Consider the following 257,838-nt stretch of genomic DNA (forward strand, 5'->3'; position numbering starts at 1 on the left):
GTTGAATGTTTTATTGGACTGCGATGTTTTAACGCTTCACCGATTCGCCCGATACGAATGTACTTGCAGGAAGGGTGAAATATTATTGCAATCACAATTGCACTATAGTTGTGCACTTTTTGCAGCACTCGGTCACGTAGTTTGCCGGGTGATTGGTTCGGTGGGTGGAATTCGGCATTTTATCTTCCCCCGATTCCCCCGACACTGCAATAACAGATGAGGGCTTCGGCCTTCGCGTCAGCCATAATTGTCCACAACTATTCCCTTCTCGCATCCTGCCATCCCCCTGGTAGCAACCAAACAAAAAAACCCCGCACAATGTTCCCATGCCGCAAAACGGAAAGCGCATAATGCAATGGGGCTTTTGCTTTAAAATGTTATTTGATAATTCAACAACAGATGAAATCGTTAATGAATAACGAGCTGCAGGACGCGAGAGAGAGCACGCACACGGGTCCCATAATGAGGGAACGGACATTATCGAAATGAAGAGTAACAGGGCAACACAGCGGAGTAATGCCTGACCGGTGAAGGTTCGGGTAGGTAAGGTCAGGTGCAATATGCTTCGTCATAAACCTATCCTTCCACGCTATACGACATGCGGTTCGTTGCATCTTGTTGCCATTCTGTGCCCACATCATACGAAAACGGTTCATGAAAAAATCGATATTTTCGAACGACAAACAAGTTGCATTTTTGCAATCATCCACCAGTATCGGGGGTCATGTTCAAACCAACGCAATTAGTTGGTGAGCAACGTAATGCAAGCGCTGATTATTGTCCCTATCGTTTCGATTGAAGTCTTCATAAAACAGGGGAAATATAGTACAGATAATTGGAGAGTGTTTGCAGATATCGATTTGGAGATTGAATTCTTTTTCATCCCCTTCAAGACAAATTGAAGCGATGCGTTTTTTTGCCAACCCAAATTGATATGAACAGGACGTTACGCAAAACAGAAGAAAAAGAAGACCTTATCTAGAGTTCGTCTTGTGTTCTTGAGATAGTTAATAGAACCATTGAGAGAGTTAATAGAAGTATTATTTTTTCTTGATTTTTTTCGCGCCTCGACCTTGAAACTCCTAGAGGTACTACAGTTAAGCCACGAAGGAGAATGAGAGGAAACGCAGGATGTTCATAACATATTTTTGCTTATAGTATCAATTATGAGAAGACGCAAAGGTCGAAGGACATCAACAACCCTTCATTTAGGTTGTGATCAATAGCTCACAATTTCCTTAGTTTTCCGTAACGCTCGATTCACATCTGATACGCTTGATGATGGTGCTATTTTATTCCTGGTGTTCCGACTCCAATCTAAAAAAAACCTTAGCTCTATGGACAATGTATAATCAACGATGAGGTCGAAAATGCCGTCGGCGCTTAGCTAATGATTTTAACCATTTACCATTACCCATTTAACCATACTTAAGCCCTTCATTATGAATTTCATGTGAATGCCGATACCCGCTAGCCTGACGAATCCCCTATTGTATTTTTTTAAGTTCAAAATTTTATAGGTAGATCATGCCACAAACTTTCCATCTAACGAAACTTCCAACAAAGGGCGTCAATGAAGTTTCCACTTTATTCATTCCAACTACTGCTATTGATTTTCGTTACTTATTGTCACTGGCTAGTCTGCCGCAACGATAAAAGCATCAGAAGATTTTAGATAATTTCACTTTTGGAAAAAAATAAATTACCCTCATGAAGCCTTGTTAGTAACTCATCTTAATATATCTATTTTATTAAATTTATTCTCTCTTTGGTTACTCGATAATTGTTGAAAGTCAAGATCAACAATTTCAATTTTTCTATATTTTGACCCCTCTCTACAAACTGTTGATACGTTGAAATGAAAAACTACAACATAATGTCATCTTACTGTGAAGACGGCTAAAGAGCACAAAAAGGAGGAGTTCAGCAATGCAAGGACCGGAAAGTTTTTGCTATTGACGACCTTTCGAATGACTTCCACTGTTTAAGATTCTTATCGACCAAAACAAAACATGCCAGTTGAGGAGAACTTTTCGATAGACATTGTACAGATTTAGTTTTATCCAAAATAAATTAAAAACTTTACCAAAGCGTAGCGATCCTAAAGATGCTATACCATCCTAAAGGATGTAGTATTGTGAAAGGAAATTTGAGTTCAATGCCAAAGGCTGGTTGTTTTCCTTACCAAGAAGGAAAGTATCTCTAGTAAGTTATCCAAAATTTAAGTTGAATCTACTGTTAGGGTTTGGCCATGTCTTTGCATACAGTGTTTCCTTAGCTAATCAGGCATCTTAAAAGCGTTATCGGTCGCCGTAAACCCTAGTGGCTTATTGAAGTTTGAACCGGACATAGTAAAGAATTAAAGCGGTTTACTGAATTTTGGTATTTATTTCGCATCATCTTTTTGAAGCTATTGATTTATAATCTTCACAAGTGCTGTACTTTATATAGCACAACGTAATTTGGCGAAAGAGGCGTAAAAGAGAGTTGCACAAAATCATATCCCAGAGGAATTAGACCGTAAAAAAAGTGCACAACTCTTGCCCATCTTCCATCATTCTCTTTTATTAACTCATTTTCTTAGCGTCCCAGACGCCTCGTCGGTCAATTGAAAAGGGGCCATTGAAAATACACCAATGAAAAGACGAAGGGAAATGGTAATCGATAATACAATTATTTCTTTTAGAACCAACGTTTATGCCCAGGAGTGCTTTCTTATTGTTATTTCTTATTGCTTTCTTATACCTTTCTCGATACCTTTTAGGCACACCGTCTTTCGCTGGTCACTTGGGAGTTAAACCTTTTTGAGCAGTGATTTCCGTTCCACTGCTAGCAAAAATGAATGATGCGTCCATACCGCGTTATTGATATCACAAATTTCAAGCTCAACGGCTATCGGTTTAAAGCAAACCAATTAAAATCTTATCCACCTCCTTGTACACGCCAAAACTTGCATCGCTTGAGTGTGATACTTTCCCGTGAGAAAGTTTCCTGTAGTCACGGTACCTAGCCAAGTTCAAAGCTCCCGGAACGATGTTTCGGGTTTGGGAGGTTCAGGTTCGTTGTCTTTCCCTCCGGTTACGGCAGACTGTGTGCGTTTGGCATGTGCAAGGAGTTATAGGAAAAGTGATAGTACCACCCTGTCTGAGGGTATATTCCCAGCCGAATGAAAACGTATCTCGAGAGAGGTTGGTGGTAGTGCCTTTACGGATCGTAAAGTTTCAATTTTGCGTGGTATGAAAAGTTTTGCTTTAATTAATGCATTTTCCAAAAGAATTTCAGTTATTTCACTGTTAATATTAAAGTTCTCTCAGAAGAAGGTCGTGAAAGCAAAATCATTATCACTATCAAATGTTTTCAGATTCATTAAATTTGAATAAAGCACGTTAACATCAACATGAATTATTAGAACCAACGGTGTTGTACCAATTGCAAAACAATCTAAAATGACCTTTTTTGTCTTTTATTACCTATTCCATTGATCCAGCGTCCTTTTACCAGTTCTACAAAAAAGATAATCCACTGCTCAAAACGAACAATGAATGTCCTTTGCTTTTCCCAAAATCGATTAAAATTTCAGTTTTTTGCCTTCCTTGTACTGGCAAGCTTTCCGAAAGTATGAAACTCATTTGCTAATTTCAGTCCGATTCGTTTGAATACCCAAACATGTCCAAGTTTTAAGAACATAACCGACATGGATAGGTACATTACCAGGAATTCTTATTGCGTGAAAGTTGTGTCTGTCGTGGAGTTTGCGTTTCAATTTTCCGTTGTATTTTGTGTTTTTTCTATTGCGTCCGGACAACCATCTCGAAAGTCGTTGAGGCGTGTAAAAGATACTTTCCGCCATTTAACAGATGGCACTTGGAAGTAACAGGAGAACGAGAATACGAACAAAAAAACATGCCAAAGTTATGAGGGAATGCGAAAGGAAAGGCAAACAAAGTTTTAATTTAATACCCACAAACTGGAAACGCTAAAGTCCAGTTCGGTTACCCGCCGTATCATTACAGTTGGATAGGGCAACATGCTTGTGATTATTCTTCTAACCATCCATTACGGGATTGCTATTGGATTATTCCACATTGGACGCGCGATTGCGATCGGAATCACGTTGATAGTAGGATGAGCGTGGTATGTATCTTTTTCTTTTCTTTCTTTTTGCAATTTACAATTCATCAGCTACATCACCACCTACAGAGATTTATTTGCCTCTTTTTTTCCTTCGTTCTTCTTTACTACTGCTTTCCTGTTTCATTTCTAGGAGAAAAATTGTTTCCTTTTGCAAAAACAAAACGAATGAAAGTAGCAGTGTACGAAATATGGAACAATGGAAACAAACAAACGAAGGAAGTGTAATCATTTAACAATTCCATTTCGATACTAAACCTTTTTCACCCCGTTCTTTCCCCTCAAATTTGATCCTCACTGGTACCGACTCGCAAGAGCATAATGAAATTACTTTAATAATAATATTTTAATGCTAGTTTTAATTTTCACTCTCCATCCGGTTGAAAAGAAGCAGCTGTGCTCGCTCGGAAAATACCGCAGCAACGTGAGTCAAAGCCAAGCTGCTTGCCTTGTTTCTGGGAACCGAATCGATGCCAACTTCTGCGGACACCGACCTGGCAAAGAGTAAGGACATTACGGATGCAAGTAAAAATGGCATATTGTAGTTTTTTTTTATTGCAAAGAAAGTGAAAAAGCTTACCGTTACATCCTTCAGAATTATGGTGCGTTCTTAACACTTTACTTTCTAGGCCGAATTTACTCTTGAAGTAAGTTGCTGTTTTTACATCTTGACGATATAAAACGGTCGAGAAAACCAAATAAAAGAAAACCATTGTAGTAAAAAAGAAATACTGTTCTGGGAACCCATGAGTCCATGGGTTAAAAACATTAGTCAACGAAGTACGGAACGATAGTTCGTGGTAATAGTGCCAACCTACGCTGGTATTAATGAGTATAGGATTTGCTCGAAGGAGAACAGAATTGCGCAACCTTTCGTAAGCCTTCCATGCCAGTGTAATGCTATTCATCAGATTTAATTAGTGTTAAGCTGTGCAGCTTTACAGCTGGTGGCTGAATATTGTAACGCCATATGAAAATGGAAGGCATTTCTAATAATTTCTTGAAAGTTTCATTTACGTATGGTTTGCAATCTTTCTCTATTTCTTCGAAATTATTTTAAAGTTTCAGTGTTTTTATTTCAACATTGTTTCTTTGAATTATGAACAAGAACATACAGCCTTACGCGGCTTTACCTTTAGGTCGATAGGCATGTAATACGATAAATATTGCATGGTAATACAATTTGCACGGCTCTAAATTTTATTATTTTTACTCTACCAATGTGTCAATTCAAAATAAGTCAAAACAGAATGTGTTTGTAGGCTTTAAAAAAAACACTATTGGTATGATTTTAGTTGCAGTACGTCGCCCAAATGAAGCTATTAATATTCGCTCTGATTAATGCATTCATAACCAGGGCACCCGCAATCTTTTTTGCACTGGTCAGAGACCCCGTTTCAGCTGCTCTCAACTACTGCTTTCCTTGCCTGCTCTGTTCATAGTGGACAAAACCAAAACCAGAAAAAAAAACAAACTGACAACATCAGTACCAGCAATTGCAATAAAAAATACAGTATTTATTATTGCCCTAGAGCAGTGCAGTGCAGATAGAGAGGCCCGTGGATGGCTTTGGTAAATACGGCACTGGAGGCAGTAAAATATGCGTACTTTTCACTGTAGCGGGAAGGCTTTTGAACAAGTTTGGTTGTGTTCGATGTCAGAAATTCGAACGGAGAGGAATATTTAATTGATTCGTTTTGAAACCAACTACAATGTTTTGTCCCTAATGCAATTCAGATGCATTTTGGCAAAAGCTTTCAATCGAAATCGACTGTAATTGATGGCGCCGTATGCGTAAGCTTCTTGTGTACCATACAGGAAAAGATGATTAAACGTTAATTATATATTATGAACACATTTGTAAACTGTGCTATTCAAAAACAGCACCAAAAGAACAATATTATGATCATTATTTCGTTCAACTGTTTTTTTTTTTCATTTGTTTAGGCTTGTTCCGCTTTAAAAATTATTAAATTAGATGAATGCAAAAGTTTGTATGAGTTCTTACACCTCAAGTTTACTTTTTTGTAGTTTCTATAAGTTATTTAACTTTCTGAATTCATTTCCCTTCCTGATGAAAGAGTAAGCGTTGAACATGAGCTTTACAGACCGCTTTGTTCGATATGGCATCTGTTTGTTTTTAAAAGATTCAAGCTACACTCTTGAACCTAAATAGAGAAGCGTACATTATGTTTAAACGAAATCATTATAATATCATCATTGAATCTGTAAAGCAAATCATTATTATAATAGAAGACATCTAACTTTTATCTTTATCTTTACAAAGTCTTTTGGAAATTAAAGCATAGGGTACTGAATTGTACATTTACATCCCTTTGAGATGCAAGTATGTAATGCTGCAATATATATTGAATGATTCCAATCTTGACGATACTGGACATTTTTTTTATTCTAATCCTTTGCAAACAATTATTATATCCGTGGGATCATTTTTCGGCAAACAGTACAAAAAATATCAGTTCTTGTTTCCTTTTCAAATGTTCACACAGCAAACACGTGGCAAGTAGCATAGTTTGCCGGTAACAAAACGACAACAAACGCGACTTTCCCAAAGCTCTCGTATATTCTCACCGGCACAACCACTTCTCGCATGAGAGCTTGCAATGCTACTAAATGATACATTACATTCTATCCAAACGGGTACCGAACGATAACGTTAGCTCGAACCGGCTTTTTTGCCACCTAACATTACACCAGCTCGGGTGGATTGTTTTGATTTGTTCGGTCGTGTTCCGCAACGGAACCGAAAAAAGCCGATCTCATCATCGTCCGCAGTACCCTTCCGCTTCGTGAGATGCTCTTGAACAATTTCCCCTTCAAATCGTGCAACGTTCCTTTTCTCTTTCAACGGAAAGAGCGCACGACTCCCCCTGTGTTGCACAACATTAATGTTCCCTTTCAAGCGGGATCCTGATTCCAAAACGCTGCTATTCACCGTCGGCATCGACTTTTATCAAGCCAACACAGAGGATCTCAATGTCAACTTCACTCATCATCAGATTTGTCTGATGTGCATGTGGAAAGGAAGACTACCGTTATCTATTTCAGTATCGTTCGGTAGGAGTGACAGTTTCCGCAAACTACTGAGTTCCGGATGCATCTTGCATGGTTTCACTGTTTTCCGAGCATCACCTTACGTAGCAAGCGATGTGTAATTTGGAGATGAATCGCAGATCGAACCCCATTACAGCGCTAATTGGACGAGTATGATTTAAGATCCCTTCTAAAGCTGCAGGAGTACTGATTACTCTGGATTCATCAGTATTATAAGTTCGTCACAGTTCTTAAGTTGCTTAAGCCTCATAAGATACCATGCAATGTTTTGTAAATAAACAAATTAGGAGTTAAATTAATTTTTAATGCATTTTATAGGTACAGCAAATCAGAGGTAAATGATATGGGTCAAGCTTTTGTGTATGTGTATATATTATGAAGAAACATATTTTTGTGTAACTTAAATTGCCATAATATTCAATTAATTATTAATTATTAATTTAATTCAATTAATTCAAATTCTTATCTTGTTTCCTCCCATTCTAACGTTAAGCGTTTCTTTCCTCCTATTTTAACGTTACGTTAACGTTAAGCTTGAGTTAATAGATATTGGTCAAACCATTCGGAATAACGTCACACAGCGTTGGGAGATACAAAGCTGGATTCCTAGGGTGATTTGAAATCAACGATTCGAAATCCTGAAAACTGGATGTAATTTTAAACTGAAAGTAAAGACATTTTAAGCTCAACATACATGGCCAAGTAAACGGACAAACAAATAACCCGTGTGGCAAGGAACTAGGGATTAAGCGCCGTCACTTAAGCGAATGCAAAATATACTTAGTCTCTCGGGTGTGCACGTTCGGCATTGTCTGCGAATATGTATGCCCTGTACATTCGTTCCTTCGCACTGAATGGTAAACCACTAGCTGATCAACGAGAAATGGTAAATTGTTGAGTTGCTACCGTACCGCTGGGTTGACATTTTCGACACACAATTTGGTGAGTCCGGTAGAGGGACAGAGCAGCCCATGGTGTTGGGAATGAATGGATTCAATTCGTTAGTCATTTTGCATTATTCTGAACTCTTCTTTCCTTGCTGCCAGGTTTGATACAATGCATTTTATTTTGTTTGCCAGTAAATGGTCCAGTGATATATGGTTTGTCTCTCAATACCATGCACCCAATACCACAAATTGGGTGAGTTTCGATTTGCATAAACCGGACATTGTTATGCATTTAGATTTGAATAAAGGGTACAGAAAGATTATTTGAATAACATCACAGAAGGTATCCTATTGCATACGGGTGTACATCAGCTAGCTGACAAGATCGTTAGAAATAATTGCAAAAACAAAAAATATTCCAGGACTCGGTGTAATTCCAAATTTGTAGATTTAACAGAAACATAGTACCCGAGTGATATTAAGACCATATTACAACCGTATATATGCAAAAGAAGCCCAAAGCTTGACCTTGACCATATTATTTTAAACTGAAACGGCAACTCATCTTAAAAGTCACTACTACTACTACCACACCTTTAAACAAATCAATTTATTATATATGATAGTAATTAAAAAAAACACTATCTAATATGCATTTTACAGATTTATTTAAAATTTTAAAAATAAAAAAATAACTAATACAAGTGCTTTGTAATGATTACAACCGATCACTAATGATGACAACCGGCCGCTATGTTGCACTTGACTGCAAGTGCTATTTTTGCAGCTTGCGCATCACACTAACACATGTCAATAGGCAATAACCACGCCACTTAATCGAACGGGCTTTATAATAGATTGTACAGCCTTTGTGAAGCTCGTCTAAAGCCTTCTTCGACCGCTGGGTACGATTTCAAGCTAAACAGATGGTAAATTGACCCTAATGTCAAGCTTGCAATCTCTTCGTTAATACTTGAAGCATCACAGATGTTGATAAGAACGAACAAAATTAGAAGTGATCAATAGTTTATGTTCTGCTTTATTGCAATTCAGCACGCGTCGCGAAAGGAGCAAGTTGTGTTGTGCTGTAAATTGAGCTGATTTGCCACCAGACAACCCAATCCTTTAGTTTTCGTGAGTGTGTACAATGGTTTTGAGGTGATGAAGAATATTTGTTGACGGCTGTACATTCGAAATTGACTCGGAAACCCATGGAAATATATGTTCCTGTGCTGACGTAATAATAATGGTTTATTTGTTACTAAATATATGTATCTCCCGCAGATCGAACGGCAGATTTGGTGACTCCTTCATTGCTTCCAGTATCCAATCCAAATAGACATCGGTGTTTGTGTAAACTACGGGATAGTAAATACTGCAAGCTCTTGGCAAGATCACAGCAAAACCGCGCAGAAAACGTCGTTGCTTCGATTCTAGCCACTGCAACGAGTGAAGCGAACCACCGAAATCCGTATAGACACATTCATTATTCAGCGCCCGCTTGCTAATTACACAATGCTTCGATCTGTCTACGGAAAAGTTCACCTCCAAACCTTGCCATCGTGATTGACACTCCGCCGAGGTGATGTATCTATCATCCACGCTACTAATTCCAAAGTTAAATGTGGAGGAAAATCCAATGACAGCCTGTACCAGGTTTGATGTATCGTAGCTGCGTGCTGAATCGATGGTCGGTAAGCAGATGGGCCTCACATTCGGAAGAGTTATATCCGCAGAAGTGGACAGCAGAGCCAATGCAAGATCGTGTGCATGATTCGTTCGGTTGTACTGTGGATGAATGTGGATCCTCTCAATCGCAACAGGGTGAGTAGGAAGATCGCATGCTTCATACTTATTGGTTTTGAAACATTGCTTCTCGACAGTGTCGCTATTAGCGTACCCAAACTCAACGGAGTATCTGAAACGGAGTAAAATATATTTGAATAATGTCTAGCATAAGCCAAATCCGTACAACTGCACTTACTGTTGACTAGCGTCCTCGAAGCAATATGCCGGTCCAACAACGTGCCTGTGGTTTACGAGTGTTACCGAACACGGCCTTGCACTGGCAAAAGTCGCATTTGATAAAACATTCCCCACCCATGGTGTTGGGTAGCTGCTCGATGATTCACCACAGCTATTAAAATTCAACAACGCTTGAAGTGTTGGCTTGGCGGCGTGCTGTACTGGCTTTAAATTCACTCGTTCATTTCTCGTTGTGGCGAGGAATGACGATTGATGCGCTTTATCGCGCACGTTTGCCACTATCCATTCGAGATCGGCCAACTCAATCGTGTGGAACAGGTACGGACCATTGTCTAGCTTTGCGAATCTATGCGGTTCGTTGTTATCCATCCCGTACAGAAAGATACGCGAGTTCTCTCCGTACGGTACAGGTACTTGTAACGGACTGCCCAGAATGGAAGGGAGCGGAAACTTTGCAAAATTATCCGTCTCAATTGCACACATGGAGTTTTCTTCCAAGGGAACGAAACGATTTTTCAACAGCAAGCGTTGCTGGCAGTTGCGCTGATCGATGATGGTTAGTTTCTTGTCTAGGATGGAATTCCATTGGCTAGATGATATGATCGCTTCCGTGGGCTTGCGCCAATGCAGCTGCTTCATGAAGGGCAAACAGATTGGCCTGATGTAGGGATTCAGTAGATTCGCTGGCTCCAGAAGCTCTATCAGTGCAAACGTCTGTCTCGGATGGTTCGGTGGAGGGATGATAATGTTCTTGATTTCCACCAGCTGGTGTGATAACTCACACTTGGTAGGAAAGCAAGGATCATCTCCAGTATGCTTGCCTAGGATAAGATGACGCCTAAAACGATGAAAAAAGCCCCATAAAAAATTGGGTACTTGCACTCCCTGCAATGGTACTTACCATGTGACACCGTTTTGTAAATTGCGTTTGGGGGCCAGAGCATACCATTCGCTTATGAGCACTACCATGCTCCTTGTCGATCGAAAGTCACCGGTGCTATTTTCTGCAACCTTTAAATAACCAATCCAGGGCATAATGGGCATTGCATTATTTATCTGATAATGGGGACTGACTATGCCGCAGGTGTCCATATTGAAAAGACGTAACCTTTCCTTTCCCGGCTGCTGCTGCAGCTTGCTCCACTCGGATTCGAGCAATTCTTTGGTTATTGTGATTTTATCCGAATCTGTTGTTTCTAGCACGTTGTACCTCATGTTGTACAGTATCCAGTCAAGATAAGCTTCGATATCGATGTACACGGGCGGTGGATGCACATTACAGGCCGACCCATGTAGCTCAAACCCCCACAGAAAGTGTCGCTGCGTACCATTGAATGTCTTCGTTTCTTGGAGCGGGGCACCCGCTTCCAGCGCTCTACAGGTAAGCGAATCCTGCTTGTCCACCAGTTCTGCACAGATCCGTTTGTTTCCCAAATCAAGCACAATCTGCCGTTGAGTGTACTGTCGCATACACTCGGCAGCCTCCAAGTAGCGCACGGGTATGCTTTTAAGTTCGATTGTTCTCCCAAACTTTGATGGCACACTTAAGCTACTCGGTTTTCTCTTTCGAAGCTCGGATGTTACAGGCAGGCAGATGGGCTTCACATTCGGTTGTGTGGTGTCTGCCGGGCTCAACAACTCGATCAGTACGATATTGTCCGTAGAATTGTTAATGTTGAACTTCGGGTGTACTATGATCCTTTGAATTTGTCGCATTTGTACTGGATGTGTACAGACGGCGGACCCATGACTTTCGAAACATTCTATGCTCGACGACTCAAATGCGAAACCTAGTACAACGGTCGACCTACATCCACGAATTAATATTTCATTAGTACCTTGACCAACAATACAACTATACTTACTTGACACCATCGTTTTCGAAACAATGTGCTGGCCCAACCGCGTACCACTCGCTTATTAGTGTAACAACACACTTATATGAAGCTTCACCAAGTGGTATGACCAAACCAATCCACGGCAGTGTCCAACCAGTACCATTTTTAGCATAAACAGGTGACTTCAAACCGCAAGTTTGGAAGTTGAATAATCGTAGTTTCTCCACATAGTCTACATCGAACAAATCACTCCCATACGTAAGCACTCGCTGATCAATGTACGGTTTAATCCATTCCAGATACTTGGCCACATCCGTGTAAGCCGTGTTCTTCAGCGGATCGCACAGTGCTGTACTTAAGCGTGCTGGAGTAAACGACACCAGACCCCTCACGAACCATTTACCACCGATTTCGAAGAACATTCCGCCGCCGCTATCGCCATTGCATGCACTTACTCCCTTCTGCCCTTTACCACAAAACATGTCCGACGTCAGGTGAGTTCCAAACACCCCCCGATCATCTGCAATGCAACTCAACGGATCCACCACACCAATCAATGCCTGTTTCAGCTGCTCCGACACAACGTCCTGTTCATTCACACCAAATCCAACGATGGTTCCGTTTCTACCCACGATCAACTCCTGATTGCTGTCCATGGTCCACAGACAGACCGGTTGCACGTACTTGTTCATCGTGATGTTCGAACTCAGCTTGATCAGAGCAATATCGTTGACGATACTGTTTTTGCTAAATCCCGGATGAACTATTATCTCTCGCACACGGTGCGTCTGCGTGTATTCGCTTGATTCGTTTAGATGAATTCGTCCCACATCCACCGACACTCGCGATATCGAAATCACACCGCTTTGGGTATACACACAATGAGAAGCTAATAAAAGGAAAATTGCAGTATTTTTACATGATTTGCACTTGGTAAAACAGTGATATTTACCTGTAAGAATGGTGTTCTCATCCAGGATGGAGCCACCGCATTTGTAGTGCATCTTTCCAGTCTGTTCGTGAAAGATAGCCACATGCCACGGCCAAAAACCTGCCTTAGTGTCCATGCCATCGTGAATGAGGTATTCCGTCGTCACTGTGCGTTTACCACACGTTAAATGGTTCTCCTGTGCGCGTGTTTGCGATCCGACGTACAGCAAGCCAAGCAGTAGAGGGAGCCATTCCATTGAATGATACATAATTGCACGATGTGATACAAAATTTTCCATTTATATAAATCCTGCCCTAAGTATCAACAACAACTGAACGGTTCGTACAGTGTCGTAGCCAAACTGTAAATGATTCCGCTTGCTCCGATCGGGGAAGATGGTAGGCAATGCTTTTACAATTTGCAATCTCGAACATAGAAGGTCGTTTGAATGTGGTAATAGTTTGTTGTTATTAATGTGAAATACCGTGGAAATACCGGACGCATGTATCAGATACATCATAATGTTATGAGTTAGCGGAACTGGAAACAATTTTATTTAGTGGTTGTTATTATCTTCCTACATAAAATTCTGCATTACATCAAAGCCTTATCGTATTTGGCAAATCAGCCGTAGTCGGGCTAGGCCTCGAATAAGGAGCTAATGAGCATGAATATCTGTGGATTTATAGATCCTGAAGAGATTCTGTACCTTCAAGGGTTTTACGGTATCTAACACACTAACACCGTATTTGTGTAAACTGCAGAATAGTAAGTGCTGCAAAATTTTCACAAGATCGCCACAAACCAGCGAAGATAATGTCTGTTGCGCGGTCTAAGGCTATGCGGTGGCTTTGGAATAGCTGCATTTTGTAGTCAGGAGAACCAATGCAATATTCTTGGCAAGATATACTCTGGTTGAATGAAGCGATCGTCACCATTGGGGCTAGCGGAATAAGTATGGATCATAGATCAGGCGTGAGCGCCCGGCTAACTTGTGCGTAATCCGTATCACATCTGAAACGGATTTCCCATGCTAGAAGATAACGGTGTTTGCCTTTTACTTTAACGCCTCGATCGCATTCAGCGGGTTCGTATATGTGCCATCAATAGTTTCTAGCTTACGTTGGCAAACACATTGTTCGGTACGATAATCACTTCCGTAGGTTCGTGGAAATGTGGCAGCTTCGTGAAGGGCAAACAGGCCGGTCTGATGTAGAGAATGTTTTTATTTGCCGGTTTCCTGCAGTTTCATCAGTGCATGGCTCGGTTTGTGATTGGTACTTAGCTGACATTTCCCGGAATTACGGTAATCATACTGCTCTTGGGTAAGCAATCGCCTTAACACAACATCCCTGTTAAGGCGTTTACCACGTATCATGAGGGGGCAAAACCATACCATTCGCCATGCGTACCAACATTAAACTTGTTTTGTAAGCTATTCAAAGATAGGAAAAGCATTGATCATTGCACCAGTAACAATGGTTTTCTCATTAAGTATGGACGCTGACGATGTTAGATACTCGCTTGCCAGTTACGCAGAGTCTTTGCTAGGCACAAAAGAACTGCACACTTTCGTGCGAAACAAATAATCTTTCAGGAAATCAGTACACAAATAAATAAATAAAGTACACAGACGTCAATTTCTAGCTTCTTCATTTAAAGTTTATTTTTAAAGTGTTTATTTCCTAGCGTTTCTCTCTTCTTGTTTCTGCTATTTATTGAATAAATACAAATATAATCCCAGTTTAGGAGAACATAATTCTTTCTCTTCATGATTTTCATTATGTTTACTAAACTAACTAACAAAAGTATAATATTTAACCCGATGCTGACGAGAGATTAATGGCTTATTTGTCACTAAAAATCAGAACCTGGTGCAGATCGAATGAGAGACCTGGCTGCTCCATTGTTTCCAGTATCCAATCCAAATAGGCATCGGTATTTATATAAACTACGGGATAGTAAGTGATGCATTCTGTTGAAGGGATTACAGAAAAGCCGCGCAGAAAGTGTCTGTCACTCGATTTCATCGCCTGGCGTGAGTGGAGCGATGCACCATGAAGTGTACGGTAACACGTATCTTCCTTTGTTGGTTTGACAACGACACAATGCATTGATCTGTCTACGGTGAAGCTAGCCTTCAAACCTTGCCACCGTTTCTGACATTCCACCGGGTCGATGTACCTATCATCCACATTAGTTATTGTAAAATTAGAAGACCCCATTACGAGGCTTGAAATGGTGTAACTGCGACTCGTATCGATGATCGGTAAGCAGATGGGCCTCACATTCGGACGACTTGTATCGACAGGAGTGGCCAGTTGAATCAATGCAATATTATTGGCACGATTAGTTTGGTTATACTGTGGATGAAGAAACACCTTCTGGATCGAAACTCGCTGAGCTGGATGAATACACGAATCGTAGTTTTTGGTCTTAAAACATTCTTTGAAGGCTGTTTCATTGGTATCTCCGAACATTAAAACGAACCTGTAACAAAAAGATATTAAAACGTACTAACCATTCAATATGCAGCCAAGTAGGTAACATCAAAACACACTGCGATACTTACTTTTGACTATCTTCTTCGAAACAAGCTGCTGGGCCAACCACATACCAGTCGCTTATCAGCGTAACCAAACAACTACTTTCGTTAAAGAATGGAGCATTTGAGAGGCGTTTCCCGACCCATGGCATTGGAAAGTTGCTGGATGATTTACCGCACGTGTTAAAGTTAAACAAACTGCTCTTGGAAGCTTGCTGTACAGGCTTCAAGTTCACACGTCCATTCGTCAGTGTGCTGGGAAGTGACGTCGGACGTTCATGCTCCCGTACATTCTCTACTACCCATTCGAGATCGGCCGACTGAACCGTGTCAAACAAATACGGACCAAAGATTGATCGATTGTATTCACCTGGCACATTATTATCCATACCGTACAGAAAATAGTGCGTACTTCCTCCGTACGATACAGGCATCATTAAGGGACTGCCCAAGACGGAAGGTACAGGGATCTGTTTGTACTCAACTGTTATCTCGATTGCACACTGTCGAGAATCCTCGTTAAAGTCGATAAAATAACTCTCCTGACGTAGTCCATGCTTGCAGGAAGGGTTGTCAATCACTGCTAGCTTCTTCTTCACTGTCTCAACATCAAGATTAATTGATATCCCAACTTCTGTGGGTTTATGATGATGCAACTGATCCATTAGGGGCAAACATATTGGCCTGATGTAGGGATTCATTAGATTCGCAGGCTCCAGAAGCTCTATCAGTGCAAACGTCTGTCTCGGATGGTTCGGTGGAGGGATGATAATGTTCTTGATTTCCACCACCTGCTGTGTTTTGCATTGGCTAGTGATGCAGTCGTTGAGTTGAACTCCAAGCATAATATATCGCCTGCCGAACACATAGAAAAGCATTTAAATTTAATGGGAAAGCAGACACTTATATCACTATACATAAAGTCACTTACCAAGCAACATCGTTCTCTATACTACGCCTTGGGGCCAAAGCATACCATTCGCTTATCAGCACTACCATGCTTCGCGTCAAAGGAACCTCACCGGTGAAATTTGCATCATTCATAATGATCCCGTTCCAAGGAAGGGTCGTTGAAGCTTCATATATCTCTAAACCATCGGTGGTTAAACCACAGGTGTCCATATTGAACAGATGCAACCGTTCCTTTCCGGGCTGCTGTTGCAACTTGCTCCACTCCACCTCGAGCGTTTGATTCGTAGTTACAGTTTCAAACACATCCATTGTATCTAGCACGTTCTCCCTCATGTTGTACAGTATCCAGTCAAGATAAGCTTCTGCATCGAAGTAAATCGCCGGTGCCTGTAAATCACAGACCAACCCGTGTAGCTCAACTCCTCGCAAAAAGTATCGCTCCGTTCCGTTCAACATCTTCATTTCCTGTAGCGGTGCCCCCGCTTGAAAAGAAGTACAATTAAGAACGTCCTGTTGATCTGCTACCTCTGTACAGAACCGGTTGTTTTCTAGCTTTAATGCAATCTTGTGTTCTGAGTACCGTCTCACACACTCTACGGACTCGATAAAACGAACGGGAGTGTTTTTGTGCGTGTATGAAGCTTCTTCACTTGAATTCATTGCCACGTGTAAGTTAGTCTTGGCGTTCGTTCGCAGCTCAGACGTTACGGGCATACAGATAGGCTTCACATTCGGCTGCATGGTGTCTACGGGGCTGTATAACTCGATCAGTGCAATATTATTTTCATAACTGTTCGAGCCTAACTTTTGGTGCTCGATGATTCGTTTAATTCGCCGTGCTTGTGAAGGATGGGTACATACGATCGTCCTATTGCGATCGAAGCATTCCGTCTTTGACTGATGCATGTCGCTACCGAAGATAACAATCGAACTAAATTGTTGAAAAGCAACAAAATTAGTAATTAACAAAACACTTCATTTGAAAAACCACAACTATACTTACTCCACACTATTGGTGCTCAAACAATGGGCAGGTCCAACCGCATACCACTCGCTAATGAGCGTAATTGTACACCTAGAATTTAAATCGTACCATGGTCCGACGAATCCAAGCCATGGTAGTGCCCAAGTGGTACCATTCTTAATATATGATGATGATTTCATGCCGCACGTTTCGAAGTTGAACAGCCTTAGCTTCTCCACATAGTCTATATTCAGCACGTCACTATCGTACGAAAGCACACGCTGATCAATGTACGGTTTAATCCATTTCAGATACTTGGCCACATCAGTGTAGGCCGTGTTCTTTAGCGAATCGCACCGCTCGGTACCCAGGGGTGTGAACGACACCAGACCCCTCACGAACCATTTACCACCGATCTCGAAGAACATTCCGCCGCCGCTATCTCCATTGCACGCACTCACACCCTTCTGCCCTTTACCACAAAACATGTCCGACGTCAGGTGAGTTCCGAACACCCCCCGATCGTCCGCAATGCAACTGAACGGATCCACCACACCAATCAATGCCTGTTTCAGCTGCTCCGACACAATGTCCTGTTCATTCACACCAAATCCAACGATGGTTCCGTTTCTTCCCACGATCAACTCCTGATTGCTGTCCATGGTCCACAGACAGACCGGTTGCACGTACTTGTTCATCGTGATGTTCGAACTCAGCTTGATCAGAGCAATATCGTTGACGATACTGTTTTTGCTAAATCCCGGATGAACTATTATCTCTCGCACAAGGTGCGTCTGTGTGTATTCGCTTGATTCGTTTAGATGAATTCGTCCCACATCCACCGACACTCGCGATATCGAAATCACACCGCTTTGGGTATACACACAATGAGATGCTTGGAAAAAGAAAATTGCAGTATATTCACATGATTTACATTTGATAACACAGTGATATTTACCTGTAAGAATAGTGTTCTCATCCAGGATGGAGCCACCGCAGGCGTATTCGTACTGTGCATCCTTTCGATGGAAAAGAGCCACATGCCACGGCCAGTGTCCAGCCTTAGCGTCGATGCCATTGTGGATGAGATATTGCGACACTACTTTACGTTTACCACACGCTAAATGGTTTTCCTGTCCACGTGTTTGCGACACAACACACAGCAGGCCAAGCAGTAAGGTAATCCATCCCATTGAACGACACATAGTTGCAAGTTTCTTTGGCGATGGCTTTTTTCCGGCAACTAAATTCAGATTTAAGGAGCAACAAGAACTGAACGGACCGCACTGTGCCGTTGCGAAACTGTAACTGATTCCACTAGCTTCGATCGGCGAAGATGATAGTCAATGTTCTACATTTTGCAATCTAGGGCATAGGAGGTCGTTGTAACGTAATGTAAAAGCATGTTATTATTATTGAGTGGTGGAAATACCGAACGCATGTTCCAGATAGATAGTCATCTATGGCATAAGCGGTACAAAAAAGCTCCATTGGTTTGCTCAATAGATGGTGTATTACAACTCATTACTGTCCTTTTGTTGCAATTGTGTTTCGACACATCTAGCGGCTTCATCTAATCATGACCTATATAGCCTTCTAACTTTCCGAACCAAAATCTTTGAAATTGGTCGCGTGCTCAGATACATGGGTATCAACACCAACGACCATTGCATTAGTTTACATTGGAGTTTAGTATTGAAACAATCGTATCGCCTTTTCTAGTTCTAGCGATACATAACTTCAATGCGAAAACCATACAACAGTACAGAGGGAATGAGAAAGCTCTCCAAGGGATGAAGCTCCACTGGTGGTTGGGTGGGTATCCCACCAACAGATGACGAAGAACAGCTTTTTGCTATTTTCAGAATGTATGAGTCTTTTACAGTCTGCTAAACGAAGCCTTTCTATATTCCGTTTAGATTGAGAGTTTGGGTCGTTTAGAACCCGTTTAGTGGTCGTTTAGTGGATTTGTGGCACTTGGGATAGGTCATGATTAGATGAAACTTGTCGAAACAAATTGCAAGAAAAGGACAGCAATATAATGATGAGTTGTAATACGCCATCTATTGAGTAAAACAATGAAGCTATAGAGTTTAAAAAAAATTAATATCTACAGTAGAACGTCGATTCCCAAGTGCCACAAATCCACTAAACGACCACTAAACGGCTTCTAAACGACTCAAGTTCTCTACCTAAACGGAATATAGAAAGACTTCGTTTAGCAGACGGCAAACGACTCATGCATTCTAAAAATAGCGAAAAAGCTGGTGGCGCTCTCTGTTGGTGGGATACCCCAACCAGTTGAGCTTCATCGCTTGGAGGAGAGCTTTCTCATTTCCTCTGTACTGTTGTATGGTTTCGCATTGAAGTTATGCATCGCTAGAACTAGAACGGCGATACGATTATTTAAATACTAATCTCCAACGGAAACCACCAGCACTGAAGCAAGTGAGATTTGAGTAATGGTCGTTGGTGTTGATACCCACGTATCTGACCACACGACCATTCATATAGATTTTTGCTCAGAAAGCTAGAAGGCTATATCCCAAGCGCCACAGATTAAGCTTAAACGACTGGAAAATTGAATATCCATAGAAAAAAAATGAAAGCTCCACAGCTTCATTGGTTTGATCAATAGATGGCGTATTAAAACTGATTATTATATTGCTATCCTTTTCTTGCAATGTGTTTCGACAAGTTTCATCTTATCATGACCTATATAGCCTTATAACTTTCTGAGCAAAAATCTATATGAATGGTCGTGTGGTCAGATACGTGGGTATCAACACCAACGACCATTACTCAAATCTCACGTGCTTCAGTGCTGGTGGTTTCCGTTGGAGTTTAGTAGTTAAACAATCGTATCGCCGTTCTAGTTCTAGCGATGCATAACTTCAATGCGAAACCATACAACAGTTTAGAGGAAATGAGAAAGCTCTCCTCCAAGCGAGGAAGCTCAACTGGTTGGGGGGTATCCCATCAACAGAGAGCGCCACCAGCTTTTTTGCTATTTTTAGAATGCATGAGTCGTTTGCCGTCTGCTAAACGAAGTCTTTCTATATTCCGTTTAGGTAGAGAACTTGAGTCGTTTAGAAGCCGTTTAGTGGTCGTTTAGTGGATTTGTGGCACTTGGGATAGGTCATGATAAGATGAAACTTGTCGAAACACATTGCAAGAAAAGGATAGCAATATAATGATGAGTTGTAATACGCCATCTATTGATCAAACCAATGAAGCTGTGGAGCTTTCATTTTTTTTCTATGGATATTCAATTTTCCAGTCGTTTAAGCTTAATCTGTGGCGCTTGGGTTATCCGGGCAGCTCGGGACCGGACGGTTGCCGGTTAATCGATTTGCACGGATAATGGTCCAAGAAATGTCATTTTCATATAAAAATTATTATATTACTAGTTTTTGATTAGTTTTATGATTAATCCAACTTGAATAAATCGATTAATCGTTATTAAAATATTATTTTAATCAATAACTACAGGTTTAACAATTGTTCATGAACAAAAATGAATTTCGAAAATACCCTTAGACACCTCAGAGCTACACAAAAATCTGGTTGCCCACTTGACTATCGCTGCAAATGTTCGCTGTACGTTTAAACCGCTGTCACATTTATGCGCACGGTTAAGCCGCCCGCCGGTTAATCCGCCCCCGGATAATCGACGTTCTACTGTAATAAAATGTTGACGCTCCTAACGAAAACCGACAAATAATCTGGCCACACTGCCTGGTATATGATTTTTTTTTTTGATTGCCAGTGACAGGGTTAACGTTCTTATCGAAATCTTCGTGGAAATATGGATAAGGGCTTATTTCACGCAACCTTTTTATCTGTTGCATACAACAGTGGAGAAAACCTAGGAATATTATTTTCCTATAAATCTTCTTAAGCATGTTATTTGATAAATTTTAATGGCACTATCGCTCCGAAAGAAAACAACAGATTTTCAATGATAAAATTGACAAAAATATTTTAGTAAAATTTAACAAACATCCCACGACTGCCAAAGCTGATGGACACCGAACAGCACACCGTCAAACCTCAGCGCTGTAAACAAAACTAATTCCAAGCACGGCTAACACACACCAAAATCCCCTCCCCGGCTGCACGATGGCGAATCTGCGCGATATTACCGCGAAAAAATACGCCCGCCCCACGATCAACGTTGCGATCCATCCGAACCCGGGCACACCGCCGACGGGCGCGGGCCCATCCGCCGACGGCACCGACTACAGGTCCATCTTTTTCAACGAAATCTCACAAATCATGCGCGGGTACGGCGATTGCGAGAAGCCGCTCCGCGAGTCGGTCCTGCTGGTGGAGAAGATAGTGCTGCAGCAGCTGCGCGGCATCATGCAGGAAGCGATCGATCACGCCATGTCGCGCCCGAACTCACCGACCCTGTCCCGGCGCGACTTTGAGTACATTATGCGCAAAAATCAGGTGCGCGTGGCGCGGCTGCAGAAGTACTTCCGCGACATGGCGCTGATGAAGAAGCGGCTGAAGGATCTGTGCGGTGGCCGCTATCCGCACCTGAACCTTGGCCCGAGCTCGGAAACGTCCGACGACGATTCGGACCGCGAGGCGCCCGAAAAGTATGACGAGGAAAAGGCCCGCCGGCTGTTCCGGGCGGACCGTATCTCGCAGATCCTCACCGGGCGACAGTACGAGGAGTACATAGCGGCCCGCCGCACCTCCTTCATGCACCGGAACACGGAGGTGATGAAGAGCCGGATGCGCCAGTGGTTAAACATACCGGAGGATGTGAACATCACGCAGAGCTGCCTGCTCACGCTGGCGTACCTGGCGCACGAAACGATCGCCGTGCTGGTGGACTTTTGCATCCTGACGCGCCTCAACACGGCCAACCGGACGGTGGATCCGTATAGCCGGGTTACCCCTTCCGGTAAGTTGTATGCCAGTTGGGATGGAGGGGAGGGGAAAGAGCATAATGATTAATTGTGTCCCGCATTGACGGTGTTGACAGGCAAATCGTACAACATGCTGCACGCCTGCCCGGAAGTTTCGCAAGGCCGCGGGCTGGACGGCGTGAAGCCGATCACGCCGCAGGAAATTACCGAAGCGATGCGACGACACCGCCAGATGGCCATGCGCAGCTCGGGTCGGTACCGAAATGCGCTCAACTTCAAACCACCCTACTTAGCGATGTAATAACGGAAAGTGTCTCTCATGCTTATGCTTTATGTTAAATTAGCCTTATATTTGTAATAAAAAAAACATTCTACTCTCCATCCTCGAGGTCAATCACTTCCACCTCCTGCACGACGACCACGTCTTCGTCGCTTTTTTGAGGGCTCGTGGAGGAAGACGTCGAGCTCGTCTCATCCTCGGAGCTCTCTGACTCTGCCCGGACCCGTTTACCAGCGCCCTTCGACACCCCGTTCGTTTGTGTGGACGTTTCGCTGGTCGTTCGTTTCCTTCCCGCGCTGCTGGTCGACGCGGTCGCCGGTCCACTGTTCGCCGCGAGCGGAAACAGCTTGCCGACGCGGATCTTCAGCGTGCTGTTCGCAACCCTCGCCGAACCCTTCTTGATGTAGCTGTGCGTCGCGTACGGTGTGAACACGAACGATTCCTTCAGATAGTTGTGCACGATCAGGTAGGCGACGATCTGCTCCGCTACGGTACGATCGATCAGCGGGGCCGGTTCGCTCAGCCGCACGTGCGTCGGTCCCTTCTGCATCCAGGCGTCCACCAGCTTCAGCCCGGTAAGGTTCGTCTGCTCCAGCTCGCACTTGTCCACGATCCGGTGCAGCTGCTCCACGTACGGGGCAATCTCCTTCTGGGGCCACACCAGATCCCTGTTGGCGCACCGGTCGCACATTGCGTTACAGTCTTCGGCGCCCCAAACCTCGGAAAAGTAGGCCGAAATGAGCTTCCGTCGGCATCTGGGAAGTGAGCAAGGGCGTGCCATCGGTTAGTACCTCTTCACCCAGCAAACGAACCAAAACGATCCCCGCAAAACACTTACTCGCTCGTGGTGATGCAGTACTCCACCATCGCGTACGCATTCTTCAGCCCGGTGCGCTCGGAGAACGTCATCGTCGTGATGCGAAACACGTCCGAGAAGTGGTACAGCAGTATGCAGTCCGATCGGGCCCCGTCCCGTCCGGCGCGCCCACTTTCCTGGTAAAAGTTCTCCATGCTTTTGCTCATCGTGTGGTGTATCACGAACCGCACGTTGCCCTTGTCGATGCCCATGCCGAACGCGACCGTCGCCACGACCGCCTGCAAGTCCTCGTCGTGCCAGAGCTGGTGTATCTTGGTGCGGTCGGCCGGCTCGAGGTTCGCGTGGTACGGTGCCGTTTTCAGGCCGCGCGCCACCATCTCGCTGCTAATGTCCATCGCGTCCTTCGTCGAGTAGGTGTAGATGATGCCCGTTTGCTTGCGGAACCGGGTCAGCAGCAGGTTGGCAAGCAGATCGTACTGCTCCTGCTTGCTGGCCGGCTTCGGCAGCACGTGGTAGTAGAGGTTCGGCCGGTTGAACGACGCGACGAACAGCAGCGCGTCGGGAATGTTCAGCATCGTCTGCACGTCGCCGATTACCTTGGTGGTGGCGGTGGCCGTCACGCCGAGCAGGGGTGCCTTCGGGAACATGCCCTTGAGCACGTTGAGAAACTTGTAGTCCGGCCGGAAGTCGTGGCCCCACTGGGAGCAGCAGTGCACTTCGTCTGCAAGGGAGAAAGAAAATTGAGACACATTTGAAGGACGAGAAATGGGGTTTCTTGTTGCGCCACCGCATTACCGATCGCAAATCGATCCAGGTTGCCATGGTTGTAGCACTTTTGCAGTGCCGTCATGAACCGCTTGCTCTTCGCCAGCCGCTCCGGCGTCACGTACAGCAGCTTCGTGGTCGGCGGTCGCTTGTCGCTCAGCTCTTTGTGTATCCGGGTGACCGCCTCCTTGCTGGTGGTGCTGCACAGCAGCTGTGCCCGCACCTTCCACCGCTCCAGCGACCACACCTGGTCCTCCATCAGCGAGATGAGCGGGGAAATAACGACCGTCAGGCCCGTGCTCAGCAGGGCCGGCAGCTGGAAGCACAGGCTCTTCCCTCCACCGGTCGGTGCGAGCAGCAGCACATCGTTCCCGGCCATCAGTGCGTTTATCGTGGCGAGCTGCTTCGGCCGGTAGTCCTTGATGGAAAATACGAGCGCGAGCAGGTCCCGCGCCTTGGTCGACCAGGGAAAATTTTCCCGCTCCCAGTCGCCATCGGACTGTTGGGCCGATTTGCGCTGCTTCCGCACCTGCTGGATCGTTTCGCACAGCTGCACCAGGTGGGACTTTTGCGACCGCAGCCGGGCCAGTTTGTCCTCGATCACACTGAGCTTTTCCTTTATCTGCTGCTCATGTGTGCTCAGCTCTTCGTCATTCAGCGAGCTTAACCGTTCCTCCATCGTGGGAGTCCTCTCACAACACGTGTGCCACGGTTGCCTCGAGGAGAATACTTTTTTACTTAACAAATTGCACCGTTTTACGCAAAGTGGGTATAGGGACTAGGTGGGCTTATAGGTTTGGCGGGAAGGCCATATTGGACGAACGAATGACAGGAGGGGATTCGATTGTGATACGTAGTTTTTCACCCACACTACGACACATCATCCAAAATAGCCATTGGAGTTCACACGCATACATCAACAAATGATCGAATCCCCTCCTGTCATTTCGTTTTCATTTTTCTACAGTACGGCTGTCAATTTGTTCGGGATAAGCCCACCTGTATAATAAACCCACTTTGGTTTTACGCATACTTTTGCCACTAGAACGTGCTCACCGTCCTGACTAGGATAAGGCGCGTGCCGGGAGCCATGCCGAGTGTGTGTGTGTTTACGTTTGTTGACAGTTTTTTGACAGGTAACGTTGTGGTGCGTGAAATTAGCCCTCAGGTTTAAACACATTTTTTTCGTTTGGCTAACAAAATGTTAAATTATATTTAAATTAGAACATTAGATTAAATATGAACGTAATAAAAACCATAAAAATTGGTTGAAGTAATCTTTCAATTAAAAACAAACTCATTTCGGGGTTTTTGCAAAAAAAACAGCATTCCAACTGTCAAACGTCATCGTAGAAAAAAAGGTAAACATTGCGTTGTCAAACTTTGCAAAAGAATGTAAATTATTTTTTTCTCCTCTGCTGGGGTCCGAATCCAATAACAACTTGGCTGACGAGAACAAAAAAGTGTCCCCGACCCACAGTTACTATGCTAAGATGAGCTGTGTCGATCGCATCTGTCGCCTTTGCCTGCGGGAAGAGCTGGACAATGGTCCGGACTCGATGGTTTGCCTGAACGAGGACGGCCAAATAGTGAACATCATACGGGAAACGACCACCATCGAGGTAGGCGTTATTTGGTGCCCCTAGAAGTGGAACGGAACTACGAAAGGATCGAGGGTCAGGCGCATTCTTTCACACCCCGGTGCAATTTTTTTTGTAGGCCATCGTGGACGAAAGCATTCCGTACTACCTGTGCTCGGAGTGCAACGAGCTGCTGCACAAGTGCTACGACTTCCGGGAACGGTGCATCATCAACGATGACATTTTCCGGCGCAAGTTCAGCACGGCGCCGGAGGCGGAAGAGCCCCTCTTCATGCCGGTGGACGTGATCCATCCGGAAGCGGTCGAGGAGGAATCGCTAAAGGAGACAGCCTTCAATGGGGCGGCGGAAAAGCCCATCATTGAGGAGTGTCTGCTGGAAATGATCGAACAAAATGATGATGACATGGAGGGTGAGGAGGTGCAGGAGGAAGAGGAGGAGGAGACGGATGGGTACAAACCGTCGGAAGCAGCCCTATCCAAGCTGGACTCCTCCTCCGACAGTGAGCCGTTGACTGTGCGAAAGAAAAGCACCGACAGGCGGAAGCGGAATCCGACGCGCACGAAAAAGGCGGCAGCGGCGGCCGATAAATCGAACAACAAGCTGCCGTGCGCCCAATGCGGCAAAATGATCGCCCGGAACAACATCAACCAGCACCAGCTGACGCACGATCCGGACCGGCCGAAGGTTTTCTGCTCGTACTGCGGCAAAGCGTTCAAGGATCCGCGCCGGATGCAGCTGCACATCAACAGCAACCACACGCAGGAGAAGAAGTATCCGTGCGACATCTGCGGCAAGGTGTACCTGCGGCCGACCTCGCTGAAGGACCACAAGCGGGTGAAGCACAGCACGGTCAAGCGGTACGACTGCTCCGACTGCGGGATGGCGTTCGTGAGCTGGGCCCAGCGGTGGCACCATTTCAAGAAGGAGCACACCACGGCGAAACCGTTCGCCTGTACCTACTGTGATTGGGCGTTTAAATTTAAGTAAGTTGGCCATGCTTTCAATCGCTTGGTGCATCATTTCGTTTCCTTGCTTTCTCCTCCAGGGGCGATCTCACGCTGCACATTCGCAAGCACACGGGCGAAAAGCCGTTCAAGTGTGACATCTGTGGTAAAGCGTTCAACAAAAGCTACAACGTGGTGATACACAAAAAGTCGCACCGCAATCTGCCGCCGCCGGAACAGTCGACGCTGCTGGCTGCGGAAACAGCGATGCTACCTCAAGGCGAGGTAAAACCGGAACATACGGCAATATAGCCGGCGCGGCAAACAGTGCACTGTGACGATATTACGCGACCGTTTTTTTGTGTTAGCTTTTAGTTCATCATCCCAGATATATATCATTTTTAATCTTATTAAACATAACTTTATTCACTCACGATGTAAATGACGGATGTTGGGGTTATTGCAACTGAAAAAAGTGATTTAAAAAATGCTATTTAAACTTTCGTTCGCTGCGCCTTCTTGTCACATGATAGCGCACGACGAGCTGCTTTCCACTTCGGGCGTTTGCGGTCCTTCCCGCAGCTCTTTGGCTTTCGACGCTAGGAACGACCCTTCGTACTCCTTCTGCATATGCTCCGGCAGTGGTTTGGCCCAATCCTGCGGCGGTGCCGTCCGCTTCGTCCACACGTTGTTGCCGTAGTGGGCGCGCATCCGCTCTTCGCGCCGCTTCTGCTCGCTGCGTATTAGCTCGAGCGCGCTTTTCGTGTCCGTTGCGTTCTTCTCGAACCGCACGCAGTTGTCGAAATCGCGCTTCCACTGGTTGCAGTCGATCGATTCGCCGTGTATGAAGTACTGGTGGAACCGGGCCTTAACGCTGGTGCAGTCCTCGTACTCTTCATTATATAAGTAACACGGCCGGATCTGGACGGGGACGGAATGCCGGTGAGCCAAAATTGGATTAAATGCGGAACGAAAGCAAACCGCGCGGGTACACTTACCGACCAAAGGTTTTTCAGCACTTCCTCTTCGTCGGGTGTTTTTGGTTTAATTGTAGCGGCCGCTTCGTATATTGTGGACATGGTTGGTTATTTGTTGTTCAGCTGCGGCAGTGTGGGCTGGAAACCCCGTTGCAATCAATTTTGTTTATGTCCTTTGACAGTTGTTGGACAAAAACCAGGGCTACATTCACGCACATCGCTAGTTGGTTTACGGTGTAGGATTGAGGTTAAAGGCTGAGAGGAACGGGCAGCTTTTTGAACGCAAAATCAGTTGGCAGATTGAGGATTGAGGCCACAGATCGCTTTTCTTCGGTGGCAAATAACAATAAGATATTAAATATGAACCAAAAATCATGTTTTACAGCTTCATACTTGGTTACAACTATTATATTAGTTTTGTTTAACTTTATTGACCTTTGCAAAATGTTGCGTCTTGAAAAAATATCTTAATACAAATGAGTGACCCAAAGCGTAAAACTGATCGACGGATTAACTAAACCAAAAAGTAAACCATACAATCTATGCTTGTGCTTTCGCTTCCTTCAACGCTTTCCGCGCTTCTTCGTTTCGGTGCGATTTCTTGTGGATGGTAACGTTGTAGCTTTTGTTGAACCGTTTCCCGCATATGTCGCACGAAAATGGCTTCTCGCCCGTATGCGTTCGCACGTGCAGCGTCCAGTCGCTCCTGCAATTTAGAAAGGAACAAAAAAGGTAACAAAACAAACCCTCAGAAAGCAGCACTTCCCACCGCTTACCTAAGCTTGAACGCTTTGTCGCAGTACTGGCAGCTGTACGGTCTCGCCTCCGAGTGCGCCGTAGCGTAATGGTAGGTCCGTTTCGAGAAGTTGCTAAACTTCATCCCGCAATGTTTGCACTCGTACCGCAGCTCCTTCGAATGGTTCGCGAGGATGTGCTCTCGGAGCGAGTTCGGCCGGTAGTACACCTTCCCGCACTCCTCGCACTCGTACTTCCGCTCGAACGTGTGGTGGCTGTTGATGTGCACCTTGAGCAGGTTCGGATCACGGTACTGCTTCCCGCAGTACGAGCAGAACAGCTGCGGCGGTTTCGGATCGTGCGTTTCCAGATGCTTGACCATGTTGCTGCGCCGTAACATCTTACCGCACCGCACGCACGGCAGGTAGCGATTGGAGGTGGCCGCCACAAACTTTCGCTTGGGCTTGGTGGGTACCGCCGTCGGCGCGGGACTGTCTTCCTGTTTAACCACCAATTCGGGTTTGTTTTGGGGCTTTTTCGGTGGCTCCCGCTTCGGTGCCACTTGTTTCGCTTTTCTTTGTCGGGTTTGTCGCACGCTTTCGTTCTTCTCTTCCGGGATGGAGGGAGCTACGTCCTCCTTTACCTCTTGCTCTTCATCCGGCCACGATTGCTGCACCACTTCTTTCTCCAAACCGGCCTCATCGATGAGTCCGAGTTGCTGAGCTTCGTCCTCCTCTATGATGACCACCCGCAGGCCATCGACGTTATCCTCCTTCACGTACACGGTAGTCATCGACTCTTCGCTCTGCAATCTTTCCCGGAATATTTCATCGTTATGGATGCAACCTTCGCGAAACTGCTCCACCTGCGTCAGAAAGAGCTGGCAATCTGGGCACAGCACAATGGTGTCGATTGAATGCGGCATGGGCTGCAAAAGGGACGATCAACGGCATTTTTATTCATCTTTCCGAGCCAGACTCCAGGGGATTGTTCCAAGAGGTTTGTTGCTTACCTCGAACGATAATACATTGAAGATTGTATCGATTAGATCACTGTCCTGCTTCAACTCGAGAAAGGTTGGGTCTCGATCTGTTAAACACAGTCGGCAAACAGCTAGATTCGTCATTTTTATACCACATCAACGAATCGGAAAGTAAATTTGTGAACTAGTGCGTCCCTTCGCGATGTGTGCTTTGTTGTTGTCTGTATGGTTGCCCGAAGACGCTACTGACAGTTCGGGATACAGTACAACGGGCTTATTTGGCGCTCATGGTTTTTTTGTATGTGTGTAAAATGGATTTCTCCAAACATATTTAGTGGTATTGTATGAAAAAGGTTTATTTATTGCTCAATTGTTGCTGCATCGAATTATATTAAAAATAGTGAATTTTAAGCAAAAAACAAGTCCCTAGCAAAAAAGAAAAAAATGACAGCTAAACAAGCGCGCCCTTTTTGTTTGACAGCTCAAAGGAAACGTAAACAAACCGCTCGCAACGGCACCAACGTTCCGCGCACGGGAGCATTCGGCACCGATTCTAGTCGTTTTTAAAATCACTTTTCACTCACCTTCACCGCTAAGAATATAAAGTGTCCGGATCCGGATGCGACCCGAACGAAAAACGGCAAAATGATACAGCATGAAAACAATCGCGTACAAATGACGAAAATGCGGATGCTGCGGGAGTACCACATCAAGGTGCTGGACAACTGGCTGTCTGAGTGTGTGTCGTTCTGTGTGCAGGAAAATCCCACCATTTCCAATGAGGGCGTGTTTCAGTTCGCATTTAGTCAGTGGTTGCTGGCAGATTTGAAGGAGATCGGTACCGGGGTGCTTCCGCCGGGACTGGCCCAGAAGGGCGAACAGCACACGATGAGCGGCTCGTTTCCGGTTCAGATGCAGTACTTGATGGACATTTGTGGGTAGAGCGCGCTAAAGATAGTTTGGATTATCTGTACGTAAGCAATTTAACGCTTTTCTTGTTGAACGCATTTGCTAGCTGAACCGGCGTACGACCAGTGGAGAGCGCTGTACGACAAAAAGCTGGACGAAGCGGACGACGAGGTGCAGATGAGGAAAAGTCAGGCACCGAACGTGAAGAAGTATGCACCGGTTGCGATGCTTGTGAAAATGATCAGCTTAAAATGCTCAACCGTTTCCTTCATTTCAGACGAAGAATGCTTAAACTCGAACTGACCGATGGCAAACAAACGGTAGTAGCGATGGAGCACAGTCCTATCCGCTGCCTGAACACCAAGCTAACGCCCGGCCTGAAGCTGCTCCTAACCGGTCCGTTGCGCTGCATCAATCAGGTCATCTTTCTCGAGCCGCGCAACGTGCGCGTGCTCGGCGGTGAGGTCGATGTGCTGCTGATAACGAACGCGTACGAGAATGTGCTGCTGCGCGCGCTTAACAAACCGGCCAACCCGACCCCCAAGCTAGACTACGAAGAGCCGGACGTGTCGGAGGCTAGGCATCGCGCCAACTACAGCGCAATACAACCGATCCCGATGGACCGGAAGGCGGGCGGCAGCAGCAGCCATCATCAGGGGCCAAATCAACGGGCACATCAAAGGAAATCTCCCGCCATCGTGGAGGATGATGTGGACGATTCGCTGCTGATGGGCATCGATCTGGATATGATCGAGTCGACGCAACCGAAACCGGAACAGGTGCCGACCGTTAGCACACTGATGGACGACGACGATATGGACGCGTTTGCCGTGCAGCTGGTGGATGTGCCGCGGGAGCCGGAAATTATGCACCACCAGGTGTCGTCCACGAAACAGTCGCAATCGTCGCCCGTAGCCCGTAAGGTGGCGCCAGCCCCCCTACGTCGCCCTGAACCGTCATACGAGGGGCTGATTGAGGACGATATCGATGTGATGAACGCGCTCGAGGATCAAATTCAGAGCGAGCTGAGGGGCTTCGATCAGTTGGACGAACAGTACGATGAGGTAGCACCTCCGAGGGCTAAAAAATCCAGACCCTCGGATGAGTATCGGCAAGAACAAAGGGAAATGGAGACACTGCCACAGCCAGCCGCGTCCAGCAAAAGTAAAAGCTCCGAACCGGCGCCCACGACCAGCAAGAAGTTCAACCAATTCACCACCTCGGACCTGTTCGAGGACAGCATGGACGGGATGGACGCGCTCGAGCTAAACGAACGGTCAACCACGCTCAGTATCGTCTCGCCCAGCTACCCGCACCGCATCGATGGTACCAGCCTGGCGACGATCGATCAGCTAATGGCTCTACCGGAGGAGCAGCGCCGCTCGGGCGCCGCCTTCGTGGTGTACTGCGAGGTGGAGGCCGTCACCGAGCAGCCCCGCATCCGCAGGGAGCAGTGGAACCTGAGCGTGGAGCTGACGGACCAGTCGGCCGTACGGTTGCCGGTCCGGCTGCACGACCGCGTCATCAGCCGCATGACGCGCCACGACGCGGCGGAGCTGATGCGGCTGCGCAAAACCGATCGCGACGGCGTGATGAAGCTGCTGGCCAGGATACTGAGCGAGCTGAAGGAGCTGCTGCAGGACATCAAGTGCTTCTGGCGGGTGGTTTACGAGCCGGAGTCGGACTCGGCACTGTCGGGCGGCCAGCCCCTCCAGCCGGTGGTGATGGAAACGTACGAAATGAGCGAAGAGCGCGGAGCGATCCTGCTGGAGAAGATCATCAAGGAGAACTGTAGCCAGTTGAGAAAAATGTTATAGATCGCAATAGAAACGGAAGGCAAATGCAAATTCATTGAACAAAAACAGGAAAGCTCCAAAATCGACGATATTTTTCCCGAACGAAAAAAAGGGATTGACGGATGTTGTTTAAGGTAAGAATGATAGATTCTTCTTAGATAAAAGTTTATTCAGGTTTTGTTGTTGTTTTTTTTTTACAATTAAAAGACACGACAGTAACAATTTTCATTCGCACACATACACATACACAAACATACTGATTATCACATATGTAAAAGAAAGCGTACACGCTCAAGTTTGGGAAAATTGTTGCACCAATCCGACACTGGTCGCTGCTGCTGTGGTAACGTAAACGCCCCCGACCCGTCCCGGATGAAGGTGCGGATCGTGGTCCGGGGTTTCCGCTTCCCTTCCTACCTTGGCTGGCTCTTTTTTGCTGACTCGGTCACACACTGTCGCAGTCATACCGCGTTATAAAAGTATAAATATTGATCCATGTTTTGAAGAAAAAACGAAAAATCCCCGCGAAAAAAGAGGCATATAGCTACAAACACACTTCGTTAGCTCTAGATACACTCCGGGAACGTGTGAGGACACGGGTAAGCCACGGTGAGAGCTTCAAGCAAGGGTTTCGGGAAGAGTTGTCAATGGCGTCCTAGCACCAGTATGGTATCGTCCTCTAGCTTTGGTTTCGATTGAAGATGACCAGCTTCAGCTGCTCGTAGCTAATCCACATCACCACGTTCCACGAGACGAGCCGGGCGAACGACGGCACGAAGCCCTTGTAGAAGGCGGCCACGCCCTCCTTCGCCCCCATCCGGATGGCACAGTCGATCGCACCCCGGTACTGGCCGCGGGGCGAGTTCATGTAGCGCGTCTTCACCACATCGACCGGTGAGGCGACGATCGTGGCCGCCAGTCCGGCCACAACTGCCGCTGAAAAGTGGCACCGTATGTCGTTGGGCATGTGGGCGTACAGCAGTAGGCAGTCCTTCACCACGTCGTAGCACACGATCTCGGCCACGTTGACGATCGCATTGCGGCCGACGTTGGGCATGGCGCCTCGCCACAGCCCTCGTACGCCCTCCTCCCGGTGTATCGTCCGGTAGGCTTCGAGCGTGGAAGCGTACCGACGCCCGGTGGATGAGCGGGTGGCCGCCTGGAATCGCACCTTCACCACGTCGGTGGGTTGGGCGATCATTACCGCGGCGCCGCCCGTCGTTAGGCCGGCCAGGACTCGAGTTCCGATCTGAAGTCCAGCTTCGTTTTCTGCGCAATCGGAGGGAGCGGAGGGAAAAAATAAAGGGAACAGTTAGCTAACACTCTGTAAAAAGGGGAAATAGGCGCACCCTACCTTTAAGCAGGGAACCGTAGAACGTTTTCACGGTATCGTACAGGCCCAGCCGGATGGAGCAGAAGCACAGCTGGCGCTGCAAACCGGCCGACAGGCCGTTGTACAGCGTCCGGAAGCCTTCCTGTCGCGTGATCGTGGTGATCGTACCGACCAGACCGCGGTACTGCACGTGCTGCGTCGCCGGCACGGACGTTGGGTTGAGCTTGAGCGAGGCGGATGTATTGATGGTGGCCGGGGCGAGGGCGACGGTTCTAACTGGCTGTTCGCCTTGAATCTATAAGTGGGAATGAGAGGGAAAAAAAATAAATTCAATCATTCTACATACATAAACGCGCGCTGGCGGAAGTCATTATAGGCGGACAATGTTGTAATGTTCAGGGGGGAAATTGATCGAGCGTTGTGTGGGTACTGCAATTGCAGAAATTTTACTTGTTAATGCGTTCTGTTTTGACAAATGAGTGATCAACAACAGGTGTGCACGGAAAAGCACGCTGCAGGGGTTCTTGGAGGCATTCTATTTGCTCTTTTCTTTCTTTTCTGTGTTATGCAATGTAACTGGATATAATTACTGTCATACTAAACTAGACCATCTAGATATTTTATAATTTAAATGATTTTTTATTGTAAAATGCATTTCAAACACAAGTTACTTGCACCTAGTTACTAGTGCTGGGTACTCTTGGTAAAATAACTAGTTACTTTTAGTTCCTTTTTGGACTTAAATGATGACTGTGCAGATAGTGACGGGACATATTTCCCATCATGGGTTCAAACGAATGATGCAGCAAGTTTAAGCCAGAAACGGCCCAAAGTAGGGGCGATGATTCCGGGCATAAAAGCATGAGCAATTCCGAACCTTTGGTACAGCAAATTCAGATCAGAATCGGGCCAAAGTAGGTTCCTAGAACGGGATAGGTTGATGATCCGTGCCATAGCATTGACAGATACAGATATAGTTTTTGGACCAAAATAAAATAGGAAGCGTTACTACGACCTGCATAGCCCAGAACCAGTTCCAGGACCGTCATTTGTCCAGGATTAGTTCTAAGTCTGGTATTGGTTCAGGATTAGTTCCAGAGCCGGAATGGGTTTGGGATCAAATTCAGAACTGGTATGCCTGGGGATTCGTTTCAGTACCGGTACGATGTCAGGAATAGTTCCAGAACCAATATGATCTTTCTCCAAATCGGTATGGGGCTAGGACGGGGAATCGCTATGGAGGCTAGGGCTGGTACGGGGTCAAGATCAGCCCTTAACCAGGAACGGAATGAGATTAGGATTCGTTCCAGGTCCTGTATGGTGTCAGGATTAGATTCAAAATCCAAAATCCGAACCAAAATGGGGTAAGGACCAGTTCCAGCAACTGTATGAATTCGGGATCAATTCCAGGAATTATTTACGTTTGGAATCAGTTCTATGAACGGTATGGTCAAGAAAAATTCCAAGATCCAATTGGTTTAGGACCAGGTCCAGCATCAGTATTTGGTCAGGATCAGTTCGTTGACAGTTCAGGATCAGTCCCAGGAACGGTATGGTTTCATGATTAATTCAAGTACCAGTACCAGTACCAGTTCGAATATGTTTTCAGCATTACTGTTAAAATCAGCATGGTCTCGCGTTCGGTTCGAGAACCTATAAATGTTAAAATTAAATCCAGAGCCATTATGGCTTCAGCGTTACCGGTAACTCAAGTAAGTATATAAGTACATAAGCTCCTTTACTTTAATGGGATTGGGAGTCATTCTTTGTTTGGAGTACAATTCGGAGATCTTGAAATTGGAGTACAATTCGGAGCTCTACAAACGGGTCAGTTTAACTTGTTACAAGAATAATAGATAAAAGTAATTAATTAGTTAGAAGGAACCGATCCTCGAAGGCTTTAGTAAAATTTCAAATACAAGTGAGTAACCGTTTGATAAAAAAGTAACTATAAAATGTGACTAGCTACTTAAATTAGATGTTTACTGCTCACAAAAATATAGCAAGTCAGTAACATAAGAAATTGTACACAAGAACCCTGCTCTGATACCATTGTTTTGTTTGTAATTCACTATTAATAGTGCAAAATTATAGCAAAACCTCATCCGGGGTTTGTTGCATTCGATCACAAAAGACACTCACACGCGACCCAACCTTGAATGCGTATGATGCACTCTTGCCTGCATTGCCTGACCGACAATCATCATCATAATGAATTCCAATGGAAAGTTCTGCTCTTTCCCAAGCGGCGGCAGTGTTGTGTCCAACGATAATAAACCGTTTCCCACTGAATCAATCGCCGTTGGAAAAGGGTGTGCGATTGTACAAAGTGCAATAATTGTTGAGCTATTTAGTTCCTAGTTTACCAAGTCAACTTAACAAAAAATCGGTTTAAACCAGACAGAATTATTACATTTTGTTTACCAAACTGAACGCCCGAAGAAAACCAAAACAAACAACCAGCTCTTCGTCTTCAACCTGTCCCTTTGCGTTGCATAACCCGTTAGAGAGAGAGAGAGCGCGCGCGCGTGAGATTCAGCTCGGTGAAGGACAATCGCATCAACGCGTATCCGCGACCTGTTCAAAGTCCTACGTCCACCGGCAAAAGGGTTGCCCTACTTCCTATACCGGAGCTGATGCTGTTGCTGCTGCTGCTGCTGCTGCGAGCAGTACAGATGCGTGGTTCGTGGTCAGCCTGAACTTTGTACCCGACACCACCGGTTTGTGCAGGCCGCCGACACAGCTCGAGGGCACCAACAGCACTGTCTCTCGAGCGGTCTCGGTGTGCGTGCTCGTTGAACCGCGAAACCGTCCACGAGCGGCGTCTCGGCGGAAGCACGGTGGAAGGGCGCACGATCGTGTGTCTGTATGTTGACGGACTCTGGGGGCAATCATCCGCATCGCTGGCCCGAGGAGATGGGTTGGACCGGAGCCATCGGCCACGGCTCACTCTTGCACTCATTTCGATTTCGTTTTCGAACGGAGAGACAAATAGGAAGCAAAACAGCTCGTTCTACGATAGGGTTCTGCATCCTTGCTATCTGCTTACCTGTAGTCGCACTTTGGCCGTGTCCAGCGGGAAGGTAATGAAGTCGGCAAAGCAGGCAGCCGAACCGGCTGTCAGCAGCTTGACCGGCACCGATGCCGTCAGCTCGGTCGTCTTTTCCGAGGTGCGTCGTTGAAAGCTCATTTTGATCGTCTGTTTTTGCACTGTTGTGAAGCTTCTGTTTACTCTTAGCAGAATGTGTCCTAAAATAGAGAATGGAGCCGTAAAATAGAAATACGCTTGGTTAGCACCATTTTCGTTTGTTTTTTTTTTTTTTCGGTGGTTTGTTTATGCGTTCGATCATAAGCAATTATTGTATTTGTCCCTCGCCATCTCTTTGCGCCGTCTCTTCATGCTCGGCAGCTTTTTGCGCTCCACGCAGTGCCTACGAAAACAAAAATAGCCTTGACAACACACAACAAAACGGCGCAAGAGTTCGCGTCAAGGCAACACAGGGCATAAGAGCAGTGGTAGTAGTAGGCATCGACGTCGTAAAACCGCTCTTCCAAAGAGGAGGGGATACCGTCGTGTCTACGCCATCGCCAATTGATGCCCGCTCATTCCGCTCCATTCGTACGGGTGTCAGCTGATAAAAACCGGTGCCGCGAATCTCGATTGTTGTTGCCTGGCGGGGGCTCGTCCAGCGATTTACACACAACGGTCAATCGAATATCTCCCCAGGCAGGCGTGAGTTGTTGTCTTCTTTTTTATATTGTACGTCTCAAGCGTCCCATTGCCGATACGCCATCAGATCTACCTTTAGAGCGACGACTGAAGTCGTTAGCTGAATGGGCGGGGAAATTCTCAACGCCACACTTGAAATTGGTAGCATAAGAGCGAGATGAACCCTGCATTATCCCTTACCAAGGATCCAGTTTAGCGATCGAGACTGAACCGGATGTAAATGAGACGATTCACTTTCTAGTTTCTGTTAGTTTTGGCTAGTATTGTCACTTCAACGACCTTGTCAGCTTGTCTCGATGGTCCTTACACAAATCACTATGGACGCTGCTGGGCTGTGCGAAGGTGAGCTTCGTTCGTGTGGTGAATCTCTCGCTTATCATGGAGCCCTTCAAGAAGACGTCCCCACAGGCAAACGTTTATGATCATTAATCTATAGCTTTGGCCTTCTCCGCGGTAACGTTATCTAGCAGTGCGGGACAATGTCCATCAAAAATATCGGAATATTTATTGCCCTATAGGGCAGGGTTTCCATACATTTTTTTTATTTCTTCGATATTTTTGTGGAATTTTATTTCTGTTACTATCGCTCATATGAATGATAAATAGTTTATTAATGAACTTTAATCGTTTCTTCTCAAGAAATGGAACAATGCTAGCAATAGTGAGCAATTTTGAACAATTTTGGAGTTGAATAGAAATATTCATTTAGATTTTAATTAGTTTTAATTAAAATACAAGAAAAGTCATCCAAAATGTAACGTCATATAATATTAAAGGACGCTTAGAGTGCTGTCCTAGAGAGTTTTCATTGCGAACATCATTATTCATCACTGGCGAGAAGTTTTTCAACAGCTGTCTCTCATTTTATGTATGACAGATGTTGAAAAACATCTCGCGATTGGCGAAAACATGCTGTTCACATAGGAAACTGTCCCGAAAAACCCTAGAAAACGATAACAATGCACCAGGACACCATCAATATGATAAAAAATAGTGGATACATTTATATATCACATTCTAGGACAGCTATACACATCGAAAACATAAAATAGAATCGAAAGAAAAAGATTTTTTGTCTTTTTTGTAAAGTTTTCCGTGTAACTCATGTAAAATTTTGAAATATCTGAATCCCTGTTACATCCTAGAGACTATTTCTTTGCAATTTTGTTTGAACTAACTCTTAGAAAACGTCGAAAACCACACTTGTACATACAGCTCCAACCAGTGTCCTTCCCGGACAGGCGGGGGTTTTGCTTAACCTTTTCAGCACCTTTCTAAAACGGCGTTACACTTTGCACACCAAACCCTCCTAACTTATGAAACGCGCTGTTAACGAGTTTTCGTGCACACTTACACAACGGTCACCGTCTCTGTTGGTCGGTCGGCCTGTTGTCGTCCTCCGGTAGGTTGTTGTGAGCTTTAGTTTTGAAATTTGTAAACTTAAGCCACTGTCGCGCACTCAAACTTAGCTCACGTTTGCTCCGAAGATGAAAAGTTAGCTCAACAATAACTTTTTGTTAACACTTGCTGATCGATAGTTCGATCGATAGAAAAGAACAGTGCACTTTAAAGCTCGATCACCTCCTGTGTGTATTCTCACTTCCGGTATGTTTTTTTTTTCTCTCCCTCTGTTCACTCCGTGTTCCCCTTCACTGCTCGCTTTGCCGGTGATCTCTCTCACACTATCTGCCACTGCACTCAACGCTCTACCACAGCACTATCCGAGACCGGAAGCAGTAGTCGTCACTGGGTTGAAAGGCACCACGGCACCATAGCTCGTCTTTGCTGGAGCTTCCAAAACGGCACAGTAAGGCTCGAGCGCGCAACGGTGTCATATAAATAGGCTCGCGCGATCGGCCGCGGCCTCCCATCACACACGACCGACCCGCGAATGTGTACAGAATGGCGGGAAACGACGCATCGCGCGCGCGCTGCGGTGGCGGCAGCGGCAGCGGCCTCGTTGCGCGCTCGGTTCGGGTTCGGGTCCTCCGACCGCGTTGCTTTGTAATGGGTCGGCATAAATCGAACAGTGGTGGGGAAAGATAGAGGGAGAAGGGGGACGATGGTACACAGATCAGTAGGACGAGATGTCATCTGTTGCTATCGAGGGAATAATGGAATCGATAAGAGTCAAGCGCGCACACTGTAAGGTGTGTGAAATACGCGCATGAACTCATTTTGCGCTCTTGCACCTTCTTGGTCTCTAACGTTGCGGACAGCAACCGTTGAGGAAAATTGGAAAATTTGACAGTGTGATAATTAATGTAGCAATGTGGTGGGGGGGGGGGGGGGGGGGGGCTTTTGCTAAAACTGACTCATCCATCGATCGGTAACACACCTGCGTGCGGGTACAAAACAAAACGGGAAAGGAACCCGCGCCTGGCAACCGCGATTCGCCACGGGTTCGGCCAAAGTACACGCTGGACGCTAACGAACGTGTTTATGATGGAACGAACCGGGTCGAAAGACGACATCTCGGCACACACTAACCGGTTGATCAAATATTATTCCCATCGTTATGATGCGGAACCCTTAGGATCGTGCGATCTTTTCTGTTTTTTTGGCAACATCGATGCCGACACACGCGCGAACTTCGTACGGCAAGCTTGTGCGCACTTAAATTGATGCGAAATTAGTGCCACGCTGAAGTTGACTTTGGTGCGTGACGGCGTAACTTTTTGGCGTAACCTTCCGCAGGATAATGTTATCTTGTCTTATTGTGTGATCCGTATCTAGCATCACGTCGTCTTCGATCGTTAAAAAACAAAGTCGCTCCCCTGACCGAGCGGTGAGTAAATGAGTAAACAAGTGAAATCAGCATTTACTTACCAAAAAAAAAGGAAACAATTAAATCCTCAAACGGTCATCTCAAGAGTGTGTGTGTGTGCCGTGTCGTTTGATGAGACGCGTTGATAGGTTGTTTTTGTTTGCATATGCTCCTCCGTGCCAGCTGACCCCATAAACCGGCGTTGAGCCATTAAATCGAGGTGGGAAAGAAGAGGCTTGCTTCGATTATGATTTTGCGCTGCGCACCACAGAGAGCAAAGCGCACGCGCGTTATCACGGCGCGTTTAAACGCAACGACTCCCGCGGGCAAGGCAAAAGGCGGATGGAAAAAGGTGTGTCCCCATCTGGGCGCGTGAACGAACCAATCAGGATCAGCCCCACAATCTTTCATGTGGTCCAAATTCTCACTGGCACTTTTTCGGCATCAACATGTATACGCCGGGCTAGGCAACAGCCGCACAAGCCAGACGATGACTTTGAAAACAATCACGCCACCAGCCGGGGTCGGTTGGTGGGCTCGTCCATTGTGGGAGTGCGTGATCGGTCACTAATTTAAGCGATGTTGGTGCGCTTGGCGCGCGGTGTGTTACTGAGAAGAGTATCATGTGCAATGATCGAGTGATCGCACTGACCCTCGAACGGGCGGAAAGATATTCCGCCAAATTTTATGGCGAAGGTCAAATTTATTCAAAACCGACGATGAACTGTATCACTAAGGGGTGTGTGTCTGTTTGTTTTTTTAAATGCTCTGTAGCGCTGCAGCTCCACACTTCGTTGTTTTGAGCTGCAAAATGGGAGGGACAAGTAGTGACGTCGATTGTTGGGATCTGTTGCCGTCGGATGATGTACCAATTGCCGAATTTAGCGCTTTTGCTCTCAAGTGGACCGAGCATTTGCGTAACCTGTTTGCTCCGTACACCGTGGGAAGGGATGATTTGCAGTAATATCTACCCTCAGTACTCGTAGGTTGGTTGGTTTTGCGTATATGAATGGAGAAACTTGAGCAACAAAAAAACTATGATGAAGATAATCAAATAAACCCAAAATACAATGCCCAGAAAACCGGTTATTTTACACTCATCATGCTCATCTCATCAACACGACCTGGTTAGACCACAACCAGGATGTGCTCAGTTGCGTTGGGAGCGTAAATTTGAATTGTGCTAGTACGGCTAGCGTGCAATAGATGGCGCCACAAAAGCAAGCGCGGTAAGTTGCAGATCAGTGCAATCAGAGAGGCAAGGCTCTCTCTGGAGCGATGCCGGATCATAACTAAGTAACTGCCACTGGGTCTTCAGGAACAAAACTTTCAAAAGGGATAGTGGAATAGCATATCCATTCATAAACTGGATTCCTGGATATTGGTATGATCGATAACAGCTCTAGCTATTTGTGATTCTAGACCTAGCTAGTGATCTGATTGCTTTTTTGTTTAGAAAAACGATACTAACACCTTCTGTAACTTTTGAGGATATAAATAGAGCTCTCGATCGCTAAATGAATCCATCATGGAGGTAAGCGAGTAGCTAGACGCCAGTTCGTAGGAAGGCAGCACGCATAAAAGCTTTATCAATGGGGTCTTCGAGGAGACGACCAAGAGTTCCATGGCTACGCTACTGGAATGTAGCTGGAATGGAATGGAATTGTAAATAAAGTTTGAAATGTCTAAATATAGTTAGTTTGAGGAATCAATTATCTAATGACTTTTCGGAAAGATGACAAGAGAATAGGCTAATATTTAGCTTGAAGGTGATGTTCTTTTATATAATAAGCCATCATTTCTCTATTAAAGCTATTAGATACTGCTGTATACTATTCTTCAAGTTTTTTTAGATTAAAAAAATGTTCCATCCTCTGTCCCTTTGCAAACACAACATTTAAGCCACCTGGGACAAGTAATTATCGGAACTGTAGCGATCGGAATTTAAACCGTTCTATTCTATTGCTTGAATCCTCTGGATCAAAGTCCATATAATACAGAGGTCGATGCATAGCTCGATTTTGGTCCACCATTTTGAAAGCTTATTTTTGACAGTTAGATGAAAAAGCGTTCACAAACGATTCCAAACAACCATACACTTTTTAGGGCTAATTGTGCATTTTGTGCTCAAAACTTAGTTTAACTATACATTTCTTTCTCATGAACGTGGCATGGAGTAGTTTTTTTCAATAATTCATCACTTAAAAATGACCACAATCAGAAATCTGGCCTCTTAGCTTTGACCCTCTTGAGCTGCACAAGATTTCGTCGTAATTTCGTGCGCTGATCTTGTTGTAATTGATAATTTCACTATAATTCTATCTTTTCTTGATATTCGTCAACTTTTTAAAGTACAATATTACAAACAAACGAAGTTGAAAATGAGCTTTAGAAAAACACTAAAGATCATTAGTCACTACTAAAACAGTCAGTCATGTATTATGTAGATAAATCTGATTTCTTTTCCAGATTCATTGGGATTCAATTGTTACTTATTTTTAGCTTGATTTGACCATAATATGAATGAAAAATATGATGTTGGGCTTTTTTTTAATTCTCTTTAAAGGTAGTATCTTTTCTACTAATTACTAAGCATGACTTACCGCGTTTTAGATGCTGAAGAGATCAGATTTCCTAGATCTGTTTCGGCGTAGATTTGTTAAATCAGTTCACTAATTCACTCCAATGGCTTGTCACACTTGAAAGTTCACTGACGACTTCTGAAACGCACACGATACTTTCGCTTTGGCACTTTGCTAAAGACTAACGTTCAAAGCTCAAACTCAAAGCGTTTTTATGCATAATCATAGCAAAGGATTCGTCCTTGAAGCTCCTGTGGAATTTTCCATACATCCAAAAACAATACAACTCATTTACGGTCATTACAACAATCTGGCACGCTGCCGCGCCGTGGAAATTTCCACTCCTCTAGCCTGTCCTGCGGCGTGAACAGAAGGATCGTAAAACCTTTTGCGCGCTCTTTTTTCGTCCTGTTTCGTAAATATTCCCCCGTACTCCTATTCCCTTTGTGCAGGGTGTGAATGCAAAGAAGCTGAAATTTTCCACTACATCATTAACACCGGTGCCCCGGCTTTTTTGAGGTGGAAAACTAACGACTCCAGCGACGGGTACACATCTTGGGTCAGCAACGAATCGAACTTCCCGGTACTCATAATATTGTTCTGGGAGGCTTCAAAGACGGGTAGTTTTTTGGCCATAGGCTCTTTCCTTTCAGCTTAAAAACAGTTACCTGTAGTAATGTCATCAAATCGATTTGTCCAAAGCAAAGAATTACAAATAATTAATTTATTCCGTACACAAAGAATTGTTTATTAAAATGTCCTGCTGCTTATGTTCTAAATGACGGCCCAAAGAAGCACGAAACCCTTCAGCCACCAAACCAACCCCCGTTTAAATCGGATAGTTCAACAGCACGTCCTGGCGGGCCAGCTCGAGCAGCATAGGATCGTCGAAGAACTTGTTGATCGACACATCCTCCGACAGACCCTTCCGGCGGCGCGTCTTCATCATAAACTCGCGCGCCAAATGTGTGGCCGGCTGCGGTTCCAACGGTCTGATGATAATGCTCTTATCCAGCGGATCACCCGGCACAATCTGCCAGTGGTGAAAGACGGACAGACAGAACGCTTGCCCCTGCGTGTGCGTACGCAGATCCGTCTCAAACCCGAACGAATCGATCGCGGGCAGGAACGCTTTGATGATGTACAGCGGCGATCCGGGTACCGGTGCGTCCTGCGTTACGTGTCCGCGGCGCCGCGCAAGCACGGTGTACACGGACGACACGCAATCGGCCGGTGCTTGCACCTCCACGAACAGGTACGGTTCCATCAGGCGTGGTGTCGCCATCAGGAAAGCCGAGTACGCCACCCGCCGGGCCGTTGGAATGATCTGTCCACCGCCACGGTGCAGCGGTTCCGGCGCAATCACCGCGTCCAGTATTTTGAACTTTACGTTGCGGATCGGTTCCTCGCACAGGGGGCCCTCGCGCGTACCCCACTGGAAGCCCTGCACGATCGAGTCCTTCACCGTGCCGAGCAGCGTTTTGTCCACCTCGAACGGGAGCGTATCGTCGACGAGAATGTTCGGGCCGGTTGAGTCGGGCCCGAACGCCCAGATCGACCGGGCCGCGAGCAGATCCCACTGATAGTTGACCTGGAAGAACTCGCCCAGCTTTTTCTTGTTCCACCCGATGGAAACGGTTTCGTTTTCAATGTCCTCGGCAAGTCCCTTCTCCAGCGGTTCGGCAATCATCGTGATTTTGTTCTTCTTGTTGGGCGTTTCGGCAAAGCATTTGAGGGAACTGGTTTCGACGACACTCTCGCAGAAGGCGACCACCGGATCCGCTACCTTTATGTCGATCTCCGAGTACATCTTGCGCAGATCGTGCATGACGCAGTCGAGATACAGTTCGCCCGTGCCAAGGATCACGTGCTCGCCCGACTCTTCCACGCGCGTCGACAGCAGCGGGTACGATTTGTTCAGCTTGCGCAAACCGTCCAGCATCTTCGGCAGCTCGGAAGGGTTGACCGGCTCGACGGCAATTTTGATGACGCTCTGCGTGTTGAACTTGAGCGGCCGGAAGATAAACACATCCTCCGCCATCTGCACGTCCGTAATCGTGGCCGTCTTTACGATGCACTGATCGATGCCCTCGATCAGCACCCAATTCCCCGCCGGCACACGGTTCAGCTCGATCTTGTACCGTGCTTCGTAGATCCACAGTCGGCCCACCTGCAGCACCCGGCTGTCCTCCTCGTCCTGCAGCGTGTAGTTTTCGCCCAGCACTCGCACCTCCTGGCCGGCGTGCAGCGTTCCGCTCATGACGCGCGCCAGCACCTGGAAGAAGGTACAGTCCTCGGTCGGGTACATCTTCGAGCTGTGCACCATGAGCTGCGCGTTCGCGTCACACTGCAGCATGTCCTGGTAGAGGCCGCTCTCGCGCACCCCGGTGTAGATGTGGTCCACCTTCACCTGCGCATTGTCCAGCGGCGACCGGATGTGATCGACGCACATCTGCACGAAGCCACAGAAATCGCCCACAAACCGGTTGCAGATCGTGCGCAGCAGCGGCCGTATGTTGCACTTCATCTCTTCCCCCGTCACCGGGATCTGCAGCTCGGCCAGCGTATCGGCGAGCGTCGTGTCCACGTCGCCAACGACCTGCGCGAACAGCTTGTACAGTGGTTCGAGCACAAACTCCACGAAGCTGCGCTGCGCCGACGTGTGCGCTGGTTTGCGGGTGAATTTGCGCGTCTTCGGTTGGAAGTACATGTCGCCCCAGAGCCGCCGGGAGAACTCGTCCACATTCACGCCCTCGTACGTGTCCGCGTACAGCCGGGCGAACGATTTGAGCGTGAAGCACACGCCGTACAGTGAGCTGGCGAAGCACACGTTGCCCAGGACGGGCGAGACGGGCTTCACCGTGGAGTCGCCGTGCAGTGTCAGCAGCCCGTTGATTTCGTCCACGATGTGCTGCAGCTTAAAGTACGCATCCTGCGGGGGCAGCTTCAGTTCGAGGATTAAACGGTCGATTTTGTTGATGCAAAGCGTAAAGGACAGACGCTCCTGGATGGCGTGCTTCAGCAGCCGTTCCGTGTTTAGCATAACGCCCTCGGCCGCATCCACGAACAGGACGACTCCATCGCACAGTCGCATCGAGGCGGTCACCTCGTCCGAGAAGTTGACGTGCCCCGGAGTGTCGAACGTGTTGAGCAGGAAGCTTTTGCCCTTCACATCCTGCAGGACGAGCGTCATCGGCGTTGCTTTGATGCTAACGCCCCGCTCCTGCTCGGTGAAGAGCGTGTCCGTGTAGCGCAGGTTGCGCTCCTCCATGTTGCGCAGCTGCGGATGCGTCTGCCGCACCAGACAGTCGACGAAGGTGGTCTTGCCGTGGTGCAGATGCCCGACCAGCGCCACGTTGCGGATGAGCGTCGGCGTGTCCATCAGATCGGACAGAAACTCCATCTTGTACGTCGTCTCGGGGAGCTCCTGCGCTTTCAGCTGGAACTTCATGCGCTTCACCGGTTCGATCAGCGGCTTGTCCAGTGGCTGGGCGTCCTCCTCCTGCACAATCGTTTCCACCTCCTCGCCGTACACCTCGAGCGAGGTGGGATAGTAGCGCTTGTCCTCGTGCAGCACCACCGCCTTGGACGAGCGCTTTTCCTCCTCCTCCGGTTCCGGCTCGTCGTCCATCAGCTCCTCCTCCTCGTCCTCCTGCTGGTCCGCCTGGCCGTAGAGGCTCTGGTCGTCATCGTCGTCGCTCTCCAGATCCGGCCCGATGTAGTTGCCAAACTCGTCGTACGATGCCGTGTCCATGGTTAGACCTGTCTTTATTCGTTTGCCGCCGTGTCTACTGTTGAAACAAATGTTCGATTATTGCTCTAAAAAGGAGCCCCAAGTTTTCACTCACAACAAAACACACGCGCGCGTTGCCGGTCTGTGTGGTGGTGCAGAAAAGCTTGACAAGATTTTGTTTGGCAACTGTCAAGCGTTTCCAGTGGGATACAGTTCAAAGGGGCCACTTTCAACCCTCACGAATCAGCGAAACGTCAAACCGCAGCTTGACAGTTCCCAGCCAATTGGACGCCGTGTTGTGTTTAGATTTTTGGGCCTGCGGAGAAGCTAAAAAACAAGGCAGCACAGCAAATAGCGAATTTACAGTACAAAAGCGGTGGATTTCGTGCGCCTATCATGGCACAAAACAAAACCGACCTACTGGCGGTGTTGGCCGTGGTGAAGAAGTACAATCTAAAGGTATGTGAAGCACTCGCCGCGCTAGCTCTTCATTTGTCTAAACTTTGTTTTTGCTACACCCCCGGTCAAAACCTAGAGCACCGAGGAGCTGCTGAAGAAGGAGGCCGGCCTGACCGACATCCCAGAAAATGTGGCCGGCGAGGCGGAAGTGAACAGTGTGCTGGCGGCGTACAAAAGCGAGGGCGACCCGGACATTTACGAAAACTCCTACATGGAGTTGCGCCGGTTCGTGGAGGAGTCGCTCGACATCTACAAGCACGAGCTGGCCCTCATCCTCTACCCGGTGCTGGTGCACATGTACATCGAGCTGGTGTACAACAGCCACGAGGTGCAGGCGAAGAAGCTGATCACCAAGTTTGGGCCGGAGCAGGAGTACTACTACCAGGACGAGCTGGCCAAGCTCGCGATGGTGACGAAGCGGGACGAGATGAGCGGGAACGACATTACGGACACGTTCAAATCGAACGCCTTCACGATACGCATCTCGCGCGACACGCTGTCGCTGCTGAAGCGTCACCTGCACGAGAAGAAAGCGTCCGTCATACTGAACATCGTGAACGAGCACATGTACTTCGACCTGTACGAGGGGGTGGCCCGCAACAAGGCACAGTGCGACGCGACGAGCGGTGCAATGACGGGGGAGGCAAAACGGCAGGGTAAGTTTGGAGCGTGTTTTAGCATTTTATACTGCCTTAATTACAATTTGTTGCCTCTTTCCCCGTACAGATAACAAGATAAAGGTGTACTACGGGCTGCTGAAGGAACCGGACGTACAGACGCTGGTGGCCGCACCGCCAGAAGAGGACGACGATATGGATCCGGACGCACCGGACAAACCGAAGAAGAAAAAGCCCAAAAAAGATCCACTGTTTTCGAAAAAGTCCAAATCCGACCCGAACGCACCGCCGCTCGATCGCATTCCGCTGCCGAAGCTGAAGGATGTGGACAAGATGGAGAAGATAAAGGCACTGCGCGAGTCAACGAAGCGCGTCAATCTGGGCCCAGACCTGCTGCCATCGATTTGTATGTACACGCTGCTCAATGCAAACCACACCGTCACATGGTAAGTGTGCTGTTACACGATAAAAAACCTCTTTTTTAACGCTTTTCTACTTTCCCGGTCCAGTGCCGATTTCAGCGAAGATTCCAGCCTGCTTTCCGTGGGCTTCGTCGACTCATCCATCAAGGTGTGGTCGATGACGCCGATGAAGCTGCGCGAGATGAAGAGCGCCGACCAGCTGAAGGAGATCGACCGGGACGCGGAGGACGTGCTGATCCGCATGCTGGACGACCGGAAGGCGGAGTCGTGCCGCACGCTGCACGGCCACAGCGGCCCCGTCTACCGCACCTCGTTCGCGCCGGACCGGACGATGCTGCTGTCCTGCTCGGAGGACAGCACGGTGCGGCTCTGGTCGCTGCACACCTGGACGTGCGTGGTCGTGTACAAGGGCCACCAGTACCCGGTGTGGGACGTTCGCTTCTCGCCGCACGGCCACTACTTCGTGAGCTGCTCGCACGACCGAACCGCCCGGCTGTGGTCGACCGACTCGCACCAGCCGCTGCGCATATTCGCCGGCCACCTGTCCGATGTGGACGTGTGCATCTTTCACCCGAACAGCAACTACGTGGCGACCGGCTCGAGCGATCGCACTGTGCGGCTGTGGGACGTTTGCGTCGGCAACCACCATCGGCTGCTGACGGGCCACAAGGCACCGATCTACTCGTTGGCGTTCTCAATGTGCGGCCGCTATCTGGCGTCCGGGTCGGCCGACAAGCGCGTGCTGATATGGGATCTGGCGCACGGGCACCTGATTGCCGCACTGACCGGGCATACTGCCTCGATACACTCGCTGTGCTTTAGCCGGGACGGGACGATACTGGGCACCGGTGGGCTGGACTGTGCGCTGAAGCTGTGGGACTTTACCAAGCTGGTGGACGACATCAGTGGGGAAAATGTGAACGTGTCGCACAATCCGGACGTGCGCGATGGCGAACCGTACCTGTTGCGCACGTTCCCGACCAAACAGTCGCCCTTCCTGACGCTGCACTTTACGCGCCGGAACCTGCTGCTCGGGGTCGGCATGTACGACCTTGGGATGTGAGGAAAGGATCATCGGTAGAGGGGAGGGAAGGGGAGAGAAGAGTGAGACATTCGCATTTTAACGCATTTTGTGCTTTTAGGGTTCATTTTTTTATTGCAATAAATAGGCTACTGTCAAACGTAATTTAAAAAAATAATGGCGGAGATGGTCGCTGATGACAAATGAGTAGGAATAGTTGAATAGTTTAGCTTTTGACGGCACAGAAGGGGCGTGTTGTTACACTATAAAGTCAAGGGCAAGCGTGCGCAGGCCAGCTCAAGGTTCACCTTTTCCCCTCTCGGGAAAATGGTTTCCGCGGCGCAGTTTACCGTGGCGGCGCGTGATTGACGTAGCTCGGAGCGTAGGCGTCCCGCGACCCTATCCTTGTACGAAAATATTATGATCCTCCTCCCCTGTAAGGATCGCCACATCAACGACTCCGTGCTCCGTTACATCTGCAGCAATTTGTACTTTATTTCCTTCCTTCCTTTTTTTGTTGTTGCAAATTAATCTTCTTTCCATGTTTTTTGATATTTTATTACGTCCAACACACACTACAGCAGCGGTGGGAGAAAATGATGAGGAAAATCCCCCGCGCGTGTGTTATACAGAGCTGGCTCATACATTTCCCAAAGAGAAACGGAAAATATGCTGCTCTTTACTCTCGCACGCTCTTCTGGACCTCAAAGGGTGCTTCAAGTCTCTCTCCTGGCTTTTTTAAGTGTGTCTGTGTGTGTGTGTGCTGCCCCTCCTCGGCAGTAGAGGAAGTAGTAGGCCTCGGAATATCCGAACGTGCCCCAGCAACGATCCGCACTGGCGAGGTTCGTTCTCAGTCCCAGCTGAACCACCGTCACGGAATAACCGTCTGCGCAGTGTTCTAAAGTTAACTCACGTGAAGAAAGTAAACCACACAGTAGAGAAGAAGAGACAGAGAGAGATAGAGAGAGAGAGCGAGCGAACAAGTGAAAAGGGATCGAGTGTTGGATCCATAGTGAAATTGCTAAAGTTAAAAGTGTAAAAGGGAGAATTACAACATAAATTCCAAAAGAAACGAGTAAAAGTAGGTGTTGCTCAATTATAAAACGTACTTCTGCATGCATGGTGGAGTGAGTTCTACCGATCTTAAAGGTCCTCCAAATCGTTTTAGTTATTTGCCAGTTCTTCGCCAATTCCCCTGGAGTGTAGGATATTATGCAAACCCTTTCCAAGTCCCAAATTTCCATCAGAAACACAACAACTACTGCCCCAAGACACACTAAGCTATCTCATCAGCAATAACGACTCCCAGTGCTGAACCAACTTACGGGACACATAATACCATCCCGGTTACATAATGCGGCAGAGAGAACCACGCGGGGACACCACGAACAAACCATGCGGTCCCGGAACGGCCCAAACGGGGTGGATTTTACTACTCCGTCCGCGCGATATTGATTTATGTGTTCGTGTTTGTGCTGCCGCCGATGATCGTTGCCGCGATCGGTGCCGAACTGCTCTGTCGCTTCGATCCGGGTATACATTTCAAAGACTTTTCCGCCGACACCGGTGTGATGATGGGTTTTAGCTCTCGTTTAACTACCATTTTAGCATTACATTTAGTAGTATGATGGAGTTTGTGTTTTATTCCAACAAACCTTGAGCAAACGATCATCGTTCGCTTTTTGTGTGCTCCATCATTTCGTACCTTTTCAATTCCCGGTTTTCCTTCGCAAAAGCATGGCCCTTGGGGACCTATTTGGAACTGCACCATGCTCTACTGGCAGGCAGCAGTTGTACGGTCGCGTACACACCGTTTGCGGCTGTGTTCGAGCATTAGGGCAGAGCGCAGTGGGAAAAAGATAATAATAGCATTTTTGTTGAAACGGTGAAAATTTTGTCGTTTGCTGCCGCCGCCGCCGCCGATGCTCGCTGTCGCTGTGTCGCCTGTGCTTGTATTTCTGCTGGCGTTTCTTACCGGCGGCGATGTTGGCTGTCTTACTCCTTAATCGGTCTTGCTTTTAGGTGGCAGTGGTGGTGGTGGTGGCGGTGGTGGTGGTGTTAGAACACTGCCAGTTTCTGCCTCGTTCTTTAGGGGTTCACATTAGGTGGCATTTTGCTAGCACATCATGTTTCCCTTCTGCGCATCATATGATGATGGTGATGATCGCTGAGATCCATTTTGCAGACCGGAGGACCACCTAGCCCCAAGCAAGATTATGAAACCGCCCGTACAGGAGGATCTGGACCCGACAACCTCGACACGAAACAACACTGTCAGAGCGTTGTTTATAATTAGTGACGTGAAATAAAGTGTGTGGTGCGCGATTATTGGGACCATTTTAGGGGCGACAATGCGCTGCTCGTGTGCGGTGTACACGGGTGTACAGCAGGCGACGAGAACGCCCGAACGCCTAGCGGACTCAATTTCCGTCTAAAAATATAGAGCAGAACATACCGCGGTGGGTTTCCTTCCCAGCCCCACCTAGTCTTCGGACCTCACTGGTGTAGGCCCCATCTCTCTCTCTCTCTCTTTTCCTATATCGCTTTTTCCACTGGGCCGTACACATCACACTCGACAGACCCGTCTTCTTCCTTTTTCGGGGGGTAGAAATCGGCAGCATACCGGCAGCGTTCTACCGGCGCATTTGTCTTGTGCCTCTTCTCCGCGTACTCTATTTCTTAAGTGGTGTGTCTTCACCTTCGTCTTGACGCTCGTTCGCTTTTGTTACCGCTGTTTTGTTGTTTCAAATGCCATTACTCGAAAGTGAGTCAGGCTAATCTAGCGTGCCATGCTAATGGGAGGAAGGAAAAGGTTCTTGCCTATACCGACCCACTCTCTGCATGTAGTCGAAATTGGCTTTTTTAACTCATATAGGAACATTCTTAAATTCGTAAATATTTTCCATGATAAAACACGTGCAAGTATATTTTCATTCTGAAATCATGATTTAAACCAATTTAAATAAGCTCCATAGAATCCTGAACGTTGTGTGACAACAATCAGCATACCACGTAACGCTGTGTAACGTAACGCTTCGTTACGCGCGCAAAAAAAACGGTTTGCTAAGATCCGCGCATGGCGAATCGTCGCGCAGCACGGAAAGTGTGCGCCTGGTTGTTTACTGTTTTGCTTGCCTGTTCCCATTTTTTTTATTTACTTTTCGGTGGTTTGTTTTCCTTGCTGTGGCGTAAGAGGTACATTTGGTAATATTTATATTTTTTTCCTATACGCTCCTTTTGTGTGTGTGTGTGTGTCTCATATATTTTTTTCTTTTTTAAGAATAATTTTACTACCCCAAATCCACTGGCCCCTATGTAGAATGCGCGGTTCACGGGCCAGGAACACACACAATGCACACAACCAATTGACATTAACTGCGCAGCGTACAGGCCCCAAAAACCTTGGCATTGATTCAAAGCGTCCACAAACTGCCTCCTGCCACAGTGCCGCATTGAAACAGTGTTCGTTGTTGTTGTTCAGTTTCACCCAACGGCTGCTAAAAATGAGTGTGAATGAAGCTCTACGAATTTCCGCCACGCCAAAATTTGTTCAAGGATGGCGTCCAAATTGCAACACAGACGGGCGTGTGTCCTTTTCAACAGATGGCCATTGGAAACAAACCAACATCGACTGAAACATCTCACTTTTTACCTTAACATTCACCCACAGACACACACATACACAGCGAGAAGAGCAATTTTCAACCCAAACCCCAAACACCATTCCATCTGATGCCAAAACGATATCATCATGCAAACCACATACACGCATTTAACGGCACATATAGAACAAAATATTTCACCCCAATGAAAAGGGGGAGGTTAAAATGTGCGAGACGAATTGAAGATCAAACCCTCCCCAAACAGCACAAACACAAATTGAAAACACAATCGAAAAAGAGAGAGAGAAAAAAACGGCGCGCCGTGTTTGTTTTAAAAATACGCCCCAGGTCAATGGCTCGCGCGACTCCTAATGGCGGAGGACAACATCGCCACCCACCCACCAATGCACAGCTGACGGGAAAGGGGGGGGGGGAGAGGAAGGGGAAATGGATATTGCGTGAAAAATGTTTGTACCAAACCGCCGTGACATTGTAAGTGACACGACATTCTGTGGCGGGAGGAGGCAGCATTTTGTGTTTTCCTTTTTGTCTCTTTTTTGTTTTGCTTTTTGATTTTTTTTTTGCTGGTTCCTCACAAGACGCGATATGGGTGTGCGAGACGTGCGTCATACAACCGCTCGGTGATTTGAAAATTAATTTCTACATACACAGCTTCCCCTCACTTGCCAATTATATGGCCTTTCATCTACGAGGGGGATTTTTTATGGGTAATCATCGAAATAAACTTCACGATCGTTTGCCGGTATGGTTGTTTTTTCTTCTTTTTTTTTTGTTATCGCAAATTAATCACCAACGCATTTTGAACGCCATTTAGGTACGCCAGACGATAACGGGGTGGCCCGTGCGCGCGTGTGCTCCAAACACACACTCTCTCTCTCTCTCGTGGCCTCATTCGGGCAAACACACAGCCTCCCTATTTAACAGTTTTCCTCCCCAAAGGTCTCACCCAATCTCGGCGAAAAGGTTGCTTTCTGGTTCGCACAGAGCATTTCGCCTTCACACGACACGGAACCGTGGTCTGCCTGGTGTGTGTGTGTGTGTGGGTCTTGTGGCTGTACTCTTATGTGTAGCGTTGCTCATTTTTGCAGGCAAATCGTACACATTTAGAACTAAATTTAGATTCTCGCTGCTTCGTAAACAGACGTGCGAAACTCGAGACTCTATAGTGATGCTGGTGGCTGGCCGGTTGGAAGGTTTTAGAGCATTTGCAACCGTTCGTATGACGTATTTTCCGCGTTTGAAAACGCTGTCATGCCTGATTAGATTGATTAATGCTGTTGGACATTAATATTACATCTTCTTCCCTCTCGCTCCACAGACATCCCTCCAGCACCCTAGCGCTTGAAGTGGACAGTAATGGCGAAGAAAGGGAAGGCTAAAAATGGGGCAGCCCCCGGTGAAGGAGAACAAGTGGCTGCGCCGGCGGCTCCAGCAGCTGTCAATGCACCGGCGGCAGCAGCAGCAGCAGTAACAGCCGTTCCGGCACGACCAGTCGAGAAGCAGGCCGCTCCCGTGCAGCAGCCTGCAGCCAAAGAGGTGAAGCTCGAGGTGAAGCCCGCCCAGCAGGCAAATGGTGCCGCTGTACAGAACGGTGCCGAAGCCGGTGCCGAGCAAGGCGAACTGAGACGCAAGCGAAGCCGGCGCGGAGCTCGCAACGATAAGAAGAAGTCGGACAAGGACGATCAGTCGAAGGCGCCCTCGAACCTGACGGCGCGCAAGAATCTGCGCAAAAAGCGCAGCAAGCTGATGCGCATGCTGGAGCAGGCCGAGGCGGGCCCAGCGGCCCCGCCCGCTGCCGATGGGGCACCGGTGCAGACGCCGGAAGAAATTCGCAAGAAGATCGAGATCGTCGAAAACTTGCTGCAGCTGCTGCAGGCCCAAACGCAGGAAGAGCGCAAGAAGATAGAAAGCCTCAAGAAGGCACAGTCGGCGGAACAGCAGGAGGCGGCCGCGAAGAAGGCGGAACAGCCGCCGCAGAAGACGGCGGCGGCGGCACCCGGTTCGCCCAAGAGCCTGACCACGGAAAAGGCGCGCAAGGAGGCGGAGGCGAAGAAGCTGGCCGGCGAGAAGGCGGAAATCCAGAACGAGGCGAAGCGGCTGGCACAGGAAAAGGCACGCAAGGAGCAGGAGATGAAGAAGCTGATCGCGGAGAAGGCGAAAAAGGACGCGGAGGCAAAGCAGCTGCTGGAGGAGAAGGCGGCCCGCGAAGCGGAACTGGCCAAGCTGACGCAGGCGCAGGCACGCATCGAAACGGTGGAGCAGAAGATTAACCAGCTCGACCAGAAGGTGCAGCAGCGAAAGGAGGCGGAAGAGCCGAAGGTGGCGGCTGCGCCAGTGCCGGCGGCGGCAGCGGCGGCTCCTGGTAGTCCGAAACAGAAGAAGGATCAGGCGCGCACGCGCAAGGATTCGGAATCGAGCAAGAAGAAGGAGGCAGAAGATAAGGCGAAGAAGGATGCGGAAGAGAAGGCCAAGAAGGAGGCGGCTGAAAAGGCAAAGAAGGAAGCGGAGGAGAAGGCCAAGAAGGAAGCGGCTGAGAAGGCCAAGAAGGAAGCGGAAGAAAAGGCTAAGAAGGAGGCGGCTGAAAAGGCCAAGAAGGAAGCGGAGGAGAAGGCCAAGAAGGAAGCGGCTGAAAAGGCGAAGAAGGAAGCTGAAGAGAAGGCCAAGAAGGAGGCGGCTGAAAAGGCGAAGAAGGAGGCCGAAGAGAAGGCGAAGAAGGAGGCCGCTGAAAAGGCGAAGAAGGAAGCGGAGGAGAAGGCCAAGAAGGAGGCGGCTGAAAAGGCCAAGAAGGAAGCGGAGGAGAAGGCCAAGAAGGAAGCGGCTGAAAAGGCGAAGAAGGAGGCCGAAGAGAAGGCAAAGAAGGAGGCGGCTGAAAAGGCCAAGAAGGAAGCGGAGGAGAAGGCCAAGAAAGAGGCGGCTGAAAAGGCGAAGAAGGAGGCCGAAGAAAAGGCCAAGATGGAGGCGGCTGAAAAGGCCAAGAAGGAAGCGGAGGAGAAGGCCAAGAAGGAAGCGGCTGAAAAGGCGAAGAAGGAAGCTGAAGAGAAGGCCAAGAAGGAGGCGGCTGAAAAGGCGAAAAAAGAAGCAGAGGAGAAGGCGAAGAAGGAGGCTGCAGAAAAGGCCAAGAAGGAGGCGGAAGAAAAGGCTAAGAAGGAAGCGGACGAAAAGGCTAAGAAGGAGGCGGCCGAAAAGGCGAAACAGGAGGCGGCTGAAAAGGCGAAAAAGCAAGCAGAAGAGGAAGCAAAGCGGAAAACGAACGGCGAAGCGGCGAAACAGGCCAACGGATCGGCAGCGGCGGCCGCCCCAGCACAGGAAAAACCGGCCACCTCGAAGCAGGACGCCAAAAACAATAAAAAGAACAACAAACGCACCCCCAAAAACAGTGTGTCGGAGGATGACAAGAGCACAGCCAAAGCGACCGGTCCAAAAAACGGACCGGGCGGCGATTTTGCCTCCTCTGCTGAACCCGCCATGGTAGCAAAATCGCAGGAAAGCCACTCAGCACCAGTCCCCGTCCCGCCGAAGACCGCCGAAGCTGCTCCTGCCTCCCCGAAACCCTCCCCGAAAGCCAACGCCGGCAATAAACAGGCCGCAGCCGCCGCCCCAGTGAACGGCAAGCAACAGACACCACCGACCAAGACGCCCGAAAAGACGCCCGCCCAGCCAAAGACGGCCGCCCGATCGTCACCGCCAAAGACCACGGCGAAGGCACCTTCTCCACCGAAAACGGCACCGGCGGCCGCTGCCCGTGCCGCACCCGCCAAACCCACCACACCACCCGCGTCAAAGAAACCGGAACCGCCGCCCAAGCCCGAATTCCTCAAGAAGAAGTCACCCTCGGTCGAGAAGGAAAAGGTCGTGAAGGCGGCAGCACCGCAACAGGCCTCTCAGCCCCCTGCAGCGACAGCCACCCCGCCCAGCTCAGCAACACCTGCCACACCTGCCCCTGCCACCACCGTTCCAGCAACTCCTGTCTCAACACCTGCACCTCAGGCGGCTGCGGCAGCACCTCCCGCCCAGGAAGGTGCCGCCGTGTCGGCCCGCCTCACCGAGGAAGCCCTGAACGGGGCGAAGAAACCTGCCACTGCCGGCACTGCCAACAAGCCGAAACCGGCGCAGAAGAAGCCGGACGTGCCGCCGAAGCCGGACGTGCACAGCAAGAGCGCGGCCAAGATGAAGACCCCGATCAAGCAGCCGGGCGGCAAGGCGGCCAGCTCCACGGTAACGATGACCAGCGAGCCCGTACAGAATAAACATTTGACAACAATTCAGTCTGATTCCAGGTCGGCAGCGGCAGCGGAGCTAAGTAGAACGGAAGCATTTAAGAAAAACATGGACATTATATCGACCATCGCGGACGTGCTGTTGTCCTGCTCGCGCTCGAAGAAGAACCGCACCGCGGAGCGGCCGGCGGCTAACGCGCCCGAACCGCCTACCACTAACACAAGCAGTAGTTCACCTTCCTCATCTTCCAATACTAATAGCACTACCACCACCACCACCAGTCTTGATCCATCTCTGCCCTCATCGGCATCACTCTTATCATCCCTATTTCCAACGCTTTCGCAATCACCCGGCCCGTCCGGCGGCTCGTCCGATCAAGCATCCTCATCCACGTCCGCTGGCGAAACTGCGCACAGCAAGAAGTCCAAGCTGGACGTGGAACGCATCCTGCGCATACTGCAAGCCGGCCAGACGCCGTCCACATCTTCAGCTTCGTCGGACCCATCTGCATCCTTGCTGCAGCAGCTCCCACCGGAGCTGCTAGCCGGAGGTCCCGAGGGTGAAGAAAATCCGCTCGGATCGTTTCTAACCAAAGATGCCATCCGCATGCTGATGCCAACTCTGCAGGAGGTGAACCACAAGTTTAACGTGGAAAAGCAACTGCACGCGCTCAATGCGACGGCGGCGATGGCGAAGATAATGCCAAAAACCCTACCGCCCGGCACGGACACGACCGAGGAGGACGAGCTGGAGGAGGATCTGCTGGACGAGGAGGAGGAAGATACGATCGAGTACAAGTTCACACCGCGCCCGGTCTTCATAGCAACGATCTGTCAGGTAAGATGATTGCGAGGCTCCGAAGAAGACGCCGAGAACTAATCCAACGCATTGGTAGGTGTGTAAGAACCCGCTGAAGAGTTTCGTCCACTGCGAGCGCTGCAAGATGGTATCGTACTGTGGCGAAGAACATCGGCGCACGGATCAACCGGCCCATCGTGAACTGTGTGCGGTGCTGTGTGAAGTAGCCGGCAACAGAGGTACGTATACAGCATTAAGAGAGGGTTTGCTTCTTTGGAGTGCAACGAGAGCAAATCTCTTTTCCCAGGAGGACACATTTACCAGCTGGCCCGGAAGCTGAACGTGCCCGAGTATCGCAATCTGCGCGTTCACACGCTCAACCAGATCGAGCTCGCGCTCAAGCGCCCCATGCAAGCGTACGAACGGGAGATTGTACTGTTTCCACGCATCTGCCTAACGCCCGAGTGCCGCGAATGGCGGCAGGAGCTGCTGACGGAGTGTACCGACTGTCGGCAGGTTTCGTACTGTGCGGACAATCCTGCACATCTGCCCGCTTCCCATCGGCGCTGGTGCAAGGCGTACCTGCTCTTCCAGAAGCTGATCCTGCGGCAGCGCATCCTGGGGCGGATCGAGCCCGTGCTGCCGTCACGCATCCTCTCGAAACCGGCCCCACTGCCGGCTAACATTGACGAAGCGTTCAAACAACTGTACAAAAACTCGACTGGTAGGTATTTCTGAAAATTTGAAAACATCCAATATCCACGAGAACTTCGGTTAGTAACACTTTGGACCGACTTTACTCCTCTCACACACTAGTGCCTCGGGATGAATGTGTCTACGCCGTACTGTCGCAGATAGCGACCGCGCCGCTGTCCGCACTGTATGCGTACCAGCAGACAGGTCTACCGTTCGGCAGCACATTCACGATCCATCTCGTCGGGGCCGAGCTACAGTTCGAGGGCGACACACTGGACAAGTGGGAAGCGTTCTTCCTTCACCTCGTACCGGAGGTCGCCGTACTGCGCGTCGTGTTCGTCGGTCCGGAGCTGAACGTCGAGAATCTGCCGATCGATGTCATCAGTCGCATTAGGTAAGCGTGTCCTTCTCCCTGGGGCATACGTTTTCCTTTTTCCCGAGCTGTCTTCGTGTTAAATGGTTTCATGGGTAACTTTGATTGACAAAGTCCAGATGATCTTACTAAGACAGATGGTTTATTTTGGACACTCATTGATCACACGACTTCATTAAATGATCGATTTTGCCAGCTGACCAAGCATTACGATCACGATCCACATCAAAACGTGACATATAGAGAAATCTACGTGTGAGAAGTTGATTTTTAGTAAAAGCACTGCATTGATTGCAGGGTTTCTTAGCTCATTTAAAGATGATCTTAACAAGCAAAGCCTCGAGAAAGGGTGCCTTCATCTTGAGATAGAACATCAAACATCCACACAAAATCATTACTCCGCGTGATCACCACAAACAAAGCATTTTTTACGTTTTTTTGTCGCCTTCTATGTTCCTTGGTTTTTGTATATCTGTTTCAATCACTGTGCCGTCGGTTTTTGTTTTTGGTTGTAAATGTTTTGTATCTGTTTGTATTTTGTTACCGTGTAGTTGCTATTTTGGCTTCAAAATCATATTTTTCTTGGCAAAATTTTACTTCTGTAACTAACACTAACCCGAAATCAAAACAGTTTACGGCATACGTGAAGCTTTAGAGTCGGCAACACCTCAACGGAGAAGGTTCATTTTCGAAGGATCCCGGCATGAGACACCGGTGAATAGGGTGTGCTCAGACGCGAAACCCGAACGCATTTAACTGAAGATCATCTACTAGATATTCAGTTCCCCATCGTAAACCTTCGAAAATACGACGCTAATCTTAAACGCCCTCGTTCTAGAATGCGTGAGTATGGCTGAGATTTTCGGGTTGTGCAGAAGAGAGAAATAGAGAGAGAAAAAAGAAGGACGAAGAGAGCATTGCGATGTGCAGGTAAGGTTTGGCAAACGATCGCTTCAATGGTCATCTTTGTAGCAAAGGTAAGTCATAGGGAGCTCTCGCAGGTGGACAGTTATCCTCCAGAGGATCGAACCAGTTCAAGGTTCTAATACACACACGATATGCGTTTTGTTCTTGCCTTCTCCCGATACAGAATGTGCCGGACCTGCCGGTTGAAGTGCCGCGTGGTAGCGTTCGACTTCCAGTGTCGCACCATGTACCACCATGTACTACCGGCACAGCTCGCGCTACCAGCGACCGAATCTCATCTGCTTCTTCAACCCGGGACTTCACCGTACGACCGGGTTTGCCGGGCAGGACAGCTGGCCGGTAACAATTCATGCCGCAACGGAGGCAGGCTGCCCAATGCTGGTGACCGCCTACACCGAGCTGGAGTCTCCCCTCGATCTGGACCGGCTGCAGCGTGAGTCGACGCGTGCCCTTCAGGTCGTTCAGCCACCGACGGTCAATCCGTACGGTTCCAAGCGCCCCGATCGTAACTTCATTTCGGACGATACTGCTCCGATGATCTTCAAGAACTACTACTACTTCATAGTGAAATAGAGTGCGAGATAAAGAGAGAGAGAGAGAGAGAGAAACTTCCCAACATAGGACACATCCGTTCTGCGCGTTCGATATAATGTTCATGGTTTACACAACTATTGGTTTTTGGTTTTTGAATGCTTTTAATTTCTTCGTTTTCCACTAACTTCGACGTTTCGGCCCCACTTCCCGGGTGTCGCAACACTACACGGTCGAAGTACTTCCTTACGCGTACTTTACTAAAGTGGCACAGCGTCACGAATCTCCACCCAGTCGTACGATTGGCAGTTGTGATTTCAAAATACGATGTGCAAAAATAAATAATGTGTATCAGTGAGTTAATTTAATCTCGATGAGAGTGCGAAGGGGGTTTATTTCGGTTGAAACGCTTAAAGAAAGAAATTATATCTACAAGGTGGTGTTGCTCCCGCTACTACAACTTTGTATCGATCGACTTGGAATGGTGATGATGCACTGCTTCGTCGGCCGCACTAAAGCTGGGATTGTCATGGCTTGCCTTTTCGCCTCCCAGTTCCAGCTGGGAGCAGGGTTGGGGTCGACGTTCGAACAGCTTCTGGATGCTTTCCAACTCGCGGCCTTTCGTTTCCGGTACGCACGTGATGACGAACACCACGCCCAGGGCGCAGAGCACACTGTACATCAGGAATGTGCCGGAGGTGGTGATGAGCTGAAAAAGATTAACATTTTTTTTAATTGTTATAAGTTTTTGCAGTTTACCCTAGACATTAATCACACATTATCTGAGTCTGTCATTCAGTCCTAAATTAATCCCTGAATTTCTCTTGGTTAGTTGGCAGATTCAATAAAATCACCGGTAAGGTTTCTGAACAAATACCTTATTCAATAGATTCGATTCCATGGATGAAGAACCTGATCAGTTCCAGAAACAAACACTATGACTTCGAGATAAATCCCAAGCTCTGTATTGGTTGGAGATCATTTTCATGATCAGAAATGGTTCTTGTGCAATTTCAGAATAAGTTTTGCTTTGTGATCAGCTCCAAGATTGGTATAGATATAGGATCTGTTCCAGGACCTGTATCGATACGATCTATACTGGTTCGGGATTAAGATCCCGTTTCAAAATCAAAACACCGGGTCTGCAACAGTCCCAGAACCTGTATAGCTTTGAGATAAGCCTCACGATCAGAACAAATACTGGAACAATTCCTGGACCTTTTAAGGTACTATACCAGTTTCAAGAAAGGAAAAATTTGAGAGAAAAATCCAGATGATTGATTTTGGTCCGAGATCAGTTCCTAGACTTATATATGTACGTTATCCGTTCCAGGAACAGTATTGGGTTTGAATCGGTTTCATGATCGAGATAGCTCAAGAACTATATCAATACGAGAAAAATGTCTGGATCTGTGCTGGTTTGGGATCATTTTCTGAATGGAAGTTGGTTGGAAAACAGTTCCAGATCCGCCTAATGCTTTAGATCAGCTTAAGGATTGGTATAAATTAGCGATCGGAAACTTTACGACCGAAAGAGCCAAATGCCGCTATACTCACGAGCCGCACGTTGCCGATCGCTGGTATAGATCCATATTTAGGATCGGTGTGAATCGAGATTAGTTCCACGATATATATAAAGGTGCAAAGACTTCTTAAAGTGTCTTTGAACCTTTACAATTTAATTAACAGTACCAGTACTAGTAACAGCGTCATGTTAGATTCGGTATTGATTCCTGTATTCCACCTTGGAATTGTGTTGTTTAACCCTCCAATTGTCTAGCCTAAATATTTAGTGAGTTACAAAGACCAGAGGCAAAGCTTTCACCGTCTCACTAGCAAACCCTTAAACAATAAACTAAACTTACGAAATAATGATCACTTACATCTTCCAGTGGATGGTACGTTTTGATGACGGTGAACATCATGGCCAGATTGAACGAACCGGCCAGTGAGCTGAGCAAGCTGCGCTGCGCGGTTGGGAACAGCTCACCCATCAGCAGAAACGGTATGCTACCGAACCCGATCGAGAAGCCGACCATGAACACGATCAAGCTGACGACCGGCAGATACCCGAAGCAGGTGTTACCGATCGAGTTTAGATGGAAGGCGGCACCCATCGATGCCATCGCCAGGCACATAATTAGCCCGGACATGATGAGCAACGGTTTGCGACCGGCCCGATCGACGACGAACAGGGCCGCACCATTGCTCAGTACCTGCACCGTGCCGACGATGATCGTTGCCAGATGACCGTCCATGGACGATCCAGCCGCATGAAAGATCTCTACCGTGAAGAACACGACCGCATCGATACCACTGAGCTGCTGGATCGAGAGCAGCACCAAACCAATGCCAAGGGGGATAAGAATCTCCCGGCGTAGTAGCGCTTCCTTGGAGAAGGGTTTCGGTGTGGGTTCCGCGGGTGAGGAGTGCTGCTTCTCTTTCCGCTCCACCACCGCACTGGTCGCTTTCGGGTCGATCGAGAAACCCTGCAGATGGAGCCACTTGGCGGAGTAGTGTGCCTTCTCGTACTGTTTGCGCGTTTTCAGCCAAACCGGACTCTGGGGGAAGCACGCAACGGCCAGGAAGAGACAGCACGCCATCCCGCAGCATATCCAGGCGAGCACACGCCAGTGGAAAAACTTCCCCATAATGTACATCACCAGTATGCCGACCGACATGGACAGTGCGGGCAGGGAACCGATCACGCCCCGTATCTTCGGATCGCTACACTCGCTCACGTACACCTGGGCGGCGGGCAGGGACAGCCCGGCACCGAAGCCGGAGAGCATGCGGGCGACGAACAGGACGCGCCAATCGTTCGCCGTTGCGATCAGTATCCAGGAGATGACCCACAGCGGTGACGCGATCAGCACGGTGTACTTGCGCCCGATCCGGTGCATCAGCGGGAACGCGACCAGGCTGCCGAAGAACGCACCGAACGGTGGGATGGAGCTGACCCAGGAGGCGATGCTCTTGCTCGGCAGCAGATCCGGCACCGTGGCATGCATGGAGGGGACGGCCGGTGCCGAGTAGCCGCGCACCAGCCCGATGCAGTAGTAGGACAGCGACACGGACAGCGAGAGGAGCGTCTGCGGGGGGGTTGATGGGGGGGAAGAAAGGAGCGGGAGCAAATTGTGAATTAGTACACAGTGATTTGATTGAGGCGGCGGCTGGCGGCCCGAACATTCCACAATGGCATTCGTTTGTTCGCGGTTGGGGTTGTGGGGTTCGTTGTCGCGGCACGTGCTGCCTCAAGGTTAAGCTGCTCACCCCGGATTTGCAAATCGTGCAATGTGCTTTACCGTTTTTTTAATGTGTTTGTGTGTGTATTTAACTGACCGTTAACATTTTTATGGTCAAATCTGGCGAGAGATTATTTTAAATTTAGATTCCCGATGGACATTCATTCAATTAAATTGAAATTAAACCAGAGGTGCTGACACACGTCTCCTATAGCGATGACAATAGGCAATAAAGCATGTGATTGGGACGGCAATACGTGGCACGGCAATGTGGCACTATCAAACGTCGTGGCCATGTGTAGCACAAAAGGAAGAAGACTATTTCCAACACGCCGCTTTTCACTCACCTGCTTTAGCGCTGCCATTGGGGTAGTCTTTTCTTCTGCCATCTTAACTTGATGAACTATTCACTGGTTAATACCGTTCCTCCGATCACCGCTCAACTGTGTGTGTGTGCAAAAGTGGCCCTCACTTATGCCTTGAGCCAATGTCCAAAATTTTAATGCACAACGCTCATCACTCGCCCCAGCACGCAGACCGACCCAACACTGGACTGGCGGCCACCGTTTAACAATAAAGACTGAACGTGCGCGCGTCGTCCCTAACCTTCGCTGACGTTTGCCAAAAATTCACCATCAAGCGATCGTTACGCGATCGCGTTCAATGAAACCGAATAAAAAGTGGTCAGACCACTTTTGTGTTTTGATAAAGAGCGTCACTATGAGGAGGGGGATCTTTTGTTGTGGATATAATAACAAATAGAAGAGTTTAGAGTTTCTCCACAACTATGCTTCCCTAGCTGATCGTGAGGGACACCACACGCGACCTGAGCACTATCAACGACCGTTCGTTACTACCGGCAAATGCGAGAGTGCCGTTCAAGCCGGTACGCGAATCTTTCCTCCACCTCCACAAGTCTCGGGCGAACGGTGCGTTGTGATGTGATGTGCGGTTTGCAGTTCGCTATCGAGATCAAGCGTATTTATCTATCCCCCCACCCGATGCTGGGGTGGCTTATCGGGCAAAAAGCACGTTTTTATTCGCAGCATCATTGGGCGTTCGGAAATCCTTTTCGTTTCGTGGCACTTTCGGTAGCCTTGATGTAATTTGCATGTTATTGATGATTGTTATGGCTGCAGAAAACCAATAAAAAAGCTAAACAAAGTGTAAAATAGAAACAAGATGCATAAAATACATAAAATAGGCAAATAGTAAGAAAAAAAAATCCATCTAAGATGAAAAATAACATTATTAAAGAATAAAGGACCAATAGAATAGCTAAAGAACCGAGTATAAATAACCAATGTCCAATTGATTGTCTAAACAAAGACTTGTAAATATAATAGAGTACAACAGAGTAAATAAAAAAAAATCAAAAGAATCAGTAAATAATAAGCAACTTTAACACATATCACGGGAATATCGAGTTGTTATTACGTTTTTTCAATTCATTTATTTAGTTATATGTTTATTTAGTATATTTATATTTCTTTGAAGTTATTTGTTTCTTTATAATTCATTCAATTAGTTATCTATTTTATTGTTTATTTTTTTGTTTCATTGTGTTTTTGAAAGTTTTTTTTATTTTTTCTTCTTTCAATTCATTTATTTAGCAATATGTTTATTATTCATGTTTCTTTGGAATTATTTGTTTCTTTCTGTTCATTTATTTATGTAGTTTTCGTTTCACTTATTGTATAATTGATTTTTCTTTATATTTCATGAGAGTTTTTTGTTTCTTTCTTTCGATTGATTGAATTATCAATTGAATTATCTATTTACTTAGTCTTTTTATTCATGTATTTTTCGGTTTATGTATTTGTTAATTTTTATTTTGTTCATTAATGTTCATTATACTTCTTTTCTACATCACATCTACATAGAATGATAAAAACACACTATTCTAAACGAATAAATATGCAAACATTGCAAGCTAGATACTTTTCCCCAAACAGTAATAGACCCCATAGTCCCACGCCGATACGATGTCGCTCCACTAATGGGATTCACTTGCGACTTCCAACCGACTCTACAATGAAACATCTGTTCCCTTTTGCGTGAAGGTGCGAGGTAGCAGATAATGGGCAACGAGCAAAAAAGCCCCTCAGTTTAGAAAATCAAAAGCACATGCCTTACCGCAGCACAGAGAACCCAGCGGGCGGACAGTTGGTCCGAAGCTGTGGTAGCTCACCACTCCTGTCATCTCGTGCATGGTAACCGACCTGCATTGGCGGGGAGGACACACACATACACACACACACCGAACTGCAATTTACGGTGCATTACCGCTAATGAAAAGCATATTTCTGAGCTCACGCTCGCTCGCTTGCTCTCCGCCGTGGTGGTGCGCCAGTGAGTAAAGTTAATTTTTAGTTTACGCGTCTCGTACACCGTAACGATACCGCGCGCTTGATTGAGGAATCTGCATGCAAATGACTTTGCAGACCCGAGCGACACCCCCGCTGTTGCGTTCTCGTAAAGAGGCTCGTAAAATTGGAGTAATGGTTCTAACTGATTCGGATCTTCCCGACGCCCACCTGCGAAGAAATGGAGACCAGACTCAGCGATTAGAAGCGTGTCTTGAACGATGCTAACGAGGAGCTGGCTTGTGGCAAATTAATTTAAAGTTTCTGGAGGGGATAGAATCCCCAATTCCCCGATTCCAACAAAAGGCAGGTCAAGTTCCCGCCTTTTACTCGTCCATCATTTAATTTTAAGGGATTTGGGTTAGATTCACTAATTGAATTGCACCCGCTCCCGCTGTTCACAAACGCGTGGAGAGGCGATGGAGAGGGTGAGTTCGTAATGGAAAGGTGGAAAGTTCCAGCTTTTATTACGAAATGACATGCCGTCGCGATCATTAGTCAGAATCGGAACTGAACGCTCTGGGACAGCAGGTACAAGGGGAAGTTAGAATTGTTTGTTGTTTGTTAGCCCAGAGCTATCTGTCTGGCGTGATGGTTGAGCATGTCGCCGTCAACTTCCGATACGATCGTACGGTCCCGGCAACTCACCCTCCGCACACCCTGTGTATCATCACGTGTGGCTTGCGCGCTTACACTACCATCAGCTATGCTCAAACATTGCATTCACTCCATTCCAACACGGAAATAAAGCGACACAAACTTTGATGTTCCCTTCGAAACAGACACCGTTTACACACACACAAACACTCCCCGTGGGAGATCGCTGGAGATCGAGCTTTTTTGCGCGTGATGCTTCACTACACGTTTTAGCAGGAGGGGTTTACCACCTTCCAAAAATGGTGCCTCCAGCAGCAGTGGACCTCCGTAGTGGCCTGCGGCGAAAGGTAAAAATTTCGCCAAATCTTAAACCATCAATCGGCATCGAGTCAAAACGGCTGAGAAGAAAGTACGTCCGGAGGAAGCGCCACCGTCGCTCAACAAAATGCTGTCACTGTGGCCGCTGTGGCGAAAGCGATCGTTTGAGATTGGACGCCGTGTTATTTTTTTTAATTATTTCATCGAACGAAATCCAGCTCGATCGCAACAGTTCCCTCTGAGTGGTTGGGTTGGTGTGTTGTGTGACTTGCTGAGTGAGCTACCACATGCAGTGTTCAGGTGCATATTCTGGCGCCTTGATAACGTTCCTGGCTTTTGCATAGTGTTATCGAGCTGGTGCAATTGCACCAAATGCAAAACATTGTACGTTCGATTTGCTCGGATGCTCGTGAAATACGCTGACGAACGAAAGTAAAAGTGCGAGAAATTGAAATTGTGTCACTTTGGTGCTAAATATTATCAAACATCATACCGTTTTTGTGACGAGATTTGTTGTTCAATCAGTACGTTATGATCAGTTTATTGGGTGAAGTACAATAGTGATACGTAAAAAGTGTTAATGTTTAGCACTGACACGCGACGTGCAAGTGATGATCAAGTGTGCTTCCAGCAATCAGTGGAATAATTTCCAAGGTAACGCCAATCAATGTTACGCTGGTTTCACGTATTTTTTGTGCCGAAATGTGCCAAATTGAAATTTGGTATATATTTTTTATAACCGCTGCTTATCATTCTTTATCATTCCGTACTTTTAATACATTTTTAATGATTTTTTTTTTGTACAGACATCAAACCATATGTTGAGACCGTACAGTGAAGCAACTTCTTACAAACGTTTGATATTACACGTCCCCTTTTTGGGCCATTGGGTGCATTTTTACAACACAAAGCGAATCATTCTGCAGCAAAACAAAACCCTCCTGCTGCGACTGCTGCCTACTACTGGCGGTGTTACAACAGAACCATAAAACTCGTTGCACCGTACCGTGACTACGACAGTCGTGTGATAGGACGTCTCAGGTCGTAACATTGAAGGAACGCTACAGGGCATAAAAGTTTCAAAAAATGCTCCAAACTAGCAGCAGCAAGTGCTCACTTCTAACCGTCCTGGTGTTGGTGAACGTGATAGGCGAGTTTCCATTGCTTCTAGCTAAGGGTAAACATAGCCTACTTGAGGGCTTGTGCGAAGAACAAGTGAGATCATTTTGTTGCCGAGGAGAGCGTTATTGACTTCTGCATCTCTTTGCAGCCGGTGACAGTGACCTAAATGAGGTGCGCATTGGATTTGGAACATCGTTCAGCGCACGGCGGGACGTTCGGTTCCATCTTTATACGCCACTGAACCGCGCCGATGCGCACGTATTCTCGATCGAGACGGTGGACACGCTGATGCGATCCTTCTACAACTCCAGCCATCCTGTGAGGTTGGAAATCTCCGTTTGCGAAATCAACCACAATGATTACTAATGAAACTTTTTCCGTAGAATTATCATCCACGGATGGTTTAACAATGCCACCTCGCTGGTGATACAGGGCATCAAGGATGCGTACCTCGATGCCGGCAGCTACAACGTGATCGGTGTGGATTGGGGCGTCGGTGCGGGTGAGTCCTACTTCCGTGCGTCACAGTACACGATCGCGGTCGGGTTGGTGGTGGCGGACCTGGTCAAGCAGCTCGTACGCTCCGGTATGGCCGAGCTGGACAGGCTCTACCTGGTCGGCCATAGTCTCGGAGCACACATTGCCGGCAATGCAGGTCACTCGCTCAAAGGTCAACCACTCCACGTGATCTACGGGCTCGATCCGGCCTCGATCAACTTCTTCCAGGACGAGCCGGACTCGCGCCTCAGCCCAGACGATGCACTGTACGTGGAGGTTATCCACACCAACACGCAACTCTCCGGCTATCCGGCACCGCTCGGGCATGTCGACTTCTACATGAACTATGGGCGTAAGCAGCCCGGCTGCAAGACGGACGTCTGTAGCCATGGCCGCTCGACCGAGTACTTTATCGAGTCGTTACGTAACACGACCAAAGGATTCTGGGGCGTCGGGTGTAACGATTACGCCGAGATCCGGCAGCGCACGTGCTACAACATCAAGCAGCAGGCGGTGATGGGTGGTGAGTACTGGCAGAAGAACATTACGGCCGGTGTGTACACGGTCGAGACGCTGGCAGAGTCACCGTACGCGATGGGTTACGTTCATTAGTAGCGTGTTGTTACTTAAGCTTATGTCACGCCTCGTGTGCAAGGAGTGTTAATCATGGTAAATAACAGTAAATAAACGTCCCCAAATAATGATAATGCACTAAGGAGGAACAGGGGGGCTTATCTGAATGCTGGGTGCTTTGGTCCGAAAATTGAGCCAATAATTTGATGACGCTACGTTAACAACAATACCCTCCCTTCCCCGGTAATCCACACAGCCACAAGTCACGCTACTAGACGACCGTCGTCTAGACGATGCAAAGGGTGTTACCGTGATACGTCATACGACCGCGAAATGTTATCGAACAGGCCTGATTCGGAAGTGATAGGGCGACTGTATTTTCGGCCCGAGCGACCTCTGATAATGCCGATCGCGCTTTTATCGCCCTTTATAAAGACCAGCCTATCTGCTACCGTTAGTCCATTACCCTTGATTGCTGCTACTGAAGGTGAAGGTGCTGCAGAATGCGTGCATTACTGTCGGTTTGTGTTTTGTTTTGCGTGCTGTCCGTGGAGTTAGGTAAGAAGAAATTGTGTGAAGTGTATCTCAGTGAATCGTTTGGAAAATCCCACTATCATCTTCGAACATCTTATTGCAGCCTATGCCGGCGCACTCTCCAGCAGAGATTTTGACAATCACGAGTGGCACATAGCGGCGGACGAGAATGGCAACATGCGCCTGGTGTCCTACGCCGTACCCTACCAGCTGGACGGTGAAAAACCGAAGCGAGATTTTGTCCCAGAGCGGGACACGCGCTTTCTGCTGTACACTGCCTCCAATCCGGAGGTGCCGCATGTACTCCGGAACGGTGACATTGCCTCGATCCAGAGCTCTCCCTTCAACCCCAACAACCCAACGCGCATGATCATTCACGGGTGGCTCGGTACGCAGGATTCCGAGATCAATCGGCTGACCCGATCGGCCCTCTTCTTCGGCGGTAACTACAACGTGATCTACGTCGACTGGAGCGTTGGTTCGTTGGATGAGTTCTATCCGAACTCGCGTCAGCTCGTGTACGCGGTCGCTGCGGCCGCCTCCAACATGCTGGACTATCTCGCCCGATATGGTCAGCTAAACAAGCGTGACGTAGTGGTTGTGGGACACAGTCTGGGTGCTCACGTTGCTGGTAACGTAGGAAAGTGGCAATCGGGTGCTATCCCTACTATTGTCGGGCTGGACCCGGCCTTGCCATTCTTTGCCGGCGATGCTCCCGACAGGATTATGGCATCGGATGCGGATTACGTCGAGATCATCCACACGAACGGTGGTGTGTTGGGCTTTATGGAACCGATCGGTGACGCTGACTTCTATCCCAACTATGGACGCGTTCAGCCGGGCTGTGGGGCCGATGTGGGAGGTGGTTGTGCCCATGCGCGGGCAGTTCACTTCTACGTGGAGTCGATTCTTTCGAGGCATGGATTCGTTGGACAGCAGTGTCAATCGTTCCAGAACATACGGGATGGTACGTGTGCACAGACGGGCGTTTCATCTCGCATGGGCGGTGAGCCACCGAATGCCGAGGGTGCCCCGGAAGGTATCTTCTTCCTGCAGACGGCCAACAGTTTCCCCTTTGCCGTCGGGTGTTAGTGATATTGACGATCCGTCTAAATAAGTTTACAGAGAGACACGGGCGGCTTTTACAGCAATAGAGCACAGTTTTTGTTTACTAGTTCGTAAGAAGATTAATGTAAATTTCCGCACATAAAGCGAAATCGTAACCTAGTATTATGACATGTCTACCTCGCGTCACGTAATTATCGCACGCCATTTATTTACCGATCGCGAGATAAAACAACCCGCTCATCTTCGCTTTGTAGATATCGTTCAGATCACCGCCCATGACCGCCCGCACACCGTCACAGCCGTCATTAACGCTACCCGTCTCGCAGCGGTGCCCCACGTACAGCGGCACCCTGCTCACGGTGAGCGTTCGCCGGAAGTACTCGACCGCTCGATTGTGGCTGCAGGTGTTCGTCAGACAGCCGGGCTGCGATTGGCCACCGTTGGGATAGAAATCAGCCTGCCCCAGTGCATCCCGATGGCCGAGCACCCCCTTGTTGGTGTGTATTACCTCCACGTACTCGGCGTCCAGCGCATCCACACGCTCTGAGGGCTGATCGCCCGCAAACAGTGGTCCCGCTGGGTCGAGCGCTATGATGGCGGCCAGTTTGGGCACGGCTTGAAACTGTTTCCCCGTCAGACCGGCAATGTGCGCTCCCAGACTGTGGCCGACGAGCACAATCTGGGCCGGATGTTGGCCGGCCTGAAGCAGTAGTGCTATCTGGGCCGCAATCACACCAGCAACCGCTCCCACACGTAACCGCGCTGCAAGATACACTATCGTACCGGCACCAGCTGACCAGTCGATGCCGATAACATTGTGCGCACCTTTCGCCAGATACGCACCGGCAAGCCCACGAACCGCGTCCGACGTCCAGTCGTTGAGCCAACCGTGGATGAGAATGCGCGTTGGATTGCGAGGATTAAAGCTGGAGTTCCGCAACGCGGCCAGATCGTTAAACTTTAACTCTTCGCGATGCGTGGTTCCGTTGCCGGACGGCGACACCGTCCAGAGAAAGAAACGCGTGCCCGACTTTGCGTCAAACCGTAGCGAACTGGCGAGTAGCCTTTGGTGTTGCAGTTCCGTCTGGTTTAAGCACTCGAACGTTTCGATGTTCTTGGGAACGGCAGTTCTATCGGTACCACACGGAGGGACATCACACAAAACCGCACTGATTAGTAGCAGCAGCAGCAGTAGTGATAGTTGAACGATGCACGGCTTCATGATCGATCGGTCGTTGCAGTCTGAGTGCGCTCACCGTGCTGGATGTAGCGCAGTGCCGGGAGCTTGTTTTTAAGCCTCATCAACTCTTCTCACACTCTCTCGTGCGTTGATTGAGCAGTGATTCAATAAAATGCGCCTCGCGCTTATTGCTGTAGTTGTCATAAGCAATTATCTCAAGTGCCGATGGTATTACATTTCCGTGTTTTCCTAAATCCCACCCAGCTGGAGTGGGTTCCATTAATATATTTGCTACACGTTTCCGTTTGTCCGTACGCGTACGGTACTACGGCAGGGAGGCAAGATAAGCGAAAGTTTTGTAAGGCACATTGCATACTGCCGCCGTGTCACAATGCAGATTGTAAGACGGTGGTAAGACTATTTAACGTTCGCGCACGTGTAACTCACGGCACTCATATGAGCCGGGTCTGGATTAATCGTAACCTTCGTGGGACTACGGGGGACTTTTGCGCTTAGCACTGTTGATAGTGTGTATGTACATAAACATTAACAATTGATTACATTGCATTAGTAAGGGATTCTAGTATTGGCTATGTAATCTTCGCTAGTTTATAGTTTATCGACCTAAGTCTGTCAGTCGGTCAAATGTGGCACTTCAATTTGCTGGATTTTCGAAGCAAACGTGCAGCTCAAATAAATTACAGTACATGTTACAGGATTTTCAGGGATTCTCAAAGTTGTGGGACACTTTGTTGTCTCTTGCTTGTTGGAAATGAACTTAATGTGATAGGAATTTGACTCTATAGCACCATTTTTGGGCAATGTCCACTAGGAATTTCCATGAAGCTTGTCCAAAAAGGGTGCCATAGAGTTCAGTTCACTTGGCATAAGAAAGAGTCAAGGAAGTGTCTCACAACTATGAGAACCCATGAAAACTCTTTGAGGAAATGGGCAAGACTTCATAGCATTCGATTTAGCGAAGTAACAGGATTTTGAAGATATCTTGACAAGCCTTGAATGCTCTAGGAAGATAATTCTTCAAGATGCTCGATCTTTTGGTGAAGGTTTGAGCACCCGATCTCCAACATGTCCTGCTTCACCCGATCCATCCAAAGATTACGCTGTACTTCCCAGTACTTCGTTGCAAACGTTTGGGTCGCTGTGGCACATCCTCTAGATGGAGCATAGATCAACATCCTCAAGGCCGTATCTGACATTCTTAAGGTCGTGGTGTGTTTATTGGTTTTACACATATTTATTAGCAAAGAAAGAAAAGGCGAAGACTGTGTATTTCTGATAGGAAAACATATTCAAACAAAGGCATACATCCTACCGGGTCAATCGCCTGTAAGTGAGAGCCTGTGACGTTGATATCACCGTTCGCTCGCTTTCCACTCGCGCTCTCACAGCAGGGGTGCTTGCGCATGAAAGGCTGAAAGAAAGAGTTGGTTCGCCGCATTACGGTCTCCATAACATTCACCAGTCGACAAAACACTGAAATGTTTGTGTTTCTTCTCCACAACTTCATACTAGAACATACCACCAGGCATTGTCCAGATGTGTCGATCATTTGTCCAAGAAGAAACATCCAGCGTATTTGCATCATCTGCAGGGAATTTCTTAATGATAATTTTGAGACATCGAAGGTTACAACCTCGTTCGTCTCTTTAATTCTAAATTTTATTTTCAAATCTGTGATTACTCTTTGAAAAACATTTCCTTCTTGCTTTTACCGCATCTTTTTTACACTCGATTACTAAACTTGGGATTATTTAGGACTCATTTCCGTAGATTTACACAGTGGTTATCGTACTTCGATGTATATCGCATGTCACATATATATCACATCACAGTGTGTCGTTGAAGTTCTTGAAGGACTATCAGAACGCTTGAAGTCATTTAAGGACTTTTTTGAGCCGTTATAACCCTTAACTACAACCGACTCAATACAGCAGAGTTACTCTACTATCTCCAGAATGTTAGCGTGTTGTTTAATACACCGATTTTAGATAAATCCTCTAGTAAACATTTGATCTTCGTCGAATTTGAACAAACGAGACTTAACAATTTTCAAAATAATTTTTATAACGGGCATGTTATTGAGACGTTCGAGTTGACTACTGTACCACGGGACCACCCCAAGCCGAATAAATCGTAGCCGAATATTCATCATATGCAACGCGGTAGACTGAAAAACGTGGTATACTAATTTGCTCCCCGGCTCTCAAAAAGATCCTCAAACTTTGTAGACTTTATTTCCCGACGACTACCTACAGAAATACAGAGTTGTTCTGTGCAACCTCTTAATGGAACACGATCCGTATCGTGTTCTGCACAATTAGCTAATGACGCAAAAGGTCTATCACGGTGTTAAATCTCGTCGAAATAATGGAGCTGTAGCGGTAACTGATAAGAATGCACGCATGAGCTTAAAGTGAATAGCGCATGGGCTAAATAATTCGCATTTCGAAAATCATACGATTAGCGATATACCACTTAAGCGATAAAAAAAGGAATATCTTATCAAAACCCTCCCCTGCGAGTTCTGCTTTGGGAATACTGTACTACAGGAGCATAAAGCCTTTCTGGCGCGATAAGATTAACACCATGTATGCACATTACTTTCCTTCTAGATCATTTCTCACGGTTTGATTAACGGACAGTGTGAGAGCTCGTGGGAAAATCATAACTTTCTGTGGGCTACGCATATAAAAATGAGCGACCATTTTGGGGAGCCTCTCAGTAGCTGGGAATTCGCCCAAAATGAAGGTATTCGCGATATTCAGCATTTGCTTGGCAATCGGTAGGTAATTCCCAAAGTTTTGCACTTCTTATACTAATGTCGAGTACTTATCTGCTTTAGCCGCTGCCCTGCCTCTCAATGAAGAGGTTGGTCCGGAGCACATTCCTGAGCCTTACGGTGAGGATGGCTCGGAACTAATTCCGGAGCCCTACGGAGAGGATGGTGCGGAGCTTGTCCCAGAGCCCTACGGCGAAGACGGCCCCGAGCATATTCCTGAACCCTACGGAGAGGATGGTCCTGAGCATATTCCTGAACCTTATGGAGAGGACGGTTCTGAGCTTATCCCAAAGCCATACGGAGAAGATGGCCCAGAGCATATTCCTGAACCTTATGGAGAGGACGGTTCTGAGCTTATCCCAGAGCCCTACGGCGAAGATGGTTCTGAGCTTATCCCAGAGCCCTATGGCGAAGATGGTTCCGAGCTTATTCCTGAACCCTATGGCGAAGATGGTTCCGAGCTAATTCCTGAGCCATACAAGAAGGCTGCCCTTGAGGAGCAGGGTTACGAGTCGAACTGGCAGCTTGTCCCCGACGGTAACGGTCGTCTTCATCTGGTGAACACCGATCCCTTCAACCTGGGCAGCCAGGATGAGCCGGCTCCGCTATTCAACGCTGATACCGATGTTATCTTCACGCTTTTCACGCGTAACAACCGCAACAGTGGACATCGCATCACGCCCGGAAATGCTGGCACCCTTGGACCGCACTGGAACGGTGGTCGTCAGACGCGCTTCGTCATCCACGGCTGGAACAACAACGGAGGATCGGAAGTGAACGTTCTCATTCGCAACGCCTACCTGGATCGTGCCGACATTAACGTGATCATCGTTGACTGGGGTGTGGGTGCTCAGAACCCGAACTACGTCACGTCCCGCAATCACATCAACGCAGTCGGTCTTACCGTGGCTCGATTCATCGATTTCTTGAACCAGAGCGGAGGCTTGGCGTTCAACAACGTGTACGTCACTGGACACAGCTTGGGAGGACACACGGCCGGTATTGTTGGCAAGCGTGTGACCCGCGGCCGTCTGAACACGGTTGTTGCCTTGGATCCTGCCCTGCCGCTGTTCTCCATCAACGACCCTGCTAACCGTGTGGCGCCGGGAGATGCCAACTACGTCGAGGTCATCCACACGAACGGAGGACTGCTGGGCTTCGATCTGCCGATTGGTCTGGCTGATTTCTACCCGAACGGAGGCCGTAGCCAGCCGGGATGTGGAGTAGATTTGGCGGGTACCTGTGCTCACGGACGTGCCTTCCAGTTCTTCGCCGAGTCGATCCGTACGGCTCAGAGCGGATTTAACTCCATCCGTTGCGGTAACTACGATCAGATCTTGAACAACAACTGCGTGTCGTCGGGCGCTAACGCTCGCATGGGTGGTGAGCCGTCCAACATTGGCCGTGGTGTGAATGGTGTGTTCTTCCTCACCACCAATGCCAACAGCCCGTTCGCACGAGGTTAACCAGTGATATTCTGAAAATAAAGACTATTGGTAGTATTTAAGCTGAATAATTATCATTTGTGTTACGTTCTATGTCTCTTTAATTTTAAGTTGACTAGAAATAGATTGCATACCCAATTTTTGACAGCAACCTGACTAATTAAAAAAAAAAACAAAATAATGTGCCCAATACATCGTCATAATTATGATTTATCAAATCACAAGTAAAACGATATCCGTAAACAGGGGGTTTCATTTTATTTCTGCACAATAATCGTAATTCTTATCGGATCTTCGGACGGCCTATCGGGCCACACTGCCAGCTCTATTGCGGTTTATGGTCCACCAAAAATAACTCCAATTCTTCATCGATGCGATTAGATTAGTACACTATAGAGGGAGGTTTAGAGCTTTTGTTCGAAAAATCTATCGCACGTCACTGGCGTTCCGAATCCTTTCGACTTCATATAAAAACGAACCTGAAGGCCATTTTTCTTTAGTCAGCGGGGAAGTACCGACCCATGATGAAGCTTTTCGCATTGCTGATCTTGTGCGTAGCGGCAGGTAAGTGCTGATCATACTGTAGTAGAAAAACGTTATTTTATTGTTGTTTTTACTTCCACATTAGCTACTGCCCTTCCTCTTAATGAGGAGGTAGGCCCGGAGCATATTCCTGAGCCGTACGGTGAGGATGGCCCAGAGCATATCCCTGAACCTTACGGTGAGGATGGCCCGGAACATATTCCTGAACCCTACGAAGAGGTTGGCCTAGAGCACATCCCTAACGAAGAACAGGGTTACGAGTCGAACTGGCAGCTTGTCCCCGATGGTGATGGTCGTCTGCATCTGGTGAACACCGATCCCTTCAACCTGGGCAGCCAGGATGAGCCGGCACCGCTGTTCAACGCTGATACCGATACGATTTTCCTGCTGTTCACGCGTAACAACCGCAACAGTGGACATCGCATCACTCCCGGAAATGCTGGCACGCTTGGACCGCACTGGAACGGTGGTCGTCAGACGCGTTTCATTATCCACGGCTGGAACAACAACGGAGGATCTGAAGTGAACGTGGCTATCCGCAACGCTTACTTGGACCGTGCCGACATCAACGTGATCGTCGTTGACTGGGGTGGCGGTGCGCAGAACCCGAACTACGTCACGTCCCGCAATCACATCAATGCTGTGGGAGCTGCTGTCGCCCGTTTCATCGATTTCTTGAACCAGAGCGGAGGTATGTCGTTTAACAACGTGTACGTCACTGGACACAGCTTGGGAGGACACACGGCCGGTATTGTTGGCAAGCGTGTGACGCGTGGACGTCTGAACACGGTTGTTGCCTTGGATCCTGCCCTGCCGCTGTTCTCCATCAACGATCCTGGAAATCGTGTTGCATCGGGAGACGCTAACTACGTTGAGGTTATCCACACGAACGGAGGCCTGCTGGGTTTCGATCTGCCGCTTGGTCAGGCTGATTTCTACCCGAACGGAGGTCGCAGCCAGCCGGGTTGCGGTGTGGATTTGGCGGGTACCTGTGCCCATAGCCGTGCTCATCAGTTCTTCGCCGAGTCAGTCCGTCCGGCTCAGAGCGGATTTAACTCCATCCGTTGCGGTAACTACGATCAGATCTTGAACAACAACTGCGTGTCGTCGGGCGCTAACGCTCGCATGGGTGGTGAGCCATCAAACATTGGCCGTGGTGTGAATGGTGTATACTTCCTCACCACCAATGCCAACAGTCCGTTTGCACGGGGTTAACCAGTGATATTGCACATCAATAAAGTCGAACATTTTTCAATAATTTTTTACCTTTAAATTTTACATTTCAATTTATTTTTTAGTAGAACAATCACAATAAATATATTTTACGAACAAATACGAACAAATTATAGTTTTTAATTGAAAAACGTATTATGAAATTTGAAAGACATCAATCGATCCACGAAAAAATTTTGGTTATCTAAAACAGTTTTTCAAACTTGATCATTACGGCAACAATCTAAGTAGTCCAGATGACCTTATTCAATACGCTTAATAGGTTTAGTACATAAAGGACAGTTAGTCTTGGTTAAGAAAGATCGCTATCCCAATGAGCATGATAACCCATTTCGTGTGCAGGTATGTCAATACGTAAGATGAATAGCGCAATGCATAGCACACAAAAGAACAAGTTCAAATAATTTTGTACATTTTGTATTAAATAAATAATATTAAAGTATATTATTACAGCGATTGAATTGAATAAAGACAAAAAAACTACATTCAGAAAATATCCTACAGTTTGTATTCAAATATCATTCTCTATCTATCCTCTTGCAAACGGCGCTCCATCATTCGTGGTAAGGGAGTACACACCGGTAACACCGCGTCCATAGTTCGAAGGCTCACCACCCATGTTCGCGTCCGGTCCACTTGGCGTACAGTTGCCCTCGACAACCTCCTGCATACTGGCGCATCTCGTAGCACGGAACGGCACCGAGCTAGTGATGGACTCTGCATAGTAAGCGGGCGCACGTCCATGAGCACAACCACCGGCAATGTCCGTTCCACAACCAGGTTGCGTACGTCCACCGTTCGGTGTGAACGTGGCCTGTCCCATCGGCGTACTGCTACCCAGCAAACCACCATTGGTCATGATCATCTCCACATACCGACCATCGGCCGGGGAAACGGCATCCGGCTGTCCAAGAGAAAACAGTGGCCCAGCCGGATCGAGTGCAATAATCGTGTTCACGCGCCCATTCTGGCCCTTTCCGGCATTGCCGGCAACGTGCGCACCCAGACTGAACCCAATCACGTATATATTGTCCGTGGAAGCACCGGCAGCAACCAGCTGATCGATAAACGAAGCTACCGCCGCACCTGCCGGCCCGACAGCATTGCGGGCCGCAATGTAGTTCGGGTTCACAGCACCAGCACTCCAGTCGACGCTGATCATGTTGTAGTCACCGATGCTGAGATACCGGTCGCGGATGTTCGTGTTCATGCCATCATTTCCGTTGCTGTTCCAGCCGTGAATGGTGAAGCGGGTCGGATGGGCCGGGTTAAAGTTGGACGCCGCAATAGAGCCGGCATTGCCAAACTCCAGCACCTGCGGTGTGGTTGGGTTCGAGCGGGTAAACAGCCGGAAGATCAGGTCCTGCTCGGGGACAAAGTTTGGAACGAACGAATCGTCGGGCAGAGCGTACGGGTTGATATTGACGAGATGCAGCCTGCCATCGCTGTCCGGTACGAGATGCCAGTTGGAGTTATCCACCGGGAGGGACGCAACGAGAAGCAGCTGCGTAGCAAGCAGCACAAACGCTGCACGAACCATGGTTGTTGTCCAAACAAAGTCAGTGGTTAAACACGGTGAAAACAACTGTTTAAGTGGATGAAATGGGTCAACTCATTTTATAACCTAACCCATGGTGGGAGAGGTCAAGATATCACCAATATCATGAGAGATAGTGTAAATGCTGAAGGCGATAAAGCCTGGGGGTCCAGTCCAATGTTTTGCTCCTGATTTAGGTGGGAATTTCCAGCCCTCTTACTGACGTCATGATGATAGTTCAAATATACTGAGGGCTTTCGAGTAGAGTGGGACAACTTCTTCTTCTTTGACACGCTTAGACATCATAGTTGATCTAGACCTAACCTAATCTGACCATAATCAGGTTACAAAACAAACTTTTAATTAATAATCGGTTTGCAAGAGTATCAGTTTTTTGTATGGATGACGCGATCCTGGATCTAAATCGATCGACGTCTACTACTGCGACAACTGCGTCGCTAGACAAGGAACTAATTAATCTCTGTAGTCAAAATATTGTAAGGGGTAACGCGAATTACTCGGGATTGATTCTTTCCCTGTAGCGGAACTAGGAACTGATTCGAAGCAGTAACAGTATCAATTATTGGACTTGGACAGGTTTGCGATTAATTCCTTGAACAATCCAGGTACAGTTCTTGAATTAGAGTAAGTTCATTATCAGTTCTTATACCTTACGTCAGTGACAGTTCTTGGAACGGTTTGGGATCAGTTTTAGGATCGGTAAGGATTTTGAATTCCAGGTCCAGTTTTGTTTCAAGATAAGACGGATATGGGTTAGAGATCAGTTCCAAGACCAAATAAATTTCACAGACTGGTATGGGATCTGTAAAAGTGCCAGTCGACTACGGTTTCAGATTAGTTCCAGGAACAATATGGGTTCTGAAGTAGTTTTCTTAGATGTGTTCCTTGGGTTTAAGAAGTACGTGATAATTGCGTTGTCTTAAAAAATAATAATGTGCGCATCCTTCATCATATATATCACCCCCTTATTGCATACACACAAAGTTGAATTGCGTAGCCCTGTAACCAGTCCAGATGAACTGATATGTACTAAAAATAACTAAGAGAATAGTTTTCTATTTGGCATTACGTCCGACGTGGTCATGTCGGCCTATACAGGCTTTCGAGGCTTAAGTCTTATTGTAATTGACATCTTTATTTTAGAAAGTTCATCATTTTAAGGGGATAAGCTGTACAAGATATCCTACACAGTTCTGCCCTGGCCCATCTATATCATACGATGAGTCTTCAAGAGAGGCAATAATGACTGCATTCTTAAGCTAACGTTTGCAGTCGTTTGTTTATTGAAAATGATTCTATTTACACACAGATTCGAAAACTATTTAACCCTGGGCAAACGGAGAGTTACCGTTGGTGGAGACAATGAACATGCCATTTACACCACGGCCCTGGTTCGACGGTTCACCGCCCATGTTAGCATTGCCCGTTGGCGTACACTGTCCCGCCACAATCTCGCCATGGTTGGCGCAACGTGTCGCACGGAAACCAACAGTTGTCGAAACCGATTCCGCGTACAGTTCGTGAGCGCGCGAGTGGGCACAGTTACCAGACACATCGATACCACAGCCCGGCTGCGAGCGACCTCCGTTCGGGTAGAAGTTAGCATCCGACAGCGGCAGATCGAAACCCAGCAGACCGGCATTGGTGAAGACAGCTTCCGTGTACTGAGCGTCGCGCGGTGCCATAATGTCCGCATCCGAAAGCGAGAACAGCGGTCCCGCCGGATCCAGACCGACGATCGTGTTCAGCTGCCCGTTCTGCATCTTGCCCGCATTGCCAGCCGCATGCGCACCCAAGCTATGTCCAATCAGGTAGATATTGTTGCGCGACGTTCCCGTGGCCGACACGAGAGTGTTAACCATGCGCGAGATAATGTCACCCACGGAAGCGACACGATTGCGGGCCGCAATGTAGTTGGCCGTCTGCGCTCCTGCACCCCAGTCCACGGCGATCACGTTGTAGTCTCCCACGCTGAGATAGTTCTGGCGGATGTTTGCATGCAGCCCGGACGTTTCGCCACCGTTCCAGCCGTGGATGGTGAAGCGCGTCGGGTGCGAGGCGACAAAGTTGGAGTTCTGCACCGAGGCCGGATTGTTCCACTGCAGCACTTGGCCGTGGGCCGGATTGCGGCGCGTGAACAGACGGAAAATCACATCGGTCTCCGGGGTGAACAGGGGTTCAATTTCACTCTCGCCCTCCGGGATATCGTACGGATTGGTGTTGATCAAACGCAATCGGCCTGACTCGTCAGGAACCAGCTTCCAGCTGTCGGCAGCGTACGCTAAACACAAACGAAGATATTAGTACCAACCAGGTAAGAAGTTGACCGCCATTTCAGTCTATTACCTCCAAACAGCTGTACTGCGAGCAAAGCGCAAATAACAATCGCTGCCCTTGCCATGGTCGTTACCGTTGACCGTCACAGAGATCAAACTACATCAGCTAATCGATCGAAGCTTTTATACCGGTTCCGAATTTACTTATCACCACCGGGTAGCTGCCACTAGCGCATTATTAATCGGTTATCGTACCACACGTCACCTATGATATGAATTTGTGTTAATCTAGACGTCAGACGATTGGAACGATTGGTTTCGGCTTTAACATTGAACTGACCGCCAGTCATACGTAGAAGGATTCCATGCCTTATCGTGAAATACATACATACCACACGACTGCATGTATGATTATCACGTGTCTCGTGGATTTGCAGCTCGAGGAGTATGCATAAAGTACTAAGACCGATTAGTAGATAAGCTGGTTGTACTAAAAATACATCTTGCATTCCCAAGAGACATTTGTACTAAATTTGTACTTAAAAACTGCTCAATTGGTATTCGGAATGCCTTCAACATCATGCTACAATTATTTTACTTTAGTGTTTGACGAAGGAAGAAGGCAAATGGTGCCGTTATTTTGTGAAAATTTGGTGTTTAGGTGTGAAAAGTCAGTTTTAAAGGGGTTGTTCTAAAACTCACTTAAAGTGAAGCCCTTCAAGATACGGTTCAGGCACTAATTTAAAGACACTTAGCTCCAAAGCTCCATGTTAATGCTTGCAAATGCCATCTGGGCTGGCTATGCAGCTCGACGCACAAGCAGAAAGTACTAAGACCGATTAGTAGATAAGCAGTTTGTGCTAAAAAAGCCTATCCTACGCAAAGAGCTACCACACCCTCTCCGTTTTTCTTTTTTTTTTTCTCAACAGCATAGCTCAGAAAGCCAAAACAAGTTTATGAACTTCCACCTCTTCGCATTTGTTTTGCACACACACATGACATTGTTGTTAGGTGCGAAATACGCACCGAAATTCCCTATCAATAAAACAATAAAAACACCTGCCCCCCAACAGAAGCTTATCACACATCCGTGCGACTGTCGCACGAGCGTATGTGCGCGAACCAATCGAAGCAGGCTGCAATTTTCATCAGCCGACAACAACACAGTAGCGCAGGACACCAATTGTCCAATTCGAACAGCTCCCACACCGCTTCCAAATTCCCAGTGTAATGTGCTGTGCGTTTCGACTCTCTCGAATCTACTACTAATCGGTGCAGGTGGTGATAAGGGGGCTCGTTCGTTGCCTTTTTTGTGTATACTTGCTTTCGTCTCCAATAGGACCTTGAGACGGGGAGGTGCGAACGCCAGCACTGGTGTGTTTTGAGGGTGCTATAAAACCGCCCTCCTAAACTACGGATTGCTGTCAGTCAGATTAAACCAGTCGACATCTGCTACCTGCTTCGAGATGTACAAGTACAGTGCCGTCCTGCTGCTGCTTGGGCTAGTGGCCGCTGGTAAGACGTTTAGGCTTGTTGGGAAACATTACGTTACTTACATCAGCTTCTTCCGCAGCTAGTGCCGCTTCCCTGTCCACACCTGCCCCGGATAGCTGGATGCTAATCCCGGACGGCAATGGACGGTTACATCTGGCCAACCTGAACCCCTACAACATGGACGAAACCGTGCCGGAGCCTCACTTTACTGCCGCCACCGATACGATCTTCCGGCTCTACACCCGCAGCAACCGCGACACGCCACAGGTTGTGGGGCTGAACGATGCCGGTTCGCTGTCCGGCTCGAACTTCAATGCGGCCCATCCGACCCGCTTCATCATTCACGGCTGGAACAATGATGGCTTCTCGGAGGTGAACATGATCCTGAAGGATGCGTGGCTGGACCGGGGCGACTTTAACGTGTTCACCGTCGATTGGGGTGTCGGTGCGCAGACGATCAACTACCCGTTCGCTCGGGCACGTGTCGGTGCGGTCGGTAACGTGGTGTCGACGTTCATCAACTTCCTGCAGGCGAACACGGGCATCACGTTCGCCAGTGTCAGCATTGCGGGCCACAGTCTCGGGGCGCACGCGGCCGGCAATGCCGGTTTCTTCCAGTTCGGTCGGCTGAACACGATCTTCGGAATGGATCCCGCGCTGCCACTGTTCTCGCTGGACAGCAACGATCGTCTGACGCTGAACGATGCACAGTACGTGGAATCGATCCACACCAATGCGGGACTGCTTGGGTTCGATCTGCCGCTGGGACAGGCGTCGTTCTACCCGAACGGTGGCCGTACCCAGCCGGGCTGTGGCGTTGACATTACTGGTGCCTGTGCGCACGGTCGTGCGTATGAGTTTTTGGCTGAGTCGATCGTGTCCGGTGGCTTCACGTCGGTTCGGTGCGGCTCGTACGACGAGATCCTTACCGGTAACTGTTCCGTGCAGGGTGCCAGCCGTCCGATGGGTGGCGAACCGTCCAACTTCGGCACCGGCACCGAGGGTGTGTTCACGCTCTCGACCCGTGCGGCGGCTCCATTCTCGCTGGGATAAACGAAAAGAAGGAATCACGCCCCACACACGGCTTTTGTGTGTAATTGTAGAAATAAATAAGGCTTATATGTAAGCACGATTAATTATCAACGTTTGACGTCAGTACCTGCTTTTTGGTGTGCGTGTGTATGCCCGGTAGCTGCTTTGTCATACGCCTCCCTCGAAGGCGTATTTTATTGCTTGATCCCTACGCAGCAGCAGCGCGGTGTACAATTTTCTGGAAGGGAACGCCAGCAAAGGATTAGATAGCGTGCGCTATCTACTTTGCAGCGCCGGATAATTCCCCCTACCGAACGGTCGATAAGCTGCGCCCCACGCCGAGCGGAACGGAACGTGCTCTTTCTCTGTCCTTTAAAAGCGTCCCCCGGGGGTCCGCACTGGTTTAGTCGTCGCAAACATGAAAGCAGCTACGGTGATACTAAGCGTTCTTGGGCTCGTCGCGCTGGGCAGTGCTGCCCCGGTCGAGAGCATCCACCCGTGGGCCCTGATTCCCGACGGTAACGGTAGGCTGCGTCTGATCAACGTTAACCCGTACGATGTCCCCAAGGGTGACAATGAGGTTGAGCCGCTGTTCGATCCGCTGACGGACGTTGTGTTCCGCCTGTACACCCGTCGCAATCCGGTCCATCCGCAAGTGATCCGCTGGAACGATGCGGGTTCCGTTTCCGGCAGCAACTTCAATCCGGGCCATCCGACGCGCTTCCTGATCCACGGCTTCCTGGAGGGCGAGGATGCCAGCCTGCACTGGTCCATCAAGGATCACTTCATCCGCGTCGGTGAGTTCAACATCGTGAACGTGGACTGGGGCGCGGGTTCGCAGACGATCAACTACATTGCCGCCCGCAACCGGGTGGGCGCTGTCGGAGAGGTGATTTCGCGCATGATCAACACCATCGTGTCCGCTACCGGTACGTCGCGCAACAACATCAACCTGATCGGCCACAGCTTGGGCGCGCACGTGGCGGCCAACGCCGGTAAGCACCAGAACGGGCAGCTGAACACCATCATCGGTTTGGACCCGGCCGGTCCGCTGTTCTCGAACGGGCAGGCCGATCTGTTCGGCGCCAACGATGCGCAGTACACGGAAGCCATCTACACCAATGCCGGTCTGCTTGGGTTTGATCAGCCGCTGGCGCACGCCAACTTCTACCCGAACGGTGGTCGCTCGCAGCCGGGATGCATCCTGGATGTGGCCGGCATCTGTGCGCACAACCGGGTGAACAATTTCTACGCCGAGTCGGTTTCGTCGTCGGTTGGGTTCCGCTCGACGCGCTGTGCCAACCATGCCGAGATTCTGCAGGGCCGCTGTACCCCGAGCGGTGCAAACGCGAACATGGGCGGCGAGCCGTCGAACCGTGGACGTGGTGTGAATGGTGTGTACTTCCTCACCACCAACTCCAACTCGCCGTTCGCCCAGGGTTAGGGTTTTGCGCAAGCAAGGAGGTGGATTGATATTTTCAAATAAATATGTTAATGCATTTTGTAAATAGTAATTACGTTGAGTGTAAGTTTGGGAAAGAAATCATGAAGGGGCGAGTAGCGCACATCAACAAACCGTTACAACAAATTTCATTTGATGTCCTGCTCAATAAAATGGTTAACTGCTTACTTACTGATTAAATTACAGCCGTGAGAGGTATTTTAAAAGCACTCGCCTTCAATTAGCACTAAAAACGTAGGAAACTAATATCACCACCGGTACAAGCAAACAATTACAACTTCACACATTTGAAAGCACACGACGAATGGCGCAAGCAGCAGTTTCAATTGCATACATTTAGGCGCACTTGCAAGAAAACTCATATAAATGATTATTTTTTCAAGCAAACATAGAGAGCAAATGTGAAACAATTTCAAAAATTTGATACAATAAGTTTTAGTGCACAAGTATTGAGTAAATTGGACAAGATTTATTTTGCAAATCATAGCACGTGCCCACATTTTTACTTACAGAAAATTAATTATTCTTTGAGTCACGGTAAACAAAACACACTATCGAGCGACTTTCAGCCTAGGAAAGATTAACTGCAAAAATTAAACGCCATTTCAAAAACATCAGTTAAATCAGCTCCTTTTTGTAACTTTCCGAGGGTACCAGATAAAGCAAACAAAGTAAATTAGATAAAACTATAATTTTTCTTTTTTTTTTTACTTTATCCATCAACCAAAACGGTTTCATATTTACACACCCTGCACACCGGGTCAAATGATGCTGCGTGATTTGCTCATTGTCCAACTTTGACAGCAGCGTGTTTGGAAGCTTCCGTTCATTCGAGCAATTCACTCGAGCTCCTTCATTGCAAAACATTCATTTCGAATCAGACCGCGAAGCCGAGTGGACGTACGTGCGTGTGCCTCGTGGAGTAAAGTTAACCGTAAACAGAGAAAAGCTACACGGTAGAGCTGGGTAGAGAAGTGTTTAAATTCGTTAAAATCATATTCAGAAAACTGTCGTGCGTGCAAGTGGAGTGATTTGGCTTGTGCATTTGTTTTTTTTTTCACGGAAAGAGCGCATATCCAGAGTTCAAACATTTAAAACGGAGGTGCATTGTAAGTGTCAATTGTATTAAATATTTAAGTTGTTCAAGATTAAATGTTGTGCAATGCTTTTAATCTGTTTGATAAAAACTACCTTCAAAATTGTTCGTGAGTTGTGCAAAAGATTCAATCCACTGTGATGCAAAATAGACGCCGGCTCCACGTTCCAATCATTCGGCGTCGGTAGGATTCGTGACGGCGCCGGTCTCTAACCGCTTCGTGCCCTCCCTCTGTGTCCATGTGTGTGTGTGTTTGTATGTGTGTTTGCTTCCTTCCGGGTGTTGGCGCGCGCTCAGGACATTTAAAATCCAGCGGAAGGAAGGAAGGGCGGAAGAAACTGCTCCGTCACGCTCTCTGGTCCGAGGAGTACCCGACAGTCTCTCGCTTTCTCGTGTTGGTGCATGTGTGCGTGTGCGCGGGAGAAAAGCAGGATCCCCCTTTTTCCACGTATAACAGAAGAGGGTGTATTTGTGTGTGTGTGTGTGATTGGGGGGTGGACTGCGGTGGATGGAAAGCAACCCCTAGCTTGAGCACCCCTCCACATACCCTTGCCGAGCGTCGTAAAATAGCGCCCATGATAGAGGGAGGACCAACGTGCCTGCCAGTGGCGCAAAAAAAATCGATAGCAAGTTTGCAAAACTTTAGGACCGTTCGTTTTGGTTCCGCTGCTCCTTGTTGCTTTACCCGTGGGCAAACGGTGTTGGTCCTCATCAAGTTGGCGTGCGTTTTTTCGCCATCAAAGAAGTCAACATTTCGATGCCGATGTGTGTTGCAATCAAGGAGAAGAATGCGCTTTCCTGTCTTTGCTGTTCGCCTACTGTGACGGTTTGGTTGCGTTGCTTCTCTTTTTCTGCGTCGGTTTTGCTTCGCTGAATGTACGCCAAAGATCACAACAATCGGACGATTAGAGAAGCGCTTCTGTTTTGGCGCATCGTTTGGCGTATTTTTTCGTTTTCTCTTTCTTCCGGTGATTTTGCCTTCTTGGCCATTCTACGGTATCAAACCCTGTAAGCGATTTTGATGTCATGTTTCCAAATGGAAGAAAAAGGTAGCGAGTAAAGAAAAAAGTGTATAAAATAAAATGTTTCGAGCGGAAGAGCTTGAAAGCTTGATGCGACAGTTGGATTTCGGTACACAAAAAACGGTCGAAGGATATATATATTTTATTTGTTGGAACTATGAAAGCACTTTTCACATATTCTTCATTAAATACACGAATGACCAATGACGCTCAAAATACATACGGAAGTGCAATTTGAATGAGAAATAAACTGTAAATATGTTTGTATTCATTATTGCAATTTTAACGTGTTAAAATGAAAATGACATTTTTAAACACTTTAAATGCCGAAATCACATATACTTGGAAGTTGGTGTTATTAACATCAAATTAATAAATATTGCAGCCAAGAATAGTTACACGAACAGATTTATAAGCCAACCTTGTAAACATAAGCAGATGGAAGAGATTTGTATTAGAAGCATTTACTTGATATTTTGGGGCTAGTTCGTGGCTCAATATTTGCTGAATCTAGTTTAGAAAGATTAAGATCTTTTCAGTTCGTGGAGAATTTTATTTTAATTGTTGAAGCACATCTCGTGAATCATTAATGAAAAAAAAAAAACAAACTAAATAAGTTGTTACAAAATAGACTAATTACTTTGTTCAGAGAAGCTTCACATAAAGATCAACCTTGGAATGTGATAACATTCTCCGATGCAACAGCATCCACCTCCAATTCACAACCCACCGCTAACGATCATAAAAGCATATGTCTCGCCAGTATGCCACCACACTTTACGCCGGCCGCCGTTTGCATTTCATCGTTAATTAACTCTAATCGAATCTAATGATAAGTAAGTTCTTTGGAGCATCATCTGCATTTTCGCTGCCCAGAGGGGGGGGGGGGGGAGGCACCGAGAAGCTCTCCGCCCGATAGTAGATAAATTGTGTACACACCACTTCCCTTATCGGGTGGTAATTAGTGCTTATGACACGCCGGAAGAGCAGCAAAAGCATTTGGGACCGAAAAAAGGGACAAAACCGCAGCATAATTTCCTTTCAATGCTCGCTTGCCCAACCACTCTCTCCGGGTGGATGCTCTCCCTCGGTTCAAAATAGAATTGTAAGGAAAAGTTTTAACAAAAGTGCGGAAAACCGTCTTTAAAGCGAAGCTTCCCTCTTTGAAGTGGGTGAAATCATTTCTGGCTGGGGAGGGGCGACTGTACACAGCACACAGAGAGCACAAGAGGAAGCAACTAACACAAAGGGACGGGATGCTGCCGTACCTTCTTTAAACGCCCGCCGGAAAGTGAGACAGTAGCAGCTGGTGTGCCCGAAAACCCGTGCCCCAAAACGCGTGCTCGGTCGGTCCGGTCCGTTTTGAGCAAGCAGCAACACACTACCACATGGACTTTGCCATGGAAACAGTGATAGAACGTAGCAACACGCTTCAGCATATTTGCTCGCTGCTAACCTCACGCAAACAAACAACGTGCGCGCGGCTTTCGCTGAAATTGTACGGGCAGCAGGAGAGGGATCATATTGCTGGAGACGCCAGGATGGCTGGGACGGTTAGGTTGTTCTTCTTTTTGTTACTTTTGCTCCACGCCCGAAGGACACACGGATCTGTACACGAGTCCAGCTCGCCCCAAACGTGCTTCGGGATGTGTGTCGTCATCGGGATAAAACTCCTCCCGTTGCGCCTGTGTTGGTGTGGCCTTCGATCTTTGCACCGCGAGCTCAGGGTAGGCTGGAAGCAGTTTTTCTAGCAGCATAGCAGGCTGGGGCGACTAACATAAACAGCGCATTACTCACCGAAAACTCAGGCCGCCCTTGGGCGTCGGGAAACAGAGCGAGCAAGGATGTGTTGATGAGAGAAAGAGAGAAACTGTGTTCATCCTGAACGTGTGGTGATTTGTGGTGATGGGGCGGGAAAGGGAGCGTCGTTGGTTTGGGACAAAGGAAAACCCCGGGAAAACTGGTAGTCTCCCCCTTACCCTTACCCCCAGCAGTAACAGCAGCAGTGGTGAGTCATAAATTAAACTCGCAATAACTCCTTCCCCGTTTTTCTCCTTTCTCTTTCTCTCTGTGTGCAGGATATTTCGTACCTTTGGTACAGGATTTTTCCACAGGATTTGATTGGGAAGAAGAACAGGACCGGAGTGTCCAGTTTTGTTGTCTGCTTTTAGCGCGCGCACTGCTCTTGTGCATCCCCAACCGATTGTGATTGTGTGAGGAAATATTTTTACATTGAGTGAAATAATTCTTCCTGTGGTTTACAAGTGCAATTGTGCCTGTGTGTGTGCGCACGATTTGTTATTGTGAAGGTGTTAATTAAGCGCAAGCTGGAAAAAAACGTGTTCGGTCGGCGAAACAGAGTAAGAGTTTCGCCATCGAATTTGCAAGCGTGTTGGTGCAGCCAAGTGCAAAGTGTAACCCAAGTGAATGTGTTTGTATGTGTGCTGAAAGGAAAAGCGGTTTGCGAAAAGAGTGAGATTCAGAATTGTGAGGTTCCGTAGCGGAACTGTCGTGTTTATCTTTTGCGGATAGAATTGTTTTAGGGGAGATATACACTTAAACCGTAGCAGCGAGGCCAAAAAGGATTAATTTAATCGATCCGGCACGTCGATATACTGGAGGAGAAGAGCGGAAGTTCTAGAGTTTGAAGACAACCGACTCCACACAATTCTCAGCATTTTTGGATATCCCCCTTTTCTGGTAAGTACAGTTTCAAACATTGCAATCATAATTTGTACTAAACTTAACGCAATAATACGGTTCTTTTTACCCAATAACTAAATATTGATCTTATTTATGGTTCGGACGAGAAACAGATGCACGTCCGATCTTGTAGGAACGGGCGCGTCTACCACTAGGCTGTCGGGCCGTCCGTTTGAACCAACAGTTATTTGGGTATTTAAAAAAGGAGCAATTCAGCAACATTCAGTATTCAGATTAAATGTACATATCGGAAATGAAATCTAAGCGATCGTTTTATACATATCAACAGTTTAGGATATGCATAGCTTGTTTTGTTCTAGCTGAGTAATGTTTTAGCTGGCGTTTAAAGCTTTGAAACCTAGAATTACGTCAAATATTTCAAATTTACGCTTTCTTTCTCCTAATGTTTTTTTCTTCCTTTACCTTTACCTCTCGGCTCTGCCCAGTTGCACTGCAATTATTTCACTTCCTGAAACGTATATCTGCCCAAAACAAAGCTCAGCATCCTATCCCTGGTATTAGAAACAGTGCGGATAGAGTGTAAGAGCATCCAGAGGAGGGGAAAAATGGCAAGAAAAGTAAGGAAATTCTCACAATAGTGTTTAACAAAAGAGCAGCTACAAATTGAAATGGCAATAATCACTCTGCCGCTGTGCTGCTGATGCTCGAACCGGCCGGGATCATATGCCGCTCGACCGTATCAAATCCATTTCCGGGCTTGCTTACGCTTTTCCCGGGGCAAAAATCGGAGCATAACGGTGCGGGTTCGATAATTTTCAAGCGAGCAAAAGTTTCAATTGTATCGCGTACGATTGCGCTCGCTTAACACCTTTAAGCTGCCCTCGAGATCCAGTGAGAGATCGTTAAGAACGTTTTGGGAGGGTGTGAAGTTTACGTTTCCTTACCGTATTTTCCCAATCACGACCTTTTCTCCTCCCGTTGGCTCCCGATAATGGTCGCTGGTAATGTGGGCAAAGCGTAATTTGCGGCACAACTCATTAAACACACATTTTTCGGGATGGGTTTGTGCTGTTGTTGTTGTTGTTGTGTGCGCCTGTGGTGGCCCGGTGGCACCAAATCCCCCTTGGTTCTGAAAATGGTCTAACAACCAACGTTCAATTTCGCACCAGATGGCAGCAAACCCTGAATCTGGATCTGGGAGTTGTTTTTTTTTCGTTTCTTTTCTTTCGTTTGTTTGTGCACATTTATTTGCAGCCAAGCCTGCACTCCCGGAAACCCGCCCGGGCCAGAAATGAAATTCGAATTGGTTGGCATTATGTCTTTTCCTCGTCCACACTGTTCGTTTTTGCGTTCGGTGTGGTTACCTTTAGCGTCCAAAAAAAAAAAATCGAACTTCGGTATTACATCTTTATTTGAATAGCCAATCGAACTATTTGGACTGGACGTCCGAGTATTGGTGGGCTCTTGATCCCTCCGGTAGGGAACAACACACCCATCATCGATTTGGCACACCAAATGGGATCGTCTGGGAATGGCAAAATATTGGCATAGTTTTGTTTCTGTTCGTGCACCCGTCACAGGGGGAAATAAATATTCGAATATTTCTTTCTGCAAACGAAACAAAAGTAGCGAAAATTGAGTTTTCTTGGGTGAGGGAAAGAAGAAGAAGAACAAAAGAAAAGGAAGAAACTATGTCATAGCTGTCATCAACAGTTTGTTTCTGTCGAGGAGTGTTGTGGGTTGCGAGTTTTATTGAGAAAGGGAAAATAATAACGCACAGCGACCGATGGGGGTTGTAGTTCACCTAATTTTGGGCTAAGTTTGTTTCGCTTTTTTCCCCCATTTTCTGATTGGCTCTGCTATGGTTGAATATTTGGGTCAATTTGGGTGATATACATTTGCTTCCGTGTCCTGTTTGGCAATGTGCCACTACTGTGGTGGTGTGTGCCCGATGTTTCATCGGAAAATATCAAGCTTAGAAGTAGATTTGCTTGGAAAATATGTTCTACGAAATTATATTCACTCGATAGAACCGCTCAATGGTGTTTGTTTACAACGGCTTATCGCTTATGTGCAGAAACGCACCAGCAGCTAGATAGCGAAACAATTTTAATTACAGGATGCTGTCTCACCCTTCTGCAGGGTGTCAATTAACTTCACAAAACGATGCCTCTACACCTGCATTCCATTCGGTGCTGCATTTTTTCCCCTACGCTTATCTCTCCGTTTTAATTTAGCTTTTTGCTCCTCAGCAGGGAGGTAATTACTTTTCCCTTTTTTTTGTCTGTACCAACGTGAAAGCCGTTCATTACCCGGGGAAAGCTCGGTGTATGTTCTAGCTATTGGTGCGAGAAAGCTAATAGGCAATGCGGGGAATGCGAAGGGGGGCCTCTGTGAAGAAACTTCTACTAGCATCGCAAACCATCCAAAGCGAACCTCGAAACCGTTCGGAAAGCGTTATCGCGCATCGCGAGGAAGGGAACATAATACGGTAAAAACACAACTACGCTGTCTTGTGTATTTCTTTGCGTCTGTAAAACAAAACGAAAAAAAATACACGCACATTAAACCTATCTTTATCACGGAAAGAAACTGGTTCTTGGGGAGGGGATGAATGCTGCCAGGATGGGTGTAGAATAAAGGGAATCAAAAGAAGGAAGCACTTTGAAGGTCTTTTGGAAGCCTTTCTCGGTGGAGCAGAGTAAGATAGAGAGCAACGATGTCCAACGTTAAATGTGTTCAAAAAGCACGTGAGAAAGAGAGTTAGCCACCAAAACAAGTAGACGAAAACAGACATACCTAAAAAACAAAACAGAGAACAACAAAACCTTCTTCACCAAAGCAAGAAGTTAATGATTCGCTTTCTTGGCTGGGCCCTGTTCGTGCAGACGCTTTGGTGAGCGCTTTGTTACCTTTTTGCCGTGTATTTTCTCCGGCGAGTTTGTTTTGATGACTCGTAATCGGTGCGGTAACTTCGGTGCGATTTAGTAGAGGAAACAGAAACGCTTGCTCATGGAGCGCAACGGCTTCTTGGGTGCCTAGTAGTGTAATACCTTAATCGGGCGCATCAGACGGATGAACATCATGGTTCTTCTTGTTCATTGTAACTGTGGGACTGTGTGTGTGTGTTGCTGCTGTATTTGTTTGTTAGTTTCCCTATCTATGCTGTGCTCCCATTTCATTACGGATTTCACATCACTTTGAAGGCCAACCGAAAGCAACATACAAAACATGACTCATCTGTGAACTGTGTTCTCTCGGTTCGCTGGTTCGTTTCCTACCGACGGTGATGATGATGATGAACAAACATGGAATAGAACGGGAACCTACCGATAAAGAAAGGGTTTTTTGAAGCCCCCTCCCATTCCGACGGTATCTAAGAGGGCCCTTTTTGCGCTTAGGCATCAAGCGGGAAGAAGCTTCATCATCATATCGCGTATTATTTAATGGTAACGGTACACAGCAAAACTACTATGCCTCCAGGGGAAAGGATGGGTAGGGACGTCTCAGCATGGCGCCACCCACACAAACCCAGCGAATCGTGTCCGGCATTCGCTGGAGAAACTATAATTCAGTGTCGATTACGATTACGCCGATGATGATATGGATTACATTCGTGGCTACGGGGCTAATTCTATTCCGGAATCGTGGTTTTATTGAGCAATTTCTCAACATCGGCATCGGGGGTTTAAAGTCATCAGTTTCATTTAAAGAGACGAAGTGAATTAAGTGGCTTCTGGCTTCACTGCCGAACTCGAGGGCCGCAAAACAATGGAGCTGAGACGGCTAAATGCTATTCATTATTGTAATAGCTCTACCACGCGAACAGCAAAATTGAGTGGTTTCGGGGGTTTTAATGCCGCTCGCTCTCTGGCAGATGATTTGTCTATTCGCTTTGCGATTAATTATGGTCTTCTCGCCGCCGACGCGTTACTTTCTTTAGGTCAAATGGTGTGTAAATGTTATCTTATCTCGAGGTTTTTCTTTTCATCTCACCTCACGTTTAAATCCTCAGTTGCTTCCAGCAAGACTCGCCGACAGTTGAAGTACGTCTCAAGTGACGGAACTGTCGGGACTGTCTTCATCCGTCACTTCAAAGCTGACTCGCGCCCACTCCAACTTGTAGTAATGAGCGCTTTTTTGTGTGGCGTTGATGGCTTTTGCCCGTCTAACCATCACGCTTCAATTAAATCCCGAGTTTCTTTACGAGCATCTTTTAAATCTCTCTCTCTCTCTCTCCCCAAACGGGAGAGTGTCTGACGAAGAAGAAGCCTTTCATTGTCACCCCACCAAGTATACACACATTGCCCCGTTTGCATGTAATCTCAAATGCGTCAATTTGTAAGGTTATTGTAAGGGGTACGAAGACTTGACATCGGTTTGTGACGACCAATTGGTCACACATAACACGATGGGAATAGTGCTCTGTCCCGAAAATAGTAACGCTCGAGTTGATACAACCAAACTTTTATGGCTTTTCGATAAGCCCCTCAGGTTACGTCCATTAGAGTTCCTTTTTACCCAAGAACAAGTCACTCCACTCGAGCGTAACAGTCCAATGTTGTAGAACTAATCACAGGATGACAGTTTATCGGAGAGGTTTTTTTGATTAAGCTATAAGCCTGTTTCTGTTTATGTCTTGAGGCAATGTCTTTCAACACATTAATCGTCCGTTATCCAATTTTTGCACATTATCATAAATGTTTCCCGCAACCCTTCACGACCACACGTCCGCAGATGGAACAGATTTGAACGAGTGGCGGCGGCGCGTGTCTTATAAATCTCAAACAAGAGCTACCGGAATGTGGCCGGAGCCAGCAATGTCAGGACTTGTAGAATCGTTATGATGAGTGCTCGTGATAGTCACGGGCAATTATCATTCCGAGACGGTGGCGGAGGCACCGAAACGGCATCACCCACGCTGCAATGCTTTCCACAGTTCCTCCACGACGACAATGCCGACGACGACCTCGTAAACCGAAATGCACGATACGGTATCGTTCCAGCTTATATTCAAGCGGTTCCGTTCCTTTTCTTTTTGTGTAGTTTGCAAATGGGACGGAAAATCATGATGCCTTGCACGGCATCTCAACCATGTGGGGATTGTTTTCTTCTTCCTACTTTTCCTGTCCCGCCGACACTCCGATGAGTATCGCTCTTGGTGCGCCACTACCACCAGAAGAAGTCATTCCAAAATGGTTCGGTAGCGTGCAGCGTGCGATGTAAACAAACGCGTCATCTAGCTGGGCCGTGTTGGTGTTTTCTCCCCCCTCCCGGGATGACAAGGTTTTGCATCTCGATACTGGTTTGGATGACAACGACAACAACGAGATATCCTCCCCTGCAGCCTTCAGTCCTTAGTTCCACTTTGATGAGCGAGAATAAGGGGTTCTCGTTTCCGCTTTCCACTAGTTGTAATGCTCTCCATGCTTTTCTTGGGGGCGCAATTGACACGTGAACCTTTGTCTCGGTGAACATGATAGTGGTAACGATGTCGACGTCGTCTTGCATCTGCTTATCTACGCTTGTTACAGAAGCTTTACGACGTTTGTGATGTGTTGAACAGATTTTTTTTTCTTCGCCTCCCTGACGCTTCTAATTACGGTCAGACCAAGGCTCGTGTTGGGCTTGTTTTCGATTTCTTCACGTTCATGCAGCGGGAACTAATTTCATTGATTGCTCTGAAACACCTCCAGCGTATGCTGTGCCATATGTTGTCGTAGCCCCCTGTTCAACGTTAGCCTTCACGTTGCTAGTGACATATGTCGACAATAACAACAACGATATTCTTTCATCACTGAACAAATCCAAATTGGAAAGAGAACGGTTGGTTGGTTGTTTATTTTTTTTGGACAACAAAAAACCGTCATGTCCAAGAGTCGTTCACCGCTTCCAGAATGTTTTCGGCGTGTGCTCTATTTTTAAGACTTGCCTCTTGCCAGACCCCTCGTCAGTGGTCCGATTCGCTGATGAATCAGTTGTTTTCCGCTCAATTGATGTCAATTGAGATTGCGAAAGATCTGTCAACGGAACTGTTGATTGTAGGGCATCATCCCGTTTCCCTGTTTCCAGGAATGAATCAATGAAACCCACAAAAAAAAAGTATAAAACCGAACCGAACGTACAAATCGATCTGTTTGTTGGGCGCGTGTCTCGTGTGGTAGCTTAATTATTTAATGGCCAAAGTGGTGTGCCGTATCATATGTTCGCTTGCCATCTACGGAGGTAAGTTATGGCCTTGTTTGATCGTTTTTCTTATGTGAAGTCTGCTTGAGTTTTTTTTTCTGGAACGACATAAATGCATCTATTTCCACGAAAACAATCAACTGGGACACGATGGAAAGGAGGTCAAAAAATGATAATCACATCAGTTTGCTGTTTATGTGGAGCAACTGGGGTGCAGTGACATCGTTCCTTTCACTGGCACAGCACTTGCAAGATGTAGAAATTAAGCATGATGTATGCATTGAAGCAATTTCCAATTCTTGGGAAATGAAAAGGTGACCGCGTAAGCGAACGCCAACTTCCTCGAGTCATCGTGGGCTGAGAATGCATTAGGTCATCGTCTGGCTGAACGAACTGTCGAAGCGCATGAGTCAACAGAATTATGCTCCATGATCTGTTGGGTGTTCCAACGTTCTAGTCTCGATCGTGATTCACGCATACACACACTTCATCCACCTTGGCCACATACAAATCCTTTCACCGCTGGAATGTGGCTGCCGGTGGTGCTGCATCAAGAACACACCAAGCACGATGTCGAGGGCATACCATCGGAGCCATGGGCTTTAGGTATTACGGTGTGCAAGTACTCTCGGCGTGCCCAAGCAACGGTTGATTGATTCGTTGACCGGTAGTCTGGAGAGCAGAGTAGGTTCGGCGACCGGTTCTGCATACACGACCGGGCACTTGACAGCTCATCACGCGTGCGCGCCGTTCGTTGGAGTAACACGAAAGCCTAATGGACAGGTTAGTGGATGCTTCTATAGCTGCGCGCTGGGTAATCGGTTACACCTCACCGTTAGGTTTGAAGCCTCTCATTCTCTTTAGCAAAGCCTTTTTAGTACGTATTGCAACGAACAAGTCATATGCAAACCTCACAAACTGTCGTTACATTTGTATTGGCACGCAGATCATCTTTACTAATTGGCTGAATGATGCAGCAAGCTATGGCAAAGCAAATCCATCGATTTACTCTCAATTAATCACTCATCCAGCTGGCTATACCAAACCCAATAATCTCACTTCTTCCAGCTTTAACTTCAATGCTTTATTAGCAATGTGCTAGCAGGGGCGACAGTATGGCGTCGATTATGACGTGAAAGATGAAACGGTCATCGTCATCATCAGGCGTCTGATGAGCTCGGGAGGAAAATCAATTTCCACCCATCATGACCATTATTCAACTCCGGTGTAACGAGAGAGGGAGAGAGAATGTTTAGCGTGGTAGATCCATTACAACAGCCCATCGCATTTTGAAGCGTTGTAGCCCTTTCTGTTCCTTAATGAACTTCACCCGAGCGATAGGCACGGGTTGTCTACTCCGCCTCTGCGCACGGTTATGTTTGACGTTTGTGTTAGCGGACATTCCTGGTCGATGGGCAGCTACACACACACACACGCACGCCAGGGCGAGCAAAACCATCCGTCATCATTGCAAACTTAACCGTCACTTAATTGATGTGTAAATATTTGTGCTCGAGATAAATTTCATCCACCGACCAACAGCAGCCAGCCCGGGGCCTGCCTCCATGCGTTGTTGTGGACGGAGATGGACCGCTGGATCGCTTGAAAGACAAACAACGGCCACCCGATAGGAGGGCACCGATTAAACAAACGTCCGAGCGAGAGCAATCACGCAAGATGCGCTGGCTGAGTAGTGAGCTCTGGAGGGGGATTTCGGATAAACATTGCTGGCGTGTATTTTTGACTTCGACACCGTTGGCGCTAGAATGCATCCTGCGGATAGGAATTCGCACTGGAGATATCCAAACACGGAATGTAGTCTCTTTTTAAGGTAAAGAGTGTTTTCGGAGCAAATCTAAGTGGAATCCTACTGGTTGAATAGGTTTGTAAAAACAAAACTTTCGCCTCGAACAATAAATAACCAATTGTAAAAACAGCGCATTTATTATGACCCGCGAATGACCTTGCTGGAAGCCATCCAACATCGGCATATTTAACGCGCACCCATTCAAATTATGACAGCTGTCAAGCAATCCCACGCGAACGAATCGATCGACACACAGATCGCCGATTCTGACGTCAGCGCGGGCTGGGCTAATGTAAACGTCTGCCCACTTTCGATCGATATATTCACGAAATCAAAATAATCACCCCAGAAGTTCGGCGGGCACACTTGGCCGCTCTGACTTTGACTTTCAAAGTTGCGCTATTTTCTGGCTTCTAATTGATTCTCACCCCGTTCTTCGGCAATAAAACGTACCGGGCGAGATGTGCACAATGAATACCGTAGCGCGTGTAAAAGTGGTCAGTACTAAAAATGGCATGCATTTTAACGGCTCTGTGTATCGGCCAAAGGCTATAAAGTTAACCACCCTTCTCCTTGGCCGGATCTCTGGGACAAGGACATACACAGGCACCCAGTTGAGACGCCGTCGTGAGAAGCGGTGACTTTGGTTAAGATGCGTTTAAATGGCCCGTCCGTTTCACTGCACTGCTGCTGCTGCTGCTGCTCGATTAAGAAGAAGGCATGAAGGAGGCTTTGGGGGTTATGACATCATCGTACTGTTCGTTAACCGGTCTCTCGTTGGGAGCGCCCAACGGATGCCGGGTCCGGTTTGGAATCGTCACTGTCAGTGTATGCTGGCGAATAATAATTACACGCGGCGAGCGAAAAAAAGGTTCGAGTCGAACGCGTAAAGAGGGCAAATCGGGAGGCATGCGATACATGACGTCTTCGCCGGTTTGCTGTTGTCGTGAAAGAGATGAAGGCTGCATGAGGATGAAAACTGTTTTTTATTTGTGTTCTTGCTTCCACCCCATGCATGGGACAATATATGTAAAAATAAAATACATTTTCATGTGTCTTTCTCGCTCTGAGGAAAAGCAAGGAAGATGGGAGAGAGAGTAGTTCAAGAGGATCAAACCGGGGGCGCATGAGATATTAGCTACATAACAACAGAAAACGAAACACCAACCGAAAGGCGCACGCCACAAAACACAACGCACAAAGTGGTCAAACGGGATGCAAAAATAACAGTCGAAATGGAAGAGCAATTTAAATTTAAACTGCTGCAACCAACGCGGGGAGTCGTGTGCGGCCGCCTCGCAGGCGAGGGAATTTGGGGGAATTAAGATTCACATACTCTCAATCTAGAAGCGAGCGAAACGTTCCCCTTCTACCCACTTTCTCATGCACGGAGAAGAGGGGGCGACCAAGAAGTTGCACTAAACGCTGTGAATCCAATCCAATTCAAAACGAGCGTTACGAAAATCCGCGTCCCAACAGAGAGGCTGTGAACAGCGAGCAGCGCGGACTAACGCACCCATTCTGACCCGGATGACCCTGAGAATGAGCGAAACGTTGCGATGTTGCGATTTGCGAACAAACAGAATAACAAAAAAAAAACAACGGATGATCTTGTTGTTCCTGTTTTAAGATGCTCGATTACGTCTAACTGACCACAGAGGAATAACAACAAAAAAACAAAAGTCGCATAATTTTTGCCTCACACCAACGTTTAGCCGCGTGTTTAGCGCGCTAATGGACGAGCGCTTTACTGTAATCGCGCGCGAGTTGGCTTATGTTTTCATTAGTGTCGTTTGGCAATAGTGAAACGACAAACAACGTGCTATAATGCTACTTAATGTGGAGGTATTTGTTTTCAGTTCGGAAGGAGAGAAACAGAGAAGTTCGTGAAGTGTATCTCGATCTGCAAAACGATCACAATTAGAAAGTGATGTCTTGTTACTTTGTACCGTTTTGATTTGGTGCACATTTTGAATTGTTATTCTGGTTATTGCTGTTGTTTCAACAAAAGGGGGAAATTTATCACCTAGTCAAGCCCCCACCGACATTGATTACTATCATTGCTCTCGATCTGTCAAGCTGTCAAACTGCTGTCGCGCAAGAAACGTTGTGAACGCGGAAGAAGTGCGCATTTTAACACAAACCTCTGCACCGCTGTCACCCACCAAAGCTGTGAAAACAGCGAATCCCGGGGTCAATGGGACCTGGGAAAGCGATGGCAATACTGCCCCGGCTCCATGTTTTCCACTGTAAACTGACAGCCAACTTCATCCGGTAAGTCGGTGTACCGCAAAGGCAAACGGGGAAACACTCTCCTCCCTCCCAGGTAGATGCGGATTTCATTTTTGCGGTTTCGTCCGAGCGGCAAGGAAAAGCAAAACATCAACCAGCTCAACGCGGTCCACCAGCTTTCCACGGCCGCTCGCGGTTGCTGTGCTACCGTGTGAATGGAATGCGTTCGGGGGGATGGTGAACGCGGAAAAAGAAAATAGAACAAATCCATTGCCTGCTTGGGTAAGTTTTTGTGTGTTGCCACTGTTCACTAAAGGCTACAGAAAGCACGTGTGAATCGAATAACGGCGGAAGCCAACGGCGCGAGAACAAATAGGCGTAAAATGACATTAGCGGTGTGTGCAGATTTGTGCACGTTTCTCAAGATAGCGTGTGCGTGTGTACGTGCGCGTATTGGTATGTGTGCGATTGGTAATGATCCTAGTTGCGGTGGTAAATAATTGAAATTTATTACCGCATCGTTGGGCCTTTAAGTGAACGGGGAAAAAGGGGGAAAAGAAATGGGCATGAGTGGGCACAAATTAGGTGGCGCTGGTGCTTTCTGAGTGCAGACATACAAAATAGCAACAAATTGATTTGTCTTGTGCAAATCTTACGGGTGAGACCAACCCATTTAAAGGTTTAATTTTTAAATTAAATCGATTAAATTGTCAGCTTTCACTGCGACAAGACAAACCTTCCTGTAATTAATTATAATCGTATCAATTGCATACTTTTAGGCACCATATGTCATTTCAGACAATTGCCCTAAATTCCACAGTGATGTCATTGCTGTCACATCATCACGTCATACAATTAGTGTTTGGGACGATTCCCATTCGGCTGTGAAATGGAACATAACTTACTTTAATTACTCACAGAACTTTATCCTACAGCTTCTGTGTTCATTCACTCTAGAACAAATGTCAAATGAGGCCAACCTATTAAATCTTAATGTATGTTCATCTCCGTTCGGGAAGCTATCCTCCCTCCATTTACTTAACCAACCGAGCGCCAAGATCGTAAAAGTAAATGAAACATCATAAAATGTTCAATAGCATAGGCAATGATCACCCCGGATCCGCACTCGAAGACAATTCTCCAGCAACAAACCAACCAAGCAAAACTCAATACATTCTCCAACCGATGATCGTTCCGGAAGATAAGGAGGGCCATAACATTTCAAACACCCCTCTCTCCCCCACCACGATGCCGGTACGGACGCGATCGGGGTTCGATAAATCGAAATTATTTTCCACAACCAGCAAACAGCAAAGTCGCTCACTCGCGCGGCTCGTACTGCACCACAAACCAGGCACACAGAGGACTTTGGAGCGGGGGCTTTATATCGTTTTTCGTTACATTTTCACAGCCACGGTGGCTGTATTTATGAGCCCCCCAGCCCTGTATATCCAATTCTCAAACCGCATCCTTTGCGGCATTAAACGAACACGACGCCGTCGTCGCCGTCGCACTTTCCCGCGGGTTGAACGAGCGAGCGGAGAAATCGATCCGTTCTTCACGCGCGCACTGCAATAGAACTTCCTCCAGTGTGGCAGGAGGGGGGAGGTTGGTTTGTATGCTACACGCGGATCCGGGGCTAGCCGACAGGCGCCAACCTTTTTCCCTTTACAATGGAACTGTATATCTTGCTTTCACGGGGCCGTGCTTTTGAAGAGCCAATGCAAGAGAGCTGTATTTAAATAGTGCCCTGTTGGGGAATCCTATTCCCAGGTACTTCCCAGAGAAGGGGAGATAGAATGAGGCAGCACCCAAATCCAATCAAAGTATTTGGTGAAGGAATTAATTTGCCCGCTGCCCTATTAATTGGCTTCACCTGTAGGGAAGCGTAAGTAATCTGTTTGAATTAAATATTTAATACCGCGTTTCTCCTCTTCAAAGGGAGGGGAGAATGCTTTGTGTGCTAGCGAGGACCGGGAAACCGTTTGAAGAGGTGAAAGGATTTAAACTCGAGAAATGGTGCGGTTTTCCACTGTGATGTTGGTGGCATCGTCTATCGATCCCCGGTACGAGCAATCAAGCAAAGCCTATATCCGTGTACTTGGCCTCCGTACTGCCTCGTGCTCGTGAAGGCAAAGGGCAAACATAGCAGCAGCAGCAGCAGTTTTGCTCTTGCATGTTGGCCCACGTAATGAAGGTGAAGGTAACGTTTTTGAACCGTGCGCTCTCAATCACGATTCATTGGCTTTAATTTAGAACTAGAGCACATCCCCACGGGACGAGGAGCGTTGGTACACCGGCGGGATCTTCTTCGGCACATGGGAGACCTAGACTTGGTGGAAAAAATGTGGATTTCTTTTTTCGCTTACGTGTGCGTTGCTGGCAGCTTTTACCGCATTGCAGCCTATTTAGTATTCTGGGCGCGAACTCCTGTCCTAACAAGCGGTTTCGTGGGAAGTACGTGCGATGAGCAATGGGAAAATGTTATTGCAAAGCACATGTTCGACAAATTGTCAGTCGGTGTGTTCTGGTTTGTCTTTAAAAACTGGAACAGCTTCCCATTTTCACCTACAATTATGCTCACCCGCTGACTCACCCGGCGCGCTCTAAAAGAAATATAAAACTTTATTTCCTTTTTTGCTTCTTAAGGTTCAAAGTTCGCACCATCAGAAAAGAACAAAAAAGTCCACCAACCGCACTTAGAAAGCCTTTAGGCGGCTGCAGGAGGAAAAATTGCAAAACATATCACATTTCCGGCTCCTTCCCTGATTGAACCTCCCGCAACTGAAGACGAATGTGTGCTTTAGTGTGGTGGCATTACGAATCAAAGTAGGCCTTGATGTAACAAACAAACACAAACAAGACCACGACGTTCCTTTACTCCTATTTTGCTCCCTTCAATGGACCTACTTTCGTGTTGCTGTATTGCTCTTCTTGTGTTGCCCTTACTAGCAAAGAAACCCAAAAATAAAAAGGATCGAAACAACAAACAAAACAAAACAGCGTGTTTCCCTACCGGCAGCACACAGACACACCAAACCTTTGACGTTGTTTGGAAATGCTTTTTATATTGCTTTGCGATTTATTTTTCATGAGCTCCACTTACCTCACACCCGCCCTTTCGCCGCCTCGTCGTCTCGTCCCCAAATGTGATTCTCCTATGCTGCAAGGACATTTGAAAGCCTGCCACTCTCACGAGTTTTTGACACGCGAACCATGAATGTCCATGAACCTGCCCGCTGTACTGTGCCGCCCCTAGGTTTGGAAGGTGTACATGTATCTGTGCGTGAAGATGGTTTGTTTCTAATGGTGGAGGCTTTTTTTCCAGGGAGTGGAAAATGTCGAAACGATATTTTGCAGGCATTAGCGGTGCGGGTGGAAAACCCCGAGCAGTATTGTGTATTTATTTATTCAACGTGTTTTTTTTTCTGTATTATGTTTGACTACGACGGCACCACATGCCCACATACGCAGTACAGCAGCACCGCGTGGGGTCATAAGGATAAGGATACACGTGGAGCGCGCGTCAGCAGTTTTGACATTATTGACAGGCGATGGCGATGTGTATGGTAGCTATATCCCTCTTTTCACCGGGAGATGGGGTTATGTTTTATCGCTTCCGTGTTAGAGTGATAAAACGTACGGTAACGGAACTGAATGCTATTAATTTCTAGCATTATACCGCACCTTTCGGATCGTACGGTTATCATCGTCCGTTGGCATTTAGCTGGTACTGTTTTCGATCCCTGTAGCATCCAGGTTACTTAATGCGAGAGAAGCGAAAAGAAAATTGAATATGACTGACAGGAATATTCATCGAATCATGATGTAACGAAACGGAAGTCCCAGAACCCCCATTTTCTTACATTTGTACCTAAAAAGGACGTAAAAAATGGTTGAACTCAATAATACCCGCTGAGGAGTTCAGCAAAAAACAAAGCAAACAAGAAAACCCTCATAATTAAATTAAATGTACAAACTCCACCTGCCAACCTTTAAACAAGCGCCCAAATTAAAGCGTAAAATTATGCACAACAGGCTTATCAGTGCTGTCTTACCATGCCTTTATTGCTCCATATACCCAGAAACCACTTGAACTGCACAGCAGCACACAATCTAAACCAACCAACCCATCATCCACCCCCTACCGAAAAGTAAAAGGAAATTCACCCTAAAATGAATTAATTATGGCATATCACGACAAACAGCTTCTTAATTACGTTTCAGTATCCTATTTGCCCGGGTGGCCTTATTTTGTTCCCCAGATGATTCGTTTTGCGCAAATTTGCTTTTAATAACTGTCGGACGAAATACGGTATTTGCGTATGAACGAAATCAAACCCTGAAGAATGTTTGCTGCCACAAAAATTGTAATGCTACTGCTTAAGAACAGTCTTTCCATTTCCCTCTCTATCTCTCCTTGTCCGGTCCCACCCACTGGAGATCTTCATCTTCAGCTCAAGTTGATAATTAAATAAAATGTTCAACCATTTCCAATGCTTTCAGGCATTCGCTATCGTGAAGCGTTGGGTGTTGGGTGTGCGTACCCCGGGGATGGTGCCTGCTTTCTTTCAAGATTCCTGGCCCTGAAAAGCTGCCCCGCGGAAAGGCCACGACATGCCAACTTTACTGACAGCTATTGCACAAATGCGATAAATCAATTAAACCGTTCCAACAGTTGCTGGCTGGCATGGCACTGGAACGTTGTTATTGTTTGGTTAGGTGGGTACAAAAGTCCCAAACTCTTTTCGCGATGAAGATCGTGGTGGAATAAGTGATGAAAATGATTTACTTTTCCTTTGAACTGCTTATTCAATAAAATTGAAATATTTTGTTTAATTTCGACGTACTATTTTAGGCTATGCAACGATAAAAGGATGGTTTAAATAACACTTGCAGTATTTTTACTTAACATGAGCAATACTCTTCTTCGTTTAAAAATCACAATTTGTAAAACAAATGACAGAGAGGTCTCATTTTATCCTGTTTACATCAATTTTTCACTGATTGACCAAATCTGGTCGACCAAAATCATTGATAAGTTTTAGTAATTTATATTCTGATGCCTAAAGTAATATTTCCAATTATGATGTTTGGCTTGTATAATAGTGTGGCATATTTTTTTGCTGTACATGTCATGTCTGTACGGCGTTTGTTTCGAAAAGTGCCATAAATATTTGTTCAGGTCTTGTAATATTGGTTTTAAATAATCGAGAATTTAAAAATAACTTAAAACATTATACAATCCAATGTAAAATAACTGACGAAGTAGAAAACTAAACACTCATTCCTAAGACCTAAAACTATTAAACTTTTCCTCCAACCCAACATTTCCTTTTCGCGCCTCTACCACGAATAGCGCAAAGAAGTTGAACTTTTTTGCGCTTTCTTCGTCCATCATTTCTTGTTGTGTGATGTTGTTTTTTTTTGTTGTTTGCTACATTATTTTCAATACCATAGCTACAACCTTCCAATTGTCATGCTATGCTGTCCGAACAGCCGAGCTGAACAGCAGAAAGTGGTAGCTCCCGGATCGCGCCGCGAAGGAAAAAAGGGCAACAAAACAAAAACAACTCAGCAAACTACGGCGCGCACAGTGCGGGATAGAAACGGGAACGAATAGCTCCGCGGCCACGGTGGAAATTTAATTACGCTATATGAACTGCTGCCCTGCTTGTTGTTGTGCTTTTCTTCCTTTAATGTTCGTGTCGTCGGTACCGGCCGGGCCGCGGGTCTGGTGATGAAGGCCGCGGCGATCCATTGACAACCAGCCCGCTGCTCCTGGGACCGTCTCTCCAGGGGCGAGGGTGCAACATATCGGATAAGAAGGCGCCGGATTCTTCAGCACGCGGGAGATGTGCGTACTCTTCGGAGTGGCACTGGTGCCGGGCAGTCAATGGGTCGACCTACTTGATTTACACCAATTAACTTTCTCTTTTTCTCGGTGCTCTTCGTGTGTTCCCTCTCGCGCCTGTCTGAAGATGATGATGTTGTATCGCGAAAGTTTCGTTTCCACCTTTCCAGCCCACTGGCCGATTGGTTTTGATGGAAGCGATCGTTCACCAGAGTTCACCAGGGCATTGGACACTGGAAGTCATCGTAAGAGCGAACGTCATCCTGGTTCAACTGACTCTGTTTGGACGATTTCGAGAGACGGTTTTCAGCTGCTGAACAATAGGCATAATTTAATTATCACATTTACATTAGACACCTTGACAGGAAGCAGAACCTCAGCATAGAAAAAGGGCATAGAGAGAGAGAGCACAGGTGTGGTGGCCAAAAACGCTTCTCAAATTTGGTAACCGGATAATCGCATTCTTCCTCCTTCCTCCCGATTTGGCCATACAAAACAGCACCCAGACACAGTGCTCCATTGAAATTTCGTAGCCCTTTTAGTAAGGTGCTATTTCACATTTCGTTTATTTTTTTCGGACAGGGGTAATACATCCGACCCTTTCACGACCTAAACAACAGTACGTGTCCCGCAGTGCTGTTCATCCATTTAGCGTCAGTTAGCGTCAGCCGCCTATTATAATTCCCTCCAAGCCCTGTTCGGCTTGCTATCGGGAATGGATTGTGTGCCTTCTGGGTGGCTTTTACCCGCAACAAAGAGCTTCAGCAACGAAACGGGTTAGTACATGCACTCGATGGTTGGTACTAACACACTCCACACAACAACAGCTACTGCAACAATGCCACAATGCCCCAGCGGGAGCGCTTTCCGGTTCGGGTGGTATCTTTTGGCACCTGGGTACAAGAATAGAATGCCGTTTGTGCGTGCGGTTTCCGCACAATCCGCATCCACAAAACGGTGGGAAAATGCTGCGGGATAGGGTTGAATTGAAAACTGGAGCAAACATTCCAGCGCATTCATCATCGTCATCTTCGTGTGGCTAAAATGGAGCACCTCATCCGTCCGCTCATCGGGTAGTGCGCCTGAATCATTTCAACTTTTTTGCCAATTTATGAATCATTCCAATCTTCTGAGCCTTTCTTCAGCGAGAAGGTTCTAGCTTTTGAGGCCGTGATGTGGAAGATGCGATTATGCTATTTAACGACTGATTATTAACGACTGACTCCTCCTTCCATTATAGTGTTATTGCTACAGAGGCATTGCAATCGTTTAATCTCTCGATCTCTGTAGGTTCTACTCAGTTGACAAGTCTTATTTTTAGGCTACTGCTGCTTATCAGTGTCCAATAAAAAACTGCACAAAGGTTAATGGGGCCATAAAGTTGAGTATTACTGGACGGAAGCCAAAACATTCTACTTTACTTATGCAATCGGTTGACATACTTCTTCGCATGTTGCTTATCAATTTTATGCTGAGAGTTTGCCGCAAAAACGCGTGGAATAATCTGGATGGTTTACATTGACGCTTGATGTTGACATCACGTTGTTGTTGACCCTGTAATAAGTGTCGTGTTTTTGCACAAGTCTTCCATCACTCTGTGCTGGTGGCTGAGTTGTCGATGAAATTAATTTAAATTTAAATTAATCGATATAACCTAGCACGCTTAATGGCACCACGGTCACTGGCGCACCACTATAGAGCCTCCCTTTTTGTGGCCAATCGGCACGACGATCCCATCATCATCTTTTGCCTCTTCTCTATAATTTTAATCTTAAATACCATCCAGACCCGCGTGTGCCGGTCGGGCGGTGGTATTTTTCATTATACACATCGCTTATCACACCAGGCGGCTGCCCCAGGATTCATTCAACACAATACGGCAAAATGGTCCCATTAAGAGCTCTCTCTACTGCTCTCTCCACCAGTGCTAGACACGATAGTGTATCTTCCTGCTAGTAGTATCCCCTTCACAGCGGGTTCCTGCCAGTCCCTCCAGGAAAGGGGCATCGATTTATGGTCAAAGGTGGCACCCGTGTCGGTGGCTTCCTCACGAAACAGAGGACTCCCGAGAGATGGGTTGCACGGGACGGGGAACGGTAGACACTCGGTACAGATGCGAACCGGGCGATAGCCGACCCAAGAACCAGACGTGTTCAAGCGAAGCAAACACTCACACAATTCCCCTCTACTTGTAAGGGCTCTGAAACATTACCTTCTGAACTTCATAACATAAAGTAATTCGCCCCTCTTTGCGGATCCGGTCCCAACATGCCGCTCTTTGGTTCCTATCGCGGTGGTACAATCAATCTCGAACGAGAATGCAAACAATTGACGATGTAAAGAAAATTCCATTCGGAAGGGCGCAAATACATAGAAGAGATGAGTGGTTAGTGAAATTCTTTATCGCAATTTTTGTGGCCAAGATAAATGGATGCCTGCGGGCTAAATGTATGCCGAAGCAAACATTTACCGAAGGCCCTTTATTCGAACTATTGAGGGGTAGCAACACAAACATTGATTCTTTGTAAAGAGGTTACTCTACAATCGTTGAGCTCTTCAGTGTAATATGCATTAAAAGTATGTTTTTTTTCTTCTCTTTTTAGATGATCCAGTATCTCTGAAGTGGATTCTGCTCAGGAATAGGTAAATATTTGACAACACTGTACTTCATATCGTACAAAAGATTTTTAATATTTTTTTAACTTAACCGCTCTTCGTTGGTTTTGTCGCACTCTACCAGCAATTTATCTGATTTTTTAATCTTTTTCTGGCTTGGTCATGACAAAATCAGAACATCTGCACAATAAAATCCTGACATTGACATACATAGAAATGTAACACCGGCGTGAATGTCTGGTGGCGTGAACAGTGTGACTCCGTAGAAGGGAAGTCCCAGCCCCATCGGTGGTCAACACGAGCGAATGATAAAAATCATTGCTCTGCTCAATTTGTCTGCGCCATTAGGATCTTTGCGAGGGCCGTTTGGTCAAACGGTCGTCAGAATAACCCGTCAAATGAATATGGTGGCTCAATTCCGCTCCGAACGGGCAGAGACTGCAGTGCAGCTTCATTTGATAAAATCGGACAAACAAATTCATACCAAAAATGTGTGAGCAATTGACCATTGGGAATGAGATTCTGGCACGACCTGCGACTCTTTCCTCTAGAAAGATTCGAACGGATTTTGGCTTGTGTTCCTGGGTATCTCCCGATCTTGGTGACGCTGTAAGATGTCCATAACAGTGCAAAAGTCTACAATCTTCCCATCTTTGTCGGGGATTTCGGAATCTCATTGAGATGTTGACGGCTGCTGATGAGTGTTGCTGATACTCTGGTGGACATTTTTTAAAGCCAATGCTACTCTATCTGGAAGAGATCTTTCAACTCCGCTTTTTACGAAACCATAACTAGTGCCCGATTGATCGATCAAATGGTAATGTTCCATGGTAAACTTTGTTGCCTTATTTCACAGTCACACGAACTGGATACACTATGGTCTGCATCTGTGGAGATGGGGAGGGATTATAAACTGATAAAAATATGCACCAGTCGAGTCAGCAAACAGTGAACGATGGTGGCTTGCGATACACGGGCGCTTTCCCATTCGAAATCGAGTTAAAGTTTTATGATTCAACAATTAAATCAATAGTTCAACCGGAACGAACGATAAAGACGGAGAGCGAAACCAACCCCCGAGGGGGAATGTGTGGGTGCCAACATGTACCGTGTGCTGTATTATGCAAGCCCTTGCGTACGGACCAGCTGTCTGTGGTCTGTGGTCGTTTGCTTCCTCAGAAACACACCCCCTAGATACTGTTCCCGCTGTTGTGTGCAACATAAATCATACATTTAATACCACAACCCCTCGGCACCAAATCCAAATCCGTTGTAGCTGCGACGGATCGTCAGTCGAGACGCTCGCTTGCGCTTGCCTGGTGTCCTCTTTTCTTGCTGTGCTGTGTGTCGAAACTCTCACCCCCAAGAACGCAAGACATCCTCCGTTTATGTCTCAGTTTAAATTGCTGACCAAAGAAGACGTTTGCGTAATGTGTTTCGTTGTAGCAACGGTTCGTTCTTACACTGCCTATCCTCTCTCCCCGTTCGAGTCGAGTCGTCCATCAGGATCTGTTGTGGACAGGATTGTGGTTTACCCTGGACATACAACAGAGCCGTGTTGTGTTGCAGTTTGCATTCCACCATACACCCAGCCCAATGCGTTCGGCTTCGGGACGTCGAGCACACTCACATCGGGGGCTTAACACTTTCGACTTTGATGACAAATAAATTCAAACCTAAATTGAAGACAATTGTTTATGTGCGCGTATGAAGTGTGTGCGCAAATACGCTCTTGATAGACCTTCCCCTGCCTGCCTGCACTCTTGCCGCTCGAGCGGCCGGTTGGCGCATTTTATTGTCAGGCGCACCGGTCATATCGCATGAATGTGTCTGGGTGTGTGTATTGTGTACCCGTGACCGGTTCTAAATTGTAGCTGGTGTCCTCAACCTACCTCTCGGATGAGTACGTAATCGCGCTCCGGCTCGTAACTTGTCAGCAGATCAACTCGTCGGAACCTGGAGTAGGTTCTGCAGGTTGTTGTCGGGCGCAGGAATTGGTGACGGTTGTTCATTTACAAGTGCAAGCGACCAGTTTAATCGAGATTGGTCACACTCGATTCGTTCCTTGTTCCTCTTCTTCAACAGCTGTGGGTATTGGATTAGAAGATTAGGGCCATTTTGGGGCGTGGATTCTTGGAATCTTGGGCAAAGCCGGTAGTAACTACTTGTTGAGCAGATTATGTTAGTTAAAATGAAGAATATCAATCGATTGCTAAACAACAAAGTTAACTGTTGACACCATTACCTTCAAGTTAAGTGCAAAATACGAACCAAACGCCTATTCCATCACCACCAAACGTCAGTAATAGATTCTTAGTTAAAGAATAATTTGTCTTACTTTCACATCATTCAACAAACATCGGTCAACATTTGCCGGAAACACAAGAGCAAAGCGCACACACACGCAATGTAACACTTAACTTCTTCCGACTGTCCCTCAGAAACCCCAACAAACGCAGTTACGCTTTTGTTTCCCACCCTACCGTCACGAAATTCGGGCCTTAAGGTGCTTGCGGGTGCCGAAAATGGGAAAGAAATGGAAATAAATTACAATTCAATTAACACCAATTGCTACGGTCGCGCTAACCTTCACCAAAGCACCGGAATACAGAGCCCTTTGCACTTCAGAGGTCAGCGGTCAAAACCGACCGGAACATTCATCAAACTGTCACCGGTTTTGTCACGCGTCCGACGGGGGGGTTGGAATCGTTTTTTTTTTGGGCCACGAAATAGTCCCACTAACGAAAAACAATGTATAAAAGTACAGCAAACTCCGCAATTCGCATTAGTTGTGACAGAACGATGAAAGCTACTCCCGAAAGGTGTATTTCTGATAAGCGGTTCGTTTGTCCAACGGTCAAGAGCTTGTCCAACCTGTCAAGCGAAACAGCACGCAACACACACACATATTTTTGCCATCAATCTGTAATGTCTGGCACTTTATGGTGGTTTTATCAATTTGCTTCTTATTAGATATTCAACGAAGTGGAAAGGTTTGTTTACTCGGTATCTGATAACATTTGAACACGTTCCAGGTGGTGCCAAAAATGCTTGATATTGAATGCAGACAGGGTAGGAGACAACTCCCCCGATGTATAAGCGGTTCGTTGATTCGTTGCATCTAACGATTTTAGCTGAACCTTTTCGCCCACTAGCTCCACCGGTTTAATGTAAATCCATTCTCATCCATCAAATCAATCACTGTCAATTCGGGAACTCTCTTTCTCCTCTGCGCGCCCCTTACACAGGAAACCGGTTCCACCACCATCCTTCGCTAATCTGATCAGGGTCCCGCCCAGAATTTAACCTTTCTCCTTCCCAATATCCCAATAGTGTGTGTATGTGTGTGTCGTTCTGTCAAATGCTTAGATTCCCGCGTAATTGTCTGTCCACTGTCAGACTTTTCGGGTCCAATAGTGTGTCTGATGCGCGCAAACTTTCAGCCTAACGCTGGCTTTACGTTGAGGAGTACAGTTTTGGGGCTCCGTTAGCCGGATGAATACGGGCAGTCAGACAGGGCCTCGAAGCCAGTATTAGCCAGCGACCATTAGTGAGCTTTTGGGGGAAAGAGGAAATAGCGTCAGCGGACAAAAATCTGGAGCACAACTCGTTAGTGCATCGGCACCGAATGGGTTGACGTCGGCGCTGCGGACACTTAAGTGATTTGTGATGCTTTTTTCCGCTGGCAGTATTCAGAGTCGCTTGTACGATGACCGGTGCTATAATGGAATAACCGAGCGGAACTTGCATTTCTTCAGCATACCTCCAGAGCGACGGTACCACAGCATTGCAACATACCATCTCATGATGCCTTAAAAACCTGTAGTATAGACTCTCTGGAAACAATATAATAAACTTTTTTTTGTCTGGCCGGAAACTGTTCCGACATTGTTGTTATGTCGTTGTTGTATAGTACTGTCGATTGGGGACCGGCCCTGGTCCTACGGAGCTCTCTTCCTGTTTGTGCTTTAACATGCTTCTCCTTCCCCATTCCTCGCTTTCTTGCGCTCTTCTATGGAGAGTGCAGACAAAATTACATTAAAAAAAACTAAAAGAAAGGGAAGCATAAAACATAAAGCCCGTTGACTAATAACCACGACACTTTTCCTAACGGTTTTAATTTAGATTATCATTTCCTTCGAGCAGAACCCAAGACCCCGCCTGTCTGTTGACAAAACGATCGAGTCTGGTTTTTTCCCACACACACACGCTGTCCGAATACAGAGTCCCAACGGTCATCATCCCGCCTGTTCTACCGGTTGTGGTTGAATTATTTCTTCGATTAGATCATCTCCCCTAAGGAGACACCTGTCTCTTGGACCAACGTGTCTAGATTGTTGTCTGCACTTTTGCGCAACGGAAGTGGTCGTCCAACGTACGTTCTTCTGCGGTCATGTTATTCATCCGTCAAAATTGAGCCGCGTCCACAACACGCCGCATCAAGTGTTAATTTATGCATGCAGGCAACACTCGAGCGCGCGCCCGAGCACACATACATAACACGCTTTACTTGCCTTGCTACCCATGAGTCCAGCATGGCATATGAAATGAGTTTTAATGCGATTCGGTAAACATAGAATATCACTTTCCGATAGCTTAATGAGCGAAGGTGCGACTAGCATTTTTATGTCGTTCGCTGCAAACTTCGTTCGTCGACAAAGTATTTAACTACTTCATTAGGGACAACATAGTCGCACAGTGTGGGGGGCAAGGTGTTGCTGCCAGCGAAGAGGTTGAGCGAGAGAAAGGTTATTTATCTGGGCATGGCCTTAATTACCTCGTCACAGGCATGGATTGAATTTCCCGGTTTGGTGATTAAAGGTTGGAAAAGGCTTACAGAAGACACTTGTGGGGTTAGTAAGCGCATAATTGAATTTATAGAGAACTCCTACATCAAACGCAGCAAAGCGCTAGTAAACTACCGCAGTCAATCAGTATCACTTCTTTATTGTAATCCATTTCCTACGCTTCTGGCACAGCCACCTCAATTCCATTTAAATTAAGATCTTCAAAACGATATCTTCATTATCAACACCATCCCTGTTCGTTTAAGCTAAATTATTCATAGCAAAGCTTGGGATCACAAATACGATACTATTATAAGTATAATTTAGGCACAAACAACCTTTCTTCTTTATGGTGTACCGGGTTAGCTCCCTCGTCTCGAAAAGCTGCACTTAGAATTGGTCCCAAAAAAATTCCCCTTTTGTAAATCATCAAATTATCCCCGGCGAACAAATTATGAGCAATTTATGCTCATCCGTGTTGTGTTTTTCCGTACCATTCTATGCCTATCAACCCTTAAACCAATCCAATAGAAACGGTTCGGAATTATGGCGGACGAGGGAAAGGCCCAAAAACTGGGTTCACCCAGGGTGGCTAGTTCTTCCGAGTGACCATTTCCCTTTGCCTGCTTCCGGTCGAAAAGGTCGTGACCCACTGGCAGTAGTTTTGCTGTTTTCTGGTGCGTGTTGTCCCTTTCTCCTTTCTCTTTGAAGAGGCTCACAAGTTGTGCATGTTCTTGCTGCCGTCCCGCTGGTCAACCCACACACAGCCGTCCGCTAGAACACGTTTATGCTGATGAAACCAGCACCATTTAAGGAAGTAAGTGTGTGGTGTGTAAGGCGTCAATTTCGAACGGAGAAACCAGCCGAATGTGCTGCGCCCACGTGCAATATACGTTGACGATGCCGAATGCGCGGGTCTTCGTTTGTGGTGAATTCGAGCTGATTGTTTATTGACGCAGTCAATTTGACCGTAAGCAAACAGAACAGAAACGATAGAGTTCCATCTGTTGCTGGAAGTTGTCATGCACATCGTCAGAACTAGTGATGCTTCCATATCCCCATCGGATTGCCGGAGAAGCGATGACACGGCTGTGCGAGAAGAATTTGAATATTAAATCACCCCAGCACACAGGCTGTTTAGTATGTGTGGTTGCTTGAATCCGCTAGCCTCTAAATCCAGTGTCTTTTTCACCCACACTTGTCAGGCAGAAAAGGCAAACCGTTAAACGTGCCCAATGGAAGATTAGCCGGATTTTGGAGATAGTGAAAGTGAGTGCGTGCTGCAAACGTTCCCGTTTGCTGCAGCACACATAAACCTACAAGTTTGGGTTGGGGTCGCTCAGCGCTATAAAAAGAATCAGATCAGAAATGCTTCACTTCCTTTTCGTCAGGTTGCTGACGTCGTACCGAGTGGAGGAATTGAGCTTTATTGCCCTCATTGACGTTGCACGAACTCGGGCGTAAATTCCTCGCAATGTGAAAAAAGCAACAACAAAAAAAGATGACGCTTAAAAATGTCCTTGAGTGTTATAAAAATGTAAACCAACATTCCAGGAACAATCCCTGTACGAAGCGACGAAGCTTCGAATTTCCCCCGGAATGTCCCGTAAAGACGGCAAAAAATGTAATCGTGCTTGTTTGTACCACGCAAAAAGCATGGAATTATCCTACCCGTGCGTACAGAATTAAAACATTTCTTCCCGGCTGTGTTTGCTCTTCCATGATCCCTGGGTTTGTCTGTTTACACGTTGATCCCTTATCTAATTTTCATTTATTATTTGCATGCTCTCTTAGCGCCTTTCCCGAACCTCACCACAAACCCTCAACGCAAAGGTGTCGTTGGAATACCGATGCGGTGCGGTTTATTAGTCCTACTACGAACTCTTCTTCACCGGCCTCAAAAGGTTGAAACATTTTTATAACCATTTTAACACTTACACAGCCCCTCTCCAAAAATAGCACGATTCCTGTGGGTGTAGCATCTCCATGGAGTTTGAAGTGCCCTTACCGGTTTGCCAAAAATAAACCGGATTCATGCTGTGCGTTCCTGAGCTCAGGAATGGCAGAGTATGTTTACTGTTGGAATTGGGAACGGTGAGGCACACACCGGGGCCGAAAAAAGGGTTCGTGTGAGCTTGTAAAGTTCATCCACCGTACGGTTCGCCTTCTCCGCAAGAGAAGACAAACATTTTGCGACAGCGTTTTGGGGGTGGAATTTGAAGAGGATTTTAGAGGTTAAAAACTTTATCAACATGCAGCTAAACGGGCGGAGTGACACGACCGTTACAAATGCCACTCTTTGAAAAACTGTGGTTGAACTCTTGGAGCTCCAGATGATCTCCCGGTCGGTGAGGACTAAATGACCACAGACGTCCAAACTGGTGGAACAAAGTCTCCTGGGAATGGGAGTTCCTAGAGCTGCAATGCTTTTGAATATTAATTTCTCACACCTCATCAGCAAACGGTCCGGCGTGAGTGTTCAGTTACATTCACCGCTCGTTATCTTTGCACCGCCATCAACAAGAGTTTGTTGCCGGTCCCAGCATCTGATCAGCCCTTTCACCGTAGTAGAACGTCGGATAGAACGTTCTCACAAAGTGTGTGTGTGTTTACACAAACAAACAAACGAGAAAAAACCATCCCAAGTGGGTAAATATTATCACGGTCAATATAGGTTGATAAATCAGACGATCAACAACCTCGTGGTCACGGTGTGTGTGTCATGGCGGTCATCCTCGCGATACGAAGCGCTTCAACAAGCTGGCGTTGGATAAGGCGATGGGAATTATCATATCTTGATCAACGTTTCTCACGAGCCTTCGCTATTTGGATTCTAGTCAACCTTTCGAATGTCCAGGGGTCTATAGGAACTGGACTGCATTATGTCAGACGCGTATCGACAGTTTGCTTTGATTTGTAGTACAAGACGATTGAACGCAAGCAGCGGCACGACCAATAGAACCAATCAAATGTCAATTTTAATGGTGTGTTTGCTTTTTTGATAAGGAAAGCAAACTATGTGAGATTGTGCCTGTAACAGAACCGTAGCCATGTATGCCTTGCCCTTTTGGTTAAATAATCAGTAACTGTATTTTCTCTATATTTCCTCCACTTTTAATGGACAAAGCGTTGCAGTTGAAACTGATTAATGGATGCGACGCTTCCCATCCCGTCACACTTTGACAGGATTTATTTTTGGAGGTAATTTGTGTTCAACCAGCATAATAAAAAGTAATCCCTTTCCCAAACTCAGCTCTTCTTTTTTCATTTTTGATGGCCTCTTATTGAATTTGAAACCCTCACTTTGTTCACGCCCGTAAGTCGCAGAGCGATATAAATCATAACATTACCTCTCCAACAAGTGACAGCTCCGTTTTATTGTATCACCCTTTTGCAAAGCCATTGCAGCAGACTTTCACCACAAATGTACGTTTGGGGGTTTTTTTTGTAAGCAAATTGTAAGAAAAGTGTATGAATACATAAATTAATACCATTGAGAGAGGAGGCAAGAACGGATACAATTACGGCTAGGTGATGAAGAAGAAGGTATATTGTACAAGCAAGCAGCAAAAGCATAACGGCTTTACGAAAACCAAACATCCATCGCGTGGGTGGAAGGCATAAATTAAAGCATCGTTGTTTTTGTGTTCTGTTAACCTTTTCCTGTTTTCGTACCCCGTTTCCACAAACCGGTAGATGGAATGATCCTTCAATATTTCCCATTCCTTTTCAGTATTCAACAATTCGTTATCCTTCCATTTCCGAATGGATATTACCTTCGTTTTTGTTTTGCAGGAAAGCCCACAAACGCCTACAAATGGATTTATGACAGGAGAGAGACACACTTTTACTGATATTATACTCCTCAATCCTATTTCCTGTGAAGCCTTTCCTGGCGTTAATGGTATCTATTGGGTCGTGTTGGTTTTTTATAAGCTGTGCGCGGCTATTTTTATCAGAATCATCAGCAAACTCTTCGTCGTCATCTGCCTGGGACATCTCGTCCTGTATGTCTACTAAAAGCACTATCCCAGTGCCTGGTTACCGCTGACGTCAGTGACCCATTATTTCCCCCTTGCCAGAACAGAATGACCTTGTACGTACAGCTGCTGCTCCAGCAGCAACGTTCGACAGGACGTAGTAGCAGTAGTAGTTGTTGTCGCCCCGGCTGGCCCAACCTTTACCAGCTCGGCCTGGCGCCAGCAAGGCTTGTGTGTACATAAATAAACCAGCCCTGCACGACGCACACTGTGCACACCATGCACAGAGTGGTGTCATGTAATGCATTTTCTGCCGGGTAATGCTCGCTAACAGCAACGACCAACACCGAGTGCTGCCCTGTTCCCTGGTAGTGCTATTGTAATGCATCATCATGATGCAAATGCAACTGCCCACTGCAGCGCTGTCGAAGCGGTTGATGGTGAAATTGAGGTTAGGCTAATAATGGGATGAATATCACTGGGCCGACGAGCCGAGTGGCCTTTTTTTTGTCTGCTCCTGTGAATGGTCTTACGTCGACTAACTTCATTTTCTCCACCCAGAATGCATTAATCAGATATTTTAAGATGCACTTTAAATGATGATGACCGTCCACCTTCGTCGAGAGCCCCCTGTGATGCCATTCCTTGTTAAATGTCATCAAGAACTCGTACGCGGGTCGTAAATTAATAGAACAGCAGCATTGCCGCAGTGTGCAGTGTCTACCTTTCTGCGATAAAGCAGTTTGAACTTATCATTCAGCTTCGTTGGCGTTGGTCGCTGGCTCACACTGCAACTCTCGAGCTCCTTCTCCTGCAGATCTAATTAATGCAAGAATTTATTAGTTCAGTGGCCGTCACCGCCCTTCCCGCGATCGGCTGTCAGTGGTGCGGTGAGGTAAACCGCATGCTACGCCATCATTTGACTTCAGTAATTGCATCGCAACTGCAAATCGCTACTTATCACACTCAACCAGGAAAGCAGCGAAGCCCTCCTTCGCTCAGGAAATTCAAAGAATGCTTCGCAAATAGCGCAACCTCAACTCGCTTCGTATGCTCAATGACACAGTGAGAACTATGCACTGTGAAGGAAGTTTGTGGTGGCCGTGTTATTAACGGGAGTAGCACCGAGTGGCCTCGGTGTAATGGAAATAATTCCACTTAACCTCGACTACCAACGCCACCGCGTCCAACGGCTGCTGGCGGGTGTGCAAGGGATAAGTTAAAGCGTAATTTTATCACATCATCTATCGATAAACGGATCACTCGGAGCAATTGCTCCGGAATGAGGACGGGTGGTGTTCCTTCTTCACACAAATGCTTTAACTAATGTCCGCTGTACGCTTGGTACAAATTGTTCCAGAGCTTGCGCGAGAACGATTACGAAGCGGCCACAATCTGCACTACAGACGGTATGTGAAGAAAAAGTAGTTGCAATTTAGAGCATCAGATCAGGCGGCGAAGCGTGGAGGATAAGATATGAGAAATGAGACTAGAGCCAAACGACCTCGACCAAATTAAGGCCCCTGTCGGATTGCAACTAGGTTTCAGTTTTGCCTGCCGTTACCACCGCTCCGCCGAACTCCCCTGGAACGATTGCGATGATGTCATAATCCAACGCAAGTCGTACTCGTTTATCTGCTCATGCATATTGCCCCATTTGAGTTTGTCTTGTTTTTTTTGCGTCTCTAGGTTTGTGACTATTTCTTATGCACTCACACTGGCATCGGTGCTCTTGGGCCGCAAAACGATCTGGGACAACATTGGTGCGGCATTTCAATTAATTCAAATGACCGAACCTTGCACCCGGGTTATGCAGCTTTGAAAGAAACGCTGAACATACGCTGCAGGCTCGTAGCATCGAGCCTTGCGTGTCACTAGGCAGAGCATTCACTTCCGGCTACCGGGGTGGCCATACGACGCCTAAGCGTCACACCGAGGTCACCCAACCTCATCTTCCTTTCTGTGCGGTGCCAACTTCTGGAGCAAATCCTGCCCAATGATTGCCATGCATGCATACATTGGATGTTCTCTTTCTCTCGTTCTCTTTAACCCCTCAGACATGACATGTATGCAGGCATGCATGACCTCACCGCCCAGAATGCATTTCATTTGATTTGCTACCGTGCCACTACCCCGGGTTAGTATTAAAATGCAACCACACCAATTTGGATCGATGGCTCATTAGCATCGTGACCGTACCGTGGTGTTGGTGGCAATGGCGCACCAAATGAATGGTTTGACGCTTGGCATCATCGGTTTGTACTGGGGCTGTCGATGCCATGCAGGGTCACCGATGGATGTTTACCTCTGAACATTTGTGTTCCTGCTGGGCTTTCGGATTGGTATTCGGATTGGCATTCTGTTTGATATTCATTCCCCGATAAGCATTGGAAAATTCATTCCCATGGTTTATTCACTGTGAGGGACGCGAGGTCATCCGGTTGTAGCATACGCCATCGACAACTCTAATTACAATAAACAAACAAAGCACTAACTGCAATGCAACTGTTATAATACGTCTGTACTAGCTAGAATCGTCGAAACAGATGCAGAATTCTATTAGCAAATAGTTTGCAAAGTGCTTCAATAGAGATCAATTTGCATACTGAACCATCAACTCCACTAATCAAGCCTAGAGGCTTACGTACAGGGTGCCTCGAATTACGCACGAATCTCGCTGTTGCTGCTGCTGCTGTTGCGCTCTTCGCTAAGCTCCACGGCACCAGAGCAATGACTGATTTATTGCCCTATAATTCACATTTTCCACACCGCATTGCCAGCGGGTGGTGATGTTACTGCCTTCTTCTCCACGACCACGGGAACGAATCACCCGGGAGGGAATACATCAGAATCTTCAACTTCCTGTAGGTGCCCAGTTACCGAACCAATCAATTCGAACCTCGAAAGGAAATTGCTTCATCTAGCCTTTTACCGCCGGAAAACCCGTTCAACCAGAACCATTGGTTCTTTTCCGCCGCTGTTCGCCGCGCGCGAGAACTCAGCGGAGAAGTTCTTGGCGTGCTGGAATCGTTCGCAGAACCATTCGCTGGCACAGTGAAGGAACCACCTGTAGCTACTTGCCTAAGCTGTGTGTCTGTGAGTCCCATGGGGTGTGGGCCACAGTGTGTCTGTGGAAAAGGGAGAAAGAAAGGGAGTGGTAATTACTACTCATACGCTTCTCAGCCGTCTAATGATTGATCGTGCTAGCTCACTCTTCCACTTTGTTCCGTCTCGTTTCAGAGCTCCAGCTTACGCGTTAGGTGAATGCTGCGCTCGGGCTACTGCGATCGTGTGGTGTGTTTCATTCGTGCGTACAGCATTCGCGTGTGCGTGTTTCAGCCTCAATTCGAAACGAAACGAGCGGTAGTGGAAATGAAATTGTGCGGCTAATAGCTTGCGGATTTTGCCTTCAGCAGCCATTACGACGGTTTTAAAGCAGAGAAACAGTGTTTGTGCGAATATTGTGCGTGTTTGGTTTGAGTTTCCTGAAGGAAAGAAAAAAGATAACCATCGTGAAGTTTGTCAGCTTTTGAAGTGGTGTCCCAGTAGACAGGTGCCCTGTTAACGAGCGCGTATCTTACAAGCACCCGAAGCAAGCACAACACGTGTGAAGTGTCTTACGAGTTTTTGAGCCAAAGTCCCGAAAACAAACGCCAGCATTGTAGTGTCAGCATCTTCTTGCGCATTGCCGGCTGTTGTTACGCATCGACGCCCGTACCAAGGCGCGCACTTCCATCACCCATCAGAGCAAACGCGTCTAATGACGCGTCGGTCCAACGCAACGAGCGGAACGCGATCAAACTGAAGTGTGTGAGTAGTCATAAATGTTACTCGTCGTAGTTTTAGATTTATACACCATCACTATTCCGCCCCGGCGACACGTGGCTGGTGTGAGAACCAATTACAAGACTGCTTTAGAATGCGGTGACGCGCGAGGAGGATCCGTTTAAAAATCGCTTCAAAACTCGGTGTTTATATCCTCCGAACTGAATCATTCAAGTGTATCCTGCTGATGATCCCTTTTTTGTGTTATTCTCATAAGGGCGGACGCAGCTGTGACGGAAGATTTGTGCATTATCCCATTCGGTTGCTTGTTCTCTATGCTCGGTTCTTTGCACGATTGACATTCAGCCACTTGAAAAGCGTTCCGTAACATGCAACGCTACTTGTGAAAGTGTATCCACACCTTATGCTCACCGTTGGCTGGCTCGTTAAACGCTCTTTTAATAATGATAAAACGTTACGTTAAGTGGAAACCACCTTCGGGACGGCAGGTCTCATGCACACCATCCGCTTTTTTGTCCGCAGTTCTGTGGAATTCTTTTCTCTAACGTTTACGGCGATGACTCACGAAACCATCCAATGGTGCAGATCCTAGACGATAGAAGTTGTAACTATTCTAGTTGGTTGGTCTCTTTCGTCTAGCTTTTCTGTCTCCCCTTCTACCACACATTACCTTAATCGCCTTATCCGTAATAGTTAATCACAGTTCAGTCGCTTTCTATTCCTTTGCAACGGTTGTGAGAGGGTCTGCCATCTGCCATGACTAACTTTTCCATCAAAATTGATTTATGCTCGTCGCTCACTGTCGCTACCGAGACACTCAGAGGACTTTCAGACTCGGATTCTACTGGATCCATCGCTCGGTTTCGTCATTTCCATTCCTCTCCAATTAACGACACCGAACGAAAAACGAGCCCGCCAGCGAGAGACATAGAGACCGGAAGCTTTCCTTCACTTCCTTCTCTGAACGGGCGGGAAGAACCAATTTAAATTCGATTCCGACCGAATAAACCACTTAGTGTTGGCGGCGATGGTATGTGTTACCCCAAAAACTCCGGGATTTTGAAACCCGAAAATAAACAAGACAGTAAAACCACCCAAAACACAACCGAGCTGGTCGGCTGAGCCGAGGAAGCGGAAATCGTATGCATCCGTCTTTTCGGGAGACTCGTCTACCACCAAGGGGGTTTACGGAGCGAGGTGTAACTTGATTAGAAACTTTTGCTTGTTCGAGAGAGATTGTCGGTACGGGAAGCAAACGAGTTCAAGGTCAATAGAATTAAGGGTGTGATGGATGGATGGTGAGGTTCCAGAGGTTTTAGACACTGACAGCCAAACAGTAAGAATGTACGTGAAGTTCTTCCACCAAGGGGTACAACGGTAAAAAAGTTAACGACGAATTACCAACAGAGTGCGCATGTGTTTTTTGGGGAAATATGTTTTTAGTTGGCATATGTTGTAAAGGGACACCCCGTCAAAGCTGAGATTTAGGTTCCGATTTATTACATTCCAACAGATGGCGGACAAACCACAGCATCTATTAGTGTTTCCTCTGCAAACGTTCGTCTCTTACAAGCAGAGAAGTCAGGAAACTAATCCGATTTCTCGCTGATGTGCCAGGGAAATTCCTCTTAACACGGACCATTAATAAAGCAGCAAGGAGGTGGAGATGCTTAGGAATCATTTCATTCTTGAATGCTCCAATAGCTAACGACCCGTTTGGGTTGGAGCAGCTCCACAGAATGCTTGATTGTGCCAATCCCCTAATGTAATGATGATGATGATGGTCCCTCCCCTGTACAGGCTCGAAGAAAGAATGGACTACACCCTGCGCGATGCGCAAATTGTGAAAAACGTTGTGCATGTGGGCACCAAATTCATTCCTTTCCGGGTCGGTACGAAGGTAACGTTTCACTATGAGACGAGAAAGTGTGACGCCGAGCGAACATTGATCGACGAAAGCCGTACGCACCAGAAACCGATGGAGCTGGTGCTTGGGAAGCAGTTTAAGCTCGAGGTGTGGGAATCGATCGTGCAGCAGATGGGCGTACACGAGGTGGCTCGATTTCGCTGTGACAAATCACTTGTCGAGCAGTACCCGTTCGTGTCGAAAACGATCCGAGACGCACAGAAGCAACCGAAGGGAGGGAAGAGAAAGCATTGTTGTGGACTTACCTTTCAGAACGAGGGCACCGGCTATCGGGATCTGGATGAGCTGTTCATTCACCCGCAGGATCTCGAGTTCACGATCGAGATCCTATCGATTGAAACCCCAGACGAGTACGGAAAGGAAGCGTGGCAGCTGAGTGATGACGAAAAGCGAACACTTGTTGGTCGATTGCGTGAACAAGGGAATGTCGCATATCGGGCAAACAATCTGACCGCGGCACGGGATGCTTACTCGTACGCAATCGGTATCATCGAACAGCTGATGCTCAAGGAGAAGCCCAACGAACCGGAATGGATCGAGCTGGCCCAGATGAAGGCGCCGTTGCTGTTGAACTTCTCACAATGCAAACTGCTAGAGCAGGATTACTACTCCGTTATCGAGCATTGTACGGAGGTACTCAAGTACGATCCACAGTGCGTTAAGGGCCTGTTCCGACGCGGAAAAGCACACGCCGCTGTCTGCAACTATTAGCAGGCCCGAAACGACTTCCAGCGGGTGGCTGAGCTGGACACGAACCTTGGCACTGCCATGCGTAAAGAGCTGGCCAAGCTGGAGGACCAACAACGCCTTAAGGATGTTGAGGATAGGTTAAAGTATTGTAAGTTTTTCTAGCCTGATTTCTCTAGATTGTGTGCCTTTTTAACGATTCTAACAATGCTACACTTATCATAAGGTATTAGTTGCCAAGGGTTAGGGATATAAATAAATAATGGCAATTATCACGATTATGAGCAATGTATTTCACCCTTCCCCTAGAGCCAAACATAGACATTTTAAAACAAAGGAATGTATAAAATGATCAGTACACTCAGTACCATTATGTCCACAGCAGTGGATGTCATTGAGATGGCCACAACATGACGAAAACATCAGAGAACGGTCCAAAACACAATTAACCCTTACTGCTGGAGTGTTTCAAAATCCCCTTATTCCAAAATCATACCGGGAAGTATTCATTTTCACGTCAAAACACAGTGAAAAATTCAACGCCTGTCTGTCCGGGACTGGATTTCTGGATTTGGGGGTAGGGTCGTACACAGCTCCACTTGAAATGTCAACCGTGGAAATTATGAACCATGGAAACCAGGCGCTGGTAAAAGATTTACGGCCCTCGGTCACGACCAGACAGACATTGGATTGGCGGTGGTCGTGTGGTCATAGGATTGCTTGTCCAGCCTTGCTGAACAACCATGTTATTTCCATAGTTTAAGCCGCCCGCGAGAGTGGAGGGAGTTTTTTTTTGATTCGGGGTGGGTGGAAAATCCTTTCCCCGAAAGAGAGCATTAAAACCACACGGGTTGAATGAGATTTCCTGCTCGCTTGATTATTAATAGACTTATCAATCGCGACTGCCTTTGAAGCATGGGCGATTTAATTGATTGATGGAATTACTGTAAGGGCACGATTCAGCATAATAATCTCACGCTCACAGCTTCAAGCTCCAAATTCATCCTACCGTACCCATTTACTGACCAATCAAAATTCCAACTCCACCGTTACGGAACGGGAAACTGGACACCAACAGCCTTTGTAATGTGCTTGCCCGAGCTGAGAACATTTCAACCAAACTCTGTCGTCAATCGACACTTGATGTGTGTAACCTTAGAACATCTCCCGGGAAGCGGCCACCACTCAAGAAACCACTCAGACAATGCTGGGCAACAATCGGGCAGATTGCAGATGAAATATGACCAAGTGTTGCTTCCAGAAACGCATTCAAAATCGTGCCGGAGGCTGCATTTGCTACAACATTTCTATTTGCTTTCTCCTTTGCCGAGAATGACGCCTTAAAACGCCCTAAATCACCCGAACACGGAGAGCACGAATCACCGGAGGAGCCCTTTTCTCCGATTACGGCAGCTGGTGGTCATAAAGAGGCGGTTGAGAGGGTGTGCCATTATGCATATAACCACCGTCATTCAGCCCATAGCGCAGGATGCATTTAGAGTTGCTGCGAACTGTTGTGTGTTTGCTTTTGTACTTACCGGGGGAGACGACGCTTACACTGCAGCAAACGCACGCACGGGTCCGAGCAGGGTAGTAAAAATTAATTTTCAAATTTCAATTACATGTTCAAACAATGTAATACTACTGCCGCAGCAATGCCGCTAGTCGATGTGGTGGACAAAGCACGAAAAAGGCTAGCTCATTTCTGTTCTGTTTACATTTCACACTATCCATAGTTCAAACGGCGGATTACATTTCCCCTCCGTGGCCCGCGTGTGGAAACTTGAACCATCTCTAACCCATTACAAAACCCTCCTATACCGTGTCCGGCACGACGGCATTAACATTAACCTTCTCCCACTCGCACCGATTGTGTCCGACATTTTACGAAAAAATCGAAAAATAAAACCCTCCTTCTTCTGATATGAAATTTGATTCCTTCCCAACGAACGAAGCGGCATAACGTGCCCCGACCGGTGGCCTCGAGGGTCGAAGCTCTTAATTGCGTCCTCCGTCCATCCACACACAGCGGCCGCTGCCGTACCATTATTTTACCCAACTCTGAAGCAAAACGCCCGTAGCCGCCGCAGGGTAAATGGAGAAAATTAAATAGTTCCTGGCAGCGTCCGAGGATTCCAGAACGGGCTGTGTGCAACTGACCGTACCGCCGGCGCGTCAGTCGAGTGGCACGCGTACACATTCTTTCTTGCACACACCGGTGGATTAACGGTGCCTCGTTTGGAACCCGATTCATATCGTACACACGCGCGCTGGTAGGGTTCGGATCGCTGCAGGACCGCCCGGTGTGTGTGTGTGTGTGTGTGTGTGTGTTTGTGCGTACGGACCGGAACTTCCGTCCGAAAATGTACGAAGCCAAGGACGCCGCATTAGTAATGTTTCGTTTGATTTATTCAACCCCGCATTCACGAGGTTGTGTATACCATCGGATTGGAAAACGAGCGGTTGGTGGTACCGGGATTTTTGGGACAGTTCCGGTCCCTCGGGACCAACTAATTCAATTAGACAAGTTAGAACTAAATTGGGCGCGTTGCGAGTGAGTTAAATAACCACCGCGCGCGGGTAGACCTGACCTTTGTCCAGCAGATTTCGTCAAACCCCGCAGTGGAAACGGAATGGAGGAAAAAAACGAAAAGAAAACGGGAAGGTTAACACACCACGGGGGTGCGAAAATGATGAGCTTCCCGCTCGCTTTGCGCACGCTTTTGGTACCGAATTTTATTGCATTAGATTTCATAATGAAGCATGTCCTGGTACCCGCCCGCCAGCTGTTAGGGTTGTGAGAGGACACCATAACGAAATGGGTTTACTGCCCCTGCCGGCGGCCAACATATGTGTGTTGCCACCTAATTTGTGGACAATAAATATAGCTACCTAATTGATGGACCAACTGCTCTTCATGCCGACAAAAGGGGGATGCTTCGTTCGATAGAGATCAAAGTACGCGGCAAAGGGGATGGCTGTTGGTACAGCAACAACGAGCAGCATCTCACAACACACGTGCGTCTGTCGGATTAACCAGAAATTATGTATATGCTTCTATTGCCCTTCTGGTCGAACCTGGGTTTTGATGTGCCACGTCCCTCCATAAAACGGCAACGCGTCGGGAGAATATTAATATGACATCGTTACCCCGACCTAGCAGGATCTTCCAACTGACCCACACACACAATCAGAGATGAAGAATACTGCCTAACAGAGCAACAACGAACACCAAAAAAATCGTTCGATTCATCATAATCGAAAAACACAAAAATATGGACCACAAATCATTTTTTCTCTCCCCCACCCTTTTCTGCACCATTCCAACGGGACGTTTATGTATGGACGGTATCGATCGAGCGAACCCTTCAATAGGCAACGGAGGAACACGTCATTAGCATATCAATTTGTTCAACAAGGGATTTTATCTACAGCGCTCATTTCTCTTCCACGCCGAGATTTATGACGCATTCAATAACGCAGCTTCTCGTTGTCTGTCCGTGCGGCTCTGCTCCAACCAACTCCAACAAATTCATCAAAACTCACCCGTCCGAAACATCGACAGCCGAAATCAAACTGTCCTGATAAATCCTGCTGACTTTCGCTTGGTCACTCCTTCATTCCATAAATGGCGCCGATCTTCACGACGTCAAGCACAGACAACTTCCCTCTTCTAGTCGATTGTTTTCTTGCGACCGAGATCTTAAAAGCATTTGGGAAAGAGAAATTTACGAACTCTCCTTCTCCTCCCCCGCCCGACCTAACAGCGTTTCCGGCGGCAGATCTCATCGACCAACTCCTCAATCCAGCGCATCCGGCTTTTACGAAGCTGCCGCTTAACCTTGCGCCGCCCTTTGACGCTGCGAAACCGTTCCTCGGCAATGTCCGAATAAGGTTGGAGCGTTGCATTGTACGGCACGTAGTCCATCGGTTCGGGTGGAACCATCGGGTCAAACAAGAGGTCACGCATCGCAGGCTTAGATTTGCGCGAGACTGCCGTAGGTTCCAAGGAATGGATAATCTTTTGTGGTTGAGAAGCAAGACGTTCCTGTTCGGTTAGCTTCTGCCTATCAGACTGCTCCTTGGTTTGCATCGTGCCGTCCAGTGGTCGTCCCTGGATGTGGGCATGAATCGGACTTTCGACACATTTCTGCACCAGCACCGGTATCCGTGGTACGCAGACTTTCGGCAGCTTCAGCTTTTCGATCTTCGTACTCTGTGCGATCCAGTGTCCCCATTCCTCCCGCGTCAGGCAGGTGTGATAAACCAAAGGTTCGTTTTGTGGTTTCTGTTCACTCGCTGCCCGGTCTTCCTCATCCTCCGAATCGCTTGGATGCGTTCCGAACTCTGCCAACCGGTAGCGCATGACCTCAAGCTTTGCCTCCGGAAGTTCCTTCGGGGTGTTTGCATTGCGGAAGTAATCCTCCACCAGCAACGCTTCATCCCGTAGCCTTCTTCTATCCTCCATGATGTGGGCTTTGTAAGCGGCAAACTGTTTCACCGATGTAGGATACTTACGAACGGTGCGCTGCTGAAGTCGGTTCAGTTCTTCCACCCGCTGCCTGAGCGTCTCACGGAAATGAGCTTTCGCTTCGTTCCGGATATCGGGCTTCGGATATTCTGCCTCGTACTTATCCGCATCGAACGGTTCTGGAGGTTTGTGGCGTTCCCGCTCAACCTCCTCAAGCTGTTGCTTTACACGGTAACACTTTTCCAGATAGCGGACACGCATTCTTTCCAAAAACTGTTCCTGCGCTTCAATGACACAAACTTTGTCGTCTTTGTGCGTTATCGCTGGCGGTTGGTACGACCCAATGGACGTTGACCGTACACGGCGTGGAACAGCAGTTTCGGGTATCTCACGATCAACACTGCCGTCCAGCTGCTCCAACTCATCCGGTAGGTCATCCAGCTCGTCCTCACTCTCATCCGACTCTTGCGCCCTTTCTGGTGCGGGTTCACGGTTGAAGTACTCTTGAAACAATTCACTTCTCAGCAGTGCTCTCCGCGCCCGGAAGAACGTTTTGCAGCACTCCTTCGAAACAATCCGCCCCTCGGCCACTTGCTCAACGTCGTCCACTTGCTCGGCAACGCTGGCAGCAGTCGAACTTACATTATCCGCCACAATCACATCCTCGACGCAATGTTCAAGTGTTCGCGACCGTTCCGGCGGGCAAACGCTTTTTATGTTGCGCTTGTGAAAGACTTCCTCAATCGGCGTTCGTCGGGCGAAGGCGCTCGGCACGGTACATTTGCGTGCCGGTACGTTAAGTCCCTCGAAGTCGGCCAAATGCCCGGGAAGATCTCGGTATGGGCGTTCGTAGTTTTTCCTTTCGTAAGGGCGACGAACGTCAAACTGCTCTTTATCCCATTTCAATTTCGGAAGCACCGTCTGACGTGACCGAATGTTGTTTTCCGATTCGTCGGCAAATGAGTGTTCCGATTCGGTTCCAGGTATTTCGTCATCTTCGCCAACGGCAGTGAAAGAACGGAAATTTGTTGGATACGAATCGGTAGAAGCTATGACGCTGCTCGGTGCTGATGATGCCATCCTGCCGACGCCTACTACGGTCGGGTACTACGAGTGAATAGTTATTGAACAACCTTGCTGTGTATTGTACTGCGCCAACTATGCAGAAATGGTAAACCATCCACTTCGGCTGCTTTCTATCCTATTTCGCAACCTTCATTTGCACACTACCCATTCACAAAAATGTAAAATCAAGAGCTACAAAGGACCGGTGAGTAGTGAAGAGGAATAGAAGAAAAAAAATACCACACTGTTGAATGTTTAATGAGCGTCACAATATGACATAAATTATGGCTCCAACTAAAGATGTTCGGGACATAGCGTTGTCAGCTATTTATTTCTATCTCTTTCTGTAAACCCCTTTAAAACACACCAAAGCCCCAGTGTATGGCGGCTTTGTGTTGCTGCTGCGTACGTCATGAGTAACACGCGTCCCTAACCACAACGCTCATTTGTTGTTTCCCGCGGGTTATTCAATGCCGAACATTAGGTCACACGGGTGGCAAGTGCTGTGGCATGTGAAGCGACAAATTATGCACGGCAACGTACCCCGGGCCTTCCTATTGCACACCGTACCGTACCGTTGGGTTCTCGATGCTCAAGAAGAGCGCGCACCACGACACATGATCCGGAATTAACCGGTAGCTTAACGAGTAATCGTACCCCGGCAGAGGTTGGAAATGGACACGCTTGTCGAAAGGGCAGCATCATGTCCAAACAGTCTTTGCGTCCAAACACAGTTTGAGCACAAAGCCCCCGCCCAACCAAGTTACAAGAGGGCGTCTACACTTGCATCTCCATCTCGGTGGAGTTGTCATGGACAGGCTGGGGAAAATGTCAATTGGAACGTTTCGAAAAGAACGCTACCCTTTCGGCCCGGTGACTGGTACTTGGAGCAGTGATACCAACCAGTGAGTGCTTAGTTATGGTGCTTATTAATTAAGACGATAGTGGGAAGGCCCGTTGGGTGTCGTAAAAAGGGAGAGCAAACGAAACCGTCTGTGGTGACATATGAGCTATACCCGGGCGAGGAGGGCAGCTTTCGAAAAGTTGTCGTAGATGGAGATGAAAATTACGAAATGAAAGAGACAAACCCCCACCAGAGGCAGTGAAGCATTCAAGGTGGAAGAATGTGCCCGGGGATGGGTATACCGGCAAAACCGGCATGCCGTAGACAACATGGTACCAGCAAATATGCAAAACTGTCATCCGCAATCGGACGGAGCTGAGTTCCCCTTTTTTCTCGCGCTGAATCGGAGTTTTTTGTTGTTGTTGCTGGAGTGCTTCAAACGAGCTCGAACTCCAGACATGCAAAAAGCCCAACCGATGCCGACCAAAATACGCACCCGGAATGTGACGCAAGAACGACAGGCCTATACCTGGTTGTCGTTTTTTGCGTCCTTTCCCCCCTACTTCCCTCTCAAAACGCGTGTTGTGCACGTTATTGGATTGAAATTTGGGATTGACTTCATCTCGTCCGTTGCCAACAGGCGAACAGCAAAAAACCGGTCCACAAATGTCCCCCGATCGACATATGCGGGCAGCTCTACCAGCACGCCGTTGTTACTGGTCCCCTTCCCCCTCAACGGGGACTCGATTGGTGCGCCGCTTCTGTTTTTACTGATCTGAAATAATTTCGTTTATGTCCTCTTTTTATGGCACTGGTTTGGTTGCAACCGAGCACGCTAACAGCACCGGTAAGCTGGCGGCTTTTTTGAGGAGGGTGTGTGATACTGTGCACTTCTGCAGCTGAACAACGTGCAACGAATCTTAATCGCTTCTTCCAAAACTCGACACACACGCGGTGGATTAAAGTGTGCGCTACCTCGGAGCAGTAAGTACTTAAATTCATTGAAGCGTTCATTTTTTGGGGCTTTCAACCGTGCGTAGGAGTTCACGATTGGAAGGAGCAGTGTCTGCATCATCCCCCCCTGTTCCGGACATATCCGGTGGTATATCTTGATTAACGTTTATGAGCGCGAAACACACATTATGATTATGATCAGAGTCTAGATTTTATGACCACAGTCTTGTTCCTTACATTGATGTGAGGGGGGGAGAGGAGGGTGAGCAGACATTGACCCTAACACATGGTTTTAGTTCCTGAAGAAACAAGCCTTGTGTCCTCCAGCACGGCAAGGTGCTGCAGAAATTCTTCGCCTTAATTCGCCAAAACCGCATCATGTGTCCTAAATGCCTTAATTTGTGTGTTTATCCATAAATGTGACACTGTTTATGATTCCAACGCTGTCGCCTCTCGGTGTCAGTTTATCAGCAGCCTGATTGTAGCCTCCGAACAGGTTCCAAGCTCGCTTGCTATACATCCAAGCCGGTATTGAATTATTTATGCAAATTACCCCTCTCTTTAAGAAGATACAAGCACAGTTGGTGTATTCTTATTTGCCGATTTTTAAACCAGTTGTTGTTGTTGAGAAAGGATGTCGTGTACCACCCATGGCCACACCGCTCGCACACTCTTCCACACATATGCGTTCTATTTCAGACGGCGGAAGGTATGTCGCATGTCAAGGACACGTTCGCTGACGTTCGGGCGAAGTAAATTTAATAAAGAAGCGGCGTCCCTGAATTGAAATTGAATTCTGTGCAGCTTCCAAGTGACGTAAGTTTCGTCTCTGCATACGAGATTGATGGCGCCATGGATGGAGCACACCAGCTTGCACCCATACCTCTGGCGGGTTGTTCCAACAAAGAGCCTTCAGCCTAACGCGGTGGCATTGGATTTGGAGATGATGTCAGCTGCTGTCGGCTCGATCATGTTGCCACGTTGACAACACGTCGAATCGCTTAAACCAAGCCGATATAGGAACACTAGGCTATGATTCTTTATCCTTTCTTTCATTCTTACTTTTTTTGTGATTCGTGTTAGGCTCCTATTCTATCGGTGATCAGCATCACGTTTTCTGAAACGATATTCCTACAAAAGAATACCTTCACATTCTGCTTTCAGTCACCCTTGGAAGGCGTTACATTTGCTTAATGAACTTTCCCTTTTCTTTTCTTCGGCGACCGGCGATCATCATCAGCTCCTTTATGGGACGTGCCATCTTCGTTTGTTCACCATCCGCATCCATTGAAAGTAAAGTTGATTCCGGAACACTACCAGCCCCCCCACCCCCTAGACAATCATCCTTCTCCATGGTACGGTGTCGCTCTCTTTCAGTGTTCAAATATTTGACACCTTCGTCGGTGGTAAACTTCCGATTAAAGGACATGCCGACTTCTCGCTAGACGTAGTCCCGTCCGTCCAGCTGTTGGTGGTCCTGTTACAACTTTAAAATCCTTTAACTTTCAATTAGGACCTTTTTCCATCGTTTCGTCAGGTCTTTTGGCTGGCTATTTTCGTGCCAAGGAGATGACAGCGACTAGAATGAACAACTTGAAAAACGAAGTCAGAAGAGAAAACCCTTGTTCTACGACCTATTCATCACTGGTTGACTTTGCGGGCGAAAACTTTTTAACTAATGGAATTGAAAGAATTTCTTGCTGCAACTTCGGTTCAGATGAGTTTTTGTTTTAAATTCTTTCCTACTTACACCTGAATAACGCAATTTCTCACTGAAATGAAATGGTGCTGGAGGAAAAGAACTTTTAAGATAATTACTCAGAGGTTTTTTATTTGATAAACTTTATAAATATTATTACAAAAACTGATAAAAGAAATCATCATGCAAGATTATCTAAGAAATCATAAAAGCATTGTTCTGATGTGCATTAAAATGAACTATGAAACGATTATTCTTATGTAAACTCATTAAATACGCTTGTAAAACCATTCTTTCCCATTCAAAAGCCATCATAACTATTGTCTTGATCCTATAAAAATCATTCCTCATTGTGCACTTTCTGCTACTTTCTTTGTAATTTACATTTCCCCCGGAAATAATGTCTCACTTTAGCTGTCTCCCAGGAAAAAATCTCCCACACCAAGCAGCGCCAACCATTTATCGTTCACGTTTCTTCCATTCAAAATCTCGCTGTAATATCGCTGATAATTCACCCAAACACAGACACACACACACAAAAACGACGTGGCTATACAATATAAATCCTTAAAGACCTTTCCGCGCACAAAACGCCGCCCTTCCGCCTGTCCGTGTTTTTCCATTGCTCGGTCCGGAAGTGGTCCTGTCTGTCGTGTGCGCCCGGCGGCAGACGGGGTTGAAAAATGAGCTTTCATTGGGACTGCTTTTGAGTTTATCGTTTTCCGTTACCTTACCCAACCCCCAACCAACCGCCATCGAACACACAACAACCCCGGAACGACAGTTTGATGGAAGCATACTTATTTTGTGTGTCACTTGCCGGAGTGATTCATTGATTCCTTTCCCGACGCCCTGTTTTTTGTGTGTGTGGCTGAAGATCGTTTTACAGTGCACGAGCGCACGACGACCACAGCGCGGAAAAACCACGTCCCAACGACAATGGACTTGTACTCGGCACAATGGAGCTGCTGTGTAGTGATTTCGTTTGCTTCTTTCCCGGAGAAGCCGCTTGGAGAGTACGGTTTGCATTGGGCGGAAGTGTGTTGCAATTGATGTTTGATATTTTCGATTCCCTTTCTTTGCATCGCCGTTGCATAAGTTCAAGAGGCTCCAACCGACCCAAAGAGAGGGTGGTTTATCTTCGGTAAAGTACTTTAAACTGTACTTTAACTGCCTCGAGCATAATTTTTCGCCTTATCGGGGTGGCTGTGTTTATTGTGTGATTTTGAAACATTTCCATCAAGACCGTGCTCCATCCTGGCGCAACGAAGATACCGCTCGTTAACAGCTCGCGAGACACGCGGAGAAGAACTTATCTCGAGCGGTTTGACTATTTGTCAACATAAACTTTATTATGTAAACCCATGTGCAGTGTTTGCTTCCTTTCTGCTTGCGTTTCTTTTTTTTATGGTAAGAATGCAGCGAAGTTGAAACATATTGCCACACTACAACCGGGCGGCGACAGCGGCGTCTGCTGCTATCTTTATGTGGCGGGTCTGTCCCAGCACTCGGAGCAGAACGTGTGGAGCGTGCAAGCAAACCAAGTATTCTCTTGCGCACCGCACCACCGGACAAACAACCCAACCCGACACACCAACACCGGGCAGATGGAGATGGGAAAAAGAGCGACACATTCCAACGAATTGTGTCAACAAACGTGCAGTTCCCCTCCACGAGGATGGAACCGCGTAAGACTGCACACAGAACACACAGAGCCCTTGATGCACATGCAATTCAAATATCCTTTCGGTGGATTGCAACAAAAATGGGACGCACTTTTGTTGTTTTTTTCCTCTTTTACCTTGGGTTTTGGAGTTGGTTTACTCGGGAGAGGTGAGATTGCAAAGTTTATGATTTATGATAGCGTGTAAATTCCATTGCAGAAAGGTTACAGCAAAATGGTGTGCCCTAAAGCGGGCTTCTTGCTGTGTTTTTTGAGCGCGTTGGGAAGGGTTTTATTCGATTGCATTTTTTGGGCGAAAAGAATCCGTACAAGGAAGGATTGAATGAAGATTTATCTCTAATTACTGTATGCGTAATAAATTATATTTCACACACACATATTGTTGCTTCAATTTTGGGGTTGAAAACACGAAATGCAGTGGAATTTAAGAATTTAACTGTGCAAATCAGCGAATTTAAGGAGTGGTTTTGCCATGCTTTTTGATGCGTCGAAAGATGTTTAACATTTTTTTATTATTCATATTTGCTGAAAAAAGTACTTATATTGCTAATAAATGGAACAAAACACATCAGCAAATAAAAAACCTAGTCATCTGAAGACAATTAATAATGATTAAATTTGTGTTTAAGTTACTAATCTTTTAACAGCCTAAAGGTATGCAAATTGCAGTCAAGTTGTTCTTTATTTAGCTCTTCAGCTCAGTTTTTCGTGTTAAAAGCTATTTTGAAAGCTCATTAATAGAAAAAAAGTAAATAAGTGTATCAGAAAATACTTATTTTTCTACATTTATGTTGGCTTTTGCATTGCTTCTTATTTTAATAATTAAAAACTCAATATATGCATCATTTTGTGAGTTCATTGGCACTATTCCTTCATTTTGCTGCTTCTTCTTAAGTACACACCTCCAACGACTATTTTCTCCCGTTTGGCAATAATTCCTCCATAAATTTCCATCAATAAAATTACTCATTAAAACCGACTAACCGACTCGTCTAAAAACGGGTGATAAATCATCCTCTCGTTCTGCTAGTCACTATCACTGTCTGTGGACGATTTATTCCTTTCCATTGCAGTTTGCAATTAACTGCACTCTCTCGCTTCGTCGCACCCGGGTGTGGTGTGGAACGGGATTCACATTCGCTCTGCCGCATCACAGTGTGCTGTTGTTTGTGTGTGCTTATTCTTAGAATAAAAACACAACACAGCAGCCGTTGCATTATTATGACCGGCACACAAACAAAAGCGACTCAAGTGCATCCTTCCACCGGATTTGCAAGCTTGTACGAGTTGGAGGCTTTTTACACAAAGCGTCGGCAGAGCGGGGCGGTTCGTGCTTATCTTATATTTGCGTCATTCCGGTAGGTAAAAAGGGGGTAAGCCGTACCATGGCTTCGCTACTGCACTTTCCTACCGAGGAACAAAGATTCTATGGCCGTTTTGTCCTACGCTTATGGTCCACTTTTCGTCACCTGATGCCACACTTGGTGCTCGGTTCCGCGTGCTTCCGTGCAGCGCAAGGTGTGTTTGTGTTCCGGTCCGGTCGGTTTGCGATTTTTGCGTTCCAGTACCGCACACGGCGTGCTGTTGCAAAGGGGAACGTTTGCGCGCCAGGGACGCTGTGATTCTGCTCCGCAATGATGCTCTTTGCGGGTTACGGTGAGGCTTCACGCTCTGCTTCGTCGTCGGTTGGCGCGGTTGGGCCGAGCGTTTGCATTCTTATTTAAATTTTGATTTAATCTTGTGTTTTGAGCCCAACCGGCGGCAAATTATTTTCAACCACACCAGTTGGCTGTTTTCGTCGATAAGCGCCAAGAAGTGCGACCGGAAACCGGCATGGTGATGTGGCCGCTTTGCTGCACTTCAGCAGAATCCGGTGTTTCCGGCTTACCGTCGACACGTTTGGACAAACAATAAATATAAAACACTTCGTCAAGAGGAAAGTGTTTGAGTGCAAGCACTTGGAAGGTACGAAACAGTAGATAGGGAAGTAGTTTGAAATAACTTTGAATTTTGTTTGAATAATGAGAAACGAAGGAATTGTATGATTTTTACATTTTCCGTATTAACATTTTTGTTTATTTTTTATGTTTCAACAGATTTCACTGTATTACCAAAAATTGCATAATTTTAGGCGTTTTACTAAATTTTCGTAGAATTAAAACCTTAAACCTTACGCTCCATTTGGATGCAAAAAGATGGTAAAAATTCAATATGGCTTTCAACAGATTGAAAAGACATCTTCTAAACATATAAATTATTCATTTTTATTTCCAATACTGTCTTGCAGGCCTTTCAAATTAGATTCCTCTTCACACTTGTTCCTTTTCTTATGGAAATATCAAAATTCCCTTTCATGAATTGCGCCGTTGGATTTTGTACGGAATATTATTTGTTAAATTTTGCAACAAATCACCCTCCCCTGTCTCTTTGTATTCTTGTGGTAGTTACTTGCGTATTCATTGTACGTCAATCACGGCACGAGCAGAAAAAACTCTCCCTTCATAATTGAAAAACAAAACCACTCATAATTAGACGGTTCGTTAAACGTTCGTTCAATGAATTCGGGAGGAAAGCATTGTGTGGTGGGTTGTGTTACCTTCCTTTTATCAAGCGTCCTCATAAGCACTAACTAACTTGACGGCTGATTGTTTCCATCCTATATTACACTCAACCACACAATAATGGGCGGTAAATTTATGCTGCTCAAAGAGAGAGAAAAAAACCAAGCGGGAATGAAAAAGGAAAAAAAACTCCTTCAGCTTCTGGGTTATTTCGGCCCTTTCCACCTCCAGAAAAAAAAGAAACGTGTACTTGAATTTGCATCTTCAAAAAAAACTACCGATTTTTGCTCCCCCAGGAAGAGGGGATTTGTGCTTATTATTCATTAGTCGCACACTGGCCCGTTGATTGTGCGTTTCGAATGAAGCTGCTTTTCGTCACGTCTTTCGCCGTGTCGCGCCTGTTTGGTTGGCTCACACACTACTGGCTCTGCCCGTGATTTATGTGCCACGAAATTGGCAGTTTGCAGTGGCCGCGCATATTACTCACGCGCTTCGTCTTAGCACAGCAAAACGCACTGTTGAATATTGTGTGAGCGCCGCGGTGGTGGTAAATGGGCAAATAATCACGTACGAATCACGGTGCAAGCAAGCATTATCATCTCACATAAGCTGCACGTTGCATGTCCGTTCTGATGGGGATGGTGACAGATTCATGGCTTCGCGTGAAATGGTTATGGTTTGGCAGGGGGGGGACATTGTTTTGTAAGCCTGTAAGCCATGCATCGATGAGATTGCAATTTATGCACTTTGTGGCAGAGAGTATGTGTTAACTCGTGGGAGAATTTCGGATAAAGTCTTGTGCGTTTCTTTCTGTTTTCTAAGCAACCAATAATAACCAATCTTGTAACAACGATTTGCCAGAGAAGAAGACGAAGAAAAAGCCTTATCGTCATCTATTTTAAATCTAAAACGCTAGTGATGGCAGCGTTAATAAGTTCAAAATTGAACCGATTTGTTCCGCTCCCGTTCGAACTACTCGATTCTATCAGATGATCCAACAGAATGTTTTATCTAATTAATTAATATAAAAATGAAATCTTTCAAAGGGGTTTCACCATCTATTTCAAAAGGTCTCTTAAAACATTAGTAAACAATAAACAAAACATCATTCCATCCCAATTCCCATCCCATTCCCAATTGCATTCCTTTCCAGCGCAAGCCATCCAAAGTGACACAACAACCAACAATCGACGGAGATCGCTTTCAAAACACGGATTAATTCTATGTAAATCAATGTACGCCTTTAAACACGTTTTTAATGATCTAATTTAAAACAAAAACCCCTCTCCGACGTATGCATACAATAGCTCCCCGAAAGTGTGTGTGTGTTTTCGTCGACATGATGTATGCTGCACGCCCATAAATCAACCCCCATCGATACACTGTCCAGGATCTGATCTTTATGCAAGAAGCGAACTCTATTATAGAGCATAGATAGTGATTTATGTTGAAAAAAACGCACACCATCCTACACACACTTCAGTTCAGCACGTACACCCTTTTTGGATTATAAATTCCAATTCCCTCTTTCCCTCTTCTTATATCTTCCCTGTTCTTTTTTCTTGTGAGAAGAATATTAATCAATCCATTCATTTGCTTCCCTCTTTCAATTTGTTTTGCTAATAAATAAATTGCCTTTTTAACAGACTAATTGTTCACATTGCTTATTTGCACTAACGCCACACTTTTGGTCATTAGTATTGGTGGCATGTGTTCTTTCCTCTCACCTTCATTTGTTCACACTTTCTTGTGACCGCAGCCCCAAAAGAGGCGATCCAAAAACCATCCACTCACTCTCTCTCTCTACAATTGGCGATAATTTATGAGTGCGTTCCACCATAATTACCACCCATCGTCCATCAACAGCAGGATGTCACACGCGGTACCGTGATCACTTTAACCGTTGACGGGAAAACACGATTTTTACGGCCAGCTTTAAAGCATAATCGTAATTACCAAATGAGCGAATCACTACTCCCCCTTTCATTCGATGTGTACTTTTACACCACACAAAGCGTCCGAAAGCCTGTGAATTGATTCGTTTTTGCAAAAACAATACAAAAAACACAAGGTTTCCATTTCGCCACCATTTGTTGTTTTAAATGGGAAATGGATGCCCGCGTAATTTAAGATGACGCCGCTGTATACGACACAATGCAAAACAGAACAGAATCAGACAGGAGAAAATGGCCACAGTGGCCGTCATCTCGTTATGCAACCAACCCACCCGACGTCCGATCGCTACGGGCCCGGGAGATGGCCGGCATGGGTTGTGTGTTGTTTCTGTGATGCAAGTTCGCCGTGTTCCGCACGGTAAAATCTCACTTTAACGCATGACACTCTCAATTTGCATATCCGTTCGCCATTCATCAAGCGGACGGGCCATGACGGGCAGAAGCACACGGTGCTGCCACTGGCTGCTGGGAAATGCATCTCCGCCGCCGTTGGCGTTTTGAAGGCCAAGTGCAAGCGGCGGGTGGGTTTGGTGGGTGGTGAAATTAACAACAAAAAAGGTACAGCATAAAATTGCGCCTATTCACCATCAAAAGGCGTCCGTGTCTCTGTGTGTTTGCTGCACGGGGCAATAATTTTAATTACTCTGTTTGGTCGCTAACTGCTGGCGTTCGCTTTAGTGATGATGGTGGTGTGTGATGGACGCGGCATAATGATGATGGGTGGGTAAGCTTTCGTTTGGAGCGGTTTAATTAATCAGATGACGTAAATATGGTTCCATTCGATGATCATCAGCTGATGGGATGCATAGAGTCGTGTGAAGTATTACTATGGCTTCGCTTGTTGCGAATAAAGGCAAATTATTGCGACAGAATCAGCGCGAAATGAGATTTGAATCCTGGTCACGGCACCAATTTCAATTGACGGATTTTTTTGCAATGTGTACATTTTAGAGGTTTCAAATTCTCACCAAACCTAAATCCAGTATCAGCTGGATAAGAAAGAGCATAGAGAACCTAAATAACATTTTCATTTGCCGAGACATAGCTCTTATCCAGTTCCTATTGAACTAGAAGAAGGTTTTAAGAGATATAGATATCAATGAATTTGTTCTGATTTCTCTCACAAGCGACATTTAAAGCCGAACTAAATAATTCCGTTATTAAATTGCTTTCATTCAAACTATCATCATCATCTAACCTTGCCGGGTCGTCCTCCACATAACGACATGGAATTGCAACGGTTCAACGGTCGCGTGCAGTACTAGGCTCGCAGCACAAGCGGTTACGGAATGTATTGCCAAACGTTTGGCTCTTACCCAACCGCTCCTAGCAAACGATGGTTGATCCACCTCCATGGCCAATCCTCTAGAGATATGTCAATTTTACTTTATTATATTTTTGCATGTCGGCCGGCATGACGTGCATGACGATGATTGGTTAGTGTTTTGCCGTCAAATAGTGCACAGAAACGCAAACCACCGTTTGCAAACGAAGCAAGAATTTGGTGTCTTCTTGAACGGTTGCCATTAATCAGATCATTTTCAGTCGCTTTCGAGCTGTTTTGGGCATGATGCAATACCGTGGTTAACGTTCACGGACATCGCAAAACCGCACTGACACTGACCTTGTGCTTCCCTCCTGTGCCATTGATTTGCGTCATCAATATTTTTCACCCTCAATCCCCTGTAAATACACACACACACACTCACCAATCCATTATGTTACAACCTATTGCTATGGCCCGAAGGTCCCAGCTGGCAAAATGGAAAACTTCGTCGCATGATTAGCCTGGCGAAATGGTTTCGCAATCGATCCCAACTGGTCGCCTGCCGCATTTTATTGCGCAAAAATGTTGCCTTTGCCGGAACAGTGTGTTACCTTCCAGTTCCCCCGCTTGTGGGTGGATTCTCCCTTCGCTTCCTGTACGACAGAGGAGACCACACAGTAAGGTCAGAAAGAAAGAAAGCCCTGAAAGCGACTCCACTGTGTCGCAGTTGGGCCGTCGCCGTGGTCGTCGCCACGGTGAAACTTTCTTCTTCCCCCATCGGGAAGAACACTGTCGCCTGTGGGCCTGTCGCCCGAAACTTTGATCGAATATCCCACCCACAGATTGCGGGCAGACTAGCGGTGCCGCCAAGACGGAACTTTTCCAACGGATGAACGTGATGGTTTTGAGTGGGGAGAAAGTTGATGGGTGGTCTCGTTGTGTTCCGATTCTAATTTCCTCGGGATGAGGCAGTTCAGCATTCTTGAGGTGTGGACAGTTTGGAGCCAAACAATCGAATAAAGTCAATAAAAGCAGCGAGGTTTGCCAATTAGACCGATTGATGGTGACGGTAGTTGACAGAGCGAATAGGAAGTTATGTTACGGGCAAACGTTTTGTTGGCTTAATTACCCAGAAGTTCGTCTTAACTAAACACTTTCCGTAACCGCATTTTATATTCAGGATGGGCAAATTCGTGACTCTATGAAACAGTTTAGTCCGCTCTTTTCCAAAGCCCAAAGCCCTAAAAGTAGAAGTACCTTACAGTTACAGTATTACACCGACGTAAAATACCATTTCCTCATCCAATTTCCACTCCAATTTCAAGCTCGCTGTGTCCGATGTCACCGCCTTTCCGGGCTAACATGAGCCATCTCACCAGACACCACCGTCTTTTTCTCGTGTCTCTCTCTCTCTATACTGCACTACCATCACTCACCGCGTGATCGTATAGCAAAGCAAGGCGCTGACAGCATCATTAAATGTCACTGTTTTGCTGCCAGGTTTTGTTCCCGTTCTATCCAACAACAGAGTTTGTTTCTCATAGCATCATTAAAAATCACATCACCCTAATTCAGCTGTGTTTTGTCGCATTCAGTCCGGGTAAATATGTTCAGGAGAGGGTAAGAAGAGGGAAGGATCAATTTAACTTCTTTACGAGAAGCAATTACCGGTGTGTGGTTTAGACACTTTGTCCAATAGTTCCACGATTAGATGCAGTTTACAAGGGAAAGCAATTCGAAGAAAGGGCTTTCTTCTATTTGCCTAACTTTACAACACGTGTTTTGATGGAAAAGGAAATGAAAATTAGCTATTAAAAGCATCGCCATTGTTTGTCCGTGTGACGTTGCCGAACTGCGCGCGCTCGACCCATCAGATCAGAAACAAATCGATGAAGCTCATGCGAAGGCTTTTTCCCCAGTCCAGCCTAGCCGCACTTTGATTGCTTTATTGGGCTAACTTTCCTGTGTCGCGTTGAAAAGAGACCCGTGGACAGTTGACTGACAGCGTAATGTTATACCACTTGGGAGGGGCCTTTTCTGATGGCACGGATGTAACACAAGCGACCAAAGCGCTTGGAAGTATCTGATATCCGCTAAATAAAGGACCACTTTTTTGGAGTTCAGCCATCAGCAAATGTAGCTATTCTTCTACTATTGGCACCGAACAAAGCCGACCAACCGGCTGACGTTGGAAAATAAACAAAGCACTAAAATGTATCCTCCTCTCGAGACACTATCGACCAGCCGGGCAGCATCGACATCATAAAATCTTGCCCCGGGACGCTCGATCGATATCGAATATCATCAAGATCATTGTCGCGTCAACATCATCGTCTCGTCATGCGACACTTAATGTCCCGAACGCGCTTGTTTTTATTTTCTGCCATCCCGATGGCGCCCAAATGTCTACGTGCACGGAGGACGTATTTGGCAAGGAGCGCGCTCATTGACAAGTAAGGTCGTAAAAAAAACAACCGTTCCGCCAGCACACGACGGGGATTCCATCAATGCTGTTTTTGTTGGGGCGGCATGAGTGTCCGTTAGTTAGCAGTGTACTCCTCCACTCCAGTTATTGCCCCCCCCCCCCCCCTTTGTTTCGATACATTTATCAACTGCAGCTCCCCGGGTGGGAGGGAACGGAACATAGACACAAACTCATCAAAACAACCGGATCTCCGATAACCCTGACCGACAAAATGCGCACACATCACACGGAGCGATATAAAGAGAGAGCAATGGGGAAGCCAGCGTGATGTAAATTGACACCGAAATAGGACAACCCCCGTTGAGTTCCTGGTCCAAATAAAACCCAACCCTTAGGCCCCCTTTAGTCCGTGTGCAGTTCTGCAACTGGGGGCACATCGATGCAATTTGCAATTTGGTACCGATACACCACCAATTCCAGTAATGACCGACGGTGGTGTGTATGCTCTGGTGGATTTGGTTGTTTTTTGGGAGTGGAGTTCTGAGTGTTGTGGAACTCAATTATTTCGGTCGTAATTCGACCAATCATGCACTAAAACCATATTGATTTTGGAAGAGTTTTTAACACGATTATGTATGGCATTCATTGTCCCCCTAATGGACCTAGGAGATTTGTTCAATGTAGACTAACCGTAAGCCTCCTCTTTTCTGCTCTCAATTTCAGAACATCAGCTAGAAGTACACGAGCAGCGAATTACCAACGTTCGAACATCCATTCAGCCTATAAGCCCTCTTCTCACAATGGCAAACGTACGGTGGACCATCAGCAGCACCGTGGTACTGTCCTGCCTGCTAGCTCTGCTCCCTGCCCACACGGAAGCGTCCACCAGCAGCGTGTTCAAGGCGCTGGTCATCGGTACCAACACGCAAGCCGTCACCTCCAGCACGCTGTCCTGGGAGAAGTTCAGCGAGGCCGAAACGCATCTCCAGTTCGCGGTGCGAACGTTCGAGCCCGAGCCACACTCACGGGAGACGTCTGAAAGTGAGCAGGTAAGTTTGGAAACAACAAAAAACGCGTCCAATCCAGCTACTAATTAATACCATACTATACAGCTTCATCCGTTGAGCTATGTGTGCCGGGTGGAAATCGAAGGCATCTTCACCGCCGGCCACACCGTGACGGAGGACACGGTGACGGTCTGCATCGTGGCGGCTCAGCTGTCCGAGGTCGAGCGGCACCATGCGTTCGAGGTCCTGATCAACATGGGCGGAGGAGGCAAGCTAAAGTGGCAACCGTGGAGTCGATATCATGCCGGTATCTTCGGCGGTGCCGTTAGCGCCGGAATGGGCAAGGTAAGCGCTAACGCGCCTAACAGTAGGCAACCCGCACAGCGCGGTGCTGAATTGTGTCGTTTTTTCTCGTTGCAGTTCTCCGACTACTACGTTGCCCGTACGCGTGCGAGACAGGGCGAGGGACACCATCATCACGCCGGACACGACGGCTATGTGGTGGGCAATTTCGACCCGAACGTGAAGCTGACCGGACGCATTAATGCACCGCTGCCCGGTTCCACCACGAGCACGGTAAGGATGAATGGTTTGTTTTGCCTGAAATGGAATGCAATTGGTTTTAATATTTCGCTCATTATCATCCTTTTCCAATAGGAACACGAGCACGGTGACATCTTGGTCGAAATCGAACCAGTTAAGTACGAGCTGCGCTCTATCAAGCAGAACAAGCTGCGAACGATCATCAAGAAGAACACGACCGTGCTTGGTAAGAGATAGGAGGGGACGTTGCCTATGCAGCTAAGGCAGGATGTGAAGACTAACCTTACTTACTGCCTCGCATTTTAGGTTCCACCATCCTGTCCAACACGGACGATCGGACGAGCCTGGCGGAAACGGTCATCACGTACGACTACATGAAGGAGATCTACTGGGGCAAGCACGAGGGCGTCGTGCAGGGTCTGTTCACCAAGGTGTACGATTCCCGCTCCCAGCAGACGTCCAACGTTACCTGGGGCATCAAGAGTGCCACTCGTCATGTGGAGGTAAGCGTTTGTGAAGAACTCTAGAGAATTTTGTGATTCTCTAAAACACTCCAATTTTTCTGTATTTTTTTTTAGACAAAGTCAGTCAACACGATGCTGGAACCGGGAACGGCCATCAACGTGACGCTGTTTGGCAACTACACCGAGATGGAGGCACCGTACACAGCCATGCTCAAGGCATACTACGACGACAACAGCGACCCTGTCAGCAGAAAGATAAACTCTATCGTAAGTGTTGTGTCACCCTGTGTGATGAGACGTCACCAATGACTAATTTCTTCCCCTTTTTCACACTTCAAGATGGTGAGCCGTGATATGGAGGACGTCAAGATGGAGTACAGCCCGGTGTACTGGATCGAGAATGGTACGCTGGTGCCGACGACGACCACCACCACGACGACGACCACCACGACGACCACCACGACGACCACGACCACCACCTCGACGACCGAGGCGACGACCAGCTTGCGCCCGGTACCGATCAACAGCACGCCCGTCGAGGGAGGCACCATGATCGACGAGGACGGTATGAGCAACGAGATCGGGCACGCGCCGTCCACCAGCCGCGATCTGGACGTGAGCCGGAGCAACGAAAAGCTGGAAGGATCGCTCGACAACATGTCCAGCCGCAGCCGGAGCCGGAGCCCGAACGGTGCCACCGGCAGCTTGAAGGCGGTGACCACGCTTAGCATATGGTTGGGAGCGGTCTCGCTTGTCCTGGCGTTGCGTCGCAACTAAACCCTCCCCTGCGGAACATGTTGTCCCACATCTCAAGCCAGGGACACAATTTCATCTCACCACCACCATCCCACCATCCCAAATACCCAAGTTCTTCTGTGCGCTGTATGGTGAGCTTCTCTTATTTCCCCCAACCTTTTCGCTGGAATTGGCTGGAAACTCCCCCAAAAAGCGGTTACATGGGATCGTTTCGCTAGAGCGGGGGGGGGAACTTGTTTTTATTTTATCAAACAAATTTATTTTAAGTCCTAGAAGGCCAAGACGCCATTAGTTGTTTAAGACATTATTGCTTGCGAGTGTGCGAGAGGAGCGGATCGCGACCAGCTTTCACGTGATTGTCGCATTATCATTATCAGCATCACGATCATCATCATTCACGTTACACGGAGAGAGAGAGAGAGAGAGTGCCGAAACATTTGGGAGCATTTTGTTACGTGGCGTGGCGTGGATTTTTGTTTCCAGCTTTTTTGGACGAAATTACGCTCGTATGCACTGTTTCTTAGGAATATTAAGGCTAGCAGAGAACGAGATCAAGCGAGAGGGAGAGAGAGAGAGCGAGCAAGAGGAGTGATACAGTGATAAGGAAGGAAAGCGGTAGTATGAGATGCAATTGTGTATGTGTGTGTATGTTTGTATGTGTGAGTAAAATGTAAGTCGTTACCCGTAAGTGCTTCTCCGTTCAGTTCTGTATATAGGCTTCTAGTTCTAGCTGCTGGGACACACCTTCTTCGCGGTTTAAGCTAAACGGAAACAAAGCTTCTAACTTGTCAGCAACATTGACCCCGCAATGCCTGCTCTTTTGGTTTGTCTTACCAAACCCAAGAGCTTTCCCTAAACCTTCCCGAATCAGCACTCGAAAACCGCCGACGAGATGAAATTGTGTATTAAGTTTTGCTTGAGTTCTGTGTATATAGCGCCTGTAGTAATATATATAGGCTGGCAGCTGCCTCCCCTTTGGGTTTTCCGAACAATTAAACCACCCGGGAAGCAATATGCCAGCTTCGTCGACATTATCGTTTGTTCTTGTTCAAACCCCTTCGAAGCAGCCTCCCCATTCATATCGTTTTATCGTGCGCTAAGCAGTGCGCCAAATGTGCGCAAACAAATAGAACCATTCGCATTCGCGCAAAAATGTGCAAAAATAATATGGAAACAGCAAACAACAATTGCCGGCAACAATTAACATTCCGTTACGATGGTTTTGCGGAAAATTAAAGAGAAAGAGAGAGAGAGAGAGAGAGAAAGAGAGAGAGATAGAGAGAGAGAGAGAGAGATAGAAGAGAAAAGGATGAAATAAAATAAGTTAGGAAAGTGGACGGTAAAGGTAAAGCTGCATTTTAAAGAAAGAGAAAAAAACGCATGTTGTGAAATGAAACAAAACGAAACACGAAGAAGAGTAAGTCAAACCGCCAGTCAGGGGACAGAAAGGCAAATGTGTAATTCTAAATGTATACAAAGCATAAATAATATTAAACACTCTATAACGTACACAACAACACACAAACACACACTTGCGCCGTATCGGAATAGTAGGGCACTTTACAGTAAAAAACAGGAAAGCCAATTAAGACAAAGATTTGTGCAAACGTGGATTGGTTTTGTTTCGTTGTCAGCCTTTTTTGTCCCCCCCCCCCCACCCCCCCCCACTCCCCTACTTTCAAATGGCACTTTGCAACATGCATCTCTTTGAGCAAAGAGAACTGGTTATTTATTGCGGTTAGCCTGATACAACTACACTTAAGATACGATTTATGTTTTTTTTTTTATTATTATTTTTATGTGTTTTAATAAAGTGCAAATTCATTCATCAACAATAAAACCTTTTTTGGTATTTTATTTTTATTTTTATTTTGTTTTGTGTTGCTTTTCAAACCAGTAGAAGAAACAAATGAAACACCTACACAAAGTAAACTTTACGACGAACCAAGTGACACACTTTTCTGCGATTTAAATGTCCGACTATTGCTTATTAAAACGCGAGTAAATGGTAACAATAAAAGAAAGAAAAGAACGAGAATAAAGAAACGACAAAACCCAAATAACAGGAAAATCAAACAAGCAACGGAATTGGAAAATGCAGAAAAGTACAAATTGTTCAAATAGTAAAGCGAAATAGATGAAATAATTGACAAAACAGAAAAACCCTCAGCAACACAGTTTTCCTTTGCAGCGATGCCGCTCTTTGGAGGAAACAGAAGAAGAAAAAAGCAACAGAAAATTGACTGATAAAATACTCCTCCAGTAGAACCATGATTGCCATGATAGTATAATACATAATTAAACAAAATCCTTGCTACTAATATAAACAAAAACAACTGACAATTGCCTTGCGTGTGTGTGATCGATATTGCCCCCCACTTCTTCTTCTACAAAACAGTGTACGTGTTAATGTACTGTGAATGTAAAACTATAAAAAAGAGGTAATTCTTGCCAATGAGAAGATAAAATTATAAATCAGAACAAAACAGCATAACAAAATTACAGCCGCTTGAAACAATAATGAAAAAAAACACACACAACAAAACAACAGAACAACAGCAAAACCCATGAAATCGCGAATTGTCAATCATGCCAACACATTTCGAGTAAAGGGTTTCATCCGGGAATGAGTATTAAAAGGAAAAAAAACTTGCAATTGAGACAAGAAAGCTAAGATGAAAGGTAAAACGTGTTTCCTGTTTAAGTTATAATTTTTTCACAACATTCCATTTAATGTGTCACACTAACCGAACGAAAACTCCAAACAGAGAGAAGAAAGCGAGAAAGAAAGAAAGAAAGAAAGAAAGAAAGAAACGAGAACAACAAATCATGTTGCCTTCGGTTGCTATGTTGCTTGCTGATAATTGTATTAAAAATGCTGCTTGTTATATGCTTTGCAATCGCTTGCGTGGTGCGCAAAGAAGGGCGGGCGATGTGTAAAAGCGTTGGTGTAGCTGGTAAGGTAAGGGGAATTAGAAGGGGACAGCAAAAATAGCCCTTAGTGAAGTAAGTTTAAATTGAAAAGAAAAAAAGTCAAATGAAGAATAGGCGCAGTGAAGGAGATGAAACGATTGAAAAAGAAAAGAAAAGAACGTGCAATTCAGATGTGGTGCTAGATTAGTGACGAACAATTAGACAGACAAAAACATGTGTCCGAAGATGAAAACAACCACTTAGCGACTAGTATCGCAAATAAAAGAAAAATCCATTTAATTTCGCTTCTGATTATCGGTTTGTGTTTGTAACACTGTATTGGCTCTGTAATATGGAGGAAACCCGGGGGAATTAAAGAGATAATAAAAGCGATAACCGAAAAGAATAAACATAATTAACAAATAACACTTAAACACGAGGCACAAAACGAAAAAGAACGTGAAACGATAGAAAGAAAAATACAAATGAACAAAAAAGAAACAAACAAAGAATAGACAATTTACCCAAAATCCTCGAAAACCTCCCATACAAAACTCCTACGTACGCGCACGTATTGCGAATGCAGACACTATTTTTATAATCGTATTAAAAAGCAAACGAAAATGGAAGAAACAATGCAAACACGATAAAAGATCAAAAAGCACTGTAACACACAACCAACAACTGCACAGAAGAACGGACAAAAAGTGGACAAAAGTGAATAATATAAAAAAAAAGGAAAACAGAGAGGGGGAAGAGCACAAGTTAAATAATACCAAATAGATGTAAAAAACAAAAGCAAACAAAAAGCAACCCCGACTTTGCGTACGAACCAGAATTGCAGAAGAACCAAGGCATGACTACATGTGGCAAAAAGGAATTATAAAAAGGTCGAAATAATAAAATCGTCGAAACAAAAACACACGATCGAACGAAGTCAAGAAGCTAAAACAGAAAGAAACAAATATAGATTTAAACTTTTAAAAAATTAAAAACACGTTTTTAAGGAAAATTTTATTTTAATTTTAGTACAATCAGCGGTACCGGCGAACTCGTTCGTTCCTGGGAACGTTCGCCGCGGCGCTCATTTTCACTCATTTCATAGCCCTCTAGATCAAAAATAAGAAAACCGTGTAGATTTTGTACTGGCCAACCTAGCGGTACAACCCTGTCCACTCATGAGCGACGAATGTTTCTCGTCGAACGAGTTCGTCGGTACGACTGAATAAAAACGTGTTTTATTTTTTTTTATTATTTGTATTTTTTTAGTATATCTTATCCAATTTCTTTTGAGATTTCGTTTCATAATTAGATTCATCCTACTAACACGGTTCACCAGATATTGAACCATGAGGTCACATTTATGGTTTTCTGAACAGGGTTACTTGGATCATTTCAAGTACATTGCCCCAAATCCAGCGTGGAGAGAGAAAGATACACAGCAATGGAGAAAGAAGACACGATTCACCCTAGCAACGCATAGAAACAGGGGAGAGTGCAATCTAGAGCGTAAGGTGCATTTGAGAGAGTTGATGCGAATAATGCTCGCTAATTACGGCGATGTGATGAGCAATTCATAGCCAAAGTAAGCGACTTCAATAAAAAACCAACAATAATAATGAAAATACGTATTCTTTCAGTTTTGCCATTGCACTTAATTTATACGTTTTTATTCCGCTTGTTTTTTACGAGCCAGCATCTTTCCGGAATGCTGCTGCTGTATACTGCCGTGTCGTATAGTATTAGAAAAAGAGGGGAGAATTATTGCACCCCCTGCCCCCTTCTTATCACTATCATCTAATGATTAAGCGCACCTAAACACGCAAGAAGAAGAAGAAGCGTACGTACGGTGAGAGGGTAAAGAACGGACGTCCAGTTTTAAATAACACTATACTCTTGTCCTGCCTTACACTCTGGTATTTTGCGCTTTGTTAACAACCTTAGTTAAATATTATAATGTGAAGTTGGTTATTTAATTATTTTCGCTTGTAAAATATAGCAACAACAGAAAAATACAGCGTCTCTTCCCTAATAAATGGCTGCAAAAGTGGCACGATAACGGTGCACCTTACCTCCCGCGGACCGGTTGTGGGGCATGATCGGTTATTTCTTATCCTGCAACGTATTTAAATAGCGCCCTACGACAAAAGTGGTAGCAGTGCGCCCACCCCCGCCGGGGCAGAACAACCTTAGCAAGACACAATAATTCCAATTCTACTTTAATTTCCTTTCCAAATTCCTCTCTCGCTTTCAAACGCGCAACAAACTCGATTCTTGTAAAGCTAATTCCTATCGTATTCCAATTTGCCAGTACAAAACGTTTCGCCTTTCTACCCTCCCCTGCCTGTACACATATACTACTAAAATCTAGTAAAGAAAAAAATAATCTGAGTTCAAAAAATAAACCTCTTCTCTCTTGATTCTTCGGTCCCCAAAAAAATGGCGACCGAATGGCACACTTCTCCCCCATCGCTCTCTTTCTCTCCCTCTTAGTCGATCGAACCTGTTACGCTAAGTACACTTACGCCATATTGCCACCGAGGTGTTTTCTTGTGCGATTTACCGAACACAACCGTTGGGCGTTGTTGGGTGGTTGGATCACCGCACCAGCACCTGCAATCAGGACTCGTTGGCGAGCATCCGATTCGAGGACGAGGCAGACGAACCACCGTCAAGTGATTCCACCGGCCCATTGCCACCGGTCCCCTCTACCGACTGATTCGGCGAACGTTCACTCGCTTGTGGTGTCGTTGCTGCTGCCGTTGCTTGTTCCCTTTCCGTCGATTCCGCACCCTTCCCACTGGCAGCGGCAGCAGCTATCGCCTCTTCCGGCGGTGCCACCAGCATCATGTTGACGGACACCAGCAGTGGAAAGGTGAGCTCCCGGTCGAACACCACCAGCTGCGTTTCCTCGTTCTTCTCGAGCGATATCGACAGGATCGGGGACGTTTGCTGGTGCTTGATCTGGCGCAGCTCGTTCAGCGAGGCAAGCGAAACGCGCACCAGAAACTGGCGCGCCACCCGCAAGCTTAGCAGCCGCTCGTTCTCCGTCCGATGGTGGCGGCGGATGCGCAGCGAGCGCGTGTCGGACGAGAGCAGCAGATCCAGCCCAAAGTGGAACCCGGTCCAGCGCCACTTGTGCAGCACGTTCTCGTTCAGTATGCGGCCGCACCGGATGCACGATTCGAGGAAGACGCGATCCTCGCAGACGATCGGTTTGTCCAGCGACTGGTCAATCGTTAGCACGTTCGTCCACTGCTGCATTAGCGGCTTGTGGAGCCATTCGATCGGAATGATGTTGTCCTGCCGCAGGACGCGAATGTCGACGTGATGGTTCAGGAGGTTGTGCAGTCGCAGCGCGCGGAAGACACGTTCGTACGGGACGCCCTCGGGGGTGGCCAGGAACGGTACGGAGCTGGTGCGTTCGGCAAAGTATCGCTCTTTCGGGTGTTCCACGCCGTCCGTTGTTGATTCGTCGGGGAAGAGTTTTAGCGCCATCCAGTAGCGGAGCAGCGTGTAGACGGTGAACTCGGTTTGGACCACGTACAGGTCGGCACTGGAGACGAGCTGTTCCATCAGTTCGAAGCTGATTAGCCGGAGCCATTTCGGGGCACGGTGATAGAAGCTGAGCAGATTCACCAGCAACCAGCCGAACGTGGACTGTTTGACCATCTTCACGCCGTACTCGCAGGCAGCTTCGTAGTAGAGGACTGCAGTCTGGAGGGAAAATGAGATAAAATTCATTTAGTACAGGGATTAGAAGCTTTGGAATGAGAAACCCTCCGAATTCTTACCTCCGCATTTGTCGTTTCCACCATCACCTCCGCACACCGATCGATCAGACTGTCCAGCTGAAACAGGGTGGCCGTTGCCAGCGTAGACACAATCACCTTCGGTTCCAGCACGACCTCATCCATGTACAGCGACCCAAACACCGAGTACAGCGATTCGATCGTTATTTTCGGATCAATAATCTCGATATGCACGTAGTCCTCGTCCGCCTCGCGCCACGACCCATTGAACATGCTCGCAAAGTACGGACTCTGGCTCAGGTACACCTTGTGCAGGTGCCACTGCTTCCCGAGCGCGTGCACCGTAATGTCCGAGTTGCGTTCCTCCTTAAACAGGGCCTGATAGATGTACTTTGCCGTGGAAACTAGCTTTTTACTGTGGGGGAAACAAGAGGTGAGGAAGATTTATTTACACCCTCCAGACTATGGATAGTGTTGCCCGCTGCCGTTACCGTTTCGGTGTTTGCAGTGATTTATCCAGCAGATCACTTCCATCACCACTCTCGTCTGCGCTTTCGTCTTCGCGCTTGCGTTTCCGGCCGCGCACCGATTGCGACACGCTGCCCAGCTTGTTCAGCACGTTGCCCATCGTTGTAGGGTCTCACGCGGGAATGGGCGTTGTCTTAATGGGGTTGAAGGTGAGCGGGGAGGGGGGGGGGTCGTTAATGGGATAAGCAAACTGTACCTGTGCTAGTAAAACTAAGCGCTCTATCCCTGTTTTGGAATGATCACTTCTATATCACTGTCTAGCGTTTCATCCGACGTTCCACCAGTGTGCACACTTCATTTCAAGCTGAGAACGCCGTTCTTCTCGTCACTCTAGGCATGTGTTAATTGCAGCGATTCACTCCTTTCGCCAGAGACTGAAAATGGAAAATGAAAGAAAGAAAAAGGTGTGAAAAATGGAAGCGAATAAGATGCACATTTGGTGAAGGTGTTTTGCATGTGTTAGGTATGTTGAAACCGTTTGAGCTGTATTATTTGCTACTAGATTGCTTTGGAAATGTTTTAAATAATTCTTTTAAATGTTTGCTACGATAAATTTTAACTTCAATAAACACTCATATTACTAATTTTCTTCTTTTCTTTGCGTAGAGCAATAGGAATTAAATTCGACCCAACTGGAATTAACTGGAGTGGATTCGACATTCTTCAGAGGGTCATTGGAAATTCCTATTGGATTTGCACAAAAAGTGTGTGTCATTTCTAGTTCAGTTCAGTTCCTGTACATTTCCTGTAAGAAAGAATAAAGAAAGTGTCCCTCAACATTGAATGGGGAATCGTTCCTTTTTGCAATATTCCATCACTATTTGTTGGGAGCAAAGCACAGATTTTACACGCTTATATTGTTAATTCTCATTTTCGTACACACAAAAGCACTTTTAGCATCGTCCATATTCCAGACAGTTGTTGCTTACTTCATCCATACATAAGCTTCTAAAATCATAAAAAATGCTCTTACATTTATCACATAACTAAGATGAAATACAATTCCTTTCTTTATACACAATTCCTTTCTCACGAAACAAAAAAACCGGTCAACCAGACATCCTGCAGTTTACGTCCACGAAAGACACCATACTTCCCGACGCACGCTACTGCTGCACTAATAAACCAACTCCTGTTTCTTCACTGGCGAGCGAGACAAACAAACAATACTGAAGTCATACCCGGACTGGTGATCACCGAACCGTGGCACCATTGATTTCCGTTCATAAAACCAACACAAAAAAACAAACCTCCCCGCGAAACAAGTGCTAAAAATAAGCCCCAAAATCCAACGTGGGACATGAAGCGACGATCAACTTCACATTGCTTGCACTTATTTTTTTCTGGAGACGTTTGGAACATTTCAAAACGAGTGTTGTCTCGTTGCCATGGCGTCACATGAAACTTCCCTCTTGCTCTCTTGGCACACAAGGCACACAGGGTACGTACGCGCAGAATGATATTAAACCTTCCCAAGATGGAACGTTTCCCCAAAAGTGTATTGGAATTCGTGAGGTTGCAAACAGCAAAAAAAAGCAGAAGAATTTGAAGTATTTGCAGGGAGAATTTTGCCTAGCGCAAAACCACAAAACAAAAAGGTAATCGATCGTTTTCCACATTCCCTAAGCATAGTGAATTTTAAATTCTAATAGATTGGGAATGATTTGGAGCTCGCTTGAACGTGTGTCGCATTATTCAACCGGACGATTATTAACATAATCAAACACACTCTTCTCTACCCACTTTGCCACTTTCTTCTTCCGCCAGCTGGTGATGTCATTATCCCGCACGACACTTTTTCGACCATGCCCGTGAAGTCACTTTTTTGTTCAAATATCCACCAACTGGCCGCGCAAGCAGCAACGACCAGCGAGAAAAAATTAACTCCTTCAACACACGAATTGCCACCCTTTATCCCAATGCCCACTTTGTTTGAATCGCCGTTCGGGCATGATGTCACCTGAGCGGTTCGTCTGTGTGAGCCTGGCCGCCCTCACTGTCCTGCAGGCTGGGGTTTTTTCAAGCTTCAAACCTTTAACTAATCCTCTTCTATGCAACTGCTTCGGAATGATTTGTAAGTAGTACTGCACCAACACTGCATCGGAGCCCATTGTAAACATTAGCGCCCTGCGTAAAACAAACAAAACTCTCCGCGCAAGACAATCTGTGACGTGCTGTGTGTTTGTGTGTGTGTGTGTGTGTGTGAGAGAGAGAAGGTAATCCCCCCCACTACCCCAAAAGCATAACCGAACAATGGGTTTAAAGCACGCGCGCACACAGCACAGCACACTACTAGCATACATTTATGCTGGGCCATCGTTCACGTGCGGTGACGACCTCGACCCAACTTTCAAATGGGAAAAGGAAGGGGGGTAGGGTTGTTCAAACCATTTTGGGATTCCACTGAGTAAAACGGGGTGGTGGTGGTGGTAAATGTCGTGGTGTGTTGTGGTTCTTTTTTGTAGAGAAACACGAACGTTTCCCTCCGCCTTATGCTCGATGAAGGCAGCAAAGATCAGCTGGGCAGTCCGGTTCAGGCGGTATGGCATTGCTGGGGCGATTTTAGACCCCAAAAAGCGACCACACTTATTGAGCAATGGAGCAAATCTCCGGTCGAACGTGATGAAAACGCTTCTCCAAAGAAAATAATATGCTACCCTCCGCCATCGAGAAGCATACGTATGGGGTGGCGGCCGCACGGGATGATCGTGTGATGTCATCGCGCTCGCGCGCACTGCTAGTGTGGGTGTGCAACCCAGCCACCAGCCAAAGCGCATATGTACGTTCATTGGAAAGGGTGTGGAGATGCGATTTTATTTACACATGGCACTATGGAGCGTTTAACCGACGCATGACGGCATCTCCACCGTACCCGGACGCAGCTCAGTCGGAGAATTGGGTGTACGCATTGGTATGAAAATTGACGCCACCCTGCGTAGCCTGCGAGCCAGCCTGCTCGGAGCGCGATTGGTTAAATAATACCAGCCCCAGGCGTCACAGGGCTGTGGACTACTGGACTACTGGAATTATTGCTTGCTGATCTACTCTCCCCCCAACGATGATTCACACAGCTGCTTTGTTGTAATTCTCAGTCGTAATTTCGCAGCAATGTTGGAGCGCTAAAATGGCAACGGAATCACATTACATGGCGGGGGGACGCACCTGGAAATGGATCGATTAAAGTAGGCAGCAGAGCGGTTTGATAGCAGTCTGGTTGGGAAGGGAAGGATGCATTTTTAGAATCTAGACGTTGCTAGGGGTAACAACAACGCGTTGGGGCATAAATTTTGGAGTGACGATTAAAAATAGAACGACTGTTTGGAAGCGGAAAAACAGTTTGCATCGCATTGACACGGGTTGTAACTGGGTGCAGTTCGCTTCTGTTTCAAGCTGAATGTGATTTATGATCATTTACAGAACGATATAGCTCTGTTTGTTCTGTGTTCACGCAATCCATCCCCTTCAGCTCTTCATTTGGTGGACTTTTCACCTATTTGGCAGGGAATGCTGCCTCTCCCCTATTGAGCAGTGCAACGTGCCGCGCGCCAAGGTTTGTGTCACCCTCGTTTGCAATGAACTTATTCTATAACCATCTTTTACATCCTATCGCACGAAGGTTTCCTCCCGAACCTTATCTGTCGGCTGAATGTCACACAGCTGGTGTGTGCGTTACTTACTGTGGGGCGTCCGCCGGAACGACGATAGCAACCACAGATCATGCGATCGTGTTCCAATGGTCAATCTACGGGTCAAACGCACACAAACACCAATGCACTGGGGTTGAGAAAATAATGTTTCACGGCTATTTTTCACGAAACACGATGCCCGAGCACGGGCTTTCCCTATGCTTTGCTAAATTCACACAGATCCACAACCAGATGCGTGTATCATCTGTTTGTACTTCCACTATTTCCGCCGTTCTAATAATAACGCGTGATGATGGCCCGTCGGAGGAGCGCGATTTCCTTTCACTTTCCCATGCCTGGGACACTGGCCTGCACTCACTAAAACGAACACAAAGTTTTTGTTGAATTACAATATTTTAAACAATTTTTTAAACTATTCACTCGGGGGAGGTTAGTTGCATAAAAAGCGCAGCAACAAAAGAGCGACGGGAAAAAAGGGCTATTGATTGGTTCGCGAGAAGTTCTGCACTTTGCGAGCGCTTTGTGACATCACTTTTGTTTACCTTTTCGCGGGGAAGCATAGACGAGAGTTTTGGGTGACGGAAATTACGTCGTAGTTTTCCACTATTCACCCCCTACTACCACCACACCACACGCTTTTCTAATTCTGTTTCGCACGGGAAAAAGCGCTCGCACCGAGGACGTCCACTGCTCGCTATGCCAGGGGAAAGAATAACAAAACAAAACCAAACACACGATTGCGACAGTTGGTGCGCAACTGGACATGATCCGTTGACGTTTAAAATGTGACATTTCAACGGGTTTTTTTAGACGAAAATAGAAGCGTTTTCTTGTGAATAATTCTATTTTCTTAAGCTTTTTCTTCAATTACAAGGGTAATTTATGGTCTGTTGATGACGAATTGATGTACTGTGGATTAATCAGAGGGTATTTGAATATTTCCATTTAAATGCATGTTTTTGAAAACGTTTCCGATTGTTTCGTTTATAACAAGGTGGCGAGGTGTCCGGCCTCGTATTGCGTTGGCAAATTTCAAACCAAACTTTCCAACTTTACTCTATTTTCTCATTTGTTGGTTGTACATTTCATTGTATTTCATATAATATACTGTGTTCTGCTCGGTGTTTTGAATGCCGATATCGGAAAAGTTTTTCTAATTCGTTTTAGCATCTATTAACGGTTGCCCTTGGTTTAAGGATAAATTTTGAAATCCGAATGAAGCCACAAGCGCCAAAGCCATTTCAAATAACGAATGATACCCTAAAAATAAACAAACAAGAACATCTGATCGATTCTTACAGAGCTGAAATATAAAAACATGTATTATGCATTTACAAACTACTACTTTCTCACAATTCTATTGCCCCTTTTGGCAGCACAAACACACACACTGGAGAGAATAGATTTTCCTTTTTCCAAGTAGATAACACGAATTTATTAGGTATCCAAAACGAGCCTGTGCTTTCTTCTCCGACCGTTCACACCACGAAACCGATGAATGTTGTTCCGGTTCCGAATCAGTTTACATGGCTGTCCAGCGGGGCAGGAGCAGATGGACACGATCTGGATTGGATGGATGGATAACCCCTCGGCCGGGTGCGTGTGTGTGGACTTTTCTTCTTCGATTCTTCCTCAAAAAAGCACACCATCACATACACATGTACACACACACTACACAACTCGAAGTGCATCGCTGCCCCATCTCGCCACACACTGCACCACCAACACCGCCACCAGCCGCTTGCAAAAAACGGCCGGAAATGACACACCCGCACGCAGAAGATACATCCCCGCTGCGATAAACTCGTACTCTCTGACTTCTTTACTTCCGCCCACCGCCCGGTTCCATCGGAGTCTTCCCCTCTGTGCACAGTAGGTTGTTGCCTTAGAAACGGAGCTTCTGGAAGAACCACTTGTTCTTGCCGGTCTTGTGTCGCTCCTCGAACTTGCAGCGGATCTGGTTGCGGGCCTTCTTCCGCTTGGCCGGATCTTTCATGTCAGCCACGCTGTATTTGCTGTCCAGGTTCACATCTGGCACGCTGTAGCGCGTCGGCATCAGATGGTTGTAGTTCAGCATCTGGGAAGAGAAAGAGCGGGGGAGAGATGATAAGACCGGGTGTCATTAAAGACCAACAGCAGCACGCCGCCGCCGTCGCCACCACCACCACCACCATCGGGTGTATCGTGTTGTGTTCCCTTACCTTGATGAAGGGCTTGATCTTGCAACGCTTGTGGATGCGATCCTTGCTCATGTTTCGCGTCACACGTCGCGGGTAGCGATCGATGCCGGCAACGAGGGCCTGGCCGAACTGCTTGTCCGACGTACCGTCATCGAACGTCTTCATGATGATAGCCTTGCGACCGGCGTACCGTCCACCGAGGACGAGTACCACCTTACCAGATTTCATAATCTTACCCATTTTGGCCTGCCGAAGCGGGGGAAGAACAATGACAATGTGGTTATTAATAAAACAATTCGCTAAATCCAAACACCGCTTTCTGCGCGCCGAAAATCGAGTGAGCAAAAGGAAGCGAAACGGGAACACGCGTTTGCCGACGACACGAGTGCAACCACCACAAACAACCCCCAACAACACACGCACCACACCACCAGCAGCAGCCGCACACCCGAGGGCACACACCGCATTTTCGTCTTGGCACGGTTTCACGCACAATTTCGACAAAAGTTGCTCTTTTCTTCATCGGTGTCGGTGGGCACATGTCGCCGCTTCCATTTGCGCTTCATTTTCACTCGATTTTCCGGCACTTTGATGCGGTTTTGTACGCCTATTTTACCTACTTAGTGAAATGTGTTTCACTGGCACTGATGGCCGACCGGAAAAAGAACCCGAAAGAGACGGCACACGCTGACGTTTGCTTTTCGCCGGTTTCGCCCGGAAATTACAAACTCGCCTACCGGGTGCGCTGTCAGCCCGTTTGACAGCTGTGCTGCGGCGAAGTTGTAGCACAGTTTGCGAAGAGGACATTTGAAATGGTCGTTACAAACTGTGCCTTTATAGGTTTTTGTATTTTGTACTGCTGGAATGATACATTATGTAATTTCTGACTATCAAATCGTATTAACGGAATATTGTTGCAAGCAGAAAATGTCGCGACCGAGTGACTGACCAAGAGTTGGGTGCTAAACAAAATGTCACCAAGCATGTGATGGTCCCATCAACTGTTTGATTCTCGCCTCTGATCATCACAGCAGAGCTCGTGACGCTGACATTATTTTGTTTCAGCCGGAATTTGTCATGACTATGTCAGTCAGAGGCAGAACTGAACACAATATAAAAAAAAATGTCATGACATAGTGACTGACCAAGCGATAGTCACAAAAATGTCACGAAGCATGCACTGATCACACCAATCGTTTTGCGTATCACCTCTACTTATCACAAATGAGTACGTCGCGCTGACATGGATATTGTTTCAGTCAGATTTTTTTATGTCATTGACAGTGACATTTTGCAGCACTGGCGTTGAGTCATCGATAGACGGTCCATGGGGGTTGCGCGACACCTTGTGATATTGAATTGTATTTCAATCATTTATTTGCCTTCTTATTCTTACAAAATTCATACATTTATTTCTATTGTTAATTAATGAAAATCACTCAAATTTACACCAAAACCTAGAAAGGTTATTTCACTATAAACGGTTCCTATAATATTGCCGTTGCCGTTAACATTAATTAACACACTGAAAAGGACACTGATTGCTGCTACTGCTGCTGCTGCTGCTGCTACCACTTCCAAACGTATTAAAGCGCAACGTTCGAATAATCCGGCTCGTTTTCACCCCGCACGTACACCGGCCCATGCTTGGCCATGTACTTCTTGATGAACTCGCGCGCCTTCGTCTTAACGGAGTCCGTCACCTCCAGCTCGTGCACGGTATTGTCGCAGTGTTTCAGCTCCTTCAGCATGACGAAATGCGTTAACTGAAAGAAATAGGAAAGCCAAACGAAATTTTCAAAACATCCTTCACCGAGCATCAGCATCCAAGTTTCCTTACCTTCCGAGCGAGATGCTTGAAATCGTCCGTATTGGTAATGCGGCCGAGCGGGCAGCTATCCTTCCGATAGCCGCTCAAATGCTGCACGATCACGCCCGCTATGTCGACGCGGAACTTTTCCTTAATTTTCTTCGCCTCCTCGCTGTTCAGATCGCCCTTGCTTGATTTCTTGCGCTTAGCAAGCTTCGCCGTTGCCATGGCTGAGCTTCCACCGCCGTCTGCTGCACTCTGCTGTGCTGGAGCAGCCGCAGGCCCACCAGTTCCACTTCCTCCAGCAACGGCCGCACCACCACCACCACCACCACTCTCACCCGTCATTTCTTCGGCCGTTTTACGCTTCTTGCCCAACCGTTGCTGCACCTTCTTCCACTCCTCGTACGGGGAGATCTTTTTCTTCTTGTTCAGTATATCCAGCTCGTCCACGATGCACTTATCCTCCACGATCTTGTGCGACACGACCAGATCATCGTCCATGAGGGACGCATCGCCGGTACCACCGACACCAACACCGCCCATGCCGCCACTACCTGCCCCATCCGTGGCGGTGGCATTCGCCGCAAGCGACGGCTTATCCAGCAGCGGACCGCCGAACGGATTGTCGGCCAGCGTCTTGGAGAACATGCTGCGGGCGCGCAACCGCTTCGCTTCCTCCTTGCGCTTGCGCAGCTTCTCCTTCGTCTCCTTGTACCGCTTCATCTCCATCTGGCCGTACTGCTTGTCCTCCTCGGTGCGGGGCTGCAGGGACGAGATTGAAGAAAGTAAACATTAATCTGTTGCGCGTCGGACCGATCACACTGATCACTTACACTTATAATGCGTGCCTGCACCAACTTCAGGCTGTGCTTGCGTTTGCGCCGCGGAAGCAGCTGCTGCAGAGTGGCCTCATCCACTGCCGCCGTGCTCGCGTTGGCCGACTCGCCAAAGATTTCCTCCAGCGTTAGCATCTGCGGTGAACCCGATTCGCCCGATTCGCGCTTCACCGGTGCCTTCGACATGTCGTCATTCATGTCGTCCGGTTTGGCCAGCACGTCATCTGCGTGTGTTTGGGGGGAAAAAACGAAATCAAAATTAGCATATGTGTCCTCCTAAACCCCCCCTCGGATTTCCCATTCCCCTTACCCAAATTAAAGCTCGACTGCTGTTTGCGCTTCTTCTTCAGCAGCTGCTCGAACTGCGCCGCCAGCTCCTCCTCGCTCGTGTCGCACGTATCGGTCGTGCTCGAGTCGGAGCTGAGCGAAATGTCCTCGTCGTCGGCCACCACCGCCGCCCGGCTGGCGCCCGGCTTCCTCGGCGGCTCCCACTGCGGGATGCGCTCCTTCACGTGGTAGTAGTACAGCCGGCCACGCTCGTCAATCGCGAAGCGCCAGTACGGCGGCAGCTTCATCGCCGGCAGCTCGTAATCGTCCGGATTGGTCGACATCGGTGGCGGTTGAATTTTGAAGTACGCGTGGCTCGGTGGCGTCGGCAGCAAGCGATCGTCCTCCGAGAAGTATTCGCCCGTCGCCGGGTTCATGCGCACCGGAATGTCCATCGGGGCGGTGAGATGCGGGTTCAGCCCGAACCGCAGGCACGCGTTCTCGTGCATCAGCCACATCTCCTTCTTGCGCCGTTCGGCCTCCTCGTGGGCGACCTTCATCTCGAACAGGTGGCGCCGCTGCTGCTTGGAAAGGTTGTCCTGCTTCAGCGGCGCATACCCACCGACACCGGCCAGCCCGCCGGGCGGCGGTCGCTTCAGCTTTCCGCCCAGCCCGCCCCCGTACGGTGCGTCGCGATCGTCCAGCGAACGGCGCCGCTTGGGCTCACCGCTTCCGCGCACGAAACCACGACCGTCGCCCCAGCCACGGCCGTCCCGATGCCGGTGGTGCTGCTGCTTTTCCTCCTTCTCGTCGTCGTTTTCCAACCCGATCGCCTGGTAGCGCATGTCCGCCTCCCGCTCGTGCTCCTTCATCTGCTCGATGCGCTCCTTCTTCGGGATGCGGAACACCTCCTTCAGGTTCATCCAGCTGATGAGCAGCTTGCAGGACAGGATGCGTATCTGCGTGCCGAGCCGCTGCTCCTCCGGTGCGTTCTCGTCCTCCGGCTCGGGGATCTGAATGTCTGACGGTAGCACGCTTGCGGTGAGCGAATCCGTTGAGAGTGTTGTCGTTGCTGTCGCCGCCGCAGCTCCTGCTGCTGCGGCTGCTGCTGCCGCTGCTGCCTTCTCCTTGTTTTCCACCTCCTTACTGTCGCACGTGCTGATGATCTCTTTCAGCTTGCCCAGGTCGGCCAGCTTGAGCAGTGCCGGCATGTTCTTCAGCACCTCCATGCTGCCCAGCCCGAGCAGGTCCTTCTTGGCCGCTGCCTGTTGCCGCTCCGTTGCCGGCTGGCTGCTGCTATCACTGCCCGCCCCATTGCTATCGCTCGGCGAGCTGGTGCGCGACGACACTTCCTTTTCCGCTTTCTCACCAACCGCTGCTGGCGCAGGAGGCGGCAGCTGTGGTTGTGGCTCTTCCTTCGGCACAGCGGTCGGACCCGGGACGACTTCCTTCTGTTGTTTGCCCTTCTCCACCCGGGCCCACTTTTCCACCGTGTGCAGTATTTTGCTGTCCTTTAGCATCGTTTTGTTCGAGATTGGCAGTCGGTCGAGCGTGTCCAGGATTTGGATGCGGAACTTGAGGTCCTCGATCGATTCGGTCGACTCGCAGATCCATCCGTACAGCAGCCGCAGTCCGTGGTAGTCGAGGAAGAGGCGGCGGCACGGAAGCTCCCCACTCTGCAGCAGGGTCAGCAGTCGGCTGCGTGATTTGATGTCCTTCGCGCGCACCATCAGCCGGGACAGTTTGAGTGTGTGCGCTTGGTTTTTGAGCCCGGTCTTGAGCAGATTGTTGATCTCTTCGTCCAGGTCGGGATCTTCGTGAATTTCCAGTCGTCGCTGCTTGCGCCCCGTTGTGCGCTTCTTGCGCGTTTTCTTTACCTTCGTCGGTGCAACTGGCGCGGCATCCGATTTGCCACCTTCCGGCCGATCGCCAGCCCCTGCGGCCGTTGCCGCCGCCGCCAATGCAGCACCCTTCGCCGCTTTACCAACGTCCAGTTGGGCCGATTGCTGCACCGAGGCCGCCGTCTCCACCAGATCAACCTTCTCACCACCTTCCTCCTCCTCCTCACTCTCCTCCTCCTCGCCTTCCTCTCCCTCCTCCTCGTCCTCTTCATCCTCATCTTCCTCCTCAAACTCGGAATCCCGGCCCTCGCCCGTCGGTTTCGCGCCGATCCACCCGCGGCAGCTTTCCGCCTCGCAGTAGCACTTCTGCGCCTTCCGCCCGTACCGCTGGAACTGGTAGTCGAACGTAATTTCCTCCCCCGGCAGTATGTACTTCGTGCTGAAAAACCCAATCCGCAGCTCCCCGTTCACCGTCCACTTTTGCGTTTCCGCGTTCGGGTCGCACGAGTGGTTGATGAAGCGCGAAATGTTGCCCTTGGTCGTCGCGTCGATAATGCCATCGCTCCGCAGTGCCATGAAGTAGTAGTGCTTGTTCTTTTCCCGCGAGTACGCCTCCGCCCGCTCGTCGAACTGCGCACTGTTCAGCACCTCGCCCACGTACTCCATGATGAACTCGCCCGGCGCGATCGCGCTGCTCGCCTGTATGCCGAAGCCCTTCTTCTCCGTCCGGAACACCTGACAGTGGGCGTACTCCTGCCGCTGGAACCGCCGGTTCGTGCACCGATCACCGACCGTACAGCGCGAGCCACACTCGATCATGAGCAGCCGATTCAGGCAGTCCTCCCCGCACCCGTGCTCACCACGCTCAATTTCCTCGTGCGTCAGGAAGCAATCGCACGTCATCTTCTTCGCCTCCCTGCTCACGATCCGGTCGCTGTGGTAGATGTTCTCGCGGATCGTTTCGAACCGGCTCAGCTTTTCCTCCATGTCGCGCAGATACTCCTCCGACAGCTCCACGTTCGCGCTATCGCCCTCGTTAGCGATGACGGGCCAGGCGGGGCCGCTTACACCCGCCGCGCCCTGCAGATGGCCGCCCGACTGCATTGCCATCTCGCTCGCCGAATAGCCGCCCGCCAGCGCTTCCGCAGTGCCGTAGGCATCGCCCACCGCGCCGGACGATTTTTTCATCAGTTTGTCCCTATCGCGCACCAGCCCGTGGCCGCTGGTCCGCTGCTTCTGCGAGCTGATCGTCTTGATGCGGGTCGAACGGCGAATGACGCCATCGTCGATGTAGCTCTCCACCAACCGTACCATATCGACGCGCTGCGAGTCACGATCCTCATCGCGTACTTCCTCCACCGACGGAACGGATGAAGGAGGGACAACCGTCACGCTGCCACCGCCGCCGCTGCTTGCCGGATCCGGTTCATCGCAGGACATTAGATCGTACGGTGTGCTGGCACCGCTCCGCACCCCGGAATCATCCTCGGACGGGAAGCCACTGCTGCATCGGGACGGGGCGGAAAGACCCTCACTGTCTGAGAGGCCGGCCACCGAATCGGAACGTAGCGTTTCCGCGTCACTAAACGCTTCTTCCTCCTTCAGCTCGGCAAGCTGTTGCGTCTCCGGTTTGGGTTCCATCGGAGGGACAGCATCAAGCGTGGCTGGAGGTTCCTCTTTCACGGGGAGTTGCGTTGGCAACTCGGCAACCTTTGTTTGGACAACCTCAGAGACGTGGATCTCCTCCGCCTTTGGAGTGACTTGGAGTGTTTCCGGAGGTTGTTGGGGTGGAGGTGGTGGTGTCGGCAGCTCCGCCTCAACGCACTCCTCCATTTTGTACATCTTGAGCGACGCTTTCGTTACGATCCTCGGCGCTTCGGGGGACGCTTTGAACGGCTCCGCGGGTTCCTGCTCAACCGGCGGACATTCCGGAACATTCCTCGTCTCAACCGGCTGTTCCTCGATCTTCTTCTGAGGGCTCTCCGTAACGAGCGGCTTCTCCGCCGGTTTTTCCTCCACCGCTTCAACGCCGCTCTTCGCTTTGGACGAATCTCGCTTGGAGTCCTTCGTTTTGGACGATTTCTTCACTATCGAACGATCGCGATTCGTTTCCTCCTGAAGAAAGCTGCCGCCCGCACTGACGCTCTTCCGACCGGTGGGTTCCTTTTCCCCACCCTCGCCACGATCGCGCTGTTGCTTCTCCTCTTCCTTTTCTTTGGGGCGGCTGGAGCGATGGCCGCTTGTGTCCAGCCGACGTGCGGTCGCTCCCTCATGCGAGGACGATGATTTCGAGCTCTTGTGCTTACTGCTGCCGCTGCTGCTGCTATGCCGACTGTGTTCCTTCGTCCGGTGGGAGGAGGACGATGAAGAGGAATCATCCCGGTCCTTCGTTTCCGCTCGGCGGCGCGATTCATCGTGCGGTGCTTTCGTGCGCGATATTGGCTGCAGCTCCAGCGCTTTCATCTCCGACTCGAAACACTTTTTCGGCTTATCCGGACGGGGTGGAATTGACGACGGACGTTTCTTGCTACTGGAAGGGATGGAGCTTTCCGCGGTGGCGATCTTTTCTTTCGCTTCACCCGCAGTACCAACGTCGGACGACCGTTTATCCGCTTCCTTTCCCTTTCTTATCTTATCCTTCTCATCGCTTGCCGTCGTCCCTAATGGCACGTGTTGATCACGCTCCGTGCCAGCTGACGACATGCGATCTAAACTAAGCTTCCGATCGTCTTTCACACGCACTGCCCCATCACTAACCGCGCGTTTCTCGTGCCGTTCATCACCCATGGGCCGATCTTTCGACTGTGTTCGCTTGCGCATCTCCTCCTCCAATCGTTTCCGCTCCTTTTTACGCTGCTCCCCCCGCGAGCGATCCTCGTCGGGGGTGGACTTTTCCGACGCACGGTACTTGTCCCGGCTCGATGGCGATTCTTTGGGCGGTCGCTCTTTGCTGGATCCTTTGCGTGAGCCGCCCGAATCGGTCAGCTTCGTGTCCTGGTCTCGCTTTTCTTTTCTCGGCGGTGTTTCGACGATTTGCTTCGGCGGGGGTGCAGGATCCTCCCGATCGGGCTTTTCTGTCTCGACGGAAGCGTTCTGTTCGGGTGGTGTAATTTCTGGTTCTTTTGGGAGATTTGTTTGTTCGGTTGCTTTGTTCGTGGCAGTGTCTGACGGAGTGTCCTTTTGTGTTGGTTCATCGTGGGGCAGTTCTTCAGGCAGATCAGGTTTATTTTCTGGAATTGGTTCAACGGGAGCTGGTTGTTCTTCGACACAAACCTCAACCGTAGCTGTTTCTACCTCACACACTGGTTCAACAGGCGTTTCCACTACCATTGATGTCGGTTCCGTTTCTGTTGGTTGTTCTGTAGAATCCATTTTGTCTGGAATTTCCTCCTCTTCCTTCGGAGCAATTTCAGCTTGAACTTCAGGTTCAGTTGCAACTTCTTCAGGCTGTTCCACCTTCTCCTCCACTATTTCTTCCATCATTGCGCTCTCGGGTACTGTCTCTTCCACGTGTTCTACCGCAACTTCCACGACTTCAGCAGACTCTTCCGATGGTTGCGCTACAGATTCCTCTTCCTTCTCACGCTCTCCTTCCACCGAATCGTTCACCATTTCCTCACCACCCTCCATCACACCTCTGGCTGCTCCTCTTCCCCTTCCTCCACGACCACCGCGGCTTCCACGGCCACCGCGACTGCCCCGTCCGCCACGCGATCCACGCCCACCGCGGCTACCACGACCACCTCGACTGCCCCGGCCGGATGTCGGCCGCTCCTCCGGCGCATCGATAATGATCTCATCGGCCTGCAGCACTATCACATCCTCATCGTCAACGACCGGTTCGGGCGCAACCACTTCCGCCTCGACGGACGTGCTCGGTTCCAGCGCCGCATTTACATTGGCGGGCGTTTTGTACGACCGTCTAATAAACGTAGACCCGGCCGGCCGTTCCGGTGTACTGCCCACCGCGGCCACCTTTGGCTTTCTACCCCTCGTCCCGCCGCCCATGATGGGTGGACCACTCTCCACCAGCTCCTGGGAGCTCGAGCTGTGTATGCTGTCATCGTCCCCGAACACCGCTCCATCGATCCGGAGGGAAATCAGCGAATTGTTTCGCTCTTCCGGCCGGGGCAGCTGTATCGTTTCGTCGCACGGATCGACCCCCGCAATGTCCAGGATGCTGGGGGCGACCGGTTTCTTCTTTCTACCCCGCTTTGCCCCGGTCGATCCGCCACGTACCGCCGCCGTGCTGCTGGGTGGTGGTGCCTCCTTCGTGGGCGTTTCGTACACCGCTGCCGGGAGCGAAGTTCGCTGCTGTTTGCTCGTGCCGGGCTGCAACATGCCACTGCCGATCGTGCCCGCCACCCGCCGAGGCGATTTGCCGCTAGAGTACGTGCGCACCGGCTGCTGGGCAAAGAAATACGTCGATAAATCGGATGATGTGCTTGCGGCGTGCGGAACCCAGCCGGACGAGTACGTTACCTGATTCATCGGCAGCGGTGCGTCCACGACAAAGTCGCGGAACTTGTTCGTCGCCTTTACCTGCCGTTTGGACTTGCGCGTGCCGGCCCCACTGTCCGCCACCTCCGGCTCATCCTCGATGTACACCACCGTTGTTTCCCCGTCCACCAGCAGCGTCCCGTCCGCCGGCTCGTTTCCCACCAGCGTTTCCTCCGTCACGACGATCGTTTTACCGTCGATCGTTTGACAGTCCATCAGCTGCACCTCCTCCGCCAGCTCCTCCTCCTGCTGCACCACAACCGAGTCGTCGCCGGGAGTGCCCTCGAGCGATTTGCTCGTTTCATCGTCCAATATTTCTATCATCTCCACCATCTCACCATCGGCGTACGGTGTTTCCTCTACCGGCGGCGGAGAATTGACACCCAGCGATGATGCACCCCTGCCGCGACCACCCCGTCCTCGTCCAGCACCCCGACCAGCGCCTCGACCCCGCTTACGGCCACGTCCAACGCTGGCCACCAGCATTTCCTGTACCGGCGTGACCGAGGCCGACCGTCCCCCGCTGTCGCTGCTGCGGCTGCGACTGTCGGACGATTCGTCCGCCAGCTCCGTCACTCTTCCGCCGGCCGACATCTTGGTTCCCGTGCCGCGCTTACGTCCCATCGCTGTGGATTGTTGGGCGTCGGGCTGGCCCTACGTTTGATTGTTTTGCTAAAAAGGGCGTTAATCTACACACCAACGAGAGAAGCTTACACGCGAAAAGACCAGTGGCACGGTCTCGTCCTACGACATGATTATTTAATCTTGGCACTTGGAACTGCGATATGCGCTCGACCTCTTTTGCCGCTTCTTGGAGCTTCTTCTTCTTCTTCTTCTTTCTAATGTTTGAAGGGTCCTCGAGATAATTAGAAAAAAACGTAAACACAACAAACAACCCTTCAAAAGTGCTGAATACGAACCGGCTCGTTGACAGCTGTCAAAGTCGCTTTGCGAGACAGGGGTGTCAAACTGTTGCGGTTTTCTCGTTAAAAATGCAAAATTAAATTCAAAATTTCTTTTTTAAACCATAAAATGAGGTTGTTCGAATAATTTTTCATATGAAAGTGAAGTTATAATAAATAAAAAGACATTTGTTCATACATTCATGCAAATAATTCAGCGGAATGAGCCAGCGCACGTGCTCCGCTGGGGGAATGTTTACGTTCCGTTCGGGTCTGTCAAACTATTCAGCACAAATCGCACCGAACGAAGTGGGCAAAAGAGGCAACACAAAAACAACCAAAACCACCCTAAACAAGTGCAAGAAGAAGAAGAAGCAGAAGTAGTGCACAGGGGTGAAAAGTGGGAGAAAAAGTGGGGCGCCTCTCACACAGTGACGTAAACACTACGCGCGCAGTGCCGTCTTGGTGTGCACCTTCTGACCGCGATCAGGTTACGCACTCACACACACCGAACGACCGACAGACGGCATTGTGGTAACCACGGAACTCGGCCCTTGCAAATGCAAAGGCATGTCCTTCCGGTGCAGACCAATTAGCAGCTCGGGACAAAACCAATCGAGACATGTGATAATAGTGTGCCGCGTGTGAAGAAGAACGGGAAACTTTTCTCGCTTGCTCTAAGTGCCAGTGCCACACGGGAATCGGGACCAATCAAACAAAAACACTCGCAAGGAAGAGAAAGCGCCAGTACGGGGGAACAGCCAGCCAGCCAGCCAGCCAGTGTGTTTGCGTGTGTGTTTGTGTAGTGTTTATTTTTAATTGTCCTAAAGTCCTTTTCGTTTTGATGTTTTGTTCATGAAAAGATTGTTCGCTCGACGGTGCTAACACTACGATCCCTAGGCGTGATAAATGGCTCGGTTAAGATAACACACGCACGCGTGAGGCAAGAGCGGCTGGGAGCAGTGGTGAAACGCCAGCAAAGTTAAGCAACACACCACTCGCACACACACACACGGAAAGTGGCGCACCTAATCCACAGCAGCAAAAAAAGCCCGCGGAACGAATTTACGAACGATCTCGGGTTGCTTTGATAAGAAAGTAAGCGAAGTTGGATTTTGCTGCACGACACCGAACACAGACCCCGATCCCGTCAAGATGAGCGTCTCCAAGTATCTTCCCATTCATGTATCCACCTCACAGAAGGTAATTTGTACCGCCTGGTGGCTATTCCTACGATCATAATTTCAGCAAATTAATCCTTTTCTTCTTCTTTTAGATCATTATCCTATCCGTATCGGCTGGCGTGGCTCTGCTGGGCGCTCTTGCCGCGTACCTTGGCCGGCGGAGAACTCCACTCCCGCAGCAGCGCCGGATACGCAAGCCCGGCAACAGGCGTACGCGCAACAGTGTCCGCAGCCCGAACGATATCATGTCGGTGGCCGGCTCGAAAGTGTCCGCCCGCTCGTACAGTCCCAGCGGGTCCGTTCACGCCATCTCCGACCGCATGTCGCTTGCGTCCGGGTCGCTAGTGGCCGCCGGAGGTCCGGTTGCAGCGATGGGCACCGTCTCGCTGCTTGGGAACACAACGCCCCTTACCCCGCAGCAGCTCGGCGTGATGGGCATGGAGGCGCTGGAAAACGTGGTCAGCTACTGGGAGGACGCCCTGACCGGGCGCAACGATACGGACATCATCCCGGGCCGGGCCGCAAACGTCGATCAGGACGAGTTTTGTCGCGAGCTACAGAACCTGCTGGACGCTGCCTACAACCTGCAGGAGCAGGGTGAGCTGCTCTTCCTGGACGAACGATCCGTGCTCTACCGGGACGATGAGCGGAAAGCCATTACCGGGGCGGAGCACGGCCTCACGAACGGGCACCGGTCCGGGTCGGATCCGAACTTCGATTCGGCGGAAAGCTTCGCGTCCGCCCTGGACCAGGTGGCCGATCTGCGCGAGTTCGACGACACGGAATCGTTCATGGATCTGGAACGGTACCCGCTGTACTCGAGCGCGCTCGAAACGATGGACGACCAGCAGATACCGTACCGGACGCTGCGCACCGACATGGTCGGCTGTGCGTCCGATACCGAGTACCTGGCGAAGCTGCACTGCATACGGCTGGCCTTTAAGCTGCTGTTCAAGGTAATTCGCGCGATTCGCTCAGGACGCCTTGGTGGGGATTGATTTTAAAAGCAACATTCTCTATAAACTCCCCCTTTCTTTAGGATCCCAAAAATGGACGCTGGGTAGCGGACACCGGCCGACAGATACTGACCGATCTGCTCTGCCTGGGCGATAAGGATCCGAAGGATTTCCTCGTCGCGTACGAATCGATGCTCGAATTTCTGCAAAACCCCAACAACTGGGTCGACATCGAGCTGGAGCTGGAGTCGCGCAACGTCAAAGCGATGACGTTCTACGACGTGGTGCTGGACTTTATCATACTGGACGCGTTCCGGGATCTCGACGCACCGCCCAACAGTGTGCTGGCCGTCATCAACAATCGCTTCCTGTCGAACGGGTTCAAGGAGTCGGCACTAGCGACCGCCGTCTGGTCGGTGCTGAAGGCGAAAAAGCGCATGCTCAAGTTCCCGAACGGCTTCATGTCGCACTTCTACTGCATCACCGAGCAGCTGTCCCCGCTGATGGTGTGGGGTTTCTTCGGGCCGAACGAAAACCTGAAGGACGTGTGCCAGTACTTCAAGGACGAGACGATCGGCTTCCTGTGCGACATCTACAGCTTCCAGAAGTGCCGGTACACCACGGTGGAGGAGCTGGCGGAGGACATACTGGAGAATATGCGCAAGCGAGTGAACAACATAGGCGTCAAGTTCAATCAGTAGTGCTCCATCGATCAATTGTGTTTTGTCCTGTTTTTTTCGGTTCTAATTTATTCCATCCCTGCGGAGTGGAGCTCTTAAGGATAAGGGAATTTGTCTTTCTTTCATTCTTTTGGTGTGACGATCACCTTAAATTTCCATAAGAACAAAGCGGGCGGCCACTTGTGGTATATGCGTATGTGGTGGTGTGTTGGTGCATCGGGCGACGAAAACATGGTCAGATCAAGCAAGCAAGCGGGTAGATTTAGTACAACAAACTATAACATAAGCACCATTTAAGAAGCAGGGGGCATTAAAGGGGGTGGAAGGTGGGGACTGTAACTAAGTTGTTTCAAATGCACACCACATGGGCACAACACAAATACACCAAGGGTGTTGTCGGAGGCTATAAAGACAGCTAAGCGCGTAGGGAAATAGCTTTAATGAGTTGAGGAATAAATTTGCGCATCAAAAAACGCCGAAAAGTTGCTTTCCTTTTTTTTGTCCATTACTTGTGTGCGATGTTTCATATATCTCCAGGGATTCATGAATCTTTAAAGATGTATGATTTTCACAATAAAGGGTTTTCCAGGAGTTCTCATAGCTGTGAGACACTTTATTGACTCTTAAGTGAAATGAACTTAATGTAAAAAGAATTGGACTCTATATCATCCTTGTTGGACAAATTCAATCGGAATTTCCACTAAGCCTGTCCAAAAAGGGTGCCATACAGTCCAATTCCCAACATATCAAGTTCACTTCTAATAGAAAAGAGTCAAGAAAGTGTCCGACAACTATGAGAACCCCTGGAAACCCCTGTATTGTATTGGCGCGATCCCACCTAACAACATGCCCGTCGTGGGTTCAAGCCGCGCATGGACCGTCTCCCCGTAGCAAAACAAACTATCCAGCTGCATGGTACATGCCAAGAAGTCGTTGCTACGCCAAGAAGAATAAGCTGCTCACGCTCTATGAATCTTTGGAGATCTATGAATCCCTTGAGGTTCATGAATTTCTAGAGCAAGATCTATTAAGGAGAACAGGTCGATGCAAAGCCCGTTGCTAGGTTGCCATTTTCAGGTCGCTTTTGACAGTTTCATGAAAAAGTGTTTACAAACAAACGGCCAATAGTTAACGCGGAAAAGTGGACGATTTTACTATTAGGAAGATTATATTGGTTAAATTTCTTGCGGTCAATCACTTCTGGAGAATAAAGGAGAAGTAATTGCAGTCTACTCTGTGTTCAGAAACGTTGATAACCGTTTTCATTGTTTGCCATTCCGTGACCACAAACCACTACCGTTTGCAACGGTCCTGCTGGAAAAACGAAAAGTTTGACATGTTCGAACTGGGTAAAAGAAGTCCTAGTTACTTTCAATTAAACACTGAGAATAAAATGGAACATTCAATCGACACACACTGGTACAATATGTATACCGTCCTTTTCTTATAACCCGGCGACGAATGATAAATTAGATCCTTGGATTGAATCAGCCACGTAATATTCTAATTAGATGCTAATTCTTATAATATTCTAAAATGAAATGAGTGCAAAATGCTGAACAAAAATCTCATTAACTCCATAGCAACGTCCATCGCTAAACATAAACAATGTTCACTTTAACTGTCAAAATTTTCCCATGGCTTTCTGTCATTTTACTCTAAACGCTTCGACCTGCTCTCTTTCAAGGACCTTGTTCTAGAGATTCGTGAATTTTTCGAAATATATGAATCTTTTGAAATGCATGAATCTTTGCAACCGAGATTCAGATTTATGGAATCATTTCAAAAATTCAAATTCAAATTCATGAATCTGAATCAGATTTACCCAAATCTAACTGGGTCGAGCTAGGCGGGTTGTAACCTCTCCATTGGAAACGTGACCAATTGGATTACCTTTAGCAGGACGGACCGTCTAGTCATTCATTATGAGGCGTTAATGAGGACTGGAACTATGTAATTATGCACGAAAAATCCTATCGTTAAGAAGTATTTGCACAGGGTGCAGACAAACTGGTTAATCGGTTGCCTCTTCCTGACAAGCACCACGATTTCGATGTTGTTACCGTTACAGATTTTGACCTGAGTTAGGTAAAGATTTGCCTTATTCCATAATCTTTTCAATGTATATCGGCAAACCCAGGTTCGTCTGCAGTATTTTTAGGTAGACTTACGACCTACGACTTACCCAGAATTCACAGATAGCGTTCTCTAGAGCGAAGGAAAATCGATCGAAGGAATCCTTGGATTGTTAACCACTTTCACCTTGACGCAACTTGACGGTGTTTTCGTAAAACCTTTGTGTATATTAATATTAATTCACAATTGGTAAGGGCTATTCGTAGATTTCTTCAACAAATGTCATCTTCAACTCTAAAAAAAAACAAAAAACTAATTGTTTAGTTGTTACTTGGAATAAATCATGCCGCCGTTCAGCGACCTGCACAAAGCAGCTTCATTTAACATTTGCGACCAATGAATAATTAAAATTAATAGATTGCGATTAAATAAATATTCACGTTTTTAGTTGTTTTTTTTTCACACGGACGAAAACAAAGTATCATTGCAGTAAGAGGGGTGGAATAATTGTGACGAAGCATTCTTACCACACAGCAGACACAGCTTACGAGAGAATGGACTATCTTCTACACCGGAGGCACGCCTACAGCCTACTTGATCATCTGCTGCAGTTTGGTCATGCGTTCCTCGAGCTTCTTCACCTCCTTGTTGACGTTTTCCAGGTTCTGAGCGAATGCTTCCTGCACGCCGGTGAGCAGCGTCTTGTTGGCGGCCACCCCATTGAGGATGGAGGCTTGTGTGGTTTCCAGCTCCGCGAACAGCTTGCTAAAGTTGGTGGCTGTGAGGGGACAGGGACAACGATTAATAAGACCCTTTTTTCAATTAAAAAACACGTCTTACCATATTTGTGCAACGATTCCAGTGTCAGCATACGGTTCAATATGTCGGGCAGGACCTGTACGATCGGTTCGGTGCTTTTCGCGATTTCATAAAGCTCCAAGATCTAGAAAGAAAAGAAAGAATTACCATCAAACTAACGGAAAGATAACGCAAAATGCAATTTTACCTTCTGCTCCCGGTTCGGATCTTGCCCGGTGGCGTTCGACTTCTCCTGTATGCTGTTCATCTGCTGCAGCAGATTGTTCAGCCGCTGCTCGATCGTGTCCAGCTGGGACGGTTGCAGCAGTGCCGCTTTGGCCGATATGTTTTGCACTGCCTCGATCAAATTGCCCGTGCCGGTCGTGCCCGCCAGCCGGCTGATGCGTTCCGGTTTCGCACCCACCGCCACCTCCAGCTGGTGCAGCCGATGTTCCAGCTGTGCCACGCGCGCACTCTGCACCAGCTCGTTCGCGACCGCCTTCGGATCGCTGCTCGACACCGCGCCCGTCTTCCTGTACTCCTCGATCTGCGCAATCAGTTTCTTCGCTTCCGCATCGCCCCCGCCAGCACCACCGGCCACCACCTCGCTACCGATCACCTGCTCCAGCTTCAGGCTTTCCAGCACCTTCTTGGCCGTGCTGACCACCCCGAACACCGTCTCGTGGGAAGCTTTCTCTTCCGCCGTGCGGCCCGTGTCCGCCCGGGACGCTTCGATCTCCTCCATCAGCTCGTTCATTTCGCACTTCAGCCGGTGGCAGCGCTGCAGCGGCGTTTCCCGCTCACCCTCACCCGCCAGCTCGTAGTCCAGGCTGCGAGCGTCATAGCCGAGCCGATTCTTCCGCCCGATCCCGTCAGAAAAATCCACCTCACCGGTCAGATATTTGCCGCGGAACTTGCCGATCGAGTCCTTGGTGGAGATGTGCAGCCGCTCGATCGCATCGTTCACCGGCTCGTCCTCATCGTAGTCCGACGTTTCCGCCTCGTTCACGTCCGGAGTTTCGTAGACGTCCGGTTGGTCGTGTGCCTGAAAGGAAGAGGAGATCAGTGGTCAGTCGGGTTATGTGTTTCTATTTGCCCTGCATGTGTTGGAAAGCTAATCTTTCAATACTTACGATATAAGGCAAATATTGGAATTTCGGATCCGCCATTCTTTATTACTCGCTGCTTTTTAGTTACAGCCACACGAAAAAGCGAATTTTATTTACGCTGATGAACGGTGTACGTGAAATTGTTGACAGTGGATGACATCACTCCTGAGGGGGGGGGGGGGGAGAACGGGAAGGGCGATGCTGAAGTGACAGCTACTGTCAGTTGCGCAAACCGGTCGAATTCAACTGTCATTTTGAAAATAATTTCGCCTCCGGTTGAACAGTAGATGGCGCTAACCGGAAGTGAGAACTGTTCTACGCCGGTTGAATTCGCATCACCCTTGAACGTTTGTGGAAATGCTTACCTTTTTCCCGGGCATATAATGTACACCACCAACGTGTCGATCTCTTATTGAAATTGTTTAATTTATTGGTTCAATTTATGATACATTCACAGGCAACGAAACGTGCAAGAGATGTTCCCATTTACTAGTTTCCCAATTTCACTTTCTCGCGGCGCCCGCCAATCAAATCCAAAGCGTAAAGAACTAAGCAAAAATCAACTATTTTCTTTGAAGCGACCGAAAACCAAGGAAGAACTGGGGGCGCATAATGACAAACGTCTTTTTTTCACCACCTACCACCCACTCTCCACATTACGAACAGGTTCTAAAGCTTTTAGTTTTCTTTTAGATAACACACGGTCCACGGTCCTTTCCCTAAAACGATTTTACCCTTATTTCAAATTATCATCCGAAACACGGTTTGATGCTGTGTTTAAACGAAAAGATACGCTTTATATATTAATTGCTTATTTAAATCAAAATTTTCTTTGCTAACCATTCCTTTTGCCTTCTTCGCATAAAACCACTTTCTTGCCTCCGCTTTCACCACACTTTCTCCGACGAGTTCCGTGCACACCGATGTTGGGAGTAGAGCTTGTAGTACGACACAACGACATAAAAACGGGGAAGGGTTAGTTTTGCTGTTTTTAAATATTATGCTACTTTGCTAAAAATCCGACCCAAGCAATCAGACAATCGCTCGCCACTTCTCTTGGGGACAAGTAGGGGGAGGGGGGCTGTTTTTATCCACTATATTGTTGCTAGCTTTCCAATTCGTCATCTGCTATCGAAATGAGGACAGCATTCCCATTCTAATGGGTCCAATTAATAAGGGGCGCTATGGACTTACTGTTTCCATTCTGATTCTACTAAAGAGCTATCGCATTGTGGGTTGTGTTAAAGGTTTGTTTGTTTTTTTTCTCTATCGCATTAAGTATGTATGTCTCCTCTTCAAATTCTTCCCGCTCAGTCCCACTCACACACGCCGGCGCATCACACAGGAACGAACCATCATCATCATTTGTTGTTTGGGCTACGCGCGCTATCTATTAACGAGAATAGCAAAATGAGAGCTAACTTTTGAAGGAGGCAAACGTTTGGCAGAGCAATAGTAACGGATACAGAAGTACAACAACAGCGGCACAATAAATGTTTTCTTTTTACTCACGAACGGGGGGAAACTGGTGTGTTTTTTTCGAAAAGGTTATCATCATCATCATTTACTGCCAACTTGGCGCCAACTTGTGGTGGTTAGGATTAGGAATGTCTATTCACACAATTTTAGCTAGGCTTGTAGAGTTTAATAGTTTCGTGTAGGTATTTCTTCCGCCTTTCACCTTTGAGATTAAGATTCGTTATTGATGTGTTTCCTTCTCTTTCGACAGCAACGTGTTCTGCTGTTGCTGCTGCTTTACAAACTGTTTGCGCCTCAAGTGCACTGATATTATCGTTGAAGTCGTTCATTACAAAATGGATTTCTTCACATGTATCCCCGCCCCACCGCCAACAACCAGCCAGCCTTTTCGAGGTGGATCATATTGCACACGATGCTGTGTATAAATAAACAATAAAGAAACAAAATTAGAAATGAAACGGGCTACGAGAGAGCAAAACATATACAATAATCAAAATAAACGACCAAAAGGAAATATTAATAAAAACGATTATATTTGATCTTTGATTTAAACTTAAGTATTATAAAATGACGGATTAGCGCACCGCTACGACTACGTACGTCATCAACACGCATACGGAATACGCGCGGACTCTATCGACTCATCCTATTACTTGTTAATTTCTTTACCGCGTGCGCGCTCGAGACGCACAACGTACTCAACTCACGCGCACATGCGCGCTGCCGCTCTGTCTCCACACGCCTGGCGCAAATCATTAATACGTAAGCAAATATTTTACAGTTCAAAAAAACATTACAACATAATGTTACTAATATGGGTAGTGTGTGTGTGTGTTATATCGATTCGTTTGCTGTTTTTTTTGGAAGGGATGGTCAGCTGCAACTAACGACAACGTTGCGGGAGTGTAATTATAATAATTATTAATCATAATATTACTTTTGAACGTGTGTTTATGACGTTCGAACTAGAGAAGATTACTTTAACCGTCAGTAGATTGATAACGACTTTCAGATTCCACCCTCCCTCTCCCCTCTTCTGCGATCGGCGATATCGCGCTCAAGGCAAAACAATACGGGTGAGGGAGAGATAGTGAGTGAAATTAGGGTGAAAATAAAAAAAGGATAATAGTTTAACAAATAATTATTAGCGGTACAATAATAATTAGTCTTTATAATTTATAACACCTTTGTGTATTACTTCCGGGCTCACCTCCGGCTATAATAATATCTCCCAAGCGCGCAACTGTGTCCTGTTAATAATTTATTTTAGCAGCGTTTTTTTGTTTTGTTTTAATTAATGCGCGCATTCACAATTGCTAGTAGTTATGTATTTTCATGGTTTAACGTTTCTAAAAGACTTCTAGTTGTTGTTTTTTTTTTGTTGCTGTCTCGTCGCGAGTCGCTTTCTGGTATTATATCGCGGAACACGTTATCTCTGTGCTCTTTACCTCAATCATTACAATGCTAATCAGTTTTGCTTGCTTTCAGTGTTTTAATTGTAATGGTTCACTCTGTTCAACTTATAAAATTACAGTGACAGTACAGCAAAGGGTAAGAAGGGTGGATAGATTGAGCGAGGGTGGTTAGGACATTTCACAAGGAGCCACTTTAATGTGTGAAAAGAGGAAAACGAAAGAGATACATTTTTAGTTTGCAGGAATGTCGGGGAATACGCAACAACGAAGGGGGAGATGCGGCGTTCGAGAGCGCACAAACCCGAACAACAAACTGTGCAGTATTTTGTGGTTAAAGGGTGGACTTTCTCCCCTCCCCTTAAAAAAGGTTCAAAAATAGAAATACCGTGCGGAAAGAAAGGAAGATAATAGCGACTACGTATCCGTTTTGTACGCAAACAGAAGTACGCATAATCAAAGCTCTTACCACGCTAGTAGCCTAACTTAGGGATGACTTAGCTCTTCGCATCATTCTACACTGCTCCGCTGCAGCACGTGTATCTTTCCGTGCCTTGCCGCACACGCACACTACAACTGGTTGTCTTTTTGTTTTCTTCAGTATTAAATTGGTTAGAACAACTTAACATTACACTTCATCGTTTGGTGGGGAGACAAGCCACCACCAACCACGAACGCATAGGGCAGCTACGGCTGCTGCCGCTGCTACATATAGGTAGTCGTCAAAAGATGGACGTGAGCAAAAAAGGATATATTTAAGGACAAGAGGAAAAAAGAAAGAAAAATACAATCATATAGAAAAAAAAACCGCGACAAAATGATAATGCCTCCCACAAAATCCGGTGGATAGGGCACAACAAGTATTTCCATCAAAGTATACTTATTGAAATAATATGCAAATTAATGTGTGCTAGGCCTCACGTGTGTGTGCAATATTAATCACGGCCGTAAACCGTCCCTCAAACACACAACATACACACTCGCTGCTGGTTGAGTGGAGGGGATGAGACTGTACTACGACTGTTGCCTTGCTCGGCGGTTACTGTCGCCACTGTCGTCGTTGGACCGTTGGTGGGACACGACACGACGCGTGATACTGTCGGTAGAGTGGGAAGAGCGATGAGGAGCAGCGGGAGGGACCGAAGGGGACAGTGGACTCCGGACATTCCGGGTGTACGGCGGCGGTTGCGAGCCTCAAATCACCAGTGCCATATCCTTTTTGCTCGGCAGGTTCGCCTTCTTGCCCTGCCAGAGCGAGTTGTGTATCGTGAACGCGTCGATCGTGACGGTGAGGTGTTTGGTGTGCACTTGGGCGAAGCATTTACCGCCCGAGTTGTATCTGGTAACGAGAAATAAGGGGAAAACAAGCGGTTACTTTACACTGTTTGAGTGCGAAAGTTGGGTGGTGCCCGGTGTCATACTTGAAGAACTTGTCGAACATCACATCATCGACCTGGCTCGGGCCGGTACCGTACAGCTTGATGATCTGCTCGTTCTCCGGCCAGTAGCCGTACAGGGCGCGGAACTGGCAGCCGGCATCGCGGAACAGCACCAGGAAGTGCTTCGCCTCCGAGCGGGCAATCTTTTCCAGCACCTTCTGCTTGGCGTCGCGGTTCACCGCACCCGGGAAGACACAGTACTCGACGGCATTCAGGATGATGCCGCGGTTCGATTTTGTGGCCGGTTGCTTGTACAATCTCGGTCCTGCAATTTGGAGCGAAAAAAACAATGCATTAGTATGGAACTTCTCATGTCTGGGGGAGGTCATTTGGTCACAAACACATTATAGTGCAAACGCTAAACCAAAAGCTCGAGCTTGATGATGGTTTGCAGAGAGCACGAAAACACAACAACTACAGACCGTTGTAATCCATCATGGAGCTTGCGTTGGACGAGATGTCGCTGGAACCGTCGTCGAAGCCGCGCCGCTTCGTGATCAACCCGGGCGGCAGCGAGCCCGGCCCGGACGGCGAAGGCAGATGGCGGCTCGACGGGCCCATTCCCGGTGACGGTGCTCGCCTCGGTGGTGTCGCCCGTCCCAGACCGGAATCGGAGTCTGGGTGGTGTTAGTGGCGTGTGTGTGTGTTGGTAGGAGCAGGCGCGGTCACAACATCCACATAGCGGGAGCACAACAGAGCAACAACAGCGAGCGCGCACGACGGGCGAGCGATGATATGGCATGGCACGAGCACACGCACACGCAAATGAAGAAGGAGTTGCAGTTGGTCGAGTTTTTTGGGTGCCATGAGAATAGAGAAAGATGTTTGGTGTGGGGTGGGAGTGGAAGAATACAATATAAAAAAGAAATTTCAATCAGTCAAATCTCGTTCAGGCACGGTATGCAGGTGTGCAGCACGCAGCAGCGGCGGCGGCGGGATGTTCAATGTGTTCAAGAAGGGTATGGGACAGGTAGCAGGAAGAGGAGTGTAGAAAAGGGACGAGCAGGTTAATTTTAGGACGGGAAAAAAAGGAAGTTTCACAACCGTTAGAAGTTGCTGTTCAGCGCAAAACATCATGGGTTAATGTTATTAAGCAGCATTGCATTGGTTCGTTTTGTTAATGCAGCATGATTTCCAGTTAGTTTTTTTTCTTCAAAATCCAATTAGATTAAATACAAAAATAAATAAAACAATAAAAACACACAAAAAACATGAAAAACAAGCAAACAAATAATATAAAACAAGTTTGTAATATAAAAAAGAAAACAAATTAAATCGATAAAGATGAAACATGATATGAAAATGAAAAGTCATGACACGACGACTGTCGAATAAGGACCCAAATTCACGCAACCATTTCGTTCCACATGGAGAACAAAACGAGGAACCTTCACCATCAACCGGAACTAAATACGAGTGTGTTTAATACGGGTCACTGTGAGTGAATGTGTGTGTGTGTGTGTATGTGTCTACTAGTGGGTAATATTACATATTGCGTTTGTGCGTTGCACCTTGCATCCTACTTTACTGTTAATATGCTACCTAATTACGGTTAGTTTGTTACGGATTAATAGGAATGGGGCAGCGCGTTTAAAGCCCTCGCCTGGGGCAAAAGCATCATCTCAAATGCTACTACGGGGGGTGTGTTGTGATGTGATAGTTAGTTTACAATTTGTTACTTAAAATTACTTTAATTCAATGCTACCGATACATGATCGTCTTAAGAATTCCATCAATTCCAACGCATCTCATTTTTTGCTGATTGCACACCTTGTTCTTGTCGATTACCTTTCACACCAGTAAAGTAAGTAACAGCGGCAGTAACTTTGGTTGGAGAAAACTTTCTTCCCGCTGCATTGATACCGTGAACCGGCGGCGGTTCATCCCTTCGCTGCCTAATGGCATTGAATGACTGCCGGCGGAGGATTGGCTTTGCCTTGCTTTTGGTACCACTTTCTAGCGTTAGCCGCTGAAACACGTTCACCAGACACTCCTTCAGCCCTGGCAAAGCAGCTGACGATCGGTGACCATCGTGACTCTTCACTTCTGAACGATTTGCCAGCTGTTGATGCGAGTGCTGCATCATACCGTGTTGCTGCTGCTGCTTCACAGCTTCCTCTACGCCGGATTTTCGCACAAGTTCGATCAGTTTGTCTGTTTTGCTCGGTGGCGAACACTCAGCGCCTCCACCACCCTCGATGCTTTTGCGATACACTGCCAGACATCGGTCACAGTACCAATGGTTGAGGTTTTCCTGCTGCTCGTGCAGCGGTAATCCTTCGAAGCGGACGTACGATGGAACGGCGACCGTTCGACGATGATACGCAGCAGCAGCACGGCGGTCGAAATTTCCATCGTTTAGGTGCGAAAACTCGAACCTTCTAAGCGATGCAAATTCGCTAATCGTTGCACAGGAAACACACAGCAACATTACACGCCACCTTCTCTAATTGCACCCCTATCAAAACCCTATCAAATCCTTATCTTTTTGGAGCCACTGTGTGAACAAAACAACGTAACGGCATAAGAACTCTTCCTCACAGCTCTCAGGGCCGAACCAAACCGAGTGCTTCGCTCGGTCGCTAAAAATATGAGCTACAATCAACAATATGCTGCTTGTGGCGGACTAACGAAATAACTGGCGTGCTATGGGGTCTGGACTCATCATCCATAACCAGCAGCAAATGGACACACGAATGACGTAGCATCGGACTGGGTAGCATGCTGTGTGCAACCGACCGACCGCCCGACCACCAACCATCATTTGTTTATCTCGCCAGCTTGTGTCCGAACGCGCATTTACTGTTGGGATCCCTCGATTGAGACTAATTACGATTCATTTGCGAGTGAGTGTGCGTTGTGTGGCAAAGTAACAACAGTGTACAACGAGCGACACAGATGTAAGACAATGAGTTCCTTTAGTATTATGTTAGGATAAATCTCACCGGAAGTAGTAGTAAGAGTGTGTGTATGTGTGTAGATAAACAAACGGAAACCCTCCATAGAAAGTGCAGAAATTAACGATTTAAATAAAAAGAGGACAAAAACCAGTAAAAAAAGTATTGAAAGAAAAAAACCAAAAATCATCTCATATAGGCGTTAAATTATTCCATAAACCCAATTAATTGTAAAAGAAAAATCGTTAATGTGACCGGCAAGTACTAATTGTTGTAAATACTTGACTGTGTATAACCCAACATTAGACCGTGTTGTGTGTGTGTGTATGCGTTTTTAAATTGCCAAAAAGACCAGTTAAGACCAAATGTGCGGCCCATCACCATGTGATCACTTCCAGAAATGTGCAACCACACATGTTTTATTTGACGGGGACTGTTTTGTTTGGGTGTTTGGGGGAAGAAGGGTCAGCACTGCTGCACCAGTGAACTGGATGGCGCACGATAGAAATAGATAGAGAGAGAGAGTGGGGAGTGGTGAGAGAAAGTTACAGTTGGAATTCTTACCGCATAGATTCATTAGGGAGTTTGATTTACGTCCCCGGAAATTGGCACCTTTCGCTAGCGAGATACGGGACAGTGTGCGGCCCCGTTCGATCGTGGCTGGTTCTGGAAGAAGCACATGAGACATGAGGAGCTTTCTGTGTGTTTGTGTGGATTGTGGATTGTCGTGAGTGTGTGTGTGTGTTTATTCTGAGGAGATGAGTCATAATTGGTAGGATAACGACGTCTGACTCTAGAGTCTGCTGGTTTCGTTGTGTTCGTTGATATTCGTATCTAGCGGATTGATATGAATGCATTTGTTTCATACATCGATCGCTAGATTTGTACTAAATTCTACACACTTTGAACTGTAAATCGGGGAGGGTAAATTGTGTTTGTAAATCATAACTTTCTTAAGCTACTACAAAAAGTTGTAAATAAGATAAATAAAAGATTGCGAGATACACTTCAACAGTAAGGATAATGATCTCGCAACACAGAAACCAACCTGAAACAAAAACTTGCTAAGTGTTATTACACTGTGGTGTGCTACCAAAATACCGAAGGAAAAGAAAGAACAATTGTGTAAAGCCGTAAACTTCCTCCCTTAAGCGTTCTGCTCCCATATATGCTTAAGATTAAGTTGGAATACTTATTAATTATCCAAAAAGCATTACAACCATTCAGAAGAACAACAAAACAGAGTGCACAGTACATTTTGGAAGAGAGAACGAACCACAACAAAATGCGTGGATGCTCCAAAAAGGTGCCTATTCACTTTATTTCGGGGCTAGGTACATATCACATATGCCTCATAAAGTTTTGAGGCATTTGGAAGTGAATTTGGGTTGAAGTTTGATATTTATGAGTAGTTTATAGGATGGAAAACCAAGCATAATATACGTTTTTGTTGTTGTAAAAGTTAAAGGCATGCAATACAAGAAAGGTGCAATTTAGTAGCGTTTAAAATTAAAGGTTCAATTTTAATACATTATTCTAGGTACCTATGGAAGTGGAACACATGTTTTTTTTGTTTTATTTTGGCAAATAGGCTAAAATCAATGGTATTTATTAGTAGGGATTAGTAAAGGTTAGTTTATGAGCTACGAGCTACTACGCGGCAAAGCATAATGCGCATTCCACTATCGCTGCATCATACTAATGCATCTCGCGATCGTAAAAATATGGAGTGGGAAAGAACGTAAAACGTATACACGACACAGATTTGTTGTTGTTGCTATGTATTGAGTACAGTATTAGAAAGACCATCACCAACCTCTTCCTGTTTTGTAAGACCCACGGCGTCCGATCGGCGTTGAACTACTGCTGGGATACTCGTCCGGTGATTCTACAGATACGTTTTTTGTTTGGTTTTGAGGCAGTTTTGTGTTGTGGCATAGTGTTTCCGCGCATACAGTAGAGCGTGATATAGCAGAGTACAGAGTGTCGCCATCGGTGGACACAACAACGTCGAAGTTGTTGATTATTATTTTGGATTAGAATAGTTACAGGTACATACGGTGGGTGCATAAAGCAAGTGTGTGATTGAAGATAGAAGAAGAAAGAAAGAAAAATAAATATTTAATTGATTAGCTAGATTTACAACCAACCCAAATGTAATACAGCACTTTTTTTTCATTTTTTATACAGTTTAACATTACTAACGCGTGAATAAACAGTGACCTTTAACACTACACCAAGGCGACCATACTGCATACGGTACCGGTTTATATTTATAAAACTCTTCGGGTTTGTTGATATTAACATTTTGAAAGAACGGCGTTAAAAAGTAAAACCAGCGCAATTAGAAATAGTTGCATTCCAATAAGAAACGAAACGAACGAATCGCCAATTGGTCACCGATGTTAGTATAGACTTTCAACAATAATAATAATTAAAATAAATCATTTTCAGTTACAAGGAAAACGATAAACGTCACAATATAACTATTCATTCTCACCCTTACAAACACATTGCATAATCATAACGAAACAACGAATAAACCAAATCAACTGAAAAGAAATGCTTCACGATCTGCTTTCTCATCAGGTGTAGAAATTGTAAACATATTTAAAGCAAACGGTTCAAAATAAGAAAACAAAAACATAACATTACCTCTGATTGCTAATGAATCCTGCGATCCCCGGTAGTAATCTCGGCGTATCGTGTTCGAGGCACTGTGCATACCGAGACCTGAGGCACCGCGGAGGGGTAGTAAACAAGGCAGGATCGTCGTGTAGATCATCGAAATCATAGTACGAAGCCATGCGAAACGGGATTCACATCAACGACACACACACACGCACATACGCAAACAGACGCACAAACATTCGCACAAGGTGCCACACGGCATTGAATCCATAAAAGAAAGGAAAACGTAACAAAAAACAAAAACACGTATAAAAATCAAATCAAATTAAATCAATTCAAAGGCATAAAAGAACGCGCAACAATCAAAGCAGAACCAAACGGAAGGATTGTTGCTGCTTCAACAACACATGGATGCGCTGTCGGTCTCTCTTATTTTGCGGTCTGCGTTTAGTAAGCTGAAGCCACACACACACATACACACGTGCACACTTACCAGTCAAATTCGAGTTGGAGCCCTTCTTGCCCCGACTGCTCAGGCTGGACGCTTCGCTCAGATCGACCGAGCCGGACTCGACGTGAATCGTTTTCGGCCGGGGACGGGTCAGCTTCTGCGTGCGCAGTTTCGCTACCGGCGTCGGCGTGGTCGAGTGGGCCGTCTGGTGCAGCTGCTGCTGGTACATCTGATGCTTCAGCTGCAGCTCACGATCGATTGTCTTACCCTGGAAGAAGATAGCGAACAATTCGTATTAGAATCCATATCGTAAAAACACTTTGCATTGCTTACTTCTCTCTCCGCTTCCTCGATGGCTTTCTTGAGTTTGTGTGCTTCGAGGATGGCCTGGCGGCGGGCAAACTGTTCCTCCTTTTTGCGGGCCCGCTCCTCCTCCTTTTCGCGCTCCTTCTCGCGGCGCTGCATCGCTTCGATCTCCTTGCGCGCTTTCGCTTCCTCCGCCTGCTGTCTTCGCTGCAGCGATAGGAGCATAATTTTCTCCTTCTTCCGCTCCATCTCGTCCACGGAGGTCTGGTGGTTAGGGTAAATGATAAAAAAACGTGTTAGAATGCATCACAGGAACACAACCGGTCTGCTTTTGCTGGTAATACCTGATCATTCGACACATCGATGACGATCTTGGCCTTGCGCTCCGTTTCACTACCGTACCCATCGCTGCTATTGTTGTGACTGCTGTAGTGTCCGTTGCCGCTGATCGAGTGGTCCTCCATCGTGTACCGCCGGTCGCCCAGATGGTCCATCGGATGATGCTGCTGCTGCTGCTGCTGCTGCTGGTGGTGCATCATCATCATCGGGGAGGATGGTGCGGCCGCACCACTGCCGGTGACATTCACCTTGTGCACTACCGGCTCGAACGGCGACACGCCACTATTGTCGGCGATGATGCTCTTCCGCGCGTGCGACGCGTTATGCTCTTCGTTGAAGCTGCTCGAGAAACTGCTCGCCGTCTTGACGCTGTACGTGCCGAAGTTGTTGGCGTTCGTTTCTACTTTCCGGTTGCACGCGAGGTTACGGAAGGGCGGAGAAAGAGAGCAGAAGAAAAGAAGGGGAGGGTCCGGTAAGTTTCGAGCGATGGAAAAAGAAAGTTAACTGATTTTATTGAGTGTACTAGTGTACTGCTGTGTACACACGCACGACGTTCAGTTGCACTCATTGTCCACAGCAACAACAAAAATGGAACACGACGAGGGTTCAATATTTAGTCAACGTGTGGCTGTAGCGTTTGCTGCTCTTGCCCGTTCCGCATGAGCTGCACCCACATGGGAGGGGGCTGTTTTTTTGGAAGCATTTCTTCTTAACCACCTTCTCAACGACCTTCGAGCCGAAGTGTAGGAAGCAATGGTCGGGCAGGTAACGAAAGTACCAACGGAGAGTTGCAACATGTTGCAATTGTCAAAAATGCCTCACGAGGAACTAAATAAAACTGCTCGCACGAGCAAATGATTAATCTGATCCGCAAGGTGAGGGAGCAATATAAAATCACTAACGAGAGTTTACGATCCAGATGAAAGCTAGTAGAGAGGAGGGAAGAAAACAAGAAACAAGAATGTGCTGCATCCGTACCTCGTGACGATGGCTTTTCGCTCATACTGTCTCGGCGTTTGTCGACGTCGTTCGAATCGCTGGCCAGCGGTTTGTCCTTCTTTGGTGAGCGCTTTGTCCGTAGTGGCGGCTTGGGCCGTTTCGGCTGTTCGTTGTCAAACGAGATGTAGAAACCTTTCTCGTTCACATCCTCCTGTGGGTCCTGCGAGTGAAAGAGAAGGGCGTTTAACGTACAAAACACTTTTCACCCCACAAAGAGCCTCGGTTCCGTCCACTTACATGGAAACTGTTGGAGTTGAGAGATGGTCGCGTCGGCGACGGTATTCTGTAAGTACGGTTACCGCTCGTAATGTTCAGCTTGCTCAGATGCTTATCCAGATCCTGCACATTTCCACCGGCGCTGTTGTTGTGGCTATTGTTGTTATTGTTGTTGCGCATCCCGGCCGGCCCCTTGCTACTGCCGTACATCGCATCCAGCTGCTGTTGCTGCTGCTGGTGCTGCTGCCGCATGGCAAAGCTATCGTTGCGACTACCACCCTTCGACGTGTTGATCTCGATATCGCCCGTGTCCTCGTCCCCGATGAAGGAAATGCTCTGCGGTGCCATATCGTCGATCGGGGGCGACAGCGGCATACTGCGATTGTCCCGATAGTCTCCGCCGCCCATCATCGGTCCCACTCCGCCGCTCGCCAGCGGGCTGTTGTTCCCGTTGCTGATCATCATCTGCGAGATTTGATTGCGCACCTTGCTGTGCTGCGGACTGGCACCCGTACCGCCCATATTATGGTGCGGATGGTGCACCTCGAACAGATTCTGGAATGACTGTTGACTGCCGCCGCTGCCACCGCTACCACCGCGACCAATGCCCCCACCGTAACCGCTGTCGCCATCGCCACCGTTGTGGTGCAGCGAAAAGCCACCGCTCGCCGGTGCGGGCGACGACTTGTTGTAGCCGGGCAGTGTGCCGCCCTGCTGCTTCGGCCCATGGTTCCACGCGTTCACGTCCACCATGCTGCTGTTGATGTTATCGTTGCGCCCGGTGATGATCGGCGATCCGCCGAGCGGTACCCCGGCTGCAGCCGCCGACTGTGCCCAGGTGCGGCGCTGGGTCGGCTGGGGCGGTGTGGAATTGTTATTATCGTGCAGGAAAAATTGTCCCCCACCGTGCTGCTCTTTCAGCTCCTGCGGGTGATGCTGCGGTTGCTGCGGCTGGTACGGATCCCGGTAGTGGTTCGAGTCTTGGTGGTAGAATTGCTGCTGCTGCTGCTGCTGCTGCTGGTGCACCTCCATGTTTAGGTAAGGGTTCGAGGAGTATTGGTGGCTTTCCTTGGTCATTGTTCGGTACTGGTTGCCGCCCCCGTTGTGATCGTTGATCAGCTGCGTTTGGCTCTGTTCGCGACTGTACACTAGATGACTGTTGCTGTTCGGATGGTGACCGTAGTTTGTCTGCGGCTGCACGTACTGACCCTGGTCGTTGATGTACTGCATCGTGTGCTGCTGCTGCTGCTGCTGTTGGTGGAGGTACGGATCGCGGCTCGGTGGACGCATCCCGTAATTGATCGGCGATGACTGCTGCTGGTGCTGCGGCAGGTGTGGACTAGAGCCGAACATTTGAGTATTCATCGGACGATACGTGTTGGTCGGGATGCTTTGCTGCGATCCGTACTGCTACAATATGGAGGACACGGGGAGTTTCTTATTAGAATGTGACATTAACTTAAATGTTAGTTATTTTTTCACATCCGATCGTCGGTCGTGTACTTTTACGATCAATGTGCAAATGCATTAAAGTTTTTCAAAGCATCCATATTGCTTCAAGCGTATTAAAGAATTAATATCGTAAAAAAATCATTGCAAAAGCAAAAGGGTATGTGGAAAGGTGGAAAAAAACATTATCACATCTTGTATGCCTTGTATGATACGCTGTGTACGTGATTTTGAATCGTTAGAGAAAAATAATGGATGGACTTTTTTTGCTCATGGATGATGACAACCCGAACGAAACACCCGAATGAGATGATAATGAAGGCGATCATTTACCTGATTCAGCAGATTGGCAATCTGCTGCGCATGCAGTAGCTGCTGTGCCTGCAGGGTTTGGGCTTGAATTTGACTCTGCTGCTGGGTGAGACGCTGTATGTCCGCCTGAATATCGTGCAAGTTGGAGTTCATTTTCGAAATGCTTTGCTATAGGTTTTTGTTGATTTTTTGTTTTGTTTTTTGTTTTCAAGTGTGTGAGGCAATGAGGTTTGTTTTGCATTTATTTTGGTTGATGTTGTTGTTGTTGTAGTGGAGCAACATGAGTTTAGATGGGGCGACGGTTGTTAGTGAGCACATGGGAAAACGAACGGTGAGCCCGTTTTGATACGTTTCAGGTACGAGTAGTAAGCGTCAAACGTGAAGCGATCGTGAAAAGCGTACCACACATCACAACGGTGAAGTCACACGCGTGACCAACGACACGTTGCGTAAAACGTACGGCGCCAGGCAGTGATCATAGTAGTTCAATGATCATGTTTGAGCATTATGTAAGCAGTTTAGGGGAAAAATGGGGAAAAGACAAGGGGAATCGTGGTGAAAGAGAGGGAAAAAGAGAGGAAGAGAAGAATATGAAAGTAAACAAAACGAGCGATTAGAATTTGGTTACGCGCGGTACAATGTTAGGCGGTTTATGATTGATGTACACAATATTGTTAATGCACGAAAATGCAAAAAACGGGCGTAAACAAAAAAAAAAAGAAAAGGAAACAGAACACAAGCATACAACCAAAACAAATAACACCAAAACGGGACAGAACAAAATAGAAAGGATAGGAAACGTTATTTACTTGATACTGTTCCAGGTCCATGTTCTCCAGATCGGGAGTCTTCTTCGGTTCGATTATTTGTGCATTCCATTTCTGCTCATACTTGCTGTGGTCATCCAAATCCTGATTATAACAACAACCCCAAGATGGTTAGAGGAGAAAGAACACAAAAATATATACGATGTTATTAGTAATCCCCTTGTGGTAGCTATTAAGCTGTCCTCGAAATCCCATTAGCAGATAGAGGTAAAGAAGCTTTTTTTGTAACGTAAAAGTAAAATAAGCCACATGCATTGTAATGTAATTAGATAAACAATCTAGAACTAAAGATTTAAATTTTTCATCAACAGCCTAATGCCAACGGATAAGAATGTTTGTTTGTTTGTTTCGTTATGATCCGATCGTGAAGTAAATACACTTTTTGGCTTAACATTACTTATTGCATATGCAGGCAATATGGTAGAATCAGTATAGTTACACAAACACCCAACAATATCAGTATTACGCCTACAGTACCTTGAGGGAACATGGTCGTTCCGCCTTTTCTACTACAACCTCATCATCCTCTACTACCGTAGCCCCGTCGTTCGATTCTTTCGAGGTGGATTCCGGCTCGCCGGCGACATTGCTGCCACTTTTGCTCTGCGCGCATGTCGTTGTAAGAACGGAGGGGGGTTAATGGGGGTGGTAAGTACGGAGTGCGCCGTAATAACGGATCGTTTGGTCCGTTTTCCCGCGGTACGATCACGATGGGTAGAACGGATATGTACAACGAACGCGCGCGCGTGCGGTCATAGTGGGATAGTTGGTGGTGATGTTGGAAAGGGGGAAGAGAACGTGGCCCAAGTTCACAGGCGCGCGTTTATGGTGGTGGTGGTGTATGTTGATTGGTCGATATTGGTTTGCATACAGGAAGGCGCAGCAAAAAACGGGCGAAATGAAAGAAAATAAACGATTTTGTTGTTTGAGCATGAACATGAAATCGTAAACATATAATTTAAAAAAGATGCGTCTATCACAAAATAAATCTTTCTCACACACATACACTCACTCACACTTTGGTGCTTTTTTAATTGAAAATTTAGCGTAAAATTGCAAAACAAAAAGCACGAAAGCACTAATAGGGGTGTGCTGTGAAACGGGTGAAAAAAAAACAACTGTAGCTGTGTATGTCTGTAAGCAGTAAAACAATTTCTAGAACAAAACTGAAGCAGCTGGTAAAACTATAGTGGCCCTTCAGTGCAAAACGAAACGTTATTCTCAAAAGCCAAATTTTCACACTCGTACAATTTAAGCGTCTCCATACACTGACAGAAAGAAAAGCAAAAGGTGTGTGTGTGGTTTACGAATGACATCAAAATCAAAATCAAAAAGCTTCCATAAAAAAGGGAGGAAGTATGAATTTCGAAGGAATCGCACGACGATTGCACCACAACTCCCGCTACCAGGCTGCCAGGAATGATCATGGGGTGCGGCCATTTGAAAATCAACATGGTGCCTTTACAACCGTTAATTTGAAATCCTATTTCACCTTTTACCGAGGAATGTATTAGTGACACGTGTGTATATTGTGTGCGTGTGCGGTCATATTAAAAACCATCAGTGCAAATTTTTACAGAATTCATTGCTTAGTGAGCAGAAGGTTCGTTACTGTTAGGAACACACCTCAAAAGATTTTGTGCCAAAACTTGGAACCGAGAAAAGAAGATTGGCAACAAAAGATGTATTACCACAAACATAATTTCTACTGTACAATTTGATCTACTACTGGTTTGGCGCTGTTCCTGAGAATGCTGCTTTAGCATTCCTTTTCTTTGTACAATACAAATAAACCCAATTCATTACACTACTGCAGCATTTATCTCACAGAACAGCGCGCATTTTTACACCTGGAATTAATCACATACACACACTACTACAGAGATTTGCCACCCAAACCCCCTAACCATCACCCGGGTGGTTCTCGGTTCCAGTGCACCCCTCACCTTGCTAATAGCTTGTAAAAAAGCCTGTTTGCCAACCGTTTGTAGCTGCCTCGTCCAGGCGGTCTCAATGCGCCGCTTTTCCTGCTCGATTAGGCGACGCTTTTCCTCCAGCTTCAGCTTGATGGTCGAGATCTTCGATGCATCTTCCAGCGGTTGCGTGTCGTCTAAAAGCAGAGCAAGATAGCGTGTAATGAAGGGTGACAACACACAGCCGCACATCGTCGTGTACTTACCGACATCATCCATCTTCTGTACGCTGATCGCTTGCTGCTGCCAGGTGGTGGTGTTTGGCAGCGTGGCAAACGATGTCTTACGCCGTGGCGTTAGCTCCACGTCGGAAACGGTTGCCGCAGCAGCGACCGCTATTCCCCCAACACTGCCGCCCATCGTCGGCGTACCATCTCCGTCAACGAGATCGCGCTCGACCGAGCTACTGCCGGCCCGGCTCCCCGCGTTGTTGCTCACATCGCTCGAATGGCTCATCGGACTGCTGGTGGAATGTAGCGTGGTGCTGTTGTGGCGCCGCAAGGTGCCACCGGCACTTCCGGGCAGCTTTTCCGTGTCCCGATCCTGCTTCTCATTGCCGGAATCGGTGTCGTACCCGAATTGTATCGAGCCGCGCGCATCCGCCAGCGACGATCTGGTCGGTGCGACCTGCTCGATTGAGGTCAAGCTGGTGTTGGAGATTTTGCGCTCCCGCTCAAAGCGCCCGACCGTGTTCAGCTGGTCCTGCGATCCGCCAAAGTTTTCAATCGTCAGCTGAGAATCATCGCTGAACGAATTGCGCCGCGAGCGTCGCCCTGTGCCGGAAGAAAACGGAGCAGAGATTAATTACCAATTTTCAACTCAATTGCTGTGGAGAGCTAAGTACACATATTGTCGTTAGTAGAAGATAGGGAAAATAGAGTCGGGTTTGATTAAAACTAATTTACTACAAAAAAGTGATATTCAACACAAAAAACAATCAACTAATTTCAAAACAAGCAAGCATGATTTTGAGTGAGTTTGGGATGGATAGTAAACACGTTAGACACATTGACGGGGGAAGTTAAACAGTAGTGTGTAAAACACATTGAACCTTCTTACCTGAGAAGCTGGTCTTGCGCGACTCTTCCCAATTGCTCGGCCGCCCTGCCGGGATGCTATCACCTAGAAGCACCACGAGAAGGGTTTTGAAAACGTAAAATATGCACCGATTCAGCAACTGATCTAGCCCTATCCGGTTGAACAGCGCCATCGCGCCAGACACTTTTCGTTCCGAGCCCCGAAACCTTCTCTTCCAAACGACCACTTCTTCCGTTCTGTGCGGGTCAATCTTTGCACGAAGCAACTCAAGCAGCTAGTTTCTCTCTTTCTCTCTCGCTAGTGCTTTCTCGTCTACGCTTTTCACGAGGAAATTTTTTTTTGCACGCAAACATATCATCGCAACCGGACGACTAACGGACGCATATGGACTGGAACCAGTTACAACAGTCCAGCAGCTGGGAGTCCATCCATACGGGCGTTCCGTCGCATCGCGTCGCGACCACTTGCTCTGTTCTCAACTACCACAGCGCGTGTCTTCTGCTCGTCGAACCATAACGACGGCGTCCAGGGCGAAAGCTAACGGACAACAACACTGCACAACAATATTCTATGCTTCGCAGGTTCTTCTCTGATACAGATCTACACACACAAATACACACGCACACACACATACACGCAAACCAAATTTCGTTGGTTTATGATTTCAGCACCTTCTTCCCTCTTCACGTTGTTTTCCTTTCCCTCATTCGCTCTTTTGCTCTATCTCGCTTGCCTTATTTCTCCAGAATTACTTGACGGACAGCACAAACCAAGACAAAAAACGCTAGCACACACACTCCCGGGAGCAAAAAACCGTCACCGATTGGGTCCACTTCCGCACACTAACTGGCTCGCCTGAGCCAACCGCAAGCCACACACGGGGACCCATCGGATATTAGGGCCGAGGAGTAAGAGGAGCGAGTGCATGCCCGGACACGGCACTATACCGTATGTGGAGCTTTTGAAGCAGAGTATGTGTGTGTGTGTGAGTGTTTTCCTTCTTTAGTTTCGTTTCAGCAGCTTTCCTGCCGCGCGAACACACCATCATCATCCAATTGCAATGGTTCAGTGAAGGTGAAATGGCAAGCACCAACCAGTACGTGGAGGCAGCACACATGCGAACCTCTCCTCGACTTCGGTGTGCGTTTTCAGACGTCCAATAATTTAACGAAAAGGTACCTTTACTGTACACTATTACCACAGCTTTATGTTTGCCACTCGCTCGCTGACGCTTTTTTTCTGTTTAGGGCTTGATTGTATATCGTGAAGTGATCGCCCGCTCGCGAGGGAGAAGCCAACACTAAAACTCCACGGGCAAAATGTACGGGCAATTAGTAGCTTCCTTTTGTGTGCTGCTACACTTTCCCATTTGCTTGCTGCTATACTCAAACAGCTATACTACTGGGGAGGATGATTGAGCGTATGTGGCATTGATAAAATCAACAATTTATGTATTCATTCCTATCGTCTAATCTGACTACTCCGTGCCGTTGGATTTAAGGGAATTAAATCACCCTAAAATCATCTAATCATATACACGTGCGCCCTACAACTTCGTCATCGTTTCAATGTATCTATCTGGGTTTAACTTCCGACCGAACTTTAACTAACAAAATCCCCCTGTCCCGCCAATTAAAACTCCATCATTAGAGAAACGTTTTGTATGCAGTTACACACAGATCCGCCGGTGCGAGATGTATCTTATCAATCTCAAACAAACTGCGTCTGCATCGGAGACGTCAAACCACCCACTCTAGGCGCGCTGAGTGAAAATTACCCATCCGTTGCAGGCCCCCGTCGTAAAGGAAAGCAAAGTATAGGTGTACCTGAGTACTGACCGTATGTGTGGTAGCAAATGTCATTCTGTCCGGGGCATTAAAACCAGCGTTATTTGTGGCGTGTTTTAAAAAGAAGCTCAGATGGAACACGGTGATGCGTAGCGCTCATGATTGACTTTTAGTTGGGCATGTTTGCTTATGTGTGTGTGCGTGTGTGTGGCTTTAAAGCAATTCGAACTGTGTGCCTCTATGTGTGCCTTCGACCTGCTAGGTGTGCGAGGTGGTTCGCAACAAATCATACTGCTGGTTGCGAAGTGGTGTGTCTGGGCAAGCACAAAATTTGCGGTGCGCTTTCATGGAAAGTGAATTCCACACATTCCACACAACCCACAACATACGATGATTTAGGGAAGTCAAAACAAAATAACTGTGAAATGTATGCAATCAAACGAAATGAACGTAAATAAGAAATGACGGTCAGACTTCGCTGTGGGTATGGAGTAATGGATGCAGAGAAAGAGAGAGAGAGCATATTGTTTACAGCAAACAAAACGGTTAAAATAAAAACTGTGTTGTAAAACAGTTGCACTATGCGATCGAAAATCGAACTTTTAAAACAGAAAAACGAAAACGGAACATGGCTAAACTTCTAAAGAGGTGTACACATCTCGTTGAAAAATCAAACACAAAACAATACACATTCAGATGCGCACGTAAGGTGGAAGAAAGGTCAGAAGGCCTGGGTGTGCTGGGCGCGGAGAATGCCCGCATACACTACCGACAAAATCGTACCTCGCTCTTCCGCTTTCGAGTCGTTGTTCGTCTTTTCCTTGGCCTGTCGAATCCTGGCCGGTACCAGTGGTTCTTGCATCGATGATAATGTTGGCACTCCTTTACTTCTGTGCACGACAAATCCTAAAATGAGACAGCGGAGAGAAAATCAATTAAAATACACGGGTTCGTTTTCCGTGGGCCGTGTTGTGATACGACGCACCTTCATCAGGATCTGCCTGCTGGTACGGTGATTGCTGCTGTTGGTACAGCTGATGTGGCTGATGCTGCGGCTGTTCGGGTATCTCCCGGCTTGACATATGCTTCCTGAGTGTGCTGGCCGATGGTGACCGATTGACTGTGGGCGTTAAAAGATAACGTTAGTAAACGAAAGGCAAACCAAATCGTATGGAGAAGAAGTGGACTGCAAACTACTCGCTAGGGATTAGTGGTTTTCTCTCGCGTAGGGGAGTAAGTAATAAATATAAGAAAACAATGAGCATTGGGAAAGAAATAAAAAAAAACAAAGACGCAATCAACAAAACAGTTACAGTGAAGAAAAATACCTTAAACCTTACAAAACGTATGATGAAAAAAATAAACTATAAAACAAACAATTCACATAAACTATAGACAACACTTTATGAAACATGAATACATAAAGAAAGATTGCGAATTGAGCAAAAGAAACGACAAAACTAGCCATGCAACACTATCTAGTGCCGATTCATGCAAAAGATGTGAATAAAGTATGTCATCACAGTGGATGATCTTGTGTTTCATTTGCTGAAAAGATGAGAAAGGAACATTGCATAAATAACAAAATAAAAAACAGAAATTGTAAATTTGTTGCGAAAACTGTACAAATGAACAAAGTGTCGACTAGAAGCGGGCGCTCCACTTCTTTTTGTGTAAACATAATTGTAAATTAAATTCAATTGAATAAATGAATCATTATTTGTGACGCTCGGGACGCAACTACTGCAGGCATCGTGTCGAAAACATTGAAGGTGATTACAAGCTGGTGGAAGTGCGGTGACAACATCTCCAACATTGTGTAAGAAAATGCGTGAGAAAAATGCAACTACAGTAAAAACACTGTATCGCACAATACCTCCCCCCCAAAACAAATCCCACCCTCCTAAAATTACGCATTACACGATGCACAGTAAACACATTTGCTACGATCTAGATAATTCAACGTCTTAAACGATGCTTTTAAAATTAAGCGTAGCTCTCGGACTGTAGGCGAGAGCAGCTAATTGTCTGCTCCGTGCGATAGTGCTCCACACACACAAACCAACAAAACATAACACGTGCCGTCACCCTCCTCTCCACAACTCGGAAATCGCCGGAAGTACCAATCGAAATCAATCGCCGCCGTGTGCAGGGCGCAGCGAGAGGCTGAGGCGAGTGGTTCGAAAATTTCACTCCACTTTTGAAGAAACATTCTCCGCGACTTGGGCAACGCTGAGCAGAAACCGGACCCCGCCGGACCATCGAAAGTGAAATGAATCTCGCCAAAAAGGCGATCTCAAACGGTGCGTGGAACACAAATCATAAGATTCATAACTGCTGCGCGAGTTTCAAATGGTACTGAGACGGTGTTGTGCATGCTTGCGACGGCACCGTTTGCTCGCAATATCTCCGGAAGATCGAAGGGAGATTGGCATTTACGGTTGTGGGTTTTTGTTGGCGTTGTTTTGGTGGATTAGAAGAATTCCCGCCCGCCCATACGGTAGAGAAATGAAGTTGAGAAAAGAAATGTGAAAGAAGTGAAGTAAGCGGTACTACAGTGAGGTACACGCACGCATAATGGAGGGGAAATAAGAGCGGCTTAATTTTCATATTACGAGAGCCCACTTTTCGAATTAGGCGGAAATTTCGAAACTATAATTGGCACAGCACTATTATATGTAAGTGCTTGCAGGGAGCGGCAGGAGAGAATGGGGGAGTGGTGTCGGAAAGACATACCACACCGCTGTTGATCGTGCCAATGATCACGGGGTGCAATACAGACATCGAGAAGTGTTTTGTTGCTGTAAGTGAGTAAGCTTTGTAACGCTTTATCGTCAGTTTTCGGGGGATAAACTAAATAACATATTAATTACGATTGCTTATTTGTTTCTTGTTTTTTTTTTTTAATTCCTATACTAATTAGACTTGTTATAGTTTACGCAACTGATCAGCTGGTTGTCAACTATGAGCCTGATTTAACTATTGGCTACGGGAACTGTTACATACTGATCGCCGTTTAACACCGCCCCGATAATGCGATACTATGGCGCATTGACAAGGTTCTCGGACTGTCACACCCTGAGATATTGTTCAATTCCCATCTGCTGCACCCATTAGAAAAAGGGTTGGACGACGACAACATACTACGGTCATTGAAAATTTGAAGAATTTAACAAAATCTGAGAATTTAATAACGAATCTTCATGATGCGGCCGGGATAACGGGATAATTAAGGCCGGGATAACGGACTGGCAGACGAAGGCGCGAGACCGTGAGCGGTTTCGGACACTCCTGAGGCAGACCAAGACCGCAAAGCGGTTGTAGCGCCGGATAAGTAAGTAAGTATCTTCATGATCATCATCATATCACATGCATTTCAAAACATGCATCACAAAAACACCAATAATCATTAAAACTTATAGAATAATCTCATGCAAAACTAGTTTGCATAGTATTTTTAAAGAGGAATTCCAAAACACTATCGATGTTGTTGTCTTTAATTTATAGGATATCTTTTACAAGTTTGTCGAATAAAGATAAAATAAAACCACTTTTGCCATACCACATTCTAAAGGAATCGTCTACGCTACTTCCTGATACACGCAGGTGGAATGCACACAAAGCTGTAAATACCTTTCATACCAGAAGGCTCGCAGCACAATATTATATTTTAGCCTTTCTTTAACTGGAAGCCAAACACTGGTAGTCGCAACAAACAGCAACACAATCGTTCTCCGAGCAATCCGGAAGTCCATCTTTGGACGATGCAAATTGGTTCACGATCGCTTCTTTGGGCAATGCTGACGCAATTTCATGGGAGTTCAGAGCAAACCGAACGGAATGTAACCGAGCCCGTCCGTTAGGCTTTGTGTCAGCATACGGTGGCTGCATAGCGGTGTTTTTGTTAATCCACCCACTTGGATGACTAGTGGTCTGCTAAAAATGGGCATTAACACAACAACCCTACAACACAAAGAGTGCTATAGTGCACCTGACCCGACTACAGGTGAAGCTGGGCTCCAGCCTGATGCGGAAATATCGAATGGTATTCTCCCGTTTTGTAAAAGACAATTAGTACAGGTTGCCGCCCCGTTGGTTGTGGAGTGGTGGTCCTAGACATTTTTTTCTATTCAGTTTCCCAAAAGTATCTCAGCAGATAACATTGGATAAGGATAGACACCATTATGGGCTTTACTCTCGGCAGGTTATAACAGAGATAGGCTAAAACATCATACAAAGAGAGTCACGCGTAAAAAGGTTTCGATAAATTTTCGTTTCGTTTACGAAATAACTCGTCACTCACTTTCTGCTGGAATTGTATGTTTTGGGGGGAAGTGAGGCCCAGTTTCTCTTCCCATTCCAATCTCAGGTTGCATTTTCACCGAGCCAACAACCACACCTTCGTTAGCGCAAACACTACTACTTCACTGACTGCACAAATTGCCGGCAGTGTGTGCAGAGCTTGATAATAAAAGAAACAGCCCTAAATCTCACTCAATTGCCATTAAAATCACTGGCTTACACGGGCAGCGTTTTTGCTATTAGATGGTAAGGCACAAGATTGCAAAGAAAACGAAAAAATCCACTCCGTTTACTTCAAATAAAAAAAAACAGCAACAACAACACCTTTCTTCAATTTTTCCGTGCGTTTTGCAAAAGCTACCGCAACGGTCACACATACACACACAACCATCAACTCCAGTGAGCTTTGAAAGCTTCCACCCCGCGTTGAGGGGAGGGTTGATCTTTCTCGATCTTTCTCCGATCTTTCTTTTGGAGCTTGGGTTGGAAACGCGTGGAAGCGCACGTAGGATTTGAGGAAAATTCCAACGCGCAATTGAAGATGACGACGACGACGACGATGAAGACGCGGCTTGACGCGCTCACAACGGCAGCAGCAGCTCCCTCCTTCTGCCAGTTGATTTCGAGCGATAGATGAATGAAAACGTGCCCCTAACAAACCCCTCACCGTGGGTAAGTGTGATCGTGTACCCACAAGAGAAACGAAACAACAGCAAGAAGGAAAAAAAAACACACCCCAACAACCGGTGAGAAAATCTCCACTTTGGTGGGTGCAGACATTTCGAGTTAGTTCGAGATCGCGCAACGAACGTGGAACACGCCGAAGGTTTTGGGCCCGAAATTCGTTACACCGGATGTGATACATTTTTGGGGTGATCTTGGCTCTCTTTCGGTGTGTCTGTGTGTGTGTGTGTTTTGGTGGGCTGGGAAAAATGGAAAATGAGATCAAAATGTGTGTGCATGGTGGGGGTTAATACCGGGTCCGGGTGACTGTTTTCCGTCCTCCGGGCACGCAAATAACCACCGAGACGGTGGTATTTGCGGGGAATTAACAACATAAAACCACCAACAACAAGCGAAAAAGTAAAACTGCAAACTAAACCATTCTTCTTCGTGCAGATCTTTTGTTTTGGGAAGTGCAATTTCGGGACTGTTGTTTGTTGCTGAGGGCTGTCTTAGTAAAGAAGGGGAAAAGGAAAAAAAAATGAGCGTGAGCTATGCGCAATTGTGAAAACGTTAGTGAGAGTCAATTGAATTCATTTGTGCTTCACTGAATAAGTAGCAAGTGTGTCAAGCAATGGGCAAAACGACCCGGCAGAGAAGTAACACCATTTAAGAGGAATTTCTATTTCGTCAGCAGTGTCTTAAAGCACTTTTCAAGACAAAGGAACAAAGTGATCGACAAAACAATGACGACCACGACCACCACGTGTGATGAAGGGGCAATGGTGGATGGATGTAATAAAATCACACCAAGATAAAGATAATGAAGCCCGAAAAGACACCTAAAACTTCATCACACCTTCCACTTCGACACGATTCAAATTAATTACTGACAATGATCTGAACTCTGATGACAGAATGCATTTTTTATCGCCCTTTTGGTTGCTCAATTCATTAGGAAAACGCATTAAATGGTGATTACAAAAATGCCACTTCTGTTACGTACGCAAGGGAAGAAACGTTCGATTGGTGTTACGCTTAATCGTTGATGAAACTAATAGAGAGAAAGAGCAACACAGCGACAGCCACACCGTTTGAATAAAAATCCCATCAACAAATGGCTCGAGGAGCTTCATTCGGTACCAGCAGCAGGCTGATAGCAACCCTAATAGAAGGGACGCACTTATGTGATAGAGTTGCTTTTCTTCTATCCAATTAGTGTCGAATGGTTTAACCCTGCGTAAGGGACAGCCGCATCACATTACGTTTCTAGGTTAAATATTTTCTTCAAAACAAACAACACAGGAGCAGTTTAAATTGAAAAGCGTCAAAGGTTTAATGCCTTTATTGACGCCTTTCTATTAGTGGCGAGTGTAAAGGAAGTAAAGTAAACAAAACTGATGTTTTCTTCATTTGTTTACTGTTCAGATTAATTAACAGGTTAAACTTGTAGCTACCCAAGTCGCAGTAAACACTTTCCATTAATAAAAATGAAATTTCTCGTACAGTGTAAATAAGTTGTATTAAAAGGTGTAATGGTGGAGGTGTTGGGTGGGTGTGTAGCCAATTACATGACGACAACGCCTGTTATAATCGATGGTGAAAGTGAACGAAAATCAATACATCGATTACTGCCCGATGTAAGGAAATGTTGCCGCATATGAGACACAGGAAGTAGCTACGGACGGCTGCACTAAAGCGAGAGCGTGCATGCAAAACTATGTTGTAAATGTGTTTCCAAGACGAACGAACAGAATACGATCAGCAACAACTACTACCGGTACAAACAGTAACACATCAGCATGCAGGCGGCGAGATGCAAAGCCCTAAAAAACAACATGCTAAAATGCAACACTTCGGAACAGGGTCCGGCAAACGCAGAGGTGATTGATAAGCAATACGATTGCTACTTTCTTTTCGCTACTACTGAGAGACTGGGCAGCAACACACACACACACACACACTGCTGCAAACAAATCTGTTACAAATCGGTAAAAAATGAAACAGTAAACCAATGAACGATTAACGAGGCATGACACGAACAGAAGAAAAACACAAAAAACACGCGATAGCGGAAGTAACATGGAAATGAGCGGGAAAAGAAACCATGTACGAGATAAGACAAAACACAATGAACGATCTTTAATTTAATTTCGATGAGAAAAAACGACAAATGAAAAGGACAAGGATCAAACATAAAAATGAACATGAAAAAACAGAATAAATGACTTACAAAGAATTGCTGACAAAAAAAAACATACAACAACACAAACGACAATAGTAAAAAAAGAAATATAACTTAGGAATCATAATCACTAGTAAACAATGACCAAATAAATAAGGGAACTAATTTGGAAGAAAAATGCACACACACACACGGTAGAAAACAAAAAAAAAACATAGCAAAACAGGGGAGGAGCAAGGAAAAAGTCGTTTAGAGTAAGTAAATTAAAGCTAGACCTTGAAACGGCGGCCGATTAATGGCCCCATTGCCGCTGGCACTGCTGCAGCCAACACCGCCGGCACCACCGTTGCCACCGCTGCTGGTGCCGCTGCTGCCACCGCCGCCGCCGCCGCCACTGCTGCTCGATGGCGAGTCGAGCCCGGGACGCAAATCGGGAATGGCCGCGATCGTCGGTTGATTCGCAAAGCCCCGCCGGTGGGCAATGCCGTGCTCGTTAGTTGCGCCGGCTCCCGTTGCATCTGGTGTACACGTGCAACACGAAAGGGGGGCAGCAGGCAGGGTGTGGTGGGTTAAAGATTTGATATGAAAGAAAGATGTTTAACATCGCTTTTTGGTTTTGTTTTGGAGAGAGCTTTAATCTAGGTGACTTTTTTATAAATCAATCTGTGACACGAATCGGGCAAATGGGGGATGAGAAGGAAGATTGCTTATGAGTAAATTTATTACGGGGCCAAGTGGAAACAGTTCACCGAAGAGGAAAACCAATGGGATACGAGTGTGATACACAAAAAACCCATGGGTTGAAGGTTGAAATCGATCCAAGAAGTTGAAAGGGGGTTTCATTTTCGCCAATAAGAGATCTGCAGTGTCGAGCAATTTGTAACACGTGCACACACCAATCGCGTACCGTTTTTTTCGAGGAAGAAGGGAGGGGGTAAGGAGCACCACCCAGTGAAAATAAAGCACCTCGCCGCAGTCCAAGTGAAAGCTTTCGTTATCCCCGTGAGGAAATAAAGGAACAGGAATGCCGAAAAAACTGGCCAGGTGTGGTGTGATGGCGGCCGGGATAGCGCAACGAGAAAGGTACGTGTGAAGGTAGGAAACGCGAATGCGATGCGGATGGAATACGGGTGTGATTGTGGGGCTGCTTTGCTTCCTCTGGCAACATGCCAATTAGAATGTGTGAAGCTTTCGAATAGAGAGAATGTGATGGTGAGAATTTGAAGAACCGAGGTTCTTGCGTAATGAGGGAATGTTTGTAGGAGGAACAGGAAACGAAAACATAAACACAGGGGCAGATTATTCACGAATTTTTCGAACGGAAACAGTATAAGAGCAAACGAAAATTAGCAACACATTTATAAAGTATTTCAACATCACGTAAGGATGCTTTAAACAGTGTAAAATACGTAAGATGTTTGAAAATGAAGCAAAAAATAGCGAAATTGCAACAAAACAAAACTATAACACCAGATGACAATAACGAACAAAGGTTCTTGCTCGATTTTAATTATTTTTTTTAATCAAAAACTTTTCATAGACATCAATACTTCTTGTAAATAATAGTTACAAACATACCAACCTACAGCAGTCCAATACACAGATTAATATGATTTATCAAAGGATAAAGAAGGAAATGGCTGCTGTGTGTGCAGGAAGGCAACAAACTTGAAAGTAGAGATGTAATTTACTTCGCCAATAGTTACGTGCATTCCTCATAAGCACCGAGAGAGTAAAATACGTTTTGTGTGCGCTTTTTCTTTGATTCTAACAAACTGGCCAACTCTACTTAGAAGCTTAATAGCACTAATAAGTATCGTTCGGCTGATAGCGTTTAGGGTATATCTAGACACATTCCATCATAAAAAAGAAAGAAAGATACGAGCACCGAAACCAGGGCAAGATAAACGAACAGAGGGGGTGGAATGTTATCAAGATGCAACCGGTGTAAACCGAAACGTAACGTGGGATGGGGAGATGTGGAAATTAAATTAAATAACCCAACCGGGAAACTAGAAAAAATAAACAAAACACAATGTTGCATCAACACATAGCGCACCTATATAGTATAATCGATGAGATCTATAAAACAAGCACCTTAGATAATTCATAAAAGCTGGTGGATTTGACAACAAAGATAAGAAAGACGAAGGGGGAAAAGAAGGGTGACACAACTTACAACAAACCAATACAGCTTAGATAAACAAACCAATATACAAACAAAAGCTAGCGAAACCCAAATCCGTGATTTGTTTTTAGACACAATTTAACCATCGTTGCTTATCGTTTTGTACAATTAATTTAGCTTATCGCCATGACAGAAGCGATTCAATTTTGCGTTACACACTGTTCGGTGATGTACCCGTCAGAAAGCCTGATTAGTGGTGGAGCAGATTTGGTGGGATGGTGGGTAATACAAGGAGGATCGAAATGAAATTGTGACGGATGATTTAGATTTAGTGGAAGTTTTTTTTTTTTACTTTTTTTTGCTGTTGCCTCAATGGAAGGTGATTCGATAATGTCATGACAAATGATTTTGCTTGATTGAGTTTGACGGCGAACCTGAAGTGTCTCTAATGGGAAGGAGCGTAAATTACACACACACATGAGAGCAAAACGGTTCGCCGCGTTCGGCTCAATCGATCGATCGATGATGGGAATGGCCAAATGGTTGCGAAAGCTGAGACTGAGAGCTTGAAGAGTTCTGTACAAAAAAATGTGAGCGTGTGTGAAAGACATCATGCTTGGACTCACCTGGCGACTGCTGCTCCATGCCCGGATAGCAGACACATTTGGCCGGATGAATTTCGAAGAGATTGAACAAGTCCGCCAGCAGCACTACCAGATTCTGTTTCATGGATCTAAAAACAAAAGGCAATGAAGGGAAACGAAGCACATAACATTAGGCACAGTGTGGTTCGGTGAGTGCGGCGCGCTTCTATCCTACCCTCTCATGTAGGTTATGTCCTCTGGGGACATATGAAACACGGTGTATGGCAAACTTCGCTCGGAAAAGTTACTAACTATCAGAATATTGTGAATGGAATCCTGCAAAGAAGCGAGAAAGAAAAGGCAAAAGCAAAACAACAGTTAGATAGTGTTGCAACGAGCTGTAGCCTATTGTGTTGTTCGAAAAAGGTAAGAAAACAATCAACAAACCAAACATGGAATCAAAGGATTAGAATGTGAACAACTCTTCACATTGTAACTCTTTATTTGTTCAATCTATTCCGGGCAATGTTCATATTGTTTCAGAATAGCACCACTTCCTCTAACATCTACGATAGACGATAGACGATAAACGTGTCGCTTGGTTTGTTTTATTGCTTTATTCTTCAATCGGTATCGGAAGCAGGGTGTCGCGGAAATGCGTCCGTCTGTCTGTCGCATACATTTCCGACACAAGTTTACGATCGCTTGTCTTTCGAAAAATGTAGAACATTGCAGATACTGCGCAATGTCGTCCACTGATATCTTTTTTTTCTATTGGTAGCATCGCTACAAGAAGTATTCACTTAACTATGAGCGTCTTCAAACTTACCGTAATAGTCGGTACGTGGTTGAATTTAACGCTATGCCAAGGAACTAGTTTGGGACAGTAGTAGGAGATTAGATAAGCCAGACAAACACCGTCGCACAGTTCACGAAAGTCTCGCACAGGTGGAACGTTCGGGCTTTGATGTCGTTGACCCTAGGAGGAAAAGAAGAGGAAAAAAGCCCATTTATTATTTAGATATGCACTAAAGCCCGGGGAAGGGAGGACGTTGATTTAGGTTAAGCCACAGAATGCGTGCAGCTTGCAACATATCATTATCATCATCGTCATCGTGGTCTGCACAGCGCGCACTCAGCGACGACGGAATCTTACATATTCATCCACCGCAGCAGCACCGGCGCCTCCGTTGGCCGTCAGTTCGTAGTCGATGCGCTTCTTCAGCGCACCACAGACGTGCGAAATCCAATTCAGTAAGGCAGCTTCATGATGCTGAACCGTCGGCGCTACACTACAGCCCGAAATTCTGGAGGAAGACAGAACAAAAGGGGATTAGTGATCAAGCGAAATAGAACCGAAGTAATAAGGGTAGTGCAGAGAAAGAATGTCCGACTCGGGGGCTCATAAATGTGTTACAGACTGAGTGCTTTCCAATTTAGCGAAAGCGATGACCTTCCCCTCCATCTTGCCAAGACGGGGTCCCCGCTCCCTCCCTGCCGTGAGTCTAACCGTCCACATTTATTGATCGCGCATGATTTGTGGGTTGCCATAGCTCTGTTTACAAGGCCAGACACGACTACGACTGCTGCCGTCTGTATTCTCTCTTCGGAGACAGCTTCTTTGGGTGATTTTCTCATTTTCAAGTACATCAAGTCTTTGTCTAGCCTGCGATTTCCGGGACGGAAAGTGATAAATTTTAAAAGAAAAAGCCTACGCATCGCACACAGATTATTATTATACCCCAGTTTGAGACTGTTTGTGCGGGGGTTCCTAATGTATTTCAGGGTGCTGACCACTTCTCACGGTCCTTCCACGTTTGATGGTCATGGAGACCATAACTATCCTCCGCTTTAGAATCCTAATGCGACACTGCCCCATACACCTGTGCTCGCTCTGACTACGGCAAACTTTTAATCTCACTCAGGCCTTCATATGCCCACTCGAACTACTTCACGCTGTATTTGCGAACAAATTGATTCATTTTCGTTCATTTCGTTCACACATTGCTTTATTTTCAGATTACATATTTATGCGAAAATGTTACTCAACCACACAGCTCCCCTTAAACACGCACTTCCTCGATAGAGCCGAGCGTTTTGCCTACTCTCTAAGCTCTTGCAAAGAAAGGTTGCTCTAATTTCACGACTCATTAAGCACCACAAATGCCGGCAAACGTTTGTGCGCGCGTTAAAACACTACCTTTTCAAATCCATTGCCGCAGCCTGGGGACTTCCAAACGAACTAGCGATGGAATTTGAAGGCCCAGCAGCACGAAGGTGACCTTCTCTGTTGGCCAAATCTTCCTCTACTACGCTTTAGGGCGTAGCTTTTTCCTAAACGGACTCCGCTAACTTGCGGCACACATTAGCGAATAAGTATAGCGAGGGGATGGCACACGACTACAACACGGCGCTTAAGAATAAGGAGGCACACCACCCTTCGGTGGCATGGATTCGCTCCCGTAACTATGGATAGCGACAAAACGAAACTCCACGGTGCTACTGTGTGGAATCGATAATCCGAACCTTTCAACGCACAGACACACTCACACACCCTTTGTGGTGTTTGAGGTGACATGGAGTGTGTAAGGGGAGTGTGCCACAACACCCCTACATGTTGATGGTGGTTTAGGCACCCTCGGCCCCGGACAACTGGAACTGCATCAACAAGTGCGGTAAAGCGCACACGAGAGTGTGTGTGTTTGTGTGCCGAGGAGTATTAGATTACAGAATAGCTTCTTCCAAGGATTTTTGGACCTGTCCGGTCGTTTGCGGAATGGAGCGCTGTTGCATCATCGCTTCGAGGAAGGCACTCGTTCGTGTAAGGTGAGCGATGTCATCCGAACTCCTCGGAACTCATCTAACACGGCTAACTGGCAATACGTACCTCTCTAAAGCACTGGAAATTCTTCCACTGGAAGCCACCTCTTTAGCGTATAACACCATCAGCGCTTCTATCACAGTCATATGTGCATTCTGGAGAGAGAGAGAGACGAAAGAAAGAACATGATATTATAAGCATTGCTATTGACGGGCCAACTACATCGGGCAAGATTTGATACTCACAATTCTAAGAGGATTCGTCTGTATGAGTACCGTCTCGGTCAGAGGCTGATCGGACGACTCGTTCAGCGGCACCCCCTTCCGCGAGAGCGTCTGCAGGATCGACCAATGGTTCAGGCTCTGGTAGTTCGGGTCCGAGTAGATGTTGCTCAGCACCTGACAGTAGATCGACGCGTTGCCCAGCCCGACCACGATCTGCGGCTTCAGATGGTCCTGGCCCTCGTGGTCGCGGTAGAACGGATCCTTCAGTATCTCTGGCACACGATTGTTGTACGCTTTCGAGAGCAGCCACCTGACTGACGCTCTCTGTTTGGCCTGTGGAAGGAAGCAAAGAGATGGGGAAGAATAACAATTCCAGTTAGTGACTCGTTTGTTAGCAAATGAGAGTGCTATGGATGCCTATCCCTTAAACGTTACAAAATCTTAGTCTGCATCTTGGTGAAAAGGTGCATTGTATGCCACTTTTTTAATGATAAATTGCTTCCCAAGCAGACTGTGACATAACTAAATTGGAGGTGTATTACTTCATTGCGTTCGCCGTAACCTGAAACCTTCGGCGCGTTTTGGAGGCAGGCATATTGTGGCGGATCGAGATAACAACGCCATGTGCTAAAAGACAAATTAATCGCTCCATTGTTGCGCGAGACAGATTGTCGTCGTCGTCTTCGTCGTAAGTTTTGTCTTTCTTCTCCAGACAAAAAAAAAAGCACTGTCACGTATTGTGGGGTGGCACAATAATTGCAAATGTTTTCTAGAGAATATCAGTCAACATCTGTCAACTGCACCACGCACAAGCGATCACATCAAACCATCTTACACACGGCGGTGTATAGGCCACGCGTAAAGTGTGACAAGGCTACAACAAAACTTCAAAAGGCGACTGACTCTTCAAGAGGTAAGGCGCGCGTGTGGTAGGTGTATGACACAGTTGCGTGAGCCCTTCTTGCTTGAGAGTTGGGCAAAGGGTGGTGAGTTGCGAGGCAACACCCAACCCATCTGTAACACACCAAACACCATATATGTGTGTGCGTCAACTCGGGACCGCAAGGCCGTAAAGCGTTTAATTTTATTGTTTTCTTCCTCGCCAACAATGGCACTACTTGGACTGGAGGTCAGACATAATCGGGGGAACATCCCCCACAACAAAAAAGGGACTTTGTCCTTGGGACTACCACTATCCCGCCGAGAAGGACATTTAATGCGCGCCTAATGTTTGTGATTAGTTTGTCAAATTTTCCAGAGAAGATGAGAATCATTTCCTTGATGATTTTCCCCCGAAAACAACCAATTACATTGACTGTATTGCGTCTCAGCTCCAAGACGTCATTCCGATTTGCAGGCAAAACATTTGCCCCCCAGCACCACCCACAACATTACTTCTTCGGCGGCGGCAGCGGCGTGCGTGACGCTCGTTGACTTTTCATTGGCATAATTATGGACCGGGTTCCGGAGCCGAAACCATTCATTCATCGCTCCACCGCCGTTAGGTGTTGGTGCTTTAACGGCAACTAAAAACCGTACTAAATAACGTTGACCTCAAATGCCCCGCACACCACACCACCTATTCCCACCAACCCGATGTTTGGTCGGGGTTAAAGGTGAACCTTTGGCCCGTGGTGTGCCACATCCACCACCAGGCAGAGTAATCTGGCCGAAAACGAAACCTGATTTACACGGAATCACACTAAGGGGAGACGAGAGTTTGTTTACCTTTTTGCTTAAGATTGTGTGCCTTGCGGTGGTTTCAGTGGTGGTTGTAGTGGTGGTGGTTCGGAACTGTTCAAACACCTTTCCTCCCCGAGGGCTCGTTAGTACCACACGCATGAATATGCAACATTAATCATGGGCTTGTGCCGGCACTGTGCTTAACTATCACACCTACACGCATAATGCAGTGTAATGCTAGTTAGGAATGAGTTTGCGTTACAAGATGGAGGCGTTAGTGCTCATGGAACATAATAAATATTGGATAATGCTGAGCCATTGCTCATGTTACCGATAACTTCATTTTCTACGGGCTAAATCACTACAAACTTGCCTAATCCTTATGGGAAATTCCAGATAACGTATCATGCTACGGGCTGCAAATCTCTTTAAAAACAAAACCCCACCACTAAAAGAGAAAACTTTTCCAATTAATACACCCAGAAACGTCACACAATCGGTACACATCTTGGCTGCGAATCAGCTCCCCCAACAGCGTGGATTTAATCCATCGAGCTTTAGCCCTTTCCAAGAGGAACTCGAGCGAGAAAGAATCGAAATTGAGTGTCTTCGTGCCTTCCATGTGAACTTTTAACCCACCCTCTTCAAGCCAGCTGGCAGGAGGGTGTCTGTAACAGAAATTCAAAAAAAAAAATAGCCCACAAACTGTTCAACCAGCTGATGCGAGCAGCACACGCCAGAGCCGGAAGAGCGCTGCAGCAGGCCAAAGCTCTTCTTCTTCTACAACCGTGTTGAGGTCGTTTAGTCGGTCGAAATAAATCGATATTATACACACACCAACACACACACACACACACACGTGGTTTTGCGCTCGCCCAATTGTGCAAAGCATCGCCGCAGTGCTGCTGCTGCTGCTGCCGCTGGGCGCGTTCCATTTTCCAAAACCGTGGTGGTCTGGCAGTTCCCGGCAGTCCCACGCTGTTCCTGAACGGCTTGGTGCTTGCTGCTGTGTTTGTGTGAGAGCTTTGTGTGCATTCTACATTCCGCAGCACTCGTCGGCTCACCTGGATCTCTGTACACACATTCCTCTTTCCGTTTTAAGCTTGTGGCGCTTTTTTGTTTTTAATTTTCGAATACGCGAAAGTGGGCGTATTCATTAAAGAAGCATAACACACAGATTTTAAATGGCTGTCACGGTGCGCTGCTAGCAGAATGAGGGAAGTTTTACGGAAAATCAACGCCACTAATTTGTGTATGCATTGGCCTTTGGTTTGGTAGGGAGCAGTGTAGGAATGTCCTAATTTAATTATGGATATTTTATCGCTTTAAGCCGCCTCATTTAAAGAGATTGTGCATAGAAAGTTAAAAGCTTACAGGGATAAAATATTGCCACAAATCAGTGCAAAATTAGTGTAATTCATAATTGCTAATATTATTCGTTTCAAAATTACAATATTAGTAGTAAATGCATTCTTCCCTTTTCAAAATTATTTAAATTTATTTCGTTTTTCCTCTTGCTCTTCACTTTCTCATGGTACAGGAAACGACAGCGTCGGATTTGTACCTATCTGTCAGGGAGTCACGTTTCAAGCCTCGTCTCCATCCCCCTGCTTCTTGCCTGAACACATCCTGTGGTCAATGTCATCCACTTGAGCATGTGTGTTTAAGCTGCCTGTCGGAATTAATTACACCAAACGGCTAATGTGTTATGTTGATCCGGTAACATGCTAATTTAACGCTTTTTTTAACATTTTGTCGAGCATGATGTTTATATCTAGATATAGTGACAATTGCATCACAACAACAACAGGAATAAAAGGTTGATAAGGTACAGTTAGTCGTTGGATGTTTCAGTTTGTGCGTACGTTGAAAAATGGAATAACATGTTAGTTTAACTAAAAAATAATGACTAAGTCTATTGCTATGGCTCTTAATCAAGATGATAACACAATCATTCTTTCAGTTCATTCCAACCAGACGGTCTCCGACTCTGGATTCAGGTCAGAATCATTAGAAGAAGGGTATTTATATGCTCATTAAGATCCTTTTTTCATGCTACACCCATATAATCGGTACATGCGACGGTCCATCTGGGTGCACTTAGACATACTATCAGATAGAAGTTTTCCCCCAAGATATTAAACTTAAAATTTCAGTATCTATAGCCAGTACTTATAGCCATAATGAGAACAGTTTAACTTTTGCAATTAATTTGAAATGGATGTCACTTGCTCCTCTCCCGATTTCTAGTCAGATTTTCCACACTTGGTCACTCCCAATCCCGAATGACTCACCCGCGACACACGTCCATGACCGCTCAACAAGCCTGAGCTGCCTGAGAATAGCAACTGCCGTGGTGCAAAAATAAACACACATACACGCACCCAAGCTGCCAGCAGCTAATGCGTTCGTTCACGCGCATAAATTGTGCATCGCTCGCCCGTCCGCTAATGCGACTCTAACGAAAAGATCGTTCGATGCATCCAAATGCTCGGGACGGCACCCGTCGTCAATCTGGCGTTGCTCGGTCGACAACCACAACGAACTCTCTTCTTGCTGGAGGAGAAGATGGTAGGGAGGTGGGGGATTGGTTTGTGTGATCTTAAAAATAAACCCATCCCCATCCCAAACACTGCCGCCATGCCATGCAGCATGTGCTCGGGTGTGCTATTGCTGCGCGATAAAGCAACGGGGCGCGAGAGATAGGCGACGGTGAAAGATTGTACAAGAACTCTCCCCTCGGGAATAACTGTACCAGTGGAGTTGAAATCGTATATAGAGAGCGTACCGTGTGTACCTGGGCTGATGATGCGTTTGTCAAGTAAATGCTGAAGAATCAAACCAATTCACCGCTCATTAACGAGCCGACCGGTACCGGCACATGCACACAACCCTCTAGCGCAGTCTGATTAATATCATCTTCACCATCATCATCAGGAACATAACTAGGCAATGGCTAAAGGTGTGCAAACGGAGCTGTGTTTTTCGATGCCGCTCACAAACAACCATCATCCGCTGAAGGGGTCTTGAGCGTGAGATATGCTGCAGACAAGATGCAACAGGAAACAGCATATTGATGCGATGCTGACGTTGATACCTTAAGCTTCATTAAGTGATAAAGATCGACACAGCTGATCCTACAGATGGGGGGGAAAAGAAGATGTGTAGTGTACTGTGGGATGTGTAACGCGAAATTTATACACCATAAAGGCATGTGTTTCGAAACCCATTTCCCTGTATTGTTTATTTATCTTCACAGAAGATGGAGAAAAAACCTTGGCTCATGATATCTAAATCCCATCGCTCAACAATAAGGTCGTTTTGAGAAGGCTTATACATCCTACTGCCATCAGCAGAGTCGTCTTAGACGACAACGAAAAGGCGGTAACGAAACCACACCGGGAGAAAATATTTATGAACTGTCTCTATCACGGTTCCAACATTTCACTCCCCAGTATCGCAGAAGAAGCACCGAGAAAAGGCTGTCCCAGTATAAACCCACGATCATGATGACGATGATGTGGATGATGATGTTTTTAGTCATTTTGAAGCGATACCTTTTTGGAGTTTGAAGTTGTTTTGAAAGAAAACCGCCCATCACATCCGACAGCCGTGGCAAACAACGCAGGGGACACGGACGGATTGATTTATAAAAACATGGTAATATTTTGGCTTCCCTTTTCGGAGTTCGGTGTGTGTGTGTGTATTGCCGGATGGATTAGTGGAATGGAATTGGATGAAGACAGCATTTCCGCAGACAATCACAGATCTCAATCGAAAGAAATTTGGTGAAGGGATTTAAAGTTTTAACCGCTTTTTTGTGGGTAGATTATGCCAAAGAATGACAAATAATGGTAATTTATGGAATATAGGTTGTGCGTGATATAGTATGTTGGCCTGTAAGTATATCAGCTGCTACTACTGAATTCCAAAATATTGAATAACGTCATGTTCTTCTACACCAGCCATAATTTAAGCATCTTGAAGCAGTTGCCAAGCCGATTTCAATATCCCAATTCGTGTCGATTTTACGTCATACATTATTCCGGGAGTACAGAAACATACTACTATTAGAATTTCAATTTCCCGGAACATCCAGAAAACCTAGTACCAGGCAAAAAGCGTCCCGAAAACGAGCTCACACACTGTTGGCACATTGGGTTTGGCATGTTGTGTAACATCATGCTTGAGACTTGACGCTTTGCTGAAAACTGCAAAACCTTAACCTCCGTGGCAAAGAGTGTCAATAACGAGACGCCCGATGCGTTCCACACCGACACGACACTGGTGCGGGGCCTACGACAGGCCACTTAGCGAACAACAATGCCAAGTTCACCGCACGGAGTCACCCGATCACCCCTTCTGGGTTGGTCGTCGTGTGTGAGGGTTGCTTCCATCACTACCCTTTTTTTTCATTTGTTGCTGTTGATCGGACAAGCTTCGAGACAAGCCTTGACGCTATGGTATGGAGAGCGTCATATATCAACCGACGAGCGAAAAAAAGCCGTGCTTGGGCGTGATTTTTGGTCGCGTCGATCGATAGTGGTAGCAGTAGGAGAGACGACCAAGGCATTCACATTGGGCTTCCGTAGTGGTGTGGAACATAAATTTGCACATTAGAGAGCGAAATCGGATAGTGAGAATAGCGGCGGCGGTGGCAGCTAAACAAACGAAAACGGAAGCCGTATGGTGGAATAGAATGCCTAATATTATGATTACTGATAGCAATGATATAAAGTTTCCACACCAGATTTAATAACCATGGAAAAATAATAATTAAGGGAATTATGGAAGATTTATCATACAATTTTACTACTTGATAACCTTCTTTTTCAATAATTTGCATCCATAATTGATAGCAAAAACCATCAAATACAGTATAAAAGAAGGTCATCTAATTTATGCAGACCTATTTCAATCGAAACGCCTACCCCTTTCGAACCCCTCTTGGGCTGCAAATAAACATTCGTTGACAGCTTCCCGGTACAACCAACGCAATCCGTTCGCTTTTGCTTAAACCACCAACCACCACCACTCAACGGAGTCCTCAAGAGAGTGCGACCTCAGCTTTCATATCATTTGCCAAGCGAACGAAACTGACAGCTGTCGGGTGGTCAGGTCGTCGTCTTCTAGTCGGAACGGGAGCAGCAGAAGAACTCGATATACCTGAGAGCGGCGGCATCATTACAACCGCACGAAGCGACCGCGTGGTAGAAGGAAACGATACCGTTTCTGACCCTAATTGATCTATTAGTCAATATTAATTAATTGCACAATTAAGCGTTTATGATGATGCGCAAACTGGCGCGATCGCGCTCACCCGGTGCTCCTTCTCTCAGCGCGCATTGGAAGCTTGCCCTGGAGAATGTAAGCAAGTGTGGGTTAGCGATAGAAAGTACGAAGATACATATCCCAGCGAACCGGGAGAGTCGATCGGCGAAGAATTGATTTCCCCTTTGAGAAAAGCACTCCAACTTGCGGCGATCAATCAAATCCTACGAATGAGTGGAAGAAATCGTAAACTGGACAGACGGGGCGCGCGCTCAACCCAGGAGGCTTCGTGACTGCAGACTTCGAACCGGCTAACGACTTCAGGTTCGACTTCGGTGGCCAGAGCAAGGTATCCCACGCCAAATCGGCATTCGGTGCAATTCCAACGCTCCGCGCCACATTACTGTTTATGTATGTGTGTCTGGTATGATAATTTCCGTTCCGCTGCATTTTTTGCAACGCCCCTCTCCTGCGCGCCTCCAAAACGGAAAGTGACGTCCAATCATTCCAATCACCATTCCCCGTTCCGTTTTCAGACGCGACGTAAGGAATTCTCTTTCTCCACACAAACGAACACACACACACACCGGATGACCGATCGTGAGTTCCGGAGTTTCAGGGCGCGTCAACGCCCCAACACACACGCCTGGCAGTGGTGCACGCCTCTCGTCTGTCTCAGGTTTCGTGTCTCCTGCTTCCGGTGCAATAGCAATCAGCAATGTTGCTTTGCATGTCTAAGCATATGCGCGCGGATGAGTAGCATTACACTGGTTCTCGCGTAACGCTACATAAATATCTTCGCAGCACCTACCTAGACGGTAGCGTATCGATTTCAAAGACTATCTTCGAACAGAACTTTACTACCTTTTGTCGGGTCCTTTGTGGTGCAGTGTGTTCCAATAATGGTGCGGATTGTTTTCACTGTCACACGATGAGTTATGGTGGAGAGAAGATTCGTTGTTGTTTTGTTGAAGTCCTATTTGGATGTGCCAATAAATGCTAGCCATAACGACTAGCCATTCGAGTGATTTATATAAATGGCAGCACGGGAGAAGTTTGTCTTCTGCCGCTCGGAACATGTCAGACAGTGTGTTATTGTCCCTTTTACCACATTTGAAGGGACAAAATGAAGCATTTTGCATGCTCCGTAGGGCGTGAGGAGAGGGACTTGTTGTTATGTAAGCATGTAAAGTAATATTTTATACCAACAAAGCAAAACATTCAGTTTCTTTGAAATACATAGCGAAATACAAAACGATCAAAAAGTAGCAGCAAAAAACACGAAACCACATCCTGCTGTTGAGCGTCCGCTTCTAAAGTTCCAAAATGTTCGCTACTCCTACACTGTCGAAATGACACGGCCACGCCAGGCATTCTACATTCTACTGTAGGTGAATTCCACCTACAAGAAATGTGACACCACCGACGCGCCTTGTACGTTGGTCTTTGGAACCCCCCTCTTCGTGGTACGGAGATTTACATACATCTTGGCAAATGGTGAGTATATATTCTCGTTTCGTCGCAACTATCACCGTTTAGCAGTGTGTGTGGCTATCGTCCGGATGGTGGAGAGAGTGTATGTAGTGTGTGTGTAGTGGCCAATCGTAATTTATGCACATAAACCACGCACAAGTGCGACAAAACATGACGTAATGATATCACACATACGAGGTTTTGTATTACGTTATGATCTTTTCGTTGCTGCTGCTACTTCTGCTTAACTCAAAATCAAATAACATTCTGTTTCATCGCTTATCCAGCATCTCAGATACAATAGGAGTATAGGTTAGGAACATGATCTTCATAGGCACAACATCTCCAATTGCTTTGGAAGTGTGTAATATCGTGCATTCCTTTGGAATAGTAGCTGCACGAGAGCACGAACACTCTACCACAAGAAGGTGTCAATTAAGACATCTCAATCAAGCGGACAACTTCAACGGCGGCTGTAAAGAAATGTGGTACACGACGCTTTCCTAAGCCACAACAGCTTTATTCCCTCCTGTGCCCTGTGTTGTGTCCAATGTACCATACAAATGCGTACGTCCGCTCATGATCGGTACCGTTGCCAGATGCTTACCGACAGCACGATTACAAATCTCGGTACGCGTACACCCCAGGTAACCACAGTTTTCCGCAAATCCATAAAAACCTGTTGTTGGTGGCGCGAGCGCAACTTAATCGACCGCAACCGAGCTCGGTGGCAATTGTGCAGTGATCGTGTGTACACGCGCTCTTTGGCCATCGATTGGCCCCCGGGTGGACCTCCGGCGAAGCATTTACCCGGGTGCGCGGATCGTAAATTAGCTACAGGTGGTGGCGCTGCTGCCCGGGAAGGTGTAAACTATCGAGTTCAACCGTGACTCACGAGTACTGCGAGACGCAATTAGTGATCTTTAGAGTTCACACCGGGCCATGTTTTGGGGAGTTTGAATCTCTCTCTCTCTCTTTGCCTGGAAACCTTATCACTCTGTTGGATCGGGAAGGTGTTCAGTTCCGAATGCGATAATAATCGGACAAGCAAGTTCTTGTCTCGTGTATGCACACACAAGTGCACATTGCGCTTGACGCGGGACTGGGTAATAGAGTCGTGACTGAGCTGCAGCAACTGTCACGACGGGGAGGAGCAGTGCTGTGTGATACATTACGACATCTGACGTCTGCACTACCCGTGACCAAAACGTGCTCGGCCAACTTACAACCCGGCCGGCAGGGTAAGGGCCCTGTCTCCTCTTGCTCGCCTATGATCACACAGGAGAAAGTTCAAGCATCTCAAATTCTTGGCGCTACTTTCTCACACTCATCCGACGGCCCCCAGGAGGGAACTTGAAAGCTGAAGGAGAAGCTGACAACCACCCAGTGCCAGGTCACCGCTTTCTTCGATGGGTTGCATTAAGGTGACACGGTAAGGGGGGGTGTGGTCAGAGGGCGATAGGCAAATCCCGGGCTGGTCAACTCGGCGCTGGAAGCAGTGAAAACCGTTCCGAAGGAGAAAGCGAAAGCCTACTTCTGCTGCACCAGAAGGCAGCGCTAACGTACCTCGGGCAAAGAGAACGCGCGGCCAGTTAAACGCCATCCATGACGAAATCGACGAAATGCAACAACAATAACAACAAACGGCTCTGGTCCCTACGCGTTGGACCGTTTTGGGGTGGGTTTGGTAACGCTTTTGCCACTGCGGGAAGATGATGTCTCAGGTGCTCACAGGATGATGTGACTCGGTAAGTGACTCGCTGCTCCAACAAACACAAGACAGACAGTGTCTCGCCACAGGGATCGCGCGGCTGAACTGAAGGGAAAAATAAACACTGCTGGGCATAAACAGACACGCACACACACATACACGGTTACGATGTTGCTGTTTTCGTAACCATGTAGCCGTCCGTGGCAATCTGTGGAACGCGTAAAACGTGTCGTTGAAGAGAAAATGTACACTGTTTTTGTGGTTGATGGAAAATGAACCTCAAAACGCTTCCCAGATAGAGGAGGTCGTCGCAGTTGCTTTGGCAAAAAACATAAGTAGTGAGCACTGCGGATAAACACGACGAACCGAATGGAAAGGAGAGGGAACAGTAATGTTTTCTTCGTCCGACATGGAAATGCCAGCCCAGACACGGGTCGCTCCCCCCATTGAAGGTAGTTAATCAACAAATAAATTAGTACAGCTCAGCACGTGCTTGACCCTTTATTTCTCCCTGCAGACATTCACGCGCCGCTGCTAGCTCTTATTCCCTTTCCAAATTGGATCAAAGATCAGCATCTCAGCCACACTAAGGGCCCACGACGACGTTGGGTCACCAACGCAACAAGTTTGCTGGCACGACAACACTTTTCGTCACTCATCCCTCTTTCACCTTCAGTTGTCTTGCTACGCACCGATAGACGCTCCTTGTTACGCGTCACGATTTTATGTCCATCGTTATGCCCTACCAGCGACAAGGTTCAACAGACATCGTCTTTTTGGTGTGCAACACCAAAGGCAAACAGAGCGAAAGAGAGGGAAGCAAAGGGCCAAACCACGGGCCATGTGTCGGTGGCATGGTCTGAACCGCAACATAAACCACATGCTTCCGTAATTCTCTGCTGTGCGGTACGTGTTGTGCAAATGGTCTTGAGAGGAAAAAACAAAAAACCTGCTGCAACATGACAAGACATAGATGGGAAAGAGGTACTAGTAACTAGTTTTTATGTAAGATATGAATGAAACTTTATAATTCTTCGAAATACTAAAATCGGGTTAGATTTAAAAAAACCTAAGCCTGAAGTTTGCAGTTACACCAAAAGTACACTCCATGTTGTTCAGAAGTCAAATGTGCTGTACTTGTTAAGGGTTAATTGCTGTTGTGTCATAGTTTCTTCAACGCAAAAGTCGGTAGGGAGCCAATGTACCGCCAATACACTGGCTGTCACAGTCTGCATGAGCACAGTAATGATAATGGTAGTAGATTGGTCCAGTTCGCCGCAGCGAACAATCTGGTTGTAGGAAGTACCAAATTTGCGCGCAAAAAAATCCACAAGATTACGTGGGCGCACCCGGGTGGAGAATCCTTCAACCAGATCGACCACGTGTTAATAAGCCGCCGACGACAGTCGAGTCTGTTAAATGTCAGAACATATCGAGGAGCCAATATCGATTCCGATCACTACTTGGTTTGCTTAGTGATACGTTGTAGAATCGCCCGCCCCCGCGCCAATGGGGGCGGAGAAAACACGCAGGCTCGGCTCAACACGGACTCTCTAAGGGACATTGCTGTCCAACAGGAATTCAAAACCGCTTTAGAAGAGTCTCTACTACCAGAAGACAGATACGAAACTACGAGCGAGAGGTGGAACGCTCTAAAAACAAAAATAATAAACTGTGCAAGAAATATACTCCCACCACGTCGTGGCAACACCAAATCTGGCTGGTTCGACGATGAATGCAGACAAGTGACCGAACGTAAGAATACTGCATACCGAGCAATGCAGCAACGGCATAGAACGCGGGCATGCGCAGAGGAATATTCACGGCTTAGACGCGAAGAGAAACGAGTTCACCGCTCCAAGAAGCATGCTTTGGAAGAGCAAAACATGCGGGAACTCGAGCAAACCAGAGAGGCGTACGGACCGACACGAAAGTTTTACCAAGCGATAGCAGGTCACCGAAACAACGTTGTACCTAAGGTAACCTGCTGTCGCAACAAGGATGGAGATCTGGTCAGTAACCAGCCAGAGGTCCTCTCGCGGTGGGCTCAGTACTTTGATGAATTACTCAATGACCAGTTTAGCGAACAGCTAGAAGCGCCACTAGCAGATAATGTCATGCTACTGCCACCTAGCATAGATGAAACACGAAAGGCTATCCGTCGGCTGAAAAATAACAAGGCACCCGGAACCGACGGAATTGCAGCCGAACTGGTCAAGAATGGAGGTGCACGACTAGAAAACGAGATTCATCAAATTGTTACTGAGGTGTGGGATAGCGAATCGATGCCTTGTGATTGGAATCTCGGCATCATCTACCCCATATACAAGAAGGGAGATAGGTTGGACTGCAACAACTACAGGGGTATTACGGTGTTGAATACCGCCTATAAAATATTCTCCCTGATCCTTCAGGATCGCCTTGTCCCGCACGTCGAAGAGATAGTAGGAAACTATCAAAGAGGATTCCGAAACGGAAAATCAACCACTGATCAGATCTTCACCATGCGGCAGATCTTGGAGAAGATGGCTGAATACAAAAACGACACATACCATCTCTTCATAGACTTCAAAGCCGCATACGATAGCATAGCCAGGGTAAAACTGTACGACGCTATGAGCTCTTTTGGAATCCCGGCCAAACTGATAAGGCTAGTTAGAATGACTATGACCAACGTCACATGCCAGGTTAGGGTGGATGGAAAACTCTCAGGACCTTTTGCTACCACCAAGGGTCTGCGCCAGGGGGACGGGCTTGCCTGTCTCCTATTCAACTTGGCGCTAGAGAGAGCCATCCGTGACTCGAGGGTGGAGACTACGGGAACCATCTTCTATAAGTCAACCCAGATCCTGGCATACGCTGATGATATAGACATCATTGGTCTGCTGCTCTCCTATGTAGCAGAAGCCTACCAAGGGATCGAGCAGGCGGCAGAGAACCTCGGATTGCAGATAAACGAGGCAAAGACCAAACTGATGGTGGCAACATCAGCGGGCCCGCCAACAAATAATCAGAATCTACGTAGGCGTGACGTGCAGATAGGTGAACGCACTTTTGAAGTCGTCCCACAATTCACCTATCTGGGATCAAAGGTCAGCAACGACAATAGCATGGAAGCTGAGTTGCGCGCAAGGATGCTGGCTGCCAACCGGTCATTCTACAGCCTGAAAAAGCAGTTCACCTCAAAGAACCTGTCGCGACGGACGAAGCTGGGACTATATAGTACCTATATAGTACCAGTACTCACATACGCCTCTGAGACATGGACACTGTCCAAATCTGACGAATCCCTCTTAGCCGCGTTCGAGAGGAAGATGCTCAGAAGGATACTTGGCCCCGTATGTGTGGAAGGACAATGGAGGAGCCGCTATAATGACGAGCTATACGAGATGTACGGCGACCTCACTGTCGTACAGCGTATAAAGCTCGCCAGGCTCCGGTGGGCTGGCCATGTTATACGCATGGAAACGGACGACCCAGCCCGTAAAGTCTTTTTAGGCCGTCCACAAGGACAGAGGAGGCGTGGTAGGCCCAAATTGAGGTGGCAAGATGGCGTGGAGGCGTCCGCCATTAAGGCCGGGATAACGGACTGGCAGACGAAGGCGCGAGACCGTGAGCGGTTTCGGACACTCCTGAGGCAGGCCAAGACCGCAAAGCGGTTGTAGCGCCGGATAAGTAAGTAAGTAAGTAAGTCATAGTGAATGCAGGTAACGTTTCCTTCTATTTTTAGTTGCGCAGAACTACGTCACATTCGCAGCAATGACCAAAACAATAGTTTGAAATTATGTCGATTGAGGAGGTTAAACCACAACTAAAAGGAAAAAAAAACAGCAGTTTCGTTCGAATCTATGCAAATAAAAATAAATATCAGTTCGATAGAATTTATTATTGACTGAACGAGTAAAACAGAATTATAACGCGCTTATTGCCAAACCAACCAAGAAGAATACAAATCGATCTCTTATCGATGCAGTCAGATGTACGCTCGTGGTGTTGTGGTATACGATCGGACTAGCACAGCGCAGGTAGTGAGTTTAAGCCTAGTTTTTGAACCCTAGAATAATATATTTCTGTTTGTTCATTAAAAAAGTACATCACATGCGGCGGGAACATAATTATCGTTCCTTAGCCAATGCGGTTTCCCCAGCAACGATGAAAACTGTCAGCAAACTTAACAAGGGGAACCATTTTGTTTAATCACAGCTTCGATGTAGCCCCAAAACAATTGGCAGCCCCGGATCAACCAAACAAACCCCAAAAGCAAGATGACGGTGCGAGAGAGTTTGGACCTCAATTGAAATCTTTCTCGAACACAGTGACGTAAGCCTTTTTGGGGTCTATGCGCGTTAAGGAAGAAGATCGCGTAAGCGTTACGAAACAAAAACCCACAAAAAAGAATTGATTGTCTCAAGAAAAATACACCCCTATCCGAAAACGAATCGAAACTAAACAAATAAATTAGTGGTAATTTCGAGGCACGATCAAACGTCGCTCAAACCGCCAACGTAGCAGGCAGTGTGTGTAGATATATGACAATCCGGAACCGCCATTAACTACCACCGATCGCGGAGTGATGATGGTGAGTGACAGACCGTGCGGGTTAGATTGGCGGTTGCCGGCAGATTGCATCACTCTCTCATAAAAATGGTTCAAATTCCAGACCCGCCAGAAGACGAGCGACAAGTATCATAAGCAATATTATAACCAATACGAAACGAAAATAGATCCCGCAATTAAGTATACACATTCCGTTAGTTTTGATATTTCTCCACCACCATGTGTCGCCGCAGCAATGCGATGATGGGAATGGCGTGGAAATGTTATAATATGTTGTGATGAAAGTACTTTACTTCGGTTCCACTCCGCTTTGATTGACCAGATGGATCCAAACCCCGATCGTTTGAAACAAGATCAACCGTAACGCGGTGTGTCGTTTGACGTTCGTTGACGGGGCACGACAGTTTTGCTTTCCATTTGTCATGGTTCGTCGGACGCGTTGGGAGAATTTTCTACTCTCGCGTCTCTGGGGATCATCCATGGGGCCTGAGGCCGGAGCAGGAAAGTTGCCAAGATAATCATCATTATTACTCAATCGAATGCAGCAGCACAAGAAGCAGCCGGCCGCAGCCTCTATCGCAGACGCCCATAACACATTGTACCACCACTACCACCGACTTTGACTGCGGAACGATCGGGAATGGGTGGAAAACCGATCAGAAATTCCACTTTCAGCCACCAAGCTGCTACGACTGTTCGTACGCTCTTTTCCGTTTAGCGACCGGGTAGTAGCAAAGTGGGGTTAATTTCATGGAAATATTTCACCCTTCTCACCAGCAGTGTCATCCCACTTCTGCCGATCGTTTTCTTCCATACGACCCTCCGACAAACCGATCATCATCGATCACAGCCCGGGTAACGCGGCGACTCATATTCGATTGTTTTATAGAAGATTATTATTTTCGTTCCACATAATAGGGCACAAGCCGGACGTGCGAGATGAAGATGAGAGTGAGACGAGGGAAATATGAGGCGAATTGCGGATCAAGTTCACCCACCCCGAAGAGATCGCGGGCGCTGAGAGCCTGTATTGTGTGCTGATACGGCCAGTAGCATAAAACCATTTTCATCTCGTCTTCACCCCTTTTATCTCGTTACTCTGCTGCGGTTGCTGCTGCTGCCGCTTCTGGCGTAGGGTCTTATTCAATCAGAGATGACGTACGTACGCGCAAGAGCTATGCGCTCCAAGAAGTCGTTGATGCAGTGTAAGTTGGGCAATAATTGCCTTTTGCTGCAGCATAACAAAAGAGCAGCAGTCGGACGGCGTAGAGACGACGACCTCCACTACCAACACACATCATGTTTCTGTATTTGCCACACATAATATCTCGCGTGCTGGTAGTAGGTCTACCAGACGTACGGAGGCACTCGCCCGGCAACTCGCTAGCAGCTCCAAGCCAGCAATTTCAGCTTAACTTTGAAGTTTTGTTTACGCTACCGAAGGAAATGCAACCGGATCTTACAGACATCAGCTCCTCTCCATTTACACACACACACAGACACTGCAATGCATACTGCTTGCCGCATTCGTTTCAGACCTTGGGCGGTACCACTTTTTCACTCCCCTTGTCTTTCCTTGCCCATCTCTATCACCCAGCAGCTAATGATTTGTGTGTTGGAATTTGCCTTTTTTCTGGAGTCTCTTCTGGAATTGTTGGGTGTTGCTTGGCTTCAGGTTTCACCTTGCACCAACTTTTTCCAACGAAGCTGCTGCTGCTGCTAAGGCCGGTAATTAAAGCGCGAATGTCTAGCAGTGGATCTAAGTATTGAAAAAATGGCTCAAGATAAATTACAACGTGCATGGGCAAGTAGAGTTGGCTCTTGGGCGTTGGACAAACATGCATGCCCCGTGGTGGAATAGAATTCATCTGAATCGGCATCGACAGAAGCACTATTTCCAGCGTCGGCAAGCATTACGGCACGTTTTATCGTAAAACCAATGCTCCGAGTTCCAATGCTCCGAGATGTTCAAGTTAGCCGCAATATCTTAATGTTACAGTTATTTTTGGAAAAACATACACAGAAAACCTAAACACAATTAACTCCAAGACATTGGAGATACCTAAAAGTAAAGCACATGTCTCATTTGTTTCATTTGCTTTCCACAACATCTCCGTTGTCCGGTGCCGACGATTTCGTTACATATTGACGCACGGTTTAATATCGACAGGGTCTTGAAAGACTGGAAACGCTCCAAAACTTGCCAACCCACACACACACATGCCAATCGGTTTGTTTTAATGGTGATTTTGTGTATTTCGCCCGGCCAGAGTCCTACGATCACGGCGCGGTGATTTTAAGAGCGACACAGAATTCGCTGCGGCGCACCAACCTCGGACGTACTCCCACGGAAGAGAGAAAAAAAACCTCCACCCCAACGAGCGAGAAGGTTGCCTTCGGCTTACTGAAAGCTGCCGTCATCATCAGGCGCTAACCTCACAGTGTCTAAGTGATCTCGTGGTAGTGGTAGTAGTAGCAGCTGTACAGTATCTTCCACACCGGTCCGGTCCACAGGTAAATAACCCATTACTACCCCTGCCCGGGTGGCGAATGCATGACATCAAGCGGGAAGAGTGTGGGCGCAGAAAAAGAGGCCTCCTCTCCCACCCTGCGCCTCCTTGTAATTCGTTCGTCGTCGTGTGACCTAGCCCTCAATTTCCTCACAAACACACACACACACGCATACACCCAACAGATGATAAATGACAAATAGAAGCTTCAGACGCAAGAATGTCAACGCTTGAAATAACAAAATCATTGCGGCTAAGGCGGCTTCTTGGGCTGTCAGGCAAATTGGAGACCGTTGGCCGACAACAACACTCTGTTGGGGGTGTTAAATATTTATCAATGAATGAAGTCATTTTGGTGGTTGAGCTTGGAATGGAACAGACAGGAAGTGTTGATGTATAAGGCAGAGAATATGATTATGAGGAAGGTGACATTAAACCATCTCAAAATGTAATTAGTGTTCATTGATAAAACAGTTCCAGTTTGAAATACATTCATAATGTGTATCAACACTGCTTTATTGTTGTCGTTTTGGTAATACGTCAATGTATTTCATTTTGTTGGAAATAGACAATTTGCTCTAGCATATCATCAGATATAGCATCAGACAGAACAACAGCGTGTTAATAACTTACATTGGTCACACTCAGTCGAGCTTATCGAAGAACTAATAGAAAAACTCCATTTTTTCAATCCACAATCGGTGTTTTATTTACGTGATTTCATACAACAACAAGAAAAAAAGAAAGAAAAATCTGCCCTGAAGAATGATTCATTATTTTAATTATTTAAGTGCCCTCTCCTTCGAGCATGACTGGCGGAGTTGATGTTTTGTTTGTTTTGCGTCAGGAAGTAATTCCAAGCCCTTGCGGCAAAGAACACTACACACACATCAGGAGCAGCAACCACACAGTTTGTGACAGTCATCGTATGTGCATTAAAAGGGGGAGAAGGGAAAAGTTACAAAATCAAAAGCAAAAATGTGGCTCGACCTTGTGGCGGAAGCATAAAACCGCCGATAGCTTTACAGCATGATCGGAGAAGTGTAACTTTGGGACTGTGCCTTCCACAGCATATAGGGAAAACCTGTATGAAAAAAGCGACTAATACTGCGGATAAGCAGACTGATGAGTTTTTCTGACCCCTTTTTTCTCAATGGCTCTGGAAGAGTAGTACCGTCTGCAGTTGCATGCTAAGGTGCGATTATGTAGCTACGCCCTTATTTTTAGTCGCCCATCTGCTGTGAAGCTCTCACTCCCTTTGCAAGGGGGTGAGGGGTTTCCCACCAGAGATAGTGTTAAGGAAATTGGAATGCGTGCAGTAGAATACAGTAACATACATTATCACACCATATTTTACGGTCATTTTAGAAGCTGATTTTATATTGGACATAAACGGAACGGAACAGTGATACTCATTCTAGAGAACATAGTGTGAATTTAACGATCGAAAAAAAGTCACACGGAACTTCAACACGAATCATATGACGGTTTGTTCTACGAATTACTCAGAACATACTACGAACTAAGATCTGAGAGAAGAGAATTTTTACATCTCAATAAATAACTTCAGTTTTCTAGAGGGGATCAGATGATATAAAGGTAAGTACGCTGGTCCCTGTAAGGCCGGAAGTGATTCCATTGGTTATTAGGCTGGCAAGACCACTGGTTATAGACGCACTATAGAATTCAGAATTGAGAAGAATTATTCAAACTGAGATCTCAGATATCAGAGACAGCTCTGAAGGTTCATATAGAGAGACTTGAAGGGAGATGATAGTAATATCCTTAGAATTGAAAACCAAAACAGCTTGAATACTACAACACCAAATAACTATTTAGTTCACTACAATAGAAAACAAAAAACAGAGAACCTTCCTCAATTCTTAATCAAGGACCTAATTCCTAGTGAGAATTGTGTATTATCTATGTGTCATATCTAAAGTAGACACTTACGAATATTTCAATATACTAGTCAAAATTTTAAGTCTCAATGATTCTTGAGATCTAATGCCGCACTGAGAGGGTCTAGGGGGTGTTACACATTATATGGTAATCAAAACAATAAGAAGCTATTCAAAATTAAGGATTGAGAGTGACAGTTTTACATATAGACATAAATATATATTTTACCGAGCTTTGCGGTAGTGTCTGAGGATCGAGACCATCACACGAAACTTACCCCAGGCGCTTGCTACGCCTTCATACACAGCCATGTGGCGCGTGACTTTCGTCCGACTTGCTGGGTGTGCCTCAGTGTACATAAATTATAATATTCCCATCAATATGTGGGTCATTGTTAAATCGATACGGTAAAAGCGCAATAGAACATCAAATCCAAATCAAATGTATTGAACCGGTAGTACACAAGACGGTACATTTTCATGGTCAACAACTTCTTTGCACGATATACACATCTTTGCCTTTTGGAGCATTATCATAATATCGATCATAAAAATAAAACAGAAATATTGGTTTATCCCATGTATTTCACTTATGTTTAATGTTCGTAAACACATCCGCTAAACAACACAATCTTCAACGAAATACCGTTTCTCATTACGATGTTTTAGAAAACATCCACTCCCTTCTAATCTTCACCACCAGTTGGCAGTTAGCGGCATTTCAAACGAACTTTGAACCGATTTCCATTAACACCTACTTTAACAACGTGCCGCGCCTCACTTTGCCTCTCCTGCACACATCGATCGCTCGTGTAAACGGGGCAATCATCATCATATACGATCGCGGGGGAAAAAACGGGAAGAAATGTGAGGAAAATCAAAGATCGTTTCACAGTTCATTCGGTTCTGCTTGGTGTCTGTGTGTGTGTTCGGCATGAGTGTCTATGTTTCGGCACCATTCGGAAATTAGTCTCGGAAAATCATCCCATTTTCTACTGCTTCGGTGATATCATTGGATCGGAATTTTGGAGAAGGTGAAAGAGAGAGAGATATTTATAAGATGCAGTTAGCTGGGGCCGGAGTAACAAATCAAGCAAAAACAAAACCGGTGTAAGCTTTAAATTAAAATCCGTTCCAGTCATTCTACCACTGAAGCGCCATCTCCCACCCAGCCCAAACATTCGCGGCAGGCAAAACAATGTAGACAAAAAAGAACCCAAAACCACGCCAGACACGGATAGATCTCGCAAAACAGCATCGGCTAAATTTAGTATGACCCAAGCCTGTCTTTGCAAATTAATGATGAGTTTCTTGCAGTAGCGGCAAAAATCGATGGCCAATGGAGGGGAGGTTGGTTGTCACACACTCGTGTGCCGGGTGGTTTGGTACACAGAACCGGCGGATCGTGACATCATCAACAGTCACACACAGTCTACTTTTTTTGCCAAAGGAGGGGTGGTGACGGTTCGTGTTTGTGTATTTTTCCTTCTGGTTCTAGTACACATACACAACACTGTTGCACCTTTCACCGTAAAGCGACGCGAAGCCAACGGAAATAGAAATGCTCCGAAAATGGATTCCAACGGTCCAAATACATTAGAGGTTTTTTATGCAGCCTAAACAGCACCATCCCTTCCCTCTCTTTTCTGCCTAGGAGGTACTGTGTCTGGACAGTGCGAATTTTTGGAACTTGATTTCTCCACTCACTTCCCCCATTTATTTAAACGAATCATTTTTATGTGTTTCTGAAATATCATTTTATTTATTTTGTTTCGTGTTCATTTTAGCTAACCAACACTAGAGCACACGGATGCACTTTCTAACGCGGATTGACATGGAGGGAAGAAATATTGCGGATATTTTTCATTCCATTGTCTTAAAAGAAAGTTTTGCGGGCCCCGAAAAAAAAAACAGTAGGGGCGTGTGCTGGCGGGTCTTATTTATTTAATTTATGTGTTCTTTAGTTTGCTCAATCTTTCCCTGTCTCTCGCTCTTTCCTTCCCTCAGCTTTTTTTTTTGCACAAACCTCCTAACCCACTAAACGTGAGTAGCATGTCGATTTGATGATGTTCGGTGCATTACCAATGAGGTCGCGGCAGTTGGCGTGAGTGGCCGCCTGCGGGAGGGCGTGGAGGCGAGTTGTGCCACGCTGGTGGATGTTTTTTGTTAGACTCCCTAAACATCACAGGTAATAAGGTACGAAACCACCGATAGGGTCAACGGTAGTTTCTGCTCTCTAATGCTTTGGATGGATGTTATAGTGGGTGGCGTTACATCTTAACACACTCTTCAGGACAACCGAACCGGCCCACGGATTGTACGATAGGTGTTAGGTTTAAGGCTGGTGAAAGAGTATCACTGTTGCCTTTCCTCAAGTGCCTCTTAACCCGATTCATCAAACCGAATCTGGACAGCTATTGCTATGTGAAAATAGCGATGCATATTCATGACGGGGGGGAGCTGGCTATTAATATACACACACAACATGGCAAAGATAATGTTTTTCCACACCTCCGTTAAGCTTTGCCGGACAGATAACGAGCGACTTGATTGAAATGAATAAATAAATCTTCATCTGGATTATTTTTGTGACACAAATTGAAGTAGTTTGAAGCCTTAAATATATCATAAAAAATGCAATCTAAATTAATATAACAATTTCATAACCAACGGGACCCTTAACCATGCCACTACTAAGATCCAAACTTTACATATACGGCGGCAAACGATACATGATATTGATATTGAAAGCCTGATTTACACAACACCCTCAATTCACTACAGCAGGACGTCATTTTGCCGAATTACACTGAATTATATGAATAATCCAAACAAAAATCGACCACGGGATAGTGCAAATCGAGTATCTAGAACACCATACATGTCTAAAGATTCATTAATCTCTGGGGATTTATGAATGTTTATTAATCCATAAACTATTGTAGATTAATCAATTATCAATAGATATCAATATATAGCGATAGGAATCAATTAGATATAACTAGTTTAATCGTCAATTTAACCAATTAAATAAATACATAAATAACATAAACCGTGGATGCGTCATACTAAACGATGTAAAAAGGTCCGTAAATTGTTCAAATTTAAGTTCAAGTCGACATTGTTTCCTGGCGAGTTATAAGCACTCATCATTGTTAATCAGGGATCGTGGGATCCAAAATTAGTCGATCTGAATTCTATGTTGAATAGTGTCCTGGATCTTAACATTCTACTGGGGCCCTAAAAGTTCAATTTAGTAAGAATTGACGGGGCGTCAAAACAATCCACTAATAAGTTTGTCTATAAATAAGCACTGTGCCGTCTTTCTTCATGATCTTGATGAATCTTGATCTTGAATATTGAATCTAGAAGATTCTTGAATATTTATCGATTAACAAATCTTTGAAGATTCGTGATTTTTAATTGGAGTTTCCTGAATCTTCAGAGATTCGTGGATCTTTGATTCGTATGAATAAATCTCAACGAAAGATTCATGAAACCCAACAGTACAATGCACAAGTAACTTTCATCCATTTTTCTGGAAGTGCAAGAAGTTTTGATTAAATTTTCCTACAAAATTCCGAAAAATATCCAATGCAAAAGTTTTATTTTATGACAAAGATAGGCCAAGATAGTTTTAATTCCAGTTTTTGCATTAAAAGGTTCCAAAATATAGGCTTTGGCAAGACAGTACAATGATTCTTAAATGTTTAAAATTTGCTTTTGACAAATCTATTCTATTGATTGATTGATAATTGACATTTTGAAACATAAAACATACTACATTATTGTCAGTATATCACAATAAAGAAAGGCTGACCATAAATATGGTATGCTAATATCAAGAAATGCACTATAAATGTGATTATGCTTCTTGACTGTAATCTGATCGAATGATACTGCCTGGAACAAAAGCGTACCCCATGTATAAGAGACAAAACACATGTTTCACAGAAACAGGTCCAGAGTGTGTCCCGACAGAGCCTTCCATCTCACACCAAATATGTTGCTTCCAAGGCAGAAACATACAATCTCGCACCTTGAAAAAAACAGGTACCACGGACAGAGGCCTGTATCGTCAACGATTCCTCCTACACACGCCGCCTGTGTGCGCACACGAAACAGGTTCGGTCAGGTGTGTGCTGCTATCGGTGCTGCATCAACATGCAACATTAACACGCCCTTCCCGTCCCTCGCCAGTACATGGGAAAGCCTCCATCGTCGACAGCAGGCAGCAGGAAAAGCGAAAGGTGCCAATAACATAACAATAAACGATGCGATTCTATGTAAGTTTTGGGTAGTAGCGGGTGTGTGTGTGTACAGAGCACAATTTAACCTGTGTAATGTACCTTTTTTCGTATGACAGGTAGTGAGAGCGATTGAGCAGGCGTAAAAACGTGCAGAGAAACATTGTTTGCATCTGAATAGAAGATCGGTACCACCATCCCCCCTGGTTGACGACCGCACTCGACCCACGAATTACGAAGTTGAAGGTCACTGACATGTAGCCATTGTTGGGGGTTGGGGGTGTTTCACCTGTTTGTACGTGTTGGCGTCTCTGTACGTGGGCGTGCGTGAGTAGTCTGTCCTATCTCCATCACACGAGATGGGGTAATGTGATCGAATGGCGTTTTTTTTTCCACCAGTCATTCATTACCTGTTATTACTAGCCAGCCCCCGTAGGGGGTGAGAAGGGGTGGACCAAACATTATCAAACACAAGAGAAGCGGTGAAAATATTACAGCCCAAAAAATTGAGCGAAAAAGAAAATCGAATTGATAGTGTGGCTGGCGGCGCTAGCGGCGGCTTATCTTCACTTTCTCTTTGTTTTGATCGATATCTTCGCGTGTAAACAATGGCGTTAGCAAGGTTGGCGTAATCAATCCGGGGACTTGCTGTGCCGTGTGAAAGGACATTTTTAATGGATATATTATAATTTTGGTATAAATTTTGTTACCTAAAGACGATAGCGAACTCATCGAATGAGGTGATGTTTTAATTTCAAAAACGAGTTTTGCAATGTTTTATGTTATTTATTGAGTCTCATTCTGTTTATACTTCAAAATATCCTTTATTTTAGGGCTACACTTTATGCTGCATGGGGTAATATAAATTAGCAAGGAAATATTTGAAACATTTATCAATTTTAGTTTGGTTTTTTACGCTGAAGGCAACGTTTTTCTAGTCAAAAAATTGGTTGTCTAAAAATCGTGACTCTAAGCATTGTTTTGTATATTTATACTAAAAAAAACAGATCTTATTCGTCCCATTACTTATGCTTATAATGTGGTTTTTTTACCAAGACTTTGCAGCAGATGTAGCGTGTATTTCGGCAATGTTTAAAACCACGAAATTGAACCCAAAAGAAAATTAGGAAAAATCATCGATCCATCGAGAAAAAAAACCATCGCGCACACACACATGACGTCAACAGAGTGTAGATGTTGTCGAAGGGTAACAGCACACACAAACACACACAGACACGAGCAGTCTACACTGTGTATGATTTGGCAGTGTGCGGCGGAAAACAGGAAAACCTTCAGAGCCGAATTTGATGTTGGATGAGCGCGCGCGCCGCATCCACCGACATTCCCTGCGCCCCGCTCGGCAAAGAGGAGGAGGTGCAGAAGGAAGAGAATGCAATGAATTGCATTAAGCAAGCTTCACTGGCCATCTATGTTAGCGGGGTGGGCGGCGGCAAGCGTTGAAATAACCGTTTCCTCCCCCCAAACCACGGGGCACGGACACATCTGCTGCTGCTGCTGCTGCTCGGCCATTCCCTTTCGTGTGCTGTGGCGGAACTAAGACACCCCCCGCAGAGGGGTTTTGCTCCACAGAGGGATTCCACCGTTGGTTTAGCGTTGGCTTAAGCTTTATATGAAGCTTTTGCTTGCTGCTTATCTTGAAATTGAAATCACCCGGTCCTGGTAAAAATTAAAATTAGCCAAAAATGACGCACCTAGTGATATGGGTGCGAATAAAAGTTGTTAACAAACAAGGCAGCTTTTATCTTAATAAAAAAAACCCCAAAAAAGTGGGTGACCAAAGGTACACAATTTTCTCGCGAAATAAATGCATTTGCGCCACAATAAATATCATTAGCGGGAGATATTTTCCCAATGCATACAATTGCGTGTAGCTGCTGTCGATTTCGTACCACCCGGCGTTCCACCGGAAAGTGGAAGAAATTGGCCAAAAAAAGGTGTGGGGGGGGGGGGGGGGGGATAAGAAATTTGCACAGTGGCAGCAAGCAGATAGCCTCGATGATAAGAAACGGCTTCAGCTCCAGGGGGGGTAAATCGCAAAAAGGGGAGACCGAATAGCTGACCAGCAGACCGAACCCAATCGGCACGATACACCAAAAAGTCTTCACCTTCTTATTCCCACACAAACCCCCTTGTGGCGGTGCACGTTCCTCTGTGTGGTGCTACAGTTTCCTCTGGCTGCATTTTTCCCTTCATCATCATCATCATCATCATCCTGCTGCTTTCTTCCCCCACTCTTTGGCGCGTCAGTTTCGGTTTCTTTTTCAATGGGCAATAAATTAAAATTCTGCCTCTTAATTTAATTTCGTTGTCTTCGCGTGTAAACGGGGCAAAAGGGGGAAAAGAAGAAGAATGTAGGAGTGTGTGTGAAAGAAAGGGTGGAATATAATGTGGAGAGCAAGGCTAGCTTTCACCCAGTGGGGTAGGGGATGAGGTGCAGATTTGGATTTGGGAGGCCTGTTGGTCCAGTTTAGTTGCTTTAGGTAGAGTAGTGGTAACCCTTGCTGTTATTGACTTAAGGCCACAGTTTTTTTCCGTTTCCGTATCGACCCTTATCGCACACATATGGTCTATTAATAGGCGGTTTGATTGAAAGAAATGGAAAGGTCCCATGTGAACACGGACCCATTTTGAGCTTTAGTTTTATTTTGCTGTTTTTCAACAGGAGGTTAACGACATCTTCGCGTTTAAAGCGATAAATCTGCTTTCGTAACATTATATTTAAAAAAATGAAAACTGTTCCTGCTTCCGCAGCTGACACGAGCATAAAAACCCCGGGTTGGCCAAACCAGTTCGAAATTGCAACGCAAATAAAGGTGTGTGGAGCTGAATTTTCACTTCACTGATAAGCGACGAACCTGCCGCGACACATCCAACACGTAAATAATACATGACCGGTACGGGTTTGTGTACCCTTTGGGCTGCGTCATCTGACTCTTCTAGGGCCAGGGGGGAAGGCATGGCTGTGTGTGTGTGTGTCTCGAGGCATACATCAGCAAACACTGGCAGCAGGTTTAAACCCTTGCATTAAAAGCGTCAACATAAAAAAGCAAGTGCACCTGAACCGTTTGCTAAAAGCCTCTCCTTTCGGCAAGGGGGAAGTGAGGGAAACAAGTCACAAGAGACAAAGCCACAATGATAAGAAGCATGTTCCCATGCCAAACCAAACCACAGAGAGATAGAGAGAGAAGGGAGAGAGTGGTTCCGAGGCTTGGTCGGTCGGTTTTGATGAATGCAGTTGATATTGGTAAAGGGGAGAGTGCAGAAGGGGTGGGGGTGTGATTTGGGTGTAAATCTGGAATAAATGGAAAATAAATAGACACACACACACACACACACACACACACACACACACACACACACACACACACACACACACACACACACACACACACACACACACACACACACACACACACACACACACACACACACACACACACACACACACACACACACACACACCACCACTCCTTTGTGATGCCTCCGCCTTCCAATGGGAAAACGGCGGCGAAAGGCGAGCCCGCTGATGGCGAAAGGTGACACACACAAGCACTCAGCCGGTGGCGCAGGGTGAAAATAAAGGAAATCTGGCTGGCGAGAGAGAGCGAAAGTGGTTGGGCTACTACTTGGATCGGTCGCAAGGAGGGTTCAAACCCAGCGGCCCCAGCAGGTTGATTTGCAATGTTGATAAACATACACACACACACGACGACAGCAGCAGCGGGAGGTTCGTCGACAAATTGGGTTTCTGTTTCTTTAAGCTAATTAATGCTTTCCGTTTGTGGTGAGGGAGGGGTGCTTTTGTTTTCACCTGGGCATTACAATTTTGGGCATTTCGAAAGAAAAGGGCTTCCAACAAAATTGCATATTGACCAAAAAGGTCTGCATGAGGAAAGCTGCGATTTAGGACTCCCCTTAGAAACAACCAATATCTTAAAATAATACAAGACTAGAACAAAAACTAACTATAATGTTGAGGATACTAGCCATTGTTCTGCCACTTGAGTTAGGAAATCATCATCTTTTAACTAGTTTCTCAGTAAAAGTGTTCAACTAAGGATATTTCCTACCAAAATCATTCATATAGCAATGTTTCAGAATTAGTTAAAATAATTTTGCATTCATTTTTAATACTTTTACTATACTATAAGTCAAATAATGGTTGTGTTTACCAAAATTGGAGACTTTCATTGGATTAGTCAGTTTTTTTAATGGAGTTTGACAGTTGGCGGCTGAAATCATGTCAACACTCCATAAAAATCCACACCCAAAACTAGCCTGCGATTTACAGCTTGAATTATTTCAGAATCAAACCTTAATTAATAGAATTAGATTCGAGTACCTGCTCGAAAAATGGCAAAACAAGGTTGTGTTTACATTTATCCCAAGGTGTATTAAAGAGATCTGGTGAAGGAATCCAGAATCAAAGGGTATGTAGTCCTGGTGGTCTCATAGTCTGCTTTTTTATAACCAAATTTGAATATCACTTTTTAACAGGACTGGTGAAAACTTTTGATCAAAATTGACTTTCTGGAGGCTTGACGAATACTCAAAACACTCTTAAAATTTTTTATTCAAAAGCAGAAGCGATTCAACCTTCTAAGCACTTACACCTTGGGATAAGCCCAACTGCATATTATAAACACGTTGATAGCTGCTCGAAAACTGCTATACAATGCAGACAGCTGATGGGCTGAAGTTTCAGCATATGAACTTAAAAGGAAAAGGGACCCATTCATAAAATTAGTCTTTTTCTGGTAAAACTTGAACAACGAATGGAATTCATATCTTCTGTTTTGTATACAATAAAAAAGGTAGAAGACGATAAGGCTTTGTACAACGATGCATTGAGTATTTCTCCAAATATCATGTGTACGCAAATAACTGGAACGCACTGTACATGTGTTTTTGCAAATCGTGTATCAATAACAAATGGTGAATAAACGCCGCAGGAAAGGAGATAAGTGACTGTGTATAACTGGCCAAATAAAAATTCAATTTCATTCATTAATTCGACGAATCTCAAATCAAGAATGAACCACACAACACGCGACAAATAAAAAAAACGACAATTCAAGCCGCTTTGGCCAACCGCAATGGTTCGTCGAATCGTTCGTGCACCTTCGCGAAATTGCAGTACGCCTCCCTGACCCACTCCTCTTCAACCCCTTGGCGGTAGCATCGAAACATGGGGTACGGGGGCTTACGTTTTCTAAGGAATGGGTACACCGAAGCCGGCTAAATGGAGTGCGTGTGTGTGTGTGCCTGTGTGTGCGCTCGTGCATTGTGTATACCGCCGTCCGGAATTTGATAAGCATTTCTTCATCGCGGCGGCCGTTTTTCTTTTATTGCTGGCTCGCTGCCGTTGCTCGATTACGGCAAGATGGCAATTGTAAGCCGTGATGGTCCCTCCTACAAAACCTACGAGAGTCGCTCTTTGGCACTGCTCGGTACATTGGGAAAGGTAAATTGGTGCCACATATACATGACACACACGCGCGATGAAAAGCTTGTTACACACACAGCAATTGGACCAACGAAATTTGGTGTGCGATTGCTTGACAAGCTTGCACGCACCTTTGTGGAGCAAAGAAATCTAATAAGAAAAACAGCAAAACACACATTCGCTAGGAAAAATGTGTATAAAAACATGATTCACGACGGGGTAAGCGATGATAAGAAGTGTGTAAAAATCACAACAGAAAGGCAGCAAGCCAATAAAAACAAAACGAAAAAAAAAACAGAACACATCACAAGATAACAAGATACCGGAGACACACTGATTTCGTCCATCAGTACATTATCGATTGATGTCACAACCTTTTGTGTTAGAAAATATTTGTCACTTGCTAAACGCATCCAAATACAAAACCAGCAGCTTCTTTGTGTGTTGTTTAAACTAAAGAACGATAAAAACAACAGTTGCATTCCTGGATAAAAATTAATCTCGCCCTAAATCATCAAGAGACATAGAAGGTCAGGTCATGAAGAAAATAGGTCGGATTTCCTCTATCCCAACTTTGAAGTCTTTCCTCCAAAATGACACAAATCAATCTGCCGTATAAATTAATGACAAATTGTCAGGTTTATTGGGTCGTAATTCTCCACGAAGTCTACCATAAAAACGTAAATGTAGCTCGCCATATGTTTTTGTTCAACCTGTCTTTCTATCTACTGTTTGTGATGCAAATTAATCTCATTTGAATTGGTTTAGTTGGTTCTTTATTTCTTTATTTCACTATACGCAACCTTCACCCGCCAGACAGATGATATGTTTTGCCGTCCTCTTTTTCCGTGTACCGATCGCTCACCTTGACTGTTTTGAAATTTAAATTTGACAGTTCATTCACTGCGGAAAAGCAAAGCGTGGCGTGTGGCAGCAGGAATGCAATGAGCATTAGATCGTACCGTTTAATTAAATCTAATGCAAAAGCGGTCCCAAAATCAGATGACCGAGACCCTTCCCCCGTTTTAGCTGCTCACACAACACACAAAGGAAACCCAGGCGCACACACGCACACTATCGCTGTCATCTGTGGCGCTAGTGTGTGCTCCACTAATGCGCCCCCAAACTGTTGCGCAAACTCGCCCACCGCGTAAGGCGACGATACAGACACACACACACACACGGGGAGCGCGCGCGTTTGTTGTCCCGAGACACAACAGAGAGCTAACTAGATGTGTGTGTCCTTTTGTGGAAGGACTATTTCCCATCTCCCACCGTTACGACGCCAATCGTCGGTCGGCGGTCAACCTTGCACACACCTTGCACGAAGGTGACACCCAACCTACACGGCTACTTAGGGTGTTTTACGCACTTAGGGAGTTTAAAGCAAGACAAACGCGAGGGAAGTAGATACTTACAAATCGGGACTCCTGGGTTTCCATGTCGTACGCAGACCGTGTTGATGGTTGCTGCTGCTGCTGGTGTTGTTGATTTTCCATCTTGAAGGTGCGTTTTCCACACTTTTTTTCTATCTCACAACTCGCTCGCTCTCTTTCACACACACTATTTTTCACTCCCACACTCGCTCTCTCTCTCTCTCTCTCGCGCGATCTCTCAGTTGCACAGTAAAAAGTTCACCAGTGCGTTGCGGTCGACGGGGCAAACTGCATCACCAACGCTTCTTCGCCCGACATTGGTGTGACGAAGGAAAGGGGTGAGCACGGGCCGAGGGGGTTGGGTGTGAGTAGGGGGGGAGGGGCTGAACGTTTGCAACTTATGCTCTCACACACTCACGGGGTTGGCGTGGGCTGGACACGGAGGGCAGGTTGCATACGGTCGCGTTGCCAGGATTCGCAACTTTTTTTGCTGGCGGATAGGGAGGGAGATGGGAGGAGATCTGTGTGTGTGTGGGGGTGGGATCCGAATCGAAGCCCCCGGGGAGGTGGTGGTGGTGGTGGTTGTATATGTCAGCAACAACCCCGCACAAATCGAACGAAACGGCTCCGCGAGATGACGAAATCCGCCGATTCGTTCCCCAACGGCCGCCACTGAGCCGGAGCAAAACAACAACAACAACAAAAACGGGCAAAAAGCAGCAACACACACACACACGCACCGACGATTCACGGAGATGAGTAATCCAAGCAGAACACCTTCCTCCACCTCCTCCTCCTCCTCTTGGCGATGGCGATGATGATGATGGCGATCGGGGTGGCGCAGCGTCGCGGAGGATGGACCTTTGCAGCTGGTGCAAATGCTCCCGAATTCACGACCACCTGAACCGTTCACTTCCGGTAGCGCGCACGCAACACTTCCGCACGGATGGAAAAATCAACCTGACAGCGAAAGCCTGCTCAATTGGGCTCCGGTTTTGACATCATTTCTTTCCACTTGTTTTTTTTTTGTTGTTGCTTCTTCTCTCCTCTTTCTTCCTTCTCTCCTATCTCTGCGCACCAGCGCTGGTGCCTTCTGGCTTCAATACATACTACTACCGCACACACTCGCACGCACACGCGCATACACAGACACGGCGACACATACACACACCCGACGTTCAGTACGGACGCGACGAACACACTTTCGCTTCCTCGTTTACCGTTGTGGTAGTAGTGTGGTTTAACGCTCAGCACACACACACGCACACAAACACGCACGTACACACGCACACCTTTTTAACAGGCAAAACGCATATTTTACTCAACTTTATACAACACACAGCGGGCGAGCTCGTTTTAGCTGCTTGCACACATTTTTCACACTCCAAAAAGGTTAATTTTTCACTAGCCACCTGGACACAACGCACACACACACACACACACTCGATGCACACCTTTGCCTGGCGTGTGTGGACAATGCTCCGTGAAGTGCCGATTTTCACGGCAAAGGAGGACGTCGCGGCTTTCACACACTTCACGGGTGAGGAGCACGAATCTTGCTGCCCGAACCAAAAAAAAAACTAAACTAAACAAACACACCCATCACACGCACAGCATCTTATCGGCACACAGGCACGCGCTTACGCGTACCGAACACTTTTGTTGCTTTGTTTGCACGAAGGGGGTTTTGCACCCACTTTTCACCCACTCGCGGCGCGAGGAAAAATTCTTCCACTGACGGTTTTTTTTTTTGCTTGCCCACCACCACTGTCGCTGGCAGTGTACGAGGGTCACCACTTCTGCACGCAACAAACACACACGCGGACGTAACGTTTGGTGCCCGTGAGTTTGGGCTGTGCTGCTGTGTCCCGTTCGCAGGTACTGGTACAGCTTTTGCCACGGGCACGCCTGACTTTTACACACTTTACACGAACAAAAAACCTTCTGCCTTCTGCTGCTGTTGGACACAGGCGAACGAAGACGATGACGAGCGACACACACACCCGTCCTGTTCGAGGTTGCGAATGGAAATGCCAAGATGCGTAGACTGACAGGTCTCGGTGCAGCTATCATTTCGGGCGTTCGCCATCTTTTTGCAGCTGATGTTCGAAAATGGGCAAACAAGACAAACACATATGGCTGAACCTTGGTTTATGCTCTGTTTGGCAGACGCGGGCAACAAAAGTGAGTGCCTCATGCGTACGGAGAGTTACCGGTTGTTTTGAGGTGAGCTCCTCCAACCTTGAAAACTTTATCAATGGTGATATTTACAGAAAAAAGGATAGAATAACAGGCTTTTAATATTGAAATTTTTTTTATTTATTAAGTATATTATTTATGTAATCTATTTTTTATTGAACTTTAAATCTGAACCTTAGCTTATGCATTCGCCCCGACAATAATCTGCTCTAATTTTGTTGATGTGTTTTACGTAAAATATATTTCACGCATTCTTTATGGTTTAACTAGGCTCCCTGTCGGTAATCGGTTTCTCGAGAGCTATCATCACTTGTCACTTGTCACTCAAAGCGGCTGGTTGTGCTCTCTCACTCTCCTATTTCCAAGTTGATTTTTTACCGCGATTTTCTTGTTGATTAAGGCTTGAATTGTTTTAGTTCGGTTAATTTACACTCGCGCGTTCACGTATCACAAATTTGTGCGGCACCTGTGAATTGTACGGTTCAACATATAAACATTGCAATCCGCCTGCGGTTGTTGTGATCACTCACTGTTCAGTCGAACTTTGGTCTATTTTGCGATGGCGTCCGTGATCTGTAAGAAATGTGAAGGTGCTATTAGCAACGATCCAATTCCGTGCTTCGGTCTTTGTGAACACTATTACCACGATAAGTGCATTGGACTTTCAACCCCGCTCCTGCGTGATTTTAAGAAGTCACAAAATTTATTCTGGGCTTGCGCGGATTGTGCTCAGCGTTTGCGGGCCGTTGACACTTTACGCTTCTCGCACGGCCTTTCTCGTGACGCTGCCTACCTGTTGGAATCGTTGCAGTCCGATTTCCGCGATACCTCACGTTCTGTGCAGGCGGCATCAGCTGGCTTGCGACTTGAACTTTCCTCTTCACTGGATTGTTTTAGAAACGAGATAGCTTTGATGAAACAGGAATCAGCATCGTCAATTCGTTCCGTGAAAGATTTCATCGACTCACTTACTGCTTCTCACTCAATGGAACGCAACTACTCACAGGCTCCACTACTCACAACGCTTGATGAAGTTAAGCATGGCATCAAGGAGCTTGATCTCATGCACCGTGAGCTTCTCACTTCCTTCAACTCACTAATGAACAAGCTCAACTCTCATCTTGCCACGCATACCACTACATCGAGTGCTCACCATTCTGCGATTCCTGCTACGCACTCAACGACCACGATTCCAGTTGCGGCCTCTAAGCTCACCCATCAAGCTGTTGGTGAGAATCCTTGTAAACGTCGATTGTTGGATCGCTCTCCCGACCCATCGCCTACCAATACCGTTACACGCGCTATGCTTTCATCGGGCACAGGGTTGTCCTGCAATAATATTACGACCGTTCCTGAACGCCCACCCCGTACTTGGGTCTTTATCTCCCGTATTGCTCCTGATACTCCGATTGAAGCGATCCGCGAAATGGCCTGTTCTAACATAGGGACAGACGACATCTTGGTATATAGCCTTGTACGACGCGACCGGGATCTTTCTACGCTCTCCTACATATCTTTTAAAATTGGTGTACCGGATTCGCACCGGGCTATTGCTTTGGCTGCTTCAACCTGGCCTCGCGGGATCTCTTTTAAGGAGTTCATCGACCTAAATCCCCGCTCCGTCAATGTTTGGCGACCCACTACTGCAGCATCCCTTGCACCTTCTGCGCCTATTAATCGTGAATCGGATCATCCTTCCTCGCCACCTTCTATCAACCACACGACACAACTGCGAAACGCTGATTTCACTATTTCACCAGATCATGGCCCTATGAGCTTGCCTTATACGCAGTACTTTCAGCAAGCGTAAACCGGCTGATCCGGCTGAAGATTCTCATGAACTACCGACTTTACCCGAATTGATGGAAGCTAACCCTGCATCTAATACACATAATCCGCCCGACTCTCTTTCGCCGTTAATAACTTGCAGCGAGAGCACTCCCGGTGCATCTCGCTCTCTCATCCCTTCGATCGATCAACTAAACATCTACTATCAAAAAGTATGAAGATTGCGCACAAAACTAGACGAGTTCCGCCTCTCTGTCTATCTGAACTTGATATGGATGTGTTTGCATCGTGCGTTAATCACTTCATTCCTACTGGTGTATCTCGTGAAAATGTTTCTCTGCTTGATGGAATGTCGGTAAACGGTTTGCCGCATTTATCTGGCATAAAAAATATACGCGGAAGTCAATTGGACCTTCTATTTGCCAATGCTGCCAATGCTATGCCTTCTTGGAGCGCTGCTCCCCCGTCATAGCTTCACCTGTTCCACTCGTCGCGCTAGACAATCATCATCCTGCTCATGAGACAAGTGTGCTCCTTACGCACTCTCGCCCTGCATCCTCTCAACGTATACCTACGGCTCGTATGTTCAATTTTAGGAAACTGGACTACCAAAAGCTTCATCATATTTTAGCCGGTACCGATTGGTGCTTTACTGATGATGACATAAATCAAGCTGTAGCAGCGTTTACTAACGTAATCACTTCCGCCTTCCCTTCTTGCTGTCCTCTCCTATCCTGTCTACCGATCCCGTCTTCGCTCCTTTTCCGTACCATAAACTCCTTCCAACTCCTTCGTGAATAATTGTATACTATAGTCAGTAAGTACTATTGCTGTAACCCAACGTGGCCGAGCAATTAATAAAATAAAAATAAATAAATAAATAAATAAATTAAGTGAAGATAAAATTTGAGCCTTGGTCAAGTATATGTCAAAGTTCTGTGGATTTTCAGGATCTCACGAGGAGTTTTCAGGCACAGTCAGCCTGAGAAAATACCAAGTTGTACAGTCATTCAGCCGTACCGGCGAACTCGTTCGACGAGAAACATTCGTCGCTCATGAGAGGACAGGGTTGTACCGCTAGGTTGGCAAGTACAAAATCTTTACGGTTTTCTAATTTTTGATCTAGAGGGCTATGAAATAAGTGAAAATGAGCGTCGCGGCGAACGTTCCCAGGAACGAACGAGTTCGCCGGTATGGCTGATTATCCGATATACGCTATCGTACGGGACCAAGCGCAATAGCGTATCTCGAGTTTTCGCGTATAGCGGATTCCTTTGGAAAAATAGTTTACACTACCGGTTCGAGGGTTGAAAAATTTTGCCACAGAGTTTTGCATTAAAGTTTTTTGGTATCTAACAGGTATCTTTTTCAAAAATTTAATGCAAAATGCTTTAAGAACATCATAGAAATTCAAAAAGAGCATACAATAAATCAAAGGATTAGAGTATTTACAAAAAACACATGAAGCTGTCAAATTTAGAGGAATTGCGTACTGCAAATTCGCGTATATCGAGTATCGCGTACTGCGGATAATTGCTTTATTCTCGTTTTGCCGAACAGACCTGACACCTGATACTGCAAAACGGCTTATTAATTTTGTTCTTAGCGCAACTACTCTTTACAGAATAGTTCTGCGGAGCCCTATTTTTAAATGCGTCTAAAAATCCTGCTCCGAAAATAAACTGATCTGAAACTGAATCTGAACTACAGTGAGAAGCCATTTATCAGAAAACCTTTCACCCGGCTGCTTGTTTATCCGTGCTGTTGAGAAAAGACAGTTCAATACAAAGATGACAATTTGTGTTGAGAAGGATATTTGAAAAAAAAAAGTTATCAGAACACATTGTCAAAAAACTCTAAAATTCAGGATAAATTTCAAACACTATCTTTGGAAAACATATAGATTACAGAAGCACAGGCAACACATTTATCAATAATAACAATTTCACAAACTCCATCGTACCATCAACACCATATAAGTTTAACAGATGTTTGATGGATTCGCTACTTGCGATTGGCATGTGTAAACTTGTCTGCATAATCTTTGGCCCTGAAAAACTCCTAGCAAGAAGATGAGCTTTAAAAAACTCCGCAGTTCTGAAGAAAAAGTTTGTACCGTCAACTCTTATTTGTTAAGGCATTTCGATGTCATCAAGCCTAACGAATTTGCCGCCTGGGTACTTAAAAAAAAATAACAAACATCAAGAAAATTTTCAATGCTTAATTGTAGTCAAGCAAACAATGCAAAGCATTTTTCTGAACAGTAACTACAATTTTAGCAATCAGATAATAAAGATACTCTTAAAGTAGAATGCAGTTTAAAGAAAAGCTAAAATAATCATTAACTTTTCATTAATTTTCATAATTTTTTTCAGCGAAAAATTGTTCACTTTCCCACCTGCTTCCATAAATGTGTATACACCTTGAGGGTAAGAGGGATACACCTTGACATTTCAGCGGCTATAAAATGTAAACAAACAAAAAAATCCCCCACGAGAAATGCTTTCGCAGGAAGATGTTAATTTCATTGAAAATTCGCTTTCTTTCGAGGAAAAAGTGCGTAATTTACAGCGTCTCGCTTGCAGATGTCTTTAATCCTTTCACACTCTTCGCAGGCGTCGGTGATATTTCTTCTCTACGGACAGCGAAACCCGCAATATGCGCTGCAAATTCTCACCGTCGCCGAACGTGCACCGGAAGGCGAGGAAACAAACTTCTTGGTCGATTGGATGAATCACGTGCCACAGGCGGAAAGTTGGGAGAACGAACTGCTAGAAGCGCTGACCATAATGGAGCAAAATCTGCTGCTGCTTCAAGCTGGGTTCGATGACGCTGAGCTTCGGGCCAAATATTTCCCACAAACGGCTGAGATTGCACTGCACGTGCATCCGATGCTGAAAGGGCTATATCACTTTTGTGAGCGTTTGAGCGATGAAAATGCGCGTAAATTGGTGATCCAGCTGCAGCAATCGACTACTTTTGCCCCACTGAGGCACGAATGTATGGAAATCATTCTACTGCAACTTCTCATCAACGGAAACATTGAGTTGGGTTTGAAACAGTCCGGTGTGGAGAGTAATGTTTTAATGCTTACGGCCGCATGCAAAGCGGCAGAGCTGTACGATGAAAGTGATTTCCTCAAGAGTATCGCATCCCATTATAATCGAAACGTATCGCAACCGAATCGCGAACAATCCGATGCAACTGCCAAAAACATTCCAAAGGTTGATGATTCGCCCAACACACATGCTCGTTCGAACATACCATTACCACCAGCGGTACAGCCAGCAACATCATCGCTCGAATCGTACACGTTTGATCCTGCCCGCGCAGGCATCGTGCTGCTGATCAATCAGTTCACCTTCTATCGTGAAACCAACCCGGAGCTGGTCGAGCTGGTACCCTCACGACCGCTGAAAGACCGCAAAGGTACGGAGGTAGACAAGAGCGCGCTGGAGCGGCTTTTTACCGACTTTGGGTACGATCTGCTGGTGGAAGAAAACATTACCCACCATCAGATACTGCAGGCGGTGCAGCATGCAGTTCAGCGCACCCAACCGATACACTGTTCGCTGGTTGTGTGTCTGCTTTCCCACGGCCAGGAGGGCAAAGTGTTCGGCGCGAACAGCATTCCGGTGGAGGTGCGCGCGATCCAGCAGCTCATGGCTAGCGAACGGCTCACCGGCAAACCGAAGCTGCTGATCGTGCAGGCCTGCCAAGGGGCGGACCTACAGTCGGCTGTACCGGTACCGATCTACGAGCACGACGGGCTGGAAGGGTCGGAAAAGACGGCATCGGTGTTTATGGATTTTCTGGTCGCCTGGTCGACGGTGCCCGGCTTCGCCTCGATACGGCACATCGAGAAGGGGTCCTGGTTTATACAGGAACTGTGCGCTAAGTTGCGCCAACTGTACCGAAGGTGAAAAAACGCTAACTTTAAGTATGGCAGAATGTATTCTAAATCGATGCTATAATTACAGCGAACATATTATGGACATACTGACAGCTGTGATAAACGATGTCGCAAGCAAGCGGGGCTACGGTAACGAATGTATGGTACCAATCGTACAGAGCACACTGAGCAAAAAGCTTTACTTTCACCGTCCGGAGTGAGTCATACGGTTTAATATGGGGATTAGACACGACCAGGCGTTGTAATGTTCCTAAAAGACAGGACCGCGGTTCAGTTCCCAAACAGAGCGGCTGCCCGTAGCCGAGGACTGACAATCCTTTTACGTAGTACCAAGCCTTAAAGACCGCGTTGAAATAGCTGAAAAGTGTCCTTCGTGCTAAAAGCACAGTTTTTTTTTGAAAATGATGTCTGTTATTGTTATAATTTTAGAATAATATTGATGATAGATGAACGGTCAGGCCGTATTTCTTTAAATAGAACATTGATAGTGATACAATATTTTCTGCAAAATACGCTTCACACATACAAATGTGATTAAACTATACAATCTGCAGATTACAAATCACATATTAGGTAGCTAAAATAAAACCTCACAGTAATATTATTCTATTTTTTTTAATAATGGTGTATGCGAGTAGTTTATGAGAAAATGGTCCACTTGATAGAAAATGGAATAAAATCCCAAAACAAGTATAAGAATGTTTTTTCAGCTTTTTTATTGATTGTTTTTTTTTTGTCTTGTCTGCTTCTATTTTTTTGAATAATTATAACTGGAAGTGAATATAAGTTTAAATCCATACCGGTTCTAGAAATCCGCAACCCACATCTACTCCAAAAGTCCTGAGCTTATACAGTTTAGATCTACTGCAGAACCCACACCGATCCTGAGGCAGACCTTGAATCCATACCGATTCACTGATACTTAACCCATAACGGCTTTGAAACTGATACTAAATTCCAATCAGTCCTGGAACAGACCCCAAATCTATACTGATCGAGGAACTGGTACTGGCCTCATACCGGCCCTAGAACTGGTTCCCGAACCATACTTGTCTTGAACTAATTCTGAACCTGGATATCGACTCTAGAAGGGACCCCCATTCCATACCGGTCCTGGAACTGATAACATGGATACGTTATCACTGGATACCAATCCTGGAACTGATCCTGAACCTAAACCGGCCCTGGAACTGGTTCTCAAATCTTATCGATCCTATAACTGATCATAAACCTACGCTGGTCATGGAAAAGATAGAAAATTGAAATTAACCCATACCGGTTGTGGAATTTATGCTGAGCCCCTTGACACCCCTGAAATTGATCTCGAACCCAAATCGTTTTTGAAACTGATCTCAAGTCTATTTAGGTCATGAAGTCTTGTTATTCTAGTGCACCTGTACCTGTACCTGTATTTGAATTATACATAGAACGGATCGCAAACCTGTCCCGGTTCAGGAACTATATTTGTCGAAGACCAATTCCCTGACAAAAACTTCTTGATACATTAGACACTCAGTGCATAAGTAAAGCCTGATCCATACAGCCAGGAAGTAAAAAGGCCGAATTTAAGGCCGAAATATCCTACTAGTTCTCTGCCTCCGGATTTCAACTTCCTTGATTTTATCGTTTGTCGAGATATGAAAAACCAATCATATTTGTTTTAAACAAAACAATAAACTCAGGATTCAACAAAAGTCTAAAAAAGATCATTTTTATACCGTCCAACGGATTTTTGTAACGGTCGTCTCACATTTCTTCCTGAAACCATGCGCCCCCATCGAAATCGACGTACGTAGCAAGGACGATGTGTCGATGAAACCAGCCACCAGCCAACTAATCGACCAACAAACCAGGACAATCCGCTCGCTGTGGGTGTGTGTCTGTGTGTGTGTGTGTGTGTGTGTGGAGAAGGCTCGTCAGACGAAAACTCGACGGGTTCGTTGACAGTGCGTCCGTCGTCCATAAATTCCCCACCCATATTGCCAACTCAGCCTGGGCGATACCGTCACCACACCACCCAGAGTTCGTAGTAAAAATGGGTCCGCACCCGCCAGTAGCACAGTAGAGCAGAAGCTTCCAGCAATACCGTTCCGTTCCTTATATCCCGTGACCCCGTGCAAATTGTGAATTGTGATGCAAAGGTGGACAGTGGCAAAGGATGCATCCGAGCAGAGCGTATGAAGCACACAGGCTCGGGGACAGGTTACAGTCGACGAAGCACAATCGCTGTGTGGGGATTGCATTTTCTAGTGCAATCGAGTTCTAGTGTAAACCGTGAGTTCGTCCTTGTCCTGTTCAATGGTGTTCATTCGTTTTGTGCTTCCAAAATCATTATTCAGACCCAGCCGTAGCGCGTGATCCGTCCCAGGTGCAGGCGGGAGTAGCATGAAGTGGAACGTGGGGCAGGTTCAAAAGAAATGCAAACTCTCCCCCCATTAAAACCCACTCCAAGTAACGTAGTAACCCGTGCAAAATCGAGCCAAGTTCAGGCGTATCCTGCCCACGTGTGTTAGGAAGAATCATCTCCCTCACAACACGCATATCCTGGAAAAGTAGGGAAAATTCCCTTAAATTTGCGTGATTGCGTGGTGTCATTGGAAAATACGCTGCAGTATCCTTTTCCTCCCGTCCCCTTGTGTGCGTGCGTGCGTGTGTGTGTGTGCAAAGCAGCGAGTCGCGACAGTCACTTGACGTTTGCGACACCCAAAGTGGGGCAGCAGAATCGATCAACCACGGTGGGATACACCTTTTGTTGATCGATTTTTTTCGACGACGGCGAGCTGTCAGGATATTCGACGACGCGTGTGGAAACACCCAAAACACAAACACACGTCGACGACAGGCAAGGTTTGAGGGGACAAAGGAGAGAGAAAGAGAAAGGAGGAAAAAAACGCGCGCCGAAAAGAGTGACGGGGCACACAGCACGACGCTCCCGTCAAAATAAACATTAGCTTTGTGTGTCGCGCGCGCGGGTCGAAAGTACACCTTCAGGCTGTGCTGTGTGTTTCCCTTTTAAGCGTGGGAAATAAATGTGTGTGTGTGTGTGCGTGCGTTATGTACGTCATTTCGTAGAGGAGTTTGCTTGTGAAGTAACGTAAATTGAGAAAGAAATTAAAACAAACTCACCCAACAATTGTGCTTCCCTATTCCTCGCTGTGTGTGCGAGTGTGTGTCCCCCCTCTCATGGTGCAGTTTTATTGACAACTCGACAAAGAAGCATCTTCTCCATGGCATCCTTTGTTTGGACATGTCCGTCCGTTCGTCGTGTGCGTGTGCGCCCCATTAGTGCTGCATAATGGGAAGCTGCAGTGTGCATCCAAAGCAGACGAATTAAAGAGCCCTCTTCCAGCCGCAGTAGACAGTATGACACGGTAGAGGCAACACAAACCGAGTGAAGTGCAAACAGTAGGTATAGCGGGTAGCGTTCTTCCGCGCACAGGCGTCACGAGGGATCTGTGCAAAGGCAACTACTAGGCCAACAGCGCAACAAGGCCAGCAAAGATGCATTACCGTCACGAGGATGTTGTGCTGGAGCAGCACGCGAGAAGCGAGAATCACTCGCTCGGCGGTGTTGCCGCCTCCGACGCCAAGTACGAACAGTCCATCGTGTGGCCGTTTCTTATTCAGGTAAGTGTGGTTTGTTTTTGTACTGCTTTGGCAGCATTGTGTCCTAGTAGTGCATTTTTTTTAAGTCATTCTGTTTTTCCTTGCATAAACCTCTCCAACACAAACACACAGAATGCGATGGAAAATCCGCTCTGCACCACGACCACCTCCACCACGTCGACCGTTTCCGTGCTGCTGTGGACGACGATTGCAGTGTTCGGGATTGTTTACACCCTGCTCGGTAAGGATATGCAGCGAGCGTATGTCGTCTTCCCACTTGACCTCGATCTCGATTTTTTTTTTTTGCACGTTGTTTTTGTGTGCTGCTGGGCTGTGTGATTTTCCCGCCCGCAAGCGTTTATCATCCGGACTGTGAGGATGTGACACGGTGTGTTGTTCCACATTTTACGAGCGTCCTTGAGAGAAGGTTGAAGCAGTAGTGACGTTTGCGTGTTATTAGCCCCCAGGTGACTGCCTCGTCGTTTCAAAGCGTTTCGCAAATGCCTGCTTGTGCTGAACGAAACGAAGTGCATGATAAGGATTATGAGAGGCCACTTACAGGGTTTGTTAGCAAGGGTTTAAAATACTTTTCGATTCCTTTTTGTGGCTTTATCAAATTTTGACATTATTATTAGCTTGGGATCAAGCTAGACACCCTGGAAGCAGGACAGTCCTGGGAATTACTGTCTGGAAACTGCTAGATTCATTGGCTTTCTTGACCTTTTCTTCCGGGAAGTAAATTTACTCGGTTTTCCAAGTCAGTTTCTACTATGAACGGCATTGTGCAACAATCGCTCTTCTTGGATAAATCGAATAAGAATTGTCAAGGAGCTTGTCCAAAAAGGGTGCTGTAGAGCCAAATTTCTATCATCTGAAGTTGACTTCCCGTAAGAAAGAGTCAAGGAATTCTCTCACAACCATGTGATCCCATCAAAAACCCTGTAAATATTTCCCTTTAGGACAGGCTCATATGGAATCTAATAGGAATTTTCAATATGGATAACTCAAAATCCGAAATTTGAAAATTAGGCTTTTTGAAGAACTCGAATGACCTAGTTCGTTCATCTACAAGAACTGTACGAGAACGGCATCCTTCTTTCTGGATATTCATTCTTTTCATTGATTCGAATCAGACTAGAAGAGAGGCTTTAGTGAATTGTATCTTGAATTTACTGTTTAAAGATGTATAAAAAAAACAGTGAAATACATAAATCCTTTTATTACTTAAATTCCTATCGATCCACTCTTTTGAAATTCATCTCACTTACTCACTGGACAATCTTGTGATTCACTCGTTTGAAATTCAATCTGTCCGTAGAAAGAATCTCAAAGATTATTGATTCTGACTCTTGAAGAGGAACTACGAGTATTAAAAAAAATAAATAAAATTAGACTCCTTTGGCCTTAGTTCAACAATTGCAAGTTTGCAACCACTCATCCAATCGTTTACTAGTTCGTCCAATCGACGGAAAGTTTGCCAAAAACTTGCCTGTGGCAGTTAAACGATTTTTATTGCTTACAGCGAACGAAGTTCGTTCCGCACCTTGAATTGAACTAAAAAGAACTGAACTAATCGACCAGTTCTTGTTCATTCTAACAGTCATAGCTGGGGATTCAACCTTGCACCCTTCAACCTTAAATTCAATTTGATGTGGTACTAATATTGTAACTCTCTTCCTCTAGGATATCGATGTCTCCGGGCGATAGGATTCCTCACCGGGTTGGCAGCCGGTGCCGGATGTATTGTGCTGTTGCAGAATAAGAACATCACCGGGTTTGGAAACCTGGCTGCCCCAGGTTAGTTTATAGAACTGCTTGTAACTGTCCACACGCAATGCTAACATTGTTTCTTCTCTCTTCATTAGCACTGGCCGTAGTGGCCGGACTGTTCGGTGCAGTGCTCGGCTCGACCCATCCCATCTCATCCACCCTGATAGGAGCCTCCGCCGGTGCACTAGTGGCCGGCGCAACGATTGCCGCCTGCATAGCCACGTTACCTCATTACATATTTGGTGTAAGTATTTGGAGGCGCGCTTTACACACACTCTCTCGCTCTCCCCGTAGTCCTATCGATGCTTACCACTGATCACTCACTTGCAGGAGAACGAACTGTTCGTATCGGTCGTTGGTGGAGCTATCATTTGTGCGATCTGCGCACTGTTCTGCCCGAAGTTTACGTCCATCATCGCTTCCAGCATTATCGGATCGGCCATGATACTGTGCTCGATCGATTTCTTCATGCACGGACTGAACACACTGGACTGGGTAAAGGCCAACTTCCCCTAAGGTCTCAGAGGTTTCCGCGTCTAAAATGCCTTTTCCGCTTCTAGATCTTCAACATGAAGCCGGACCCAACGCCACCGCCGTGCTGGGGCGGCGTGATCCTCTGCTGCTGGCCCATCTCGTCCGTGCTCGGCGTGCTGGTGCAGTGCTTCGTGACCGCCTGGAAGATCGACCACCGGCGCCAGCTGCACCATCGCCGAAGGCGACACTACAAGGGCCGATCGGGGTCACGATCGCGCGAAACGCGGGAGGAGGCCCGCCAGCGCAAGTATCGCTATCTGTATCAGGTTCGCACCGCCCGGGGCGATATTATTTCGCAGGTGAGTGGGGAGGGGGGCCGGAAAACAAACCAACCCGCGTACGGTTCAGGTTTATTTATGTGCAAAAGTTTCCGTTTTCCTTAGATTCTTAGATAAGCCGGTTTCTAAAAAGCACGTTGAGAGGGTGGAGTGGTAGCATTGAAAGCCAGAAAAAAGCATTAAAAAACCCCGACCATCTAGTGCTGCTGCAGGTAATGGTGGTGGTTTGTGTGCATGCTTTTACTGCTTTGCCCCACAACACTGCGTAACACGCTGCTCGTCCTTATGCTTTTATGAACCAGGGAACCAGCACATGTAGTAGGTCAGCCGGCATACAGTGATGGATATGAAATGCGTGCGGAAAATGGGTTATAAAATTAAGTGGAAAATTGAATACATTTAACTATTTTTGGCATTTTTAGGTGAAAAGTTTTCAAACATGGAAATATTGTCTTACAGGGTTTTCCGGGGGTTCTCATAGTTGTCGGCCACTTTCTTGACGCTTTCCTATTAGATTGGAAATAATTGGACTCTATGGCATCCTTGTTGGAGAGGCCCCTTGGAAATTCCTATTGGAATTGTCAAACAAGGGTGCTATAGAGTCTAATTCCCATTACATTTAGTTCATTTCACGTATGAAAAAGTAAAAAAAGTTCCCCACAGCTATGAGAACTCCTGGAAAACCCTATAAATCATCATTTCACCCATTACGCATTTTGAACCACTCTTCACACAAATACACTCACATATACACACAATCCAGTGCCTGACGCAGTGTCTGTAAATGGTTAGGCATGTGTACGTTTCTGCCTCGTCGTTTTTTTTTTGTTGTTAATTCTTGCTTTCTATTTCAACTTTCTGATCACATCAACGGCCAACAAATATTAACAAACGACGCTTTTACGCATTTTCCTCCCTCCTCCCCGGTTTTTGCTTTGCAGAACTTTGTGTCCGCCCTGCAGAAGCACGTCACCACCGACTCGGGCCCACCGTCGGAGGTGTCGACGAAGCTCGGCTCGAACGATCGCAACACGGCCCGCAGCGACCGCACCCATCTGACCAACCTGCCCGACTCCGACTTCGACAAGATGGACTCGAGCTGCGAGAAGCGTTGACAGAAGCTGTCGTCCGCCTCGGGCAAGTAGTACCGGGGCCGGTCGGGCGGCGTCGGCCACCGGCGCAGCGAGCGCCTGTCCCGCCAGTACTCGAGCCGCAGCATTGTCCAGGAGATCGATCGCGAAATGGCACTCGCCATCGGACCGGACGGCCACCACGAGCCGCGCTGAATTTCAATCATCTGTTTGCGTTAAATGAAAGGAAGGGGTCTTTTTATGTATGTGTGGAAATTATAGGTTTAATATATACATATAGGTGTTTTGCTTTTGCATTTACCAATCGGGTCGGGCCGATGTGAGGTGAGGGAGTTAGTTTTTTTTTACAATCGTGACAAAAAAGCAAACAAACAAACTTTAATGGTGTTCCATTTAGCATTTAGGTGTTTCGTGCCAGGGATAAGGGGGTCGTACCGGGACCGGGAAGAAGCGATTTAAGGTTGTTTGCTGTGAGTGTTTGCAAAACGAAGGATGAACGAATGCACAATTAAACCAAACGAAAAGAAAAAAAAAACAGTGATGAACAGTGGTTACCGGATAAATGAGGCAGTAAGTAGTAGCAAGAATGTATGGAATATAAGTGAAATACTTTATCGTTTAAGGATGAAACGGGAAGGAGCATAAATGCAAGAAAAATGAGACAAATGTGCAGATAATGAAGCGGGAACAATGCGTAACTAAGTGGAGAAATAGTGGGACAGGTGCTCGAAGAGTGCTACGGCAAGGTAAAACCAGCGAACGAGAGAGAGGGCAAACGGAGAGGATGCGCAATAGAATCCAAAGAGGCAAAAGACAGGGACACACACAGCTACACGAAACGTTATGCGAGAATATATATATATAAATCTATAGTGAATAATAATAATTTTACAACAAAACAAATAAACAAACTCATACACCTTACTCTTACATTTATACCAGCTGGTGGTTGTGGTGATGATGGACGTTTGTCAGTGATTATCTTCCGCATGATCTGAATCTAATTCATGATTTTGAACGTAGTGTACTAAATGATTAAAACAAAAAAAAAACATACACCTTAAGAGGGTTAAGAAGCAAAGATACAGAACTTAAAACGTAAAACCAAAGCAACATGCATGCAAGAGGGAGCGCGAAAAGGGTTAGCATATAAATGTAAGCTTACGAAAGGTTATCTAACATATAAAAAACATCACAAACAAGCAGGAGTAAAAATATTGGCAAGAAAAACAAACAAACTTAAAAGCTCTTAAATCTTAAAGGAAGGATGCGAAAAAACGAGCGTGTGTGTGTGTGAATGGCATGCATTTAAAACAGAACTAACTTAATCGTTTAATAAGCCACAGAGTTAAAACAGGATAAAGCTGGAAAAAAAATTGAAATATTCTAACGAAAGTAACGGCGGGGCAAAGAAATAAGCAATGGCACAACAGGCAAGATGCGAATAAAAAGAAACAAAATTAAAAAAAAAACACACACACACACACAAAATAAGTAAACGGAACCGTCTAATGGTTCTACCCTCCCGAAAGAAGCGAAGAAGCTAGTGAAATGTATTTTTTGTTTCATGTAAAACTTTACGCAAACACACATAGACTAGGTAAACTAAAGCGAGTGAAGCAGCAAAGGGGCAAATAAGGCAAATGTGAAAGATATGCAAAGCAGATAACACAAATGACAAGTAAACGATACGAGCGCAAACGATAAATCAAATAAAAGCCATAGTTGTAAAACGGTAAAGTGAATAAACAGAATGTACTAAAAAAGCACATGCTAGGCAGAGAAAGGCAAGATAAAAACATACCCAAAACGTGTACAGAGGTGTATGTAACAGGGCTATTCGTTCAGTGTAACTACATTTATATCGTTCCAGATCTAGTGTGACTAACTGTTGTTCCTTTTCGGTTTCCGTGGTCTTTATTTATTAAATAGTTTTTTGCGTCATTTTACCACCGCAAATCGGAGTTTTCGTACGCGTTATTACAAAAAAAAAGAAGTATCGAATGCATTCAAGTAAAAAAAGAAAAAGAAAAAGAAAGAAAGAAAACCAGGCAATGTTGTTCGTTTGTAAGGGGAGGAAAAACAATCGATCTTAAAGAAGAGAAAAGAAACTGTGCAAATTCAACTAAATCGAAACACGCAAACAATTTGAATCGAAAAGAGTAGCAAATACTTGTAGCAAGTGAACGAAAGGTGGAAGATCCTTCGTGCTGGTAAGGGTGGCACAGAGTGTGGATACATGAAACTGTAAAACAATAATGAGAACTGTGAAGCGAGGGAAAAAACAAGTGGAAAATGGAATTATGAAACTGGAAGTAAAGTGTGGATGGGGAAATGAAGGGATTTTATCGAAATATCATTGCACATACACACACACACACGCAGTTGCAAAGTGTGTGTGTAGCGATTGTGCAATGAAAATTGGTGCTGTTTGGAAGGGAATAAACGTTCCGCTGAATGTGGAGAGAGGTTGTGCTTTGAAAAGTAGAAATGAGTAAAAACGGGAAATTTGCTAGAGTAGATGGTGGTCAGGAGGAAGGAAGGAAGGTTAGCCATGCGCAATACGAAGGGCAAAAGAAAGAAAGCTAGCTACTTAATGGATGTGTATAGGTTTATAAACACGGAAGCTCAAATATATAAACAACATATTTTGGAATTAAGCAAGGTGTGTTTTGATGTTTTTTTTTAATTTATTTTAAAAATGGGTTGGTCGTTGTTATTCTTCATGTTTCTATTTCCATTTTGCTATATTTTTTCATAAACTGTATAATAACCTTAAATTTATTTTTTCGATGTTAGTTTTACAAACATACGAACATTAAAGTTAAAGCACAGTTTGGTTGAAAATTAAACGCTTAACCTTTAACTTTAAGTTTCACGTTCTGATCATGTAGCAGTAAAAAAATGATCCTCCATGATGAATACAAATGAATTTCCCTACTGTTCGTTTGACTGAACATCCTTTTATCAGGAATTTAAGGAATAAACAGGCTCCGCCCACTTTTTTGCACGTTCGCACGAACGCACTAAGCGTAAATGAATGGACAAAACAGGAACTAATTCTTCAAAATTAGGATAAAAATTAGTTATTTTACTAATTTTAATTTTAATTTTTATTTTTAGTTATTAGGTGTGGTTTTGATTGATAAAGTATCCAATCAGTAGATAGAATGATGTATTCTTATTACAGTCGTTGTCGCTAAATTTTGACTCTAACTCACTTATTTTTGTCTCGAAGGCACCAATTTTTGACAGCGTTTCACGATTTTTGCCTCGAAGGCATCCATTTTTGACAGAGCGCATCAATTTTTGCCTGGAAGGCATCAATTTTTGACTGTGAGTCAATCGCTTTATTTACAAAATTTTATGTAATTTCTGAAACTGTGTGTTCTGAAATGATTGAAATTAAGTTAAATAGTGAATAATTTTATTGATAGAATTTAAAATCAAACAATTGTTTTGCCAATTTTGGCAGTTTCAATGGAGTGAAAAAAATTGGCACGTATTTTCAGCTGTAAACAAAAGCTTTAGAAATTCTAAAATTTCATCATTTTTTCTCAAGAAACAATCAATTTACACAGTTTTTGTATTTTTTATGAGTTGTGGAGTAACAATTGTTAAAAATCTGCTTAAATACCTTGTAAAATTGTCATGATTCCTACAAGAGTCAAAAATTGATGACTTACAGACAAAAATAGGTGCGTTAGAGTCAAAAATTGATGCGCACTGTCAAAAATTGATGCCTTAGAGGCAAAAATTCATGCGCACTGTCAAAAATTGATGCCTTAGAGCAAGGTGTTATAAATGACAAGGTGAAGTTGTTCAGAGCAAGATGACATTTCTCGACTTGACATATCTCTTCCGGGGGCTCCGGTATAAAAATCGGGGAGAGCTGGTGCTGGGTAATGAAATCTGTATGCAGAGAGTGACAGATGTCCCCCACAATGTCGCCCAGCAAAAGCGATAAAAATCAACCGTCTAAATACATTATCCTTGCCTTAGAGCCAAAATTTGGTGGCAATGACTGTAATAGCAATCTTGTGTCAAGAACACAAGACTGATATGGTTTAACATTGGATAGATTGATTCCGAAAATTATACATCATTACGGATTAACTGGCTAGTATCTGAAAAATTACTCAAAAACTGTGAATAGGGTTGTCCAACTCAAATTCCAGAAAAGTTCTGAATATTGCTTTATTAACCCAAACGCGAACTTTAATATAAACAGTAATTAATCAGACATCGGAGACTATAGTTAAACTACGTACATTAAATGCCTAATTAAAGGTTATTGTTGATTATTGTTCTGCTAAATAAGTCCTTTTACAATGTGTAATACATGTGGCTGTGTTGAGAAACATTATGGTTGGCCATTGCAATTATGGTTTATTCTACAACTACAACAAGGCTGCTACAACTTTGGTTAACGTTTCAGAAAGAGAAAGCAAGAAAGATATAGAGAGAAAGAAAGAAAGAGAGATAGAGCTTTAAGAATGTGCAGCTTTTATCAACTGCATATGTTTGTTGATGGTTTTTGTGTTGCT

The 257,838-nt window shown here is 46.5% G+C and overlaps 31 protein-coding genes, 1 long non-coding RNA gene and 1 pseudogene across 70 annotated transcripts; 17 read left to right on the forward strand and 16 right to left on the reverse strand.

Moving 5' to 3' along the window:
- Window positions 1-9,109: 9,109 nt before the first annotated feature.
- LOC133393319 (uncharacterized) lies at window positions 9,110-13,217 on the reverse strand. Its single transcript, XM_061657808.1, has 5 exons — window positions 12,870-13,217; window positions 11,945-12,806; window positions 10,981-11,886; window positions 10,078-10,917; window positions 9,110-10,011 (listed from the first exon to the last, which is right to left on the reverse strand). Exons 1-5 carry the CDS (start codon window positions 13,144-13,146, stop codon window positions 9,345-9,347), a joined length of 3,552 nt encoding a protein of 1,183 aa, XP_061513792.1. The 5' UTR covers window positions 13,147-13,217; the 3' UTR covers window positions 9,110-9,344.
- A 1,271-nt stretch (window positions 13,218-14,488) lies between these two features.
- LOC3291402 (uncharacterized) lies at window positions 14,489-16,761 on the reverse strand. The gene is made up of 3 exons (XM_552595.4): window positions 16,325-16,761; window positions 15,421-16,248; window positions 14,489-15,338 (listed from the first exon to the last, which is right to left on the reverse strand). Exons 1-3 carry the CDS (start codon window positions 16,759-16,761, stop codon window positions 14,696-14,698), a joined length of 1,908 nt encoding a protein of 635 aa, XP_552595.3. The 3' UTR covers window positions 14,489-14,695.
- Window positions 16,762-17,304: 543 nt separating this feature from the next.
- Window positions 17,305-18,474, reverse strand: LOC1280970 (chymotrypsinogen B). The gene is made up of 2 exons (XM_061656653.1): window positions 18,228-18,474; window positions 17,305-18,164 (listed from the first exon to the last, which is right to left on the reverse strand). The coding sequence occupies exons 1-2, from the start codon at window positions 18,472-18,474 to the stop codon at window positions 17,305-17,307; spliced, it is 1,107 nt and encodes a 368-aa protein (XP_061512637.1).
- A 2,766-nt stretch (window positions 18,475-21,240) lies between these two features.
- On the forward strand, window positions 21,241-22,533 carry LOC1280969 (uncharacterized). Its single transcript, XM_320843.5, has 2 exons — window positions 21,241-22,187; window positions 22,269-22,533. Exons 1-2 carry the CDS (start codon window positions 21,392-21,394, stop codon window positions 22,451-22,453), a joined length of 981 nt encoding a protein of 326 aa, XP_320843.5. The 5' UTR covers window positions 21,241-21,391; the 3' UTR covers window positions 22,454-22,533.
- LOC133393315 (ATP-dependent DNA helicase Q1-like) lies at window positions 22,482-25,037 on the reverse strand. Its single transcript, XM_061657794.1, has 3 exons — window positions 24,045-25,037; window positions 23,271-23,970; window positions 22,482-23,187 (listed from the first exon to the last, which is right to left on the reverse strand). Exons 1-3 carry the CDS (start codon window positions 24,691-24,693, stop codon window positions 22,524-22,526), a joined length of 2,013 nt encoding a protein of 670 aa, XP_061513778.1. The 5' UTR covers window positions 24,694-25,037; the 3' UTR covers window positions 22,482-22,523.
- A 332-nt stretch (window positions 25,038-25,369) lies between these two features.
- LOC1280967 (zinc finger protein 135) lies at window positions 25,370-27,002 on the forward strand. The gene is made up of 3 exons (XM_320841.4): window positions 25,370-25,636; window positions 25,734-26,599; window positions 26,662-27,002. The coding sequence occupies exons 1-3, from the start codon at window positions 25,508-25,510 to the stop codon at window positions 26,870-26,872; spliced, it is 1,206 nt and encodes a 401-aa protein (XP_320841.4). The 5' UTR covers window positions 25,370-25,507; the 3' UTR covers window positions 26,873-27,002.
- Window positions 26,959-27,719, reverse strand: LOC4577844 (UPF0545 protein C22orf39 homolog). Its single transcript, XM_001238386.3, has 2 exons — window positions 27,559-27,719; window positions 26,959-27,481 (listed from the first exon to the last, which is right to left on the reverse strand). The coding sequence occupies exons 1-2, from the start codon at window positions 27,637-27,639 to the stop codon at window positions 27,083-27,085; spliced, it is 480 nt and encodes a 159-aa protein (XP_001238387.3). The 5' UTR covers window positions 27,640-27,719; the 3' UTR covers window positions 26,959-27,082.
- A 210-nt stretch (window positions 27,720-27,929) lies between these two features.
- Window positions 27,930-29,507, reverse strand: LOC3291405 (zinc finger protein 664). Its single transcript, XM_552587.4, has 3 exons — window positions 29,285-29,507; window positions 28,314-29,200; window positions 27,930-28,243 (listed from the first exon to the last, which is right to left on the reverse strand). The coding sequence occupies exons 1-3, from the start codon at window positions 29,396-29,398 to the stop codon at window positions 28,078-28,080; spliced, it is 1,167 nt and encodes a 388-aa protein (XP_552587.4). The 5' UTR covers window positions 29,399-29,507; the 3' UTR covers window positions 27,930-28,077.
- Window positions 29,508-29,637: 130 nt separating this feature from the next.
- On the forward strand, window positions 29,638-32,025 carry LOC3291406 (recQ-mediated genome instability protein 1). The gene is made up of 3 exons (XM_552585.4): window positions 29,638-30,188; window positions 30,270-30,372; window positions 30,441-32,025. The coding sequence occupies exons 1-3, from the start codon at window positions 29,900-29,902 to the stop codon at window positions 31,978-31,980; spliced, it is 1,932 nt and encodes a 643-aa protein (XP_552585.4). The 5' UTR covers window positions 29,638-29,899; the 3' UTR covers window positions 31,981-32,025.
- Window positions 32,026-32,087: 62 nt separating this feature from the next.
- Window positions 32,088-38,889, reverse strand: LOC1280964 (dicarboxylate carrier SLC25A8). Of its 5 annotated transcripts, none has more exons than XM_061661208.1 (4): window positions 38,604-38,889; window positions 36,342-36,541; window positions 33,314-33,587; window positions 32,088-33,228 (listed from the first exon to the last, which is right to left on the reverse strand). In XM_061661208.1, exons 2-4 carry the CDS (start codon window positions 36,480-36,482, stop codon window positions 32,639-32,641), a joined length of 1,005 nt encoding a protein of 334 aa, XP_061517192.1. In that variant the 5' UTR covers window positions 36,483-36,541; window positions 38,604-38,889; the 3' UTR covers window positions 32,088-32,638. The 5 variants fall into 5 exon arrangements, with proteins under 5 accessions (XP_061517192.1, XP_061517189.1, XP_061517191.1 ...); XM_061661205.1 differs by having other exon boundaries at window positions 38,377-38,889; XM_061661207.1 differs by lacking the exon at window positions 38,604-38,889 and adding an exon at window positions 37,330-37,482.
- Window positions 38,890-43,094: 4,205 nt separating this feature from the next.
- LOC1280963 (116 kDa U5 small nuclear ribonucleoprotein component) lies at window positions 43,095-46,311 on the reverse strand. Of its 2 annotated transcripts, none has more exons than XM_061661210.1 (2): window positions 46,220-46,311; window positions 43,095-46,162 (listed from the first exon to the last, which is right to left on the reverse strand). In XM_061661210.1, the coding sequence occupies exon 2, from the start codon at window positions 46,123-46,125 to the stop codon at window positions 43,201-43,203; it is 2,925 nt and encodes a 974-aa protein (XP_061517194.1). In that variant the 5' UTR covers window positions 46,126-46,162; window positions 46,220-46,311; the 3' UTR covers window positions 43,095-43,200. The 2 variants fall into 2 exon arrangements, with proteins under 2 accessions (XP_061517194.1, XP_061517195.1); XM_061661211.1 differs by having other exon boundaries at window positions 43,095-46,159; window positions 46,220-46,292.
- Window positions 46,312-46,357: 46 nt separating this feature from the next.
- Window positions 46,358-48,798, forward strand: LOC1280962 (transcription initiation factor TFIID subunit 5). Its single transcript, XM_320836.5, has 4 exons — window positions 46,358-46,563; window positions 46,640-47,219; window positions 47,290-47,626; window positions 47,690-48,798. The coding sequence occupies exons 1-4, from the start codon at window positions 46,501-46,503 to the stop codon at window positions 48,663-48,665; spliced, it is 1,956 nt and encodes a 651-aa protein (XP_320836.5). The 5' UTR covers window positions 46,358-46,500; the 3' UTR covers window positions 48,666-48,798.
- A 648-nt stretch (window positions 48,799-49,446) lies between these two features.
- LOC1280961 (axoneme-associated protein mst101(2)) lies at window positions 49,447-59,848 on the forward strand (annotated as a pseudogene). The gene is made up of 7 exons (XR_009766514.1): window positions 49,447-49,704; window positions 53,565-56,461; window positions 56,513-57,301; window positions 57,360-57,501; window positions 57,570-57,986; window positions 58,079-58,352; window positions 59,422-59,848. The product of XR_009766514.1 is annotated as an axoneme-associated protein mst101(2) (transcript).
- A 300-nt stretch (window positions 59,849-60,148) lies between these two features.
- LOC1280959 (facilitated trehalose transporter Tret1-2 homolog) lies at window positions 60,149-64,078 on the reverse strand. Its single transcript, XM_061661212.1, has 3 exons — window positions 63,382-64,078; window positions 61,673-62,881; window positions 60,149-60,498 (listed from the first exon to the last, which is right to left on the reverse strand). Exons 1-3 carry the CDS (start codon window positions 63,421-63,423, stop codon window positions 60,244-60,246), a joined length of 1,506 nt encoding a protein of 501 aa, XP_061517196.1. The 5' UTR covers window positions 63,424-64,078; the 3' UTR covers window positions 60,149-60,243.
- Window positions 64,079-67,080: 3,002 nt separating this feature from the next.
- Window positions 67,081-68,646, forward strand: LOC1280958 (pancreatic lipase-related protein 2). Its single transcript, XM_320832.4, has 3 exons — window positions 67,081-67,492; window positions 67,586-67,760; window positions 67,821-68,646. The coding sequence occupies exons 1-3, from the start codon at window positions 67,402-67,404 to the stop codon at window positions 68,545-68,547; spliced, it is 993 nt and encodes a 330-aa protein (XP_320832.3). The 5' UTR covers window positions 67,081-67,401; the 3' UTR covers window positions 68,548-68,646.
- Window positions 68,647-68,954: 308 nt separating this feature from the next.
- On the forward strand, window positions 68,955-70,275 carry LOC133392882 (pancreatic lipase-related protein 2-like). The gene is made up of 2 exons (XM_061655260.1): window positions 68,955-69,066; window positions 69,146-70,275. The coding sequence occupies exons 1-2, from the start codon at window positions 69,012-69,014 to the stop codon at window positions 70,132-70,134; spliced, it is 1,044 nt and encodes a 347-aa protein (XP_061511244.1). The 5' UTR covers window positions 68,955-69,011; the 3' UTR covers window positions 70,135-70,275.
- Window positions 70,183-81,339, reverse strand: LOC1280955 (uncharacterized). The gene is made up of 5 exons (XM_320829.5): window positions 81,216-81,339; window positions 80,197-81,150; window positions 77,924-78,838; window positions 76,628-76,752; window positions 70,183-71,362 (listed from the first exon to the last, which is right to left on the reverse strand). The coding sequence occupies exons 1-5, from the start codon at window positions 81,268-81,270 to the stop codon at window positions 70,316-70,318; spliced, it is 3,096 nt and encodes a 1,031-aa protein (XP_320829.5). The 5' UTR covers window positions 81,271-81,339; the 3' UTR covers window positions 70,183-70,315.
- On the forward strand, window positions 73,990-75,606 carry LOC133392880 (pancreatic lipase-related protein 2-like). The gene is made up of 2 exons (XM_061655258.1): window positions 73,990-74,093; window positions 74,154-75,606. The coding sequence occupies exons 1-2, from the start codon at window positions 74,054-74,056 to the stop codon at window positions 75,554-75,556; spliced, it is 1,443 nt and encodes a 480-aa protein (XP_061511242.1). The 5' UTR covers window positions 73,990-74,053; the 3' UTR covers window positions 75,557-75,606.
- LOC133392881 (phospholipase A1 VesT1.02-like) lies at window positions 75,988-77,336 on the forward strand. The gene is made up of 2 exons (XM_061655259.1): window positions 75,988-76,099; window positions 76,164-77,336. Exons 1-2 carry the CDS (start codon window positions 76,057-76,059, stop codon window positions 77,291-77,293), a joined length of 1,173 nt encoding a protein of 390 aa, XP_061511243.1. The 5' UTR covers window positions 75,988-76,056; the 3' UTR covers window positions 77,294-77,336.
- LOC133392884 (lipase member H-like) lies at window positions 77,793-78,915 on the reverse strand. The gene has a single exon (XM_061655263.1). The coding sequence runs from the start codon at window positions 78,849-78,851 to the stop codon at window positions 77,841-77,843; it is 1,011 nt and encodes a 336-aa protein (XP_061511247.1). The 5' UTR covers window positions 78,852-78,915; the 3' UTR covers window positions 77,793-77,840.
- A 990-nt stretch (window positions 81,340-82,329) lies between the features above and the next one.
- On the forward strand, window positions 82,330-83,782 carry LOC133392883 (pancreatic triacylglycerol lipase-like). The gene is made up of 2 exons (XM_061655262.1): window positions 82,330-82,660; window positions 82,719-83,782. Exons 1-2 carry the CDS (start codon window positions 82,612-82,614, stop codon window positions 83,690-83,692), a joined length of 1,023 nt encoding a protein of 340 aa, XP_061511246.1. The 5' UTR covers window positions 82,330-82,611; the 3' UTR covers window positions 83,693-83,782.
- A 307-nt stretch (window positions 83,783-84,089) lies between these two features.
- LOC1280953 (pancreatic triacylglycerol lipase) lies at window positions 84,090-85,179 on the forward strand. The gene has a single exon (XM_320826.3). The coding sequence runs from the start codon at window positions 84,090-84,092 to the stop codon at window positions 85,113-85,115; it is 1,026 nt and encodes a 341-aa protein (XP_320826.3). The 3' UTR covers window positions 85,116-85,179.
- An 804-nt stretch (window positions 85,180-85,983) lies between these two features.
- Window positions 85,984-147,312, forward strand: LOC1280951 (protein unzipped). 2 transcript variants are annotated; one of them, XM_061655257.1, is made up of 11 exons: window positions 85,984-86,242; window positions 89,330-89,951; window positions 108,598-108,637; window positions 120,618-121,185; window positions 143,426-143,751; window positions 143,815-144,054; window positions 144,130-144,285; window positions 144,367-144,478; window positions 144,559-144,755; window positions 144,831-144,983; window positions 145,056-147,312. In XM_061655257.1, exons 5-11 carry the CDS (start codon window positions 143,503-143,505, stop codon window positions 145,491-145,493), a joined length of 1,545 nt encoding a protein of 514 aa, XP_061511241.1. In that variant the 5' UTR covers window positions 85,984-86,242; window positions 89,330-89,951; window positions 108,598-108,637; window positions 120,618-121,185; window positions 143,426-143,502; the 3' UTR covers window positions 145,494-147,312. The 2 variants fall into 2 exon arrangements, with proteins under 2 accessions (XP_061511241.1, XP_320824.5); XM_320824.5 differs by lacking the exons at window positions 85,984-86,242; window positions 89,330-89,951; window positions 120,618-121,185 and having other exon boundaries at window positions 108,616-108,637.
- On the forward strand, window positions 122,977-123,801 carry LOC1280952 (AH receptor-interacting protein). Its single transcript, XM_320825.4, has one exon. It carries the CDS (start codon window positions 122,977-122,979, stop codon window positions 123,799-123,801), a length of 825 nt encoding a protein of 274 aa, XP_320825.4.
- Window positions 147,313-150,019: 2,707 nt separating the features above from the next.
- Window positions 150,020-157,591, reverse strand: LOC1280950 (protein germ cell-less). 4 transcript variants are annotated; one of them, XM_061655256.1, is made up of 5 exons: window positions 156,855-157,034; window positions 156,343-156,669; window positions 152,629-153,039; window positions 152,180-152,552; window positions 150,020-152,102 (listed from the first exon to the last, which is right to left on the reverse strand). In XM_061655256.1, exons 3-5 carry the CDS (start codon window positions 152,763-152,765, stop codon window positions 151,005-151,007), a joined length of 1,608 nt encoding a protein of 535 aa, XP_061511240.1. In that variant the 5' UTR covers window positions 152,766-153,039; window positions 156,343-156,669; window positions 156,855-157,034; the 3' UTR covers window positions 150,020-151,004. The 4 variants fall into 4 exon arrangements, with proteins under 4 accessions (XP_061511240.1, XP_061511236.1, XP_061511237.1 ...); XM_061655252.1 differs by having other exon boundaries at window positions 156,343-157,591; XM_061655253.1 differs by lacking the exon at window positions 156,343-156,669 and having other exon boundaries at window positions 156,855-157,066.
- A 125-nt stretch (window positions 157,592-157,716) lies between these two features.
- On the reverse strand, window positions 157,717-159,229 carry LOC3291409 (large ribosomal subunit protein eL27). Of its 2 annotated transcripts, none has more exons than XM_061655265.1 (3): window positions 159,113-159,229; window positions 158,514-158,738; window positions 157,717-158,389 (listed from the first exon to the last, which is right to left on the reverse strand). In XM_061655265.1, exons 2-3 carry the CDS (start codon window positions 158,730-158,732, stop codon window positions 158,198-158,200), a joined length of 411 nt encoding a protein of 136 aa, XP_061511249.1. In that variant the 5' UTR covers window positions 158,733-158,738; window positions 159,113-159,229; the 3' UTR covers window positions 157,717-158,197. The 2 variants fall into 2 exon arrangements, with proteins under 2 accessions (XP_061511249.1, XP_061511248.1); XM_061655264.1 differs by having other exon boundaries at window positions 159,109-159,212.
- Window positions 159,230-159,878: 649 nt separating this feature from the next.
- On the reverse strand, window positions 159,879-168,651 carry LOC4577900 (probable histone-lysine N-methyltransferase CG1716). Of its 2 annotated transcripts, none has more exons than XM_061655267.1 (5): window positions 167,732-168,651; window positions 161,452-167,653; window positions 161,139-161,365; window positions 160,333-161,067; window positions 159,879-160,258 (listed from the first exon to the last, which is right to left on the reverse strand). In XM_061655267.1, the coding sequence occupies exons 1-5, from the start codon at window positions 168,371-168,373 to the stop codon at window positions 160,079-160,081; spliced, it is 7,986 nt and encodes a 2,661-aa protein (XP_061511251.1). In that variant the 5' UTR covers window positions 168,374-168,651; the 3' UTR covers window positions 159,879-160,078. The 2 variants fall into 2 exon arrangements, with proteins under 2 accessions (XP_061511251.1, XP_061511250.1); XM_061655266.1 differs by having other exon boundaries at window positions 161,452-167,656; window positions 167,732-168,591.
- A 263-nt stretch (window positions 168,652-168,914) lies between these two features.
- Window positions 168,915-171,953, forward strand: LOC1280948 (mitoguardin). The gene is made up of 3 exons (XM_320821.4): window positions 168,915-169,854; window positions 169,928-170,791; window positions 170,875-171,953. Exons 1-3 carry the CDS (start codon window positions 169,807-169,809, stop codon window positions 171,490-171,492), a joined length of 1,530 nt encoding a protein of 509 aa, XP_320821.3. The 5' UTR covers window positions 168,915-169,806; the 3' UTR covers window positions 171,493-171,953.
- A 1,913-nt stretch (window positions 171,954-173,866) lies between these two features.
- Window positions 173,867-175,660, reverse strand: LOC1280947 (dynactin subunit 2). Its single transcript, XM_320820.5, has 4 exons — window positions 175,479-175,660; window positions 174,554-175,390; window positions 174,388-174,490; window positions 173,867-174,325 (listed from the first exon to the last, which is right to left on the reverse strand). Exons 1-4 carry the CDS (start codon window positions 175,512-175,514, stop codon window positions 174,138-174,140), a joined length of 1,164 nt encoding a protein of 387 aa, XP_320820.4. The 5' UTR covers window positions 175,515-175,660; the 3' UTR covers window positions 173,867-174,137.
- Window positions 175,661-176,538: 878 nt separating this feature from the next.
- LOC1280945 (patronin) lies at window positions 176,539-240,163 on the reverse strand. 27 transcript variants are annotated; one of them, XM_061655275.1, is made up of 27 exons: window positions 238,155-240,163; window positions 207,938-208,249; window positions 207,759-207,847; window positions 206,028-206,178; window positions 205,701-205,850; window positions 205,107-205,207; window positions 204,914-205,020; window positions 202,435-202,677; window positions 195,995-196,129; window positions 195,793-195,915; window positions 193,244-193,306; window positions 192,391-192,957; window positions 192,194-192,321; window positions 190,689-190,814; window positions 190,194-190,295; window positions 189,406-189,510; window positions 187,645-189,033; window positions 187,387-187,567; window positions 186,414-186,811; window positions 186,097-186,333; window positions 185,806-186,031; window positions 185,337-185,414; window positions 184,498-184,569; window positions 183,246-183,347; window positions 180,207-180,401; window positions 179,767-180,049; window positions 176,539-179,684 (listed from the first exon to the last, which is right to left on the reverse strand). In XM_061655275.1, exons 1-27 carry the CDS (start codon window positions 238,233-238,235, stop codon window positions 179,540-179,542), a joined length of 5,889 nt encoding a protein of 1,962 aa, XP_061511259.1. In that variant the 5' UTR covers window positions 238,236-240,163; the 3' UTR covers window positions 176,539-179,539. The 27 variants fall into 27 exon arrangements, with proteins under 27 accessions (XP_061511259.1, XP_061511255.1, XP_061511256.1 ...); XM_061655271.1 differs by having other exon boundaries at window positions 189,406-189,552; XM_061655272.1 differs by having other exon boundaries at window positions 192,158-192,321.
- LOC133392885 (uncharacterized) lies at window positions 194,032-195,034 on the forward strand. Its single transcript, XR_009765864.1, has 3 exons — window positions 194,032-194,170; window positions 194,229-194,397; window positions 194,470-195,034. It is a non-coding gene; the product is annotated as an uncharacterized LOC133392885 (long non-coding RNA).
- A 4,354-nt stretch (window positions 240,164-244,517) lies between the features above and the next one.
- LOC3291408 (caspase-8) lies at window positions 244,518-246,711 on the forward strand. Its single transcript, XM_552560.4, has 3 exons — window positions 244,518-244,655; window positions 244,715-246,018; window positions 246,080-246,711. Exons 1-3 carry the CDS (start codon window positions 244,599-244,601, stop codon window positions 246,210-246,212), a joined length of 1,494 nt encoding a protein of 497 aa, XP_552560.3. The 5' UTR covers window positions 244,518-244,598; the 3' UTR covers window positions 246,213-246,711.
- A 1,204-nt stretch (window positions 246,712-247,915) lies between these two features.
- LOC1280942 (transmembrane protein 198) lies at window positions 247,916-255,951 on the forward strand. The gene is made up of 7 exons (XM_061657672.1): window positions 247,916-249,639; window positions 249,751-249,859; window positions 251,302-251,415; window positions 251,484-251,632; window positions 251,719-251,883; window positions 251,949-252,221; window positions 253,142-255,951. The coding sequence occupies exons 1-7, from the start codon at window positions 249,514-249,516 to the stop codon at window positions 253,313-253,315; spliced, it is 1,110 nt and encodes a 369-aa protein (XP_061513656.1). The 5' UTR covers window positions 247,916-249,513; the 3' UTR covers window positions 253,316-255,951.
- The last annotated feature ends 1,887 nt before the right edge of the window (window positions 255,952-257,838 follow it).

The sequence above is a fragment of the Anopheles gambiae genome, chromosome 3 (assembly GCF_943734735.2).
Source record: "Anopheles gambiae chromosome 3, idAnoGambNW_F1_1, whole genome shotgun sequence".
In the NCBI taxonomy this organism is placed as follows: Eukaryota; Metazoa; Arthropoda; class Insecta; order Diptera; family Culicidae; genus Anopheles; species Anopheles gambiae.

Coding starts and splice junctions, on each gene's coding strand:
- LOC133393319 (XM_061657808.1), bottom strand. CDS start 13,146: ATGGAAAATTTTGTATCACATCGTGCAATTATGTATCATTCAATGGAA. Junction 10,918..10,980: donor TTACAAAACGGTGTCACATG/GTAAGTACCATT, acceptor TCATCGTTTTAG/GCGTCATCTTATCCTAGGCA. Junction 10,012..10,077: donor TTCGAGGACGCTAGTCAACA/GTAAGTGCAGTT, acceptor ACTCCGTTTCAG/ATACTCCGTTGAGTTTGGGT.
- LOC3291402 (XM_552595.4), bottom strand. CDS start 16,761: ATGTTGAACGGAACGGAGCGATACTTTTTGCGAGGAGTTGAGCTACAC. Junction 16,249..16,324: donor ATAGAGAACGATGTTGCTTG/GTAAGTGACTTT, acceptor TGTGTTCGGCAG/GCGATATATTATGCTTGGAG. Junction 15,339..15,420: donor TTCGAAGAAGATAGTCAAAA/GTAAGTATCGCA, acceptor TTTTTGTTACAG/GTTCGTTTTAATGTTCGGAG.
- LOC1280970 (XM_061656653.1), bottom strand. CDS start 18,474: ATGTGTCGTTCAATGGGATGGATTACCTTACTGCTTGGCCTGCTGTGT. Junction 18,165..18,227: donor TGAGAACACTATTCTTACAG/GTAAATATCACT, acceptor TCTTTTTCCAAG/CATCTCATTGTGTGTATACC.
- LOC1280969 (XM_320843.5), top strand. CDS start 21,392: ATGGCGAATCTGCGCGATATTACCGCGAAAAAATACGCCCGCCCCACG. Junction 22,188..22,268: donor TAGCCGGGTTACCCCTTCCG/GTAAGTTGTATG, acceptor CGGTGTTGACAG/GCAAATCGTACAACATGCTG.
- LOC133393315 (XM_061657794.1), bottom strand. CDS start 24,693: ATGGAGGAACGGTTAAGCTCGCTGAATGACGAAGAGCTGAGCACACAT. Junction 23,971..24,044: donor CCTGGATCGATTTGCGATCG/GTAATGCGGTGG, acceptor TCTCCCTTGCAG/ACGAAGTGCACTGCTGCTCC. Junction 23,188..23,270: donor TACTGCATCACCACGAGCGA/GTAAGTGTTTTG, acceptor CTCACTTCCCAG/ATGCCGACGGAAGCTCATTT.
- LOC1280967 (XM_320841.4), top strand. CDS start 25,508: ATGAGCTGTGTCGATCGCATCTGTCGCCTTTGCCTGCGGGAAGAGCTG. Junction 25,637..25,733: donor GGGAAACGACCACCATCGAG/GTAGGCGTTATT, acceptor TTTTTTTTGTAG/GCCATCGTGGACGAAAGCAT. Junction 26,600..26,661: donor GATTGGGCGTTTAAATTTAA/GTAAGTTGGCCA, acceptor TTTCTCCTCCAG/GGGCGATCTCACGCTGCACA.
- LOC4577844 (XM_001238386.3), bottom strand. CDS start 27,639: ATGTCCACAATATACGAAGCGGCCGCTACAATTAAACCAAAAACACCC. Junction 27,482..27,558: donor TGCTGAAAAACCTTTGGTCG/GTAAGTGTACCC, acceptor GTCCCCGTCCAG/ATCCGGCCGTGTTACTTATA.
- LOC3291405 (XM_552587.4), bottom strand. CDS start 29,398: ATGACGAATCTAGCTGTTTGCCGACTGTGTTTAACAGATCGAGACCCA. Junction 29,201..29,284: donor TCAATGTATTATCGTTCGAG/GTAAGCAACAAA, acceptor TCCCTTTTGCAG/CCCATGCCGCATTCAATCGA. Junction 28,244..28,313: donor GACAAAGCGTTCAAGCTTAG/GTAAGCGGTGGG, acceptor TCTAAATTGCAG/GAGCGACTGGACGCTGCACG.
- LOC3291406 (XM_552585.4), top strand. CDS start 29,900: ATGATACAGCATGAAAACAATCGCGTACAAATGACGAAAATGCGGATG. Junction 30,189..30,269: donor GCAGTACTTGATGGACATTT/GTGGGTAGAGCG, acceptor CGCATTTGCTAG/CTGAACCGGCGTACGACCAG. Junction 30,373..30,440: donor CAGGCACCGAACGTGAAGAA/GTATGCACCGGT, acceptor CCTTCATTTCAG/ACGAAGAATGCTTAAACTCG.
- LOC1280964 (XM_061661208.1), bottom strand. CDS start 36,482: ATGAGCTTTCAACGACGCACCTCGGAAAAGACGACCGAGCTGACGGCA. Junction 33,588..36,341: donor CGGCCAAAGTGCGACTACAG/GTAAGCAGATAG, acceptor TCCCACTTATAG/ATTCAAGGCGAACAGCCAGT. Junction 33,229..33,313: donor CTACGGTTCCCTGCTTAAAG/GTAGGGTGCGCC, acceptor CCGATTGCGCAG/AAAACGAAGCTGGACTTCAG.
- LOC1280963 (XM_061661210.1), bottom strand. CDS start 46,125: ATGGACACGGCATCGTACGACGAGTTTGGCAACTACATCGGGCCGGAT.
- LOC1280962 (XM_320836.5), top strand. CDS start 46,501: ATGGCACAAAACAAAACCGACCTACTGGCGGTGTTGGCCGTGGTGAAG. Junction 47,220..47,289: donor GGGGGAGGCAAAACGGCAGG/GTAAGTTTGGAG, acceptor TTCCCCGTACAG/ATAACAAGATAAAGGTGTAC. Junction 47,627..47,689: donor GCAAACCACACCGTCACATG/GTAAGTGTGCTG, acceptor TTCCCGGTCCAG/TGCCGATTTCAGCGAAGATT.
- LOC1280959 (XM_061661212.1), bottom strand. CDS start 63,423: ATGGCAGAAGAAAAGACTACCCCAATGGCAGCGCTAAAGCAG. Junction 62,882..63,381: donor CAATGGCAGCGCTAAAGCAG/GTGAGTGAAAAG, acceptor ACCCCCCCGCAG/ACGCTCCTCTCGCTGTCCGT. Junction 60,499..61,672: donor CGTACCATCCACTGGAAGAT/GTAAGTGATCAT, acceptor AATCTTTTTCAG/CTCATCACCACCTCCGGCAC.
- LOC1280958 (XM_320832.4), top strand. CDS start 67,402: ATGCTCCAAACTAGCAGCAGCAAGTGCTCACTTCTAACCGTCCTGGTG. Junction 67,493..67,585: donor TCCATTGCTTCTAGCTAAGG/GTAAACATAGCC, acceptor ATCTCTTTGCAG/CCGGTGACAGTGACCTAAAT. Junction 67,761..67,820: donor AACTCCAGCCATCCTGTGAG/GTTGGAAATCTC, acceptor CTTTTTCCGTAG/AATTATCATCCACGGATGGT.
- LOC133392882 (XM_061655260.1), top strand. CDS start 69,012: ATGCGTGCATTACTGTCGGTTTGTGTTTTGTTTTGCGTGCTGTCCGTG. Junction 69,067..69,145: donor CGTGCTGTCCGTGGAGTTAG/GTAAGAAGAAAT, acceptor ATCTTATTGCAG/CCTATGCCGGCGCACTCTCC.
- LOC133392880 (XM_061655258.1), top strand. CDS start 74,054: ATGAAGGTATTCGCGATATTCAGCATTTGCTTGGCAATCG. Junction 74,094..74,153: donor CAGCATTTGCTTGGCAATCG/GTAGGTAATTCC, acceptor TATCTGCTTTAG/CCGCTGCCCTGCCTCTCAAT.
- LOC133392881 (XM_061655259.1), top strand. CDS start 76,057: ATGATGAAGCTTTTCGCATTGCTGATCTTGTGCGTAGCGGCAG. Junction 76,100..76,163: donor GATCTTGTGCGTAGCGGCAG/GTAAGTGCTGAT, acceptor CTTCCACATTAG/CTACTGCCCTTCCTCTTAAT.
- LOC133392884 (XM_061655263.1), bottom strand. CDS start 78,851: ATGGTTCGTGCAGCGTTTGTGCTGCTTGCTACGCAGCTGCTTCTCGTT.
- LOC1280955 (XM_320829.5), bottom strand. CDS start 81,270: ATGGCAAGGGCAGCGATTGTTATTTGCGCTTTGCTCGCAGTACAGCTG. Junction 81,151..81,215: donor CGCAGTACAGCTGTTTGGAG/GTAATAGACTGA, acceptor GTTTGTGTTTAG/CGTACGCTGCCGACAGCTGG. Junction 78,839..80,196: donor TAACTCTCCGTTTGCCCAGG/GTTAAATAGTTT, acceptor TGGTTCGTGCAG/CGTTTGTGCTGCTTGCTACG.
- LOC133392883 (XM_061655262.1), top strand. CDS start 82,612: ATGTACAAGTACAGTGCCGTCCTGCTGCTGCTTGGGCTAGTGGCCGCT. Junction 82,661..82,718: donor GCTTGGGCTAGTGGCCGCTG/GTAAGACGTTTA, acceptor CTTCTTCCGCAG/CTAGTGCCGCTTCCCTGTCC.
- LOC1280953 (XM_320826.3), top strand. CDS start 84,090: ATGAAAGCAGCTACGGTGATACTAAGCGTTCTTGGGCTCGTCGCGCTG.
- LOC1280952 (XM_320825.4), top strand. CDS start 122,977: ATGGACTACACCCTGCGCGATGCGCAAATTGTGAAAAACGTTGTGCAT.
- LOC1280951 (XM_061655257.1), top strand. CDS start 143,503: ATGGCAAACGTACGGTGGACCATCAGCAGCACCGTGGTACTGTCCTGC. Junction 144,286..144,366: donor CCGGTTCCACCACGAGCACG/GTAAGGATGAAT, acceptor CTTTTCCAATAG/GAACACGAGCACGGTGACAT. Junction 144,479..144,558: donor GAAGAACACGACCGTGCTTG/GTAAGAGATAGG, acceptor CTCGCATTTTAG/GTTCCACCATCCTGTCCAAC.
- LOC1280950 (XM_061655252.1), bottom strand. CDS start 152,765: ATGGGCAACGTGCTGAACAAGCTGGGCAGCGTGTCGCAATCGGTGCGC. Junction 152,553..152,628: donor TCACTGCAAACACCGAAACG/GTAACGGCAGCG, acceptor TTTCCCCCACAG/TAAAAAGCTAGTTTCCACGG. Junction 152,103..152,179: donor TGGAAACGACAAATGCGGAG/GTAAGAATTCGG, acceptor TTTTCCCTCCAG/ACTGCAGTCCTCTACTACGA.
- LOC3291409 (XM_061655265.1), bottom strand. CDS start 158,732: ATGGGTAAGATTATGAAATCTGGTAAGGTGGTACTCGTCCTCGGTGGA. Junction 158,390..158,513: donor AGATCAAGCCCTTCATCAAG/GTAAGGGAACAC, acceptor TTCTCTTCCCAG/ATGCTGAACTACAACCATCT.
- LOC4577900 (XM_061655266.1), bottom strand. CDS start 168,373: ATGGGACGTAAGCGCGGCACGGGAACCAAGATGTCGGCCGGCGGAAGA. Junction 161,366..161,451: donor GCAGTCGAGCTTTAATTTGG/GTAAGGGGAATG, acceptor AAACACACGCAG/ATGACGTGCTGGCCAAACCG. Junction 160,259..160,332: donor TCAAGCATCTCGCTCGGAAG/GTAAGGAAACTT, acceptor TATTTCTTTCAG/TTAACGCATTTCGTCATGCT.
- LOC1280948 (XM_320821.4), top strand. CDS start 169,807: ATGAGCGTCTCCAAGTATCTTCCCATTCATGTATCCACCTCACAGAAG. Junction 169,855..169,927: donor ATGTATCCACCTCACAGAAG/GTAATTTGTACC, acceptor TTCTTCTTTTAG/ATCATTATCCTATCCGTATC. Junction 170,792..170,874: donor CCTTTAAGCTGCTGTTCAAG/GTAATTCGCGCG, acceptor CCCTTTCTTTAG/GATCCCAAAAATGGACGCTG.
- LOC1280947 (XM_320820.5), bottom strand. CDS start 175,514: ATGGCGGATCCGAAATTCCAATATTTGCCTTATATC. Junction 175,391..175,478: donor TCCAATATTTGCCTTATATC/GTAAGTATTGAA, acceptor TCTTCCTTTCAG/GCACACGACCAACCGGACGT. Junction 174,491..174,553: donor ATCCGAACCGGGAGCAGAAG/GTAAAATTGCAT, acceptor TTTTCTTTCTAG/ATCTTGGAGCTTTATGAAAT.
- LOC1280945 (XM_061655269.1), bottom strand. CDS start 238,235: ATGGAAAATCAACAACACCAGCAGCAGCAGCAACCATCAACACGGTCT. Junction 202,678..204,913: donor CATGGAGCAGCAGTCGCCAG/GTGAGTCCAAGC, acceptor CGTGTACACCAG/ATGCAACGGGAGCCGGCGCA. Junction 192,322..192,390: donor ACAGAAGATGGATGATGTCG/GTAAGTACACGA, acceptor CTCTGCTTTTAG/ACGACACGCAACCGCTGGAA.
- LOC3291408 (XM_552560.4), top strand. CDS start 244,599: ATGCTTTCGCAGGAAGATGTTAATTTCATTGAAAATTCGCTTTCTTTC. Junction 244,656..244,714: donor CGCTTTCTTTCGAGGAAAAA/GTGCGTAATTTA, acceptor CACTCTTCGCAG/GCGTCGGTGATATTTCTTCT. Junction 246,019..246,079: donor TTGCGCCAACTGTACCGAAG/GTGAAAAAACGC, acceptor CTATAATTACAG/CGAACATATTATGGACATAC.
- LOC1280942 (XM_061657672.1), top strand. CDS start 249,514: ATGCATTACCGTCACGAGGATGTTGTGCTGGAGCAGCACGCGAGAAGC. Junction 249,640..249,750: donor TGTGGCCGTTTCTTATTCAG/GTAAGTGTGGTT, acceptor ACAAACACACAG/AATGCGATGGAAAATCCGCT. Junction 252,222..253,141: donor GGGGCGATATTATTTCGCAG/GTGAGTGGGGAG, acceptor TTTGCTTTGCAG/AACTTTGTGTCCGCCCTGCA.